The sequence below is a fragment of the Triticum aestivum genome, chromosome 7B, assembly GCF_018294505.1.
Source record: "Triticum aestivum cultivar Chinese Spring chromosome 7B, IWGSC CS RefSeq v2.1, whole genome shotgun sequence".
In the NCBI taxonomy this organism is placed as follows: domain Eukaryota; kingdom Viridiplantae; phylum Streptophyta; class Magnoliopsida; order Poales; family Poaceae; genus Triticum; species Triticum aestivum.
Window position 1 is genome coordinate 473,356,158 of NC_057813.1, and position 288,358 is coordinate 473,644,515.

At 46.6% G+C, this 288,358-nt stretch overlaps 2 protein-coding genes across 2 annotated transcripts; one reads left to right on the forward strand and one right to left on the reverse strand.

Moving 5' to 3' along the window:
* Positions 1-167,032: 167,032 nt before the first annotated feature.
* On the forward strand, positions 167,033-169,256 carry LOC123161050 (cytochrome P450 84A1). The gene is made up of 2 exons (XM_044578904.1): positions 167,033-168,006; positions 168,498-169,256. Exons 1-2 carry the CDS (start codon positions 167,101-167,103, stop codon positions 169,125-169,127), a joined length of 1,536 nt encoding a protein of 511 aa, XP_044434839.1. The 5' UTR covers positions 167,033-167,100; the 3' UTR covers positions 169,128-169,256.
* A 76,373-nt stretch (positions 169,257-245,629) lies between these two features.
* Positions 245,630-248,700, reverse strand: LOC123156917 (26S proteasome regulatory subunit 8 homolog A). The gene is made up of 8 exons (XM_044575111.1): positions 248,366-248,700; positions 247,787-247,884; positions 247,434-247,658; positions 247,295-247,357; positions 247,045-247,208; positions 246,640-246,895; positions 246,447-246,557; positions 245,630-246,089 (listed from the first exon to the last, which is right to left on the reverse strand). Exons 1-8 carry the CDS (start codon positions 248,577-248,579, stop codon positions 245,949-245,951), a joined length of 1,272 nt encoding a protein of 423 aa, XP_044431046.1. The 5' UTR covers positions 248,580-248,700; the 3' UTR covers positions 245,630-245,948.
* Between the last annotated feature and the right edge of the window lie 39,658 nt (positions 248,701-288,358).

Consider the following 288,358-nt stretch of genomic DNA (forward strand, 5'->3'; position numbering starts at 1 on the left):
AGATTATTTAAAAAAAAGTTGCACTGACCTAACGGGTCGTGTCCGACCCGGACACCGCGCCCGGCTGGCCCTTATAAGCCGCGGCCCGACCCCGCCACCCCCAAACCCTAGCGCCTTCACCGCCCTAGCGCCGCCACTACTTCTCGCTGCCGCCGCCGCCGCTGCCGCTGATGCCGCCGTTCGAATTGGTCCCGCGGGAGCCGCCGACCGCTGCCATCGTCGGAGTCGCCGCCACCGCTGGGGGAGTCCTGGACTAGGGGGTGTCCGGATAGCCGAACTATCATCATTGGCCGGACTCCAAGACTATGAAGATACAAGATTGAAGACTTCGTCCCGTGTCCGGATGGGACTTTCCTTGGCGTGGAAGGCAAGCTTGGCAATACGGATATGTAGATCTCCTACCATTATAACTGACTCTGTGTAGCCCTAGCCCTCTCCGGTGTCTATATAAACCGGAGGGTTTTAGTCCATAGGACGAACAACAATCATACCATAGGCTAGCTTCTAGGGTTTAGCCTCCTTGATCTCGTGGTAGATCTACTATTGTACTACCCATATCATCAATATCAATCAAGCAGGAGTAGGGTTTTACCTCCATCGAGAGGGCCTGAACCTGGGTAAAAACATCGTGTCCCTTGTCTCCTGTTACCATCCGCCTAGACGCACAGTTCGGGACACCCTACCCGAGATCCGCCGGTTTTGACACCGACATTGGTGCTTTCATTGAGAGTTCCTCTGTGTTGTGACCTATAAGCCCGATGGCTCCCTCAATCATCAACAACGACGCGATCCAGGGTGAGACTTTTCTCCCCGGACAGATCTTCGTATTCGGTGGCTTTGCACATCGGGCCAATTCGCTTGGCCATCTGGAGCAGATTGAAAGCTACGCCCCTGGCCATCAGGTCAGATTTGGAAGTTTGAACTTCACGGCCGACATCCGCGGAGACTTGATCTTCGACGGATTCGAGCCACAGCCAAGCGCGCCGCACTGTCTCGATGGGCATGATTTAGCTCTGCTGCCGGACAGTGCCCTGGAGGCCGCACAAGAGCCCGCTCCGACCCTTAACTCGGAGCCGACTGTGCCGATCGAGAACGGGTGGCTGGACACCGCCTCTGGGGCTGCTACCTCTACGGAGATGGAGCCGAATACCGATCATGTCCCTTGTGAAGCTCGTGACTCCGAGGTGCCGGACTCCTCGCCGGACTCCGAACGTCCCGCGCCCCTGCCAATCGAATCCGATTGGGCGCCGATCATGGAGTTCACAGCTGCGGACATCTTTCAGCACTCGCCCTTCAGCGACATCCTGAATTCACTAAAGCATCTCTCATTATTAGGAGAGCCCTGGCCGGACTGTGGTCAGGACGGTTGGGATGTGGGCGACGGAGAAATTCAAAGCCCACCCACCACCCACTTTGTAGCCACTATCGACGATCTAACCGACATGCTAGACTTCGACTCCGAAGACATCGACGGTATGGACGACGATGCCAGAGACGACCAAGAACCAGCGCCTATGGGGCACTGGAAATCCACCTCTTCATACGACATATACATGGTGGACATCCCAAAGGATGGGAATGGCGAAGGAACAGCGGAGGAAGATCCTTCCAAGAAACAGCCTAAGCACCGGCGTCAGCGGCGCCACTCTAAATCCCGCCACAGCAAGAATGGAGATTCCGGCACCGGAGACAATAACACCCCGGACAGTGCCGAAGACAACCCCCTCCAGCAAGATTCAGCATAGGAGGACGGAGAAGCCAGCCCTCACGAGAGAGCGGCAGACGAAGAGGTAGAGGACGATAATTACATGCCTCCCTTCGGAGACGAGGCAAGCCTCGACGACGACGAATTCGTCGTTACTGAGGATCCCATCGAACAAGAGCATTTTAAATGCAGGCTTATGGCCACGGCGAGCAGCCTCAAGAAAAAGCAGCAATAGCTTAGAGCTGATCAAGATCTGCTAGCCGACAGATGGACCGAAGTCCTTGTGGCCGAAGAGCATGAACTCGAACGCCCCTCCAAAAGCTACCCCAAACGCAAGCTGCTGCCCCGATTAGAGGAGGAAGCATATAAACCTACATCACCAGTGCACAATACGGCCGACCGACCACCTCGTGGCCGCGACAGAGAGGCCTCTAGGCCTTCCACTAAAGCCGTACCCCGGCATCGCTCGAAAAGTACAAAGCCACGGGGGAATGCGCCGGACTTGAGAGACATATTGGAGGACAAGGCAAGACAATCAAGATCGATCTACGGATCGCGTGGGCGCCCCACGACACGAGACGACAACCGTCGCGCTGGATACAGTAATTCCAGCCGGGCCGAACACAATAGACAAAGCTCGCTTGAGCTACATCGTGATATAGCCCAATATAGAGGCGCCGCACACCCACTATGCTTCATAGACGAAGTAATGGATCATCAAATCCCCGAAGGGTTTAAACCCATGAACATTGAACCCTACGATGGCACAACAGACCCCGTGGTTTGGATCGAAGACTACCTCCTTCATATCCACATGGCCTGCGGCGACGATCTTCACGCCATCAAATACCTCCCACTCAAGCTTAAAGGCCCAGCTCGGCATTGGCTTAACAGCCTGCCAGCAGAATCAATTGGGTGTTGGGAGGACCTGGAAGCCGCATTCCTTGATAACTTCCAGGGCACATATGTGCGACCACCAGACGCTGATGACCTAAGCCACATAATTCAGCAGCCAGACGAATCGGCCAGACAATTCTGGACAAGGTTCTTAACCAAGAAAAATCAAATCGTCAACTGTCCGGATGTAGAGGCCCTTGCAGCCTTCAAACACAACATCCGCGATGAGTGGCTTGCTCGGCACGTAGGACAGGAAAAGCCGAAATCCATGGCAGCCCTCACATCACTCATGACCCGCTTCTGCATGGGAAAGGATAGCTGGCTAGCCCACAGTAACAACCTCAACAAAAATCCTGGCAGTCCGGATACCAAAGACCGCAATGGCAGGTCATGTCGCAACAAGCAAAAACGCCGCATTAACGGCGATAATACTGAGGATACGGCAGTCAACGCCGGATTCGGAGGCTCCAAACCCGGTCAGCGGAAAAAGCCATTCAAAAGAACTACTCCGGGTCCGTCCAATTTGGACCGAATACTCGACCGCTCGTGCCAGATACACGGCACCCCCGAAAAGCCAGCTAACCACACCAACAGGGATTTCTGGGTATTCAAGCAGGCAGGCAAGTTAATTGCCGAAAACAATGACAAGGGGCTGCATAGCGATGACGAGGAAGAGACCCGGCCGCCGAACAATAGAGGACAGAAGGGTTTCCCCCCACAAGTGCGGATAGTGAACATGATATACGCAACCCACATACCCAAAAGGGAGCGAAAGCGTGCACTCAGGGACATATACGCGATGGAGCCAGTCGCCCCAAAGCTCAACCCATGGTCCTCCTGTCCGATCACTTTTGATCGAAGGGACCACCCCACCAGCATCCGCCATGGTGGGTTCGCCGCATTGGTTCTAGACCCAATCGTCGATGGGTTTCACCTCACTAGAGTCCTAATGGACGGCGGCAGCAGCCTGAACCTGCTTTACCAGGATACAGTGCACAAAATGGGCATAGACCCCTCAAGGATTAAACCCACAAAGACGACCTTCAAGGGCGTCATACCAGGTGTAGAGGCCAATTGTACAGGCTCAGTTACACTGGAAGTGGTCTTCGGATCCCCGGATAACTTCCGAAGCGAGGAGTTAATCTTCGACATAGTTCCGTTCCGCAACGGCTATCATGCACTGCTCGGACGAACCGCGTTTGCTAAGTTCAATGCGGTGCCGCACTACGCATACCTCAAGCTCAAGATGCCAGGCCTTCGAGGAGTCATCACGGTCAACGGAAACACTGAACGCTCCCTCCGAATGGAAGAACACACAGTGGCCCTCGCGGCTGAAGTGCAGAGCAGCCTCTTAAGGCGATTCTTGAGTCCGGCTGTTAAGAGACCGGACACCGCCAAGTGCGCGCGGGGTAACCTACAACAAGACCACCTGGCTTGTTCCGAGCACGCGTAGCAATGCGGCCCCAACCCCAGCCCTTGCAAAATTGCAAAACCAGTACTTCGCGTACATAATTACGCTCTGGAGATACCATGGGCATAGTGGGAGGGGCACGACCACGGCAGGCCCAGAGTGCGGCTCAACCACACCAGGGGCTCCCAAGTGTGTCATCCTTTTTCTTTCTTCTTTTTTTTATCCTCAGGACTCCATTTACCAAAGGCCATGTCCGGCAGCAGACCTGCCGAACTCACGATGCAACAGCCAGGAAAGGAGAAAAGCTACGACGAGTATCTAGGTGGTCTCCATTATGAGCATTATACCTATTTTATACACCATTCCGCAGCCTACCCCTGGAGGGGGACATGCCAAATAGTTCCACCCCTTGCTTACCGCACTATTTGTATCGTTCTGCATTCATAGCAGTATTATTTGAACAAACAATGCACCGCTTTTTGCCTATAATTGCATTCCTTTTTATATACATATGTTCATTTATGACATGATCGCATCCGTACACTCTGGTACGGCTGAATACACCAGGGGCTTAAGTTCCCCACATCATGGTGTGATAAGTCCGAACACTTTCACAAGTGCGGCACCCCGAACTTATAGCATTATATGCATCGGCTCCGAATCATGTCTTGGGTCAATAGTTGGGTTTGCCCGGCTCCCATGTTTTGGTACCTTACATTCCGTTATATCGGCTAAGGTAGCACTGGGAGAACCACTACGATTGTGCCCCAGTTGAGCTCGGCGAGCACCTCAGTGGAGAAAGCTAAAACTGACCGTCATGATGAGGCCAGAGCCGTTCGCTGTTCGAGAGGTTTTTTCGAGTCCCTAAAGACTTATGCCGCTTAGAGCGAGGAATCGGCTTTGTCCGGCCCAGGCGTGGATAGCGCCCCGAATTCGGCCTTCCAAACACTAGGGCTTCGCCGAAATTTAAAATTATAGAATTCTATGGCTAAGTGAGAGTGTTCAAGCACTATAAGTCAGGTTGCCTTGTTCGTTGTGTTGAGCGCCTCCCTAGATGGACCCAGAAATTGGAACAAGAGCGCTCAAGTTTATCCCGAACACCCCAGCACTCGTGGCATGGGGGCTGAAGCCGACGACTTGCCATCTCTCAAATTTGATAAACGGCCGCACAGAAGGTAATATTTTAAATTAACAAGCATTGATTAGCGCATATGAACAAAGTTTTTAGCGCACAGGATAACAAAATGCGAGTCTACTCAAATATTACATCTTTGGAGCACTCACCCGCAATAATGCGGGCACCCTTCAGGACACCCTTATAATACATTTCGGGTGTGCGATACTCCTTTCCCGGCGGTGGCGCGTCCGTCACAAGCTTCTCAGCATCCATCTTGCCCCAGTGCACTTTAGAACGGGCAAGGGCCCGACGGGCACCTTCAATGCAGGCAGAGTGCTTGATGACTTCAACCCAGGGACACGCATCCACCAGCCGCCGCACCAGGCCGAAGTAGCTCCCAGGCATGGCCTCTTTGGGCCATAGCCGAACTATAAGGCCCTTCATGGCCTGTTCGGCCACCTTGTGGAGCTCGACCAGCTGCTTCAGCTGATCGCTAAGGGGCACCGGATGTCCGGCCTCAGCATACTGAGACCAGAACACCTTCTCCGTCGAGCTCCCCTGCTCGGCTCTGTAGAAAGCGGCAGTGTCGGACACGCTGCGGGGCAGATCTGCGAACGCTCCTGGAGAGCTCCGAATTCGGGTAAGTAACAGGTAATTCACTTTTACATGCTTGCTTTGCATGAAGAATGCCTTACCCGCCGCTATCTTCTTCAATTCCTCGATTTCTTGGAGGGCCTTGTGGGCTTCGGCCTTCGCGGCTTTGGCGCTCTCAAGAGCCGATGCAAGCTCGGACTCTCGAGTCTTCGAGTCACGCTCCAAATTCTCGTGTTTTTCCACGAGAGCCTGGAGCTCTTGTTGTACCTCCGCCACCCGCGCCTCCTGCTTTTCTCGCCCGGCGCGTTCTGCGGCCGCATTGCGTTCGGCAGCGGACACCGCCTCCTTCAGGGTCGCCACCTCGTTCGTAGCCCCTGGAGTACCCACGTTATCCTTGTCATTTCTCTTGCAACCAAATCGTTTTCTATAAGGTACAACTTTAATACGGTGTTACTCACCTTCCTTGTCCTCGAGCTGCTTCTTGGCACGGCCAAGCTCGCTCTCGGACCGCTCGAGGCTCTGCTTCAAGGTATTGACCTCCGCAGTCAGTGCGGCAGAGGTCAGCAGCGCAGCCTGCATTCCCATATTGACATATTTTTTAAGACTCCTGCGTATATCTTTTTAGATCCTCAGTCCGGCTTTTCTTTCCGAACACCGAACCGAGCATCAGGGGCTACTGTCTATGCGGTATTATATTACACATCTTAAAACTCTTACCTCAAAGCCTATTAGAAGGCTGCTGCAGGCCTCGGTCAGCCCGCTTTTGGCGAGCTGAACCTTCTGAATCACCGCACTCATGACAGTGCGGTGTTCTTCTTTGATGGAAGCGCCGTTGAGTGCCTCCAGCAAGTTATCCGGCGCCTCCGGCTGGAGGGAGGCCGTCGGCGTCACAATCTTGCCCTTCTTATGAAGGGGCCGCACGCCGGACTCAGGAACCACTGAAGGTTCCGGTGCGGAGTCCGGTCCGAAGTCCGGGAGGTTGCCCTGCGGCACCTCAGGGGCCTCCTCTTCCTGGTGGGTCCCTTTCCTGGATCCCACCTCGCCGTCGTCAGCGTCGCGGGGGGAGGAGGCGGCCGGAAGTGAAGTGCTATTCACATCCGACGTGCCGAAGGAGCCGCTCGACGAAGCGGGAAGATCATCCTTGGGCGGACTACAGGGTTGTATGCGGTGTTAAAAGAAGCTATGCGAGAAAAAGAAAATTATGAGTTATTCAGGAGTCCGGATACTTATGATCTCGCCAGGGGCTTGGCCCTTGAGGGCCACTCCTCGTCGCCGTCGCCGGTGTTGGTGGAGCAGTCCGGGGGAAGGGTCCTTCCCTTCTTGGACCCTTCGGCCTCCCCCTTTGGGGAGGCCTTCCTCTTCTTCTCGCCCCCCGCCGGGGGAGAGGCCTCTTGCTTCTCCTCCTCGTCCTCGTGGGAGGAGTCCGCCTCGGAGTCATCGGACGATGAATCTGATAACACCTGGCGCCGGGAACTCCTCCGGATTCCTGTGGCCTTCTTCTTGTCCTTCTTCTCCGGCACCATGTAAAGTGCCTGGACCAGTAGCCCTGTTAGACGGGCATCCGCTGGGTCTTCTGGAAGGGGAGCTGGACAATTAACCTGTTCGGACGTCTTCTGCCAGGCCTGTTAAAGGTATTGGGAGTTTAGAACCCGCATAGAGTCAAACTATGAAAAGCAAGTGTCCCATAAAGGATAACATGGCTTACCTCGCTAGCTGGACGGTGCGAGCTGAATCCGCGATCTTCAGTAGCGGATGCGGGGGCCTCGGCGCCCTTGAACATCACCCTCCAGGCGTCTTCGTACGTAGTGTCGAAGAGGCCGCTCAGGGTTTGGTGCTGTGCCGGATCGAACTCCCACAAATTGAAGTCCCGCTGTTGGCAGGGGAGAATCCGGTGGATGAGCATGACCTGGATCACGTTGACAAGCTTGAGCTTCTTGTTCACCAGGGTTTGGAGACAGGATTGGAGTCCGGTCAGCTCCTCCGAACTACCCCACAGCAGGCCCTTCTCTTTCCAGGAAGTGAGCTGCATGGGGATGCCAGATCTGAATTCGGGGACCGCTGCCCATTCAGGGTCACACGGCTCGGTGATGTAGAACCCCCCCGATTGCCACCCTTTGATGGTTTCCACAAAGGCGCCCTCGAGCCAAGTGACGTTGGGCATCTTGCCCACCATGGCGCCTCCGCACTCCGCTTGGCTGCCCTTCACAACCTTCGGCTTGACATTGAAAGTCTTTAGCCACAAGCCGACGTGGGGCTGGATGCAGAGGAAGGCCTCGCACACGGCGATAAACACCGAGATGTTGAGGATGAAATTCGGGGCCAGATCATGGAAATCCAGGCCGTAGTAGAACATGAGCCCCCGGACAAAGGGGTGGAGTGGGAAGCCCAGTCCGCGGAGGAAATGGGGAAGGAATACCACCCTCTCATGGGGCCCGGGGGTGGGGATGAGCTGCCCCTCGTCGGGGAGCCGGTGCCCGATGTCGCTGGACAGATATCCGGCGCTGCGCAGCTTCTTGATGTGCCCCTCCGTAACGGAGGAGGCCATCCACTTGCCTCTCGCTCCGGACATGGCTGGAGAAGGTTGAGGTGAGATGTGCGGACTTGGGCGCTGGAGCTCGAGTGCGCGGAGATGGATAAGCAAAGGAGGAAGAAGGCGTAAGGTAAAAAGGTGGGTCCTTATCCCCTTATATATGGGCGGATGAAACTATGCGTCCCCACCAGCCTGGTAAAACTCGCTTATCTCCCAAGCGCCACAATCAATGGCGCGGTTGGGTTACCCACGTCCGTATTGATGAGAATCCCGGAATAAGGGGACACGATCTCTGCGTCGACAAGACGTGCCAAGGAAACCGCTTCGCTAAACGCGCTGAGGTGGAATAATAAAAATGATTCAAGTAAAGGCTTTGTGGTGGTGTGACGTCACACCACAAAATACGTCAGCAGATTGAACTTGTGTAAATATTATTCTCTCTACAGTGGTATGTGGAATTTATTTTGCAGAGCCGGACACTATCCTGGCGTTCACAATCCTCTGCGAATTATTCGGAGGAGGAACCCGCCTTGCAATGCCGAAGACAATATGCGCGCCGGACTCATCGTCATTGAAGCCTGGTTCAGGGGCTACTGAGGGAGTCCTGGACTAGGGGGTGTCCGGATAGCCGAACTTTCATCATTGGCCGGACTCCAAGACTATGAAGATACAAGATTGAAGACTTTGTCCCGTGTCCGGATGGGACTTTCCTTGGCGTGGAAGGCAAGCTTGGCAATACGGATATGTAGATCTCCTACCATTATAACCAACTCTGTGTAACCCTAGCCCTCTCCGGTGTCTATATAAACCGGAGGGTTTTAGTCCATAGGACGAACAACAATCATACCATAGGCTAGCTTCTAGGGTTTAGCCTCCTTGATCTCGTGGTAGATCTACTCTTGTACTACCCATACCATCAATATCAATCAAGCAGGAGTAGGGTTTTACCTCCATCGAGAGGGCCCGAACCTGGTTAAAAACATTGTGTCCCTTGTCCCCTGTTACCATCCGCCTAGACGCACAGTTCGGGACCCCCTACCCGAGATCCGCTGGTTTTGACACCGACAACCGCCCTGATTCCGCCACTGCCACCGCCGACCCCGCAGCCGAGGTAGCTGCCGCCGCCGTCCGGTTTTCCCGGAAAACCGCCGGGTTTTTTCGAAGCCCTAGATCTAGATTTTTTTATTAGATCGGTTCGTTTTTTCGGTTTAGTTAAATAGCGGAGGTTTGTCCGTACGTTTGTTTTAACGAACGTTGTTCGTCAGTTAGCCGCGGACAGCGAACGTTCGTTCGTTAGCCTGTTCATCTTGTTTTATTTTCCAGGGTTTTTCCGCGATTATTTTCGATCGCGATTTCTGCCCTAATCTTTGTTTTAGTTTATCTTTTCGCTCGTTTATCCAAATCGGGTGAAACAAGCGCCTAGATCTTCGTCTTGAAGCCCTCTTTCTGTTTAACCAACTTGAACAAGATTTTGGTACTGTAAAAATTTGACAGTAGTCCAGATTAGCAAACGAATCTTGTTTCTTTCATAGTTTGAGTTTCGTTGCTCTGTTTGATTTGATTCTTTTTGCAAATCGGAGTTCTTTGGTTGAACTTTCTGGTTAGATCTTCTTATTTGAGTTTTACCCGTGCTTCTAGTTGAGTGCTTATGTATGTTATTGTTTGTTTGGGATAGAATTCCCGGAGTGCGAAGCGTGCTACTACGAGTCTCTAGGTTTTGCGGATCATCAGCAAGGCAAGTAACACATTGATCATATCTCTTTATTACCCAGTTTTTATCCATTAGTCTCAACCCTCAAACACTGCATGGTTAGTTTTTGATTTAACATGTGGGTTTTGGGAAGTAGATGATCAGGTAGAACCTATTCCCTTTTATAATCAAACCTTTGGGAGTTACTTCTAAGTTATGCTCAGGATTGATATGCTATGCTCGTAGACATGGATTGGGTGAGTTTATCTGTCGTGCAATTAACACGTCAGATGTCCTAGCGGAAGGACTTAGTCATGGAGCCATCGCAATGAGATTAGCTTAAAGGGGTTAAACTGGAACAAAGGACACGGGAAGTTTATACTGGTTCGGCCCCTTGCGGTGAAGGTAAAAGCCTACGATCCAGTTGTTGTGGGATTGATTGATCTTGATGAGCCGGGAGCGAATCCGCTTTACCTATCTCTCGAGCTGTTGTTTCTTGTCCATGAACCGCCGCCGGGTCATCCCTTTATATACATAGGTTGACGCCTGGCCGGTCTACAAAATCCCGAGGCCGGCTCATACAAGTGTCCGTCTCGGTTTCTTCCTTTCCCTAACTTACAATACAAGTTATACATCTATGGCGGTTTACTACCATGGGCCCTAATCCGCCATTGGGCTCTAGGCCTCAGCTTTAATGGTAGAGCGCCATACTCCTTGTCTTCATGGGCTTCAATATAGATGAGCGTAAATCGGCCCCTCCTGGGCAGTTTACACTCAGTAGTTATATCCCCAACATTAGGCCCCAGATTGATTTGAACCTGTTCATGTCAATCTTCAATATTAGAAAAATTCCCTGAACATCTTCTTATGATCCTTTTTAACCGCCATGACATCTTCTCCATGTGAGCTTGGTAAACCGCCATGACGTCATCTTCAAAAATTGCAGTAAATCATCATGACGTCATCTCTGTATAAAAAACTCATAAATATTTCCCCTTTATTAATTGATCTCCGAAGATCGAGGCGATAGTTGTGCCCCATTCTCCGCGTCGAGCTGCTTGATTCCAATGCTTGCCTACTTATCCATTCGTCTTATAAATAGGCCCAGGGGTCTTTCCTTTTTCCCCTTCCGCGCCTCTTCTTCCTCCTCTCGATGCTCAAGCCCGAAATCTCCGCCGCCGCCCTTGACCTTCAAGTGCTGCATCATCCCTGGCCGCTGCATCGACCTGAACGTACCAGAGAACCACGACCCTTCTCCGCCAATCCTGTGAAGACGGTAAGCCTTGTTTTTCCAACCCTAAATCTGCAGGGTTTCATGCCTTCATCGGTGTTCATCAGTGTTCATCGATGTTTACTGCTTTCTCTTACTGCCCATTCTATCCTGATGAACTTAATATCTTTCTTGTGCGGCAGAAACTATAGTTTACTTTTCCTCACCATAGCGTCCTTTCACCTATGAACAGATCCCATCTTAATCTTTGCTGTTTTGCTGTCGCCACTTTTAGGCTTTGAATTTGTTCCTTTTCCTGAACTGCGCTAGATCCGTAATTATTATACCAACTTGTAGAACCTGTTCGTGCAGTACTTAAGAGAATTTCAGATATGTCCCTTCCGCCCCATTGTAGGCGGTTTAACTGTTAGAAATTGATAATCCGCCAGATACCATTAGCCCTATCTTAAACTGCCGTCTTTACTTGAACATGGTTTAATGAGCGCACATGCTGTGATTAAATTCCCCAGTTTGACACCAGTTTATGCATATCAATCTTGAACCGTGAATCGGCATTTTGAACTTCCTTTACAGTTTGTCATCAAAAATGGCCAAACAGTTCTCCTCTTGCAATTGGCTTCCCTCCCGGATTACAGAAGAGCAACTTACTGGGTATGTTGTAATTGGCGCTTTGGCAAAGAAAGAGACCATTCATTGGAGAGTACCTGGCACTGAAAATCCTCCTGGACCTCAAGAGGGAGAAGTAGTTGTGTTTATGCAAAACTTTGATCGAAGGTTTAGCCCTCCCAGATCAAATTTTTTCCGTGATGTACTTGCCAACTTCCAACTCCACCCTCAAGACATTGGACCGAACTCTGTGTCCAACATTTGCAATTTCCAAGTGTTTTGTGAAGTTTATCTGCAAGAAGAACTGACTGTTGAACTTTTCACAGACTTCTTCCACTTGAACCGCCGTACTGAATTTACTGATGGCCCCAATACTGAACTTGGTGGGGAGTCAATTCAAAAAAGGAAAGAAGTCAATTTTCCTCATGCCAAACATCACAGCCACCCTAAGGATTGGAATCAGACTTGGTTCTACTGCCGGAACACTACTCCTGCTGATGAAAATCCTCTGCCGGGTTATCGTGCTTACCGACTCAGCAACGAACATCCACTGCCTCAACGGCTTACTGCCAGAGAATGACAAACATATGCACCACAGCTTGCTAAGCTCCGGGCTCTTATGGCAAACGGTTTAACCGGTATTGACCTTGTGTGTTGCTGGGTTTCATGGGGTATCTTGCCCTTAAGCCGCCCACCAGATTAATGTATGAATATACTAGGGATGTCAAAGATCCTCAATGACACACTGAAATATAGATGAATGATGATGAGATCACTGAGTCTGTCAAAAAGATGCTAGATGAACCAATATCTGAGTGCAGCAAGACTGGGATGCGTCCCTTTTATGCCTCCAACAAACTGCCACCTGTAAGAATTTATCTTTCTGCTTTTTAATCCGTCTCCCTTTTGCCATTTTCTGATAGCCTTTTGTTTATTCTTACAGCACAAAGATCCATTATGGAAGAGGAAAACTCAAGACAAACTGGCAAAACCACAAGACAAACCGGTGAGAGATCCTCGTGCTAAGAGCAAGGCCACAAAGAGGCCAGCAAAGAAGAAAACCGCAGAGTACTCTGATCCGCCCGAAGATGTTGATGACTCGGAACCAGAGGTAGAACTTGACTCCCTTGGTTCATTTTTCATACATCTTATTGACAATGACCATTATCAGGATGATGCGGAAGCCAGCCGTGCTGACCACATAGAGGTAATCTCCCTTTCCTCCCATTCCGATCTTGTGCCAGTACGAAAACTCCGTCGCGCAGTCCGGAAAGTGAAATGTTCACATCCTCTCACTCATTTGGATCCACACTTTTCTTTGAAGACACAGCACCCTGAAGATCGTCGGACAACCTGGCACAGTGGCCAACAAGTCACCTCCTCCGGTTTACCGGACACACCGATTCGGAAGCGCCGTGCAGAGGTCTCTTATAATTCTAACAAATCTTATCCCTTGGCGGGTTACTTCCGATACCCTCTTAATCCGTCTGACTCGAATTATCAGGTAACTTCCAATTCATCCTTTGACGACTCATCAACCACACAAATGCCTCCCCTCAAGACCGTCCCTGGGTAAGCATGGTAATTTTAATTTTGCTTTCTTGCACCGGTTTACCATATTAACCTCTATTTGTTACTTGTAGCGCCAAAGCCCATCTCAGCAAAAAAAGCCAAACTAAGTACTCTGTGATGCCTGGATAGTTAAGCTACAGTAACCCTCTGGTAATCATGTCATGTCTCCTCGATTACTGTTGATAATCTCGCGTTAGTTCGAAACCGATTCAAATTAAAATTTGAAATTAAGTCAAATGATAAAACTTTTCAAACATTAAAACAAAAATGTTCTGAGTGTGCAGTTAAATGCCTAGGTAATTATAGTGCAGAAGACACCTTTTTAGAAAATGCCTAAATACATTAACATGAAATAAAACAGAAAAGAAAATAAATAAAAAAAGAGAGAAAAGAACCAAACAGAAAAAAAGGAAGAACCCCTCCCCCCGGCTGGGCCAAGTGGCCCAGCTGGCCTCCGCCGTCAGAACTGGCCGGCCCAGCCGCGCCCATATCCCCCCCCCCGGACCCCGAAACCCTAATCCAACAGCACCCACTCCCCCCACTTGCGCCCCCACTTTCTCGTCTCTCTCCCCCATCCCGATCGGGATCGGGGGGAACAAACCCCACGTCGCCCCGACCCCTCGGCGAACCACGCCGGCCGTCGCCGCGGCCACCTCGTCGCTAGAGCTTCCCCTGCCGGACTGCCTCCTCCTCCTCAACGGCCTGCTTCCTCTCCGCCGCTCGTCCCCGTCCCCCACCTCGCGCCCCGTTGCCATGTACCCTACGGCCCCGATGTGAGCGCCTCCCCATGCTCCCTCTCCTCCTCCTTCCCTGCCTCTGTCGCGGCCACCCCGTACCCATCGTGCGCAGCCACCGCGCCCTCGCCTCGCCCGGCGTGCCGTCGCGTGCACCCGCAACCGTGCCCCTGAACCCCGCTCGTCCTTGCCGCCTGCTCCCCTGAGCCGCAGGCGTCCGCCTCTGCTTCCCCGCTTCGCTCCGCCTCACCGCTCGCGTCGGCAGCGTCCCGAGCCTCACCAGCTCCCGACCGCTCCACGCCACGCGCGTCCCCTGTGCGCGCTTGCGCCTCCCCTTCCCCGCATACGCCCCGCGGGTGCTGCCCCGCCTCGCCGGCGTTGCTGCTGCTTCACCGTCGGCGGCTGGACTGGCCCCCACCGCGCCGCTGGTCTCGCTCGAGGCCAGCGCCCGGGTTGGCCCCTGTCGCGAACCCGGCACCCGCTAGGCCCTCTGCCTATGACGTTGGGGCCCACGCCCAGAACAAAAAAAGAGGATTAATAATAAAAAATATTAATTAATTAATTAATTAATTAAATTCATTAATCATGTTTAGTTAACTAATTAACTCTAATTAACCTGCTAATTAGATGTTAACAAATTGTTAGTCTTCAGCCTATGACATGTGGGACCCACCGTCAGTTTGACCAGTCAACCCTGTTGACTGCTGACGTCAGCATGACATGATGCTGACGTCATAAATCCATTTTCGAATTAAATTAAATAATTAATTAAATTCCAGAAATTATTAAAATCTTTAGAAAATCATATCTTTTAATCCGTAACTCGGATTAAATTATTTTCAACATGAAAGTTGCTCAGAACGACGAGACGGATCCGAATGCGCAGCCCGTTCATCCGCCACGCGTCCTTAGCATAGTGAACCTGCAACATTTCACCTCTGGTTCATCTGTCCGAAAACACGGAACACCGGGGATACTTTCCCGGATGTTTCCCCCCTTCACCGGTATCACCTCATACCGTGATAGAACACGTCTAGCTCTACTTGTTGTCCTGTTATGCACTTGATTGCTATGTATTTACTGTTTCTCCCCCCTCTTCTCTCCGGTGGTCGACTACGTCACCGACGACCCCTCCTTGTCTGAGCAACCAGGCAAGCCCCCCCCCCCCTTGATCACCCGATATCGCCTATTCTCCTCTATACTGCTTGCATTAGAGTAGTGTAGCATGTTACTGCTTTCCGTTGATCCTATTCTGATGCATAGCCTGACATTGTTGCTACATCTATTGATACCTTACCTGCAATCCTAAATGCTTAGTATAGGATGCTAGTTTATCATCATTGGCCCTACATTCTTGTTAGTCTGCCTTGCTATACTATTGGGCCGTGATCACTCGGGAGGTGATCACATGTATATACTATACATACATACATACTGTACAGATGGTGACTAAAGTCGGTCAGCTCGATGAGTACCCGCAAGTGATTTTGATGAGGGGGCTGAAAGGACAGGTGGCTCCATCCCGGTAGAGGTGGGCCTGGGTTCCCTACGGCCCCCGACTGTTACTTTGTGGCGGAGCGACAGGGCAGGTTGAGACCACCTAGGAGACAGGTGGGCCTGGCCCTGTTCGGCGGTCACGGATACTTAACACGCTTAACGAGATCTTGGTATTTGATGTGAGTCTGGCCATTTGGTCTATACGCACTAACCATCTACGCGGGAGTAGTTATGGGTATCCCGGCGTCGTGGTATCAGCCGAAGCCTTCGTGACGTCAGCGACTAAGTGGCGTGCGCCGGTTTGGACTGGAACGCCACTAGGCTAGGTCTGCTTCCGGTCGCGTTCGCAACGTGCAGGTGTGCAAAGGGCGATGGGCCCAGACCCCTGTGCCATAGGAGTTAGACCGGCGTGCTGACCTCTCTGTTGTGCCTAGGTGGGGCTGCGACGTGTTGATCTTCCGAGGCCGGGCATGACCCAGGAAAGTGTGTCCGGCCAAATGGGATCGAGCGTGTTGGGTTATGTGGTGCACCCCTGCAGGGAAGTTAATCTATTTGAATAGCCGTGATCTTCGGTAACAGGACGACTTGGAGTTGTACCTTGACCTTATGACAACTAGAACCGGATATTTAATAAAACACACCCTTCCAAGTGCCAGATACAACCCGGTGATCGCTCTCTAACAGGGCGACGAGGAGAGGATCGCTGGGCAGGATTATGCTATGCGATGCTACTTGGAGGACTTCAGTCTACTCTCTTCTACATGCTGCAAGACGGAGGTTGCCAGAAGCGTAGTCTTTGATAGGACTAGCTATCCCCCTCTTATTCTGGCATTCTGCAGTTCAATCCACTGATATGGCGTCCTTACACATATACCCATGCATATGTAGTGTAGCTCCTTGCTTGCGAGTACTTTGGATGAGTACTCACGGTTGCTTTGCTCCCTCTTTTCCCTCGTTTTCCTCTTCTTCTCGGATGCCGCAACCAGACTTTGGAGCCCAGGAGCCAGACGCCACCATCGACAATGACTACTACACTGGAGGTGCCTACTACTACGTGCAGGCTGCTAACGACGACCAGGAGTAGTTTAGGAGGATCCCAGGCAGGAGGCTTGCGCCTCTTTTGATCTGTATCCTAGTTTGTGCTAGCCTGCTTAAGGCAGACTTGTTTACTTATGTCTGTACTCAGATATTGTTGCTTCCGCTGACTCGTCTATGATCACGCACTTGTATTCGAGCCCTCGAGGCCCCTGGCTTGTATTATGATGCTTGTATGACTTATTTATGTTTTTTAGAGTTGTGTTGTGATATCTTCCCGTGAGTCCCTGATCTTGATCGTACACGTTTGCGTGCATGATTAGTGTACGATGAATCGGGGGTGTCACAAGTTGGTATCAGAGCCGACTGCCTCTAGGAATCCCCCTTCCAACTCCTTGGCCGAAGTCGAGTCTAGACTTTACAAAACTTTTACTAACATGGCTGTGCGGCCCATGGGCCCACGTCACCATCGGGTGGTACTAGGATCTTTTACTCCTCGACCTTTACTCTGGGGCTCTGAACTCTCTCCTACTCGGGTTAAATGAATTTTGCTAAATCTAACATTAGGATCTCGTTATCACTTTCACCCGGAGAGCCCCTCATTACAGATGATGGCCTGCTTCACCAGAAGATTCCGAAGATACTCTTTGATATTCTCTCGAGACTTTGTGCCCATCACTTTTGCTATTCCTGACCACCGATAAATCCTTATGGATAACTACTTACACTTGCCATTCATACGATCATCCCCCGTTGATCTTGTATTACAAGATACCCCGAAGTTTTCTCTATTATTCCGAGAATACTTTGTGCCTACTGCCTAGCAGTTCTTTGCCACATGAATACCCCTTCAAATAAATCCTCGCACTTGTCGAGTATCCACTCATCCCTAGTTGTTCATGTGTTTCATAAAAGTCTTCCAAATGCTATTCGACCTTCTGAGCATCCTCTTTGAACTATTGCTCTGCAAATACTTGTATGCTTACATTATGGATGCTCCCATATCACTAGCAATATTCATTTGTATCTTTTGACACTATCATTTTGATCCTATTGATTCAAGATGTGTGCGAATGCACAAAATCATCAATTGACCCTTCTAAATTATATTTCCGGCTCAGACGTCATTTTGAACAAGAGCTGGTTCTCGACCAAACTATTTGTCATTGATTGTGCCTCTGGACTATTCAGTTTATCCATCCTTGATCAGAGCGTCTGCTTCTGATCCTTCATTTTGGAAATCATAATTCCTTTGTTATCTAAGCATCGGATTATTCAGATGTTCTATAATCAGATGCCTTTGCATTGTTTCTTTATCTGATTGTGTGGCGATGCTCACATCAGCTCTACTATGGACCGTCACATCCTTTGTGGGATTATTATTCGACTTTTATATTTTACCACCTTGTGAATCCTCCCTGATACATAATGCCTTTGGTAAATTGTATCCTCTCCTTTGGTCAAACATGCTCTACTTCCAAGCTTGAGTTATTTACCCCTAAAGTTGATGGTACACGTTCCTAAGATGCCTTGATGGGTTGAACCTATGCCCTCCTTAATATGTGTGAACTCGAAAATTTTCACGAGTCATACTCTTCCAGTGTTTTGCTGGATAAAGTTTAAACATTACAACTTCTCTGAAAAATGAGAAGTGAATGGAATGTTATGCATTGAGGAAGTGGGAGTCGACCTTGAAGCTTTGTGTTCATGCCCATGGACACGATGTAGATCCTATCATGGAAGCTTCTTGAAATAATAACTATTCCCTTGGTATAAGTTCATCTTATATCTGGGATTTGATCATTTATGATCGTGGTTTCCGACCATGTTCTCCTTTAAATACCATTTCTCGTGCAAGTTTAAGCACTTGTCTTCTACAGAGTAATACCCCAGTCCAACCTCTACTTTGGTTTGTCGTCGAGTATTACCCCCTGGTATCTCAAGATTATCACGGAACTGCATAACTTCTTATGAGTTCTTCATCAAGTGCTACATTCTCATTGATTCCAATTTTTCATGGGCTCTGAGTTATTTAACACTCAAAGACACCGATAACTGACTCGAGTCCGCATCGCGATTAAGCAACTCTTGGTAACCTTCATTACTTACGAGTTTGAACTCAATCACGTCATTCCTAGCCTGTTTGGCTATATCCTTGTCGTGCCGATTTTAACTGTGCTACCTGGTCCTCTTCCCAGAGCATAATTTTTGACGATGAGCTAAGCTTACGTCAATCTTTCTCATCATATCATTTCGCTTTGGACAACAAGCTTGATTTTGAGTTTGTGTCATACGCATGGTTCCAATAACCTTTTGCTTCATAATTCCTTTGACTTGATGTTATCGCCAATCGATTACATCTTCATGAAATCTCTCGACAAATGTGCCGTGATCATCGTCAACATTTTAACTCCTTCCAGGATACCAATCGAATTCGTGATGGGAAATACATCCTTCCCTCGATGATTTGTGTTATCATCGACCACTTTATTGCCTACCGTTCAACACAAACTTTTGCGTGTTTTGTGTATACCTTGAGATCCTTGCTCCCCGGCATTTGTTCTTCTTTACCTTGGAGTATTACCTTCTTTTATGTCAAGAATGTCATGAGAATTTCACCACGTCTTGAGAGTTCTTGGTATTGTGATAACTTCTCACCCTCACCATTCTTTCTTGGTCCTCGTGTTGATTCCAACCGGGGTACCCACAAGTGAACGGTGTTGTTTGGATTCTGCCCTTCTAGCAACCCTCTTGCTTTGAAGTTAATGGTTGACCATTCATTCTTAGACTATTGATTATTGAATCACCATTCTGACATTGGTCGTGCAGCCCAACCCATATTTCGGGCGCACCTTTCAACCAATGTTTAACTGTGTATGTTTTCCTCAAACATGCTTCATTATATCATTTGATCTGACAAATGCTATCTCCTTATCCAAATAATTGAGGAGATGCATCTTTTTGGATGCCTTGTTGAATTATCGCTGAGTCCATCAGCCACCTCATCATCCTCTTCTTGCTTTCATGATGAACTCTTGTTTCGGAACTCGCTTCCATAGTTCATTTCCCGAGAATCTTGCAATGTCATTTCGTCTATTTGTGTTGCACCTTTTCTTCTCGGACATCCTGAGTCTGAGGTATCATGACACCAATCGGATCAGAATCTCGGTCAGATATGATGGTTGGGACAACTTTCCAAGAGTTATGATGATGGTTCTTAGATGACCCGGTAAGATGATGTCATGCCTAGCACCCCCTGGCTGGAGGACCTGTCATTATAATTTCTTTTGCAAGGATAACCATTCTTCCTGGAGGAAATTGTAAGACTTATTTTATAAGTTGCTCCTGATGGATCATTTGTGTATCCAAAGTCTGGCCCTTGATTGAAACACCATATCATGGCTACCTCGAAGCATGACTATGATACCCCGCTCTTCAACAAGAACATTGGAGGTGCGATGCTAAATGTTTCTTGTCAGTTATCCAAACACCGTTGTATGCGTAACATCTTGATTCATCCTTGCCTCTTATCTGAATGGTTGGGTACTTGCTCTCCTACCCTGTATGCCATATTCTGCTTGTACATGGGAAGGATATACTCCTAATAATTGTGTGTAATCACAATTTTCCTTTCCATCGTTCTGTTTCATCTGATAATCGCGTTTTCCTTTCCATTCTTGACTTAACTAAGCAGAGATAATTCCCTGCTTAGGTAGGCACATTGTTGTACCATTCTGTCTGTAAGATCCTGTTACTATTGTTGATGACATTCTGGTAGCCACCGATGGATGAGAACCTTGCCTATTGGTCCGCCTCGTTCAACGAGCAGGAAAATGGTTCTCTTCGTCCCTCGTCCTTGGTACCAACGTTGTTGCCGACATAGCTGACAAGCTATTCACTGACATGCCTCCCTGTCGCAGCTGTGCAAGATGTCACCACCCTTCCTATTTTCAACCCACATGGTGGGCCCATAACCCACAGGTCCACTGGATCGAAACTTGACTCTTCTTTATAACCCGGATTCTAATGTATCATTTGCACCTGGCTTCGTATGTGATTCGCGAGCTGAATGCTATACCATTATTCATCCTGGAGTCAGACACCATGTTATTCTCGTTGTTCAAACCCCCCATTCCAACTTCTGTCTAGTCATCGAATGATTGCCTACCCGTTTGAAATTTTGGTACCATCGTATATTGCACTAAATGAATTCACTAAAATACAATTCATGGGGTACCTTGTGTATTTCCCATTGAGTTCACCGTCAGATGCCCAGCTTTGTGGAGATGCGTTCTTCCGGACTTTTTTTCCCCTGTCGCGTTCGTAGGACGATGGAGATCCCGAAGAAAGGATGGCAAATTGATCATGGTGAATTGAAGCAGAGAAATGAATACATCAACAAAAAGGATCAACCTCTTCGAAAGGGCAGCCAAGACCGAGAAGACTCGTTAGGTTTTTCGCTACCAGCACCTTTCCCCCCCTTACTCCACCGCTTAAATCTCGGGACGAGATTTCTTGTAGTGGAGGAGAATTGTGACGCCCGGATAGTTAAGCTATAGTAACCCTCTGGTAATCATGTCATGTCTCCTCGATTACTGTTGATAATCTCGCGTTAGTTCGAAACCGATTCAAATTCAAATTTGAAATTCAGTCAAATGATAAAACTTTTCAAACATTAAAACAAAAACGTTCGGAGTGTGCAATTAAATGCCTAGGTATTTATAGTGCAGAAGATACCTTTTTAGAAAATGCCTAAATACATTAAAATGAAATAAAACAGAAAAGAAAATAAATAAATAAAAAGAGAAAAGAACCAAACAGAAAAAAAAGGAAGAACCCCTCCCCCCCGCTGGGCCAAGTGGCTTAGCTGGCCTCCGCCGTCAGAACTGGCCGGCCCAACCGCGCCCATATCCCCCCGGGACCACGAAACCCTAATCCAACAGCACCCACTCCCCCCACTTGCGCCCCCACTCTCTCGTCTCTCTCCCCCATCCCCGATCCAGATCGGGATCGGGGGGAACAAACCCCACGTCGCCCCGACCCATCGGCGAACCACGCCGGCCATCGCCGCGGCCACCTCGTCGCCGCAGCCACCTCGTCGCCAGAGCTTCCCCCGCCGGACCGCCTCCTCCTCCTCAACGGCCTGCTTCCTCTCCGCCGCTCGTCCCCGTCCCCCACCTCGCGCCCCGTTGCCATGTACCCTACGGCCCCGATGTGAGCGCCTCCCCATGCTCCCTCTCCTCCTCCTTCCCTGCCTCTGCTGCGGCCACCCCGTACCCACCGTGCGCAGCCACCGCGCCCGTCTGTGCTCACCGCGGCCTTGCCTCGCGCGGCGTGCCGTCGCGCGCACCCGCAACCGTGCCCCTGAACCCCGCTCGTCCTTGCCGCCTGCTCCCCTGAGCCGCAGGCGTCCGCCTCTGCTTCCCCGCTTCGCTCCGCCTCACCGCTCGCGTCGGCAGCGTCCCGAGCCTCACCAGCTCCCGACCGCTCCACGCCACGCGTGTCCCCTGTGCGCACTTGCGCCTCCCCTTCCCCGCATACGCCCCGCGAGCGCTGCCCCGCCTCGCCAGCGTTGCTGCTGCTTCACCGCCGGTGGCCGGACTGGCCCCCGCCGCGCCGCTGGTCTCGCTCGAGGCCAGCGCCCTGGTTGGCCCCTGTCGCGAACCCGGCACCCGCTAGGCCCTCTGCCTATGACGTTGGGGCCCACGCCCAGAACAAAAAAAAAGAGGATTAATAATAAAAAGAATAATTAATTAATTAATTAAATTAATTAATCATGTTTAGTTAACTAATTAACTCTAATTAACCTGCTAATTAGATGTTAACAAATTGTTAGTCTTCAGCCTATGACATGTGGGACCCACCGTCAGTTTGACCAGTCAACCCTGTTGACTGCTGACGTCAGCATGACATGATGCTGACGTCATAAATCCATTTTTGAATTAAATTAAATAATTAATTAAATTCCAGAAATTATTAAAATCTTTAGAAAATCATATCTTTTAATCCGTAACTCGGATTAAATTATTTTCAACATGAAAGTTGCTCAGAACGACGACACGGATCCGGATACGCAGCCCGTTCATCCGCCACGCATCCCTAGCATAGTGAACCTGCAACATTTCACCTCCGGTTCATCTGTCCGAAAACACGAAACACCGGGGATACTTTCCCGGATGTTTCCCCCCTTCATCGGTATCACCTCATACCGAGATAGAACACGTCTAGCTCTGCTTGTTGTCCTGTTATGCACTTGCTTGCTATGTATTTACTATTTCTCCCCCCCCCCTCTTCTCTCAGGTAGACCCCGTGACGATGCTGATGCCCCTGTGGTCGACTACGTCACCGACGACCCCTCCTTCTTGTCTGAGCAACCAAGCAAGCCCCTCCCCCCCCCTTGATCACCCGATATTGCCTATTCTCCTCTATACTGCTTGCATTAGAGTAGTGTAGCATGTTACTGCTTTCCGTTGATCCTATTCTGATGCATAGCCTGACATTGTTGCTACATCTGTTGATACCTTACCTGCAATCCTAAATGCTTAGTATAGGATGCTACTTTATCATCATTGGCCCTACATTCTTGTCAGTCTGCCTTGCTATACTATTGGGTCGTGATCACTCGGGAGGTGATCACGGGTATATACTATACATACATACATACATACTATACAGATGGTGACTAAAGTCGGGTCAGCTCGATGAGTACCCGCAAGCGATTCTGATGAGGGGGCTGAAAGGACAGGTGGCTCCATCCCAGTAGAGGTGGGCCTGGGTTCCCGACGGCCCCCGACTGTTACTTTGTGGCGGAGTGACAGGGCCGGTTGAGACCACCTAGGAGACAGGTGGGCCTGGCCCTGTTCGGCGTTCGCGGATACTTAACACGCTTAACGAGATCTGGGTATTTGATTTGAGTCTGGTCATTTGGTCTATACGCACTAACCATCTACGCGGGAGTAGTTATGGGTATCCCGGCGTCGTCGTATCAGCCGATGCCTTCGTGATGTCAGCGACTGAGTGGCGCGCGCCGGATTGGACTGGAACGCCACTAGGCTAGGTCTGCTTCCGGCCGCGTTCGCAATGTGCAGGTGTGCAAAGGGCGATGGGCCCAGACCCCTGCGCCATAGGAGTTAGACCGGCGTGCTGACCTCTCTGTTGTGCCTAGGTGGGGCTGCGACGTGTTGATCTTCCGAGGCCGGGCATGACCCAGGAAAGTGTGTCCGGCCAAATGTTATCGAGCGTGTTGGGTTATGTGGTGCACCCCTGCAGGGAAGTTAATCTATTCGAATAGCCGTGATCTTCGGTAACAGGACGACTTGGAGTTGTACCTTAACCTTATGACAACTAGAACCGGATACTTAATAAAACACACCCTTCCAAGTGCCAGATACAACCGGGTGATCGCTCTCTAACAGGGCGACGAGAAGAGGATCGTCGGGCAGGATTATGCTATGCGATGCTACTTGGAGGACTTCAGTCTACTCTCTTCTACATGCTGCAAGACGGAGGCTGCCAGAAATGTAGTCTTCGATAGGACTAGCTATCCCCCTCTTATTCTGGCATTCTGCAATTCAGTCCACTGATATGGCCTCCTTACACATATACCCATGCATATGTAGTGTAGCTCCTTGCTTGCGACTACTTTGGATGAGTACTCACGGTTGCTTTGCTCCCTCTTTTCCCCCGTTTTCCTCTTATTCTCGGATGCCGCAACCAGACTTTGGAGCCCAGGAGCCAGACGCCACCGTCGACGACGACTACTACACTGGAGGTGCCTACTTCTACGTGTAGGCTGCTGACGACGACCAGGAGTAGTTTAGGAGGATCCCAGGCAGGAGGCCTGCGCCTCTTTCGATCTGTATCCTAGTTTGTGCTAGCCTTCTTAAGGCAGACTTGTTTACTTATGTCTGTACTCAGATATTGTTGCTTCCGCTGACTCGTCTATGATCGAGCACTTGTATTTGAGCCCTCGAGGGCCCTGGCTTGTATTATGTTGCTTGTATGACTTATTTATGTTTTTTAGACTTGTGTTGTGATATCTTCCCGTGAGTCCCTGATCTTGATCGTACACGTTTGCGTGCATGATTAGTGTACGATTGAATTGGGGGCGTCACATACTCCCACTAAGGAGAATCCATCCTTTGAACTGGAGAAGAGCTCAGAAGCTGCTGATGGGGATACTGATATTGCTCTGGATGATCCTATACCACAAGGTCAGGACACTTATGCTGATCCGCCAGAAGTTAACCCGGCTAGTACTCATGTTGATCCGCCAAGCCCAGCTGCCAATCCACCAAGTCTAGCTGCAAATCCTCCAAGCCCAGCAAGAGCCGCTACTAAACCGTCCAACATAGATGAGGTTGTTGATGGCAAGACCGATGATGTGGTGATTACTGGTTTTGGCCACACTTCTCCTAGCAACCCTGTCGCTTTGTCAAAGCACAGTGCCAAAGCGGAATTTGCTGCTGTTGACAAAGGCAAGTGGAAGACTGATTTGTCAAGCTGGGCTCATCTCAATGCTCAAGAACTCCACTCTGGATACGTAAACCGCCTGTATACAAGTCGTGATTACGAGGCTGGTTTAGTCAACTTGATGAAGGAGCGCTATGAGGTAACTTCTATTCAAACATTTTATAAAGTTTTCTTTGTACCGTATATCAACTCCATTGTAGCCCCCAAGGGCCGGTTTATCTTTTCAAGATGAACCGGGACTTTGGATAAAAAAGACTTCAACTGTGTAGCCCCCAAGGGTCGGTTTATCTCTTCAGGATGAACCGGGACTTCCTATTGCAAAGCTTGTCCTTGTTGAATTTCTTCACCTCTGATTCTTCTGATCAATTACGCATTAGCCCCCAAGTGCCAAGACTAAAACTTGTATTGAGCCTTGGGAATTAAAATATCAGTCAAAAAGAAGCAATCCACATTAGCCCCCAAGTGCTAAGTGTGTAAATTGTTATGTGCTTGGGACTTTTGAGAAAATATTAACAACTTATTATCTGTTTGTTGCAGGCTGACTTGAGTAATAAGGATTCCCAAATCGCCGATCTTCAGGAAAATATGAAGTCCCAGCAGGCAGAAACCTCCAAGGCCAAATATGAATTGAGGGGCGCTTTAACTGCCATGGAGCAATTAAAGGATGGTTTCAAAAGCGAGTGGGCTGACTCGGAAACCGAGAAAGCCACTCTGTTAAAACGGGCTGAGGATGCTGAGGCGGCTCTTAAACTGGTGGCAAACCGGTGGCGGAAGAGCTAAATGGGTTAAAGTGTCAGGTCAATGTGATGACCTCTACGATATTTGGTAAGTACTTTGTGCAAGAACCTTTCTTAAACATCTTTGAAGTTGTCGGTTTAACAACAAATTCTTAAACCGTTGCAGGTAGTCGCGCTGCTCATCTGGGCTCGGATATGCAGATGAAGTTGAAAGCAGCCTATACTTTGATAGAACAACTGTATACCGACGCTCAACGAGTCATCTGCGCGGCCTCATAGAACAAACCGCCACCAAGCTTGATCAAGGATACATTGGCCAGATTATCTATGACTCCTGCCCAGATAGAAGAGATAAAAAGATCTGCGGCAAGGGGTGGTGCTCTATCTGCACTGACCCGGGCCAAAGCTTGGATAGCTGACCTTGATCCGGAAGATATCGGAAAGGGCTATCCTGGCCAACAAGAAGACAAGTCAGAATTTGATAATGAAGCCCTCAAGGGCTTGACAAAGGAGATGCGCCCGCTTGCAAGCAGATTGGCCGAAGAAATTGACTTGTCTGACCACCGGTCCAGCTATGATGCGGACAACAATCGGGTTGATGCATCTGTGAAAGAAGTGCGGAATCTTATCCCGCCAATCAGTAAGCACACTTATGCCCCCGATGTTGAACCATCCAATCTTATAAGTGACGAAGTTGTCTTCCAAGCTTTAACCGGGATTGATTGGGCCACCATTGACTTCCAGCCACTGGGTGGGAAGGAGGAGGTTGAACCGACACGAGATGATCCATCAACTTCACGTTAACCTGGTGACGAATCATAATCCGGTAACCAGCTTTATCTCCGCAGATTGCGTTATAGGCAACAAACAATTATTCTTTTGGGCATCAAAGCGCCTTGTAATAGGCTAGTTGAAATACTTTGATCTTCTGCCATCGTGCACTGCTACATGATACTTTGCAATCTGTCATGATTGTTGCTATGTGTCGGTGTCAAAACCGGCGGATCTTGGGTAGGGGGTCCCGAACTGTGCGTCTAGGCGGATGGTAATAGGAGACAAGGGACACAATGTTTTTACCCAGGTTCGGGCCCTCTCGATGGAGGTAAAACCCTACTCATGCTTGATTGATATTGATGATATGGGTAGTACAAGAGTGGATCTACCACGAGATCAAGGAGGCTAAACCCTAGAAGCTAGCCTATGGTATGATTGTTGTAATGGTTGTTCGTCCTACGGACTAAAACCCTCCGGTTTATATAGACACCGGAGAGGGCTAGGGTTACACAGAGTCGGTTACAATGGTAGGAGATCTACATATCCGTATCGCCAAGCTTGCCTTCCACGCCAAGGAAAGTCCCATCCGGACACGGGACGAAGTCTTCAATCTTGTATCTTCATAGTCTTGGAGTCCGGCTGACGATGATAGTCCGGCTGTCCGGACACCCCCTAGTCCAGGACTCCCTCAGTAGCCCCCGAACCAGGCTTCAATGACGATAAGTCCAGCACGTATGTAGTCTTCGGCGTTGCAAGGCGGGTTCTCCTTTAAGTTCCATGTACCTGCCGAACAGTGTCCGGCTTCCTTATCAATGTCGCGCTTCTTGGCTTCCACGCCCAATAATGGCCTTCTTCCACGCGTCGCACGAATGCGAAAAGCCAGGGTATCTTTTATGTTTTACCCCCTAGCTGTGCAAATAATCTGCCTATAAGAGAGGCAAGAATCCAGATCCAAATCACACCATCTTCCTTCCTCGAGTACTCATCGGGCGCTTCTGACTCAAAAATCCATTCCATCATGGACCGTCGACGCGGCTCCTCTTCTCGCGCTCCCAGCCCTCTGCCAGGAGATTGGAGGAGATGTTCTGTCCCGCACAACGAGCGGGTGACGCTCCAAGTGGAGGGATATCTCCCTCCGGCCTTCATGGTTCTGGTTCGAGCCGGGCTGGCCACCTACAAAGGTGGGAAGCAAGCGGAGGCTACCCCAAGTCCCAACAAAGGGGAGCGGGTATGCTTCGTCCCCTATCTGATAAGGGGGCTCGGATTTCCTGTACATCCGTTCCTCCGCGGGCTCCTTGAGTTCTACGGACTCCAGCTCCATCACCTCACGCCCGCCTCTATCCTGCATATGGCGGGTTACGTAGCTCTTTGCGAGCTATTTCTGGGCGTCGAGCCCCATTTCGCACTGTGGAAGAGGTTGTTCTGCCTTGTACCCCGCTCTCATGAGGGGTCCATATATCAAGTGGGCGGTGCCGAAATATGGCGCATCGCCGGGACCGGATACCTATCCGGAACCCCTAAGAAGGCGTCCGAAGACTGGCCTTCAGAATGGTTTTATGTAGAATACGCTCCACTGCCGGACCCTGTTCGGATCGGCCTCCCGGAGTTTAGTAATGCTCCTCTGAAGAAACGCCTTAGCTGGCGCCCACGGAGCCCCCAGCTGGAGGAAGACAAGAGCATCCATTATTTGATGGGCCGGATAAGGTTACTGGCCCATTCCGGGTTGACCATGATTGGAGTCATGGCAACGTGCATTATGTGGGGGGTGCGGCCGCTGCAGTACAGGGGCCACCCCATGTGGGATTTCAACGGGGAGGACGATGCCACCCGTCATGGCCACAAAGGGTCGGGATCGGCCGAAGACCTGGCGGAGATCCTGTCCGGCCTATACAAGGGGGAGAAGGAGGATATCCTCCAGATGAGCCCATTGAATGGGTTCTCCATGAATAACCCTCGGTGTTGGGTAAGCGAACACTTTGTGTGCCCGACCCATGCTTTTAAAGTTTAAGTTTCTTATATTATGCTTTCGGCGCAGGAGCCGCGCCGGGTTGTGGAGGGCATGCTTAGTCCGGCTCCGCAACCCGACGATCCAAAGAGATCCCAGGATCCGGCCTCCGAAGAGGATCCGGACATAAAGGTGGAGCTAATCGACGGGGTGTTCCACCAGCTCAGCATGGATAATGCTTTAGTCGCCATTACGGCTGACTACCTCGGACTATATCTGGCTTCCCAGGTGATTGTGACCAAAGTCCTGACACCATTATTCCTTCCTTGCTCATTTCTGACCACCGTATACGATGGCGCTTTGCAGGAGGCGCCTCCAAGGCGGGAAGCCGAGCCCACGGCGGCCGACCAACAGGGGTCAGTCCGGCCCAGTAGGCAGAAGAGGAGTGCGGTGCGGATCGAAACGTCGCCGCAAAGGTATAGCTCATAGTTTTTTATTTAGAGCAACGTTCCTAGGAAGCGTTTGAGTGCTCATGACTTTTGTAGGAGAAAAAGCGCCCGCCGGACTGCGGGCGTAGAGGTTGCCAATCCAACCTCTACCAGCCAGGCTCCAGCACCTAGTCTGGAGGGGGAGGCGAGCGCAAGGCGCGGGCCGGACACTCCTCCAACGGAGGATGCCGACAGACTGTCCTCCACCAAGTCTGAGGTGGAGAGAGCCATGAACCACAGGCGCCGCCGGACAGTTTTTCGTGACGCATGTTTCTCCCCTGAGGCGTTGAATGCCTTTAACGCGGGGGGTGTGCACCTCCGTGCTGCTCAAGATGGTTTGACCAGAGCCATGGAGCAGTATGTAAAAGACATACGGGTAAAAGAATTTAATAGTTGTATATGCCAGTAGCCCCCGAGACTTAAAGTAGTTATAGTAACTGATTTAAGGATCATTTGAAACGCAGGATCTTACAGAGAAGAATACCCAACTGTCTCAGGAGCTGCAAGAGTGCAAGGCCCAACTCGAGGCCGCACTTGCTGCCGCAGGAGGAAACACAGAGACCCCTCCTGGTAACACATTATTTTAAAAAGATAAGTGGTGTGCGGCGTGCGCGCAAGTCTAATAATGACATTGCAGGTGCTGCCGGACAAGATCCGGACAGGCAACAACTACTGCGCCAGCTGAAGGCCGGCGAGAGGGTGCTGAATAAGGTGCAGCAAGAAAGGAACAAGCTCCAGGATGCCCACGCCCAGCTCGGAGAAGAGCTGAAAGGTGTTCGGGCCGAGCTGTCTGGCTCCGTTAAGGAGAATCAGCGGCTTCGTCGCGGCATCTATAGTAAGTGCTTGAGCGGACTCCTTTGAAAAGAAGAGTTCGGCGAGGAAGTCAATTGACAAAATATGTCTGTAGGTATACTCATAGGTCGTCCTGCGGAGGAGATGCCCGTATCAACGGGTGATCAACTTCCCGAGCTGTTGCAGCTGCTCGAACGAGTTCGGCAGGCAATGAGCGGCGTCGTCCAGGCTTTATGGCCAGCCCTCTCCCTACCCGAAGGCCTTGGGGAGCTTGCGGAGAAGCTTCAGGGAGTGCGGCAGCGCTTCCGTTTATGGAAGATTTCGGCCTGCCGCCAAGGTGCCAGGGAGGCCTGGGCCATGGTGAAGACGCGGTACAAGAAGGCGGATCCCAACCACATGGCCGACGTCGGACCTGTGGGGCCCGACGGGAAGGAGATCCCTGTGAGTTTAGTATACGGCCAAGTAGAGTTGGCCGCTAAATTTTCCCAACGGGACTGTAAATTAGACAGCCTGTTAGACGGGATTGAGGAGGAATACAGTCAGTCGATTTGACAATGTATTTTAAAATGACATGTAAAATGCCTTCTAGCCGGATTGTAGATCGTTTGTCTTTGCCGACCTTTTCGCTTCAACCTCGGGACCCTAGAGTCCGGAGTGTGTCCGAATACCTTCTCGGTTAAGAAACAACCGGGGCATGCATGGAGACCAGGCGTAGGGGTCATTAGTGCTTTATCAGACAAGTGCCCAACTAGTTATGTTATATTACATGGTTAGTAAGAAACATCTTCCAGGGAGAATAGTTCCATTAAGGGTTCCTTTCCCTGGGAGGCATGCCCTAAAGTGCATGTCCGGACTGCGAAAAGAGCAGAAAAACATCTGGGGGCAGATAAATAAGTAGGTAAAAAATCATCTTTCAAGTCACCGACCGAATATTCCCTTAAGAACGCTAGCTTTCGGCTTCACCCAGTCTGAGGTACACATCCGGCTGACCCGGCAGTAACAATCGCAGAGGTGCTCCCTTTACCTCCTAGCCGAACAATCGGGAACGTAGGGGTAAGCACAGGAGCCAGGCAACCCAGCTTGGCCAAAACTTAAGTCATATCGATGCATATAATGGTGAATAAAAGGTACATGTGGAAGCTTGACACATGTGCTGGGCATGAAGCCCTTATAATTAAGCTTCTGGTAAAGAAGCCCCCAGGTATAATGAGTGCGGATGGCACATCAAGTGTGTGCGAACAATGCGCAAGTAGGCCTTTAAGGGCTTTTTAGGAAAAGGGGTGAGAGAAGAAAGAGAAACAAAAGACAGCTGAAGTGTAAAAATTTGGACGGGGGAAGGGGACGAACTCTTAGTCCGGCGCTAGGCATAGAATCTTCGGAGGCGGGCTGCGTTCCATGGGTTCGGCTCGAGTCGGTTGTCCGACGCATTTCGTAGACGGTACGCTCCGCCGGTCAGGACTTGATCGATAATGAAGGGGCCTTCCCATTTGGGCTTGAGCTTGTCCTTTTTCTTGTCCGGCAGGCGTAGAACTAGTTCGCCAACGTTGTAAGTCTTGGCCCGTACTTCTCTGCTTTGATATCTTCGAGCCTGCTGCTGATAGAATGCGGAACGAGCCTTGGCGACGTCGCGTTCTTCCTCCAATGCGTCCAAGCTGTCCTGCCGATCCAGCTCGGCTTCTCTTTCTTCGTACATGCGCACTCGAGGTGAGTCATGAATGATGTCGCAGGGCAGAACTGCCTCTGCGCCGTATACCATAAAAAATGGTGTGAATCCGGTAGTACGGTTGGGCGTTGTCCGCAGCCCCCAGAGTACGGAGTCGAGCTCCTCTACCCAGTGCGTGTCAGATTTCGTAAGGGACCGCACTAGTCTGGGTTTGATGCCGCTCATTATTAGACCATTTGCTCGTTCCACTTGACCGTTGGTTTGAGGATGATAGACTGAAGCGTAATCGAGCTTAATGCCCATATTTTTGCACCATGATTTAACCTCGTCGGCCGTGAAGTTCGTGCCGTTATCGGTGATGATGCTGTGGGGGACACCATAACGGTGTACTACCCCGGATATGAAGTCTATCACTGGTCCGGACTCTGCCGTTTTAACTGGCTTGGCCTCTATCCATTTGGTGAATTTATCCACCATGACCAATAGGTACCTTTGCTTGTGGGTTCCCCCTTTAAGGGGTCCAACCATGTCAAGCCCCCAGACCGCGAACGGCCAGGTAATGGGTATAGTTTTGAGGGCGGTGGGTGGCATATGGCTCTGATTAGCAAAGAGCTGACAACCGACGCATCTTTGGACTAAGTCCTGAGCATCTGCCCGGGCCGTCGGCCAATAAAATCCTGTACGGAATGCCTTTCCTACAAGGGCCCGAGCTGCGGCGTGGTGTCCGCCTAGTCCGGCATGAATTTCAGCCAGAAGGTTTCGCCCTTCCTCTTCGGAGATACACCTTTGAAGGACTCCGGTTGCGCTTTTCTTATAGAGTTCTCCCTCATGGACCTTATAGGCTTTGGATCGCCGAACTATGCACCGTGCCTCATTTTGGTCTTCGGGAAGTTCCTGCCTAAGCAAGTAGGCTAGGAATGGCTCTATCCACGGGGCGATTACTGCCATTATGTCGTGGGCTGAAGGTGTTATTTCATCGGCTGAATCGCCGATTATGTCAGATTGCTCTGTGTCGGTTGGTGCGGATGCTTCCGGTTTGTTATTTCCAGACTCCTCTTCCCATAGTACGGATGGCTTAAACAGCCGTTCCAGGAAGATGTTTGGAGGGACAGCGTCACATTTTGCGCCGATGCGTGCCAATACGTCGGCCGCTTGGTTATTATCCCTGGCTACGTGGTGGAAGTCCTTCGAACCGAGCTGACATTTTAAGGACAGCATTACGATAGGCTGCCATTTTCGGATCCTTGGCATCAAAGTCTCCATTTACTTGGGATATTGCAAGGTTTGAATCCCCGCGCACCTCTAGGCGTTGAATGCCCATGGAGATTGCCATCCGGAGGCCGTGTAAAAGGGCCTCGTATTCGGCTGCGTTGTTGGAGTCCGTGTACATTATCTGAAGTACGTATTGGACTGTGTCCCCGTTTGGGGACGTCAATACAATGCCAGCCCCCAATCCGTCCAACATTTTGGAGCCGTCGAAGTGCATAATCCAATTGGAGTATGCGCCGTACTCTTTAGGGAGTTCGGCTTCAGTCCACTCAGCGACAAAGTCAGCCAAAACTTGTGACTTTATAGCTCGCCGAGGTTTGTAAGTTATATCGAATGGTAAGAGCTCAATGGCCCATTTTGCAATCCTGCCCGTCGCGTCGCGGTTGTTTATAATGTCGTTGAGGGGTACTTCGGAGGCCACTGTTATCGAACACTCTTGAAAGTAGTGTCGGAGCTTCCGGGATGCCATGAACACCGCATACGCTATCTTTTGATAGTGCGGGTAACGGGACTTGCAGGGAGTTAACACAGTGGATACGTAGTACACTGGTTTTTGAAGAGGGAATTTATGCCCTTCTGTCTCTCGTTCTACGACGAGTACCGCGCTTACAACTTGATGTGTTGCCGCGATGTATAACAACATTGGTTCGCCCAGGTTAGGCGCAGCCAGGACCGGATTTGTTGCCAATACGGCTTTTATTTCTTCGAGTCCGGCAGTGGCAGCATCCGTCCACTCGAAGTGTTCGGTGCGCCTGAGGAGGCGATAGAGGGGCAATGCCTTTTCTCCCAAACGGGAGATAAAGCGGCTTAGAGCCGCCACGCATCCAGTCAATTTTTGTATTTGTTTGAGGTCTTTTGGAATATCTAGCTGTGACAGAGCTCGGATCTTGGCTGGGTTCGCTTCGATTCCTCTACCGGATACAATGAAGCCCAGGAGCTTTCCGGCTGGTACGCCGAAAACGCATTTTTCCGGATTCAGCTTGATGTCATATGCTCTGAGGTTGTCGAATGTGAGCCTCAAGTCGTCTACTAGAGTTTCGACGTGTTTGGTTTTGACGACTACGTCGTCTACGTATGCCTCTACTGTTTTGCCGATCTGGGTGGCCAGACATGTCTGAATCATGCGCTGATATGTTGCGCCGGCGTTTTTAAGTCCGAAGGGCATCGTGTTGAAGCAGAATGGTCCATATGGAGTAATGAATGCCGTTGCGGCTTGGTCCGCTTCCGCCATCTTGATTTGATGGTAGCCGGAGTATGCGTCCAGGAAGCACAATGAATCGTGCCTGCGGTAGCATCGATTATTTGGTCGATGCGGGGGAGGGGGAAGGGATCCTTTGGGCAGGCCTTGTTGAGGTCTTTAAAATCGACACATAGGCGCCAGGATTTGTCCTTCTTTGGTACCATTACCAGGTTTGCTAGCCAATCCGGATGTTTGATGTCTCTGATGAATCCGGCTTCCAATAGTTTGGCTAGTTCTTATTGCCTGTCTTTTGGGTTCGGAAAATCGTCGAAGAGCCTGTTTGACTGGCTTGAATCCTTTTAGGATATTTAGGCTATGCTCTGCCAATCTGCGTGGGATTCCCGGCATATCTGAAGGGTGCCAGGCAAAAATGTCCCAATTTTCCCAAAGGAATTCCCGCAGTGCGGCGTCTACATCAGGGTTCAACTGTGCCCCGATGGAGGCCGTCTTTGTCGGGTCCGTTGGATGGACCTGGAATTTTACTATTTCGTCCGCTGGTTTAAAGGAGGTGGACTTGGATCTCTTGTCGAGTATCACATCGTCCCTATTCACCGTAGAGCGCAACGCGGTGAGTTCTTCTGCCGCTAGGGCTTTGGATAGTGCCTCCAGGGCTAATGCGGCTGTCTTGTTTTCAGCGCGGAGTGCTATGTCCGGATCACTAACGAGAGTGATTATTCCGCCGGGCCCAGGCATTTTGAGCTTCATGTACCCGTAATGGGGTACGGCTTGAAAAATTGTGAATGCCTCTCGTCCTAATATAGCGTGATATCCGCTGTTGAACGGGGCCACTTGGAACGTGACTTCTTCGGATCTGTAATTGTCCGGCGAGCCAAACACCACATCGAGTGTGATTTTTCTGGTGCAGTGCGCTTCTCGGCTAGGGATTATTCCTTTGAAGGTTGTGCTGCTTCGCTCAATGCGGCTCCAGTCTATTTCCATTTTTTGAAGAGTTTCCTCGTAGATGAGGTTTAATCCGCTGCCGCCATCCATGAGGACCTTGGTAAGTCGAAAGCCGTCCACTATTGGACTAAGTACCAGTGCGGCCGGTGCTTGGGCTGTTCGGAATTTAGGTTCATCGCTGGCGTTGAAGGTGATGGCTGTGTCACTCCATGGATTTGTTGTTGCTACTTGGTAGACTTCGGCGAGGCTGCGGATTGTTCGTTTCCGCATATTATTTGATGTGAAAGTCTCGAAGACTGTTGATACCGTACCGGTATTGTTGGAGTGGTTTCCCGGGGCTAGGAGCTCCTCGCCACTTTTGGCCACCTGCCGTAATATCCAACATGCTCGAAGGCTATGTGTTGGGGTGGCGCCCTCTGTACTGTGAATTTTACAGGGTCCGCTAAGCCACCCCTCCAGTACGGTTCCGTGCCCTTTATGGGGTTTTTGCTTTTTGGTGTTTGTACCTGGTGCCTGAGTGTAATGCACCCTTTTGTTGCGGACTGAGGTTGTATTCGGGGCCGGGTTGTCCCAAAACTTATTTTCGGTTTTCCGGAAACTCTCCATCGCACAGTACTTTCGTACTATGAATGCCAAGTTGGCGAAGCGTATAATTTTACGATGGCTGATGGCGTTCAAGATTCCCTCGTCCGTGCAATTATTGCAAAAAATTGAGATTGCGTTTTCCTCTCGGCAGTCCTTTATCCTGTTCATAACCAGGAGGAATCTGGCCCAGTAGTGATGTACTGTTTCAGCGGGCTCTTGCCGGATTAGAGATAGATCGCATATGTCTGGGCGGGTGGGTGGAATTAAGTCCGGAACCCTACCCATCTCGAGGCTCAAGGGCCGAGAAATTTCCAAATTTGGAAGCTTGGATTGCTGGACGTTGTCCAACGAGTCCGGTCCGATGCCTGACTTTAGGTTCAGTGCTTGATCGAAGTCCGTCCCTCCGCGGGAATCCGGCATGGAGGGTCCGGGAGCCCGGACATGACTAGTTTTCAACACAAGAGAAGAGTCGCCGCGTTGTTCCTCTACCACTGCAATGTGGTGGGTGACCTGGGGAGAGTTAATCTCTCTCAGATCGTTTACGGACGAGAGCTCTATTGGATCGAGCCGCTCGGTGAATTCCGAGCTAACGTGAAGATTGCCTTTGACGACCTGAGAGGTCATTGTCGAAGCGGTGGCCGGACAGGCGATCATAAGAAAACCACCTAGCCGAATAGTTTGGTCGGCGGCCAAGGCTCCTTTGGCGAAAATACCGTCCTTGAAGACGGGAGGAGGCATCCTTCCTGTCGGTGACGGCACAAAGGAACTCTCAATGAAAGCACCAATGTCGGTGTCAAAACCGGCGGATCTCGGGTAGGGGGTCCCGAACTGTGCGTCTTGGCGGATGGTAACAGGAGACAAGGGACACAATGTTTTTACCCAGGTTCGGGCCCTCTCGATGGAGGTAAAACCCTACTCCTGCTTGATTGATATTGATGATATGGGTAGTAAAAGAGTGGATCTACCACGAGATCAAGGAGGCTAAACCCTAGAAGCTAGCCTATGGTATGATTATTGTAATGGTTGTTTTTCCTACGAACTAAAACCCTCTGGTTTATATAGACACCGGAGAGGGCTAGGGTTACACAGAGTCGGTTACAATGGTAGGAGATCTACATATCCGTATCGCCAAGCTTGCCTTCCACGCCAAGGAAAGTCCCATCCGGACACGGGGCGGAGTCTTCAATCTTGTATCTTCATAGTCTTGGAGTCCGGCGGATGATGATAGTCCGGCTGTCCGGACACCCCCTAGTCCAGGACTCCCTCACTATGCTTGCTCATATGCCTGAGTACTTTCATAAATTCCTGCCTTCTACATTTGAGAAACTTAAATGTGCCCTGGCGGTTCACCGCCGGACGGGTTATGATAATAATACAAAACCAGAGTTTTATAACCAAGGCTGTAAAGCAATAAAATATGAAATATATCATACCTGTGATATCGAATCACATCATTGGTTTACCAACTTGCGTAGTAAGGGTGATAACCCAAATGTTAAGTGTTGATAACTCCCACCATTTTGTACTAGTGCATAATAAACCATACCGGGTTTATGATAAGCTCCGGATGATCATCCTGGCGACTTATAGTCAATGCCAGACCGGGCTAAGAAAAGCCGGTTTATAACTGATTATGTGCTAAACAACTGATAGTTGAAAGCTACGCCGAGTTAAGAAACACCGGGTTGATGTAATGACTTATAGTCAGGCCGGGTCAATAGACGCCAGTTTGACTCAAAACCTTATCAAAGGAGAGAAAACTTCAAAAATCAAATAAAATTTGTAGTTGAGGCTTTTCAAGGGCTGCCAGGCCCAAATGCAAGGCTGTTCATGGGCTGCCAGGCTGCTGAGTTAAACCATTTGACAAAGCCTTTTAAGATGGGCCTCCAATTAACCAATCATCGTTTTAACTTTGACAAGTTCAGGGTCTATATAAGATTGACTTGTCAAACGTTTGGCGGGTCATACCAGGATTACCTGGACATGAGTTGCTTACTTGATGAAGGCAGGTTAACCCAGGGTTTTAGGTGAACACACCAGGCTTCCAAGTCGTGGCTTGATAGCCTATTACAAGGGTCCATTCAAACTCTTTGTTGCTTTGCACAAAGAGCCCCCAAGTAACTTTGTGAGCTGTGCTCAATGGGTGCCTATGTTTGAGTTGTGCTTTAGCAACAATACTCTCTTTGGCCCCTTGGGTGTGAAGCTCCCAAGCTTTGTTGTGGCATAATAGCCGGTTTAATGGATAAATAGGACGTCGCTTTATAAGAGAAGCCCCCTTGTAATCAAGAAATATTGGAAGAACGGCAGAGGCCCTGCTTGTAGCAAGGATACCGGTTTATTATATTGATCATAATATATACATTGTCACAATATGTACATAATGGGAGCCTATGGCTCAGGTGTAGTAAGGGCATAGATGAGCGATATTCTACGGTCGACGGGTCTCCTCCTCCGATTTACTTGAGTCTTTGTGCTCTCGAACGTCGATGAGGTAGTATGATCCATTGTGCAAATTCTTGCTGACCACAAAGGGCCCTTCCCAAGGTGGGGATAACTTGTGCATATCGGTCTGATCCTGGATGAGACGGAGCACTAAGTCGCCTTCTTGAAAGGTTCTTGTTTTAACCCGGCGGCTGTGATAACGCCGCGGGTCTTGCTGATAAACCGCCGAACGAGCCAACGCCATGTCCCGTTTTTCATCTAACAGGTCTAGTGCTTCTTGACGTGCTTGCTCGTTGTCTGCTTCAACATAATTGGCAACCCGGGGCGAGTCATGACGAATATCACTTGGGAGTACTGCATCTGCCGTGTAAACCATGAAGAAAGGTGTATAACCCGTAGATCGATTTGGGGTGGTGTTTATGCTCCATAATACAGATGGTAATTCCTCCACCCAACAACCCGGCGTCCTCTTCAAGGGAACCATAAGTCGGGGCTTGATACCCTTCAAGATTTCCTGATTAGCCCTCTCAGCTTGACCATTAGACTGGTGGTGAGCCACGGACGACACATCAAGCCGGATGTGCTCTCGTTGACAAAAGTCCTCCATCTCACCTTTGGAGAGGTTCGTGCCATTATCTGTGATCATGTTGTGTGGAAAACCAAAGCGGAAGATCACCTTCTTGATGAATTGAACCGTCGTGGCTGCGTCACACTTGCTTGCTGGCTCCGCTTCAACCCATTTAGTAAATTTGTCAACCGCCACCAACAGGTGGGTCTTCTTATCTTTGGATCGCTTGAAGGGCCCTACCATATCAAGCCCCCAAGTAGCAAACGACCAAGTGATTGGAATCATTCGTAGCTCCTGAGCTGGAACATGAGCTCATCGTGAGAATTTTTGACAACCGTAGCACCGCCTCACCAAGTCCTCAGTGTCAGCATGAGCTGTCAGCCAATAGAAGCCATGACGAAAAGCTTTAGCAACCAAGGATTTTGAACCGGCGTGATGACCACAGTCTCCTTCGTGGATCTCATGTAGAATCTCACGGCCTTCTTCAGGAGAAACACAGTGCTGGAACATACCGGAGACACTGCAATGGTGTAACTCGCCGTTGTGAATAACCATGGACTTGGATCACCGGATTATCTGCCTGGCCGAAACTGCATCTTCTGGCAACTCGCCCCGGTTCATATACCCAAATATGGAACCGTCCAATCCAGAATAATGTGTAAAGCGGCCACCAATTGTGCCTCCGGATCAGGAATAGCGAGGTCCTCCTCTGTAGGCAATTGAACTGACGGGTTGTGCAAGACATCCAGAAAGGTATTGGGCGGCACCGGTTTACGCTGAGATCCCAGCCGGCTTAAAGCATCTGCTGCCTCATTTTTGCGCCGATCAATGTGCTCCACTTGATAACCTTTGAAGCGACCAGCGACAATATCCACCTCTCGTCGGTAAGCCGCCATGAGTGGGTCCTTGGAATCCCAAGTACCTGAAACTTGCTGGGCCACCAGATCAGAGTCTCCAAAGCATCGTACTCGGTTTAAGTTCATTTCCTTGGACACTCGAAGACCATGGAGTAAGGCCTCGTACTTAGCTGCATTGTTAGTACAAGGAAACATTAAGCAAAGAACATAACGAATTTTATCACCTCGAGGGGAAGTAAGGACAACTCCAGCCCCCGAGCCCTCCAATTGCCTGGACCAATCAAAGTGGATAGTCCAGTATGTGCTGTCCGGTTTGTCTTCCGGTGCCTGCAACTCTGTCCAATCATTGATGAAATCCACAAGGGCATGGGACTTCATAGTTGTTTGAGGCATATATTTCAAACCGTGTGGTCCAAGCTCAATAGCCCACTTAGCAACCCGGCCAGTTGCCTCCTTGTTCTAGATTATATCCCCCAAAGGAGCGGAACTGACCATTGTGATGGGATGGCCTTGAAAGTACTGTTTAAGCTTCCGACTTGCCATGAAAACCCCATACACCAGCTTCTGCCAATGCGGATATCTTTGCTTTGATTCAATGAGCACTTCACTGATATAATAAACCGGCCTTCAAACTGGGTATTCCTTCCCAGCCTCCTTGCGCTCCACCACAATAGCTAGGCTGACAGCCCGGGCATTAGCAGCCACGTATAACAACAGTGGCTCCTTATCAACCGGAGCAGCATGAACCGGCGGTTCAGCCAACTGCTTCTTTAAGTCCTCAAACGCCGCATCAGAAACATCATTCCAGACAAAATTGTCTGTCTTCTTCAACATCTGATACAGAGGGATCGCCTGCTCTCCCAACCTGCTGATGAACCGGCTCAAAGCCGCAATATGACCCGCCAGATGTTGAACATCATTGATACACGCCGGTTTAGTGAGAGACGTAATAGCTTTAATCTTTTCCGGATTACCCTCAATGCCCCTGTTGAATATGAGAAAACCTAAGAGCTTGCCTGTCGGAACACCGAAGACGCACTTGTACGGATTGAGCATCATCTTATAAACCCAAAGATTGTCAAAGGTCTCCTTGAGGTCATCTATCAATGTCTCCTTTTTCCTGGATTTTACCACAATATCATCCACATAAGCATGAACATTGCGCCTAATCTGAGTATGAAGACAATTCTGCACACAGCGCTGATAAGTTGCCTGGGCACTCTTGAGCCCAAAGGGAATAGACACATAACAGAAGGCTCCAAAGGGAGTGATGAAAGTTGTCTTCTCCTGGTCCTTAACTGCCATCTTGATCTGATGATAACCAGAATAAGCATCCAAGAAACTCAAACACTCACATGCTGCTGTAGCATCAATGATTTGATCAATACGAAGGAGGGCAAAGGGATCAGCTGGGCAAGCTTTGTTCAAATCCGTGTAATCCACACACATGCGCCAAGTGTCGTTTTTCTTAAGTACCAGCACCGGATTAGCCAACCACTCAGGGTGAAACACCTCCACAATAAACCCTGCTGCCAATAGCCGGGCTACCTCTTCACCAATGGCCTTGCGCCTCTCTTCATTAAAATGGCGAAGAAACCGTTTGACCGGTTTGAACTTCGGATCAATATTAAGAGTGTGCTCAGCGAGTTCCCTCGGTACACCTGGCATGTCAGATAGTTTCCATGCAAAGATGTCCCGGTTCTCACGGATGAACTCGATGAGCGCGCTTTCCTATTTCGGATCCAAGTTGACACTGATACTGAACTGCTTGGATGAATCGCCAGGAACAAAATCAACCAATTTAGTCTCATCAGCCGATTTGAACTTCAAAGCCGGATCATGCTCTGTAGTGGGCTTCTTCAGAGAAGTCATGTCTGCCGGATCAACATTGTCCTTATAGAACTTCAATTCCTCCGTTGCACAAACCGACTCAGCATAAGTCGCATCACCTTCCTCGCACTCCAGAGCAATCTTGCGGCTACCGTGAACTGTGATGGTCCCCTTATGACCCGGCATCTTGAGCTACAGATAAACATAACACGGCCTCGCCATGAATTTAGCATAAACCGGCCGTCCAAACAGGGCATGGTACGGACTTCTGATTTTAACCACTTCAAAGGTCACCGTCTCGAATCTTGAATCATGATCATCTCCAAAAACCACCTCCAAAGCTATCTTACCGACCGGGTAAGCCGATTTACCAGGCACCACACCGTGAAAACGGTGTTCGACGGTTTAAGATTCTTATCTGTTAACCCCATACGCCGGAAGGTTTCGTAATACAAGATATTGATACTGCTCCCTCCATCCATGAGCACTTTGGTGAACTTATAACCTCCAACCTGCGGCGCAACCACCAAAGCTAGATGGCCAGGATTATCAACCCGGGGCAGATGATCCTCCCAACTCCAAAAAATAGGCTGCTCAGACCAGCGCAGATAATGGGGAATTGCCGGTTCAACAGAGTTTACTACCCTTTTATGGAGCTTCTGATCATGCTTGCATAGACTAGTAGTGAAGACATGGTACTGTCCACCATTTAACTGCTTCGGGTTGCTCTGATAACCCGACTGCTGCTGATTCCCCTGATTACTCTGCTAATTGTGACCACCTTGGTTGTTCTGGTTGCCCTGATTATTCTGAAATCTAGAGTTTGAACCGCCACCGCCGTAACCCGGCCGTGAGACCCTGGACCTGAACCGCCAGATGGACCTTGATCATACCGGAAGAGATCAGAGTTTTTGAATTCCTTCATAATGAAGCAATCCTTCCAGAGGTGCGTGGCTGGAACCTCCTTCGTCCCAAGCTTTGGGCAGGGCTGGTTTAATAGGCTCTCCAGATTCATGCCTCCATCGCACTGGGGCAGTTTACCCTTACGATGTTGTGCATTGCCCTGCATATTGGTGTTAGCCACAAAATCCGAATTGTCCACTTTACGCTTACCATTGTTCCCATGGCCCGCCTGGTTATGCTGCTGTCCCTTTGCACCGCCGTTCTTCTTTCCCTTCTCCAGCTTCTCTTCGTCAGAATCGGGATCCTTGGTATTATTGGAATCAGCATACTTAACAAAGGCTGCCATAAGTGTTCCCATGTCATTGCAGTGGCGTTTGAGCCGTCCCAATTTCATCTTTAGCGACTTAAACCGGCAATTACCCTCCAATGTTAGGATTGCCGAATCAGCCCTGATACGGTCCGATGAATGCAGAATTTCCGAGACCCGGCGCACCCAATGAGTTGTTGATTCGTTTTCCCCTTGGACACAAGCAGCCATATCCACAATTGACATGGGTTGCTTGCATGTATCTTTGAAGTTTGCTATAAGCCGGGCTTTCAACTCATCCCATGAACCGATGGAGTTAGCGGGCAGGCTTTTTAACCAAGTGCGAGTTGTTCCTTCCAACATCATGTTGAAGTACTTTGCACACGCTGCTTCATCCACATCCAGCATCTCCATTGCCATATCATAACTTTCAATCCACGCCTCGGGGGTTTGATCGGCGGTATAATTAGGCACTTTACGCGGACCCTTGAAATCCTTGGGCAGCCGCACACTACGCAAAGCCGGGGTGAGGCACGGTACCCCCCAAGAGCTAAAAGCCAATCCACGTTCAACTGATGCTGCTGGTTGAACCGGAGTGGGTTGATTCGTGTACTGCGCTGCCAATTGTGCTGCTAACTTTGCCTCTCGTCGTGCTCTGCCGTTGTTCACCACATCCTAAGCATTCATACCGCCGCGCGCCGGATTAGGCCCTCGAGGGGCATCACGGTGCCGCGCACTGCTTGACGCAGCCGGTTCGTCCATGTGCCTGCTTTAACTCTTGCTCGGACGGGGGGTTGAATGTATTCTGTCTCGGCTGTAGGAATAAGCCTGCTGCTGCACAACGGCGGTTTGAAGAAGATCCTTGGCCCGTCACGTCTCGACTACCGCCAACGAGTCACCCTCCATCAGAATAGCTGCCAGACGCGATGCTGCAGCAATCATATTATCCAAAGGGCTAGAGAAGTGACCTGGCGGCGTTGGTACGTATTGCAGCGGGTTGTCCGTCCGTCGAGGTGGGTCTATCACCCGTGGCTGATCCGGAGCTCCAGTCCCGGGTGCCTCAGTCCGGTTTACTACTGCCGGATTACTTGGCCCGGCTTCCGGCGTATTGAAGAGATTCATTCCTTCATAAACCGGCGGCAAACGAGACCGGTACTTCCTCCGCAGTACTTCGTTGGACGCGTTCTGATCCAACATAAGCCGGTAATTCTGCGCCTGGATCTGCTGTGACTGGGCATCTAAAGCGGCCCGCTCTTCAGTCATCCTGGCTTCTCAGCCGCCAAGTCCTCCTTGGCCTGAGTTATCTGGTCCCTCAGCTTTGTAACCTCCGCATTATGCTGATCCTGGGTCTCCGGGGTGACTGCCGCGGTCAACAATATTGTCAAAGCATCCAACAAACCAGCAAGAACTTGAGCCAGCCTGCGCGCAGGGCCTACGGCCCTGGCTGCCGATCCAGAAATCATTGCTGCTGCAGATGAAGATTGCAAGGTAGGTTGCGTACTGGCCATGAAGATTTCAACCCGGTTCAGCGGTTCAAAGGGGTTTGGAATACTATCACCATCGGAATAGCCTCCAATCCGGCCATCTTGCAACTGGTACAGCGACTCGGTTTTGCCATTGGATGATTCGCAATCTGAGTAGACGGCCGTCTCACCATCGGACACAGGTTCAGATCCCGCACCATGGATGAATCCTACGAACGCACGCCGCATGGCAGGCTGAATCCGGGCAGGACTCGCACGCTGAGCCGTCTCAACGAGGTCGGTGGAGATGTCCAGCTCATGGCCCGGTTCGCCGATCTTGCCGATGAAAACGTGAATTCTGCCAAAGGGGACCCGGTACCCGTACTCAATTGAGCCGGCCTCGGGGCCCATCCTGCGTCGTCGATGTAGAGCTTGCCGCAACGACTCTTGGTCATCCGGCCAACCGCGTATCCCTTGAGTCCTTCAAAGTTGCCCTTTAAGAACTCGAAACCATCGTGCGATAGCCCCATGGTGGGCGCCAACTATCATGGAATTAACACGTCAGATGTCCTAGCAGAAGGACTTAGTCGTGGAGCCATCGCAATGAGATTAGCTTAAAGGGGTTAAACCGGAACAAAGGACACGGGAAGTTTATACTGGTTCGGCCCCTTGCGGTGAAGGTATAAGCCTACGATCCAGTTGTTGTGGGATTGATTGATCTCGATGAGCAGGGAGCGAATCCGCTTTACCTATCTCTCGAGCTGTTGTTTCTTGTCCCTGAACCGCCGTTGGGTCGTCCATTTATATACATAGGTTGATGCCCGGCCGGTCTACAGAATCCCGAGGCAGGCTCATACAAGTGTCCGGCTCGGTTTCTTCCTTTCCCTAACTTACAATACAAGTTATACATCTATGGCGGTTTACTACCATGGGCCCTAATCCGCCATTGGGCTCTGGGCCTCAGTTTTAATGGTAGAGCACCATACTCCTTGTCTTCATGGGGCTTCAATATAGATGAGCGTAAACCGGCCCCTCCTGGGTGATTTACACTCAGTAGTTATATCCCCAACAGTATCCATGACAGATGTGAGTATTGTTAATTGATGGTTACCGTTAGGTGGCTACTTAAATACACATCTGGCTGGATTGGTTGAGGCACCCTGGAGTACCCAGTGGTTGTGAGGGCACCTGGAGAATCTAGTGTTGTCCTAGGATATCCCTGAGTACCTGTGTGATCATCCTACGGTTCGCCACCCAGGCTCAAAGGGATCATAAGATTATTCATGCTGGAAACTTCCGTGTGCAGCCACAAGCCAATATGGGCTCTGGCATAGTTGAGTATGTTGTGTGACCTCTTTTAGTGGTAGACTAGCAGATGTAGGGGTGTAGGTGGTACTGTCTACCCAGAGTAAAGAGTTAATGCTTCTGAAAGACTGTGTCTCGGTCATCCATTTCTCAAACACCATCTAGTGCGAGAAATCTAACTGAGGAGATCGAGTCTTGTGGGGAAAAGTGTGCAAACCTCTGCAGAGTGTATAAACTAATCATGGTTAGCCGTGTCCCCGGTTATGGACATCTTGAGTATCTGGTTCTTGGATTATCATGTTGATCTCATCACTCTAAATTGATTTGTTGGGTTTAATGATGATGTTTAATTGGGATTGAGTTGGAGGAACCTTCTCAATGTTTAACAACCACCATGATAGTTAAATAAAATATATTCCTTTGTTGTAGGGAAAAATTGGCTTTATGCAAAACTGTAACCGTACAGCTTTCCACCAGCCATATATGCATGTAGTGATAGCATTTATTCTGTTCATTACTCTATGTGTTACATTGCTAGCATATTCCATGTGCTGACCCGTTTCGGGCTGCAACATATCATGTTGCCGACTTTTCCAACGACGAGTAAGGTGCCATAGGTCGTTGTTGTTCACTCAGCTATGCTGTTGGAGTTGATGGACTCAATTTATCTTCCAAGCCTTCCGTTGTTATCGTTCTTAGATGGCCTTAAGCCATATTATTGTAATAAGTTCTCTTTTGAGACATTTGATGTAATAAGTGTGCGATTGAAACTCTGTTATAAATCCTCGAGTATTGTGCATGTCAGCATTACCGATCCAGGGATGACACTGATGCACAGAGACTAGACTGTTTGAGGTCCGATCGCTACATCGTGCAAGCACACTTGGCCACGTAGACACACACCGATAAACCTTGACAATAGCTAGGGTTTAATAATTATCCATTCATTTTACCTAATCGGTACAACATAGCTAGCGATGAACAAAAAAGCTAGATGACATGTGAAATCAAATGTGCCAACTGTCCCTTCTAGTATTTTTTTCAGTAGTTCTCCCTTCTAGTATTTAGTAGTACTGGGCAAAACAAAAAAAATGTCCCTCCTATTTTGCTGTTTTTTAACACCCTATTTTGGTGTTCGGTTTATGTTGCCACATTTGTGGACCCGACATTGTGCATGTTTTCTTGTGCTTGGTTGGTTGATTGGTTGGTTCGGGCATATCACTGGGTGTGCACGATGGCGTATACGTGCATGTTTCTACCTAAATTTCAAAAGTGACGAATTGTGCGTGGCCTTGACCTCTCTCTCCCAAACAAATTGAATTTTCACTCCCCAAATCTTGCTCCCGCCTCCAGCGTTCGATCGCCTCTACCTATCCACCCACGTCTTCATCGCCGCCCACTACTCGCTGCCGCCAAAAAGCCCACATTCTTGCCGGTGAGGATGATCCTACCTGCCAGAGGACGGGGCGTGGCTGGTGCACTCCGTGCGGTGGATGTGGACCCCATGAAGGAACTGGTTGAAAAGGACGTCGTCGCCGCCGATTCGCTGCCGCAGCTGGTCCAACACAGCACCAACGATGACGAATCGGTTAGTGTCTGCAGAGATTAACCCTAGAATTTGCCTTCTCGAGGTTAACCCTAGAAATTGCTCTCTTGTTATTCCTCGCTATTCGTACAGACAATCATATTGTTCGCCTTTTTTGATTAATTGTATGGTTATTAGTCCTAGGGTTTGCAAATTTAGATGAATGGATCATTTGTATTCCATTTTATGCATGTCTTTCATATAACCAAAGTTTTAGGAAACCAATACAAAGAAAAAACAATCCATTTATGCCTGCCTTTGATATAATGTACAATTCGTTGGCATGAGATTTTTTTCCTTCTAATACTAGATTGCAGATTTGGAAGAATGGGAGAACTACCTACAGCTGAGGGAAGCTTTCAAAAAGAAAATCTTCAAGTGGCTCATGGCTGCAAAGATTGTGTACCGGCGTAACGGTCGCTATAAATGCCCGTTCTGCAGGAAAGAGAACTAGCATTCCAAAACCACAGCAATAGCAGCTTACAGAAAGAGGTGGCATCTTAAGGCAAAACCTGCTGAGTTGGCCAACAAATTGGGGAGGGTGAAGACCTAAAAGCATATAGTCATGTTTGTTTTTTGTGTTGTATCGACACCAAATGTAAAAAAAATATGGGCCCACTTGAACAAGTATCAATCTTTATCTCCTTCGACGGTCAGTACCACATTGGTCAACATGAACAAGTGTTGATCTCATTGGACTTACATCCTGGCAAAATTCAGTGTCATTTTGAACCTGCTTCATGGGAGGCCTTTCGGGTAGGACGGGAAGGGCCCGTCTCGAAGCATGTTTTTGTCGACATCCTTGAAGTGGACCAACAACCTTGTACCAACATTACTAGCATCCTTGCCAATTTTCGTAGCTTTTTGACGTTGTAAGGATTATCTAGGGCTTTCGCATCGATAAATCATATAATACTTATGTTTTTTTCTGCGCCTGTTTTTTTTCTGCGCTCAAGGGTGGGCTGCCATGCATGCGCATCGTTGGGCTGTGTAAAGAAGCCCACCCGTTGGACCGAGCGATGTCCGCTACTGTTGCATGCACCCGAGCGAGCCTACATTGCATGCGGTTGCAAGCATGCGCCCGCTTCAGCCTACGTTGCATGCGTGCACATACGCGAAGGAGCACGCGCCGTAGAGCCGTCCCCGGTTGACCCGACCGATGGCACATAGGGCAGCACTTAAACTTTGTATTTTGATTCTCACTACAGTTTCCCACCCGTGTACACTCCCAATGCCACGGTGGGTGGAAAATTTGTTCACATTTGACTCCATTCCTGCCACGGTGGCTATTTAAGCCACCTATCATGTTCCTCTTCCTCTCACACCCTTCATCCATCTCCCATACTCTCTCACATGCATTTTGCGTCTGCCCTTCTTCTTCACCAGAAACAGCCCCAAGAACCAGCCCGTGAACCGAAAGTGGCACTAACTTACAGGGACAGGCATACATGACCCAGCAACGAATGTGTCGATCATCAGCGAGTGAATCCGGGCTGTAGCAACTGGGCTAGCAGGACTCCAGAGAATCTGGGCTGTAGCAGGCTAACAGGACTCCCGTAGACACCACGTGACATTTCCCCGAAGGGACAGACACAGGAGCGAAGAAGGACACATGCCGGCCAGCCTAAGTGTTCCGGAGCAGTAGCAAGCTACCAAGGCTCAGTGGAAGCACTAGGAGACATTTCTCGGTAAGAGAGGCTACCAAGGATAAACAACTAGGTTGTCAGATCCCACACATACCAAGCATTTCAATAACATACACACAATATGCTCGATATGTGCAAATACGACATGGCATCACAACATGACTCTACAACTCAAGTATTTATTCAATAGGCTCCGAGGAGCGAGATATTACAATCATGGGTCGCATGACCCAACATTCAGAGCATACAAGTCAAAGAACATGCGGAAGCTTAACATGTCTGAGTACAGACATCTACAAATGAAAAAGGCTGAGAAGCCTGACTATCTACCAGATCCTGCCGAGGGCACAAGATCATAGCTGAGGTAACAAGCTAAACGTCGAAGTCCACGTGAAACTACTAGTGAGACTGAAGTCTCTCTGAAAAAACATAAAATAGGCAAACGTGAGTACAAATGTACTCATCAAGACTTACATCAGAACTAACTACATATGCATCATTATCAACAAAGGGGGTGGTGGAGTTTAACTGCAGCAAGCCAGCTTTGACTCGGTGGCTATCCTGAACTACGACTGCAAGTAACTCTTTTGAGGTGGCGCACACGACTCCACATATTCACCATATCAATACACCACTATGGATCCGCTCCTGTCTCCCTACGAGAACGCCATCCATAGCACTCACGCTTATCTTGCGCATTTTAGAGTATCCACTTTCACTTGTCTATGAACTGTACAGGCAACCCAGAAGTCCTTTTCCGTGGACACGGCTATTCGAATAGATAATGTTAACCCTGTAGGGGTGTACTTCTTCACACACGCTCTCGCCACTTACCACCATGTACACGTCGTGTATCTCGGCAACCTTCAAGCGGAAGCTTTGCGAGGGAGTCGGCCACGACCTGACTAACCACGCAAGTCTCTAGTCCAGGTTTATCGCCTATTCGGGTTCCATCCGCAAGGAGATCCGGCCGGGGTGTCGCTCACGGCCCCAAATGATGTGTGCAGGGTTCCCAAACCCACCATCCGGGTGCCACTTGGTACACCGGGCCACTGTGCCTAGTCTGTCCCGAGCCCACCTGTACCGGGTGCCACTTGGTAGACTACTAACACTACCTACAAACACCAGAAACTAGTTGCAACTCCTGGACAGAGATCAGGTTGATTAATAAGTCGAGAGAGCTTGGAGCGCCCGAAGCCCAATGTGTGGTAGTAACTATTCATGGATCACAAACACAGAACTCAGTTCCTGAGGATGGTTTCAATGAGACAACCCACCACGTACTCCTACATGGCCTCTCACCGCTACCTTTACCAAATCGTGTTCACACAGTTAGCTCACACACAGTAGGACATGTTCACACACCTCCGATTCATCCCTGATGAATCAGACCTGACTCAACTCTAAGCAATAGCAGGCATGACAAACAAGCATGAATGAGTAGGCACATCAGGGCTCAAACAACTCCTACTCATGCTAGTGGGTTTCATCTATTTACTGTGGCAATGACAGGTCATGCAGAGGAAAGGGGTTTAACTACCGCAGCATGTAACAGTTGCATCGTTGTTGTCCTAATGCAGTAAAAGAGAGCAGGAGCGAGAGAGTGGGATTGTATCGGAATGAACAAGGGGGTTTTGCTTGCCTGGCACTTCTGAAGATAGTATAGTTCTTCATCGGTGTCATCGATCACATCGTCGAAACCACGTCTATAAAGAGGGGACAAACACCGGCAAATAAGGAAGAACACAATCAATGCAATGCACAATATGATGCATGATCATGACATGGCAACATGCTGTGGTTTGAGCTCATGCAACTAGCAGCAGGTTAAATGGAGTTGGTTTGAATCTAAGATTCTAATTCAAACTCCATATATGACATTTCAAATGCCATTAATTCAATTTGTCATATACAGTAGCTTTAGGTTGCTCAAACATGCATGAAAATGCCATAAACAGATTCTTTGGATTCCTGCTAGCCTAGTTGCTACAGCCCGGATTCACTCGCTGATGACCGACACGTTCGTTGCTGGGTCATGTATGCATGTCCCTGTAAGTTAGTGCCACTTTGGGTTCACGACTAGCCATGTCATCCCGGGCTCCTTGTCATATGGATGCTAGCGACACTATCATATACGTGTGCCAAAAGGCGCAAACGGTCCCGGGCAAGGTAAGGCGACACCCATGGGAATACCGTGCGTGAGGCCGCAAAGTGATATGAGGTATTACATGCTAGATCGATGTGGCTTTGAGTCGGGGTCCTGACAGCTTTGGTATTAGAGCAAAGTTGTCAGGACCCCGATCCTATGCCACACCGATCTAGCATGTAACACCTCATATCACTTTGCGGCCTCACACACTGTATTCCCATGGGTGTCGCCTTACCATGCCCGGGACCGTTTGCGCCTTTTGGCTCACGTATATGATAGTGTCGCTAGCATCCATATGATAAAGAACCCGGGCTGACATAGCTAGTCGTGAACCCAAAGTGGCACTAACTTACAGGGACAGGCATACATGACCCAGCAACGAACGTGTCGGTCATCAGCGAGTGAATCCGGGTTGTAGCAGCTGGGCTAGCAGGACTCTGGTAAACCGGGCTGTAGCAGGCTAACAGGACTCCGGTAGACACCGTGTGACATTTCCCGAAGGGACAGACACAGGAACGAAGAAGGACACATGCCGGCCAGCCTAAGTGTTCCGGAGCAGTAGCAAGCTACCAAGGCTCAGTGGAAGCACTAGGAGACATTTCCCAGTAAGAGAGGCTACCAAGGATAAACAACTAGATAGTCAGATCCCACACATACCAAGCATTTCAATAACATACACACAATATGCTCGATATGTGCAAATACAACATGGCATCACAACATGACTCTACAACTCAAGTATTTTATTCAATAGGCTCCGAGGAACGAGATATTACAAACATGGGTCTGATGACCCAACACTCAGAGCATACAAGTCAAAGCACAAGCAGAAGCTCAACATGTCTGGGTACAGACAACTATAAATGAAAAAGGCTGGAAAGCCTGACTATCTACCAGATCCTGCCGAGGGCACAAGATCGTAGCTGAGGTAACAAGCTAAACGTCGAAGTCCACGTGAAACTACTAGTGAGACTGAAGTCTCTCTGCAAAAACATAAAATAGGCAAACGTGAGTACAAATGTACCCAGCAAGACTTACATCAGAACTAACTACATATGCATCAGTATCAATAAAGGGGGGTGGTGGAGTTTAACTGCAGCAAGCCAGCTTTGACTCGGTGGCTATGCTGAACTACGACTACAAGTAACTCTTGTGAGGTGGCGCACACGAGTCCACATCTTCACCATATCAATACACCACTATGGATCCGCTCCCGTCTCCCTACGAGAACGCCATCCATAGCACTCACGCTTATCTTGCGTATTTTAGAGTATCCACTTTCACTTGTCTATGAACTGTACAAGCAACCCAAAAGTCCTTTACCGCGGACACGGCTATTCGAATAGATAATGTTAATCCTGCAGGGGTGTACTTCTTCACACACGCTCTCGCCACTTACCGCCATGTACACGTCATGTATCTCGGCAACCTTCAAGCGGAAGGCTGGCGAGGGTGTCGGCCACGACCTGACTAACCAGACAAGTCTCTAGTCTAGGTTTATCGCCTATTCGGGTTCCATCCGCAAGGAGATCCGGCCGGGGTGTCGCTCACGGCCCCAAACGATGTGTGCAGGGTTCCCTAGTCCACCATCCGGGTGCCACTTGGTACACCGGGACACTGTGCCTAGTCTGTCCCAAGCCCACCTGTACCGGGTGCCACTTTGTAGACTACTAACACTACCTACAAACACCAGAAACTAGTTGCAACTCCTGGACAGAGATCAAGTTGATTAATAAGCCGAGAGAGCTTGGAGCGCCCGGAGCCCAATGTGTGGTAGTAACTGTTCATGGATCACAAACACAGAACTCAGTTCCTGAGGACGGTTGCAATGAGACAACCCACCATGTACTCCTACATGGCCTCTCACCGCTACCTTTACCAAATCGTGTTCACACACTTAGCTCTCAACAGTAGGACATGTTCACACACCTCCAATTCATCCCCGATGAATCAGACCTGACACAACTCTAAGCAATAGCAGGCATGACAAACAAGCATGAATGAGTAGGCACATCAAGGCTCAAACAACTCCTACTCATGCTAGTGGGTTTCATCTATTTACTATGGCAATGACAGGTCATGCAGAGGATAAGGGGTTCAACTACCGCAGCAAGTAACAGATGTATCGTTGTTGTCCTAACTAGCAAAGTGGCCGTTCGATGCGCGGGCTAGAATATTATGAAGATTAATAATCCGATCATATTATTTTATTTTTCTAAAGAAAATATGGAAGCAAGTGTGATGACATTTATAAGTACAATACTTTTGCGAACATAGTTTTGCGGGAAATCACAAAAAGTATTGTTTTATTGAAATTTCATTCTTAATTGAATAATAAGTTTGATTGAGAATCATTGTAAACTTTGTACCTACTGAAATCTGGATATGGCAAAAATATTTGGAAGCATATTGAGTCATTTAAATTCCATTGGTGAAAATTTGATGACGCACATGCGAGGTCATCTCCTTTAGGGCCTCTTTGGTTCACCAGATTCGAAAGAGAGCACCAAAGTGGGCCTATATTCCTATGAACCTAATGGGTGTATATGTGAAAAACCAAAAAGGTATATATATTCGTGTGCTACTCCACTTGTCATATGAAGCATAGGGGCCCTTATGGAGTTGGTAATATTAGAGTTAAATTTAGGGTTTCATGGATATATAACCACCACAAATGTTGTGCTAAATAAGATATGGCATGTGCACGGAACATCCTTACTCATCTTTTATTCATGGACGAATGAGTATTATAGCATTTCAAAATTTATGTACTATATGAATGATTATATGTGTCTTCTTACGTGTTATTAGATCAATAAAAAATTCTTGGATATTGTAACTGGTTACCCTACATTAACGGGTTAGAGAAATTATTGATAAATATAAATGATCCATCAACATCGAAACTCTTGTCTAACATGGGTCTATAGAAGCAATGTACGGGTAAGTTAAAGATGGGTCACTTATTAAAACACTGAACAACTCCTTTGTTTTAGTGCTATAGCTATATTTTTTTAAAGGGTACTGTAGGTCGTTCGAACTGTCACTAAATGAGAAGCTAAAAACCCTACTAATTTCGCTCTTAAAACATTGCACACTATAACTCGCACATTATCTCCTTAATGTTTTTTCAAGAATAGCTCTCAAGCTAAGCCGCATAACTAAGTTACATGTGGTTACCTTAATGCCAAAATGCCTAATGGTATAGAAATCTATTGTATGCAGACATTCTTACGTTATATAGTGAAAGAAATGGATCTTGTGTATTAAATATTGCTTCTAGCCTCCGCAAACAGAAAAACAATGGATGTTAAATCAACAATATCTATGGGGTAGAGGTATTTATTAGTTAGACTTAATTACAAATAGTTTTCCCTTGAAAAATACTACTATGAATGTATATGTCTATCAATAATAAGGAACAAATACTTGTCTGAATCATATTCTCCTTTCATGCATCATGTGATACAGAAAAGAAACATGGAACATCTTGTCTCTTTATGGAGCATCGATTTTGTCTTTTTTTCCCAAGGCTCCATGAATGCAGTTCCATGGCAAAATTTGGCGCGTGTGTGGAAAAAATGTTTTTTTGCCAAAATATATTTTCAGAATATTATAATTCTTTTACTATTTTGTTAGAATTTTCTATTCATCCGAGCTCGTGTGAACTCGATCCCACATATTATATGTCCCATGGCACCGTGATTCATTATCGTCGCTGGTTTTCACACTATAGTATAAATATGCGCAGGTGCTTAAGCTTGTGATTCATGTATATTCTAGCATGGCATATCACCATCTATGTGTATAATTAATTAGAGAACAAAATAGTTTTGACCAAAAAAATAAAAGCAAAGGAGCATGCTGTGTGCACGTGCAAGCAAGTACAGGTATATTTTGCCATTGCAGATCAACTTCTATGCAACCAAAGGAGTATAAACTAAAGAACACAACAGTTTAGGCAGACAAAAATAATAATGGGACGTGCATGGCATTGAAGTAGCAGTAAAAGCTTGAATTGTTTGAGAAAATGGACTGAGCAGTTGCCCTGATTCTAGTCGCTGCAGATCCAGGCAAGTTTTGTTGTATGAACGGAGGGGCCGGCCGGTGCCTTCTTCTGTGTATGCGTTCCGGCCGGTCGGACTCTTCCTTCGATGCATCGATCCCTCTCAAATCTAGATCAGCAGCATATAAGCAAGAATGAATTAAAGGACGTGGAGCTGGGACGTGGCCAGCTTGTTGTGTGGCGTGCTGACGACCGCGTGCTAGGGCATCCCAACTTTTCGGTTGTTACATTCATCTGCTTGCCCCTCAATGGCCTGATGTTAGTTGATAGTATTATCTGCCTGTCCTCAATGACTTGATTGTCAGATAATTATCGATGACGGCGGCAGGATTTGGCCGCCAAATCGTTTATTGTGTTTTGAGCGTGCGTGTCTTTCCGGATGTCACTGATGGTTGCGCCTGCAACGACGGCAACTTATTGGATTTGGCGGCCAGATCGTTTCTTGTGTTTTCTGCGTGCGTGTCTTTCCGGCCAGCGGCCATTAAAGCAAGCTTCAAGTAATCAATCAAGCCTCTACCATATACTCACGCCCATTAGGATGAAGCATCGGCTCCTTGTCCTCAATGCCTTGATGGCTAGTTTTTTTCTCATGTATATAGAAAGGCATCCTCACGTCAATGTTAGCTCCTTTTTTATAATATACAATAATGACGCTGATGTATGAAACGTTTTTTACTTAGTAATGGCAATGGTGGGTAATTATTATACCTAAATCTTATCTAATGACTGTAAATTTAAGACTATTTAAATAAACGGTAGGATGTTTCTAATTTTTGTGGTAATTTCTAGGATATATCTCTTTTTTCTGGTTAACCCGTCAAGTACTTTTTATATATAAATAGATGACGCTGATGTATGAAATGTTTTTTACTTAGTAATGGCAATGATGGGTAATTATTATACCTAAATCTTATCTAATGGCTGTAAATTTAAGACTATTTAAATAAACGATATGATGTTTCTAATTTTTGTGGTAATTTCTAGGATATATCTCTTTTTTCTGGTTAACCCGTCAAGTACTTTTTATATATAAATAGATGCAGTAAAAAAGAGCAGGAGCGAGAGAGTGGGATTGCATCGGAACGAACAAGGGGGTTTTGCTTGCCTGGCACTTCTGAAGATAGTATAGATCTTCATCGGTGTCATCGATCACATCGTCGGAACCACGTCTATCGAGAGGGGACAAACACCGGCAAACAAGGAAGAACACAATCAATGCAATGCGACAATATGATGCATGAATGTGGCATGGCAATATGATGTGATTTGAGCTAATGCAACTAGCAGCAAGTTAAATAAAGTTGGTTTGAATCCAAGATTCAAATTCAAACTCCACATGTAGTTATTTTAAATGCCATTTATATGATTTGGGCTAAACAGCATCTATAAGTTGTTCTAACATGCATGAAAAAGGTACAGATGGATAGATTGGATTTTTCTGATCATTTTTATATATAATTTGTTTGATTTGGCGTTATGGATTAATTTCTATGAATTTTTGAAGTTAGCATTATTTTCTGAAATTTCCTGAATAAAAATAACTCCAGAAAATAATTAACTGCGTCAGCACTACGTCACTGTGACATCAGCGGTCAACAGGCGTCGACCAGGTCAAACCTGACTAGTGGGGTCCCCTAGTCAGTGACCCAGTGCTGGTTAGTGTCGCTGACAGGTGGGGCCGGGTCAACAGCCACGTCAGCAAGTCAGCACTGACGTGTGGGGCCGGTCAACAGGTGACGTGGCCAGGTCAAGCTGACCTGTGGGGCCCGTGCAGCTGTCACATCCCTAGTCCTGGTATGCACTAGGCTAGCCCTTCATGTGTGCATCATGTTTAAATTTTCAAAATGAACTTGAAATGGGGGATGTTCAAACCCCTAGCATAAAAAGGAATGCACCAGGTTCAACTAAAATATTTTTCAGTAAATCCAAATGGCTTTCAAAAATGTTCATCATTTCTGGAAAATGCTAGATACAATAACCAGAGGTGTTGAACATTTTTCCATGACATATTTGAGCTCTGAATTAAATCATATAGTATTTGCATTTGGGCATTTAAATGCTATTACATATTTTAAATGCTCAAATAATCATAAACTAAAATGTTTGTTGTTGGTTATATTTCTAACAGTGGCATTGAGAAGTTTTATGATTTTTGGATCTGTCTAGGTATTTTTAATAAAGCCCTAAAGACTACAGAATAATAGAAAATAGAATTAAGGAAAGGAGAGAGAAGGACTTACCTGGCAGCCCAACCGGCCCACCCCTGTAGCAGCCTAGCTGGGCAAAGCCAGCCCAACCCACTAGGGGCAAGGTTGTCTTCAACCTTGCGCCAGTAGGACGCCGAGCGTGTGCTCGCCGCACGCGCGCCCTCCGAGCGCCACCTCCTCTCTGCCTGCTCGCCCGGATGCTTCTGGACGACGCCACGCAGCTCCCCCGACTTCCTCTCACTCTCCCTCGCCCTCATCCCCTCCTCTGCTCCCTCCCTTCTCTCTGCCCGTGGGCGCCGGGACCGTCGATGATCACCACCGCAACCACAGCCTCCCCCTCTCCTCTCCGACGCGCCCCCGAGCTCCGTAGTGCCTCCCTCATCCTCTCCGTCGGCTCACGCGACCGGAAGAGCCCCGACGCATCGTCCTCGACCTCATCTTCTCCCTCGGCCACAGGAGATCGCCGCCGGGATTCCGACGCCGTCAAGCCTTCCCCGAGCCGCCGACCTTCTCTTCGACTTCGCAGTGAGCCCCTCCGTCGTTCCCCTCTACTTTCCGTGTCGATTTCTCCCTCTAGCTAGCTTCGCCGTCGCGGCCGAGAGCTTTGCTCCGCCGGCCACGTAGCTGTCGCGGCCACAGTTGCTGCCGCCCGCGTTTGAGCGCGTGTCTGTGCTCATCATGGTCCCAGGAGCCCATAACAAGCATCCGTTCATCCTCCCGTCCACCGTAGCTTCGTTTCCATCGAGGGCCGAACTCCGGCGATGTCGACGTGGCACATCATTAACCTCTAATGACCCTGCTAATTAACCCCAGAGCACTTACAGACGAGCCCCACTATCTAACTAAACATAGCTTAGTTTCTGTTTAGTTTTAATTAACCTTAGTTGGCCCACGCGTCAACTTTGACCAAGCTAATGTGGCCGTTGACTGGGCCCACATGTCAGCGACACTAACCAGCCCCGGACACTGACCAGTGGGACCCATGGTCAGGTTTGACCCGGGGAAGCCCTTTGACCCTCCTGATGTCATGCTTACTCAATGCTGACGCAGTATTTATTTTCTGGAATTAAAATAAATCAGAAATGATTTATAAATTTCAGAAAATGCCCAAAACTTCTAAAATCCATAGAAAATCAACTGTAACTCCGAATGAAATAATTTATATATGAAAAATGATCAGAAAAATGATCAGAAAAATCCAATCTATCCATCTGTACTGGTTTCATGCATGTTAGAACAACTTATGGCTACTGTTTAGGACAAATGAAATGAATGGCATTAAAATAACTACATGTGGAGTTTGAATTTGAATCTTGGATTCAAACCAACTTCATTTAACTTGCTGCTAGTTGCATTAGCTCAAATCACATCATATTGCAATGCCACATTCATGCATCATATTGTCGCATTGCATTGATTGTGTTCTTCCTTGTTTGCCGGTGTTTGTCCCCTCTCGATAGACGTGGTTCCGACGATGTAATCGATGACACCGATGAAGATCTATACTATCTTCAGAAGTGTCAGGAAAGCAAAACCCCCTTGTTCATTCCGATACAATCCCACTCTCTCGCTCCTGCTGTCTTTTACTGCATTAGGACAACAACGATACATCTGTTACTTGCTGTGGTAGTTGAACCCCTTATCCTCTGCATGACCTTTCATTGCCACAGTAAATAGTTGAAACCCACTAGCATGAGTAGGAGTTGTTTGAGCCCTGATGTGCCTACTCATTCATGCTTGTTTGCCATGCCCGCTATTGCTTAGAGTTGTGTCAGGTCTGATTCATCGGGGATGAATTGGAGGTGTATGAACATGTCCTACTGTTGAGAGTTAAGTGTGTGAACACGATTTGGTAAAGGTAGCGGTGAGAGGCCATGTAGGAGTACATGGTGGGTTGTCTCATTGCAACCGTCCTCAGGAACTGAGTTCTGTGTTTGTGATCCATGAACAGTTACTACCACACATTGGGCTCCGGGCGCTCCAAGCTCTCTCGACTTATTAATCAACTTGATCTCTGTCCAGGAGTTGCAACTAGTTTCCGGTGTTTGTAGGTAGTGTTAGTAGTCTACCAAGTGGCACCCGGTACAGGTGGGCTTGGGACAGACTAGGCACAGTGGCCCGGTGTACCAAGTGGCACCCGGATGGTGGACTTGGGAACCCTGCACACATCGTTTGGGGCTGTGAGCGACACCCCGGCCGGATCTCCTTGCGGATGGCACCCAAATAGGCGATAAACCTGGACTAGAGACTTGTGTGGTTAGTCAGGTCGTGGCCGACACCCTCGCCAGGCTTCTGCTTGAAGGTTGCCGAGATACATGATGTGTACATGGCGGTAAGTGGCGAGAGCGTGTGTGAAGAAGTACACCCCTGCAGGGTTAACATTATGTATTCGAATAGCCGTGTCCGCGGTAAAGGACTTCTGGGTTGCCTGTACAGTTCGTAGACAAGTGAAAGTGGATACTCTAAAATACGCAAGATAAGCGTGAGTGCTATGGATGGCGTTCTCGTAGGGAGACGGGAGCAGATCCATAGTGGTGTATTGATATGGTGAATATGTGGACTCGTGTGCGCCACCTCAAAAGAGTTACTTGCAGTCGTAGTTTAGGATAGCCACTTAGTCAAAGGTGGATTGCTGCAGTTAAACCCCACCATCCCCTTTGTTGATAATGATGCATATGTAGTTAGTTCTGATGTAAGTCTTGCTGGGTACATTTGTACTCACGTTTGCCTATTTTATGTTTTTGCAGAGAGACTTCAGTCTCACTAGTAGTTCCGTGTGGACTTCCACGTTTAGCTTGTTACCTCAGCTACGATCTTGTGCCCTCGGCAGGATCTAGTAGATAGTCAGGCTTCTCAGCCCTTTTCATTTGTAGATGTCTGTACTCAGACATGTTAAGCTTCTTCTTGTGCTTTGACTTGTATGCTCTAAATGTTGGGTCATGAGACCCTTGATTGTAATATCTTGCTCCTCGAAGCCTATGGAATAAAATACTTGAGTCGTAGAGTCATGTTGTGATGCCATGTTGTATTTGCACATATCGAGCATATTGTGTGTATGTTATTGAAATGCTTGGTATGTGTGGGATCTGACAACCTAGTTGTTTATCCTTGGTAGCCTCTCTTACCGGGAAATGTCTCCTAGTGCTTCCACTGAGCCATGGTAGCTTGCTACTGCTCCCGAACACTTAGGCTGGCCGGCATGTGTCCTTCTTCGTTCCTGTGTCTGTCCCTTCGGGGAAATGTCACGTGATGAATACCGGAGTCCTGTTAGCCCGCTACAGCCCGGTTCACCGGAGTCCTGCTAGCCCAGTGCTACAGCCTGGATCCACTCGCTGATGACCGACACGTTCGATGCTGGGTCATGGATGTCTGTCCCTGTAAGTTTGTGCCACTTTGGGTTTACGACTAGCCATGTCAGCCCGGGCTCCTTATCATATGGATGCTAGCGACACTATCATATACGTGTGCCAAAAGGCGCAAACGGTCCCGGGCAAAGGTAAGGCGACACCCGTGGAAATACCGTGCGTGAGGCCGCAAAGTAATATGAGGTGTTACATGCTAGATCGATGTGGCATTGAGTTGGGGTCCTAACAGCTTTGGTATCAGAGCTTGACTGCCTATAGGATTACCAAGCCAAACTGGTCGAAGTTGAGTCTAGAAATTCTTTAGTTATATAAGGGAATTGATTGTGGGATGGAACGTAAGGCTCTTTTTACTCCTTTACCTTATGTCCTTCTGATCTGAGTCACCCTCTTCTTCTCTACGGGGTTAAGAACTAGGCCTTCTCTTCTTTCTATCAGGATCACATGTTACTAATCCGTAGACTTATAGGATTGTTGGTCAAGCCTTAGTTAAGTTCCTACTACTTCCGTATGTTAATTGTTGATCTCGAATCCTTGATATTGTGCTTCTGAGTGGCGATGCCACCATTTTTGTAGCATGTCTAAATTCTTTTGAGCATTTACAGCCGTTATGCTGTCCGAGTCATCCCAGGTTTCTAAATAGTCTGATGCATTTGCAAATCCCTTCTTGCCGTTCCAATGTTCCTTTGGCTAGATTAACCACACCAACTAGTGTGTTGAGGTACTTCATTGCCTCGATATATATGTTGGAGCTAGTATTATGACCCTAGGTGTCTTAGAGTACCACCTAGTAAGCTAGCCATGATTTGTGTTCCCAGTGTCATGATTCTGGCCTTTATTCACGAAAGCATCCCGTGATGCCACTTAGTAGTAGGTATTCTACTCCTTGAGTTTTGAACCCGAGATTCACCCTACTTACCTCGTGTTGATAGTGTTGCTAGTTCCTTTAGGATATTAGTAACCTTTGCAATAGTCCTCAAGGTCCATGGTATATAGTTCTTCCAAATACCATGAACCATTCTTGGCAGGAGTTCTTTTGAACCAAAAGATCACAACCAGAGTGCTCTTGATGAGTTCTCCATTCTATATTGTGAATCTGCCAGTTCTACCTTCTGCATGGGTTATCCGGAAGAAATGTTGAGCTTTGCTCGACATACTAATCTATGCATCCACAACTCAGAAAGATATATGTTCCTTTGAGTTGTCCCTCTTCAGTCGTATTCCGATCTTCGTCTATCAATGGATAGTCAGGAGTAATTGTGCATTCGTGTTATCGATGCTTATTATTCTTGTGGTCCGTCAAGCCATTCTATTCAGGATGACTAGGAGAAACAAACTCCAGTACCTCATCCATATCCAGGATTGGGTCAAAATAGTTGTGCTCCGCAGATCAAAATGCCAACCCAGCTTTTGATTCTGTTCTACCCTGAAGTATTACCGTCTTCATGTCAGGATTTTCATGAGAATTGCACCGGCTCTTATGAATTCTTGATTTAGTGATACTTCTTGCCATCATTATTCATTCCTCAGTTCCGTGTTGTTGTAACCGGAATGCCCACAAGTGAATTGTGATGTGTGAAACCAATACTCCGAGCAACTCGTTGCTTGGTAGTAAATGGACAATATTCTCACTCTTAGCGTGTTGGTTATTGAATCATCATTCTAAGATAGATTGTGCTACCTAGTCCTTATTCCTGGTGCACTCTTCGATCAACGAGTTAGGATTACTCAATCCCTTGCTTATGTGATCATATCGTCTTGTCCTGAAAAGCAAGATTGTTCTCGAGCTTAGTAACATATCGGTGGTTCGTGATTTTCTGAATATCTTCTCGGAGGTATCACCAGGTTGTCACCTGACCGCTATGTTGAGTTCGTGATCAAGTTGGTTTATTGTAAACCACCCATTCTCCAAGATTCTGTGTTGGATACCCTGAACTAGTTGGTTGAGCTAAACAACAACTTGGAGAGTTGGAAGATAAAAGCTTTTCCTAAACTTAGTTCATTTCCAAGGGATATTTTGTATGTGTGTTGAAGAAAGATGGTATTTTCATCTATTGACCCCTGTGATCAGTTTATGGACCTATCATCTTACCCAATCTTTGATTTGAGTATGGGCTATCGTCAAATCCAATCAGAACCAACGATGATCGTAATGTTGTCTTACTCGTGGTTGATCCCTTGACAATACACCATTACATCTTTTGGCCTGACCAATACTATCACATTGTTCACATAATGGTGGAAATTCAGTGATATGGGAATTCCGATGAGTTGGTGTTGAGCCCATCAGCAGCATTTTGTCTCCTCCGTGATTCATGTTGAACATCCAGCTGGTGTTGGAAACTTGTGTAAGCATTTTCTTCATGCCCCGTTCATGAATTATATGTTGGGATGAAAGAAGTGACTTCCTCTCATTCATGTGCATTCGGTGCAAGTTGCCGCCATGAATTTGAGAAAGTTTGTTTTTGTTTCCTCTGGAATCATCGCAAGTCAGTTATGCATGTGTGAATGTATTCTATGGTTTGGTAGATTAATTACCTCAACTCCATTGTATGCCCTAGCACAACAAGCCACTGATTGATTTGTACAAGGATAAGAAGTTCAAATGTTATTCCTGAAGGGCCTAGAAGGACATGCACAAGACTTGTTATTTCAATAATGGTTCCCAATCAAAACTCGGTAGTGTTACGTTGTAAGACTACTATGTGGTCATGCTTATCTTGGATAACGTGTTCACATGTATGTAGCAGAACCAGCTCATGTTTTGGAGCTTGCTATCATAGTTCATTCCCCGAGAATCTCGCAACGTCATCTCGTCGATTTGTGTTGCAAACTTTCATTTTTCCTCCTAGACTCAATGAGTTTGGAATATCCTAACACCAACCAGATCTGAATCTCAGGCAGATATGATGGTTGGAACGTTTCCCAAGAACTATAATATTGGTCTCTCTGTAATCCGGTAAAATGGATGTCGTGGCCAACACACCCAGCCGGAAGACCTATTATTGTAGTATCTTGATTGAGGAAGTTGGCCACCTCCCCAGAAGGATTTCCTAGGATTTACTCAAGTAGTTGTTCCTTATGGATTTTTGTGTTCCCGAAGTCCGACCTTTTACTTGATGTTCTAGATATCAAACAATATCTATGAATGGATTATGCTAGCACATCAAGGAGAACATTGGAAGCGGAGTGCTCAATGTCTCTCGGCCAATCATCCAGATTTTGACCCCTTGGCCTCGCTAAGGTGAAATCTAAGAAAGTGTTATCTTCCTTTATGTCTGCATCCTCCATCGGTATTCATCATAGTAGAATGTTGTATTGCCAGGATCCTTGACGCGGATATTGGTAAAACCTTGATGAATATGGAAATGCTCAAGTTCTTGAGAGCACGCTTAGTCACTGGGTTATATTCTCGGTATCAATTGGAATGTTCCTTCCATTTGCCGATTATTCTATAACCATAGTTTCGTTTCCAAAACTGAGTATGCCATTTCTTTGAATTCCTTCAAATCATCGTTTGTGAATTGCCATTAGCCTGGTATGAAGAGTTTCAATGATCCTTTCCGATAGAGTTTCCTTCTGACTCCATCGAGTTGGATGAATATCTCGAAAGCAAAGACGTCAAGATCAATATGAAGCAATGAATCAACATCTTCGAGAAGGACAGTTGGATCTTGGATTTCATGTTATTAGCTTGTGTCCCTCTGTCTTCTTACCTCACGTCTTGAATCTCGGGACGAGATTCTTGTTTAGTGGGGGTGAGTTGTCACATCCCTAGTCCTGGTATGCACTAGGCTAGCCCTTCATGTGTGCATCATGTTTAAATTTCCAAAATGAACTTGAAATGGGGGATGTTCAAACCCTAGCATAAAAAGGAATCCACCAGGTTCAACTAAAATATTTTTCAGTAAATCCAAATGGCTTTCAAAAATGTTCATCATTTCTGGAAAATGCTAGATACAATAACCAGAGGTGTTGAACATTTTTCCATGACATATTTGGGCTCTGAATTAAATCATATAGTATTTGCATTTGGGCATTTAAATGCTATTAAATATTTTAAATGCTCAAATAATCATAAACTAAATTGTTTCCTGTTGGTTATATTTCTAATAGTGGCATTGAGAAGTTTTATGATTTTTGGATCTGTCTAGGTATTTTTAATAAAGCCCTAAAGACTACAGAATAATAGAAAATGGAATTAAAGAAAGGAGAGAGAAGGACTTACCTCGCAGCCCAACCGGCCCACCCCTGTAGCAGCCCAGCTGGGCAAAGCCAGCCCAGCCCACTAGGGGCAAGGTTGTCTTCAACCTTGCGCCAGTAGGACGCCGAGCGTGTGCTCGCCGCACGCGCGCCCTCTGAGCGCCACCTCCTCTCTGCCTGCTCGCCCGGATGCTTCTGGACGACGCCACGCAGCTCCCCCGACTTCCTCTCACTCTCCCTCGCCCTCATCCCCTCCTCTGCTCCCTCCCTTCTCTCTGCCCGTGGGCGCCGGGACCGCCGACAAGCACCACCGCAACCACAGCCTCCCCTTCTCCTCTCCGACGTGCCCCGAGCTCCGCAGTGCCTCCCTCATCCTCTCCGCCGGCTCATGCGACCGGAAGAGCCCCGACGCATCGTCCTCGACCTCATCTTCTCCCTCGGCCACAGGAGATCGCCGCTGGGATTCCGACGCCGTCAAGCCTCCTCCGAGCCGCAGACATTCTCTTCGACTTCGCAGTAAGCCCATCCATCGTTCCCCTCTACTTTCCATGTCGACTTCTCCCTCTAGCTAGCTTCGCCGTCGCGGCCGAGAGCTTTGCTCCGCCTGCAACGTAGCCGACGCGGCCATAGTTGCTGCCGCCCGCGTTGGAGCGCGTGTCTGTGCTCAGTATGGTCCCAGGAGCGCATAACAAGCATCCGTTCGTCCTCCCGTCCACCGTATCTTCGTTCCGTCGAGGTTCGTCCTCCGCAGTATTTATTTTCTGGAATTAAAATAAATCAGAAATGATTTATAAATTTCAGAAAATGCCCAAAACTTCTAAAATCCATAGAAAATCAACTGTAACTCCAAATGAAATAATTTATATATGAAAAATGATCAGAAAAATCCAATCTATCCATCTGTACTGGTTTCATGCATGTTAGAACAACTTATGGCTACTGTTTAGGATAAATGAAATGAATGGCATTAAAATAACTACATGTGGAGTTTTAATTTGAATCTTGGATTCAAACCAACTTCATTTAACTTGCTGCTAGTTGCATTAGGTCAAATCACATCATATTGCCATGCCACAGTCATGCATCATATTGTCGCATTGCATTGATTGTGTTCTTCCTTGTTTGCCGTTGTTTGTCCCCTCTGGATAGACGTGGTTCCGACGATGTGATCGATGACACCGATGAAGATCTATACTATCTTTAGAAGTGCTAGGCAAGCAAAACCCCCTTGTTCATTCCGATACAATCTCACTCTCTTGCTCCTGCTCTCTTTTACTGCATTAGGACAACAACGATACATCTGTTACTTGTTGCGGTAGTTGAACCCCTTATCCTCTGCATGACCTGTCATTGCCACAGTAAATAGATGAAACCCACTAGCATGAGTAGGAGTTGTTTGAGCCCTGATGTGCCTACTCATTCATGCTTGTGTGTCATACCTGCTATTGCTTAGAGTTGTGTCAGGTCTGATTCATCGGGGATGAATTGGAGGTGTGTGAACATGTCCTACTGTTGAGAGCTAAGTGTGTGAACACGATTTGGTAAAGGTAGCAGTGAGAGGCCATGTAGGAGTACATGGTGGGTTGTCTCATTGCAACCGTCCTCATGAACTGAGTTCTGTGTTTGTGATCCATGAACAGTTACTACCACACATTGGGCTCCGGGCGCTCCAAGCTCTCTCGACTTATTAATCAACTTGATCTCTGTCCAGGAGTTGCAACTAGTTTCTGGTGTTTATAGGTAGTGTTAGTAGTCTACCAAGTGGCACCCGGTACAGGTGGGCTTGGGACAGACTAGGCACAGTGGCCCGGTGTACCAAGTGGCACCCGGATGGTGGACTTGGGAACCCTGCACACATCGTTTGGGGCCGTGAGCGACACCCCGGCCGGATCTCCTTGCGGATGGAATCCGAATAGGCGATAAACCTGGACTAGAGAATTGTGTGGTTAGTCAGGTCGTGGCCGACACCCTCGCCAGGCTTCCGCTTGAAGGTTGCCGAGATACATGACGTGTACATGGCGGTAAGTGGCGAGAGCGTGTGTGAAGAAGTACACCCCTGCAGGGTTAACATTATCTATTCGATTAGCCGTGTCCACGGTAAAGGACTTCTGGGTTGCCTGTACAGTTCATAGACAAGTGAAAGTGGATACTCTAAAATACGCAAGATAAGCGTGAGTGCTATGGATGGCGTTCTCGTAGGGAGATGGGAGCGGATCCATAGTGGTGTATTGATATGGTGAAGATGTGGACTCGTGTGTGCCACCTCAAAAGAGTTACTTGCAGTCGTAGTTTAGGATAGCCACTGAGTCAAAGCTGGCTTGCTGCAGTTAAACCCCACCATCCCCTTTGTTGATAATGATGCATATGTAGTTAGTTCTGATGTAAGTCTTGCTGGGTACATTTGTACTCATGTTTGCCTATTTTATGTTTTTGCAGAGAGACTTCAGTCTCACTAGTAGTTCCACGTGGACTTCGACGTTTAGCTTGTTACCTCAGCTACGATCTTGTGCCCTCGGCAGGATCTAGTAGATAGTCAGGCTTCTCAGCCCTTTTCATGTGTAGATGTCTGTACTCAGACATGTTAAGCTTCTGCTTGTGCTTTGACTTGTATGCTCTGAATGTTGGGTCATGAGACCCTTGATTGTAATATCTTGCTCCTCGGAGCCTATGGAATAAAATACTTGAGTCGTAGAGTCATGTTGTGATGCCATGTTGTATTTGCACATATTGAGCATATTGTGTGTATGTTATTGAAATGCTTGGTATGTGTGGGATCTGACGACCTAGTTGTTTATCCTTGGTAGCCTCTCTTACCGGGAAATGTCTCCTAGTGCTTCCACTGAGCCATGGTAGCTTGCTACTGCTCCGGAACACTTAGGCTGGCCGGCATGTGTCCTTCTTCGTTCCTGTGTGTGTCTGTTCGGGGAAATGTCATGCGATGAATACCGGAGTCCTGTTAGCCCGCTACAGCCCGGTTCACCGGAGTCCTGCTAGCCCAGTGCTACAGCCTGGATCCACTCGCTGATGACCGACACGTTTGATGTTGGGTCATGGATGCCTGTCCCTGTAAGTTTGTGCCACTTTGAGTTTACGACTAGCCATGTCAGCCCGGGCTCCTTATCATATGGATGCTAGCACTAGTAGAAAAGGGGGCAATGGTCCAGGCCGGTCCAGCCCATTAGTCCCGGTTCAATCCAGAACCGGGACCAATGAGGGCATTTGACCCGGTTCGTGAGCCCCGGGGGCCGGCTGGGCCACGTGGGCCATTGGTCCCGGTTCGTCTGGACCTTTTGGTCCCGGTTGGAAGGACGAACCGGGACCAATGGGCCTCGCCCCTGGCCCACCACCATTGGTCCTGGTTGGTGGCTTGAACCAGGACCAAAGGCTGCCCTTTAGTCCCGGTTCGTTCTATCAACCGGGACCAATGGTGGTGCCTATATATACCCCCTTGCGGTTTTTTCTGGCCGAGGGGGAGAGGGCTTGGTGGTGCTCTAGCTCACCTCCTATGCACACAAGGTGTTCGATGGAATGCCCGAGCCACACTACTTAAGGTTTCTCCTCTCCAAGCTCGACCGCCAAGCTCCATTTTCCTCAATATTTGTCTAGGTTTAGCGGTCTGTCACGCCCTGTCCCCGTCTTCAACGTCGTCGATCACCCGCACCGATCTCATCGCCGGCACCACCGTGGTGAGCCTCTTGTTCTTATCTTCTTTCTGAAAGGAAAAATATTCTTATTTGTATGTTTAGATAGATACTTGTATAATTTTCTTACTTTTATTATTGCATCTTATATAGTGCGATGGTTTTGGTATCCGCCCCCGTCGGCCCTCATCCTGTGTATGATTCGGATGTGGTATATATTATCTTTTCATAACTATTGGTTCATTTATTGTTTATGACAATTATGCCGACCAACGTGACATGGATTTTATTCATCTAGGAGGTTGTTGAACCGGAAATTCCAACCGACCCTATTGTCGAGAGGTTAAATTTAGTTGAAGAGGAAAACAATTTGTTAAAGGAAAAAATTAGAAAAATTGAGGAGGAGAAGATGATATTGGAGTTGCATGTTGCGAATGTCGTCGATGATCACAAGATCAAGATGGATGCAATGCGCTTGAAGATTAGAAAGATTAGAAAATATGCCATTCATACCGAGGCTTGGTATCATTATGCCGTTGGATCAGTTGTTACATTGGTTGCGATTATGATCGCATTTGTTTTCGCATTGAAATGTTTTACATAGTTTCAATGTATGGTTTAATTAATTTAGATGCTCTGTAGAGCTTTATGTTGTTAGATGAGAACTATGTATGTACTTTGGTTTTAATGTGATGATGAACTTCTATTAATTTGGTCACTTAATTATCTATTCATGATGTTCTGTAATGATTTTTGACACACTTAATTATATATAATGCACACAGATGAACCGGCAATGGATGTATGGTTCAAGACACACCTCCGAGTACATTAAGGGTGTGCATAATTTTCTCGAAGTGGCTGAGGCAAACAAGCAGAATGGTTTTATGTGTTGTCCATGCCCTATATGTGGGAATACGAAGTCTTACTCTGACCGGAAAATCCTCCACACCCACCTGCTTTACAAGGGTTTCATGCCACACTATAATGTTTGGACGAGGCACGGAGAAATAGGGGTTATGATGGAAAACGGCGAAGAAGAAGAGTACGATGACAACTATGTGCCCCCTGAATACGGTGATGCTCCAGAAGATCAAGAGGAACCAGACGATGTGCACGATGATGCTGCAAGGGGCGAAGCTGCTGAAGATCAAGAGGAACCAGACGATGTGCCCGATGATGATGATCTCCGCCGGGTCATTGTCGATGCAAGGACGCAATGCGAAAGTCAAAAGGAGAAGCTGAAGTTCGATCGCATGCTAGAGGACCACAAAAAAGGGTTGTACCCCAATTGTGAAGATGGCAACACAAAGCTCGGTACCATACTGGAATTGCTGCAGTGGAAGGCAGAGAATGATGTGCCTGACAAAGGATTTGAGAAGCTACTTAAAATATTGAAGAAGAAGCTTCCAAAGGATAACGAATTGCCCGACAGTACATACGCAGCAAAGAAGGTCGTATGCCCTCTAGGATTGGAGGTGCAGAAGATACATGCATGCCCTAATGACTGCATCCTCTACCGCGGTGCATACAAGGATCTGAACGCATGCCCGGTATGCGGTGCATTACGGTATAAGATCAGACGAGATGACCCTGGTGATGTTGACGGCGAGCCCCCCAGGAAGAGGGTTCCTGCGAAGGTGATGTGGTATGCTCCTATAATACCACGGTTGAAACGTTTGTTCAGAAACGCCAAGTTGATGCGATGGCACAGTGAGGACCATAAGAAAGACGGGAAGTTGAGAGCACCCGCTTACGGGTTGCAGTGGAGAAAAATCGAGAGAAAGTACTGGGATGAGTTTGCAAGTGAGCCAAGGAACGTATGGTTTGCTTTAAGCGCGGATGGCATTAATCCTTTCGGGGAGCAGAGCAGCAATCACAGCACCTGGCCCGTGACTCTATGTATGTATAACCTTCCTCCTTGGATGTGCATGAAGCGGAAGTTCATTATGATGCCAGTTCTCATCCAAGGCCCTAAGCAACCCGGCAATGACATTGATGTGTACCTAAGGCCATTAGTTGAAGAACTTTTACAGCTGTGGAATGGAAACGGTGTACGTACGTGGGATGAGCACAAATGGGAGGAATTTAACCTAAAGGCGTTGCTGTTCGTGACCATCAACGATTGGCCCGCTCTTAGTAACCTTTCAGGACAGACAAACAAGGGATACCACGCATGCACGCACTGTTTACTTGACACCAATAGTATATACCTGGCAAGCTGCAGGAAGAATGTGTACCTGGGCCATCGTCGATTTCTTCCGACCAACCATCAATGTAGAAAGAAAGGCAAGCATTTCAAAGGCGAGGCAGATCACCAGAAGAAGCCCGCCATGCGTACCGGTGATCACGTACTTGCTATGGTCAATGATTTACACGTAATCTTTGGAAAGGGTCCCGGCGGACTAGCTGTTCCGAGTGACGCTGGGGGACACGCACCCATGTGGAAGAAGAAATCTATATTTTGGGACCTACCCTACTGGAAAGACCTAGAGGTCCGCTCTTCGATCGACATGATGCACGTGACGAAGAACCTTTGTGTGAACCTGCTAGGCTTCTTGGGCGTGTATGGGAAGACAAAAGATACAGCTGAGGCACGGGAGGACCTGCAACGTTTGCACGAAAAAGACGGCATGCCTCCAAAGCAATATGAAGGTCCTGCCAGCTATGCTCTTACCAAAGAAGAGAAGGAAATCTTCTTTGAATGCCTGCTTAGTATGAAGGTCCCGACTGGCTTCTCGTCGAATATAAAAGGAATGATAAATATGGCAGAGAAAAAGTTTCAGAACCTAAAGTCTCATGACTGCCACGTGATTATGACGCAACTGCTTCCGGTTGAATTGAGGGGGCTTCTACCGGAAAACATCCGATTAGCCATTGTGAAGCTATGTGCATTCCTCAATGCAATATCTCAGAAGGTCATCGATCCAGAAATCATACCAAGGCTAAGGAGTGATGTGGTGCAATGTCTTGTCAGTTTCGAGCTGGTGTTCCCACCATCCTTCTTCAATATCATGACGCACGTTCTAGTTCATCTAGTTGACGAGATTGTCATTCTGGGCCCCGTATTTCTACACAATATGTACCCCTTTGAGAGGTTCATGGGAGTCCTAAAGAAATATGTCCGTAACCGCGCTAGGCCAGAAGGAAGCATCTCCATGGGCCATCAAACAGAGGATGTCATCGGGTTTTGTGTTGACTTCATTCCTGGCCTTAAGAAGATAGGTCTCCCTAAATCGCGGTATGAGGGGAGACTGACTGGAAAAGGCACGCTTGGAAAGGACTCAATAATATGCAGGGACGGATATTCTTGGTCTCAAGCCCACTACACAGTTCTACAGAACTCTACCTTGGTGACCCCGTATGTCGATGAACACAAGAACAGTCTGCGCTCCAAACACCCGGAGCAGTGCGACGACTGGATTACATGTGAACACATCAGGACTTTCATCAGTTGGTTGGAAGCACGTATCAGAGGTGACAACACTGTTTGTGATGAGCTGTACTTGTTATCCAGGGGACCATCTTTGACTGTATTGATTTGGAAAGGATACGAGATAAATGGGAATACATTTTACACGATTGACCAAGATCAAAAGAGCACCAACCAAAATAGCGGTGTCCGCTTTGATGCAACAACCGAGAGGGGAAAGTACACATATTATGGTTACATAGTGGACATATGGGAACTTGACTACGGACATGATTTTAAGGTCCCTTTGTTTAAGTGCAAATGGGTCAATCTGTTAGGAGGCGGGGTACAGGTAGACTCACAGTACGGAATGACAACAGTGGATCTGAAAAATCTTGGGTACACTGACGAACCGTTCGTCCTAGCCAATGATGTGGCACAGGTTATCTATGTGAAGGACATGTCTACCAGACCGAGAAAGAGAAAAGATAAGGAAGCGAATACATCATACGATGAGCCAAAGCGCCACATAGTTCTTTCAGGAAAAAGGGACATCGTGGGAGTGGAGGACAAGACAGACATGTCTGAAGATTATGAAAAGTTTCATGAAATTCCTCCCTTTAAAGTCAAGGCTGACCCCAGCATCCTGATAAACGATGAAGATTATCCATGGTTACGGCGCAATAAGCAAATGACACAAGCGAAGAAAAAGTGAAGACTTTCTCCCGCAACTATTATGTGATACCATGCCAACTTTGTAACTGACGAGTATGATACCATTGTTCGTTTTGTACATGCACATGCTATGTGTGGGTCAATTTATGATACCATGCCAACTTTCAACTTTTTCAGAGTTCATTTGAAATGCTTTAATGTCTTATGGTTCGGCCCTCGTAATAATTAAAAATAGCAACACTAAGTATTTTGTTGTAAGTAGAAACAAAATAAAATAAATAAAGCAAGAAAGAAAACAAAAAAACAAAAAAAGTGGAAATTTATAATTTTCCTAAAACTAAAAGCAAAAAGAATTAAAAAATAAAGCAAAAAACAAAAGAAAATAAATAATGTAGAAAACAAAACAAAAAAACAACAATAAGTATTTTGTTGTAAGTAGAAACAAAATAAAATAAATAAAGCAAGAAAGAAAACAAAAAAAAGTGTTTTCAAATTTGAAAAGTAATGGCACTAACAGAAAGTTTATAATTTTCCTAAAATTAAAAGCAAAAGGAATTAAAAAATAAAGCAAAAACAAAAGAAAATAAATAATGCAGAAAACAAAACAAAAAAATGGAAAAAAATAAAAATAGCAACAATGAGTAAAGAAAACAAAAAAACAAAAAAAGAGTGCCCCCTACTGGGCCCCCACGGCCTGAATACGACTTGAATCCCTACTTTGGGCCAGGATTCAGGCCCGCAGAAGGCCCAGTAGGCCCATCGGGCAAAGCAGTAGCAAGTAGGCCCATAAGCCTGCAGTAGAGAGGAGTTCAAGAGGGGTGCCGCAGTGGGGCTTATAAACCACTGCGCGCCCCTCTCAACTAGCGAGGTGGGACTAAACTTTGGCCCCGATGCGGGCAGCACAGGGGCCTTTGGTCCCGGTTGGTGGCTTCAACCGGGACTAAAGGGGGGGGCATTGGTCCTAGTTGGTGCCACCAACCGGGACTAAAGGCCGCAGCTTCCCACCCTTTGGGCTGCCGAAAAAGAGGCCTTTGGTCCCGGTTGGTGGAACCAACCGGGACTAAAGGGGGCATTAGTCCCGGTTGGTGGCACCAACCGGGACCAATGCTCCTTGTATATAAGTAGCACTTCGCAGTTTTGCAGAGTTCATCGCCACCAGTTGCCCCCCGACGACGCCGAGCACATCGACGCCGCCAGGCTGCCCCGACACCGCCCGCCGTCCCCGCCGTCGCCGTCGCCGTCGCCCGCGCCCGTCGTCGTCGCCGGCCTCCCGGAGCCCGCGCCGGCCTCCTCGAGCCCGCGCCGTCCTCCCCGAGCCCGCGCCCGCCGTCGTCGCCGCCAGGCTGCGCCCCGTCGCCGTCGACGCCCGCCCCCGCGCCCCGCGCCCCGAGCCCCTGCCCCGTCGCCGTCGCCCGCCCCCGCGCGCCGCCGCCGCTGTGAGCCGCCGCGCCGCACCGGCTCTATTTTTTTTCATTTTTATTAGTTTAATTATTTTTGTTCAATGTATATATATATGTGTATGTATGTGGCTATATATATATGCGGCTCTGTTTTTTTTCATTTTTATTAGTTTAGTTTTTTTGTTCATATATATATATATATATATATATATAATGTATATGTGTATGTATGTGGCTATGTGTGTATGTAATGTTCAAAAATTGTTCAGAGCATGTTTTTGTTCATATATGTATTTATTGTTCATATGTGTATTAATGTTTTCATATATGCAAAAGATAGATTTTTAGAAAAGTTAGGTTTTTTTTCTATTCATAGATTTTTTTTGGTGATATTAATTATTGTAGAATATGCAAATGTTTGTATATTCATATGAACAATGCATTAGGCAAAACCTTTGTTTTTTTTCGAAATTTTCTATTTGAACATTTTTTTAAAAGAAGCAATACTAAAAGAATGAGAGGAAAAAGGAAAATAAGAAGAGGAAGAAAGGAGAAAAAGAGGAGAGGAAGAAGAGGAGAAATAAATAAGAAGAGGAAAAAAGAAGAAAAAGAAGAGCAGAAGAAGAAAGGAATAGAGGAGAAAGAAGAAATTCTATTTTTTCTTCTTCTCCTCTATTCCTTTCTTCTTCTCCTCTTTTTTTCTTCTTTTACTTCTTCTTCTTCTTCCTTCTTCCTTCTTCCTCTTTTCTTCCTTTTCCTTAATTATTTTCCTTTCTCGAGGGAGAAGAAGAAAAAGAAGAGGAGAAGAAGAAAGAAAGGAAAGGAGAAAGAAAAAACTTCAACACGAGGGGGTGGTACCGATACCCCCTCCCCGATAACATTATTTTCCCATGTATATGTATGTCGCGTCTTTGTCGATATAACCCCCTCTAGATACAACTGCAGCACCCCCCTCGGCCCTCTCGCTCGACCAAAACTCTCGAGGACACCCAAACCCTAGAGAGAAAACGATGTTGCAGGTCTCCTACCCCCTCCTGCCGCGCCCCTACCCGACAAATTAACTCTCTCGAGGCCACCCAATTTATCAAGTTAAAAGAGCGTTATCGTCGAGGCCACCCCAAACCCTTGAAGCTTTGTGTCGAGGCGACCCCAAACCCTAGAGAAGCAGCGTCGAGGCCACTAACATGATTCCTTATTGTGATTAGCTAGCTAGTTCTACATTTGCCACTATGTACCATGTTTGAATAATAATTGACATGTTGTCAATATTTGCAGAAACTATGGAGCACTCCCGAGACGAAGAAACAGAAGCGATGTTGGGGGACATAATCGCAAATGGAAGTGATGATGTTGCGTCATTTCTCATCGACACCGTTGGTCAGCTGGATGAAGAAGAGGGCTATGTTTATGATGGCTTCGACCCATTAATGCCGGTACAAGAGGAGGACTATGTTCATGATGCCTCCGGTGACACAATGGAGGTACAAGACGAAGGAGACCGTGCTGACTGCTCCGGTCACCGAACCGAGTCCGGCCAGGTAAATATATATTAGTTAAGCCTGTGCTGACAAGTTAATTGATGCATCCATTGTTTTGGTATATGTACACATATTAATTACTGTCGTCTTTCTTCCTTATAATTTCTAGCCCTCCGGATCGAGCACAACTTCGGTAAGGAGACGAGGCCCGAAGAAAAAGTTGAGCTCGGATGAAAAGTTTGAGATCATAGAAATCGCGCCCGACGGCGAACCGATTGAACCCATCCGGACAAAGAAGGCATTTTCTGCTCAGTGCGGGGTTCTTGTTAGGGACAGGATCCCGATCAGCATCCAGCAATGGTAGCCTGCTAAGGATGAAGACGCTGAGGTGTCTTATGTCAATGATATGCAGAAAGAAGATCTTTGGAATGAGCTGAAGGCAAATTTCACCCTACCGCCAGAGGAGGATCCGGAGAAGCCAGTTAAAGAGCAATTAATCAAATCTTGTGCTCTTAAGAAGATGGCAGGCCTAATGAGGAGGTGGAGGAAAGAGCTGAACCAGTTTGTCAAGAAAAAAGAGACACCAGAATTCATCGGCAAATATGAGAAGATCAAAGATCACTGGCCCGCATTTGTGGCCTACAAGACATCGGAAAAGAGTAAGAAGATGTCGGAGACAAACAAGAAAAATGCTGCGAAGAAGACGCTTCACCATCACTCGGGGTCAGGTGGCTACCTCAAAGCCCGGCCTAAGTGGTCCAAGGCTGAGCATGATCTGCTTGAAAAAGGGATCGAACCAGAGACAATGCGCTGGCCAGACCGTTGCCGGACTTGGTTCTTCGGGGCTGGCGGAACCTTGGACCCTGTAACAGGGCAGTGTTAGTGGACGGACGAGCAACTGCAAACACCAGTCAAGAACCTTCGACACTATATCGATGCAGCTTAGCGAGGGACGTTCCTTCCAAACAGGGAGAAGGACGAGCTCACAATGGCCCTTGGGAATCTCGAGCACCCTGGACGGACACGAGGCACGCCAGGCTCCCTTCCGTGGAAGGTTGGTTTTCCGGACGCAGGGGGTTACAAAACCCACGAGAGGAGGAAGAAACTGGAGCAGGATCAAATGCAGGCGCTTCTTGGAAGGGTAATGGGGCTAGAGGATCGAGAAGATGAACGAGAAGCAACAGATCGCAACAAATGACATGCCGAAGCTTCCCCCGAAGCTACCCCGCCATCTCAGCGGAGAAGCAGCATTGCTTCCACCAAGCTGCTTCAGCCGGAGCATGTCTTGACGGCTCCTGCCAGCTATCCCATGGATGGTATCACGGAGTCTCAAAATTGCCACATTATGGCGCGATGCATGAATTTGAAGGTCAAGGCGGCTGTTGGCCAAGTTTATCCTAGTGGACCCGGCACAACTTATCACTGCCAGCCGATTCCAGAAGGATTTGCTAAGGTAATGGTGGATGAAATAACAGAGGTATTTGAGGACCTCGCGCTTGAGCACCCTACCGGTGAAGGGGATACTAGGTTGGGTTCTGCTCTGAAGACTCCATGCCTATGGCGGAAGGAGCTCATCGACCTTCTGAACTGGACGCCTCCGCCTCCTCCTCCTCCTCCGGCGAGTCAGGGCACTCCGCCTCCTCCACCGCCTCCTCCTCCGGCGAGTGACGATCAGGGCACGCGTGGCGGCACTCCGCCTCCTCCTCCGGCGAGTGACGATCAGGGCACGCGTGGCGGCACTCCGCCTCCTTCTCCGGCGCGTGGCAGCACTCCGCCTCCTCCTTCTCCGCCTCGCCAGCAAGGGCGGAAGAGATGGATGCACACACTTAGAAATTTCCGAAGGAGAGATGGATGCACACACTTAGAAACCCTTGAAGAATTGCAGAATGGACAGTGCAACTTAAGCGTATGCCGTATTGTTGCGCCTTCTGTGGCAAATATCTGGACCCGGGTTTCGTTAGTATTCTTGAGCACGCCGAAGGAGTTGCCAAAGGCTACCAAATGAAGCATGGTGTGAGGGAGAAACAAAAGGCGCTAGCCCAATATCTCAGGAATTTGTCGGACAAAGAGAAGGTCTGAAGAAGCGTTATGAGAACCAGCATGCCAAAGAATAGATGAATAACCGAAACCCTAAAGAAGTTCTGGTTGGCATAAGTAGTCATTTGCGGTTGTTTTTTTAAATACCATATTTTAATTATCATAGTTTTTGCAAAATGTTACATTTATTAAATTTAATCATAAAAATGCATACAATTCAATTATTGATTTTTTTCAAATATTTGTAACCTTGCAGCTAATAGTTTACCATTTTATTGGTTAACCATTATTTTCATATATATATATTGTGGAGTGCTTAAAATTATTCAAGATCAATTGGTGTACTGAAAGACTCATCTACATGAAATATGAACAACAGTGTATTTTTAGGGTTTGTTCAAAAGCACACCTGCGGTCATGCTGATCTTTTCTGTTTGGCAAGAATTGGTAAAGCTGCCAAATTTGCATCTGATCCGTCCCAACACTTTGTTCCTTTTGTGGGCCTGTACAAGTGGGAGGCAGAGAGAAAAGCGAGCGATGGCCCCAACCCCAACCCCACCCCCATTCCCAATCCCACCACACTTCATTCTTTGCAGAGACAGAGAGGCGACGAGGAGGGTGATGGCTAGGGTTTGCCAAGCCGTCACCTTGGCCGTCCCCGTCATCGTCAAATCGGTCTGATCTGCGAGGCCACCCACTCCCCCTTGCTTTGGCCACGATTCTCCACTGCTTCGTCGATAGCAAGGTCCAACAATGGCACCTCTTCTCCCCAATCCTGGCCGCGCCGCCCGAAGCTCCGGTGGTGCCAGCTTCGAACAAGTCTACTCCAGCCCCATCTGGTACCACTTCGCAGGTAAGATTGATCCTCCCTGCCCTTCGCATGTCGATCTGACCTTAATTTTGCGATCTAGCAGCACCGCCCAAGATAAAATCTGACACTTGCTTGTGTGCATGTTTCGGGTATTCGTAGATTTACTATCAACTAGTAGGTCATATTGCAACAAGTAATTTTATAGCAAGATAATCTGACAATGTACTACATAATCATGGTTTTACTTGTTCGTATGGGTAGTAATGGGTAAACACTTTCGTAGCAAGTAAGAGAAAAGGGTGGGTGTTGGCCAGAATACCTTGCTCGTCGACATAGCCTTCACTATGCTATCATCTTGCTTGACAGATGCTATCAAGTACTTTTTCTCCCTGGAAAATGACCCCCCGCTGCTAGATATAGAAAAAGTATATTCACAGGAGCATACACATGTTTTGGTTTGTTGGGATAGTTTGAAGAATGTGTATATGTATTTGCTGATGCTTAGTTATTAAAAACTAAAAAGGCGAGCACAGAAGCAGTCCACGAGGAAATTTGTAATGATGGAATGAGGATCAGTTATAGTTTCATGTATTACTCGATGGTAGTATGATGATTAGTGCATATTTTGAAGGATTTGTCAAGTATAGACTGCTCTTGATTGGTGCATGTTTTTGATGATATGTGCACACATGTAATATTTTTGGTTGGTGCATATTTTTGATGATTTCTTTACTGCTTAATTATGTCAGCCTATCTCCAAGATATGGTATGGGCTTGTTGGGGTCAATGAAGATTTGTTGTGAGCTAGTAGTTCACATTGCAACAAATTCCTCATTGTTGGATTTTCTGCCATTATACTTCATAATCATGATTTTACTTGTTGGTATAGGTAGTAATGAGTAAATAAATAGCAAGTATACAAAAGGGTGATTGTTGGTCAGCATACCTTGCTCGTTCTCATAGCCTTCACTATGCTATCATCTTGCTTAAGAGATTCTATCATGTCCATATTCTCACTGGAAATTGGAAAATTAACCTCCACAGCTACCTATAAATATGTTATGTACAGCAGCAAATGCAGTATTTGTTTTGTTGGGATAATTTAAAGACTATATTTATTACCTGATGGTACCACACAACAGCCCATCAGGAAATTTGCAGTGATCAAAGGTAGATCAATTATAGTTTCACGTATTGCTCGATGAGAGCAGTCAATCATGGTTCATTTTTACATGGCTGCTAATTGGTTGGTTACCAAGTTTTCTTGTCCAGCTCACATAAATTTGCCAATATTTGGCAATGCCAACATTGCTAGCAAGCCAATCATGATCTATCAGCATGAATGGTTCGATGCCAAAATTTGGCATGCCAATATCTGGCAAAATGCCAGATGTTCGCTACTGATTGGTTGGCTACCAACTATTTATGTCAATGTCACAAAAGTATGCCAATAAAATTGTAACTTCGAAATATCCTAATTGGTTCTGTCTGCCCAATGATTATGAGTCTAACCACTAGTCTTGACTAGTCGTGTGAATAGTTGTCGACTAGCTTTTTCGTGTAGATGTTTATACATGAACTACGTACTTAGCAAGAAGTATGCGGAAAGATTATTCACATTGTATATGGTTCTAACAAGTCCTAATGGAAGACTGATTTCATATATCAATGAATAACATTTGTTCATTGCAATGGATGCAACAGGTTTGAATGGCATGGGAAACCATCCTCATCGGCAGTGAAGAGAGTGATCACCAGACCACCTCAGATGATGCTTCAAATGGCACTTCACATGGGAGTGATGGCTATAGCGGTGATGACGACACCTCTAGCGACTATGACACTGATGATAGTTCTGATGGAGATGGATATGTGGACTACGATCCTATCTTGGCACTACGGGGTAAAGTTCTATATGGCTGGTCAGATATTAAATGAATCGTGAAATATCGAAAGTTGATCTTTGAGTGACACTTGATTACCACACATTACTCTGTTTGGGTTCTAGATGACCTTCCAAATCAACATTGACTGAACTAGAGCTTACATAGAGCAGTGTTTAGTTGTTAGTTTAAATAAATCAAATATTCAATTTGCCCATGTTTCTATGAGATATTGCTGGGTGGATGTGATTGGGTTATCTATGTCCTTCATTTCTTGATCATTGGAGTAGGCATTGATCATCAACCCAGTGCTGATGTTCTAGATCTTACGTATGAAATTATTTACTACTCTGTCATCTTAATTTTTTTGATACAGGTCCGAGATACCTGGTGAGAAGAGGAACTTTCGGGGATCGCATCTTCTACGGCAACCATGTATTTCTAAACCAGGATCGGTGGGACTGTCTCAAATCCATAGTAAAGCAGTGCCAACCTCCCATACCATACTATGTCAGCACCGTCACTCGCTCGGCAGTCATCAGAGGGAAGAGCAGGATGGTAAACACTTGGTCTTCCCTTTTTGCAAATCATACTTCACAAGTGAAAATGCCATCATGTAGAGACAGAGAGGAGGACAGGCGTGGTTGTGCAAATCATACTTACTTTTTTGTGCAAATCATACTTAATTTTTTATGTAACATTATTTATTTCCCTGTGCAATCAGTGCTTCTCAAAGGATTACAGTCAGACCTACCTCAAAGATTATCTGTGAAAGCCCATGGTTGTGCGTGTCACCAACGAACATTTTGAAGGTAATAAAAAAGGTCTTGTTCAAGATGGGCAAGAAGGACGGGGGCGCAATCATGACGAAGAACTGGAGAGAAGTCGTTGAGGGCGCCAAAATGAAAGAAGATCAAATGGCTATCTTCAGGTTCATGGAAAGGAGTGGAGGTGGGCTTAGGGTGAACATGGCCAGTGGCATGAGGATTCATTGACCCATGGCAGTAGTTTGACGCTAGTTTTATAATCTGTATGTACTAGCCAGTAAATGGAAGTTGGTAGTATCAGGTTTTGGGTCCAGTAAGTGCAACTTACTAGTAACTGGTACTTGGTAGTAACTGGTACTTTGGTTGTATAACTTTTAGGTCCGACTGGATATGAAGATCGTCTAGTAAGTGGAACTTGGCAGTAACTTGGTGGTACTATGAACCCTATGTGGCGTAATGTACTTGCTATGCAAGTCTATATATATAACGCACCCTGGTACCCTCCTTGATATAATTACCTTGGAACGATATTTCCTTTTTTTGCCACAGTGATGCTAGTATTTTTAAAATCAAATCTAACCGGGTTTCAAATGGATTAGACACTACCTTCATTTTTGAACAAGGTTTTTGTGTTGGCTAGTATGAGTTATTTTGAAAATGCGGTATGTACGTGTCTCACAAAAAAATGCAATGCAAAAACAAAAACTTGCGGGTCGAAATGCAATGCAAAATATGATGTTTCAGTTATTTTCGAAATGGCATGCTATTTTTCAAAAATAGAGCAAATCAGCATGTTTTTTTTAATTTGAAAAAGAGTATACTAAAAAAGTGATATCTTTAAAAAATAATAATTAAAAAAATGTTGTTTTCAAAATCAGCATGCTACTTTCAAAACAGCATATTTCAAAAAGCATGTAATTTTTGAAATCAGCATGCTATTTTAAAAACAGCGTTATATTTTTAGAATGAGGCTATTATTTTGAAATCAGCATGCTATTTTGAAAAACAACATGATTTTTTTAAAATCAGCATGCTATTTTTAAAGTATCATATTGAAAAGAGCATTATATTTTTAAAATAAGCATGCTATTTTCAAAATTAGCATGTTATTTTTGAAATCATCATGCTATTTTAAAAGTAGCATATTGAAAAGAGCATTATATTTTTTAAAGTAGCATGCTATTTTTGAAATCAGCATTATATTTTTAAAATCAGCATGCCATTTTTGAAATAGCATGGTATTTTAAAAACAGCATATTCAAAGCAGCATGCTATTTGTAAATCCGCATATTCATTCTATTTTATTTTTAGTTGAACATGCTTTTTTTCAAATGAGCATGCTATTTTTAAAATATCAGTATGCTTATTTTCTATTTCAAAATAAACGTTTTTCAAGGTTATTTGAAAACGAGGTTTCTATTTTGATTTCAAGTAGGTTTCTGAGGAAATCCAATGTTCTATTTTCGTATATATATAAATTTTCGCTTTCTACTTTATATTTCAAGTATGAAATTTGACTACACTTTGAACAAATTTCAGCAATATATTATGTAAAAAAATGAAACAAAAATACAGAAAACAAACTTCACTAAAAATGCATTGTTTGATCGATGTTGATAAATCATAACTAGCCTACCATGTCGACCCGTCCATAATAAATGAGGGTGTACCAATCAAACGAGGAATTAAGTAAAATAGTGGCAGTCCATCAAATAGGTCTAATACATCAGAAACAAGGTGGATCACGGCATGGAAAACTGTCTACTTCAGTTTGTTCTCAATTTTTTGACCCCAGAAATCCTTTTGTTTTCTCTGCTTGACCCTGTGCATCTAAACATCCTGTCTCGACTTCACTTTAGCTTCCTGCATGAAACAACGTTTGTTAATAGGATAGCAAAGAAGATTGAGCATGTACAGTACACTATAACACAAAAAACACTAACTTCACTGATTTTCTCTTCATAGCTGCAGAACCTAACTTGACAGCTCTTATTCGCTCAGGCTGTGGTACATTCCTAGCAGGCCTTTTTGTCTTCATCACCCCTTTGGCCTGTTCTTTACCGCCCTTCCTAGAGTCTTTCCTGGAAAAGTTAAGAAACGTCAACACAGTACTAGGAAATACCCGACTTGTAGAGCGGACATGTAAGTACAGACACTAACTTCACTGGTTTTCCTCGCGCACCCTTGTCATCATTCTTTTTCTTCCTCCCAGCTTTGAAATTTGGAGCGCCCTTGCGCTTCCTGCAAAAAATGTGTCATATGTTGGGTTTCGGCAGACCCTTAAGGTTCAAACTCTAGGGTGCTCGCGAAGATCTTCCCCCTACTGATCCACGTCCAGTCGCCTCGCGAGAATCTAAGCTAAACGATGAATAGCACAAGGGACACAAGATTTATACTGGTTCGGGCCACCGTTGTGGTGTAATACCCTACTCCAGTGTGTGGTGTGGTGGATTACCTCAGGGGCCGATGATGAACAGTACAAAGGGGAAGAACAACCTTGCGAGAGGTGTTCTTGAGCTCGTGTGGTGTTCACGTAGGAAGGGATTCGGTCCTCGTTGGCTGGGTGAGAACTTGATGCCTTCCTACTGTGGTGGCTATCTCTATATATAGAGGCCCTGGTCCTCTTCCCAAATATTGAGCGGGAAGGGAGCCAACAACGGCCATTTTGAAGGGGAACATCTAGTACAAGTTATCCTGACTAAAGTTGGTCTTCGACTACCAAAGGCACTGGAGATGACGCCGTCTTGGGCTCCACGGTGACCTCCATCCTGCCGCTCTTCTGGTCTTGGTCTCGTTGCACCGATATGGCAACCTTTGCCTGATGCCTCGGTACTCCATGCCTGTGCTTGCCCCCTTTGCACCAAAGAGGAAACAAGGACACTGCGCAGGCTGACACCCACCTGGCGCCCACCTGGTCTCGATCGTCATGGCTTGCATCACGAGCACCTCGCGAGGTACCCTTGCCTTGATCTCTCCACCTCCTCGCAAGCCTGCCTGGTGAGGCCGCTCCTGAGGAAGCCTTGCATCGTCCGCCCCGCGAGGCTTGGCCCCTCGCGAGGGTCTTGAGTTTGCGTTGATGAAGATGGGCCGTACTGGGCCACCACTTGAGCCACGCCACAGGCCGCAGGCAGGCAAGTCTGGGGACCCCCGTTCCTAGAACACCGACAAAATGAAATAGATGAATCTGCAGCCAGCATTCGAAGACATGTTTAAGTACGCACAATTGTGGTAATGCCCACTTGTTTGGTTTTGCGTAATCCTCTTCTGCAACCTCCAATGGTCTCTTCCTAGCACTCCTCAGCCCACCATCTTCTGCATCTCAATCTTCCTCTTCTTCTGCATCTGAATCTTCCTCTACTTCTACATCTGAATCTTCCTCTTTTCTTCTGCATCTGAATCTCCCTCTTCTTCTGCATCTGAATCTTCCTCTTCTTCTGTACCTGAATCTTCCTCTTCTTCTGTATCTGCCTCTGTCTCTTCTTCTGTATCTGCCTCTGTCTCTTCTTCTGTATCTGACTTTGTCTCTTCTTTTTGCTTCTTCCTCCTTGTGACCATTGATTTCCCTGATTTTTTCCTGTGTAAATTGAAGAAAAACATGTGAACACTCTCCGGGAGAACATATTAACACTGTAAGCATGTATGGAAATGAAAAATGAGATTAACATGTGCACTAACTTCGTTGCTTTTTTTGAATCTTCCTCTTCTTATGTATCTGACTCTGTGTCTTCTTCTGTCTCTGAGTCTTTCGCTTTTCGCTTCTTCCTCCTTGTGGCCTTTGATTTCCCTAATTTGTTCCTGCGTAAATTGAAGAAAAACATGTGAACACTCTCCCGGAGAACATATTAACATTATAAGCATGTATGGAAATGAACAATGAGATAAACATGTGCACTAACTTTTTTGCTTTTTTCCCCTCTCATCCGCTCACGCCTGGATTTAATCCTCTTGTTCGATTCTTCGATAGTTGGTCTCCCTTTTGGAACTATTTTTATTGGATTTTCCATGTCATCAGTGCAGCATTCGCGAGCAGCAGAGAAGTATGCCAGCAAAGGAACAAACGATTTATGGCCTTCATCCAAATTAGTTTTTTCTCCATCAACCAATATACTCCGGAGGAGCTCCATCACCTGTTCTGGCTGTGAATCGCTAGCTACGGCTGTGAATAAAGCGTCACTAGCCATGTTGCGTAGTTTATGATACTTATTCATGTGATCAGACCATACATGAGTATTCGCAGTCCTCGAAGAAGGGGACACTGGCTTGGCATGCATTGGCCATCTTTTCTTCACAAATTTTTTGGGAAATGTGCATACACCAAGATGATCCAGAATGCAGAATATATGTACGCATGGGTAATCCTGACTTTCCAACTTTTTACATTTACAAGCTGCATCATCCAGTCTTGCTCCTGTAAATAGACAAGTCACATGATATATAAAATCCACGGGCTTAGCATCCACGCCTTGTACATCCAACTTTTTTGCATCCAACTCCTCTCTGTCCTTACCTTCCAAGTCATTGGGATCCTTAGCATCCAGGTTTTTTGCATGCAAGCCCACACCATCCTTGCCTTCCAAGTCATTGGGATCCTCAGCATCCAAGTTTTTTGCATGCAAGTCCACGCCATCCTTGCCTTCCAAGTCATTGGGATCCTTAACATCCAAGTTTTTTGCATGCAGGTCCTCAGCATCCTTACCTTCCAAGTCATTGGGATCCTCAGCATCCAAGTTTTTTGCATGCAAGTCCACACCATCCTTACCTTCCTTACCTTGCAATTCTGTAGCATCCCTGCCATATGGGACTTTATCATATGGGGATTTGCACAAAACTCCAAACACGACCAAACCATCACATGCTACCCAGTCTGTGACCTGCCAATTTGTCCCTTCGACAATCTGACGCTTTACCTTTGGAAACATCACAGTTGTATAAATATAAGAGGCAACAATCTCCAGAGGGTGTGCATTCAGCTTAGTGAAGGGTATCGTATGTGTCGCTACTGCGTCTAATGCTGCTTCATTCTTACGCATTATGGATACACAGTGCTCAACATGCTGCAACAAGTCAACAAGCTGCATCTTCCTATTCAGGTGCACATGAAGCCTTGAGTTGAGAGACTCACTCCTCTGATTACTCATCATGCCTAGTAAATATCTACCCTTTGTGTACGCAGCAGCCCATTTGTGTCGCAGCTCATACATCCTGTTAACCCATGACGACCTCTTCCCCGTTGGTTTTATTTTGAACTGAAACTTATAAGCCTCCCATCTTTTCTCAAACTCATCAACATAACAACGACGGTAAATGAATTCCCCTAATTCCTCAAGCTTTTTCTTGCAGAGGTGCATCACCATATTCTCCTCGATATGCCACGTGCACACACGATGATCTGTTCCAGTCCAGACAGTAGCTATTGCTTTAGCCATTGAACCGTCCCCATCGGTGATTGCTGAAATGGGTGCCTTCTGGGACATTGCCTCCAAAAATACATGAAGAAGCCACTGGTATGATGCAACTGCCTCGTTTGACACTAGACCGACCCCAAACAAAATTGTGCTGTGGTGATGGTTCAGACCAACAAATGGAACAAACGGAAGCCTGTACTTGTTAGACCAGTATGTACTGTCGAACACCAGGACACCACCAAAGGCAACATAGTCAATCCGGGATTGTGAATCAGCCCAGAATATGTTCCTCAAATGGCCTTCTTTGTCTTTTGTGTATTTGAAAAAGAATTCCGGGTCTGCTTTTTTCTGTGCAATCATATAGGCGAGCAAATATCTAGCGTCACTGCCTTCTATCTTGCGCTTCTTCTGGATTGAAACATGGTTGTATAGGTCTCCATCTATAAATCCAAGCTTGTCGGGACCTCCGGCATTCTTCTCCATTACATTCATAATCTGATGTGTTCGAAGTCCACCAACAGCATACTCGATGACATCGGCCTTTTGTGCGTCAGTCATTCTACGATGAGCCGATAAGTAGGGAGTCAGGTCAGCAGGGACAAACAGATGGTTATGCTTGTCCACAAAATTCTTGACAAACTAGAGGCCACTGCTATCTTGTAGGTCAACATGAAAAAGAGCGGGATAGCCACACCGAGAAAGACCCCTCGGTGTTCTTTTCCTTTCAGCTCTGTTAAAGTGCTTAAGGGCCTGCCATCCTTGTTTGTAGCACTTGTATGTCCTTTTGTATGCATTTTGTTTCGGACCCGGACCCCTGTACTTCAGATCATCCTTTCTAACACCAAACCCTTTTTTCTGGCATAGCCTTCATAGAACATGTAGGCATCTTCCTCAGCCCTGAAAGTCTTGTTCACAATCTCTATGTATTCCATACACTCATTCAGATCTGAACCAGCCATGCCTTTATTATCAATTCCTTTACCTTGCATGTGTACATCATCCAGGTCTATGCCATCCTTGCCTGCATCCTCATTATCATTATCATCCGTGCACATACCATCCATTCCTTTGCCTTCATTTCGTCTATCACCCATGTCCTTGTCATCCTTGCCTGTACTCCCCAAGTTTTTGCCATCGTTGCCTTTATCATCCATGTTGTTATGCTGCCAACGAAAACAGATAGTCAATGTTACGGATGGATAGCATACATAATAATTATGCACTACTCTACTTAAATAATTGATTTAATTTTTCATATCGAATTCATGTACCAAACTCAGTCCTTCAAAAGCTGTAAGTAAGTATAAAATATGCCCTGACTAAATATAGAAATATTTAATTGATTGTACTTGCTATAACTGATGATCTCCTAACTAAATCCAAAGTGCATGAATCTTTCAAGTCCCCTGATAGATCCACCCTGATAGATCAATTATCTCCAAACTCCATTCAAAATTTTGTCCTAACTAAATCCAAAATTATCACCTAACTAAATCCAAATTATCTCCTAACTAAACCGAAAATAATAACTCCAAAATCCATACAAAAATAATTATCTCCTAACTAAATCCAAAATATCTCGAAACTCAATTCAAAAGCATCTCCTAACTAAATCCAAAATAACTTTCTTTGAATCCAAATCTGCTGACAACTTTCTCATGCCACACAACCCTAACTAAGTCCTTCAATATGTCCTAGCTAAATCCGACTTACACTTCCATTGAATCAAAATCTTGTCACAACTTTGTGAAACCATAAACCCTAACTAAATACATCAACATGTCCTAGCTAAATCCAACTTACACTCCCTTTCAATCAAAATCTTGTCACAACTTTCTTAAACCATAAACCCTAAACCTCACATGACATATCCTAAACCCTAATCAAATCCAACCCCTATTAGTACTAAATGCATAAGGGACCAGCAAAGATTTGAGATGGGCAGGCACTTACAGTGAAGATCCTGCGTGAAAAAGTTGATGCACATCGATGAGGATGATGTGGCCTCTCGGGTCGGGGAAGCTGGCGTCCGCTCGGGAAAGAAGGGGAGGCTCGTCAGAAGATCTGGCACCGCTACCTGAGTGGGGTAACTTGCGATGGAGAGGGTAGGGGAGTAGGAGCAGGAGGAAGGAGTAACACGGCGAGTGCGATCAGCGGCGATCGAGGAAGCCAAGAGCGATCGGCGGCGATCGAGGGCGCCGGAGGCGATTGGTGGTACCAGAGGCGATCGGCGGCGATCGAGGGCGCCGATGTTAGGGCTCGAGAGGAGGAGAGAGGACGAACCGCTCGAACCGAAATTCAAAAGAGTACGCACGATGATTGGACCTCTATAATGAAGTGTTTTATTAATGCAATTAATTTAGTTGAAAATTTTAGGGCGGGAATACCCCTGGACTTAATTGGGCCGATTAAAGGTACAAAAAAATTAGGTTGAAAATACCCTTTGGCTCAAAAAGGCCCAGTTATTCTCATATGTTAGATCGCCCATATAATAAACATGATCTGGTGTATTATAATGCATCGTAAAATTTCCCTAATTTAATGATAAGAAAGATTATTTTAGAAACAACTGTAACTTTATTCACACTCCAAACCATTACAGATACATTGCTTTGTATAAAAGGTCCAAGAAACTACTCTCAGAACTAAGAGCATCTGAAATAGATGATGTATATGAAAAAATAACTAACTTTTACATCTCTGAAGCCCCAAAACCCTTGTCCAACAGATGATTTAGATGCAAAAAGAATTACATTTCTGCCTCCCGGAGATGTAAAATACAACACCTCGAGATGCAAATATACATCTCCACCTACATGAGATGTAAAACTGGCGGCGGGAACCGCTTCCATTTTCCTTCTGCCTGCTTGCCTACCGCCCGCGTGCCGCCTGCCGACCACCGCCCGGGCCATGGCCAACTCCAAAAACCACGACGCCTCCTCCGCCACAGCCCGCCGCTGATCTGACCCACCCCGGCGCGGCCGATTTGAGTCCGTCCCACCGCACTTCTGCCGCCGCCACTCGCCCACTGCACCAAGCCTTTGCCGCCCAGCTGTAAGATCCAGCAGCTCCACCGTCCCCGCCGCCAGTTTCACCACTGCTCTACTGCCGCCCGCCTCCAAATCGGCCGAATTGGCCGCTTCTCTGCCGTCGCATGAGTGTAGCTCCCCCCCCCCCCCCCGCCGCCCGGACGCCGCCGCATTTGAGCCGTACACCTGCCTCTAGACCGCCGCCGCTTTTTGCCACCAGACTTAACCTTATTGTGTCGCATGGCCATCACCCCCTCGCGCTGCCGTGACCAATCCGCCACTTTATTCACAGTCGCGTCACCGGCCATTCGAGCTTCTCCCGCTGCATTCGACCTTCCGGCTCTCATCACTCGGCCATCGACACACCTGCTGTCGCCGCTCGGTCAACCGACGCTCCTCTCGTCTCTCGGCGCTCGGCTACCGTCGCTCATGTAGACTAGTTGTACATAGCCGCGCGCTCGGCGGCCGGTTTTACATGTCCACTTTGCATCATATAATGGCATTTCTCTTTTAGATCTCCAATATACATTATCTACTGGAGTTGCCTCTTTTTTGTAGATGTAAAATGCATCTTTTGGAGATGTAAATTTTTACATCTCCAAATTTGCATCATCTATGAAGATGCTCTAAGAATTACAATAAAATCTTTTGATGACATCTTTTTCGTCGTATGAATCTTTGCAGGATGAAATGTCATGGAGACTTCAGTAAAGAGACCGCAATTCAACTGGAGTAGGCACTACTCTACTCCTTCACCAGCCCGAACTTGATTGCCCATAATGATTTCCAAAATGGTGGGGCACTTCTAAGGTCTGGAGACCCGCTTTGAGATTCCCCCTTTACCGGACATGCCACCCACGGGTCCTTCCTTAGGGCATCTCCAACGCTAACCCTCAAATGTCCCCAGTATATGTCTGTTTTTATGTTCGAACATGGTCCGCGGACATGATGCGGAAGAGAGTCATCCAATGCTAATAAAAAAGTATCCGGTTTAGAGGAGAAAATGTAGGTGGGGACAATGCATGTGGTGGGACATTTGTGGTTTAGTATCCGGTTGGAAGGAGAGAGAGGAGAGAGGGACCATGCATGTGTGGTTGGGAGTAGAAAAATGTGTTGACACACGAACACATCACAGTGTACCCTCGACGCCGGGGGTGATGCACCGCAGATCACGTCGAAGGAGACCTGACCGACAGCGTGATACACAGGATAGTCGACGGGTGCTTTTGCAGACCCCAAAACCCCACACGCCCGAAAGAGACCCTGTCATGGAGTGCGGTGGCTATGGGCTGACCTTGGTCAATTTGCTCGCCCCTAGAGCCTCGAGATTCGCAGCTCTCAAACACGAGGAACAATGAAGAACGAGAGATGAAAGGCGAGGAAGGGACAAAATGTAGATGAAAAGTAGTATATTGATTTGTTCGATGTGTGTTGTTCAATCGGCCGTCACCTCCAACATATATAAGAGGCGACTGGTCTTCTCATACAAGTAAAGTTTATCTAGGATTTCCTTACAAGAAAAAATAGCAATTGACGTCCTAGAGTCCTAGTTCTAATCCATCTCGGATTCAGCCCGAATCTGGCCCAAACTTTTGTCTTTCTCCTTGCGCGGGCTGTGAAATTTGCATGTTGTTGAGGCATATCTTTCTCTATGTAGTTTTGGTGATTGATGACAACACGCTTGCGGACTAATCGTGTGCTTTGAGCATTTCAGAGATTCATCCTTTGGCACGAGACGATTCCTTCCCCTCGGAGTTTTAATCAAAGATGGTGTAGCTCTTTCGTTTCTGTTTTGGTGGACTTGTTTCGTAGGAGTCACTGTACTATCAAGAGGGGGTCCGCTATGGTAAGGCTAGGGTGGAATCAACACGTACACATCCTCTTCGCACCCATTGAGCCATCCCGCTTCGATGGAGCTTCCTTTTCCTTCCTATGAGTATGTTTTGGTCCTAGCGGTAGTACCGCGGTGCCCAGCGGCAGTACCGCTCTGCAGCGGCAGTAACGCCCGGGGGTCCTCAGCCTTAGTACCGCTGCGTTACCGGCCTCCTACTGCCTCGACTCGAGGGGGTCACCTCTCGTGTCGGATTGTGCGGCACTAAGCAGCGGTAGTTGAAGCAGTAGTACCGCTCGTGAGCGGTAGTACCGCCCTACCACCGCGGCTAGTACCACACTGGGTCCGATTCCTGCTCATGTTCAAGCCCTCCTAGTCTGCATTGCAGTACCGCAAGGGGGAGCGGTAGTACCGCTGGGCCCAGCGGTAGTACTGTTGCCCCCTGCGGTAGTTCCGCCCTCTACGGGGCTGTTTTGGGGGGTAACGGTTGGATTGTTCCCCCTCTATAAAAGGAGGTCTTCTTCTCCAAAGTTGACTTACCTCTTTCCCCCCCCCCAAAGCTCCATTGTTGCTCGAAGCTCCATTTTCGCCCGATCTCTCTCCCTAGCCAATCAAACTTGTTGATTTGCTCGGGATTGGTTGAGAAGGCCCCGATCTACACTTCCACCAAGAGAAATTTGATTCCCCCCACTAATCCCTTGCGGATCTTGTTACTCTTGGGTGTTTGAGCACCCTAGACGGTTGAGTTGCGGAGCCATAGTCCATTATGGTGAAGTTTCATGATGTCGTTGGGAGCCTGCAATTAAGTTGTGGAGATTGCCCCAACCTTGTTTGTAAAGGTTCGATCGCCGCCTCCAAGGGCACCAATAGTGGAATCACGGCATCTCGCATTGTGTGAGGGCGTGAGGAGAATACGGTGGCCCTAGTGGCTTCTTGGGGAGCATTGTGCCTCCACACCGCTCCAACGGAGACGTACTTCCCCTCAAAGGGAAGGAACTTCGGTAACACATCCTCGTCTCCATCGGTTCCACTCTTGGTTATCTCTTACCTTTACTTGTGCAAGATACTTTGTGTTCTATCCTTTGCTTGCTTGTGTGCTTATTGTTGTTGCATCTTATAGGTTGCTCACCTAGTTGCATATCTAGACAACCTACTTTGATGCAAAGTTTAATTTGGTAAAGAAAAGCTAAAAATTGTTAGTTGCCTATTCACCCCCCCCTCTAGTCGACTATATCGATCCTTTCAATTGGTATCAGAGCCTCGTCTCTTTATTAAGGACTTTGTCGTCCGAAGAGTATGGTTGACACCGTAGATGGTGGGGAGGAGCACTCCGGTGTGAATCCGATCTCGTCTACGGCTGATGGGGGAACCACGGTCTCTCATGAGGAATTCAATGCGGCTTTGGACACATTGAAAACCTCCATGACGACCGAGGTTGAAAGCATGATTAATAAATTCTTAGAAGGGCTTAAACTATCTACCGCGCTGATGAAAGTGGGTGATCCCACTAACAAGGTGACGGATGCTAACTCCGACAAGGGGGAAGCTACTAGTGAAAAAGCTCCTTCTACTAGTGGTAAAAATGGCAATGGCATCTTTTCCCATGTGGAACGTCCACTTACTTATGGTGGACCAATTCCTTCCACCCATTTGAATCATGCCGGTCCTCCCCCTAAGATTGTCAAAAATGAGGACTTTGATTCTTGGGTTTATCGCTTTAAGCGGCATTTGAACCATGTTAATACTAACCTTTGGAGAATCATTGAAGAAGGTTTCTATCCACATGACCGAAGCAACTTCACTCCTCGAGAAGCCGCGGATAATCAGTTCAATGAGAATGCTCTCTTCATCATCCAAGATGCAATTCCACCCGAAGATCTTGCTCATCTCCGACCCTTCACCATGCCCAAGGATGCATGGCGGCATGTTGTTTCTCTTTATAGGGGAAGTGCTAGCATTCAACCCTCCAACTATGAAGTAGTGCAAGATGAAGCCGATGAGTTTGCCATGAAAGAAGATGAAGAACCTCGTGAGCTCTATCGGAGATTGACTACTCTCACGGTCTCACTCCAAGATCATGGGAGCAAGGATACGGATGACAATTGGATCAAGCGCAAATTTCTCAAGGCCATGATGCCTTACCACAAGGCCATGTCCTCCGTCATTCTTCAAAGGCCGGACTTTCACACCTTGTCCTCAAGTGAAGTGTTGGATGAGTTTGTGGCTATGAGCATCTTGGACAAGACCACCGACAATGCGGTGTTACGTTCTCAAAGAGCAAAGAAGCCCAACCTTGCCTTGAAGGCCAAGGTTAGTGTGGAAGAAGAGGATGATGAGGAAGAAGATGAGAGCAGCCCCGAAGATACTAAGTATGATTATCATGAACACATGGCTCTCGCTTCAAGGCAATTTTGGAGCAAGAAGAGTACAAGGCCCAACTTCAACAAGAACAACTCAAGTGGCCTCAAGGGCAAGCAATGTGTGAGAACATGTTACAATTGTGGCAATGTGAGCCATTTTGTTGTGGATTGCCCTTACGAGAGCGGGAAGACAATGGTGGCAAGCTCATCCAAAAAGACAAAGCCAAGTCCTTCCCCAACAAGAACAACTTCACCAAGAAGACTCCATCCAGAGGGTTGGTGGTTCAAGAAGAATACAATGAGGATGATGATGATGAAGAAGAAGATAGTGAAGCCGTGTCCATGGCCTCCGTTGCCATTGCCACAACTCCACGGATATCCCTCTTCGACTCACCTAACGAGAACATCACCGCCAAGTGCCTCATGGCTAAAGCCACCAACAAGGTAACCCCCAACATCAAAACCACCATCATTAATACTCCCTCCTTGACGGATTGCATTGATGAAAGTGAGGGGTCTAATGAGGAGGTAAATGAATTTGAGTCTTTTATGAGTAAGCTCAAGGGCAAATCCAAGAAGCACTTCGTTGCTCTCTTGGAACAACTTGGTGAAGCCAATGACATGATCGAGGCTCATGAGAAACCATCTCTAAGATGGAAGGTCATAGTCGTGACTATGCCAATGAGATATCGGATATCTCTAATGCTCTTGAGGAAGAGCGTGGGCATCGTTTGGCTCTTGAGGAGTCACACAACAATGACCATGCTAAATTAAAGAAAGATCTTGATCATGCTCTTGTTGTATCTCGTGTGCTAAACTCCGAGAAGGCTAAACTTGGGGTTGACCATGCTAGACTCAAGGAGGAGTTTGATATACTTGACAAGGCCCACAAGGTCTTGAAGGGTGCTCATGCTAGCCTCAAGGAGTCTCATGATCAACTCCAAGTGAAGCTAACCAAGGAGAAAGCCACTTCTCCTCATATGGTCTTAATTGATAATGCAAATGCTACTAACCCGTGTTGTGAGCATGTGCATCTTGTGGAGGAGAATGCCAAGTTGAAGGAGCAACTTGAGAAAGGCCTTGTGATCGTGCATACAAGGTGAGAAGAACCTCAATGACCTTTTGAGCAATCAAAAGGAAGTTGTGGCCAAGGAGGGAGTTGGGTTCGCACCCAAGTCCAAGAACAAGAAGAAGAACGACAAGACCAAACGACCTCCCCCTCTCAAGCAAACTTTTGTGAAGGAGGGAGAGGGTGCTCCAAAGGAGAAGAAGAACATGTGAAGGGTGGTGATGTCAAAAGGCAATGCCACCCCTTCCAACAAAGCCGACGACTTTAACCCTTCTTATGTGTTGTGACGTGCTAGTGATGGGCATGTTTATGCTAAATTTGTTGGTTCTCCTTATGAGTACATTGAATGGTCTATTTGGGTTCCTAAGACCCTTGTTACTAACATCAAAGGACCCATTACAAAATGGGTACCTAAAACCAAGCATTGATCTCTTGTAGGTGTTTGCTTCCGGTGGGGGATCATGGTTGCTCGATAGTGGAGCCACAAATCATATGACCGGAAGAAAGGACTTGGTGGTGGACGTGCACAAGATTCCATCTATGCACACCAACGTCGAGTGGGGTGATGCCTCATCTTCTAAGGTATTGGGTCTTGGCAAGGTTGTCATTTCTCATGATCTCATGATCAAGAAAGTCATGCTTGTTGAGTCCCTTGCTTACAATCTTCTTTCCGTTCGTCAACTTGCACTCATGGGCTTTGCCACTTTCTTTGATATTGATACCGTGGCCCTCTTGTGGAGCAAGACTCTTAAAGTAGCCTTTGTTGGACATGTCGAGAACGATCTTTATGTGATTAACTTTTCGGAGTGACCCACTAAGACTGCGACATGCCTATTGGCTAAAGTTGACGTGGGATGGCTTTGGCATCGCCGTTTAGCCCACGTCAATATGAGATCTTTGCAAAGTCTTCTCAAGGGGGACCATGTTCGTGGACTAACAAATGTTAGTTTTGCCAAAGAACGTGCTTGCAGTGCTTGTATCGAAGGAAAGCTACATGAGAAGGCTCACCCTCCCACTACTATCATCTACTCGAAGAGACCCTTGGCGCTCCTTCACATGGATCTGTTTGGGCCTCCATCCTTGATAGTCTTGGGGGTAGAAAGTATTGCTTGGTGATTGTGGATGATTATTCAAGATACACTTGGGTATATTTCTTCAAGAGGAAGAGTGAGACTCAACAAACCATCATCGACTTTGCAAATGAAGCTCAACGTCAACATGATGCAAAGATCTTGACAATAAGGAGTGACAACGGCACCGAGTTCAAGAACTACACCTTGGATGAGTTTCTTAGTGATGAGGGGATCAAGCATCAATATTCTGCACCATACACCCCTCAACAAAATGGTGTCGCGGAGAGGAAGAACCGGACGTTGATGGATGCGGCAAGGACCATGATGGCGGAGTTCAAGTCTCCATACAACTTTTGGGCCGAAGCCATCAACACAGCATGTCATGCATCCAATCGGCTCTATCTCCGCAAAGGCTTGAACAAGACTCCTTATGAAATACTCACCGGTAGCAAGCCCAACCTCAAGTACTTCCGGGTGTTCGGGTGTAAGTGTTTCATTCTCAAGAAAGGTGTTCGTTTGTCTAAATTTGAGGCTAGAGCTCATGAGGGCATATTTGTTGGTTATGCTACAAACTCTCATGCTTACCGTGTCCTCAACAAGTCCACGGGACTCATTGAGGAGACGTGTAACATGGAGTTTGACGAGAATAACGGCTCCCAAGTGGAGCAAAGTGGTACTTGTGATGTAGGTGATGAAATTCCTCCCCAAGCCATAAGAAGAATGGGTGTTGGTCATATCCTACCCATTGAGGAACTCCTTGTGGCCGAAGGAGAAGGACAATGCTCCATTCAAGTGGAGCCATCACCAACCCAAGACCCACACGCTTCCGAAGAACAAAGTGAAGGCCCTCAACCTCGTGAACAAGATCAAGGGCAAGATCAACCTCAAGATGGTGGTGAACCACCAAGTGATGCCCAAGGTCAAGTTCTCCCTTTCGAGCAAGTTCAAGATCAAGAGCAAGCTCAAGATCAAGAACAAGCTCAAGACGGCGCTCAAGATGATCAAGTTATCCCTCCTCTTTTCACATCCGAGGAGGAATTAGAGCATTGTGCCACGAAGATCGCTTCCAAGCTCACAACCAAAGGTCATCTCATGGAGAATGTGGTTGGAAGCCTAAGAAAGGGGGTAAGGACTCGTAGACAATTAGCAAACTATTATGAACATCACGTGTTTGTTTCTTGTGTCGAACCCCAAAAGGTCTATGAGGCGCTCGAGGACCTGGATTGGCTCAATACCATGCATGAAGAACTCAACAACTTCGAGCATAACCAAGTGTGGAAATTAGTGCCAAGGCCAACCGGGAATCATAATGTCATTAGAACCAAGTGGATATTCAAGAACAAGCAAGATGCTCATGGGATCATTGTTCGCAATAAAGCTCCTTTGGTGGCACAAGGCTACTCCCAAGTCGAGGGTATCGACTATGGTGAAATCTTTTCTCCCATTGCTCGCCTTGAATCTATTCGTTTGTTGATTGATTACGCTTCTCATCATAATTTCAAGTTGCAACAAATGGATGTGAAGAGTGCTTTTCTTAATGGTCCCATTAATGAGTTGGTATATGTCAAACACCCCCCGGGTTCGAGGATCCCTATTTCCCCGATCATGTGTACCAACTCAACAAGGCGCTCTATGGCCTTAAACAAGCCCAACGTGCGTGGTATGAGCATCTTACTGAGTTGTTACAAGATCGTGGGTTCGAAATTGGGAAAATCGACCCCACTCTTTTTACTAAGAAGGTCAAAGGGGAGTTGTTTGTGTGCCAACTATATGTTGATGATATTATCTTTGGTTCCCCTAACAAAGCTTTCAATGAAGAATTTGCCGCTCTCATGACCTCAAAGTTCAAGATGTCTATGATGGGAGAGTTGAAGTTCTTTCTCGGGTTCGAAATCAAGCAAAGAAGAGAAGGAACCTTCATCAACCAAGCCAAATACACTCAAGACATGCTCAAGAGATTCAAGCTAAGTGATGTCAAGCCGGCCTCCACTCCAATGCCCGTCAAATGCCAACTTGACATTGATCCCAATGGTAAAGGGTGGATAAAAGGTATATCGCTCCATGATTGGATCCTTGCTTTACCTTTGTGCATCTAGACCGAATATCATGTTGAGTGTGGGAATTTGTGCATGGTTTCAAGCCGCACCTAAGGAAAGCCACTTTGTGGTGGTCAAGCGAATCTTTCGATATTTGGCTCATACCCCAAACTTTGGCTTATGGTACCCAAGAGGAGCCAACTTTGATCTTTTGGGCTACACAGATTCAGATTGGGCGGGAGACAAAGTGGATAGGAAGTCCACCTCCGGAGGGTGCCAATTACTTGGTTGCTCTCTAGTGAGTTGGTCTTCTAAGAAGCAAAGTTGTGTATCTCTCTCGTCCACCGAAGCGGAGTATGTGGCTGCCGGTAGTTGTTGTGCTCAACTCCTATGGATGAGGCAAACTTTGAGGGATTACGGTGTCACTTGTGACGAAGTGCCTCTTTGGTGTGACAATGAAAGTGCCATCAAGATCTCTCTCAACCCGGTGCAACACTTCAAGACGAAGCATATTGAGATCCGGTATCACTTCATCCGGGATCACATTAGGCGAAGGGAGATCAAGCTCAAGTATGTCAACACTCATGATAACCTTGCAGATATTTTCACGAAGCCCTTGGATGAAGCAAGATTTCGCGAGTTAAGGCATGAGCTAAATATCATTGATTCGAGCAATGTGGTTTGAACCCTTGCACACCCCACCATACTCATCATGCTTTCTTGTCTAGGTGTAGGCATGGACATAGGGGGAGTGTTGTTCTCTCAATGAACTTTCCCTCCCCCCATTATGCATAAACTGATCAAACTCTTTCACATTAGCCATTTTTTATGGTACTTATGCTTCAAAGATGAGTTTTGGTCATGGGCCCAAGGTTAAAATCTTCGCAGTGCCATACCTCCGGACTCAAACATAGGAGGCCTCGGCCACCGCCCTCTCTTGGAGAGGTGTGTGTTTCTCATCTTCTATTTGGTTTGTTTTGCTTGTGAGTTTGCTCTCGTTTCTGGTCGACTTCTTTTCTTGAGCTAAGCCTTTTGGGCATGTCCTTTTGCGGCTGAGCGGTACTACCGCTGGAAGTGTGCGGTACTACCGCTGATGATCATCAAGCGGTACTACCGCCCACCCCAGCGGCACTACTGCTACGGGGCGGGCAATGGGGGTTATGTTGGGGCAGGGGGAGTTGCCTTTCTCCCCCATACCCATTCGCTCCACCCGCTCGTGTTCTTCATCTCTCCAGAGATGTCTTGCCACAGGAGGGCTTCGGCAGGCTGCCGTCTTCATGTTGTCCCTCTCCGGTTCCTTCAGTGGAGTCGATCCCCATCGCGTCCTCTTGGCATGGATGTTGGTATTTCCCCCGTTCCCATTCTCTCTTTGCCTAGATTTCTCATCTAGTCGCTAGGGGCAATAGGCATTGCTTTTCTCGATTTTTGGCTAAGTCGAGGCTTGAGTAGGATGGAGATGGCATCTAGACCTTTTGGATTGATGTTTGGTAGGTTTTTTTTTGAATTTGGCATCCTGGTAGTGCCGGATCTGCCCACGGCAGTAGGGAACCGCCGTTCCCCGTCTAGAGCGGTACTACCGCTCAACTGGCGCGGTACTACCGCTCGAGCGGTACTGCCGCTTTTGGTTTGCGGTACTACCGTTGGATGCCCAATTCCATCAGTTTCCTATCACTTTCTGATCCACGGTGTTTTGTTTGGAGGCTTATGCTCTTTCTTTCGTGTCGTTTCTTCTGCTTGTGTGTTTGGTTCCAGGTGATGAACATCCTGAGCAGCATGTCCGCCGTGTCAACCCCGGATGTTCAATGTCAAAGCGCTACCGCACCTCTGAGACAGCAGGTGAAGTTCTCAACCTCCGTCTCAACACAAGAAGTCGACTGCCAACAAGCCGAAGCCGAGGGGCAAGACTGTGACAGAGATGACTACCAAGGAATTCTGGGAAAGGCGTCACCGCAACCCCTATGTGGAAGACCAAGAACCCACTTTGGTCAACCGCCCGTTCTGGAACCACTTTCAGTTTGCCATCTACTTTGGTGTGATCAAGGATAAGAAGAATCTCTATGTTGATATGTGTTCCATCGACATGGATGCTATGGAAAAGGACCCTGGGTACTTTGGTGAAGCCCTTCAGATGTGCTCTCAGCTGAACATTCTCAGAATCATGCAGTTCAACAAGGACTTTGATGCATATTTGGTGACTCCGTTCTTTGCCACTGTCCATCTTGGAACTGATGAGGAAAGGACTCTGACTTGGATGACAAATGGCAAGCTGCTTTCTGTCAAGTGGAAGGCCTTCATGGAGTTACTTGGGGTGGAAGATCACGGGCTTGAGACCCCAGTCGGCTTCCGCCCTCACCAAAATGCAACATCCACTCACAAGCAAGCTCTCTGGCCCTATTGTACTGTGAAGATTTACCCCGTGACTAAGGAGACCTATGAGTTACCTGCCTTTCTGGACATCCTTCATCGCGTCTTCCGAGAGACTCTCTTCCCTCGTATCGGGAACCTGGATATGGTCCACTCCTTTCTCGTGGACATGCTTCACTTCTGCCAGCATGAGAAGGAAGAAAACACTAGAGAGTCCCTGGACACTTCCCATGTCATGTGGTCTGAACTTCTCTCTGCCGTCTCTGAGTGCAAGTGCCCGATCTATGGTTTGTTTATCATGTTGCTTATTGAGAAGGCCTGGGCACATGTCTATCCTAGGGTTGTGCTGGAGACTGGAGAGTTGGTCTCTCATGAGATCAAGCATCTGAGGAAGAAGGAGAATTGGGGCACCCCGGCTCTGATCCTAGGTCTGGTTTTCCATCTAAAGCTACTGACATGGAGACCGAGGGCGAGGCTGAGGCCGATGATGATGAGAACTATGAGCCCTCCGGAGTGGAGCCCTCTTGGGCAAAGAAGATTAAGCGCAAGATGAAGAAACTCTTCTACATGGTGTCTCATGGCCAGTACATGTCTCATGTCTCTGAGAAGAAGGCCAGGAGCCATCACAAGGAGCTCATGCGTCACTTGGGTGTAACAGTTAACAGTGGATCTGAGGGAAGGATCACTGATGAGGAGGAGTGGGTTCAGCAGCACTGCCCATGGACCGATTCAGACATCGAGCAGTTTCCTACCAATGATGGCGGTGCAGACGATCCCGCTGGGATGTCATGCTCGAGATCCTCAGTTTGCTATCACCTGGAGCCGTAGCAGCGCTCCTTGCCTTTTTGGTGTCTCGATGCCAAAGGGGGAGAGAGTCTAGGGATTTATGTCGTTGCCGAGTTGCGAGTGTGTGTTTGTGGTTTGTTGTGTCTTGTCTTTCTTGCTTTCTTTTCTCTCGTCATTTGCTTTGTTTTGTTTTGTGCTTGTGAGACTTGGTTCCAGTTCATAAAGTACTTTGGTAATTTGTGAGTTGCATGCTTATCCGGTTATATACCTTGCTCACACATACCCGTCTTTAAGCTATGTTTATTTACCTGTCGCTTAAGTTGTTGGACTACAAAATATAGGGGGAGTGTTGATCCTAATGTTGTGCCTTGCATTCCAAAGGCACCACTAATTAGGTGAACACATTCAGGGGGAGCCCATCTATATTTTGTAGTTCTAAGTTTATCGTTACTTTCTGTCCTATCTTTGCGCAAATCCCTGGTTGTCATCAATCCACTAAAAAGGGGGAGATTGTTGAGGCATATCTTTCTCTATATAGTTTTGGTGATTGATGACAACACGCTTGCGGACTAATCATGTGCTTTGAGCATTTAAGAGATTCATCCTTTGGCATGAGACGATTCCTTCCCCTCGGAGTTTTAATCAAAGACGGTGTAGCTCTTTCGTTTATGTTTTGGTGGACTTGTTTCATAGGAGTCACCGTACTATCAAGAGGGGGTCCGCTATGGTAAGGCTAGGGTGGAATCAACACGTACACATCCTCTTCGCACCCACTAAGCCTTCCCTCTTCGATGGAGCTTCCTTTTCCTTCCTATGAGTATGTTTTGGTCCCAGCGGTAGTACCGCGGTGCCCAGTGGTAGTACCGCTCAAGAGCCACAGGCGGCAGTACCGCTCTACAGCGGTAGTACTGCCTGGGGGTCCTCAGTCGTAGTACCGCTGCGGTACCGGCCTCCTACCGCCTCAACTCGAGGGGGTCGCCTCTCGTGTCAGATTGTGCGGCACTAAGCAGCACCAGTAGAAGCGGTAGTACCGCTCGTGAGCGGTAGTACCGCCCTACCACCACGGATAGTACTGCACTGGGTCCGATTCCTGCTCATGTTCTAGCCCTCCCAGTCTGCACGGCAGTACCGCGAGGGGGAGCGGTAGTACCACTGGGCCCAGCGGTAGTACTGTTGCCCCCTGCGGTAGTACCGCCCTCTGCGGGGCTGTTTTGGGGGGTAACGGTTGGATTGTTCCCCCCTCTATAAAAGGAGGTCTTCTTCTCCAAAGTTGACTTACCTCTTCCCACCAAAGCTCCATTGTTGCTCCAAGCTCCATTTTCGCCTGATCTCTCTCCCTAGCCAATCAAACTTGTTGATTTGCTCGGGATTGGTTGAGAAGGCCCCGATCTACACTTCCACCAAGAGAAAATTGATTTCCCCCACTAATCCCTTGCGGATCTTGTTACTCTTGGGTGTTTGAGCACCCTAGACGGTTGAGGTCACCGTGGAGCCATAGTCCATTGTGGTGAAGCTTCGTGATGTCGTTGGGAGCCTCCAATTAAGTTGTGGAGATTGCCCCAACCTTGTTTGTAAAGGTTCGGTCGCCGCCTCCAAGGGCACCAATAGTGGAATCACGGGATCTCGCATTGTGTGAGGGCGTGAGGAAAATACGGTAGCCCTAGTGGCTTCTTGGGGAGCATTGTGCCTCCACACCTCTCCAACGGAGACGTACTTCCCCTCAAAGGGAAGGAACTTCGGTAACACATCCTCGTCTCCATCAGTTCCACTCTTGGTTATCTCTACCTTTACTTGTGCAAGTATATTTGTGTTCTATCCTTGCTTGCTTGTGTGCTTATTGTTGTTGCATCATATAGGTTGCTCACCTAATTGCATATCTAGACAACCTACTTTGATGCAAAGTTTAATTTGGTAAAGAAAAGCTAAAAATTGTTAGTTGCCTATTCACCCCCCCCCCTCTCTAGTCAACTATATCGATCCTTTCACATGTGACCTCTGATCAAGATGGCCGAAACATCAAATTTGTGCGCCTAGACAAGAAGAACAACTCTTGTGTTGATCACTTTTCCAAATAAAGCCATCTCCAGTACTCCACAGGACCATCTTTAACTTTCACTCGGACTCGGTTATGTAGCTGACTAGACTATTCGGGACATATGTCCACTTTGCAGGTCGCATGCTATCTCAGATGATGATGTCCTAAAAAGAAAAGTTGACCATTTCAATGTTACGAACAACTTTCATGTTGAACACTTCTCCATCTGAGACCATCTAGATAACCTTCAACTTCTTGTCAGATTTGCCGACAACACTCGGATTTGAATTTCTCCAGTCGGATGTTAGGGTCCTCCACTCAGATTGCCCAACTAGATTTCTTCACTCGGACGACAACATTTTATTTGGACAGCAAACTTTTCACTCGACCGGAAACTTTTTACTTGGACAACAACCTTTCACTCGGGCGACAAACTCTTTACTTTGGCGGCAACCTTTCACTCGGATTTTTCAACTAAAATTCAACCTGATTCTGTTTTGCCTCCCAGGTTGCATATGACATCGGATTGAGATGATTTATATATCATAATCAATCGGCTCGACGAGATGAAAAACCTTCATGTTGAACATATTTCGATTCGAGGCCATCTTGAGACCATAATTGCTCACGCATTGCATCAGACACCCATCAACATGTGTCTGGTGTCGGGTGTCATATTTTGATCTCTGGTCGGGTCAGACCGTGTTGACTATAACTTTTGCATATAAACTCAGATCGAGAAGATTTATATATCAAAATCAATCACCTTCACCCGCAAAAAAATTGATTGCTTTGACGAAACCAAGACAATTCATGTAGAGCACTCCTTCATCCGAGGTCGTTTTGGAAGCGTAATTGGCTGAACAGCACTCGGAACACAAAATCTTGATACTCTGAGCGTAGTTTCTGCCCTTGATATGAGATCGGACGGCAATGACCCCAACAACAAAGTTTATTATTTTAATGATGTGAAAGTTCATTATCTTAAGAACTTTTCCATGCGAAGCCATATTAATTAAGTTTTTGACCATTCCAAAATCTTGTGTCAACACCATGCATGTGTGGTTGGGAGGAGAGAGAGAAGAGAGGGACCATGCATGTGATTGGTCAAGTGCATGTCCGGACTTCGGCAAAGCCCCCTATGTTTGTCTATTGGATACCGGAATCCGTATGCACAGACTGCTAAGCAGACATAAACAGGTCTCGGTTGGAGGGCAAAAGTGGTCTGGACACTACGGTCCGGACATATGGTGGCGGTTTGAGGGTCCGCCTTGAAGATGCCCTTGGGGTAGTTATTTGACTTCAGAATCCCTGATAAAAGCTTTTAGTTCGTGCCTCGCAGTTTCAGTCGTGGTCTAGTCCAACAGCCTCCCTTGAGTCGGCCATCCCAAAATATTGGAATTCAAGAGCGATGAACGTGCTTGGGTAGGGCTGAACCCCTATAAGTCCCGGCCATCAAAGAAAAAAACTTCACCATAATGTCTTGACAAGATTCCAACTCCACGTAAAATCAAGTCGCAAAAGCAACATGACACAAAAACATAAAGTCACAATCTGAATAATCGGCTCTATGAGGATGTGATACTCTTTATCTCAATGAAACCCTCATAGAGAACTAGAGTAATTTATTCATAAAGACTACAATGACTACTAGATGTTGACGATACTAAAAAAATCTTGAAGATTCAAGCCCCCCCTGTCGGTGTCAAAACCGGCGGATCTCGGGTAGGGGGTCCCGAACTGTGCGTCTAGGCGGATGGTAACAGGAGACAAGGGACACGATGTTTTTACCCAGGTTCGGGCCCTCTCGATGGAGGTAAAACCCTACTCCTGCTTGATTGATATTGATGATATGGGTAGTACAAGAGTGGATCTACCACGAGATCAAGGAGGCTAAACCCTAGAAGCTAGCCTATGGTATGATTGTTGTAATGGTTGTGTGTCCTACGGACTAAAACCCTCCGGTTTATATAGACACCGGAGAGGGCTAGGGTTACACAGAGTCGGTTACAATGGTAGGAGATCTACATATCCGTATCGCCAAGCTTGCCTTCCACGCCAAGGAAAGTCCCATCCGGACACGGGACGAAGTCTTCAATCTTGTATCTTCATAGTCTTGGAGTCCGGCTGACGATGATAGTCCGGCTGTCCGGACACCCCCTAGTCCAGGACTCCCTCAGTAGCCCCTGAACCAGGCTTCAATGACGATGAGTCCGGCGCGCATATTGTTCGGCATTGCAAGGCGGGTTCCTCCTCCGAATAATTCATAGAAGATTGTGAACACCAGGATAGTGTCCGGCTCTGCAAAATAAATTCCACATTCCACCGTAGAGAGAATAATATGTACACAAGTTCAATCTGCTGACGTATTTGTGGCATGACGTCATGCCACTACCAAGCCTTTACTTGAATCGTTTTTTATTATACCACCTCAGCGCGTTTAGCGAAGCGGTTTCCTTGGCACGTCTTGTCGAAGCAGAGATCGTGTTCCCCTTATTCCGGGATTCTCATCAATACGGACGTGGGTAACCCAACCGTGCCCGTTGCCACGCCCCCTCTATCGGAGGCGAGTCCCGAACGGTCACGGGGACGGCTCTTGGTATTCCCCTTCTTTATAACGGGACCAAGGCTCGTTTCTTTTCTTCAATCCTCAATCGAATCCACTCCCTGCCCCGAGTTCCAACACCCAGAGCCCCAGATTCGAGCGCTTCGGACCTTCAACAATGTCCGGCTCCGACCTACAGGGCCGGTGGATGCCTTCTTCCGTCACGGAAGAAGACGTGCTAAAGCTGCGAGAGGCCAAGTACCTGTCTTACGAGATTTCGCATAGGTTGCCCGCCAAAGGGCAAGTCATCCCCACCCCCGAGCCCGGCGAGTATGTCGTGTTTGTTTCCCACCTCCGTCGGGGTTTAGGCTTCCCGATGGATCCTTTTGTGAGAGGGCTCATGTTTTACTATGGGTTGGAATTCCATGACTTGGCTCCGGAGTCCATCCTCCATATCTCTTCATTCATTGTCGTTTGCGAAGCCTTCCTCCGCGTTACCCCTCACTTCGGCTTGTGGCTTAAGACCTTCGACGTGGAGCCGAAGATGATCGAGGGGCGTCAAGCAGAGTGCGGCGGGGCGGTTGTAAGCAGAAGGGCCGACGCTCCATGGCCCGAGGGCTCTTTTCAGGAGGAGCTCGGCTTGTGGCAGCAGGAGTGGTTCTACATAACCGCTCCCAGGGGCAGCAGGCAGAAGCCGCCGCCCATCTTCCGCTCGGGCCCTCCGCAGCGGCTGATGTCATGGGTCAGCCAAGGGCTCAACTGGGGGCCGTCAAAGGACGTGCCCCTATTGCAGGGCCGGATTCAAGACCTCCAGGCGAGGGAGATCGATCTGGTCGTGGTGATGCAGGTCATGCTGATTAGGCGTCTCCTGCCCTGCAAACGCCGTCCTCTCCGGCTGTGGGAGTTTAATCCGGAGGGACCACGAATTCTCCAACACTTCATGGGTACGACACCCGTGGAGATGTACAAACTGTTCTTCGGATCACGAGAGGCGTGTCCGGAATTGACCGAGGACGCCGGCCTAAGCTGCAATCGCCCGGATACACAAGTAAGTAGCTCCGTGTCCGGACATACCGTTTGTTTGCCTTTCTATGATTCGCTTCTTGACCAATTGCCCTCTAAACAGGAGTGGATAGCGCAAGCAAAACTGATACGGTGTCCGGCCCCCCTCCCAGAGACCACGCCGGATCCCGTGCTGGTCAGGATGCTGGAGGTTGCGCCTTCAGAGGAAGGCGAAGGGGAGAACAGAGGAACTACCGCCTCAGCCAAGGAGGCTTTTGAGGAAGGGGGGATCGATAATCCCTCCTTCCAGGGGGAGAAGAGGACCGCTTCCGAAAACCCGGAGGCCAAAGCCCTGAAGCGGGGGAAGAAATCTTCACCGGAGGGGTCCTGCGTCCGGAGAGGCTCCGGCCGCACAGTCTCCCCTATAGGATCAGCCCTCCAGCGAGCCGTAAGTAGAAAAAAGGGAGTTTTGTAATAAGGGACATCCCTATTTGTGCTTCTGAGGATAACTTAAGTTTTTACCTTGTAGTTCGGATCTCCGTCCTTCTCAGATGAGCTCGTCTTCGGGGGAACTCCGTCCGGAGATGATGGAGAGCGAGACGCCTCCATCTGCCGCCCCATCGGATAGGGCGGACGAGCCTGAAGTGTCATCACGGAGGGTGTCCCCGAGTCCGGCAGGGCCGAATAGTTCGGCACCAACTGGTGTGCGGCCGGGGGAGCTGAAGGATCTGCTTGAGAGGGCGTCCATCTCAGAAGGTCACCGTACACTGATGAGTACGGTGATTGAAAGAATTTCATCCGCCGAAGGCGGATTGCGTGATGCCGTCAGGAGTTTGCTGGCGGGGTTTGAGGTACGTAAAAATGACATACCCTTTGACAGTTTTACACATAAAGTGCGCCCTGTATAGATAGTAGCCCCTGAGACTCGGTAGGGTGTCGAGAACGACAGCGTGCCGAGGATCAAAATCCCAGGTATTGATTTACGCCTTTCCTAAGCAGGTGGCGGATAGTTCGGTGGCTAGCCGGACTGATGGAGTTGCCGAACTGAAGCGGCAGCTCGACGTTGCGGATGCGGACATCGCGCTGGTCAATAAACGACTTGACGAGTCACAAGGTAGGTTTTTTCTCCGTGGTCACCTAGTAAGGGAGCCGAAGCCCACTCCTTACAACATGTGTGTTCAATGCAGATGGTGCCGCTGCTGTGGAGAGCCTTCAGGCAGAACTTGCTCAAGCCAAGGAGCAAGCCAGAAGGAGTGATGCGGCTGCCTCGAGGGCGGCCGAAGAGCTAGAAGCCGAAAGGGCTGCACACTGCCGAAGCAGGGAGGAGATGGCCGAAATGGCCGTGAAGTTGAAAGATGCTACCGACCGCAATGATGTTCTTGAAAAGGAACGCCTAGCGGAGCAAGAAGACCTGGGGAAGGCCACCGCCGAAGCCAAGGATGCCCGTTCTGCAATGCGGGCTATAAAGGAGGAGCTGCGCCAGGCCGGAGACATTGTGGCTGGCAAGCCCTTTCTGCTGCGCCGAAGGTTTACAGATCCAAAGTATGCTCAGCTTGGCCAGCTGTGGGGTCCGGAGGATCCTTATATGGACTTAGCGGCGAGTGCGGCAGATGCCGTTGTGCACTTCCGAAGTCAGAAGGATCACAAGACGGAAGAGCTGTTTTGGTCTCAATTCCATAGTCCGGAGCGTTCACTTCCGCTGACCGATCGGCTGGCCGAGTGGGCTGAACTGAATAGATTGTCCGGACTTGCCATGACGGATATCGTGGCTCATGTCTGGCCGGATAGGCCCAAGCCGAAGAGTTATTTTGGCTTATTGCAGCAATTCCTTGGGGCGGTGCCGCATATTAAGGCGATGAAGTGGTCGGCTTGCATAGAAGGTGCACGGATGGCCCTCGCCCGTGTGAAGACACATTGGACAGAGATGGACGCCACCGCTGTTGTGACCCAGGGTCCGGACGAGAGCCGGTTACCCGCCGAGCACTATTTTGGGGAAGTTCTGCGTGGTGCTCGTGTAATAGAGTCGCAGTGCTCAAAAAATGTCATGTTCAAGTGAACATTTTGGTTTGTAAAACGATGTTTATGATGTCAGCGCTTTTTGTACTTGTGCGTTCAAGTATTAAAATATCTCCTGTGCGGCCGTTTATGTATACGTGTGTATAACCTGAAAGATGGCAGTCGTCGGCTTCAGCCCCCACGCACAAGGTGCGGGGGTGTTTGCAAAAATAGCGCATTTTCACACTTAATCCGACGTCTCGGTCCTGTGAAGGAGGTGGTAGCGTAGCAAACGAGGCAACCGGACTATAATGCTTTATCACTTTCACTTAGCCATAGGAGTTCGAGGGTGGGGCTACGATATAGCCCCTAGGGGCACCGCGCTCTCCGAATTCGGGGCGCGTATGTGCCTGACCGGGAAACGGTCCTTCGTCAAAGCGGAGGAATTCTAAACATTCCGGTAGTCGATCGAGTGGTTGACCACTCTCTCGCTGTATCATGACAGTCAGTTTTCGGCTTTCTCTACTGAGGTGCTCGCCCGGCCGAACCGGGGCACAATCGCAGTAGTTCTCCTGGTGCCGCGTTAGCCGATGATACGGAACGTAAGGCAGCAAAACTCAGGAGCCGGGCAAACCCAACATTTGACCAAAGACATGATTCGGAGTTGATGCATATAAGGCCTAACTCGAGACGCCGAACACTCCCTAAGATATTCGGTCTTTATGATAGCGGGCAGAACAATGCCCTAAGCCCCTAGTGTCCAGGTACACGCAAGGTCCTCTGACGCGGCCGATGCCAAAACGTCAGTCTCCTCTCTGGTTATAATGAAAAACCAGGGGATATATAGCAACAAGAGACAGTAAAAAAGGTTTATGCAGGGTCTTAATCTGAAAAGAATCCTTGCAACGGGTCCCTACTGCACGTCTGCGCCTGTGTCTCCGTTGTGCTGTATCCTGGACGGGTGTAGCATGTTGTTCATCTGTAAAAGAGAGGAACTTAGTTTGAAAAGTAATTGTGCAAAAAATGAATTAAAAATCGAAATATGAATGAATGAATGAAACTGAGCTTATATTAGCTCATACGCACAGCCCCTTGTAAAGGGGTGTTCGGCTAGGGAGCCCCTAGCTTATTTTATGCCGGACTCGTCTAGCCGTGTCCGGGGTCTTGAACGACCTTTTAATGAGATGATGCCGCGTGGACCGGGCATTTTAAGTGTAAGAGACGCGTAGTGTGGTATTGCATTAAAGCGGACAAAAGCTTCACGTCCCAATAGTGCTTGATGGCTACTTTTGAATGGGGCGACATGAAAGATTAGCTTTTCGCGTCGGAAGTTGTCGGGTGACCCGAACACAACTTCTAGTAGTAAGGAGCCCGTGCACTTGGCGTAGGGGCCTGGCGTCACTCCTTTGAAGGAAGTGCGGCTATGTCGAATTTTAGTAAGGTCTATCCCCAACTTGCGGATTGTGTTCGGATATAGCAGGTTTAAATCGCTGCCGCCGTCCATCAGGACTTGTGTAAATTGTAGTCCGTCGATTATAGGATCCAATATCAGAGCAGTCCATCCTGCGTTTCGAATACTTCTGGAATAATCCAGGTGGTCGAAAGTAATTGGTTTTGACATCCAATCTCGAGGTTCCGCTGGGGTGGACCGTGCGACGCCTACTTTGGCGGGTGCCGCACTGTTATTCCGTATTATCACATGAAGTGAATTTACTGTTTTGACTTCTTGTGGGAAAGTCTTCTGTTTTCCGGTGCTCTGCTGGTGGGGTTCGTCATCATCCTCGCTTGGCGCGTCGAGCCCCTTGTGTTCGGCGTTGAGTCGGCCGGACTGTTTGAAAACCCAACAGTCTCGGTGGGTGTGGTTTGCAGGCCTTCCGGAGGTGCTGTGGATTTGACATATCCGATCCAAAATTTTGTTTAAGCTGGATAGCTCTTCACTGTTGTCTTTAAGAGGCAGTGCTTTGTTGTTCGGCCGCGAGCTTTTGAATCCGGCGTTGACCGCCGTATTCTTTGGGATTTTTTCTTTATTTCGGCGCTGGTCCTTTCTGCGCCGTGATTTTCCGTTTCCATCTCTGATCTCGGATGTACTCGGGTCGCTGGTGCTGCATCTTGCTAGCCAGTTGTCCTCCCCTGCGCAAAAGCGGGTCATGAGGCTTGTTAGCGCGGCCATAGTTCTCGGCTTCTCCTGGCCGAGGTGTCTGGCGAGCCATTCGTCTCGGACATTATGTTTAAAAGCTGCTAAGGCTTCGGCGTCCGGACAGTCGACTATTTGGTTCTTTTTGGTAAGAAACCTGTTCCAGAATTTGCGCGCTGACTCTCCGGGCTGTTGAGTTATGTGACTTAAATCGTCTGCATCCGGAGGTCGGACATAGGTCCCTTGAAAATTTGCTCTAAACGCATCCTCGAGCTCTTCCCAACTTCCAACAGTATTTTCTGGGAGGCTTTTGAGCCAATGCCGAGCTGGCCCTTTGAGCTTGAGGGGTAGATATTTTATGGCGTGGAGATCATCTCCTCTAGCCATGTGTATGTGCAGTATGTAATCCTCAATCCAGACTCCGGGGTCTGTTGTTCCGTCGTATGCCTCTATGTTTACGGGTTTGAATCCCGCTGGAAATTCACGATCCAACACCTCATCGGTGAAACATAGTGGGTGTGCGGCGCCCCTGTATTTAGGCGTGCCGTTATCTTCAAGCATGCGGCGTGTTGTGTTGCTTCCTGGGGCCCTCTTTTTTGGTCCATAAATGGACCTGACCGGGCCATCTGTTTTGTGAGGATCGTGTGTCGTCTTGTGTGCGGTGCCGCTTGTCGCTTTTGGCCTGTCATCTGGTCGTCTATCCGGCCAGGCGGCCTTTTTGCTTTTTGACTGTGGGGGCTCTATGGCCTCCTCGTCGAATTCTGGCAGCAGCTTGCGCTTCGGGTAGCTCTTTGTTTGGTGGCTATTGCCATATTTGTCCGCGGTCTTGAGTACTTTGCTACACCTCATTCTGAGTATGTCTTCCGCTGTTTTGAGCTTCCGTTTTTCCTTCTTCAGACTTCTTGCGGTGGCGACGAGTCGTTTGTGAAGGTTTTTATGCTCCGGTGGTGTGTCCGGCGTGAGATCGTCTGGACTGTTCTTTTTGCCGGGCATGGATTGGTTATCCGATTCGTCTTGTTCGGATGGTTGCTTGGTTGCATGTTCGTCGTCCACTGGTTTGCCCTGCTCTATTGCTGGGTCATTAGGAGTGCTGTTTTTGTCGAGGCGGGACTTAGGGCGGCGTCTGCGTCGCCGTTTTGGTTGTTTGTCGGCGGAATTATCCTTTGCTGCGTCTCGTTTTTCCTCGTTATCGCTTCCTTTTGGGGTGTCCACCATATAAACATCATGGGTTGTGGTGGCCATCCAGTGCTCGGTGGGCGCTGGTTCTTGGTAGTATCCGACATCGTCGTCCGTGCAGTCGATGTCTTCGGAGTCGTAGTCTAGCATGTCAGTTAGATTGTCGACAGTGGCTACAAAGTGGGTGATGGGTGGGTTCTGAATTTCTTCGTCGTCCGCATCCCAACCATCCTGACCGCAGTCCGGCTAGGGTTTTCCTGATAACGAGAGATGTTTTAGCGAATTCAGGATGTCGCCAAAGGGTGAGTGCTGAAAGATGTCCGCGGCGGTGAACTCCATGATCGGCGCCCAATCGGGTTCGATTGGCAGGGGCGTAGGAGGTTCGGAGTCCGGCAAGGAGTCCGGCGCCTCGGAGTCCCGAGCTTTATAAGGGACAAGGTCAGTGTTCGGCTCTATCGCCGTAGAAGTTGCAGCTCCCGAGGCGGTGTCCAGCCACCTGTCCTCGATATGCGCGATCGGCTCCGAACTATGAGTCGGAGCAGATTCGTGTGCGGCCTCCAAGGCACTGTCCGGCGGCAGAGCTAGATCATATACATCATGACAGTGCGGCACGCTCGGCTGTGGCGCGAATCCGTCGAAGATCAAATCTCCGCGGATGTCAGCCGTGAAGTTTAGGCTTCCAAACCTGACCTGATGGCAAGGGGCGTAGCTTTCGATCTGCTCCAGATGGCCAAGCGAATTGGCCCGCAGTGCGAAGCCGCCGAACACGAAGATCTGTCCGGGGAGAAGAGCCTCACCCAAGACGGCGTTGTTGTTGATTGAAGAAGCCATCAAGCCTATCGGTGACGACACAGAGGAACTCTCAATGAAAGCACCAATGTCGGTGTCAAAACCGGCGGATCTCGGGTAGGGGGTCCCGAACTGTGCGTCTAGGCGGATGGTAACAGGAGACAAGGGACACGATGTTTTTACCCACGTTCGGGCCCTCTCGATGGAGGTAAAACCCTACTCCTGCTTGATTGATATTGATGATATCGGTAGTACAAGAGTGGATCTACCACGAGATCAAGGAGGCTAAACCCTAGAAGCTAGCCTATGGTATGATTGTTGTAATGGTTGTGTGTCCTACGGACTAAAACCCTCCGGTTTATATAGACACCGGAGAGGGCTAGGGTTACACAGAGTCGGTTACAATGGTAGGAGATCTACATATCCGTATCGCCAAGCTTGCCTTCCACGCCAAGGAAAGTCCCATCCGGACACGGGACGAAGTCTTCAATCTTGTATCTTCATAGTCTTGGAGTCCGGCTGACGATGATAATCCGGCTGTCCGGATACCCCCTAGTCCAGGACTCCCTCACCCCCCCCCCCAACCTCCTAATGCCAAGATGGCATATGGAGGCGAGGGGACCAAAATTCTTCACGGTAGCTGCTAGGGTTTCTTAGTTTTGTCTCGTGTCAGTGACATTTCATGAGAAGAAAGATGACTTGAGCGCTGCAATGTACCGCTCGGTGTCGGCGGGAGTGTGCCAACCGCCAGCAATTGAGTTTGATGGGCCAGCGATCGTCCACGTGGGTCTTAAAAAGGGACTGCTCAATGCGGCCTATTGAACACATATATTTCCCTCTGAAATGTTCATTTATTTAGAAATATTCACAACCATTTTTGAAACATGTTCATCTAATTAAAATTGTTCACCTATTTTAAAAGTTGATCAAGTAATTAAAGAAATTACTAATGCCTTTCAATATTTTTTACAATGTTTCAATTGTTGGCACATTTAATATAAATTATGTTAAAGCATTTTTCAAAAACTATATATTTCCTTAAACGAAAAGAAACCAGCAAAATAAAGAGCTACATTTTTTTGAAAAGATAAAAGTAAAACTAAAAGGAAGGAAAACCAAAAGAAAAGAGAAGGAAAACCAGGAAAAAGTCAAACAAAATGGGCAAAAAGGGAAACCAAAAAAAGAAAAAGAAAAAGAAAATTGGAATTTTTTTTGTTTGAGAAACAGAAAATAAAAATAAAAGCAGACAACATAAAACAAAAAGGGAAAAGGAAAATAAAAAACATGAATATATAACGAAAAACCTAGAGAAAATTAGACGAGCCCCCGTATTGAGCTTAACCCATGTAAGGCGTTTATGGATGATTGCCCACTATATAGCACGACCTAGAAATGTCGATCGGGTTTCTCCTTTTGGTTTTTTTTTCTATCTGTTTTCACCATGTTTTCTCGTTTTTTTACATTTTTCATTTATCACTTTCATTTTCTTGTTTTTCTCTTCTTCCTTTGTTACTTTTTATTCCATATTTTCTATGTTGCCCTTTTCTCATTTGTAAAAATATATTTGATTTTGTTTTGTGTGATTTTGTAAAAGATACACACTGAAGATTTTTTAATACACCATCCATATTCTTAAAATGCACGGTGAACATATTTAAAAAATGTGTTCATGTAATTTTTAAAATGGCACACATTTTTAAAAAGCAATCACTATTTTTTGAATGAAAATTTGAATTTCTAAATGTCTTCACCATTTTCAAAAGATGTTTCTCAATTTAAAAACATCTTCCAGTTTAAAAATATATTTAGTAAATTAAAGATCATTGACAAATTTATTATTTGTTTCATAAAAATAATGAACTAATTTGTTTCTTATTTTTTCAAAATTTCTGAAAGAAAACAGTTTTCACTTAATAAGAGAAGATATTGAATTTGTTTTAAACGTGAAAATTTTAATAATAATGTTGTTAATTAATTTTTGTGTATTTAAAATGTGTGACAAATTCACTAATATTTTCGAAATCATGATTCTTATAATTGATGATTTTTTTTCAAATTCTTGAACAGATTTTGAATTCATAAAATAGTTTTGAAATTCATGAAAATATTTTTGAATTCTGGAACATTCTGAAATTAGTAAACATTATTTAGATATATGAATATTTTGAATTTAGAACAATATAGGGTGTCGCTGCTACCTATCTTTGTTGTTCTCTGTGGCTGCGATGGATCTGTGGGAGTTCCCCTGTGCGGTCGTCATAACGACGGTAGTCGGCGCACGCGAGCGTTGTTTGCGCAATTCGTGACTGAAGTTCACAACAAGCGCGAATTACATTTCTCGCCTTAAGCAAGACACGAGAGGATGGCTCCCTGAAGGATCTACAATTCCGGGCCAGCCCAATCGGGACTTTAAAACAAATGGCAAGTTCATATTATTGAAATCCATGGTGAACAAATTTAGAAAATGTGTTCAGGTATTTTCCCTTTTGCCAATGAAATGTGTTCATGTAACTTTTAAAATGGTCATACCTACTGAAAAAGTAATCGCTATTTTTTGAATGAAATATTGAATTTCTAAAAGTCTTCACCATTTTCAAAAGATGTTTATCAGTTTAAAAACATCTTCATGTTAATAAAAATATTTAGCAAATGAAAAATAATTGAAATATTTATTATTTGTTTAATAAAAATAATGAATTAGTGTTTTTTCGTAATTTTTCATAATCTGTGAAATAAAAAAACTCCTAAAAAGATAAGATGTTGATTTTTTTAAAACGTGAGAAATTTAAAAATAATCATGTTTTTGATTTAATTTTGTGAATTTAAAATGTATGAAAAAATCACTAATATTTTTTAAATTGCGATTTTTAATTGATGAACATTTTGTTTTTCAAATTATTTAGAAACTTTTGAATTCATAAATAGTTTTGAAATTCATGAATATATTTTTGAATTCTGGAACATTTTGAAATGCATTAGCTTTATTTAGATCTAAGAATATTATGAATTTAGAACAATATAGGGTGTCGCTGCTACCTATCGTCGTTGTTCTCTGCAGTTGTGATGGATCTGTCGGAGTTCCCCTGCGCGGTCGTCATAACGACGGTAGTCGACGCACGCGATTGTTGTTTGCGCAATCAACGACTGAAACCCTCAACGAGCGCGAATTATATTTCTCGCCTTAAGCAACACACGAGAGGATGTCTTGTTTAAGGATCTATAATACCGGGCCGGCCCAATCGCGACTTTAAAAGAAATGGAAAGTAAAAAGGGGCACCCCTATTTCTTGCCTTAAACGCGACGAGGGGGAACTCTCGCGTCGTGACCTACTGTAGCAGGCCGGCTCACTGTGACGCATATTTTCAGAAAAAGCTATGTTAATATGGTGCTACAGCAACGGATTGATCCTAGGATCAACTAGTAGTCTCCCAACGACGCTAACCACCCGGGCACACTCGACATGTTGTCCATTATGTAGACCGTGCCTACTAGAAGCAAAATGAGCCAGGTTTTGCCCGGTTTACATTCGTTTCCTGTTTTTACCCTTTTTTCTTTTCTTACCTTTTCTTCATTTTTTAGTTTTCTCCGGGTTTTTTTTTCTTTTCGCCCTTTTCTTTTGTTTTTGTCTGGTTTTCTTTTTTCTTCTCCTTTTTTTTCGCTCTATATTTTTGTATATGTCAAAAACATTTTCTTAATAATTGATCAACATATTTTGTATACACATTCAACATTGTCCGAGCGGTTTTTTCACATATTTCTAATACTTGTTCGACATTTTAGATACTTGTTTAACATTTTTCAAATACTCGTTCAACATTTTTAATATTTATTTAACATTTTCAAATACTTTTTCAATGTTTTTTATACTTATTCAACTTTTTCTTAAATACTTGTTCAATATTTTCAAAAACTCATTCAACATTTTTATGAGTTTTTGAAGAGTGTTTTTGTAAAATGTATGTGAAAAATAATTTAAAAAATGTTGAACAAGTATTTAAAAATATTGAATAAATATATAAAATGTTGAACAAGCATTAAAAAATGTTGAACCAATATTTGAAAAATGCCGAACAAGTATTCAAAAATATGTGAACATGTATTTGAAAAATGTTGAACAGGTATTAAATGTTGAAACAATATTTGAAAGCTTTTGAATAAGATTTGGGACGATGTTGAACGTGTATACAAAAATGTTGATCACTTATGAAAACAGTGTTATTGACAGATATGAAAATTTAGAATGAAAAGACAGAAAGTAAAATGTTTAACAAGTATTTAGAAAAATGTTGATCACGTATAAAAAAGTGTTGAACAAGTATTTCAAAAATGTTGAACAAGTATTTGAAGAAATGTTGAACGTGTATGTGAAAGTGTAGAGTAAAAAATAAAAAGAAACAAAAAATGAACAAAGTATTTGAAAAAATGTCAAATAAGTTTAAAAAAATGTTGAACTAGTATTTGAAAAATGTTGAACAAGTATTTGGAAAATGTTGAATAACTATTAAAATTTGGAACATGTATTTGAAAACTGTTGAATAAGCGTTCTAACAATGAAAAAATAAACAAAAAACGGAGTAGAATAAATGAAGAAACAAAAGCAAAGAAAATGAAAAAAAGAAGAAAAGAAGAAAAAAAAGGAGAAAACCGACACGTCATGCTTCAAGTGGATCGTGCCCTTGGTAGCAACACTAACTGGTGGCATAGCGCAGTGGCTAGTGCTATTTGTTTGTTCCTACGCGACCGGGGATCGATTCTTGGTACTTCCCTTTTTCCATTTCTGCGTGAACATGGGCCAGCCCAGTAAACAATCACCACAGGGAACCTCGCGAGAGTAGTTTATACGATCGCTAATGTGATAAATAGCTCTTGCGAGTAAAAAAGGAGAGGTAAGAGGGTTCGATCCTAAGTCTCTGAGATGATTGGTACTGTTTCAAACCAGGGAAAATCCTATACGCGGCTGGCTGCGTCGTAATATCGACGCTTCGAACAGGGGGTGCGCGAGCGAACGATGCAGTGGACCGGCCCAACTTCTAGCGATGGTTTTTTCTTCTTCTTTTCGTTTTTAGTTATTTTTGTTTCTTTTTTCTTTTCTTGTGTTTTATTTTTTTCTTTTTTTCTTTATTTGGTGTGTTATTTCTTTCTCTTTTTCTTTCTCCTCTTTTTTTTCAACATATATAAATTTTTTGTTTGTGTTTCCTTAAAATGTTCAGTTCTCAAAAAATGTTCTCAAAAATTCAAAAATTGTTCTCTTTACACAAAAAAGTTCAAAACTTTCGAAATTCATATAATGTACCAGCTTTCAATTTTTTGTTCATATTTTCAAAAACTGTCCGCGCTTCCAAATTTGTTCTCCGTTTCAAAACTTGTTCTCAATATTCATTTTTTCGTGCTTTAAGACATTTTCGCGCTTCCAAATTTGTTCTCCGTTTCAAAATTTGTTCTCAAGATTCAAAAAAAAATTCATGCTTTAACAAATTGTCCGCGCTTTCAAATTTGTTCTCCATGTCAAAATTTGCTCTCAAGATTCCAATAATGTTCGCGCTTTTAAATAATGTTCATGTTCAAATTTTGTTCTCTAAATTCAAAAAATGTTCGTATTTTAAGTTTTTGTTCAAAATTAAAAAATATTCAGAAATTTTCAAACTTTAGTCGTTTTTATTCGTAATTTCTTAATTTGGTCCATAATTGAAAAAAGTGTTCGGAAGTAATTTTGTTTGTAATTTCTTAAGCAACGTTCAGTTTTTGCCACTCCTTTTACTTATTTAAATCCGGCACTACAAGTTAGTCAACAATTATCTTTGGTTTCAGGAGATCAACAGTTCGACTCCCAGTTCTAAAATATTCAGAAATTTTCAAACTTTAGTCGTTTTTATTCGTAATTTCTTAATTTGGTCCATAATTGAAAAAAGTGTTCGGAAGTAATTTTGTTTGTAATTTCTTAAGCAACGTTCAGTTTTTGCCACTCCTTTTACTTATTTAAATCTGGCACTACAAGTTAGTCAACAATTATCTTTGGTTTCAGGAGATCAACAGTTCGACTCCCAGTTCTTGCATCTGCTTAATTTTTGCGCATTTTTCTACCTGATCGCTCGCTTCTGTTCAGTCGTAATGGGCCGGCCCAGTTCAGGCGCGCCTTGTGCGAAGCGACTGCAATTTGCCGCAGAACGTGACGAACAGGAGCTCCCGCAAACCAGTGCGCTACTATTATGTTCATGAAATCCTCTAGGGCGCGACATACATAATCATACAGTGCTACAAACACTTTAATACACTCTACATTTTAAACATTTTTTCTTCTTCATTTTTTGTTTGGTTTTCTTTTTTCTTCTTCATTTCTTTCTTCTTTTCTTATGCTTGTTTTTGTTTTCACTCTACATTTTCTTATATGTCAAAAATAATATTTAGTAAGTGATCAAATTTTTTTGTATACATGTTCAACATTGTCCGAACGTTTTTTCAACATTTTTTAAATATTCGGTCAACATTTTTTAATACCTATTCAATATTTTTCAAATACTTATTCAACATTTTCAAATATTGATCAAAAAATTTCAAATGCTCCTTCTATATTTTAAATACTTATGTAACATTTTGAAATACTTGTTCACCCTTTCTCAAATACTCGTTCAACATTTTTTAAATACTTGTTCAAGATTTTTTAAATATGTTTTTGAAGAGTGTTTCAAATACACCTAACCAATCTAGGAGACACCACTCTCCAAAAGGTAATAGATGGTGTATTGATGATGAACTCCTTGCTCTTGTGCTTCAAATGATAGTCTCCCTAACACTCAACTCTCTCTCACAGATTTGGCTATGGTGAAAAGATGATTTGAGTGGAAAGCAACTTGGGGAAGGCGAGAGATCAAGATTCTTGTGGTTGGATTGGAATGTCTTGGTCTCAACACATGAGTAGGTGGTTCTCTCTCTAATGTAGAAGGGGGTGGAGGAGTATATATAGCCTCCACAAAAAATCTAACCGTTACACACAAATTCCCAAACTCGGTGGGACCGAATGGTTAAACTCGGTCAGACCGACTTGGTTCAAAATATGAACATTAGACATTTCGGTGGGACCGACAACATCAACTCGGTGAGACCAATGCGATAGGGTTAGGGCAAAACCTCATCTCGGTGAGACCGGTCACATGAACTCGGTGAGACCGATTCCAGTAATAAGCAAACAGAGACTTGGTCAGGCAAACTCAGTGGGATCGATCGCTCATCTCGGTTAGACCGAAACGTTACGAAAAGGAAACAGAGAGTTTGCAATGCCAACTCGGTGGGACAGATCGCTCACTTCAGTTAGACCGAAACGTTACGAAGGGAAACAGAGAGTTTGCATTCCCATCTCGGTGAGACTGAGACCTCTATCGGTAAGACCAGACTGATTAGAGTTTGTGGATATGGCTATGTCAAGTGAACTCGGTGGCGCCGGATAGATCAAATCGGTGGGGCCGAGTTTGACTTTAGGTTTAGGACATATGTGGAAATGAGAAAGTGGTTGAGGGATTTTGGAGCATATCACTAAGCATTTTGAGCAAGCAAGCCATTAAGCAACACCTCATCCCCTTTTAATAGTATTTGCTTTCCTATAGACTCAATGTGATCTTGGATCAATAAAATGAAAATGTAGAGTCTTGAGTTTTTGCCAATATGTGTCCTTAGCATTTTGAGGGGTCCACATCTCTAGTCCATGTCATACCAATCATTGAACTTTCTGAAACATTGATCTTGAAAGATTATTAGTTCAATGAGCTATATGTTTTTATGAATTACCAAAACCACTCGGGGAATAGTTGCACTTTCACCAACTGAAACACTACTGCAATGGGGCAGCAGGGCGGTAGTACTGCCGGAGCGGTACTACCGCCTACCCATGGGGCAAGTATTCAACGACCACTCAGGTGCAGCACACGGCAGTAACACAGTGAGGCAGCGGTACTACCGCTAGCGATAGTGGTACTATCGCGCGTCCACGGATGAAAAAAATTAATGCCGGTCTACATCCACTGGAGCTAGCTTCGAGTAAAAATCCGGAACGATAGTAGCAGCGGAAGTAACAGCGATACTACCGCGCTGGGGCGGTAGTAAAAAATTACTTCAGCTCCTAGACCGCGGAGCCTGACCCGGAGGCCAGACTCCGAGCAGGCGCGGTACTACCGTGGCAGTAGCAACGGTACTGTCATTAGGGGTAGCGGTACTACCGCAAGTCACAGTACTACAATCGCCTGCTGCCTTCCACAACTCAGCTGAAGACAGCAGAAGGATACAATAAAACCAGAACTGCCATACTTCTGCAAATGAGCTCCGAATTGAGCAAACTCAAGCTTGTTGGATAGATAACGACAAATACTATAGAAGATGGCAAAGGAGGTATGCCTAAGATATGGAGGAGTGAAACCTCCAACAGAGAAGAACCGGCATGACCTCCAACATTGAAAACATCATAGAAGATGCATGTGAACTCCGTTTTCGATGAACTCGAGCTTATCATGAAGATGACCAAAGCTCCAAAACTCACAAAGAGAAACACCAAACAAGGACCAAGAAATATGACGCAAGGTGCAATGGTTTGAGCTCTCTACGAACGATACAATCACGCCACTCACTTGAGATCCCCCCCTTGATAGTACGGCAATTGATCATATAACCCGGTCTCCAAACTACCACTATGAGACCGATAAAATAGAGAACCTATCAAGGGCAAACCTTTGCCTTGCACATAATCCACTTGAGCTAGATGATGACGATCTTGTCCTGCTCAAGATGGACCATCTTCCTTGATTGTGTTGGCTCGATGAAGACTAGTTGATTGCTCCCCCATACTCCACTATGGGTGAGCCACTCTTCGGCATATCTTCACAAGTCCATTGTCACCACAATGGACGGCAAGCTTCAAGCACTTGATCTCTTCGTGATGCTCCACTTGAACTTGCAAACCGCAAACTTGATGACGATCACCACTTGATGTGATCCTCTCCATGGGTTGTATGATATCTTCCTCTTAACGCAAGCCCATGGAAACAAACCTAACCCCACATAGAACTCTCACATAGACCATGGGTTAGTACACAAAGCGTAATGGACAATGCTTACCATACCATGGAATCACTTGATCCCTCTCGGTACATCTTGTATGCTTTGTGTGTTGATCAACTTGATTCACTCTTGGCTTAGTCCTGATCAACCTTGAATCATGACCAAGCTTTAGATAATTCCTTGAATAGCACCTTGGTCAACACATAAACTCCTTGAAACCAACACATGCACTTCATGAAATTCCTATGGACAAAACCTTCAAATATAACTCAAGGAAACCATTAGTCCATAGAGATTGTCATCAATTACTGAAACCACACATGGTGGCGGGGGTACCACATGTTCTTTCAGGCTCAAAGATAACTATGTGTAGAAAATGTTAGAAACTCTTGATTCTTTTGTTCAAATATGGTCAATTTCTTTTACGAATACTAATAATTTTTCTTCTCAAAGTTTTAAAGGGGGGGGGGGCTCGAGCCTGTCGAAGCCCCCCCTGTAATCTTTGTACCAGAAAATCAGAGAAAAAGTAATAAAAAGCAAAGACTCGACACGGGCCTTTAGCCATCAAATCGATCCAGTATTGCTCCATCCACGTTCGCGAAGTTACGAAGAGTTTTGTCGATGCCGCCAACTTAAATCGATTTGATTCGAAGAACTGGCGTCCAGGCTACGCGTGTGTACTATTGCATACAGAATCGATGAAGCTGCTAGCTTTACACTACGTGTATGAGATCCTGGGTGAGTTGATGTAGGGATCAAAAACCAACAATTGGTATCTAGAGCTTCGATGATCTACGATCAACGATGAGGGACAGGGATGACGAGTCGGTCGGTTCAAAGGTGAACAAGTCCAGCAACGGCTGTTCCAAGGTGAACAAGAGCGACGACAAGGTGAAGAAGGATGGCAAGTCAGCGACTAGTGCTAGCAGAACGGGCGGTGCCAATGTACTGGCGCATCGCAACATCTCCATCCAGTAGCCGATGCTCACCGATGCCAACTACGGCGTGTGGGCTGTCAAGATGAAGATTATTCTCCAAAACCTTTGAGTGTGGAAGGCCATCACGGACGACGACGTCGACGAGGAGTGCGACGAAGGTGCTATGGCTGTTATAGCCCATTCTGTGCCAAATTCCATGCTAATGACATTGGCGGAGTTCGAGATGGCAAGAGAGGTGTGGAACACACTCAAGGAGATGAGGATTGGCGAAGATCGTGTCATGAAGGCTCAGGCACAAGTGCTGAAGCGCCAATTTCAAAGTGGCAAACGGAGGAAACTAAATCGGCGAACGACTATGCCATGCGTCTGACTACTTTGGTGGGAGAGATCCGCACGCTTGGTGCAAAGCTCTTGGAAGCCGAGTTCATGGAGAAATTTTTCGGTTCGGTGACTGATAAATTCACCTACATCATTGGCACGCTCGAGCAGCTTTACGACATCAATGACATGACCATAACTAAGTCGATCAGACGCTTGCAGACATGGGAAGAGAATGCTCATGGCTGATGTCGGATTCAGGGCTCCACGGACCCAAGAAGGTTTGAACTCTGGGGCTAGTGCGAAGAACTCAACCTCTCGAGCTTAATAACCCGTCGCTCTACAGCCTAGCCTAGCCAGATTCGTGTGAGAAAGGAAGAAGATGGACACAGCAATTTACCTAGGTTCGGACCACCTTGCGGTGTAATACCCTACTCCTGCTTTTGGTGGATTGGCCTCACAAGGGGCTGGGGATGAACTAGTACAGTGGATGAACAACCTCGCGAGGGCTCTAGAGGTGAGGATGGAAAGGATCTGATCCCTCCTCTACGGTGGGGGCTAACCTATATTTATAGTGGCCTCGGTCCTCTTCCCAAACTTAGGCGGGAAGGGATTCCACAGTGGCCAATTTAGGTGATAAGTAGTACATCTCATCCCGATGAAAGGTGGTCTTCGCCTGCAAAGCTTCTGGTCGTGATGTAGTGGTGGGCTCGGCAATGACATCCATCCTGCCGCGCCTGTGGTCTTGGTCTTGTTGCACTGGAATGGAAACCTTTGCCAGATTCCTTGGGAACCCACGCCTGTCCTTGCCTCCTTAGCACCAAAGATGAAACTGCCTCCTCTACGCCCGCTGGTGCCCGCCTGGCCTTGGTCGTCATGGCTTGCGTCATCACAACCTCATAAGGTTGGGTGCCTGCAACTGGTGAGGGACTAGCTGGCTATGTGGATTCAGATTTTGCTTCCAACGATTTGGACAAGAGGAGGTCCCTTACATGTTATGTGTTCATTGTTACTGGTTGTGCCATGAGTTGGAGGGCAACGTTGCAGCCAGTAGTTTCCTAGTCTACCACTAAAGTAGAATACATGGCTATTGCAGAAGCATGTAAAGAATCAGTTTGTCTGAAAGGTCTGTATGCTGAGCTTTGTGGAGATAATTCTTGCATTAACTTGTTTTGTGACAGTCAGAGTGCCATATACCTCAGTAAGGATCAAATGTTCCATGAGAGAACAAAGCACATTGATGTCAAATATCATTATGTTCGAGACATTGTTGAGCAAGGTAAACTGAAGGTATGCAAGATTAGTACTCATGATAATCCTATTGATATGTTAACAAAGCCAGTTCCTATTGCTAAGTTTGAGCTTTGCTCAGACTTAGTTGGTATAACCCATTAGCCCTAGTGGTTGTTTGGCGCTGAAAGTGTTTTTCTTGTTGTTCAGGGAGGAGGTTCTCATTCATGCTACAAGATGGAATTTGTCTCAAGGTGGAGTTTGTTACGTTATGCTCCAAATTCAAGTATAAAGAGGTAGGCTAAGTTCTGACGAGCGAGCGGAGCGAGGCCCGTCGCTGGTAGGCTTGGGCCAAAGCGGAGCAGAGAGACAGGGACACCTGGGGGTGCGGGTGGGGGGGTGCTTCGGCCCCCGCGGTATGGATCAATATTGACCTAGGTCATGTGTGTTATATATACCTCTTGTAAGCCACCACACAGGATAAGTTGATCAGTTGTAAATCCCCATCGCTTGTATCCTCTCCAGATATAGTGAAGTTTGGCTGGCTGGCGCCCGTGGTTTTTCCCCTTAGTGTTGGAGGGATTTTCCACGTTAAAATCTCATGTCACTTGCTTGTTTTCGTTCTTCATCGAGTTTGATTGCGAGTCGTATCTCTAACAGGAATACTGGTGGAGGACTACATGGATGACCTAATCGCGGAGCTCGACGCCAGCGATCGTGAGGGCCAGGCTAGGGCCGAGGCGCGCGAGGCCGACAGCATCGGTGATGAAGATGTCAACCACAACAAAGATGATGACGCGCTTCTAAGGTTGCTTCTTCCTGTTTGCCTGCCAAAATTTTGGATGTGGCCGCGTGGGTGCCCTGATGCCCTATGATGTATGAAACAATGATATGCCTTCTAAATTATCTTTGAAGATATGCTGTCGTGAGCTGGGAGGCTCCTGACTAGAGTAGTTGGTATGACTTAGCTTTTTGTGCTCGCGACCTTGGACAAGTTCTTGTATCGCAGAGATGCGCTTCTCCTGAGACGGGCCCTCCAGAGCCCCCAGTCCGTGGAACCCCAGGACGGGCTTGCGAGAGCTTAGGGTCTCCTGATGCACCCCTGCCGGACGCCGAGCTTTGCGGGAGCGTGGGGGGAGCCCGACGCTGAGTGCTCCTGAGGCCAAGAGCTTAATACTCCTGATGCCAAGAGCTGAGTGCCAGGGCTGGTGCGTGCCTGCTGGCTCGCTTGAGAGCGCTACGCGAGGAGCCAGGCGCCAAAGTTTTGGGGAGGTGTGCGCACGGGAGGACCCGTGGTAGTTGGGGCTAGCTCCGATGCGCACGCGGACCCAGGGGGGCTGATGCCGCTAGGGCTAGCTCCGATGCACACGCCGTACCCAGCCCCCGCTCGCGGGGCGCTCGGGAGGGGACAACAGGCAGCAGTCGTGCCTCCCAAAACACAAATAGGAGAAAAAGGAAACACCGCGAATCGAAAAAAATTCCACCCTTTTTCTTTTTAGTAAATGCACAAAACTTCGAATTTCATTCCAAAAATAGTGAATCGGGTTACAGAAGAGAGCAAAAAAGACTGCCGCATCCGACGTCTACACTAGTCTTCTCACCAGCGCGGAGCTCAGTGCTTCCACTGGGCGTGGGCATAGTCATTGGGGGACAGTGTCGCCTGCCAGCGCGGAGCATGGAGCTTCCACTTGGGCGTGGGCGGGAGCCCCCATGAGGCTCAGGGGCAGCACTCAGGATACTCTACGGTGTGTACAGCCTCACTCATTATTATGTGAGAGTGTCACGAGCGGAGACTTGAGGGGCGCTCCTTGCTCCCTAGGCAGGGACCCCGCCCCACACGTACCCCGGCCACCGTTGGGGCGTCCAAAACCAGGACAGTGCCAAGGGGCAAGGGGATATGCGGGCGGTGGTAAGGTGGTCGCGGGTCCTTTGTTGGGGGAGGGCTCGCGGGCGCCTTCCCCAGGGAAGGACCCACTTCCAGGTGGCACGCGCCACCGCGGTGGTGGCGCCGTGCACCTCGTGACACTGGGGGAGCCCTGGCAACGGGCTCCCTCACCGCGCGTGAGGCGCATCCTTGCACGGCCCGACCCCCTAGCGCACCCTGCCTGCCAAAGGCGGGGCCGGCATCCGGAGGCGCGCTGCATGGCATAATTTACCTACGATCCAAGGTTAGCGTGACACGTTCCAAAGATATTTGTTGTAACCGGTGGTCGTTGGTGTCGAAGGTGCCGGCGAGGCATTGGGTTGGCTTGTAAGAGGCCCCTGTCCCGTATGGCCTTGGCAATCCTGACGTCCAGGCCGACGAGGGGAATGTGCATAGGCCTCTCCTTTGCTCGTACAATGATCCCATCGATGGCAGCACAGAGGCACCAGGGGCCATATTCCTGAAGCCAACCCCTAGCCCTTCCGCTCTACTACCCACCATATTTGGTGCCTAGTCGTGCCGACCAGGGGGTGGTCCTTTGATGTGGCTCCTGGAGGGGCCGCTTACCCCGATAGCACTCTAGGGAAACGCACCTTGGGTAGGGTGGGCGGCGTCGTGTGCGAGATCACCACTGTCGGGCCCTCTAGACTCCCTCCGAAAGGGCAAGCAGATAGCGGGAGCAGGCGCGAACCCCTAGCGGCATCCGTGATGTAGGCAGGATACGGAAGGGCTACGCGCCCTTGCAGGTGGCCTCGAGCAGCTCAATGACCCGACTAAGCAAGGCGTCATGGTTGCCTTCCGCTAGCCGGCAGCTCATCATGCGTGTTCACCAGCCCCCGACGAGCGTGCAGGGACAACACCGCGGCATAGTTGGAGGATTGCATGGTGGTGCGATTGCGGCGCTGCGTGGGAGAGGACAGTAGCGGGCCCCGCCGGAGATGGTTGGTGACACCAGCGGCAACGCTAGCCACGGGAAGCATGGGGTGATGATGAGCTCTGTGGCCGAGGGACGCCATCGGGGTGGCACAAATGGCCTAATGCCCAGCGCAAGCTCGGGGAGCCTCCGCCATGGGAGCGACGGAGCGGAAGTGAAGCGGAGGCAAAAGAAGGACTTCGACACGCCCCTACCTGGCGCGCCAAATGTTGGATTTAGGGCTCTGCAGACCCAACAAGGTTCTAACTCTAGGGTGTCTATGAAGAACTCAACCTCTCGAGCTTACCAACTTGTCGCCCTACAACCTAGCCTAGTCGAATTCGCGTGAGCAAGGAATAAGATGGACACGATAGTTTACCCAAGTTTGGGCCACCTTGCGGTGTAATACCCTACTCCTGCTTTTGGTGGATTGGCCTCATGAGGGGCGGAGGATGAACTACTATAGTGGATGAACAACCTCGCGAGGGCTCTGGAGGTGAGGATGGAAAGGATCTGATCCCCCTCTATGGTGGTGGCTAACCTATATTTATAGTGGCCTCGGTCCTCTTCCCAAACTTAGGCGGGAAGGGATTCCATAGTGACCAATTTGAAAGGGGACACGTAGTAGATCTCATCTTGACAAAAGGTGGTCTTCACCTGCAAAGCTTTTTGTCGTGATGCAGCGGTGGGCTGGGCGATGACATCCGTCCTACCGCACCCGTGGTCTTGGTCTTGTTGCACTGGAATGGAAACCTTTGCCAGATTCCTCGGGAACCCACGCCTGTCCTTGCCTCCTTAGCACCAAAGAGAAAATTGCCTCCTCTGTGCCCGCTGGTGCCCGCCTGGCCTTGGTCGTCATGGCTTGCGTCATCACAACCTCATGAGGTTGGGTACCTGCATAGAAATCTCCACTCCACTGGAGGCCGCCCTGGGGAGGCCTCTCCCTCGGGAGGTCTTGGCGTCGTCCGTCCCGTGAGGGTTGGCCCCTCGCGAGGGTCTTGTCTTGATAGTCTTGGAGGTGGGCCGTACCAGGCCGTCGAAGGAGCTACGCCATGGTCCGCTGGCAGGCATGTCTGGGTACCCTGGTTCCCAGAACACCGACAATTGCTAGAATAGAAAAGGAGGAGGTGGTGACCAACTCGTTTACTCGCGCAGATTGGGAGTCCCCAAGTAGCATAGATAGGCGCAACATTGGCGAAGGCTCAAGTAACACGAAGTGCTGCGTACAAACCCAAGAAGGCAAAGGAAAAGGCAAGCCACAAGGTCGTGGTAAGGCGGATCGATCTAAAGAGCGGAAGCCAAGGAACTTGGATATGTCCGAGGTCAAGTGTTGTAACTGCAACGAGATGGGTCAATTTACAAAGGATTGTTCGAAGCCTAACAAGCGGGAGATCAAGGCAAATTTGATGAAGTAGGAAGATGAATGTTCAGGTCTTCTGATGGCCAAAGTTTGTGATCTCATGCAAATGGTGGTTGTGAAACTAGGCCAGAAGGTGCTACTTCATGAGATGAAAGTAATACTGAAGTTATCCGAAAACCAGAACGTGTCATGGTATCTAGACACAGGTGGTAGTAACCACATGACGGGGTGCAAGGAGAAATTCCTTGAGCTAGAATATGATGTTCAAGGCACGGTCAAGTTCGATGATTGTTCAAATGTGGAGATTTGCGGGCAATGTTCTGTCCTCTTTGAGGGTCTCACAGGAGAACATCGCATACTCACCGGAGTATACTACATCCCACGGCTTCGCAACAACATCATCTCTGTCGGGAAACTTGACAAGAATGGATGCAAGGTGGATATCAAGAACAAAGTGATGAAGATCTTCAATAATCTCCGAAACGTGCTAGCATGTGTAAATCGCACGTGGAATAGCCTCTATATCCTCAACCTTGATCAGTCTCAATCGGAGTGTTGGCTCGCCAAGAGTGATGATGATTCGTGGTTATGGCAACGCTAGATTTGGACACGTTAACTTCTACGCCTTGAAGAAGATGTCGAAGATGGAGATGGTATCTAGGATGCCGTTTATCGACCACGTTGATTGAGTATGTGACGGGTGCTTGGTTGGAAAACAACACCGCAGGCCATTCTCTGCTCAGTCTACCTATCGTGCAAGTGATGCACTCGAGCTGCTCCATGGTGATCTATGTGGCTCTATCACCCCGACAACTCAAGGAGGAAAGAAGCACTTCTTATTTGTGGTATATGACTACTCGAGATACATGTGGGTCATTCTCCTATGATCTAAAGATGAGGCATTTGAAGTGTTCAAGAAGTTGAAGGCTGCAACGGAGATGGAACACAAGCTGAAGGTTCGCGCTCTATGGACAGATCGCGGCGGAGATTTTACGTCGAATGAGTTCAATGACTACTACGAGGAGATTGGCATAAAAAGGTTCCTCACGGCACCTTATACGTGGCACTAGAATGGGGTTGTTGAAAGGCACAATCAAACTGTCGTTGACATGGCAAGGAGTTTACTCAAGAGCAAGAACTTATCGGGGGCTTTTTGGGAGAAGCTGTCTCGAAGGCGGTCTATCTTCTCAACCGGGCTCCAACGAAGGTAGTGGTCGGCAAGACTCCATATGAAGCAATTTATGGACATAGGCCAAATGTGTCTCATCTACTGTTAAAATACGTTGCTTAGATATTCCATCAGTTCGGACTTTTGAGAAACTTGGCTAGCGCATCAGTTATATGGTATCGGAGCCACAAGGCATCAGGATCAAATCCTGGCCAACGCACTACTTAATATAAAAATAGTTGCGATCTAATCTTGATCCCACGTCTAAGGTCTTCATGTACGTCCATAGCCTAGACATGAGGGGGAGTGTTAAAATACGTTGCCTAGCCCTTTCCATCAGTTCAGACTTTTGAGAAACTTGGCTAGCGCATCGGTTCAATATCTACGGATGTTCGGATGCATGGTGCACGTGAAGACGGTGGATCCACATCTCTCAAAGCTTGCCGATCATAGCACTAATATGGTGTCCATCGGATACGAGGGGCACCAAGGCATACCGCTTCTATGATCCATGAACCAAGTGCCTAAGGTTTTCACACGATGTTGTGTTTGAAGAAAACCAAGTGTGGAATTGGAGCGCAGCAGCCGACGATGCTCCAAACAGTAATATATTCACGATTGAATTTCCAAGTGATCATGATGCAGGGTAGGACATCCAGGTGGTTGATAAGACAACCAACCAAGGTGAACGCAATGGCAGTGATCACCATGGTGCCGACACCGACGACGACGCGCATGGGTCGCAAGGTGATAGCGACAATGATGCACACGACATGGGCAGAGATCTCGGCAATGACATCAACAACGAGGCACATAGTGACGACGAAATCAAGATGATAGTCACGGTCACGATGACTACACCGACGACGCGGATGTCAACAACGCAGATGCCAACCATCCAGCATCTACCACGCCCGGGACTCAGCTGTCTTCCTCAAGTGCATCCACGCCGACACAATTTGTGACGCCTCCTCTGCAAGCCACAATGGATTCTTGCAGGCCTCGTCGCTACCAGACCCTCAAGAAAGTCTACAAGTACGCAAAGCCAGTTACGCTCGAGTACTCCGGATTGTGTTTACTAGGAGTTGAGGAGCCAGCGAGCTTTGTAGAGGCGAGCAAAAGTTCAAGCTGGACGCACGCCATGGATGAAGAGATGAAGGCGATCGAGAGCAATGGCACGTGAACTTTAGTAACCCGACCTCCGAACCAAAAGGCCATAGGTTTGAAGTGGGTTTACAAGTTAAAGAGAGACACGAAGGGTGCCATTGTGAAGTACAAGGCAAGACTCGTTGCAAAGGGCTACGTACAACGTCAAGGAGTTGACTATGAGGAGGTGTTTGCACCGGTTGCTCGAATCGGGACAGTGAGGGTGCTCCTAGCTTTGACAACACAAGAGGATTGGAAGGTTCATCATATGGATGTTAAATCCGCTTTCCCCAACGCCGATCTCACAAAACAAGTGTACGCGGAACAACCCCTCGGCTACGAGAAGAAGGGAGAAGAAGGGAAAGTTTACAAGCTCAAGCAGGCATTTTATGGCTGAAGCAAGCGCCAAGAGCTTGGAACTCAAAGTTAGACCGAAATTTGGTCTCGCACAGGTTCAAAAGATGTCCCCTCGAGAATCCGAAAGACAATCTACCAAGCACTGACGAACATGTGAAGATCGACGCAACCAAGGTGGAGAGTTGGCGTCAAGCTATGAATGAGCCGACGAAAGTATTTTTTTCTCGAATCCGCACGAGTGTGCGTATCATTCATTAAAGAAGGAGAGGAGGAAGAGTCCCCAAAAGCTCCACATAGTTACAAGATTATTTACAAGCGGGGCTTTGCCCACCACCACCCTAAACAAGCAAACAGACTACTCACTATCTACCCACCTTTGAGCTACTAAACCAAAACCTTCTCCACCTCTCTGGAGTATTTCGGCCAAACTCCATAACTTTCCCTGTGCTTCAATTCAATGTGTGATCCTCTGAAGAGACGGAGATGCTCTGTAGGGAAACATAGCATGCAATTTCAAAAAAATTCCTACGCTCACGCAAGATCTATCTAGGAGATGCACAACAACGAGAGGGGGAGAGTGTGTCCAGGTACCCTCGTAGGCCGAAAACGGAAGCGTTTGCTTAATACGGTTTATGTAGTCGAACGTCTTCTCGTTCCGACCGATCGAGTACCTAACGTATGGCACCTCCAAGTTCTGCACACGTTCAGCACGATGGCATCCCTCGAGCTCTTGATCCAGCAGAGGGTCGAAGGAGTAGATGATTTCCGTCAGCATGATGGTGTGGTGACGGTGATGGTGATGTGATCCGTGCAGGGCTTCGCCTAAGCACAGCGAGAATATGACTGGAGGCGTAAACTGTGGAGGGGGGCGCCGCACACGGCTTGGAGAAATTGGTGTGTTATCTAGGGGCGCCCCCCCTATATAAAGGAGGGAGGGAGAGGAGGCCGTCCCTAGGCGCGCGTCAAGGAGGAGTCCCACTATATAAAGGAGGAGTCCCACTTGGACTCCTAGTTGGACTCGCCCCCCTTCTTTTTACCGGAGGGGGAAAGGGGGAAGGAGAGGGAGAGGGAGAAGGAAAGGGGGCGGCGCCCCCACCCCCTGTCCAATTCGGACTCCTCCCTGGTGGGGGACGCACCAGCCCCTTGTGGTCTGGTTAGCCTCCCTCCTATGGCCCATATGGCCCATATCTTTCCCCGGGGGGGTTCCGGTAACCCCTCTTGTACTGCGATATGTACCCGATACATTCTGGAACCCTTCCGGTGTCTGAATACTCTTCCAATATATCAATCTTTACCTCTCGACCATTTTGAGACTCCTCATCATGTCTGTGATCTCATCTGGGACTCCAAACAATCTTCGGTCACCAAATCACATAACTCATATAATACATATCGTCATCAAACGTTAAGCGTGCGGACCCTACGGGTTCGAGAACTACGTAGACATGACCGAGAAACCTCTTCGGTCAATAACCAATAGCGGAACCTGTTTTCTCATATTGGTTCCCACATATTCTATGAAGATCTTTATCGGTCGAACCGGTATGTCAACATATGTTATTCCCTTTATCATCAATATGTTACTTGCCCGTGATTCGATCGTCGATATCTTCATACCTAGTTCAACCTCGTTACCGGCAAGTCTCTTTACTTGTTCCGTAATGCATCATCCCGCAACTAACTTATTAGTCACATTGCTTGCAAGGCTTCATATGATGTGCATTACCGAGAGGGCCCAGAGGTACCTCTCCGATACTCAGAGTGACAAATCCTAATCTCGATCAATGCCAACCCAAAAAACACCTTCGGAGATGCCTGTAGAGCATCTTTATAATCACCCAGTTACGTTGTGACGTTTGATAGCACACAAGGCATTCCTCCGGTGTCCGGGAGTTGCATAATCTCATAGTCGGAGGAATATGTATTTGACATGAAGAAAGCAGTAGCAATAAAACTGAATGATCATAATGCTAAGCTAACGGATGGTCCTTGTCCATCACATCATTCTCCTAATGATGTGATCCCGTTCATCAAATGACAACACATGTCCATGGCTAGGAAACTTAACCATCCTGATCAACGAGCTAGTCTAGTAGAGGCATACTAGGGATACGATATTTTGTTTATGTATTCACACATGTACCAAGTTTCCGGTTAATACAATTCTAGCATGAATAATAAACATTTATCATGAATAAGGAAATATAAAATAACAACTTTATTATTGCCTCTAGGGCATATTTCCTTCATGCTCCATTGAAGACGATATCATTTCGATGTTTTCACAACATCCACATACCTAGCAGGCACAATGCTTTGGTATGTCATCAACCATCGCTCTTCTCATCCTGCCTTGTGCACCACTCAGCCAAGGTCTAATTATCTCTGGTCTCAAACTCTGGCCTCCCGGTAGCAATAGTGAACCAGTGCCAAACTTGCTTCGCGAAGACAAGCTGACGAAAGTAAAGTCGGTCCCTGAAATGCTACGAGGAATGACGAAAGGAATGCTAAGAGTAAAGCATGCACGTAGTCGTATCTAGGATCCAGGTCAAAAAAAGATTAAATCATGTTTAAGGGGGCGAATGTTAGTGTTAAACATGGCTTAATATTCCATAGGTGTACGTGTGAGTTACACGTGCATGTGTTTGAGTCCGAGTAGGAGTAGTAGTACAGGATACTGACTAGGTTTGATAGTGCTGGCTAGCTCCTATATATGTTCACGTATACACCCCGTAATCTTTGTAGCAGAAATCAGAGCAAAAGCAATAGAAAGCATAGGCTCGACTCGGGCCTTTAGCCATCAAATCGATTCAGTATTGTTCCATCCATGTTCGCCAAGTTACGAAGAGTTCCATTGACGGCGCCAACGTAAATCGGTCAGATTCGAAGAGCTAGCGTCCAGGTCGCTACGTGCATGTAGTGTTGCATGCAAAAATCGATTAAGCTGCTAGCTTGTTTGCTTGCTAGGTTTGCACTACGTGTGTGAGATCCTGGGTGAGTTTATCTAGGGATTAAAAACCAACAATAATATATATGCATAATATTTTAAAGTAGAAAGAAAATTACAAAAATAAAGCAAGAAAAAATGAGAACAAAAAACAAAAAACTAGCCGTGGCCTCCCGCGTGGCTGGGCCGGCCCATCTAGGGCTCCCCCGACACGAGGCTTCACCATGTCTCACTTAAATCGAGAAATAGGGGTGTCCCTCAATGAGACCACCTTCGCAGCATCATCACAGGAGCGAACCTAAATGTACTGAGAGGAGGAAAAATGCCAGAAAACTGGAATGACACCTTAGTGGTTCTTATTCCCAAGAAGGCCAAGCCTGAAATGATAAAGGACCTTCGACCCATAAGCCTATGCAGTGTAATATATAAGCTGGTGTCCAAGGCAATCACCAATTGCTTAAAGATTATACTTCCTGACATTATATCCCCAAACCAAAGTGCCTTTCTGCCAGGACGTATGATATCAGACAACATCCTCTTGGCGTATGAATTAACACATTTTTTGCAGAGGAGACGGAATGGATCGGTTGGCTATGCAGCACTCAAATTGGACATGTGTAAGGCATATGACCGGGTCGAATGAGGATTCTTAAGGGACATGATGTACAAACTTGGTTTTGATGGTGGTTGGATTCAACTGATAATGAAGTGTATCACCACTGTTAGGTACCAAATAAAAGTAAATAGAGATTTTACGGATGTAATAATTCCTCAAAGGGGCTTGAGGCAAGGGGATCCACTATCCCCTTATCTGTTCTTATTATGCGCGGAAGGCTTCTCGGCCATGTTATATGATGCTGAACAGAGGGGAAGTTTAAAGGAATAAAAATCTGCTGTGGAGCTCCTAGCATTAGCCACTTATTTTTTGCAAATGATTCACTATTGCTAATGGAAGCAAATGGCAGCAACGCTCACGAGGTGAAACGCATCCTAAATATTTATGAGGCTTGTTCTGGGCAAATGATTAACAAGGACAAATTGACGATTCTCTACAGCAAGAACACAAATGACTAGATAAAGAATGACGTGAGACAAATACTGGATATTACAACAGAAGGATTATCCTCAAAATACTTGGGACTCCCAACCTATATTGGCAAATCAAAAAGGAAGAGCTTCGAGTATATAAAAGACAAAGTCTGGAAGAGAATACAAGGTTGGAAGGAGAAGATGTTATCAAAAGCTAGAAAGGAAATACTTATCAAAGCAGCAGCACAAGCAATCCCAGTATATGCAATGGCTTGTTTTGACATAACCAAGTCCTTGTGTGATGACTTGAGCTCATTGATATGCCGGTACTGGTGGAGTCAAGTGGATAAGAAAAACAAAATGCATTGGATTTCTTGGGACAAGATGTCGAAACCAAAAAAGGAAGGAGGGCTGGGTTTTAGGGACTTATATTCCTTTAATCTAGCTATGTTGGCTAGGCAGGCCTGGAGAATTATACAATACCCTTCATCACTATCTGCCAGAGTACTCTCAGCAAAATACTATCCAGGAAAATCAATTTTGGAAGCTACTACAAAGAATGGCATCTCTTATGCGTGGCGTAGCATTCTAAAAGGGGTGGAGTTATTGAAAATGGGCATTATATGGCGAGTTGGAGATGGGGAGAGCATCAAGGTGTGGACTGATCCATGGATCCCAAGAGGAAGCACAAGAAGGGTCATATCACAGAGAGGAAACAATCTTATAACTAAGGTAGTTGAACTGATTGATCCGAGCACAAACTCGTGGGACATGGAACCAGTCCAAACTTTTATGTCGGATGATTGATACGTCTCCAACATATCTATAATTTTTTATTGTTCCATGCTATTATATTACCCGTTTTGGATGTTTATGGGCTTTACTGTACACTTTTATATCATTTTTGGGACTAACCTACCAAGCGGAGGCCCGACCCAAATTGCTGTTTTTTTGCCTATTTCAGTGTTTCGAAGAAAAGGAATATCAAACAGAGTCCAAACGGAATGAAACCTTCGGGAGCGATCTTTTTGGAACAAATGCAATCAAAGAGACTTGGAGTGGATGTCAAGAAGCAGCCAAGGCGGACACGAGGGTGCAGGGCGCGCCCTAGGGGGGTGGGCGCGCCGCCCACCCTCGTGGGCCCCTCGTTGCTCCCTTAACCGACCTCCTTCGCCTATATATACTTCCATACCCTGAAAACATCAGGGAGCACCACGAAACCCTATTTCCACCGCCGCAACTTTCTGTACCTTTTCTGGTGCTCCGCTGGAGGGGGAATCGATCACGGAGGTCTTCTACATCATCGCCAAGGCCTCTCCGATGAGTTGTGAGTAGTTTACCACAGACCTTCGGGTCCATAGTTATTAGCTAGATGGATTCTTCTCTCTCTTTGAATCTCAATACAAAGTTCTCCTCGATCTTCTTGGAGATCTATTCAATGTAACTCTTTTTGCGGTGTGTTTGTCGAGATCCAATGAATGGTGGGTTTATGATCAAGTTTATCTATGAGAAATTTTTGAATCTCCTCTGAATTCTTTTATGTATGATTGGTTATCTTTGCAAGTCTCTTCGAATTATCAGTTTGGTTTGGCCTACTAGATTGATCTTTCTTGCAATGGGAGAAGTGCTTAGCTTTGGGTTCAATCTTGCGGTGTCCTTTCCCGGTGACAGCAGGGGCAGCAAGGCACGTATTGTATTGTTGCCATTGAGGATAAAAAGATGGGGTTTATATCATATTGCTTGAGTTTATCCCTCTACATCATATCATCTTGCCTAATGCGTTACTTTGTTCTTATGAACTTAATACTCTAGATGCATGATGGATAGCGGTCGATGTGTGGAGTAATAGTAGTAGATGCAGAATCGTTTCGATCTACTTGTCGCGGATGTGATGCCTATATACATGATTATGCTTAGATAATCTCATAACTATGCAATTTTCTATCAATTGCTCGACAGTAATTTATTCACCCACTGTAATACTTATGCTATCTTGAGAGAAGCCACTAGTGAAACCTATGGCCCCCGGGTCTATCTTCCATCATATAAGTTTCCAATCTACTTTATTTTGCAATCTTTACTTTTCAATCTATATCATAAAAATACCAAAAATATTTATCTTATCTTATTATCTCTATCAGATCTCACTTTCGCAAGTGGCCGTTGTCGGTGTCAAAACCGGCGGATCTCGGGTAGGGGGTCCCGATCTGTGCGTCAAGGCTGATGGTAACAAGAAGTAAGGGACACAAGTGTTTACCCAGGTTCGGGCCCTCCCGATGGAGGTAAAACCCTACTTCCTGCTTGATTAATATTGATGATATGGGTAGTACAAGAGTAGATCTACCACGAGATCATAGAGGCTAAACCCTAGGAACTAGCCTATGATGGTATGAATGTAATTGTGATCGGCCTTCTAAGGACCAACCTCTCCGGTTTATATAGACACCGAAGAGGGCTAGGGTTTACATGGAGTCGGTTACAAGGAAGGAAATATAATATCTGGATCGCCAAGCTTGCCTTCCACGCCAAGAAAAGTCCCATTCAGACACAGGCCAAAGTCTTGAGTCTCGTATCTTCACGCTTCCATAGTCCGGACGTTGTACACAGTTCGGCTGTCCGGATACCCCCTAATCTAGGACTCCCCCAGTAGCCCCTGAACCAGGCTTCAATGACGATGAGTCCGGCGCGCAGTATTGTCTTCGGCATTGCAAGGCGGGTTCCTCCTCCGAATACTCCAAAGTAATCATCGAACACTCAAATCGTGTCCGGATCTGAAAAAATGATCTTCGCATACCATCGTAGGGAGAACGATATTTCACAAATGCAATCTGCTGACAACTTTTCCTGATGACGTGACACGTTATTATGATCGAATCCATTATTCGAACCGTGTCCACACAACCAGCTACAATGCATATCACGAAGCGGTTTCTGTGACATGTCTTGTCAAAGCAGAGATCGTGTCCTCTTATTACGGGATTCTCATCAATACGGGCATGGGTAATCTAACCGTGCCATTAACTGTGGCGCTTGGGAAACAAGCGATTCCCAACGGGCAAGTGGGGAGGCGCACCGCCTCTATAAAGGGATAAGATTCCCCCATTTTCACCCACGCCTTCTTCCTCCTTTGCCCACTCTTGCCCCCTCGAGCTCTAGCGCCCAAGCCCAAGTCTTCCCCGCACAGCTAAACATGTCCGGAGCAGGAGGCAAGTGGGTGGCTTCCACCGTCAAGGAGGAACACATCACCAATCTTCGGGCGGCCGGATACTTGGCCGCGGACATAGTGCACCGTCTACCAGACGCCGGGCAGGTCATTCCGACCCCAAGACCCCACGAGAGGGTCGTATTCGTCGCCCACTTCGTCCGTGGACTGGGATTTCCACTCCATCCCTTCGTCCGCGGGCTTATGTTCTACTACGGGCTGGATTTTCACGATCTGGCCCCAAATTTCGTCCTCAACATCTCGGCGTTCATCATCGTGTGCGAGGCTTTCCTCCGCATCCAGCCTCACTTTGGCCTATGGCTGCAAACCTTCTGTGTGAAGCCGAAGGTGGTTAGAGGCCAACAGGCGGAGTGCGGAGGGGCCATGGTGGGCAGAATGCCCAACGTCACATAACTCGACGGCTCCTTTGCGGAGACCGTAAAAGGATGGCAATCAGGGTGGTTCTACATCACCGAGCCGCGCGACGCCAACTGGGCAGCGGGCCCCGAGTTTCGATTCGGAGCCCCCATGCGGCTTACCTCCTGGGAGAGGAAGGGCCTGTCCTGGGGCGATTCCACGGAGCGAACCGGACTCCAAACATGCGTCAAAAGCATGAAGGACAAGAACATCAAGCTTGTCAACATGGTCCAGGTCATGCTCGTTCGCCGAATCTTGCCCTGCTAGAGGCGGGCAGTCAATCTGTGGGAGTTCGTCCCCACCGAGCATCGGACACTCTAGAGGCTCTACGACATGACACACAAAGGCGCATGGAAGGAGCTGTTCAAGGCCTCCGAAGTGCCTCCTCCGACATCCGAGGACCGCGGGCTTCACGCCACGCGGGCTCCTAGCCCGGTGAGTTTTTAGACCGACACCGGACACAGTTCTTCCTGATATACTCGTGGGAGTGCCTTAAGTAGTTATGTATATTTATCTCAGGATTACGTGGAGACGACGGAGCAGGTTTACTGCCCGGCTCCGCTGCCAGAAGACCCAGTAGATGTTCTCCTGACGGAGATGCTGGTCCCGGTGCCGTACAAGGTGCCGGAGAAGAAGGCCGAGAAGAAGGCCCCGGGGACCCGAAAGGGTCTTCAGCGTAAGGTTATGCCGGAAGCCTCATCCGAAGACGACGAGGCAGACTCCTCCCACGAAGGGGAGGAGGAAGAAGAAGAATACGCCCCATCCGAAAAGGATGAGGGGTCTGGGGAGGCTGACCCGGGGGCCGGAAAAGGTCCTCGGCGCAGGGTCGTCATTCCCCTGTCGTCCGATGAGGACGAGTCGGATTCCTCCCGCGGAGGCGGGGGGAATCAGGAAGAGATCCTACCTTCCCCCACTGGGGGGAGAAGAAGAGAAAAGCCGCCCCAGGAGGGGGGGGGGGCTAGGGCGTCCAAAAAGGGGAAGAGGACCCTTCTGGACTATTCCGCCACGGCCGCTCTCAGCGAGGAGGGGTGGCTTCCCAGGGGGAAGCCCCTAGCGTGATCGTAAGTGATTGCACTCTATCATGACTTCTCTTCACAGTTTTTGTATTAATAATGCCGAACATATGTGAAGTCCAGCCAGGGATCATCCCGAGGTATCCTCCTCCGGGTCCCTGTTTAATTCGGAGATGAATTCGCTTCCGATGGCCACCACTCCTCAACCCGCGGACGACACGGAGGTGTTGTCCCAAAGGCTCCCAGAGCAGGGGGAGGTGACCCTAGAGACGCCCCGAGGTGGGGTCCCAGTCGTCGGACACGCAGGGTTCAAGATCCCCATGGATCATGTCGACGAGAGCCACGGCCAGCCGAGCTCTCAGCCGAACACAATTTCGGAACCTTCGATGGTTCCGGACTCAGGCAGGCGACCCCTCGCTAAGGAGGGCGAGCCATCTGTGTCGCGGACTTCCGTTGCGCATGAGGCACCGGACAGTCTGCTGGAAGCGCTTTGCGGCACTTCCCTGGACGAAGGGCACCGTACTCTTATGAGTGCGGTGATTCAGAAGGTTTCGTCCGCCAAGAGCGGACTAACCGAAGCTTGCACCAGCCTCCTAACAGGCTTCGAGGTAAGTAGTAAATATGTGCAAAATTGCCACCCGATAGGTAGTAGCCCCTGAGACTCTGTTTGGCGTTCGAAAGGAAAAGCCGAGCAGAGGGTCAATTAAATTCCGCAGGAGTTTAATCATAAGTGTTATTTTGAATAAGCAGGCTGTGCTGCTTGCTGCTGCTGCCCGTACTGCCGAGGTTGCCGAACTGAAGCGGGACCTGGAGCAGGCGCAGGGAGAGCTCGACCTCACGAAGAGGCAGCTCAAAGAGAACAAGGGTAAATAATTCACGTTCTTATATTTTTAAGGATAGGCAGAATTGGTGGGTCTAACAACTAACTATCGTGACCGTGTAACAGGGGCGCCTGCCGAGGTGGCGGCCCTGAAGAAGGCACTGTCCGAGGCCGAAGACAAGGCGGCCTCGGAATGTAAGGAGCGCGAAAAGCAAAGTCATAGGGTAGGTGAGGTACAGCAGGAGCTCTAGGACCTCGGCAAGAAATGCGAGTCCGTGGAGCATGATATGAAGGCCAAAGAGGCCGAGCTTGCGAAGGCCCTTATGAGCTTAAAAGACGCCAAGGCCGAAGCCGAGAAAGCATAGTAGGAGATCCAGGAGGCCAAGAAGATATCTGCGGGTAAGAAGTTCTTTATGAAAAGCAAACATGCGGAGGAGGCGTTTCTTTTACTTACTCGAATTCGGGGCTCTCCAGGGGCATTCGCAGATCTGCCACACAGCGTATCAGACGCTGCGGAGTTCTACCGTGCCCAGGAGGGGAACTCAACGGAGAAGATGTTCTGGTCCCAGTATGCTGGGGCCGAACACCCGATGCCTCTGAGTGACCAACTGAAGCAGTTGGTCAAACTCCACAGGGCGGCCGAACTGGCTATGAGGGGATTCATAGTCCGGATGTGGCCTGGTGAGCTCATGCCCAGTAGCTACTTCGGCCTGATCAAGCGGATGATGGATGCCTGCCCGTGGCTTGAGGTGATCAAGCGATCCGTATGCATCGAGGGTGACCGCCGGGCCCTTGCCCGCGTCAAAGTGCATTGGGGCAAGATGGATGCAGATAAGCTGGTCAAGGACGGGCCGCCGGAGGGCAAGGCGCATCGCCATCCCGAGCTGTACTATGATGGCGTTATGAAGGGTGCTCGCCTCGTGGCTGACGAATGTACCAAGGACACCATTTTTGAATGAATTCGCTTCTGTCATGGTTGTATTTTAAGGACGAAGTTACTTGCGCTATGTAGCGCTTTTGTTATTTAAAATATTACCTTCTGTGCGTCTGTTTATAAAATCCTGAAAGTAGGCCAGTCGTCGGCTTCCACCCCCACGCGACTAGCACTGGGGTGTTCATGGAAAACCCGGACAGTCTTTATCCAAATGTTTGGTCCCTTAAGGAGGTGTCCAGCGCAGCGAACGAGGCAATCGGACAATGCGGCTTTATAACTTTCACTTAGCCATAGAAGTCTACAATTTTAAATTTCGGCGAAGCCCCTAGAATCCGGAAGGCAGAATTGGGGCGCTATGTACGCCTTGATCGGACGAAGCCGATTTATCGCCTAAAGCGGAAAATCTTTAAGGATTTTGGTACCTCTCGAACAGTGACTAGCTCTCGCCACATCATGCCGGTCAGTTTTCGGCTTTCTCTACTGAGGTGCTCGTCCGGAAGAACCGGGACACAATTGCAATAGTTCTCCCTGCGCTACCTTAGCCGACATAACGGAACGTAAGGCACCAAAACAAGGGAGCCGGGATATCCCAACTGTAGACCCAAGACATGATTCAGAGCTGATGCATATAGTGATATAAGTTCGGGGTGCCGCACTATTGAAAGTGTTTGGACTTTTAGTTGCCATATTACGGGGCGTCATAAGAAGCCCCTGGCAAACTGGCCGTACCAAGGTGTACGGATGTAATACCAAATAAACATTTATAAGAGAAAAATACTCAAATAATGATAATAAGCTGACGCTATGTATAATCTCCATTTGACGAAAGATACGTTTAAGTGTATGTTTACAATGGATGCATTAGGCAGAGATAAAAATAGGACTATTTGACATGTCCTATCCAGGGGCGAGCCGTGTGCAGATAGATGAAGCAGGTATAATGATCATAAATAGATTCCACCTGGGTATTTCCTTCTGCGCACAACGTCTGTTGCCTCCTTGGGTGTCTCTTCCATATGAGTCCGGCAATTCGGCTCTTCTGACGATGCTGCACTAACGCGGTGTCCTGAAAGGTAAAAGGGAAAGAGTATGAAGGTATTTAGCGGTTACCCGCATTATCGACTGAGTTGTTGATGCGCCTCCGCCTATGCCCAAGGTATCTTGAGTGTGTAATTATGTACGCGTGGCACGAATGCTGCTTTAGAGGGGCTTGAGCGGAGGTCGGACTGCTAATCACGATCTTGACATTCGTGTTGATCCTGCTGCGGGGTGCTCCGAACTCGTTTGACAGTGCTCGGAGTTGTCACCGGATTGGTTTGTCGGAGGAGGCCGCATTGTACTTCTGCCGCGAGGGTTGCCGTATGTTCTTCTGTTCGAAGGGAGCGGTCCATATTTCCGTTTACAGTGATGACCCCGCGCGGTCCCAGCATCTTGTGCTTGAGATATGCATAGTGCGGCACCGCATTGAATCTTGCAAATGCGGTTCGTCCGAGCAGTGCGTGGTAGCCACTGTGGAAAGGGACGATGTCGAAGATCAGCTCTTCGCTCCTGAAGTTGTCTGGGGATCCGAAGACCACTTCCAATGTTATAGAACCCATGCAGCGGGCCTCTACTCCAAGAATAACACCTTTAAAGGTGGTTTTGGTGGGCTTGATCCTTGAAGGATCAATGCCCATCTTGCGCACTGTGTCCTGATAAAGCAGGTTTAGGCTGCTGCCGCCGTCCATAAGGACACGCGTGATGTGGAATCTGTCGATGATTGGGTCTAAGACCAGTGCGGCGGAGCCGCCGTGACGGATGCTGGTAGGGTGATCCCTACGATCAAAGGTGATCGGACAAGCTGACCATGGGTTAAACTTGGGGGCGACTGGCTCCATCGCATAGATGTCCCATAGTGCCCGCTTCCGTTCCCGCTTGGGGATGTGGGTGGCGTAGATCATATTGACCGTTTTCACCTGGGGGGGATTTCTTCTGCCCCCCCCCCCCCCGTGTTCGGACGCTGGGGCTCATCTCATCGTCGTTGTGCAGCCCCTTGTCCTTGTTTTTGGCGTTTATCTTGTCGGCCTGTTTGAACAACCAATAGTCTCTATTGGTGTGGTTGGCTGGTTTGTCCGGTGTGCCATGAATTTGGCACGAGCACTCTAGTATGCGGTCCAGACTGGACGGTCCCTGATTATTTCTTTTGAATGGCTTTTTCCGCTGTCCGGATTTAGGTCCGCTGAATCCGGCGTTGACTGTCGTGTCTTCCGTACTGTCGCCGTTGTTCCGTCTCTTATGTCTGTTGCGCCGTGGCTTGCCGTTAGCATCGCGGCCATCCGTAGTGCCGGAATGTGGCGTGGTGCCGCTACGAGCCAACCAGCTATCCTCTCCCGCACAAAAATGGGTCATTAGGGTTGTGAGAGCTGCCATAGACTTGGGTTTTTCCTGGCCGAGGTGTCGAGCGAGCCACTCGTCACAGATATTATGCTTAAAAGCCGCCAGGTCTTCGGCGTCCGGAGAGTCGGCTATTTGGTTCTTTTTAGTGAGGAACCGAGTCCAGAATTTCCGGGCTGACTCTCCGGGCTGTTGGGTAATGTGGCTCAGGTCATCGGCGTCTGGTGGTCGCACATATGTGCCCTGGAAGTTGTCAAGGAATGCATCTTCCAGGTTTTCCCAACTGCCAATGGAATTTGCTGGCAGGCTGTTTAACCAGTGTCGGGCTGGTCCTTTGAGCTTAAGGGGGAGATACTTGCTGGCGTGTAGATCATCTCCGCGGGCCATGTGAATGTGGAGAAGGAAGTCTTCGATCCATACTGCGGGGTCTGTTGTGTCATCGTATGATTCGATGTTTACAGGTTTGAACCCTTCTGGGAATTCATGATCCATTACTTCGTCCATGAAGCAGAGGGGGTGTGTGCCGCCTCTGTGCCGGGCTATGTGGCTATGCAGGTCGGATTGGTCTGGGTTGCTATGTTCGGCCCGGCCGGATTTGTTGTGATGTATCCGGCGTGACGGTCGTCGTCGCGCGCTGGGGCACGCCCCCTCGATCCGTAGATCGATCTTGGCTGTCCTACTTTATTGTAAAGAATATCTTGCAGGTCGTGCCTATTGCCCTGAGCCGTAGTGTATCAGCGTGGGGGTGCGGGCTGGTATCCCGTTTTGTCCCGGCCACGGGGTGGCCGGTCAGCCGTTTGGCGTTCGAGTCCATACTCCTCGGCTGCCAGGACTTCAGTCCATCTATCTGTGAGCAGGTCTTGATCAGCTTGTAGTTGCTGCTACTTCTTCTTCAGGCTCCTTGCGGTGGCTATAAGCCTACGCTTGAAGCGCTCCTGCTCCACGGGATCCTCAGGTACGCCAAACTCGTCGTCGCCGAGGCTGATCTCGTCTTCGGAGGGGGCATGTAGTTATCCTCCTCCGGGTATGCGTTTGTCGCCCGTTCTTCTGGGATGACCTGCTCATCTTCCTGTTCGTCCTGCTCAAAGGCGGGCTGATCAGGGTCATATTCTTCTTCGGCGCCATCCGAATTATTTTCGCCTCCGGGGCCGGTGTTGCTATTGCGGGGCTTGGAGCGGCGCCCACGATGCCCATTCTTTGATTTTCTTCCTGAGGGGTTGTCCTCCGTCGCCTCATCGCCATTAGTTTCCTTCGGAGTGTCCACCATATATATATATCATATGAGGAGGTGGCCATCCACCGCCCGGCGAGCGGTGGCTCCTATAATTCTCCTACATCGTCGTCCATACCGTCGATGTCTTCGGATTCGAAGTCAAGCACGTCGGTTAGATCATCAATCGTGGCAATGAAGTGGGTGGTGGGTGGGCAACAAATTCCATCGTTGTCTGCATCCCACTCGAGCCGGACATAGTTCGGCTCGGAGTCTCCTGACAAGGAGAGAGACTTCAATAAGTCTAGCATGTCGCCAAAGGGCAAGTGCTGAAAAACATCCACCGCGGTGAACTCCATCACTGGAGCCCAACCAGGGTCGGCGGGCTCTGGGGCGTGCTACCTCTTGAGCACTGTGTTGGATTTCCCCGAAGAGGAGAGGATGATGCAGCAAAGTAGCGTAAGTATTTCCCTCAGTTTTTGAGAACCAAGGTATCAATCCAGTAAGAGACCACGCACAAGTCCCTCGTACCTACACAAAACTATAGCTACTCGCAACCAACGCGATTAGGGGTTGTCAATCCCTTCACGGTCACTTACGAGAGTGAGATCTGATAGAGATGATAAATAATATTTTTGGTATTTTTGATAGATAGATGCAAAGTGAAAAGTAAAAGGCAAAGTAAAAACAAAGCAAGTAAATAAAGCGATGGAGATTGATATGATGAGAATAGACCCGGGGGCCATAGGTTTCACTAGTGGCTTCTCTCAAGAGCATAGATATTCTACGGTGGGTGAACAAATTACTGTTGAGCAATTGACAGAATTGAGCATAGTTATGAGCATATCTAGGTAATGATCATGTATATAGGCATCACGTCCAAGACAAGTAGATCGAAACGATTCTGCATCTACTACTATTACTCCACTCATCGACCGCTATCCAGCATGCATCTAGAGTATTAAGTTAAAAATAGAGTAACACCTTAAGCAAGATGACATGATGTAGAGGGATAAATTCATGCAATATGATAAAAACCCCATCTTGTTATCCTCGATGGCAACAATACAATACGTGCCTTGCTGCCCTTGCTGTCATTGGGAAAGGACACCGCAAGATTGAACCCAAAGCTAAGCACTTCTCCCATTGCAAGAACTATCAATCTAGTTGGCCAAACCAAAAAGGATAATTCGAAGAGACTTGCAAAGGTAACTCAATCATACATAAAAGAATTCAGAGAAGGTTCAAATGTTTTCCATAGATAAGTTGGATCATAAACCCACAATTCATCGGTCTCAACAAACACACCGCAAAAAGAAGATTACATCGAATAGTTCTCCACGAGAGAGGGGGAGAACATTGTATTGAGATCCAAAAAGAGAGAAGAAGCCATCTAGCTACTAGCTATGGACCCGAAGGCCTGAAGTAAACTACTCACACTTCATCGGAGGGGCTATGGTGTTGATGTAGAAGCCCTCCGTGGTGGATGCCCCCTTCGGCGAAGCTCCGGAACAGGCCCCAAGATGGGATCTCATGGATACAGAAGGTTGCGGCGGTGGAATTAGGTTTTTGGCTCATGTTCTGATCGTTTGGGGATACATAGGTATATATAGGAGGAAGGAGTATGTCGGTGGAGCTACAGGGGGCCCATGAGGTAGGGGGGCGCGCCCTCCAGCCTCGTGACCGCCTCTGGCACTTCTTGGAGTAGGGTCCAAGTCTCCTGGATCATGTTCGGTGAGAAAATCACGTTCCCGAAGGTTTCATTCCGTTTGGACTCCGTTTGATATTATGTTTCTTCAAAACACTGAAATAGGCAAAAAACAACAATTCTGGGCTAGGCCTCCAGTTAATAGGTTAGTCCCAAAAATAATATAAAAGTGGAAAATAAAGCCCAATATAGTCCAAAACAGTAGATAAAGTAGCATGGAGCAATCAAAAATTATAGACACGTTGGAGACGTATCAGGCATCCCCAAGCTTAATTCCTGCTCGTCCTCGAGTAGGTAAATAATAAAAAAAGAATTTTTGATGCAGAGTGATACTTTGGCATAATTTCAGTATAAATCTTCTTAATTGTGATATGAATATTCAGATCTAAAAGATTCAAGACAAAAGCTCATATTGACACAAAAATAATAATACTTCAAGCATACTTAATCAAAGCAATCATGTCTTCTCAAAATAGCATGGCAAAAGAAAGTTCATCCCTACAAAATCATATAGTTAGGCTATGCTTCATTTTCGTCACACAAAGATGTTCCCAACTTCTATACCCCCGATGACAAGCCAAGCAATTGTTTCGTACTCAAATAATCTCAAACTTTTTCAACCTTCACGCAATACATGAGCGTGAGCCATGGATATAGCACTATGGGTGGAATAGAATATGATGATGGGGATTATGTGGTGAAGACAAAAAAGGAGAAAGTCTCACATTGACGAGGATAATCAACGGGCTATGGAGATGCCCATCAATTGATGTCAACATGAGGAGTAGGGATTGCCATGCAACGGATGCACTAGAGCTATGAATGCTCAACAAAAAGAAAACTAGTGGGTGTGCATCCAACTCGCTTGCTCATGAAGACCTAGGGCATTTGAGGAAGCCCATCGTAGGAATATACAAGCCAAGTTCTATAATGAAAAATTCCCACTAGTATAAAAAGGACAACTTTATGAGACTCACTGCATGAAGAACAAGGTGCTACTTTGAAGCACAATATATGAGACTCACTACATGAGGAACAAGGTGCTATTTTGAAGCACAAGTGTGGAAAAAGAGATAGTAGCATTGCCCTTTTTTTCTTTCTTTCTTTTTTCGGGCCTTTCTTTTTTTGGCCTTTCTTTTTTTTTCCTTTTTTTCTTTTTGGGCAATGCTCTAACAATGATGATCATCACACTTCTATTGATTACAACATAAGGATTACAACTCGAAACTTAGAACAAGATATGACTCTATATGAATGCCTCCGGCGGTGTACCGGCATGGTGCAATGAATCAAGAGTGACATGTATGAAAAATAATGCATGGTGGCCTTGCCACAAATACAATGTCAACTACATGATCATGCAATGGCAATATGAAAAAAGTAATGTATGTCATGATGATGATGATGGAAGTTGCATGGCAATATATCTCGGAATGGATATGGAAATGCCATGATAGGTAGGTATGGTGGCTGTTTTGAGGAAGATATAAGATGGTTTATGTGTGATAGAGCGTATCGTATCACGGGGTTTGGATGCACCGGCGAAGTTTGCACCAACTCTCAAGGTGAGAAAGGGCAATGCACGGTACCGAAGAGGCTAGCAAAGGCGGAAAGGTGAGAGTGCGTATAATCCATGGACTCAACATTAGTCAAAAGAACTCATATACTTATTGCAAAAATTTAGAAGCCATCAAAAATCAAGTACTACGCGCATGTTCCTAGGGGGATAGATTGGTAGGAAAATACCATCGCTCGTCCCCGACCGCCACCCATAAGGGTGCACAAGCCAGGTACACTTCATGTTTCAAATTTGTTACACAACTTTAACCATACGTGCATGCTATGGGACTTGCAAACTTCAACACAAGCATTTCTCAAATTCACAATTACTCAACTAGCACGACTTTGATATTATCACCTCCATATCTCAAAACAATTATCAAGCATCAAACTTATCTTAGTATTCAATTCACTCAAAAGAAAGTTTCACATATCTTGAATACGAAGTATATTAACATTAAGCAACCTTCCATGATATTAATGACTCTCAAAATAATCTAAGTGAAGCATGAGAGATCAATAGTTTCTTTAAAACAAATCCACCACCGTGCTCTAAAAGATATAAGTGAAGCACTAGAGCAAAAATTATCACGCTCAAAAGATATAAGTGAAGTACTATGAGCAAAACTATCAAGCTCAAAAGATATAAGTGAAGCACATATAGTATTCTAACAAATTCCAAATCATGTATGGCTCTCTCAAAAGGTGTGTACAGCAAGGATTATTGTGGTAAACTAACAAGGAAAGACGCAAATAATACAAGACGCTCCAAGAAAAACACATATCATGTGGTGAATAAAAATATAGCTCCAAGTAAATTACCGATGGAAGTGGACGAAAGAGGGGATGCCTTCCGGGGCATCCCCAAGCTTTGACTTTTTGGTGTCCTTGGATTATCTTGGGGGTGCCATGTGCATCCCCAAGCTTAGGCTCTTGCCACTCCTTGTCCCATAATCCATCAAAAGAATTCACCCAAAACTTGAAAACTTCACAACACAAAACTCAACAGAAATCTCGTGAGCTCCGTTAGAGAAAGAAAACAAAGAACTACTTAAGGTACGGCAATGAAATCATTCTTTATTTATATTGGTGTTAAACCTACTGTATTCCAACTTCTCTATGGATTATAAACTATTTTACTAGCCATAGATTCATCAAAATAAGCAAACAACACACGTAAAACAGAATCTGTCAAAAACAGAACAGTCTGTAGCAATCTGTAACTAACGCAAACTTCTGGAACTCTAAAAATTAGGAAGTCCTGGACAATTTGTTTATTGAACAGCAGCAAAACGAATCAATGCAAAAGCACGTTTCTGTGATTTAACAAAATTATATTCGTGTGCCCAAAGTTTCTGTTTTTCAGCAGAATCAAATCAACTATCATCGTAGGTTATACTATAGGTTCTACTTGGCACAAACACTAATTAAAAGATAAAACCACATCCAAACAGAGGCTAGATGGATTATTTATTCCTAAACAGAAGCAAAAACAAAAAACACAAAATAAAATTGGGTTGCCTCCCAGCAAGCGCTATCGTTTAACGCCCCTAGCTAGGCATAAAAGCAACGATAGATGTAGGTATTGCCATCTTTGGTAGGCAATCCATAAGTGGCTCTCATAATAGATTCATATGGTAATTTTATTTTCTTTCTAGGGAAGTGTTCCATGCCCTTCTTTAAGGGAAATTGGAATCTAATATTCCCTTCCTTCATATCAATAATTGCACCAATCGTTCTAAGGAAAGGTCTACCAAGAATAATAGGACATGAAGGATTGCAATCTATATCAAGAACGATAAAATCTACAGGCACATAATTCCTATTGGCAACAATAAGAACATCATTAATTCTTCCCATAGGCTTTTTAATAGTGGAATCCGCAAGATGCAAGTTTAGAGAGCAATCATCAAAATCACGGAAATCTAGCAAATCACATAATGTTTTGGGAATAGTAGAGGCACTAGCACCCAAATCACACAAAGCATGAAACTCATAATCTTTAATTTTAATTTTAATAGTAGGTTCCCCACTCATCATAGAGTTTTCTAGGGATAGAAACTTTCAACTCAAGTTTTTCTTCATAAGATTGCATCAAGGCATCAACAATGTGTTCGGTAAAGGCCTTATTTTGACTATAAGCATGAGGAGAATCTAGCACGGATTGCAACAAGGAAATACAACCAATCAAAGAACAATTTTCATAATTAAATTCCTTGAGATCCAAAATATTGGGTTTAGCAACATCTCGGTTTTTATTTCTTTCAATCCCACTTTCATTAATTTCATCATCAAGATCTAGAAACTCCGAGTTCTTAGAACGCCTTCTAGGTAAAGGAAGATCATATTCAGTTTCATCAAGATTCATATTGCAAAACAAAGATTTAATGGGGGACACATCAATAACTTTTAGATCTTCATCTTGATTTTCATAGGAATTGGAAGAACACACTTTAATAAAGGCATCTTTGGAAGCACGCATCCTAGCGGTTCTTTCTTTGCACTCATCAATGGAAATTCTCATGGCTTTGAGAGACTCATTGATATCATGCTTAGGAGGAATAGATCTAAGCTTTAAAGAATCAATTTCAAGAGAAATTATATCAACGTTCCTAGCCAAATCATCAACTTTAAGCAATTTCTCTTCAAGCAAAGCATTAAAATTCTTTTGTGAATTCATAAACTCTTTAACACTACTCTCAAATTCAGAGGGCATCTTATTAAAATTTCCATAAGAGTTGTTGTAGGAATTTCCATAATTATTAGAAGGATTACTAGGAGGCCTAGGATTAAAATTCCCTCTATACGCGTTGTTTCCAAAACTATTCCTACCAACAAAATTCACATCCATAGATTCATTATTATTCTCGAGCAAGGTAGACAAAGGCACATCATTGGGATAAAGAGGAGTATTTTTAGGAGCAAACATCTTCATAAGTTCATCCATCTTTTCACTCAAAACATTGATTTCTTCTATAGCATGCACTTGTTTACTAGAAGATCTTTCGGTGTGCCATTGAGAATAATTAGCCATAATATTATCAAGCAATTTGGTATCATCTCCAAATGTAATTTCCATAAATGTGCCTCCCACGGCCGAATCTAAAAGATTTCTAGAAGCAAAATAGCGTAAGTATTTCCCTCAGTTTTGAGAACCAAGGTATCAATCTAGTAGGAGACCACGCACAAGTCCCTTGTACCTACACAAAACTATAGCTACTCGCAACCAACGCGATTAGGGGTTGTCAATCCCTTCTCGGTCACTTACGAGAGTGAGATCTGATAGAGATGATAAATAATATTTTTGGTATTTTTGATAGATAGATGCAAAGTGAAAAGTAAAAGGCAAAGTAAAAACAAAGCAAGTAAATAAAGCGATGGAGATTGATATGATGAGAATAGACCCGGGGGCCATAGGTTTCACTAGTGGCTTCTCTCAAGAGCATAGATATTCTACGGTGGGTGAACAAATTACTGTTGAGCAATTGACAGAATTGAGCATAGTTATGAGCATATCTAGGTAATGATCATGTATATAGGCATCACGTCCAAGACAAGTAGATCGAAACGATTCTGCATCTACTACTATTACTCCACTCATCGACCGCTATCCAGCATGCATCTAGAGTATTAAGTTAAAAACAGAGTAACACCTTAAGCAAGATGACATGATGTAGAGGGATAAATTCATGCAATATGATAAAACCCCCATCTTGTTATCCTCGATGGCAACAATACAATACATGCCTTGCTGCCCCTGCTGTCACTGGGAAAGGACACCGCAAGATTGAACCCAAAGCTAAGCACTTCTCCCATTGCAAGAACTACCAATCTAGTTGGCCAAACCAAAAAGGATAATTCGAAGAGACTTGCAAAGATAACTCAATCATACATAAAAGAATTCAGAGAAGATTCAAATATTTTCCATAGATAAGTTGGATCATAAACCCACAATTCATCGGTCTCAACAAACACACCGCAAAAAGAAGATTACATCGAATAGTTCTCCACGAGAGAGGGGGAGAACATTGTATTGAGATCCAAAAAGAGAGAAGAAGCCATCTAGCTACTAGCTATGGACCCGATGGTCTGAAGTAAACTACTCACACTTCATCGGAGGGGCTATGGTGTTGATGTAGAAGCCCTCCGTGGTGGATGCCCCCTCCGGCGGAGCTCCGGAACAGGCCCCAAGATGGGATCTCGTGGATACAGAAGGTTGCGGTGCTGGAATTAGGTTTTTGGCTCCTGTTCTGATCGTTTGGGGATACGTAGGTATATATAGGAGGAAGGAGTACGTCGGTGGAGCAACAGGGGGCCCACGAGGTAGGGGCGCGCCCAGGGGGGGTGCCCTCCACCCTCGTGACCACCTCTGGCACTTCTTGGAGTAGGGTCCAAGTCTCCTGGATCACCTTCGGTGAGAAAATCACGTTCCCGAAGGTTTCATTCCGTTTGGACTCCGTTTGATATTCCGTTTCTTTGAAACACTGAAATAGGCAAAAAACAGCAATTCTGGGCTGGGCCTCCGGTTAATAGGTTAGTCCCAAAAATAATATAAAAGTGGAAAATAAGGCCCAATATAGTCCAAAACTGTAGATAAAGTAGCATGGAGCAATCAAAAATTATTGATACGTTGGAGACGTATCGGGGCGCGCAGACTGGAACCTGCATCCGGATATGAATCCGAGGGTCCGGAGTCACAGGTTCCCTCAGGGGTGAAACCTGTGTTCGGCTCCATCGCCGATGAAGGTACGGCCTGAGGGGCGGGGTCTAGCCCTCTGTCCTTAGGCGTAGCAACCTGTCCCGGATTTATATCCGAGGTTTTTGCCGGGACGATATCCCGAGCGACGTCTGACAGCAGCTCTAAGCCGTGCTCATCGCGAGTGTTCGACGCTTCTGGCGCTGGCCCGAATCCGTCGAAGATCAAGTCTCCGCGGATATCCACCATGTAGTTCATGTTTTCGAACCTTATTTGATGGCCGGGGGCATAGCTATCGATCTGCTCCAAGTGGCCAAGCGAATTGGCCCGCAGCGCGAAGCCGCCGAACACAAAGATCTGTCCGGGGAGGAAAGTCTCACCCTGGATCCCGTCATTAATGACGATTGAAGGAGCCATCAAGCCTGATGGCGACGTCACAGAGGAACTCTCAATGAAAGCACCAATGTCGGTGTCAAAACCGGCGGATCTCGGGTAGGGGGTCCCGATCTGTGCGTCAAGGCTGATGGTAACAAGAAGTAAGGGACACAGGTGTTTACCCAGGTTCGGGCCCTCTCGATGGAGGTAAAACCCTACTTCCTGCTTGATTAATATTGATGATATGGGTAGTACAGTAGTAGATCTACCACGAGATCGTAGAGGCTAAACCCTAGGAGCTAGCCTATGATGGTATGAATGTAATTGTGATCGGCCTTCTAAGGACCAACGTCTCCGGTTTATATAGACACCGAACAGGGCTAGGATTTACATGGAGTCGGTTACAAGGAAGGAAATATAATATCCGGATCGCCAAGCTTGCCTTCCACGCCAAGCAAAGTCCCATCCGGACACGGGCCGAAGTCTTGAGTCTTGTATCTTCACGCTTCCATAGTCCGGATGTTGTACACAGTCCGGCTGTCTGGATACCCCCTAATCCAGGACTCCCTCAGTCGTGAAGGGATTAACAACCCCTTTATCGTGTTGGTTGTGAGGTTCCTGTTTGTTTGTGTAGGTACGAGGGACTTGCGTGGAGCCTCCTACTGGATTGATACCTTGGTTCTCAAAAACTGAGGGAAATACTTACGCTACTTTGCTGCATCACCCTTTCCTCTTCAAGGGAAAACCAACGCAGTGCTCGAGAGGTAGCAAGAAGGATTTCTGGCGCCGTTGCCGGGGAGGTCTTCGCACAAGTCAAGACATACCAAGTACCCATCACAAACTCATCTCTCTCGCATTACATTATTTGCCATTTGCCTCTCGTTTTCCTCTCCCCCACTTCACCCTTGCCGTGTTATTCGCCCTCTCTTTTCCGTTCGCCTCTTTTTCGCTTGCCTCTTGTGTACTTGTGTGTTGGATTGCTTGTCACGATGGAACAAGATAATACTAAATTGTGTGACTTTTCCAATACCAACAATAATGATTTCCTTAGCACTCTGATTGCTCCTCTTAACGATGTTGAATCTTGTGAAATCAATGTTGCTTTGTTGAATCTTGTTATGAAAGATCAATTCTTCGGCCTTCCTAGTGAAGATGCCGCTACCCATCTAAACAACTTTGTTGATTTGTGTGATATGCAAAAGAAGAAAGACATGGATAATGATATTGTTAAATTGAAGTTATTTCCGTTTTCACTTAAAGATCGTGCTAAAACTTGGTTTTCGTCTTTGCCTAAAAATAGTATTGATTCTTGGAATAAGTGCAAAGATGCTTTTATCTCTAAGTATTTTCCTCCCGCTAAGATCATCTCTCTTAGAAACGACATTATGAATTTTAAGCAACTTGATCATGAACATGTTGCAAAATCTTGGGAGAGGGTGAAATTAATGATTCGCAATTGCCCCACTCATGGATTAAATTTATGGATGATCATACAAAAAATTTATGCCGGATTGAATTTTGCTTCTAGAAATCTTTTAGATTCGGCCGCGGGAGGCACTTTTATGGAAATCACTTTAGGAGAAGCTACTAAACTCCTAGATAATATTATGGTTAATTATTCTCAATGGCACACTGAAAGATCTACTAGTAAAAAAGTTCATGCGATAGAAGAGATTAATGTTTTGAGTGGAAAGATGGATGAACTTATGAAATTGTTTGCTAATAAGAGTGCTCCTATTGATCCGAATGATATGCCTTTGTCTACCTTGATTGAGAATAATAATGAATCTATGGATGTGAATCTTGTTGGTAGGAATAATTTTGGTAACAACACGTATAGAGGAAACTTTTATCCTAGGCCGTTTCCTAGTAATTCCTCTAATAATATGGTAATTCCTACAATAACTCTTATGGAAATTTTAATAAGATACCCTCTGATTTTGAGAATAGTGTTAAATAATTTATGATCTCTCAAAAGAATTTCAATGCTTTGCTTGAAGAAAAATTGCTTAACGTTGATGAATTGGCTAGGAACGTGGATAGAATTTCTCTTGATGTTGATTCTTTGAAACTTAGATCTATTCCACCTAAGCATGGTATCAATGAGTCTCTCAAAGCCATGAGAATTTCCATTGATGAGTGCAAAGAAAGAACCACTAGGATGTGTGCTAAGAAAGATTGCTTTGTAAAAGCGTGTTCTTCTAGTTTCCATGAAAATAAAGATGAAGATCTAAAAGTGATTGATGTGCCCCCTATTAAATCTTTGTTTTGCAATATGAATATTGATAATGATGGGACTGGAGATGAGTCAACTTTACTTAAAAGGCGTCCCAATGATTCAGAGTTTTTAGATCTTGATGCTAAATTTGGTAAAAGTGGGATTGGAGAGGTCAAAACTTTACATAGCAATGAAGCCACTATTTTGGATTTCAAGGAATTTAATTATGATAACTGTTCTGTAGTAGATTGTATTTCCTTGTTGCAATCCGTGTTGAATTCTACTCATGCTTATAGTCAAAATAAAACTTTTACCAAACATATCGTTGATGCTTTGATGCAATCTTATGAAGAAAAACTTGAATTGGAAGTTTCTATCCCTAGAAAACTTTATGATGAGTGGGAACCTACTATTAAAATTAAAATTAAAGATCATGAATGCTATGCTTTATGTGATTTGGGTGCTAGTGTTTCCACGATTCCAAAAACTTTATGTGATGTGCTAGGTTTCCGTGAATTTGATGATTGCTCTTTAAACTTTCCACCATTAAGAAACCTATGGGAAGGATTAATGATCTTCTTATTGTTGCAAATAGTAATTATGTGCCCGTATATTTTACCGTTCTTGATATAGATTGCAATTTTTCATGTCCTATTATTCTTGGTAGACCTTTCCTTAGAACGATTGGTGCAATTATTGATATGAAGGAAGGAAATATTAGATTCCAATTTCCATTAAGGAAAGGCATGGAAAACTTTCCTAGAAAGAAAATCAAATTACCTTATGAATCTATTATGAGAGCTACTTATGAATTGAATACCAAAGATGGCAATACATAGATCTATTCTCGCTTTTATGCCTAGCTAGGGGCGTTAAACGATAGCGCTTGTTGGGAGGCAACCCAATTTTATTTTTGTTCCTTGCTTTTTGTTCCTGTTTAGTAATAAATAATTTATCTAGCCTCTGTTTAGATGTGGTTTTATGTTTTAATTAGTGTTTGTGCCAAGTAGAACCTATAGGATCATCTTGCGTGATAGTTAATTTGATCTTGCTGAAAAACAGAAACTTTTGCGCGCACGAGAATGATTTTAATAAATTACAGAAACGTGATTTTTAGTTGATTCGTTTTGCAGTAGATCAATAGACAAATTGCCTAGGACTTACTATTTTGGTAGAATTTTTAGAGTTCCAGAAGTATTCTAAAGTTACAGATTGCTACAGACTGTTCTGTTTTTGACAGATTCTGTTGTTCGTGTGTTGTTTGCTTATTTTGATGAATCTATGGCTAGTATCGGGGGGTATGAACCATAGAGAAGTTGGAATACAGTAGGTTTAACACCAATTTAAATAAAGAATGAGTTCATTACAGTAGCTTAAGTGGTGGTTTTTCTTTCTTGCACTAACGGAGCTCATGAGATTTCCTGTTGAGTTTTGTGTTGTGAAGTTTCAAGTTTTGGGTAAAGATTTGATGGACTATGGAATAAGGAGTGGCAAGAGACTAAGCTTGGGGATGCCCATGGCACCCCAAGATAATTCAAGGACAACCAAAAGCCTAAGCTTGGGGATGCCCCGGAAGGCATCCCCTCTTTAGTCTTCGTCTATCGGTAACTTTACTTGGAGCTATATTTTTATTCACCACATGATATGTGTTTTGCTTGGAGCGTCTTGTATGATATGAGTCTTTGCTTTTTAGTTTACCACAATCATACTTTCTGTACACACCTTTTGGGATAGACACAACATGATTCGGAATTTATTAGAATACTCTATGTGCTTCACTTATATCTTTTGAGCTAGATAATCTTTGCTCTAGTGTTTCACTTATATCTTTTTAGAGCACGGCGGTGGTTTTGTTTTGTAGAAATTATTGATCTCTCATGCTTCACTTATATTATTTTGAGAGTCTTTTAGAACAGAATGGTATTTGCTATGGTTATAAAATTGGTCCTAGAATGATGGGCATCCAAGTTGGGTATAATAAAAACTATCATAGGAAGTGAATTGGATGCTATGATCAATTTGACGCTTGATAATTGTTTTGAGATGTAAAGGTGGTAATATTAGAGTCATGCTATTTGGTAATTATGAAATTGAGAAATACTTGTGTTGAAGTTGGCAAGTCACGTAGCATGCACGTATGGTAAAAGTTGTGTAACAAATTTGTAGCATGGGATGCTCTTTTGATTGCCTTCCTTATGAGTGAAGGTCGGGATCGCGCGATGGTTAACTCCTACCGACCCTTCCCCTAGGAGCATGCATAGTAGTACTTTGCTTCGAGGGCTAATAAAACTTTTGCAACAAGTATATGAGTTCTTTATGACTAATGTGAGTCCATGGATTATACGCACTCTTACCCTTCCATCATTGCTAGCCTCTGCGGTACCGTGCATTTCCCTTTCTCACCTTGAGAGTTGGTGCAAACTTCGCGGGTGCATCCAAACCCCGTGATATGATACACTCTATCACACATAAACCTCCTTATATCTTCCTCAAAACAGCCACAATACCTACCTATTATGGCATTTCCATAGTCATTCCGAGATATATTGCCATGCAACTTTCCACTGTTTCGTTTATTATGACACGCTCCATCATTGTCATATTGCTTTTGCATAATCATGTAGTTGACATCGTATTTCTGGCAAAGCCACCATGCATAATTTTTCATACATGTCACTCTTGATTCATTGCATATCCCGGTACACCGTCGGAGGCATTCATATAAAGTCATATCTTGTTCTAGTATCAAGTTGTAATCCGTGAGTTGTAAATAAATAGAAGTGTGATGATCATCATTATTAGAGCATTGTCCCTTAATAAAAAAAGAAAGGCCAAATAAAAAAGGCCAAATAAGAAAAAAAAAGGCCCAAAAAAGGGGGGTCAATGTTACTATCCTTTTCCACACTTGTGCTTCAAAGTAGCACCATGATCTTTATGATAGAGAGTCTCTTATTTTGTCACTTTCATATACTAGTGGGAATTTTTCATTATAGAACTTGGCTTGTATATTCCAACGATGGGCTTCCTCAAAATGCCCTAGGTCTTCGTCAACAAGCAAGTTGGATGCACACCCACTTAGTTTCTTTTGTTGAGCTTTCATACATTTAGGAGACACATCAATCACTTTTAGATCTTCATCATTATTTTCCCCTAACCCTTCTGGTTTGGCAGCCATCTTATTAACTGAGCTGGCTTGCTTATCAGAAATTTGGGCTATTGATTTTTCAAGACGAGCAATCTGAGAATTCAAACCATAAAATTCCTTAGACATATCATCAAGCTCTTTATTCATGTACTCCATAGAGTTTTTTTGTTCTTTAAGCTAGTTTCTAAAGAAATTATTATGCTCAAATTGTAAAGTCATAAAGCTTCTAACGTTGATTTTGATTTCTTCCAACCTTCTAAGATGAAGATCAGCGTTCTTAGGCAAAGCCATAAGGGAAAACAGGCACACAAGAGGCAAGCAAAAAAGAGGCGAACGGAAAAGAGAGGGCGAATAAAACGGCAAGGGTGAAGTGGGGGAGAGGAAAACGAGAGGCAAATGGCAAATAATGTAATGCGAGGGAGATGAGTTTGTGATGGGTACTTGGTATGTCTTGACTTGAGCGAAGACCTCCCCGGCAATGGCGCCAGAAATCCTTCTTGCTACCTCTTGAGCACTGCGTTGGTTTTCCCTTGAAGAGGAAAGGGTGATGCAGCAAAGTAGCGTAAGTATTTCCCTCGGTTTTTGAGAACCAAGGTATCAATCCAGTAGGAGGCTCCATGCAAGTCCCTCGTACCTACACAAACAAACAAGAACCTTGCAACCAATGCGATAAAGGGGTTGTCAATCCCTTCACGGCCACTTGTGAAAGTGAGATCTGATAGAGATAATAAGATAAGATAAATATTTTGGTATTTTTATGATATAGATTGGAAAGTAAAAATTGCAAAATAAAGTAGATTGGAAACTTATATGATGAAAGATAGACCCGGGGGGCATAGGTTTCACTAGTGGCTTCTCTCAAGATAGCATTAGTATTATGGTGGGTGAACAAATTACTGTCGAGCAATTGATAGAAAAGTGCATAGTTATGAGAATATCTAGGCATGATCATGTATATAGGCATCACGTCCATGACAAGTAGACCGAAACGATTCTGCATCTACTACTATTACTCCACACGACCGCTATCTAGCATGCATCTAGAGTATTAAGTTCATAGGAACAGAGTAACGCATTAGGAAAGATGACATGATGTAGAGGGATAAATTCAAGCAATATGATATAAACCCCATCTTTTTATCCTCGATGGCAACAATACAATACGTGCCTTGCTGCCCCTGCTGTCACTGGGAAAGGACACCGTAAGATTGAACCCAAAGCTAAGCACTTCTCCCATTGCAAGAAAGATCAATAAAATAGGCCAAACCAAACTAATAATTCAAAGAGACTTGCAAAGATAACCAATCATACATAAAAGAATTCAGAGGAGATTCAAATATTTCTCATAGATAAACTTGATCATAAACCCACAATTCATCGGATCTCGACAAACACACCGCAAAAAGAGTTACATCAAATAGATCTCCAAGAAGATCGAGGAGAACTTTGTATTGAGATTCAAAGAGAGAGAAGAAGCCATCTAGCAAATAACTGTGGACCCGAAGGTCTATGGTAAACTACTCACAACTCATCGGAGAGACCTTGGCGATGATGTAGAAGCCCTCCATGACCGATTCCCCCTCCGGCGGAGCACTGGAAAAGGCCCCAAGATGGGATCCCATGGATACAAAAGGTTGCGGCAGTGGAAATAGGGTTTCGTGGTGCTCCTGGATGTTTTCAGGGTATGAGAGTATATATAGGCAAAGGAAGTCGGTCAGGGAAGCCACGAGGGTGGGGACGCGCCCACCCCCCTAGGGCGCGCCCTGCACCCTCGTGTCCGCCTCGACTGCTTCTTGACGTCCACTCGATTGCGTTTGTTCCAAAAAGATCGCTCCCGAAGGTTTCATTCCGTTTGGACTCCGTTTAATATTCCTTTTCTTCGAAACACTGAAATAGGCAAAAAACAACAATTCGGGCTGGGCCTCCAGTTAGTAGGTTAGTCCCAAAAATGATATAAAAGTGTAAAGTAAAGCCCATAAACATCGAAAACGGGTAATATAATAGCATGGAACAATAAAAAATTATAGATACGTTGAAGACATATCACTTTCCCAGTGACAGCAGGGGCAGCAAGGCACGTATTGTATTGTTGCCATCGAGGATAAAAAGATGGGGTTTATATCATATTGCTTGAGTTTATCCCTGTACATCATGTCATCTTGCCTAATGCGTTACTCTGTTCTTATGAATTTAATACTCTAGATGCATGCTGGATAGCGGTCAATGTTGGAGTAATAGTAGTAGATGTAGAATCGTTCGATCTACTTGTCGCAGACGTGATGCCTATATACATGATCATGCCTAATAATCTCATAACTATGCACTTTTCTATCAATTACTCGACAGTAATTTGTTCACCCACCGTAATACTTATGCTATCTTGAGAGAAGCCACTAGTGAAACCTATGGCCCCCGGGTCTATCTTCCATCATATAAGTTTCCGATCTACTTTCTTTTGCAATCTTTACTTTTCAATCTATATCATAAAAATACCAACAATATTTATCTTACCTTATTATCTCTATCATATCTCACTTTCGCAAGTGGCTGTGAAGGGATTAACAACCCCTTTATCGCGTTGGTTGTGAGGTTCTTGTTTGTTTGTGTAGGTACGAGGGACTTGCGTTGAGCATCCTACTGGATTGATACCTTGGTTCTCAAAAATTGAGGAAAATACTTACGCTACTTTGCTGCATCACCCTTTTCTTTTCAAGGGAAAACCAACGTAATGCTCAAGAGGTAGCAATGATGCAAATATTATCTTGCAGATCCCCATCCATGAGCACTCTAGGGAGTTTATAGCTTGGCACTTCGATAAAAAAAGGTATATTTTCAGTGAAATCTGCCTACAAGGTGGCAATAGACACTAGAAATCGTGAATCTTTGTCGAGACTGACATCTTCGTCTAGTGCAGATGGAGAAAACATCAAATTTAACTGGAAAGAAAATATGGAATCTTCCCCTGCCATGCAAAGTGCTGCATTTCCTATGGAGAATGACAACCTACAACCTTCCTCTACGAATGAAGCTACATCATAGAGGTATAGAAACAAACACCCGATGCCCTTTGTGCTTCAGATTTGACGAAGATGGAGGACACTCTTTCCTTAAATGCAAAAGAGTAAAGGACATTTGGAGACATGTTAATCTTGAACATGTCAGGCTTCGGCTACTTCCATGCTCTGATTCACTTCAATTCATGGAAGAAATCTTTGCTTTAAATGAGGAAGATAAGTTAAAAACATGTCTTCTCCTATTGCTATGGTGGCACCAGAGAGATAAAGCTAATGCTAGTGATGCAATTAAATCAAATGAAGAGATTTCCTTATTAATTAATTTATATTTAGCCAATGCCTTGAATGGTTTACAGGGAACCAAATGCACATGGCAAATCACTATCCCGAAATGGAATCCACCTACAGCTGGTGTATTGAAGATAAACACAGATGGCTCTTTCCATGTGGAGAACTTAACGGGAGGTTGGGGTTTCACCATCAAAAATGAAGAAGGAATGCTAATTGTTGCTGGAGCAGGGAGCTTGGAGCGTGTTACAGATGCACTGCACTCAGAAGCTTTGGCGATGTTTCATGCTGTAAATGCAGCTATTCAGATGGGGTGCCAGCGAGTTATAATTGAAACTGACTCCTTGATGTTGAAACAAGCTGTCACCTCTGATGCTTATGATTTCTCCCAATTAGGTGATGCCTTTAGAGACATTAAGTTTCAGTTTAGAGTTGGGTTCATGAATGTTTGTGTTCAACACTATCCAAGAATGTGTAATCAAGCTGCGCATGCTTTAGCTGCGCATGGCACAATCATGAGTATAGATACATGTGAAATTTGGCTTGTCCAGTTTCCAAGCTTTGTATCACACTGTGTAGCTGGTGATCTTTCCAGCCAAGCTATCTAATGGGATGCAATTTTGCGTTCCTTTCAAAAAAATCACAGGAGCGAACCGGCACGCATGCGCTCGCTGCCGTGGGTCGGCCCATATCGCTTGTTGGTCCCCTCCCCCCTCGTTCGTCCAATCAACGGTTAATCAGCGACCATTGGCTATCAAAAAATCCTAGATGTTTGAAAAATCTCATGAAAAAAGTTTACGTGTTTGAAAAAAGTTCACCTATTCAATTTTTTTCCTGAATTTGAAAAGGTTCACGTATTTGAAAAACATGCATGACTTTGTAAAAAAAGTTAGAGGATTCGAAAAAAAGTTTATATTTTTTTGAAGTTCACGAATTTGAAAAACGTTTGTGAATTTGGGAATATTCACGGATTTATAAAAAGTATGTGAATTTGGAAAAAAAATCATGGATTTGAAACAAAGCTCATGAATATAAAAAAATATGCATTTGAAAAAGTATATGGATTTGGAAAAAGTTCATGAATTTGGAAAAAATTGTGTGAGGACTTAAAAGTTCACAAAATTTGATAAAGTTCATGGATTTGAAGATATTCATGAATTGTAGATCATGAGTTTGAAAAGGGATTAAAACAATAATGAAAATAAAAAAATAAAAAGGAAGAAAAGAATGAAAACAAAAAAAAGGTGAAATCACCACAAAAAAATACTCCTTCGTAAACAAATGTTAGACGTTTTAGGTCACCACTTTATATTCGAGGGAAGACTGTCGTGGCTAATTTTACTAAGATCAAAACATGTTTACACCGTCTACAATCTTAGCGAGCACACAGTATGGGCTATACGTTGATTTCACAAGAAGCATAGGATGGTAGTTTGCATGCAGGATTTTATTTAATAATAGTAATACTATATATTTACTATTAAGGAGAAGTCTGTTGTTGTGATGTTAGATTTTTTAAACATACTACAAATACAACTCATACTTACATACATACATACATACATACATACATACACTGGCAGAACTTAGGCTTAGGCAAAGCCGAATGGGCTGTGGCCCGCCCAGCTCTGGAGCTTCTCCTCGTATTATAGCCAGCCCATGGATCACAAAATTTCAGCTAGTAGCAATCCTTATAGCCCGGCCCGCCCATTCTTTTTGTGCAAGCTCCACCATTGCATACATACACACACTTATGCTTCATGCACACATACCTTATCCCTATGAGCACCTCTAAGAGACTGAGCTGACATATCTTGAGATTGGCGAAGTCACCACATACGTCTTCGTAGTCGATGGAAACGTCTCCTCCCATTGAACGCACATCACCGGAAGACTTGAAATAAATCCATGAAAATGCGACCACGAGTGCCATGTTTAGGATTTGTACCTTGATCTGTTGGTTCCACCACAAGGAACCTAACCATATGACGTTAGATTTGGTGTTTGTATATTCGTCCATCGCACCTCCTCCAAAAACAATTTCCTGCATAAGTCAATGAAATCAAATGAAATCTTATCAAAACCTCAATTAAATTAGATAAAAAATCCTCAACTAAATCAAAACTTCTCTTGCATTCGCTTATCCATACCAAATAAAATAAAATCTTACCAAAACTCAACTAAACCAAAACATTATGTGGCTTCCCTACCCATACACGAATCAAATATTTTGTTACCTAAACCTAGAATATGTCGCCGCTCCCCATGCCACCATGTCTCCGAGCGCCCAGGGGCTCACTACAATGCTCGAGGCTCCACCGGTGAGCCGTAGACCGGAGGAGCCGGCAGCATGTCGAGAAGAAGGTGGAGGTGGAGGCAGTGATAGAGGGGGACGTGACAAATTCGATTATAACATAGAGGACTACTGTTGGGGAATGTTCCACAACGTTCGCGTTGGCGAATCATGCAAGCATGGCCCCTAGGGTTCCCGCATCCGCTGACATGGTCGTCACTATCCCTTGGTCCGTCTTTAGTGTCTACCACGACGCACATTGCCACAATCAGAGCTCCAGCATTGTCAAGCTGCCAACCTAGCGCAACTCAATTCCATGTGGACCATAACCTTTATTTGTGTTAGCAGCAAAATATTTTCTAAGCTTTGATCATGGGTATTATCTTGTTCATCTTGAAGGAGAACATGATCAGAATGGTTTCAATATGGTTGTTGTGAAGGAACGACAAGGTAATTGATGTTGACAATATTAGTACAAGTACATGCTTTATTTTATTGTTGCTTTTGAACAAATACAACCGAAAGTGTTAGTCCTGGTTTGAGCATGAGTATAAAGCTTCAAAATGTGATGGTCCTATGTTAGAAATTTTATGTACTTACTTACAAAAAGAATAAGGTTTCCTTTCCTGTGTTTCGCTCCACCGCTTAACCATCGCCGCACTCCACAACGAACAAAACCCCCCAGCAATGTAACCTCACACAACAAAAAACACAGCCACACACACACATCTCGGCAGTTCCCCCAATGCGGCCTCTTCCCGTGACACATCTCCCTAGTGACGACGCCGCCCTACCAGCGGCTGACTAGCCGCGCCACCCCCTCTTCCCTGGTGTTTGAAGATGAATGATTAATCGTCTTACAACATCATTGACTACGATGAGATTTTGATGACAAGTATTGATCTAATTGAGAAGGAGATGGTGGTTGTTGCAGCTATGATGGCGAACGAAGTGATGGTGCGGAGATAGACTTTTAGGAGTCTTTATCGTCTATTATATAGTGAAGATGGACGGAATATAGTTCTAAGGATGCCTCGTTGATAATTGGACCTCGGTCCCAACACAAAACATTCTTGTGCGAACGTCACGAAGGCGGTGGCATCGGGCATGACTTCTTGTACGAGGGCTCTCGCTCGTACCATTGGTAGTCTTCTCTTCAGCTAACTCTTTGGCACCCCATTTCATATGGAAATGGTCCTCTTCTCGAGTACAATATCATATATGACTTGATTTCTTCCTAAATATGTCCATTCTGCAAGAATATAATTAACAAGAAGATTTGCACATGTTTACAATTATCAGTGATTAGTAGGTAGGTTGAAGTGATAAACGCATAAAATTTATGAAAATATCTTGTTTAAATGAGGGTAAATATGACTGTAAAATCCACTCATCAACCTCCCTCCTAGCATAGTCACCGGAGTCGTGCCTTCCCAGACGATTCCTCTGGCGAGCTTGCGGGATCTCCTCCTTTGGCTTTACTTTATCCGAATTAAAGCACGTAGACGTATGAAAACCTTCTACCTATCTTGATAGGGAAATACTTGCATGAGGGGGCTTTGGTTCGCTCGACATTGATGAGGAATGAGTGGCGGTTGTTCACTTTGGAGGGGAGGAAGAAGGGCATCGCGGTTCGATTCGTCTTGCTAGCAAGATCAGGGGGTAGGGGGAGAGCTCTGGGTTAGATAGCCTCCGGAGGGCTTATGCCATGCCGAGGCGATGGCGATAAGATCGGCATGTGGGGCTCAACTGATTGGCTTGATTTGCAGGAGGACGAGGGGAACAAGGTGTTACAATGCCATAGGGATGCAACCAGGGTTGGAGTGCTAGGCGACGGTGTGAATTAATACTTGCGGATGCGACGACAGAGTCGGGCTGGTCCATTGGGCATTGATGGAGAGCTAAGCATCGGGCTTAGGAAGAAGTGGCCATGGGGTGGGTGAGAGGCGGTACGGGTTGGGGGTGAGGATGGTCAGGCAATGTGGAACTAGGGGGTTGGGCCGACAACACGAATGAGGGCAGGATGGAGCGAGGGCAGAACCACACATGCCATGGGAACTGCCTACGCACGCAGGAACCATCGTTTATGTGTGTTTCCGCACGTGCAGAGCGCTATAATGGCATTGCCGCTCGTCTTCCTAGCAAATAGGTAGAACAGAGCATCACTCTCCGTTGCCCACTTGTTTTTTTTAAACGGCGGCAAAAGCTTTGCCACATCTCATTAATAAAGAAGAAAAGAATTGCCCGGTTAATTACGGAAAACCGGGCAAAAACCGCTACATCCCGCGAAGGGGCACACTGGCCAACCTGGCTATCCACACAAGACTCACACACGCCGTCGAGAGAGGAGCACCATCGAGGCAGACTACAGGTGTCACCAGGGGCGTAGCTACGTACAGCTAGCCGGTGTCACTCGCACCGTGTCCAATTTGCACTTGCTTAATATAATCCATTGATTTAGTGTGTAGGTCATTGATTGTTTGACATGTAGGTGTGTGTTCTTTTATGTGGACACCGAATAATTTTCAGTCCAAGTCCGCCCCTGGGTGTCACCGTCATCACTCCTCCCGTTCTCCGTGAGCCAGCGACTCCGACTTCACCCGCAAATCCCCATCGGTGAGGCACACACCGCAACGACCTGCACCAAGTCCATATCGACCTATGCCAAACAGGTCATCACTCCACCTGGGTTCGAGAATGCCAGCAAGAACTAGTCTCGGTACCCTTTCGCCACCGTACGCCAAACAATGTTGTCAAGTCTAGGGTTGTATCATACAATGCACAACAATAATCAAATCAAACATCCAAAACCCAAATAAATGTAAAAGTGTTTGATTGCTGGCAGCAAGGATTCCGCTATTCATATGAGGTTGATATACTTTTACCGATGGTAAAGATGAGGAGGATGGTGACAGTTTTTTCAAATTCTGGGGAGATTTGGGATGCGTGTACGTGTATAGAATACAGATAAGAAGTCTCCAGGGGGGGCATGGCGCTGTGGGTCAACGAGGACGAGCCGCGCCTGCGCGAGCAGTGTAGGTGCATGTGCATGTGCAGGAGGACGCAAGCGACGCCGCTGATTCTGGGCGGTGATGGCGAGGAGAGAGGTGGACGAGGCAGAGGCCGGGAATTGCTAGTTCGATTTGGAAGATAGTTTTATATGAAATTTAGAGACGCATTTGACAGTTCGATGATAACGACCACATACATGTGCGTGCAGAAACGCTGAACAAACAATATATAAAGCCCATCCTCTCCTCACTGATTAACAGCCAAGCTTCTTCTTCTACTGAGGCAGTAGTTAGTGCTAGTATCACTATCGTGTAACTTCGTAAGTTGCCGACTACTTTCAATGGCGGCCTTTGCAAAGATCGCCATGGAGTGCCTGCACGATCCCCTCATCTGGCTTCTTCTTGCGTCGGTGGCCTTGGTCATCCTGCAAAGACGGCGGCTGAACCCGCCGCCGCTCCCTCCAGGCCCCAAGCCGCTGCCGATCATCGGCAACATGATGATGGCGGACCAGTTGACCCACCGTGGCCTGGCGGCGCTGGCAAAGCAGTACGGCGGGTTGCTGCACCTCCGCCTGGGCTCGCTCCGCGTCTTCGCGGTGTCGACCCCGGAGTACGCGCGCGAGGTGCTCCAGGCGCAGGACAGCGACTTCTGGTACCGTCCAGCCTCCATCGTCATCCGCTACCTCACCTACGGCTGCTCCGACATGGCGTTCGCGCACGACGGGCCCTACTGGCGCCAGATGCGCAAGCTGTGCGTCACCAAGCTCTTCAGCCGCCGGCGCGCCGAGACCTGGCTGGCCGTGCGCGACGGGTACGGGGAGCTCGCCAGGGCCGTCGGCAGGTCCAGCGGCGAGGCCGTGAACCTCGGCGAGCTCATCTTCAAGCACACCGTGAGCATCATCTTCCGGGCCGCCTTCGGCGTGCGGGACGTCCAAGGGCTAGACGAGTTCATCCCCATGTTCAAGGAGTTCTCCAAGTTCTTAGAAGCGTTCCACGTCGGTGACTTCTTCCCTTGGCTTAGCTGGATGGGCCGGCGGGGCTTCGACCGCGGCCTCCGCACCGTGCGCGGCGCTCTCGGAACGTTTGTGGACAAGATCATTGACGAGCACGTGAGGAGGGGCAAGAACCCCGACGACGCCGACGCTGACATGGTAGACGGCCTACTCGCGCTCCTCGCTGATGCGAACCAAGCCAGCGGGGAGGACGACCTCCGCTTCACCCGCGACAACGTTAGGGCCATGATGATGGTAAGTACTCAAACTTTCGCTGTAGTGCGTGTTTGTTATAGTACTTGTTCGTACTACGATTCAAAATTTCCCAGGAATCCAAAGTAGTTATAAATTCCAATCATACCGTATATTTCGCTGTAGCTTTTTTTTCGCGAAAAGTATATTTCGCTGTAGCTATATACTCACTTCTCTTCAAAATTTTACTATTTTTAGGTCGATGAAGTTTTTTTTGTTGCATTTGATTTACAAAATACTACTCCCTCTATCACAAAATAAGTGTCTCAACTTTGTATAAAAATTGAGACACTTATTTTGAGACGAAAGAAATATATGATTAACTACTAGCTGGTGAATGATCGAAGAAGATGGCCGCCAACTTACCAATAAAGAAGATCATCATATTTCCCTTTTGACACATATATCTATGACTTTTGCAAAAAAAAAAGGAAAGACGTATATGTATGATATTGACTACGTAATTGTTTGTCTGAATAATGTTGTTGGTGCAGGACATGTTGTTCGGTGGACCGGACACGGTGGGGTTCACCATTGAGTGGGCGATGGCAGAGATGATTCATTGCCCTGACATCCTTCTGCGGCTGCAGCAGGAGCTCGTCGACAATGTGGGGCTTGACCGGATTGTTGACGAATTGGACCTTGGCAAGCTCCCCTTCCTCAAGTGTGTCATCAAGGAGATGCTCCAAATGCACCCACCGATCCCGATTCACCTCCACGGGAACACCAAAGATTGCGTCCTCGGTGGCTACTCAGTGCCCAGCGGCTCCCGTGTGTTCATCAACGCGTGGGCGATCAACCATGACGGCGAGGCGTGGAAGAACCCTGACACGTTCCGACCATCGAGGTTCATGCCAGATGAGGAAGCCACCGGGCTGGATCTCAAGGGTGGCTGCTATGAGTTATTGTCGTTCGGTTCGGGTCGACGCTCGTGCCCAGCACAGGGGCTTGGTCAGCACGCCGTGGAGTTTGCCATCGCGCAGCTTGTGCATGGGTTCAACTGGAAGCTACCCGGTGACATGAAACCAACGGAGCTCGACATGAGCGACATGAACGGTGTCACCGTGTCCCGCGCCACACGACTCTATGCGGTTCCCACACCCCGGCTCACTTGTCCTTTGTAATATTAATTAGAACATCGAGCTCTTGTTGTGACGCATTGTAGGTGGAACTAGTTGCCATAAAATTGCGTGTGAGGCTTTAGATACAAACACATGATACACAAGTACGCACCATGGAGTATGGAGAGTGCAACCGCCTTCCTCCATTTGCTCATCGTTTCCTTTAAGTGCTTCAGCATCCACTAGTAATGGCAACCACGTCGCATGCAAGGTAAGTTACATAATAGTTTTTCCCTTGTTGAAAAACCTAGGGTTTGTCTCCTCCCCTGGCGGAGGCAACAACCGAGATTTCGCCGACCCGGATCTCTCGCGTTCCCTTCCTCTCCGCTGACTTGCATGATTCCCAAAGGCGCGGATCTCTCGCGTTCCCTTCCTCTCCGCTGACTTGCATGATTCCCAAAGGCGTTTGGAAGGAAGACTGATAGGCCATGGCAGATGTAGGTGAGTCGTGTCACATGTGATTGGAGAAGGAAGGTGTAGAGGACTACAAATGCTCCACCTGCATGAGTATAAAGGCGATCGATTTGCCTGAACATTTCGACACAATTGCACAGAAATTGCTTTTTTAATAATATGCAAGAATAAGTATACAATAGTGTAATTTTCATGAAGATGTAAGTTTCCTAAAAAGGAATGAATTACTGGCGTTAGTATTATCCTTAAACAGGAAAGAAAAATAAAAAAAAATGAAGTTTGGGTAATGTATTACCTTTTAAGAAGAATGAAAATAAAATAAAAATTTACAACAAAATCAAAATGATGAAGTTTTCTAGGAAAGAGTGAATTACTGATAATGTTATTACCCTTTAAGAAGAAATAAAATGAAATGAAAATTAAAATAAAATCAAAGTAATGAGGTTTCCTAGGAAAGAATCAATTAGGGATAATGTTCTTTTTTTGCAAAAACTTCCAATCTATTCATCTTCAATTATGGCAGTACAACGAACACCAGAAATAAAAATTACATCCAGATCCGTAGACCACCTAGCGACGATTTCAAGCACTGAAGCGAGCCGAAGGCGCGCCTCCATCATCACCCCTCCATCGCCGGAGTCGGGCACAACTTGTTGTAGTATACAGTCGGGAAGTCGTCGTGCTAAGGCCCATAGGACCAGTGCACCAGAATAGCAACTGATACGTCTCCAACATATCTATTTTTCCAAACACTTTTGCCCTTGTTTTGGACTCTAACTTGCATGATTTGAATGAAACTAACCCGGACTGACGCTGTTTTCAGCAGAACTGCCATGATGTTGTTTTATGTGTAGAAAAGAAAAGTTCTCGGAATGTCCTGAAAATCTACGGAGGCACTTTTTGGAATTAATAAGAATTTCTGGGCTAAGAAATACACCAGGGGGCCCAGGGCCTGTCCACGAGATAGGGGGCGCCCCCCTGTAGGGCGCACCCCCCTATCTCGTGGGCCCCCTGGACCTCCACCGACCTCAGCTCCAACTCCATATATTCATGTTCGGGAAGAAAAAAAATCAGGGAGAAAGTTTCATTGCCTTTTACGATACGGAGCCGCTGCCAAGCCCTAATCTCTCTCGGGAGGGCTGATCTGGAGATCGTTCGGGGCTCCGGAGAGGGGGATTCGTCGGCGTCGTCATCATCAACCATCCTCCATCACCAATTTCATGATGCTCACCGCCGTGCGTGAGTAATTTCATCGTAGGCTTGCTGGACGGTGATGGGTTGGATGAGATTTACCATGTAATCAAGTTAGTCTTGTTAGAGTTTGATCCCTAGTATCCACTATGTTCTGAGATTGATGTTGCTATGACTTTGCTATGCTTAATGCTTGTCACTAGGGCCCGAGTGCCATGATTTCAGATCTGAACCTATTATGTTTTCATGAATATATGTGTGTTCTTGATCCTATCTTGCAAGTCTATAGTCACCTATTATGTGTTATTATCAGACAATCCCGAAGTGACAATAATCGGGATACTTCTCGGTGATGACCGTAGTTTGAGGAGTTCATGTATTCACTATGTGGTAATGCTTTGTTCCGGTTCTCTACTAAAAGGAGGCCTTAATATCCCTTAGTTTCCGCTATGACCCTGCTGCCACGGGAGGGTAGGACAAAAGATGTCATGCAAGTTCTTTTCCATAAGCACGTATGACTATTTACGGAATACATGCCTACATTACATTGATGAACTGGAGCTAGTTCTATGTCACCCTATGTTATAGCTATTACATGAGGAATCGCATCCGGCATAATTATCCATCACTGATCCATTGCCTACGAGCTTTTCACATATTGTTCTTCGCTTATTTACTTTTCCATTGCTACTGTTACAACTACTACAAAAACCCAAAAACAATTATCTTTACTTTTGCTACCGTTACCTTTATTATCATACCACTTTTGCTACTAAATACTTTGCTGCAGATACTAAGTTATCCAGGTGTGGTTGAATTGACAACTCAACTGCTAATACTCAAGAATATTCTTTGGCTCCCCTTGTGTCGAATCAATAAATTTGGGTTGAATACTTTACCCTTGAAAGCTATTGCGATCCCCTACACTTGTGGGTTATCAAGACTAATTTCTGGCGCCGTTGCAGGGGAGCATAGCTCTATTCTCTGAGTCACTTGGGATTTATATCTGTTGATCACTATGAAGAACTTGAAAGACGACCGAACTACTATTTTGCCTTCAACTACGAGGGGAGGTAAGGAACTGCCATCTAGCTCTGCACTAGATTCTCCTTCCGTTATTAGTAAGCTTGCCACACCTAAACCTGCTACTGCTATGAATTCTGATATGTCGCATGTTATTGATGATGCCACTTCTACTATGCATGATGAAACTACTTCTGTGCGTGATACTACTTTGCCATTAGGTGAATTTCTTGATGAACAACTTGCTAGAGTTAGGGGGAATGAAATTATTGAAAATGCTATTATTGATGATAGTGATGATGAAGGTTCTCCCAATGATTATGTATTGCATGTTGTCCCTAAGGGTTATGTTATGAATGAAGAAGCTGCTAGGGAGATCTTTGCTTGCAATGATAGATACGATCTTAAGAAATTATTAGCTAAATGGAAGCAGCGGTCTCTTAATGCTAGAATGAAACCCGACCCTGCTTTTGCTACTTCACCTATTTGTGTTACTGATAAGGATTATGAATTCTCTGTTGATCCTGAATTATTACTTTAGTTGAATCTGATCCTTTTTATGGCCTTGAATCTGAAATTGTTGTGGCACATCTTACCAAGTTGAATGATATAGCCACCCTATTTACTAATGATGAGAAGTATCACTATTATTATATCCTTAAAATATTTCCGTTCTCATTAAAGGGTGATGCTAAGACTTGGTACAATTCTCTTGCTCCTAGTTGTGTGCGTAGTCCCCAGGATATGATTTATTACTTCTCTGCTAAATATTTCCCTGCTCATAAGAAACAAGCTGCCTTGCGGGAAATATATAATTATGTGCAAATCAAAGAAGAAAGTCTCCCACAAGCTTGGGGGAGGCTTCTCCGGTTACTTAATGCTTTGCCTGATCATCCTCTCAAGAAAAATGAAATACTTGATATCTTTTATAATGGACTAACCGATGCTTCCAAGGACTACTTGGATAGTTGTGCTGGTTGTGTTTTCTGGGAAAGAACAGTCGACGAAGCTGAAATATTATTGAATAATATGTTGACTAATGAAAATAATTGGACTCTTCCTGAGCCAATTCCTGAGGCAATTCCTGAACCAATTAAGCCAACTCCTGAGCCTATTCCTAAACCCACTCCGAAGAAGAGAGGTGTTTTATTTCTCAGTCCTGAAGATATGCAAGAGGCAAAGAAATCAATCAAAGAAAAAGGTATTAAAGCTGAAGATGTTAAGAATTTACCTCCTATTGAAGAAATACATGGTCTTAATATACCGCCTGTTGAAGAACCACATTGTCTTGATAACCCGACATAGGTAGTAAAGGTAAATTCTCTCTATAGGTATGATAAAGTTGAAATCCCCTCTACTAAATTTCATAGCCCATGCTTAGATGAATTTTATGACTTTATGGCTAGACAAGAAAGTTTTTATGCACATGTTGGTAGAGAGTTAAAGAATAATGCTTTCAAGATAGGACGTGTAAGCGATAATCTGGCTAGAGTTAAAGGTGAACTTCACCTCGTTAGCAAATATGCTTCTATGGTTGCTACTCAAGCTGAGCAAGTACTTAAAGCTCAAAATGATTTGCTTGATGAATTAAATAATAAAAATGACTTTGTTGTTAGAGTGGCTACTAGAACTGGTAGAATGACTCGGGAACCTTTGTATCCTGAAGGCAACCTGTCGGTGTCAAAACCGGCGGATCTTGGCTAGGGGGTCCCGAACTGTGCATCTAGGCGGATGCACTAGTAGAAAAAGGGTCAAACGTGCAGCACATTAGTGCCGATTTGTATTAGAGCCGGCACTAATGTATACAATAGTGCCGGTTCCAACGGCTAGCCGGGCCGCTCTCATTAGTACCGGTTCGTGGCTAACCTTTAGCACCGGTTCGTTCCAGGAACCGGTACTAATGAGGGTGGTGGCAGGATGTTGTCAGTCTGGGCCCCCTCCAGCACCTTTAGTACCGGTTCGTGCCACGAACCGGTACTATAGGTCCTCCTGCATATAAACCCTTCGTCCAGCTTGCTCTGTTCTTCCCCCTTTCTCCTCTCCTCTCCTCTCTGTTCTTCCTCTTCTCCCCTCGAGCTCATCACACATTTTGCCCAAAATTTGTCAAGATTTGAAGGCCCCCATCCATTCAAGTGATCACAAAGGTTAGCAACTTTGTCCTTTCATCTCTCATTGCTAGATTAGCTCTTCCCATGCTTTGTATAGTTACTAATTTGTGAGTTTAGTAATTTGGGAGAAAATATATATATGTGCTAGTATTTGATTTATATGCAATTTGAGGTCAAAAATAACACTTAGTTTGCATATGTAGGTGTGGTTTACTTAGTGCCTTCTAAATCTCCGTCGTAACCACCGTCGATCGCCCGCACCGTCCCGTCACCGGCACCACCTTGTGGTGAGCCTCTTGTTCATGAAATTTTATATAAAAAATTGATGTTTGTGTGATTTGGATATATAGTTAATCATGTAATAATTATCTTACCCGTACGTTGTTTGTTATACATAGTGCCATGGTTTTGATATCCGTCCCCGTCGGCCCTCGTCCTTGTTATGATTCGGATGTGGTATATTCTCTTTTAAAACTATTTGTTGCATTTCGTGTTTATGACAAATTATGCCCATCAAGTTGACATAGATATTTTTATCTAGGAGGTATGTGAACCGGAAATTCCAACCGACCCTATTGTCGAGAGGTTAAATTTAGTTGAAAGAGAAAACGAGTACTTGAAAGAAAAATTGAAAAGAATTGAGGGGGAGAAGATGGAATTGGAGTTGCATGTTGCCGATGTCGTCGATGATCACAAGATCAAGATGGAGAAAATGCGCTTGAAGAATAGAAAGATTAGAAAATATGCCATCGATAGTGAGGCTTGGTATCATTATGCTGTTGGATCAATTGTTACCTTAGTTGCGATCTTGATCGCATTTGTTGTTGCATTTAAATGCTTTAGCTAGAGAGTTATTTGTTTGTTGCATTTAAGTGTTGTATGAACTTTATGTATGAACTTGTATTAATTTGGTCTATTCGGTGTTGTGTAATGAAGATGAGCCGGCAATGGATGTACGATGACCGATGCTCTCCCCAGTTCGTTGAGGGCGTGCATACTTTTCTGCTTGCGGCTGAGGCAAACAAGCGGGCGGATGGTTTTATGCCTTGTCCATGTGCTGGCTGTAAGAATGGTCGCAATTACTCTACGTCAAGAACCATTCACGTCCACCTGTTTGAGTCCGGTTTCATGCCCCACTATAATGTTTGGACCAAGCACGGAGAAAGAGGGGTTATGATGGAAGACAATGAAGAAGAAGAGGACGACGACAGCTATCCTGGCCATGGGTTCCCTGAATACGATGATACAACAATGGGGGAAGAAGCTGAGCCGGTAATGCGGGAAGAAGCTGAGCCGGCAATGCGGGAAGAAGCTGAAGAAGAGGCATCAGATGAGCCCGTTGATGATCTAGGTCGGGCCATTGCCGATGCAAAGAGAAACTGCGCAAGTGATTTGGAGAAGAAGAAGTTGCAGCGCATGTTAGAGGATCACAAAAAATTGTTGTACCCGAATTGCGTAGGTGACAAGAAAAAGCTGGGCACCACACTAGAATTGCTGCAATGGAAGGCAGAGAATGGTGTATCTGACAAGGGATTTGGAAAGTTGCTGGTAATGATAAAGGATATGCTTCCAAAGGACAACGAATTGCCCGAGAGTACGTACGAAGCAAAGAAGGCTGTCTGCCCTCTAGGGTTAGAGGTGCAGAAGATACATGCATGCCCTAATGATTGCATCCTCTACCGCGGTGAGTACGAGGATTTGAACGCTTGCCCGGTATGTGGTGCATTGCGCTATAAGATCAGCCGCGATGAGCCTGGTGATGTCGAGGGCGAGCGCCCCAGGAAGAAGATTCCTGCCAAGGTGATGTGGTATTCTCCTATAATACCACGGTTGAAACGTTTGTTCCAAAACAAAGAGCATGCCAAGGCGATGCGATGGCACAGAGAAGACCGTAAGAAAGACGGAAAGTTGAGAGTACCCGCTGACGGGTCGCAGTGGAGAAAAATCGAAAGAAAGTACGGGAAGGAGTTTGCAGATGACGCAAGGAGCGTATGGTTTGGTCTAAGCGCAGATGGCATTAATCCTTTTGGGGAGCAGAGCAGCAACCATAGCACCTGGCCTGTGACTCTATGTTTGTATAACCTTCCTCCTTGGTTGTGCATGAAGCGGAAGTTCATTATGATGCCAGTGCTCATCCAAGGCCCTAAGCAACCCGGCAACGACATTGATGTGTACCTAAGGCCATTAGTTGAAGAACTCTTACAACTGTGGAATGGAACAGGTGTACGTGCGTGGGATGAGCACATGGGGGAAGAATTTGACCTAAAGGCGTTGCTGTTCGTGACCATCAATGATTGGCCTGCTCTCAGTAACCTTTCAGGACAGACAAACAAGGGATACCGCGGATGCACGCACTGTTTGGATGATACCGACAGTATATATTTGAATAGTTGTAAGAAGAATGTGTACCTGGGACATCGTCGATTTCTTCCGAGCAGGCATCCCGTAAGAAAGAAAGGCAAGCATTTCAAAGGTGAGGCGGATCACCGGACGAAGCCTCGCCACCGTACTGGTGCTGATGTACATGATATGGTCAAGGATTTGAAGGTGATATTTGGAAAGGGTCCTGGCGGACAACCTGTTCCGAAGGACGCGGACGGACGCGCACCCATGTGGAAGAAGAAATCTATATTTTGGGACCTGCCATATTGGAAAGACCTAGAGGTCCGCTCCGCAATCGACGTGATGCACGTGACGAAGAATCTTTGCGTGACCCTGCTTGGCTTCTTGGGCGTGTATGGGAAGACAAAAGATACACCTGAGGCACGGGAGGACCAGCAACGTATGCACGGAGAAGACGGCATACATCAGGGTCATGCAAGCTACGCTCTTACCAAAGAAGAGAAGGAAATCTTCTTTGAATGCCTGCTCAGTATTAAGGTACCGTCTGGCTTCTCGTCGAATATAAAGGGAATAATAAACATGGCAGAGAAAAAGTTCCAGAACCTAAAGTCTCATGACTGCCACGTGATTATGACGCAACTGCTTCCGGTTGCATTGAGGGGGCTTCTACCGGAAAACGTTCGATTAGCCATTGTGAAGCTATGTGCATTTCTCAATGCAATCTCTCAGAAGGTAATCGATCCAGAAATCATACCAAGGTTACAGAATGATTTGGTGCAATGTCTTGTCAGTTTCGAGTTGGTGTTCCCACCATCCTTCTTCAACATCATGACGCACGTCCTAGTTCACCTATGCGAAGAGATTAACGTTTTGGGTCCTGTATTTCTACACAATATGTTCCCCTTTGAGAGGTTCATGGGAGTCTTAAAGAAATATGTTCATAACCGTGCTAGGCCAGAAGGAAGCATCTCCAAGGGCCATCAAAATGAGGAGGTCATTGAGTTTTGTATTGACTTTATTCCTGACCTTAAGCCGATTGGTGTTCCTGAATCGCGGCATAAGGGCAGACTGGATGGAAAAGGCACGCTAGGAGGGGAACAAATAATATGTATGGACGGACATTCTCTCACTGAAGCACACTACACAGTTCTACAGAATTCCACCTTGGTGGCTCCGTATATGGATGAACACAAGAATTTGCTACGCTCCAAACACCCGGAGCGGTCTGATGACTGGATTACACGTGAACAAACCAGGAGTTTCGCCAACTGGTTGCAGACACGTACCATGCATGACACCTCTATTGAAGATGACCTGTACTTGCTGTCCCAGTTACCATCTTCGAATATAATGACTTTCAAAGGGTACGAGATAAATGGTAATACATTTTACACGATCGCCCAAGATAAGAAGAGCACCAACCAAAACAGTGGTGTCCGCTTTGATGCAGAAACCAAGACGGGAAAGGAAACATATTATGGTTATATACAGGACATATGGGAACTTGACTATCGACGTGGTTTAAAGGTCCCTTTGTTTCGGTGCAAATGGGTCAATATGACACGAGGCGGGGTAACGGAAGACCCGCAGTACGGAATGACAACAGTGGATCTCAACAATCTTGCGTATGCAGACGAACCATTCGTCCTAGCCAATGATGTGGCACAGGTTTTCTATGTGAAGGACATGTCTACCAAGCCAAGAAAAAGAAAAGATAAGGAAGCGAATGCATCGTACGATGAGCCAAAGCGGCACATAGTTCTTTCTGGGAAGAGAAACATCGTGGGAGTGGATGACAAGACAGACAAGTCAGAAGATTATGAAAAGTTTGATGAAATTGCTCCATTCACAGTGAATATTGACCCGAGCATCCCGTTAAATGATGAAGATTTTCCATGGTTACGGCGCAAAGGGACACACGCGAAGAAAAAGTTTCACACCCAAAGATCTGGGATGTGATCGGCTTCACTATCATCACTTTCTTCTGTGTTTCACACCCAGGAGGGAATGTCTGTAATAGTTAGGGTAGTTATGTGTTTTGGCATTTGAAACGCGAAGAAATTTTATGTGCAAACAAATTCTTTTCATGCATTTACTGATTTTTTTCCAGCTAAATGACCCTGAAATTGAAAAGCAATTCAAATGAACTCAGAAAAGGTTGAAAGTTGGCATGGTATCATAATTTCATACAAATAGCATGTGCAAGAAAGTAGAGAGGGTTACGGCAAAAACTGGATGCACTTCGTGTACAAAATGGACAATCTCTTTCGAAGTATCAGGGTTTCCGACGAAAACTGAACTGTTACAAAGGCATTTCATTTTTTAAATAACCTAAGCATTACTAAATTGAATATAATGATAAAACACACTAATATTAAACATAAGAAAAAAGAATCACTGAAAAAACTTTTTTCAAAGTTAAGTTATTCACAAACTAGTGATTCACACAAATTTCAAATAATTCAAAATTTAAACTATTCAAATTTGAAATCTACCGGCACTAACAGAAAGTTTGTAATTTTTTGTACCTAAAGCAAAAATATTCACAAAGAAACTCTAAATACAGCAAAAAACAACTCAAAAATAAATAAAACAAAAAAATAAAGCAAAAAAATTAAGAAAAAAAGCCCGCCTACTGGGCCAAAGCGGCCTGCATACGACTAGCGACACAACCTTTCGTTGGGCCAGGATGCAGGCCCGCGAAGGCCCAGTAGGCCCACAAGGCGAGGAGGACAGGTAGGCCCAGTAGGCCTGATTAGGAGAGGAGCTCGAGAGAGCTACCGCACTGGGGCTTATAAACCAGTGCGGTAGCCCCTCGACTAGCGAGGTGGGACTAAACTTCCGCACCGCACCTGCGCCAGCGCACCACCTTTAGTACCGGGTCGTGGCACAAACCGGTACTAAAGGGGGGGCCTTTAGTACCGGTTTGTGCCACCACCCGGTACTAAAGGGGGTCGCTTCCCGCCGCTTGGCCTGGCCAAAACAGGCCTTTAGTACCGGTTGGTGGCTCCAACCGGTACTAAAGGTGCCCTCTATATATACAACTGCTACGAAAATTTCAGTTTCCCTCTGTTTTTCTTCCTCTGTTCCGTCGTCTTCGTCGCCGTCACCGCCGCCCTCGATCGTCTCCGACGTCGCCGCTCGTCTCCGTCGCCGCACCCGTCCCCGTCGCCGCCCCCGTCCCCGTCGCCGCCCTCGTCTCCGTCGCCGCCCCGGGCCCGTCCCCATCGCGCCGTCCCCGTCGCACCGTCCCCGTCCCCGTCGCGCCGTCCCCGCCGTCGCCGCCCCGGCCGTCGCCTCGCCGTCGTCGTCGCCCGCTGTGAGCCCTCCAGCCCCGAGCTCGTACACACACACACATACAAGCATGTTTAATTAGTTTAGATAATTAGTCTTTAATTAGTTTAGATTATTTAGATTATTATTTTGTATGTTTAATTAGTTTAGATAATTAGTGTTTAATTAGTTTAGATTATTTAGATTATTATTTTTTCACTATTATATATGTATGAATGCTTGTTAGATGGATATAATTAGTGCTTAATCAGTTAGAAATTAGTGTTATATAGAAATGTTAGAAATTAGTGTTATATAGAAATGTTAGAAATGTTAGAAATTTTAGTGTTATTTAGATTATTTAGATTAGCATAATTAGTGTTATATAAAATGTTAGAAATTTTAGTTATCAAAATCCAATCATTAAAAAAATGTTACTTTTTGCGGGCATATAGCTAGTATTTGTTCTCGACGATGCCCGGCCCGCATCCTCGCCGTCGACCCGTCCGCGACGACGTCCAGCCGACCCATGTCCGGGACTGGGCTCCGCCGGGCTGGCACTGGGAGGTGCTGCTTGGAGGGGCGTGCCACTTGATGAGGAACCCGGCCGCGGGTCCCGTCGTCGACCCTGATCTCGTTTGGTGGCGTTCGCGTGGGCCAGTTTCGGTGCGGAGGGACCCGGCCCCGCCGGAGGTGGTACGTCGCCGTGTCAGGGAGGAGGACGAGCACGTCCATCGCTACATGGTTGCGTTAGAGGGCGGCAGGTTCTCCAATACGTGGCAGTATCTTCGGGGATCTCACTTCAGCTATGATCCTGTGAGGGTTCCTTCTCTTTGGGTGTCCACCGCCCGCGCCGGAGGAACCGCGAGTGTCCTAGATTCTTCTGTAGTATTCGATCTTTATTAGCTAATAGCCAGTGATGTACTATTCAATATTATATATTATTCGAGACGATGTATTCGAGATTATATCTATTATTCTAGACGATGTATTCGAGATTATATCTATTATTCGAGACGATGTAATTTGAATACTAAATTGTTTTATATTTCTTTTGGATTAGTTAAACAAAAGCTATGGCAGACAATACCGACAGAGAGGGAGAACAGACCATGTTCGATATGATACGCGGGCCAGATGATAATCAGAATGAAGAAGATTATGACGGCTCCGAATTTCTAAACAACACCGGAGAGGGTGATATGATATTCGATCGCGACGACGAAATTGATGAAGTCATGAACTATGATTATGACGATGACGAAGAACATGTTGATCCTGAAACAACAAACACCGGCGAGGTATATATATTTATATAAGCAGGCATCTGGTGATCATCACATGTTTTAAATGACTTGAAGATATATTAACGAATCGATCTTTGTTCTTTCAGCCATCCGGATCGAGCAAATCTTCAGGCAAAATGACGAAACGAGGCCCGAACAAAAAGTTGAAGCCGGGCGTAAAGTACAATATCGAGGCATGCGGCCCTACTGGCAAACCATTAGCGCCTAAGAAGATTGCGGACAAGTTCGTTCGTCAGTGCGGAGTTCTTGTGAAGGACCAACTCCCGATCAAACTTCAAGAATGGAGAGCGCCAGCAAAGCCACGTCCAGATGTTACTTTTGTCGACAAGAATCAAAAAGATCTGCTTTGGGATACTCTCATGGAACATTTCACCCTACCAGATCATTTCACAGAAGCAGATGTGCAGAAAGTCAAGGAGGCTGCTCTTAGGATGATGGCGACTGCATTCAAGAACTACAAGAATCGTGAATGGAACAAGTACGTCAAGGGAGGAAGGAAGACTCCAGTATTCAAGGGAACACTGGAGAACCAACGTGATCATTGGGACGATTTCGTGAAATTCAAGGATTCGGAATTAGCTAAGGAACGGTCGAGAATAAACAAGAAGAATGCCGAAAAAAAGGATAAGTTCCATAAGCTGGGGCCAGGTGGCTATGCGGTGGCAATGCCTAAGTGGGATAAGTCTGAGAAAGAGATGGAGGATGCAGGTGTCACTCCGGCTACTAAGAGCTGGCCCCCCCCAGGGTCAGGACTTGGTTCTATGCGCATGGGGGGGAGTTGGACCTGGAGACAGGCAATGTTTCGACGAGGGCAAGTCTGAAGGGAGCCGACGATGCGATACTTGTTGCAATAGAAGAGGCACGAACGGGGGTGTTCCAGCCCAACAGAGAGAACGACGAGCTTACGCGTGCCCTGGGAAATCCTGAACACCCGGGAAGAACACGAGGCAAGGGCGCTATGCCGTGGTATGAGGGGTTTTCAGACTGGAACAACGACTACAGAACCCGTGCGAGAAAGAAGATTGCGGAGGAGAAGAAGAGGAAGATGGAGGAGGAGCAGAGGAAGCGGGACTATGAACGCCTTCAAGGCCTAGAAGCAAGTCAAGCGGAATTGGCGGTCAAATTCCAGTGGCAGCAGGAGCAGATCGACTCACTTACCCATCAAAGGGGGTCTCAGCAGCTGCAGCAGCTAGCGGATGATCCAGCATTGGATAGCACCGGCCCATCCATGCCGAGAAGCAGCGTGGGTTCCGTCCCGGACGACGCAATGCTGGGTAGATACCCCGTGGATGACATCACGGAGAACACTAACTGCGAGCTACACGTCAAAATGAAGAACATATCCATGAAGGTGGCGGACGGCTGTGCTTTCACAAATCCCCCCGAGACAACCTTCCATTGCAACCCGATTCCAGCGGGCTATGCTCGTGTCTTGGTTGATGAGGTGGTGGACCCACCATATTCGGGGCTACAGCTTGACATTGCTGGAGGTGACGGCGAGCGCTTTCTCGGAGAGGCCAAACATCGTATCATCCTATGGAAAAAGGATTGCATCATCTTTCCAAGGCCACCGACACCGCGTCAGCCGAGTCCTCGTCGAAGTCCGCCACCGAGTCAGCAGACTCCCGCTCCTGCAAGTCCACCAAGTCCGGCAAAGTGTCAGGCCACTCCTCCTCCTCCAAGTCCGGCAAAGTGTCAGGACAATCCTCCTCCTCCAAGTCCGCCACAGCGTCAGACGTCCACTCCTCCTCCAAGTCCGGCACAACCTCAGGCCACTCCTCCTCGTCCAACTCAGTCCCGTCAGCCGTCTCCGCCGCCTCAGCAATCGCAGAAGAGACACCCCGCAGCTATGGTGCGTAGCGGTACGAGTCGAGGTAGTACAGGAAGTACAGGCGGAGGCAAGCGATATAAATATGGTCCAAGCCTCAAGCCTCTTCCGCAGAGGTCTTATGACAGGTCCGAGGAGGAAATCACAGCCATATCGAAGGCCGAGGTGGAAGCCCATTTTGCACCGAAACCGCCACCGCCGCCAAGGGAGAAAGTGCCTGAGGAAACGATTGACCACTTCATTCGTATGGCTCAACCACCAGCTCCCAAGCCTGTTGACACAGACTATGAGCGCCACATCAGGAAGTTAAATCGAGCACGTCTACAAAGGGAGGCGAGCACGTCTACATCGGGATCGAGCAAACAAGAAGCAGCTGCCAAAAAATGCGGGAAAACCATTCCCCAGCTGGGAGAACAGGCGGCGCAATCGATCCCCTCGCTTGTTGTGCCAACAACAGGTGACAGTACGCGCGCCCAATATTATTGTGGGCAAACAGTGCATGTTCCCGAGGTGGGCAATGTGGTAATAACGGAGGAGCATATAATGCAGGCTGAAGTTCTCAACATCACTGTTGGACAACTCCTCGAGATCGAGCCCATGCCTTTGCTTAGAGAGGATGAAGTAAAACGGAAATATGTCCGGGGCCAACCTTTGGTCGCGCCAGACAAGGTCAAGAACCTCCCAACGAGAATGTATGAATTGCATCAATGGTACATGAACATTACCAAGATTTCAGATCGATTGTCCCTCATGGTGAATGTCAAGCAGGACCATTACTACCATGAGAAAGCTGTGTCCGTTGAGTATTTAGAACTGTTTCAGTTATACAATCAAGACGCACTCGACAAATCTATCGTCAGTTGCTATTGTCTGTAAGTGATTTCTTTCTATAATTTAAGTCTCAAGCTAGCTGTAGTGATCCTTTTGATCAATCATTACCTGTAATTATCCTCACTATATTCTTTTCTGTGGTATTATGCAGGATGAAGATATATGAAATGAGAAAAGGTGGATGCTTTGGCATTGGGTTCATTGACCCAAACACCGTTAATGAATACACATGGAAGATAAATCAACGTTATGCAAAGGAAGTAGAGGACAGCATGCTAGAGTTCTTGAAGCGCCTCAAATACAATGAAGATATACTACTTCCTTACAACTTCCAGTGAGTCACCCTCTCTTGTACTACAAATTCTCTGTTTTTGCCTATTAGCTAGCTACATGTTTTTGCTTACATATGTCCGCTTAATTAAGACATGCAAACGTGTGTGCATGCAGATATCACTGGGTCTTGTGTATCATTAAAGTTGACGCCCAGAAAAAACTGACTATAACATCTTGTATGGGATAGTCAACATGTAATTTCAATCATTATTAACTATATATCTTGGCCTATTTAGTTCGTCATTTCATGATATGAACTATTTAATAACCCCTTTATTCATTTTCTTTGTCGGCGGGCAGGGCTTGGGCAAGATTCATCAGCGTCACGGAAGGTGAATGGAACAAAAAGCTTCAATGGTTTCGACCCAAGGTAAGTAATTAAGTAGTACTAGCTAGCTAGCTAGCTGCCATCTCTTTAATTATCATGCTTGATTAATTTTTATCTAATCAAATTCCATTCTCGTAAAGGCCCTGAAGCAGGCGCAGGGGACTGATCTGTGTGCATTCTGCGTTTGCGAGAACATTCGCCTGATGGCGTCCGAAAGGAGCAGATCTCAAAGACAGCAATGGGTACGCTTGTCATAACACTATTCACAATTTTTACACCATTATCGATATCTAGTCACACAACTAATACACATGCATATTGATCTCCTTCTTAATAGTTCAAAGAGGTGCGGGAGAAGCTCATAGAAAGGGAGCGCGTAGAAGCACTTCAAGAGGAAATAGCAGGATTTTTGCTCGACCAGGTCATAAATCCGAATGGAGAATTCTATTACCCGCTACCGCCCCCATGAAAACCACTTTCAATTGTCATCGTGCTCCAAAGGCACCAATTAGGCTAATGCCACTGGCTCCGAAGGCAACATTCATATGTAGGAGAAATTGTATATAGCTATACATGTGTGTATGTGTGAATTAATTAATATGGTGGTTTGTGAGACATTGATGATATATATATGCATGATTGGTTCTACTAGAAATTCTATTTATATATATATATATATATATATATATATATGCATAACGTGTACAATGTGTAGTATCGTAAAATACCAGCAAACGAAAAAGAATTAAAATGGAAACACAATGAAAAAGAAATCATAAAACTAAAAAAACCCCAAACCTTATAGTACCGGTTGGTCTTACCAACCGGTACTAAAGGGCTCCAGGCCCCCGGAGCTGGCTCATGCCATGTGGTTGCCCTTTAGCACCGGTTCGTGCTGAACCGGTACTAAAGGGGGGGCCTTTAGTGACCACAAATTAGTGCCGGTTATGTAACCGGCACTATAGGGCCTTACGAACCGGTGCTAATGCCCGGTTCTGCACTAGTGATGGTAACAGGAGACGAGGGACACGATGTTTTTACCCAGGTTCAGGCCCTCTCGGTGGAGGTAAAACCCTACTCCTGCTTGATTAATATTGGTGATATGGGTAGTACAAGAGTAGATCTACCACGAGATCAAGGAGGCTCAACCCTAGAAGCTAGCCTATGGTATGATTGTTATTCATCCTACGGACTAAAACCCTCCGGTTTATATAGACACCGGAGAGGGCTAGGGTTACACAGAGTCGGTTACAATGGTAGGAGATCTACATATCCGTATTGCCAAGGTTGCCTTCCACGCCAAGGAAAGTCCCATCCGGACACGGGACGGAGTCTTCAATCTTATATCCTCATAGTCTTGGAGTCCGTCCAAAGATGATAGTTCAGCTATCCGGACACCCCCCAGTCTAGGACTCCCTCAGTAGCCCCCGAACCAGGCTTCAATGATGATGAATCCGGCGTGTTGATTGTCTTCGGCATTGCAAGGCAGGTTCTTCTCCAAATCCTGTGTTGAATAGTCTCCGGCTTCTTGTAAATGTTGCGCTCCTTGGCTTCTACGCCCAATAATGGCCATCTTCCACGTGTCAAACGAATGCAAAAAAGCTAGGGTATTTTTACACTTACCCCCCTAGCTGCGCAAATGAGCCGCCTATAAAAGGAGACAAGGATCTAGATTCGAATCACACCATCCTCCCTCCGCGAGCACTCACCGGAGCGCCTTTGACAAGAATCCATTCCATCATGGATAGTCGACGCGGCTCCTCCTCTCGCGCTCCCAGCCCTCAGCCAGGAGATTGGGGGAGATGCTCAGTCCCGCATAGTGAGTTAGTGACACTCCAAGCCGAGGGATATCTTCCCCCAGCTTTTATGGTTCCGGTTCGAGCCGGACTCGCCACCTACAAGGGCGGAAAGCAGGCAGAGAGCGTCCCCATCCCTCCAAAGGAGAGCGGGTATGCTTTGTCTCTTATCTAATAAGAGGACTCGGATTTCCAATACATCCGTTTCTCCGGGGGCTCCTGGAGTTCTACGGCCTCCAGTTGCACAACCTTACGCCTGCCTCCATTCTGCACATCGCGGGCTTTGTGGCCCTTTGTGAGCTGTTCCTGGGCGTCGAGGCTCATTTTGCGCTGTGGAAGAGATTATTCTGCCTCGTACCCCGTTCTCATGAGGGGTCGATATATCAAGTGGGCGGAGCCGAGCTATGGCGCATCGCCGGGACCGGATTTCTATCCAGAACCCCGAAGAAGGCGTCCGAAGACTAACCTTCAGAATGGTTCTATATAGAAGATGCCCCGCTACTGGATCCAGTTCGGATCGGCCTCCCGGAGTTCAGTAACGCTCCCTTGAAGAAACGCCTAAGTTGGCGTCCGCGGAGCTCTCAACGGGAGAATGACAGGGATGTCCTTTACCTGATGGGCCGAATAAGATTATTGGCTCATTCCGGATTGACCATGATCGGAGTCATGGCCACATGCATTATGCGGGGGGTGCAGCCGCTCCAGTATAGGGGCCACCCCATGTGGGATTTCAACGGGGAGGATGATGCCACCCGCCATGGCCGTAAGGGGCCGGGATCGGTCGCTGATCTGGTGAAGATCTTGTCCGGCCTGTACAAAGGGGAAAAGGAGGATTTTCTCCGCGTCAGCCCACTGAACGGGTTTTCTATGAACAATCCTCGAAGCTGGGTAAGCGGACATTTCTTTTTGCTTATCCGATCCACATTCCCATGGTTAAGTATCTCATTTTGTGATTTCGTCGCAGGAACTGCGCTGGGCCGTAGAGGATATACACAGCCTGGCTCCACAACCCGAGGATCCGGGACGGTCCCTTGATCCGGCCTCCGAAGAGGATCCGGACATACAGGTGGAGCCGATCAACGGGGTGTTCCACCAACTTAGCATCGACAATGCTTTGGTCGCCATTACGGCTGACTACCCCGGAATATTTTCAGCTTCCCAGGTAATTGTGACTGAAGTCCTGATACCATGACCCATCCGTGCTTATTTCTGATCACCGCATACAAATGGTGTTCCGCAGGAGGTGCCTTCGAGGCGGGAAGCCGAGCCCGCGGCAGCTGGCCAACAAGGGGTAGCTCGGCCCAGCAGGCGGAAAAGAAGTGCGGTGCGGATCGAGACGTCGCCGCAACGGTATGGAGCGCCACCATGTTTCCAGGAAAGATTCCTGGAAGGCATACTAACGCTCATGATTTTTTCAGGAGAAAGAGCGCTTGCCGGACTGTGTCCGGAGAGGTTGCCAATCAAGCCTCCGCCAGCCAGGCTCCAATGCCAGGTCCGGAGGGGGAGGCGAACACAAGGCGCACGTCGGGTGCTCCTCCAACGGAGGATGCCGACAGGTTGTCCGCCACCAGATCTGAGGTGGAGAGTGCCATGAATCACAGGCGCCGCCGGACAATCCTTCGTGACGCATGTTTCTCCCAAGAGGCATTGAATGCCTTTAATTCGGGAGATGCGCACCTCCGTGCCGCTCAAGATGGTCTAGCCAGAGCCACGGAGCAGTATGTGAAAGACATACGGGTGAGGAATTTTGACAGTTATATGTGCCAGTAGCCCTCGAGACTTAAAATAGTTAGAATAACTGATTTAAGGGTCATTTGTTATGCAGGATCTTACAGAAAAGAATACTCATCTATCCCGGGAGCTTCAAGAGTGCAAGGCCCAACTTGAGGCCGCTCTAGCCGCCACAGGGGGAGCCATAGAGACCCCCTCCGGTAACATATACTTCGAAAGATAAGTAGTTTGTGAAGTGCGGCGTGTGTATAAGTCTGACAATAATATTGCAGATGGCACCGGACTAGATCCGGACAAGCAACTGTTGGGGAACGTAGTAATTTCAAAAAAATTCCTACGCACACGCAAGATCATGGTGATGGCATAGCAACAAGAGGGGAGAGTGTTGTCCACGTACCCTCGTAGACCGTAAGCGAAAGCGTTAGCACAACACGGTTGATGTAATCGTACGTCTTCACGATCTGACCGATCCAAGCACCGAACGTACGGCACCTCCGAGTTCAGCACACGTTCAGCTCGATGACGATCCCCGGGCTCCTCGTCATGTTCGTGATCACATCTGGGACTCCGAACAAACTTCGGTACATCAAAACTTATAAACTCATAATAAAACTGTCATCGTAACTTTAAGCGTGCAGACCCTACGGGTTCGAGAACTATGTAGACATGACCTAGAACTATTCTCGGTCAATAACCAATAGCGGAACCTGGATGCCCATATTGGTTCCTACATATTCTACGAAGATCTTTATCGGTCAAACCGCATAACAACATACGTTGTTCCCTTTGTCATCGGTATGTTACTTGCCCGAGATTTGATCGTCGGTATCCAATACCTAGTTCAATCTCGTTACCAGCAAGTCTCTTTACTCGTTACGTAATGCATCATCCTGCAACCAACTCATTGGTCACATTTCTTGCAAGGCTTATAGTGATGTTCATTACCGAGAGGGCCCAGAGATACCTCTCCGACAATCGGAGTGACAAAACCTAATCTCGAAATACGCCGACTCGACATGTACCTTCGGAGACACCTGTAGTACTCCTTTATAATCACCCAGTTACGTTGTGACGTTTGGTAGTACCCAAAGTGTTCCTCCGGTAAATGGGAGTTGCATAATTCTCATAGTTACAGGAACATGTATAAGTCATGAAGAAAGCAATAGCAATATACTAAATGATCAAGTGCTAGGTTAACGAAATGGGTCATGTCAATCACATCATTCTCCTAATGATGTGATCCCATTAATCAAATGACAACACATGTCTATGGTTAGGAAACATAACCATCTTTGATTAATGAGCTAGTCAAGTAGAGGCATACTAGTGACTATATGTTTGTCTATGTATTCACACATGTATCATGTTTCCGGTTAATACAATTCTAGCATGAATAATAAACATTTATCATGATATGAGGAAATAAATAATAACTTTATTATTGCCTCTAGGGCATATTTCCTTCAGTCTCTCACTTGCACTAGAGTCAATAATCTAGATTACATAGTAATGATTCTAACACCCATGGAGTCTTGGTGCTGATCATGTTTTGCTCGTGAGAGAGGCTTAGTCAACGGGTCTGCAACATTCAGATCCGTATGTATCTTGCAAATCTCTATGTATCCCACTTGGACTTGGTCCCGAATGGAATTGAAGCGTCTCTTGATGTGCTTGGTCCTCTTGTGAAATCTGGATTCCTTTGCCAAGGCAATTGCACCAGTATTGTCACAGAAGATCTTCATTGGTCCCGATGCACTAGGTATGACACCTAGATCGGAAACGAACTCCTTCATCCAGACTCCTTCATTTGCTGCTTCAGAAGCAGCTATGTGCTCCCCTTCACATGTAGATCCCGCCACGACACTTTGTTTAGAACTGCACCAACTTATAGCTCCACCGTTTAATAAAAACACGTATCCAGTTTGCGATTTAGAATCATCCGGATCAGTGTCAAAGATTGCATCGACGTAACCATTTACGACTAGCTCTTTGTCACCTCCATATACGAGAAACATATCCTTAGTCCTTTTTAGGTATTTCAGGACGTTCTTGACCGCTGTCCAGTGATCCACTCCTGGATTACTTTGGTACCTTCCTGCCAAGCTTATTTCTAAGCATACGTCAGGTCTGGTACACAGCATTGCATACATGATAGAGCCTATGGCTGAAGCATAGGGAACATCTTTCACTTTCTCTCTATCTTCTGCTGTGGTCGGGCATTGAGTTTGACTCAACTTCACACCTTGAAGCACGGGCAAGAACCCTTTCTTTGCCTGATCCATTTTGAACTTTTTCAAAATTTTATCAAGGTATGTGCTTTGTGAAAGTCCTATTAAGCGTCTTGATCTATCTCTATAGATCTTGATGCCCAATATGTAAGCAGCTTCACCGAGGTCTTTCATTGAAAAACTTTTATTCAAGTATCCTTTTATGTTATCCAGAAATTCTATATCATTTCCAATTAATAATATGTCATCTACATATAATATCAGAAATGCTACAGAGCTCCCACTCACTTTCTTGTAAATACATGCTTCTCCAAAAGTCTGTATAAAACCATATGCTTTGATCACACTATCAAAGCGTTTATTCCAACTCCGAGATGCTTGCACCAGTCCATAAATGGAACGCTGGAGCTTGCACACTTTGTTAGCACCTTTTGGATCAACAAAACCTTCTGGCTGCATCATATACAACTCTTCTTCTAGAAATCCATTCAAGATACAGTTTTTACATCCATTTGCCAAATTTCATAATCATGAAATGCAGCAATAGCTAACATGATTCAGACAGACTTAAGCATCGCTACGGGTGAGAAAGTCTCATCGTAGTCAACCCCTTGAACTTGTCGAAAACCTTTTGCAAAAAGTCGAGCTTTATAGACAGTTATATTACCATCAGCGTCGGTCTTCTTCTTAAAGATCCATTTATTCTCAATGGCTTGCCGATCATCGGGCAAGTCAACCAACGTCCATACTTTGTTTTCATACATGGATCCCATCTCAGATTTCATGGCCTCTAGCCATTTTGCGGAATCTGGGCTCATCATCGCTTCCTCATAGTTCATAGGTTCATCATGGTCAAGTAACATGACTTCCAGAATAGGATTACCGTACCACTCTGGTGCGGATCTTACTCTGGTAGACCTACGAGGTTCAGTAGAAACTTGTTCTGAAGTTTCATGATCAATATCATTAGCTTCCTCACTAATTGGTGTAGTTTTCACAGGAACCGGTTCTTGTGATGAATTACTTTCCAATAAGGGAGTAGATAAAGTTATCTCATCAAGTTCTACTTTCCTCCCACTCACTTCTTTCGAGAGAAACTCCTTCTCTAGAAAGGATCCGATTTTAGCAACGAAAATCTTGCCCTCGGATCTGTGATAGAAGGTGTACCCAATAGTTTCTTTTGGGTATCCTATGAAGACACATTTCTCTGATTTGGGTTCGAGCTTATCTGGTTGAAGTTTCTTCACATAAGCATCACAGACCCAAACTTTAAGAAACGACAACTTTGGTTTCTTGCCAAACCACAGTTCATAAGGCGTCGTCTCAACGGATTTTGATGGTGCCCTATTTAACGTGAATGCGGCCGTCTCTAAAGCATAACCCCAAAACGATAGCGGTAAATCGGTAAGAGACATCATAGATCACACCATATCTAGTAAAGTACGATTACGATGTTCGGACACACCATTTCGTTGTGGTGTTCCGGGTGGCGTGAGTTGTGAAACTATTCCGCATTGTTTCAAGTGTAGACCAAACTCGTAACTCAAATATTCTCCTCCACGATCAGATCGTAGAAACTTTATTTTCTTGTTACGATGATTTTCCACTTCACTCTGAAATTCTTTGAACTTTTCAAATGTTTCAGACTTGTGTTTAATTAAGTAGATATACCCATATCTGCTCAAATCATCTGTGAAGGTGAGAAAATAACGATACCCGCCGCGAGCCTCAACATTCATTGGACTACAAACATCAGTATGTATGATTTCCAACAAATCAGTTGCTCGCTCCATAGTTTCGAAGAACGGCGTTTTAGTCATCTTGCCCATAAGGCACGGTTCGCAAGTACCAAGTGATTCATAATCAAGTGATTCCAAAAGTCCATCAGTATGGAGTTTCTTCATGCGCTTTACACCGATATGACCTAAACGGTAGTGCCACAAATAAGTTGCACTATCGTTATCAACTCTGCATCTTTTGGTTTCAACACTATGAATATGTGTATCACTACTATCGAGATTCAATAAAAATAGACCACTCTTCAAGGGTGCATGACCATAAAAAATATTACTCATATAAATAGAACAACCATTATTCTCTGATTTAAATGAATAACCGTCTCGCATCAAACAAGATCCAGATATAATGTTCATGCTCAACGCTGGCACCAAATAACAATTATTTAGGTCTAAAACTAATCCCGATGGTAGATGTAGAGGTAGCGTGCCGACCGCGATCACATCGACTTTGGAACCATTTCCCACGTGCATCGTCGCCTCGTCCTTAGCCAATCTTCGCTTAATCCGTAGTCCCTGTTTGGAGTTGCAAATATTAGCAACAGAACCAGTATCAAATACCCAGGTACTACTGCGAGCATTAGTAAGGTACACATCAATAACATGTATATCACATATACCTTTGTTCACTTTGCCATCCTTCTTATCCGCCAAATACTTGGGGCAGTTCTGCTTCCAGTGTCCAGTCTGCTTGCAGTAGAAGCACTCAGTTTCAGGCTTAGGTCCAGACTTGGGTTTCTTCTCTTGAGCAGCAACTTGTTTGCTGTTCTTTTTGAAGTTCCCCTTCTTCTTCCCTTTGCCCTTTTTCTTGAAACTGGTGGTCTTGTTAACCATCAACACTTGATGCTCCTTCTTGATTTCTACCTCCGCGGCTTTTAGCATTGCGAAGAGCTCGGGAATAGTCTTGTTCATCCCTTGCATATTATAGTTCATCATGAAGCTCTTGTAGCTTGGTGGCAGTGATTGAAGAATTTTGTCAATGACACTATCATCAGGAAGATTAACTCCCAGTTGAATCAAGTGATTATTATACCCAGACATTTTGAGTATATGTTCACTGACAGAACTATTCTCCTCCATCTTGCAGCTATAGAACTTATTGGAGACTTCATATCTCTCAATCCGGGAATTTGCTTGAAATATTAACTTCAACTCCTGGAACATCTCATATGCTCCATGACGTTCAAAACGTCGTTGAAGACCCGGTTCTAAGCCGTAAAGCATGGCACACTAAACAATCGAGTAGTCATCAGCTTTGCTCTGCCAGACGTTCTTAACGTCGTCAGTTGCATCAGCAGCAGGCCTGGCACCCAGCGGTGCTTCGAGGACGTAACTTTTCTGTGCAGCAATGAGGATAATCCTCAGGTTACGGACCCAGTCCGTGTAATTGCTACCATCATCTTTCAACTTTGCTTTCTCAAGGAACGCATTAAAATTCAACGGAACAACAGCACGATCCATCTATCTACAAACAAACATAGACAAGCAAAATACTATCAGGTACTAAGTTCATGATAAATTTAAGTTCAATTAATCATATTACTTAAGAACTCCCACTTAGACAGACATCTCTCTAGTCATCTAAGTGATCATGTGATCCAAATCAACTAAACCATGTCCGATCATCACGTGAGATGGAGTAGTTTCAATGGTGAACATCACTATGTTGATCATATCTACTATATGATTCACGTTCGACCTTTCGGTCTCCGTGTTCCGAGGCCATATCTGTATATGCTAGGCTCGTCAAGTATGCCCTGAGTATTCCGCGTGTGCAACTGTTTTGCACCCATTGTATTTGAACGTAGAGCCTATCACACCCGATCATCACGTGGTGTCTCAGCACGAAGAACTTTCGCAACCGTGCATACTCAGGGAGAAAACTTCTTGATTATTAGTGAGAGATCATCTTAAAATGCTACCGTCAATCAAAGCAAGATAAGATGCATAAAGGATAAACATCACATGCAATCAATATAAGTGATATGATATGGCCATCATCATCTTGTGCTTGTGATCTCCATCTTCGAAGCGCCGTCATGATCACCATCGTCACCGGCGCGACACCTTGATCTCCATCGTAGCATCGTTGTCGTTACGCCATCTATTGCTTCTACGACTATCGCTACCGCTTAGTGATAAAGTAAAGCAATTACAGGGCGTTTGCATTTCATACAATAAAGCGACAACCATATGGCTCCTGCTAGTTGCCGATAACTTCGGTTACAAAACATGATCATCTCATACAATAAAATATAGCATCACGTCTTGACCATATCACATCACAACATGCCCTGCAAAAACAAGTTAGACGTCCTCTACTTTGTTGTTGCAAATTTTACGTGGCTGCTACGGGCTTTAGCAAGAACCGTTCTTACCTACGGATCAAAACCACAACGATAGTTCGTCAAGTTGGTGCTGTTTTAACCTTCGCAAGGACCGGGCGTAGCCACACTCAATTCAGCTAAAGTGAGAGAGACAGACACCCGCCAGCCACCTTTAAGCACGAGTGCTCGTAACGGTGAAACCAGTCTCGCGTAAGCGTACGCGTAATGTCGGTCCGGGCCGCTTCATCTCACAATACCGCCGAACCAAAGTATAACATGCTTGTAAGCAGTATGACTTGTATCGCCCACAACTCACTTGTGTTCTACTCGTGCATATAACATCAACGCATAAAACCTAGGCTCGGATGCCACTATTGGGGAACGTAGTAATTTCAAAAAAATTCCTACGCACACACAAGATCATGGTGATGACATAGCAACGAGAGGGGAGAGTGTTGTCCACGTACCCTCATAGACCGTAAGCGGAAGCGTTAGCACAACGCGGTTGATGTAGTCGTACGTCTTCACGATCCGACCGATCCAAGCACCGAACGTACGGCACCTCCGAGTTCAGCACACGTTCAGCTCGATGACGATCCCCGGGCTCCGATCCAGCAAAGCTTCGGGGATGAGTTCCGTCAGCACGACGGCGTGGTGACAATGATGATGTTCTACCGGCGCAGGGCTTCGCCTAAACTCCGCGACGATATGACTGAGATGGAATATGGTGGAGGGGGGCACCGCACATGGCTAAGGAACGATCCGTAGATCAACTTGTGTGTCTATGGGTGCCCCCCCCCCCCGCCCCCGTATATAAAGGAGCCAGGGGGGAGGAGGCGGCCGGCCAAGGAGGGCGCGCCAAGGGGGGAGTCCTACTCCCACCGGGAGTAGGACTCCCTTCTTTCCTAGTTGGAGTAGGAGAAGGGGGAAGGAGGAGGAAGAGGGGAAGGAAGGGGGGCGCCGCCCCCCTCTCCTTGTCCTATTCGGACTAGGGAGGGGGGCGCGGCCCACCTCTTGCCTCCTCTCCTCTTCTCCCTCATGGCCCATGTAGGCCCAATAACCCCCGGGAGGGTTCCGGTAACCCCCGGTACTCCGGTAAAATGCCGATTTCACCCGGAACGCTTCCGATGTCCAAACATAGGCTTCCAATATATCAATCTTTATGTCTTGACCATTTCGAGACTCCTCGTCATGTCCGTGATCACATCCGGGACTCCGAACAAACTTCGGTACATCAAAACTTATAAACTCATAATAAAACTGTCATCGTAACGTTAAGCGTGCGGACCCTACGGGTTCGACAACTATGTAGACATGACCTAGAACTATTCTCGGTCAATAACCAATAGCGGAACCTGGATGCCCATATTGGTTCCTACATATTCTACGAAGATCTTTATCGGTCAAACCGCATAACAACATACGTTGTTCCCTTTGTCATCGGTATGTTACTTGCCCGAGATTCGATCGTCGGTATCCAATACCTAGTTCAATCTCGTTACGTAATGCATCATCCCGCAACCAACTCATTGGTCACATTGCTTGCAAGGCTTATAGTGATGTGCATTACCGAGAGGGCCCAGAGATACCTCTCCGACAATCGGAGTGACAAAACCTAATCTCGAAATACACCAACTCAACATGTACCTTCGGAGACACCTGTAGTACTCCTTTATAATCACCCAGTTACGTTCTGACGTTTGGTAGTACCCAAAGTGTTCCTCCGGTAAACGGGAGTTGCATAATTCTCATAGTTACAGGAACATGTATAAGTCATGAAGAAAGCAATAGCGATATACTAAACAATCAAGTGCTAGGCTAACGAAATGGGTCATGTCAATCACATCATTCTCCTAATGATGTGATCACATTAATCAAATGACAACACATGTCTATGGTTAGGAAACATAACCATCTTTGATTAATGAGCTAGTCAAGTAGAGGCATACTAGTGACTATATGTTTGTCTATGTATTCACACATGTATCATGTTTCCGGTTAATATAATTCTAGCATGAATAATAAACATTTATCATGATATGAGGAAATAAATAATAACTTTATTATTGCCTCTAGGGCATATTTCCTTCAGCAACAGCTACTACGCCAGCTAAAGGCCGGCGAGAAGGTGCTTACAAGGGTGCGGCAAGAGAAAAATAACCTCCAAGATGCCAACACCCAGTTGGGCGAGGAACTAAAAGATGTTCGGGCCCAGCTGTCTAACTCCGTGAAGGAGAATCGGCGGCTTCGTCGCGGCATTTATAGTAAGTTCTTGAGCGAACTTTTGAAAAAAAGAGTTCGGCGAGGAAGTCGATTAAGAGAAATATGTCTATAGGTATGCTCACAGGTCGTCCTGCAGAGGAAATGCTCGGTTCAACGGGTGACCTACTTCCCGAGCTGCTGCAACTGCACGAACGAGTTCGGCAGGTGATGAGCGGAGTCGCCCAGGCCTTGTGGCCATCCATGTCCCTACCCGAAGGTCTTGGAGAGCTTGCGGATAAGCTTCAGGGAGCACGGCGGCGCTTCTGGCTATGGAAGATATCGGCCTGCCGTCAAGGCGCCAGGGAGGCCTAGGCCATGGTGAAGACGCCGTATGCGAAGGCTGACCCAAACCACATGGCCGAGGTCGGACCTGTGGGGCCCGATGGGAAGGAGATCCCTGTGAGCTTAGTGTACGGCCAAGTAGAGTTGGCCGCAAAGTATTCCCAGCGGGACTGTAAACTAGACAGTCTATTAGATGGTATCGAAGAGGAATACAATCAGTCAGCTTGACTATGTAATTTAAAATGACATGTAAAATGCCTTCTAGCCGGATTGTAGATCGTTTGTCGTAGCGGACCTTTTCGCTTCAACCTCGGGACCCGACAGTCCAGAGTGTGTCCGAATACCCTCGCGGTTATATAAAAAACCGGGGCATGCGTGGAGACCAGGCGTAGGGGTCATTAGTGCTTTATTAGACAAGTGCCCAACTAGTTATGTTATATTACATGGTTAGTAAGAAACATCTTCCAGGGAGAATAGTTCCGTTAGGGGTTCCTTTCCCTGGGAGGCATGCCCTAACGTGCATGTCTGGACTGTGAAAAAAGCAGGAAAGCATCTGGGGGCAGATAAATAAATAGGTGAGAAATCATCTTTTAATTCACTGACCGAATATTCCCTTAAGAACGCTAGCTTTCGGCTTCACCCAGTCTGAGGTACACATCCAGCTGACCCGGCAGTAACAGTCGCAGAGGTGTTCCCTTTACCTCCTAGCCGAATAATCGGGAATGTAGGGGTAAGCACAGGAGCCAGGCAACCCAGCTTGGCCAAAACTTAAGTCATATCGATGCATATAATGGTGAATAAAAGGTACATGCGGAAGTGTGACACATGTGTTGGGCATAAAGCCCGTATAAATAAGCTTCTGTTAAAGAAGCCCCCAGGTATAATGAGTGCGAGTAGCACGTCAAGTGTGTGCGAACAATGCGCAGGCGAGCCTTCGAAGGCTTGTGAGAAAAAAAAGGGGGGAGAAGGAGAAAAATAAAAGACAGTTAAAGTATAAAATATAGACGAGGGAAGGAGACGAACTCAGAGTCCGGCGCTAGGCGTAGAATCTTCAGAGACGGGCTGCGTTCCATGGGTTTGGCTCGAGTCGGTTATCCGATGCGTTTCGCAGATGGTACGCTCCGCTGGTCAGGACTTGGTCGATGATGAAGGGACCTTCCCATTTGGGCTTGAGTTTGTCCTTTTTCTTGTCCGGCAGGCATAGAACTAGTTCGCCGACATTGTAAGTTTTGGCACGTACTTCTCTGCTTTGATATCTTCGAGCCTGCTGTTGATAGAATGCGGAACGAGCTTTTGCCACGTCGCGCTCCTCTTCTAAGGCATCCAAACTGTCCTGCCGATCCATCTCGGCTTCTCTTTCTTCGTACATGCGCACGCGAGGTGAGTCATGAATTATGTCGCAGGGCAAAATTGCCTCTGCGCCATATACCATAAAAAATGGTGTGAATCCGGTAGTGCGATTTGGCGTGGTTCGCAGCCCCCAGAGTACGGAGTCGAGCTCCTCTACCCAGTGTGTGTTAGATTCCTTAAGGGACCGCACTAGTCTGGGTTTGATGCCGCTCATGATTAGACCATTTGTTCGCTCGACTTGACCGTTAGTTTGAGGGTGATAGACTGAAGCGTAGTCGAGCTTGATGCCCATGTTTTTGCACCAGAGTTTAACCTCGTCGGCCGTGAAGTTCGTGCCGTTATCAGTGATGATGCTATGGGGGACGCCGTAACGGTGTACGACCCCTGATATGAAGTCTATCACGGGTCCGGATTTGGCCGTCTTAACTGGCTTGGCCTCTATCCATTTGGTGAATTTATCCACCATGACCAATAGGTATTTTTGCTTGTGGGTTCCTCCTTTAAGGGGTCCAACCATGTCAAGCCCCCAGACCGCGAACGGCCAGGTGATGGGTATAGTTTTTAGGGTGGTGGGTGGCATGTGGCTTTGATTAGCAAAGAGCTGGCAACCGACGCATCGTTGGACTAAGTCATGTGCATCTGCCCGGGCCGTCGGCCAATAAAATCTTGTACGGAAGGCCTTGCCTACAAGGGCCCGGGCTGCGGCGTGGTGCCCACCGAGTCCGGCATGAATTTCAGCCATAAGATTTCACCCTTCCTCATCGGAGATACACCTTTGAAGGACTCCGGTTGTGCTTTTCTTATAAAGATCTCCCTCATGGACCTTATAGGCTTTAGATCACCGAACTATGCAGCGGGCCTCGTTTTGGTTCTCGGGAAGTTCCTGCCTAGTTAAGTAGGCTAGAAATGGCTCGGTCCACGGGGCAATAATTGCCATTATTTCGTGGGTTGAAGGTGTTATTTCGTTGGCAGAACCACCGACTGTGTCAGAATGTTCGGTGTTGGGAGGTGCGGTTGGGTCCGGATTGTTGTTTCCGGACTCCTGTTCCCATAGTACGGATGGCTTGAAAAGCCGCTCCAGGAAGATGTTGGGAGGGACAGCATCGCGCTTTGCGCTGATGCGTGCCAATATGTCCGCCGCCTGGTTATTATCCCGGGCTATATGGTGAAATTCGAGCCCTTCAAACCGAGCTGACATTTTTAAGACAGCATTACGGTAAGCTGCCATTTTCGGATCCTTGGCATCAAAGTCTCCATTTATTTGGGATATTGCGAGGTTTGAATCCCCGCGGACCTCTAGGCGCTGAATGCCCATGGAGACTGCCATCCGGAGACCATGTAGAAAGGCCTCGTATTCGGCTGTGTTGTTGGAGTCCGTGTACATTATCTGGAGTATCTATTGGATTGTGTCTCCGGTTGGGGACGTCAGGACGACGCCAGCCCCCAGGCCGGCCAACATTTTGGAGCCGTCGAAGTGCATGATCCAATTGGAATATGCGCCGTACTCTTTAGGGAGTTCGGCTTCAGTCCATTCGGCGATGAAGTCAGCCAAAACTTGCGACTTGATAGGTCGGCGTGGCTTATAGGTTATGTCGAATGGGAGGAGCTCGATGGCCCATTTTGCAATCCGGCCAGTCGCGTCGCGATTGTTTATAATGTCATTAAGGGGTACTCCGAAGGCTACTGTTATCGAACACTCTTGAAAGTAGTGTCGCAGCTTCCGGGATGCCATGAACACCGCGTATGCTATCTTTTGATAGTGTGGGTACCGGGACTTGCATGGAGTTAGGACAGTGAACACGTAGTAAACCGGTTTTTGAAGAGGGAACTTGTGTCCGTCCGTTTCTCGTTTGACGATGAGCACCGCGCTTACAACTTGATGTGTTGCCGTGATATATAATAACATTGGTTCGCCCAAATTGGGCGCGGCTAGGACCGGATTTGTTGCCAATATGGCTTTGATTTCTTCGAGTCCGGCCGTGGCAGCATCGTCGTCCATACCGTCGATGTCTTCGGAGTCGAAGTCTAGCATGTCGGTTAAGTCATCGACAGTGGCTACGAAGTGGGTGGTGGGTGGGCTTTGAATTTCTTTGTCGTCCGCATCCCAACCATCCTGACCATAATCCGGCCAGGGCTCTCCTGATAAAGAGAGACACTTTAGCGAATTCAGGATGTCGCCAAAAGGCGACTGCTGAAAGATGTCCACAGCGGTGAACTCCATGATCGGCGCCCAATCGGGTTCGATTGGCAGGGGCGCGGAAGGTTCGGGGTCCAGAGAGGAGTCCGGCACCTTGGAGTCACGAGCTTCACAAGGGACAGGGTTGGTATTCGGCTCTATAGCCGTAGAGGTAGCAGCCCCCGAGGCGGTGTCCAGCCACCCATCCTCGATCGGCATAGTCGGCTCCGAGCTAAGGGTCGGAGCGGACTCTTGTGCGGCCTCCAGGGAACTGTCCGGCAGCAGAGCTAAATCATGCCCATCGTGACAGTGCGGCGCGCTCGGCTGTGGCTCGAATCCGTCGAAGATCAAGTCTCCGCGGATGTCAGCCGTATACTTCAAACTTCCAAATCTGACCTGATGGCCGGGGGCGTAGCTTTCGATCTGCTCCAGATGGCCAAGTGAATTGGCCCGCAGTGCAAAGCCGCCGAATATGAAGATCTGTCCGGGGAGAAAAGTCTCACCCTAGACCACGTTGTTGTTGATGATCGAAGGAGCCATTGGGCCTATAGGTGATGATACAGAGGAACTCTCAATGAAAGCACCAATGTCGGTGTCAAAACCGGCGGATCTCGGGTAGGGGGTCCCGAACTGTGCATCTAGGCGGATGGTAACAGGAGACAAGGGACACGATGTTTTTACCCAGGTTCAGGCCCTCTCGGTGGAGGTAAAACCCTACTCCTGCTTGATTAATATTGATGATATGGGTAGTACAAGAGTAGATCTACCACGAGATCAAGGAGGCTAAACCCTAGAAGCTAGCCTATGGTATGATTGTTGTTCGTCCTACGGACTAAAACCCTCCGATTTATATAGACACCGGAGAGGGCTAGGGTTACACAGAGCCGGTTACAATGGTAGGAGATCTACATATCCGTATTGCCAAGGTTGCCTTCCACGCCAAGGAAAGTCCCATCCGGACACGGGACGGAGTCTTCAATCTTGTATCCCCATAGTCTTGGAGTCCGGCCAAAGATGATAGTTCGGCTATCCGGACACCCCCCAGTCCAGGACTCCCTCACCACCCTAAGAGAATCGAGCAAGATTCTCAGAGAAATAATTTAGAGGCACCTAGTTCTTCTAAAAAGAAGAAAAATAAGAACGATAGGACTTTGCATGCTTCTAGTGAACCTGCCATAGACACACCTGAGAATCCCAATGATACTTCTATTTCGGATGCTGAAACACAATCAGGTGATGAACATAAACCTAGTGATAATGTTAATGATAATGTTCGTGTTGATGCTCAACCTAGCAAAAACAATGATGTAGAGATTGAACCTGCAATTGATCTTGATAACCCACAATCAAAGAATCAATGTTATCATAAGAGAGATTTTTTTGCTAGGAAGCACGGTAGAGAAAGAGAACCATGGGTTCAGAAACCCATGCCCTTTCCTCCTAAACCATCCAAGACAAAGGATGATGAGGATTTTGAGCACTTTGCTGAAAGGATTAGACCTATTTTCTTACGTATGCGCTTAACTGATATGCTCAAAGTGAATCCTAATGCTAAGTATATGAAGGATATCATCACAAATAAAAGAAAGATACCAGAAGCTGAGATTTCCACCATGCTTGCTAATTACACTTTTAAGGGTGGAATACCAAAGAAACTTGGAGATCCGGGTGTACCAACTATAGCATGCTCCATTAAAAGAAATTGTGTTAGAACTGTTATGTGATCTTGGAGCCGGTGTTAGTGTTATGCCTCTCTCTTTATATCGTAGACTTGAATTGAATAAGTTGACACCTACTGAAATATCTTTGCAAATGGCTGATAAATCAACTGCTATACCTGTCGGTATTTGTGAGGACGTGCCTGTTGTGGTTGCAAATGTCACTATCTTAACGGATTTTGTTATTCTTGATATTCCCAAGGACGATAGTATGTTTATTATCCTTGGTAGACCTTTTCTTAATACTGCAGGGGCTGTTATTGATTGCAACAAAGGCAATGTCACTTTTCATGTTAATGGTAATGAGCATACGGTACACCTTCCGAGGAAACAATCTCAAGTTCATAGCATCAATTCTATTGGAAAAGTTCCAACTATTATTATTGGAGGTTTTGAATTTCCTCTCCCTACTGTCAAGAAAAAGTATGATATTCTTATTGTTGGGGATTTTCATATCCCCGTTGAGGTAACTTAGTGTTATTCGAAATTTCTCCGGTTCCGTGTTATTCGGAATGAGTTTGTTAACAAGACTTGATCAACCTTGTTAGTGGATTCATTTTGATGATCACGAGATGGATGAAACTAGAAGGCACAACCTTCTGTACCCACTTTTTACTTTCTGTTATTTAGAATAAATAAAGCAAAATTAGTATTATCTGTCTGTTTTCTGAATTATCCGTGCAATAAAAAATAGTCCGAAAATAAAAGTGCTCCAAATGCCCTGCAAATTTAGTATGTTTTTTTCTGGTTGAGGATTTTAGGCACTGAAAACACTGCGGGAGGGACAAGTACCAGGCCACGAGAGTGGAGGGCACGCCCCCCTCTATAGGGCACGCCCCCTGTCTCGTGTGCCCCTGGTGGCCCCCCTCCACTTATGCCAGCACACACACACTTCATCTTCTACCCAAAAAAATCCCCATCCAGCTCAAGCACGAGTTCTAGCTCATTTTGCTGCGATTTTCGATCTCCTTGCTCAAAGCTCCATTCACAAAACTACTTTGGGAGATTGTTGCTTGGTATGTGACTCCTCCATTGGTCCAATTAGTTTTTGTTCTAGTGCTTTATTCATTGCAAAAAATTTCTGCATAGGTGACCATGTTCTTGAGCTTGCATGTTAAATTTATGAGGTCCCAAGCAATTCTAGTGCATGATATAGGCTCTAGGCACTTGTAGGAGTAGTTGCTATCAATCTTGTTTAGTTTTATTCACTTCTATTTTGAAGTTACTAAAATTTCAGAAATTTTCAGAAAAAGAATTATGTTTAGAAGAATGTACCAAGGTGGTTCCTCAGCAAAGAAAGGGCCAAGGATTGCTATACGTGAGCAAGATGTTGAATTGCCGAGGGACGCGGATGTATGAGCTTGTGAGTGGCCATCCGATGATTTTATGGTCGAAGCAGGCATCAAGGAGGAATTTGACGCGTATGTGCGTAATGCCGAGCTGGATGACTTCTTACAAGATAAGTGTCCTCAGTACTATCAATTGACTGATTCTTTTGTGCGTAGGTTCAAATATAACTGTGCGCGTAATTCTCCTAGTGTCATGTTTGATATTTATGATACGTCTTATACCATGGATTTAGAGGATTTCACAACTGCTTGCAGACTCCCGCGGTGGGGTAATATTAATGATCCTCATAAATCTGAATTTAGAGATTTTCTTGGTAGTATTACTGTGGGAGAATCTAGGGACATAACACAAGCTACCATAGGGAGCATTCATTTTCCTGCTATACATTATTTTGCTCTCTTTATTGGTAGATGCATTAATGGTAAGGATGAAGCATGTCACATGTGTGTCCCTGATCTATGTGTCTTCAAGAGTGTTGTGTCAGGTTATAAAGGTTATAACTTGGGGGCAATAGTTGCATGTAGGTTGCTGAATAATAGTAGAAAGGGAAATTTATTTGGAGAAATTTATGCAACCCGTGTGGCTAATTATCTTAATATAGCTCCACGAGAGGGGGATATGATTTTACCTCCTGTTTATTTGGATAAAGAAGCTATGTTCAATCATCAATTTCTTGCGAGGAATGAACAATTCCTCCATTATCGACTAATCTATGACAGACGCAACGTCGTCCCTGTTACTCTTCCTGCTCCCTACCTTTTTGATTATCAGGCAAAAGGAAGATATGTTGTCACCAGGGAGGGAGCAGCTGAACACGAGAGGAGAGCAGAGGCAGCTCACCAACACGCTGCAGCTCAGGAGGCGGTTGCCGCTGCATCTCAGTACGCCCCCGGTTTCATTCATGGATATCAGCCAGGCAGTCCTTGGTACTAGACCAACTTAGGCCAAAAGCCTAAGCTTGGGGGAGTACGCATTTCTCACCGACTTTACATTCATGTTCACACACTAGTCATCAGTGCTCATACTCTTTCATTGTATTATCCATGCTAGTTTAAATTTCTTTTTCTACTTTTCTTCTTGTGTGTTTGATAAACTTTAGAAAAAACCAAAAAAATTAGTTAGTTTAATTTCCATGCTTGTAGTAGTAATTAAAATGAAAACTCAAAAAGATTTTCTCGTTCTTCTTTTACTTGTTGGGAGCTTTCCCGTGTAAATAGTTTTATTTTCTTTTCTTTCTTTTGGGGGTCGAGAAAACTATATTGAAAATGCTTAGTGGCTCTCATATGCATGATTGTTTACTTAACTTAGAGCCCATATTATCTTGTCTTCTCTCTTGAGTTGAATGCTTGCAGATTCCAGCTTAGTCCAATGCATGTGCACTCTTATTATTATACACATCGTTCGGTCGTGCAAGTGAAAGGCAATAATGACGATATATGATGGACTTATTGGGATGAGAAAAGCTGGTATGAACTCGACCTCTCTTGTTTTTGTAAATATGATGAGTTCATCGTTTCTGATTCAGCTTATTATGAAGTAAACATATTTGCATTGACATTTAGAGATTATAGTTGCTTGTGCCATGCTTGATTAGCTATGAGTTATAATGGTTTACCTTGCGTGCCAACATGCTATTAGAATGATAATGATGTGGTGTGATGAGATGGTATCCTCCTTTGAATGAATTGAGTGACTCGACTTGGCACATGTTGAAGGAAATATGCCCTAGAGGCAATAATAAAGTTATTATTTATTTCCTCATATCATGATAAATGTTTATTATTCATGCTAGAATTGTATTAACCGGAAACATGATACATGTGTGAATACATAGACAAACATATAGTCACTAGTATGCCTCTACTTGACTAGCTCATTAATCAAAGATGGTTATGTTTCCTAACCATAGACATGTGTTGTCATTTGATTAATGGGATCACACCATTAGGAGAATGATGTGATTGACATGACCCATTTCGTTAGCCTAGCACTTGATCTTTTAGTATATTGCTATTGCTTTCTTCATGACTTATACATGTTCCTGTAACTATGAGAATTATGCAACTCCCATTTACCGGAGGAACACTTTGGGTACTTCCAAACGTCACAACGTAACTGGGTGATTATAAAGGAGTACTACAGGTGTCTCCGAAGGTACATGTTGAGTTGGCGTATTTCGAGATTAGGTTTTGTCATTCCAATTGTCGGAGAGGTATCTCTGGGCCCTCTCGGTAATGCACATCACTATAAGCCTTGCAAGCAATGTGACCAATGAGTTGGTTGCGGGATGATGCATTACGTAACGAGTAAAGAGACTTGCCGGTAACAAGATTGAACTAGGTATTGGATACCGACGATCGAATCTCGGGCAAGTAACATACCGATGACAAAGGGAACAACGTATGTTGTTATGCGGTTTGACCGATAAAGATCTTCGTATAATATGTAGGAACTAATATGGGCATCCAGGTTCCGCTATTGGTTATTGACCAAGAATAGTTCTAGGTCATGTCTACATAGTTGTCGAACCCGTAGGGTCCGCACGCTTAACGTTACGATGACAGTTTTATTATGAGTTTATAAGTTTTGATGTACCGAAGTTTGTTCGGAGTCCCGGATGTGATCACGGACATGATGAGGAGCCTTGAAATGGTCGAGACATAAAGATTGATATATTGGAAACCTATGTTTGGACATCGGAAGCGTTCCGGGTGAAATCGGCATTTTACCGGAGTATCGGGGGTTACCGGAACCCTCCCGGGGGTTATTGGGCCTACATGGGCCATAAGGGAGAAGAGGAGAGGAGGCAAGAGGTGCGCCGCGCCCCCTCCCCTCCCTAGTCTGAATAGGACAAGGAGAGGGGGGCAGCGCCCCCCCCCCCTTCCTTCCCCTCTTCCTCCTCCTTCCCCCTTCTCCTACTCCAACTAGGAAAGAAGGGAGTCCTACTCCCGGTGGGAGTAGGACTCCCCCCTGGCGCGCCCTCCTTGGCCGGCCGCCTCCTCCCCCCTGGCTCCTTTATATACGGGGGCGGGGGGGCACCCATAGAGACACAAGTTGATCTACAGATCGTTCCTTAGCCGTGTGCGGTGCCCCCCTCCACCATATTCCATCTCGGTCATATCGTCGCGGAGTTTAGGCGAAGCCCTGTGCCGGTAGAACATCATCATCGTCACCACGCCATCGTGCTGACGGAACTCATCCCCGAAGCTTTGCTGGATCGGAGCCCGGGGATCGTCATCGAGCTGAACGTGTGCTAAACTCGGAGGTGCCGTACGTTCGGTGCTTGGATCGGTCGGATCGTGAAGACGTACGACTACATCAACCGCGTTGTGCTAACGCTTCTGCTTACGGTCTATGAGGGTACGTGGACAACACTCTCCCCTCTCGTTGCTATGCCATCACCATGATCTTGCGTGTGCGTAGGAAAGTTTTTGAAATTACTACGTTCCCCAACAGTGGCATCCGAGCGTAGGTTTTATGCGTTGATGTTATATGCACGAGTAGAACACAAGTGAGTTGTGGGCGATACAAGTCATACTGCTTACCAGCATGTCATACTTTGGTTCAGCGGTATTGTGAGATGAAGCGGCCCGGACCGCCATTACGCGTACGCTTACGCGAGACTGGTTTCACCGTTACGAGCACTCATGCTTAAAGGTGGCTGGCGGGTGTCTGTCTCTCTCACTTTAGCTGAATCGAGTGTGGCTACGCCCGGTCCTTGCGAAGGTTAAAACAGCACCAACTTGACGAACTATCGTTGTGGTTTTGATGCGTAGGTAAGAACGGTTCTTGCTAAAGCCCGTAGCAGCCACGTAAAATTTGCAACAACAAAGTAGAGGACGTCTAACTTGTTTTTGCAGGGCATGTTGTGATGTGATATGGTCAAGACGTGATGCTATATTTTATTGTATGAGATGATCATGTTTTGTAACCGAAGTTATCGGCAACTGGCAGGAGCCATATGGTTGTCGCTTTATTGTATGAAATGCAAACGCCCTGTAATTGCTTTACTTTATCACTAAGCGGTAGCGATAGTCGTAGAAGCAATAGATGGCGTAACAACAACGATGCTACGATGGAGATCAAGGTGTCGCGCCGGTGACGATGGTGATCACGACGGTGCTTAGAAGATGGAGATCACAAGCACAACATGATGATGGCCATATCATATCACTTATATTGATTGCATGTGATGTTTATCCTTTATGCATCTTATCTTGCTTTGACTGACGGTAGCATTTTAAGATGATCTCTCACTAATAGTCAAGAAGTGTTCACCCTGAGTATGCACCGTTGCGAAAGTTCTTCGTGCTGAAACACCACATGATGATCGGGTGTGATAGACTCTACGTTCAAATACAACGGGTGCAAAACAGTTGCACACGCGGAATACTCAGGTCATACTTGACGAGCCTAGCATATACAGATATGGCCTCGGAACACGGAGACCGAAAGGTCGAACGTGAATCATATAGTAGATATGATCAACATAGTGATGTTCACCATTGAAACTACTCCATCTCACGTGATGATCGGACATGGTTTAGTTGATTTGGATCACGTGATCACTTAGATGACTAGAGAGATGTCTGTCTAAGTGGGAGTTCTTAAGTAATATGATTAATTGAACTTAAATTTATCATGAACTTAGTACCTGATAGTATTTTGCTTGTCTATGTTTGTTTGTAGATAGATGGCTCGTGCTGTTGTTCCGTTGAATTTTAATGCGTTCCTTGAGAAAGCAAAGTTGAAAGATGATGGCAGCAATTACACGGACTGGGTCCGTAACCTGAGGATTATCCTCATTGCTGCACAGAAAAGTTACGTCCTGGAAGCACCGCTGGGTGCCAGGCCTGCTGCTGATGCAACTGACAACGTTAAGAACGTCTGGCAGAGCAAAGCTGATGACTACTCGATAGTTCAGTGTGCCATGCTTTACGGCTTAGAACCGGGTCTTCAACGACGTTTTGAACGTCATGGAGCATATGAGATGTTCTAGGAGTTGAAGTTAATATTTCAAGCAAATGCCCGGATTGAGAGATATGAAGTCTCCAATAAGTTCTATAGCTGCAAGATGGAGGAGAATAGTTTTGTCAGTGAACATATACTCAAAATGTCTGGGTATAATAATCACTTGATTCAACTGGGAGTTAATCTTCCTGATGATAGTGTCATTGACAGAATTCTTCAATCACTGCCACCAAGCTACAAGAGCTTCGTGATGAACTATAATATGCAAGGGATGAACAAGACTATTCCCGAGCTCTTCGCAATGCTAAAAGCCGCGGAGGTAGAAATCAAGAAGGAGCATCAAGTGTTGATGGTTAACAAGACCACCAGTTTCAAGAAAAAGGGCAAAGGGAAGAAGAAGGGGAACTTCAAAAAGAACAGCAAACAAGTTGCTGCCCAAGAGAAGAAACCCAAGTCTGGACCTAAGCCTGAAACTGAGTGCTTCTACTGCAAGCAGACTGGACACTGGAAGCGGAACTGCCCCAAGTATTTGGCGGATAAGAAGGATGGCAAAGTGAACAAAGGTATATGTGATATACATGTTATTGATGTATACCTTACTAATGCTCGCAGTAGTACCTGGGTATTTGATACTGGTTCTGTTGCTAATATTTGCAACTCGAAACAGGGACTACGGATTAAGCGAAGATTGGCAAAGGACGAGGTGACAATGCGCGTGGGAAATGGTTCCAAAGTCGATGTGATCATGGTCGGCATGCTACCTCTACATCTACCATCGGGATTAGTTTTAGACCTAAATAATTGTTATTTGGTGCCAGCGTTGAGCATGAACATTATATCTGGATCTTGTTTGATGCGAGACGGTTATTCATTTAAATCAGAGAATAATGGTTGTTCTATTTATATGAGTAATATTTTTTATGGTCATGCACCCTTGAAGAGTGGTCTATTTTTATTGAATCTCGATAGTAGTGATACACATATTCATAGTGTTGAAACCAAAAGATGCAGAGTTGATAACGATAGTGCAACTTATTTGTGGCACTGCTGTTTAGGTCATATCAGTGTAAAGCGCATGAAGAAACTCCATACTGATGGGCTTTTGGAATCACTTGATTATGAATCACTTGGTACTTGCGAACCGTGCCTTATGGGCAAGATGACTAAAACACCGTTCTCCGGAACTATGGAGCGAGCAACTGATTTGTTGGAAATCATACATACTGATGTTTGTAGTCCAATGAATGTTGAGGCTCGCGGCGGGTATCATTATTTTCTCACCTTCACAGATGATTTGAGCATATATGGGTATATCTACTTAATGAAACACAAGTCTGAAACATTTGAAAAGTTCAAAGAATTTCAGAGTGAAGTGGAAAATCATCGTAACAAGAAAATAAAGTTTCTACGATCTGATCGTGGAGGAGAATATTTGAGTTATGAGTTTGGTCTACACTTGAAACAATGCGGAATAGTTTCGCAACTCACGCCACCCGGAACACCACAACGAAATGGTGTGTCCGAACGTCGTAATCGTACTTTACTAGATATGGTGCGATCTATGATGTCTCTTACTGATCTACCGCTATCGTTTTGGGGTTATGCTTTAGAGATGGCCGCATTCACGTTAAATAGGGCACCATCAAAATCCGTTGAGACGACGCCTTATGAACTGTGGTTTGGCAAGAAACCAAAGTTGCCGTTTCTTAAAGTTTGGGGCTGCGATGCTTATGTGAAGAAACTTCAACCAGATAAGCTCGAACCCAAATCGGAGAAATGTGTCTTCATAGGATACCCAAAAGAAACTATTGGGTACACCTTCTATCACAGATCTGAGGGCAAGATTTTCGTTGCTAAAATCGGATCCTTTCTAGAGAAGGAGTTTCTCTCGAAAGAAGTGAGTGGGAGGAAAGTAGAACTTGATGAGATAACTGTATCTACTCCCTTATTGGAAAGTAGTTCATCACAAGAACCAGTTCCTGTGAAAACTACACCAATTAGTGAGGAAGCTAATGATATTGATCAGGAAACTTCAGAACAAGTTTCTACTGAACCTCGTAGGTCTACCAGAGTAAGATGCGCACCAGAGTGGTACGGTAATCCTATTCTGGAAGTCATGTTACTTGACCATGATGAACCTACGAACTATGAGGAAGCAATGATGAGCCTATATTCCGCAAAATGGCTAGAGGCCATGAAATCTGAGATGGGATCCATGTATGAAAACAAAGTATGGACTTTGGTTGACTTGCCCGATGATCGGCAAGCCATTGAGAATAAATAGATCTTTAAGAAGAAGACTGATGCTGATGGTAATATAATTGTCTATAAAGCTCGACTTGTTGCAAAAGGTTTTCGACAAGTTCAAGGGGTTGACTACGATGAGACTTTCTCACCCGTAGCAATGCTTAAGTCTGTCCAAATCATGTTAGCTATTGCTGTATTTCATGATTATGAAATTTGGCAAATGGATGTAAAAACTGTATCTTGAATGGATTTCTAGAAGAAGAGTTGTATATGATGCAGCCAGAAGGTTTTGTTGATCCAAAAGGTGCTAACAAAGTGTGCAAGCTCCAGCGTTCCATTTATGGACTGGTGCAAGCATCTCGGAGTTGGAATAAACGCTTTGATAGTGTGATCAAAGCATATGGTTTTATACAGACTTTTGGAGAAGCCTGTATTTACAAGAAAGTGAGTGGGAGCTCTGTAGCATTTCTGATATTATATGTAGATGACATATTATTAATTGGAAATGATATAGAATTTCTGATAGCATAAAAGGATACTTGAATAAAAGTTTTTCAATGAAAGACCTCGGTGAAGCTGCTTACATATTGGGCATCAAGATCTATAGAGATAGATCAAGACGCTTAATAGGACTTTCACAAAGCACATACCTTGATAAAATTTTGAAAAAGTTCAAAATGGATCAGGCAAAGAAAGGGTTCTTTCCCGTGCTTCAAGGTGTGAAGTTGAGTCAAACTCAATGCCCGACCACAGCAGAAGATAGAGAGAAAATGAAAGATGTTCCCTATGCTTCAGCCATAGGCTCTATCATGTATGCAATGATGTGTACCATACCTGACGTATTCTTAGCAATAAGCTTGGCAGGAAGGTACCAAAGTAATCCAGGAGTGGATCACTGGACAGCGGTCAAGAACATCCTGAAATACCTGAAAAGGACTAAGGATATGTTTCTCGTATATGGAGGTGACAAAGAGCTAGTCGTAAATGGTTACGTCGATGCAAGCTTTGACACTGATCCGGACGATTCTAAATCGCAAACCGGATACGTGTTTTTATTAAATGGTGGAGCTGTAAGTTGGTGCAGTTCTAAACAAAGTGTCGTGGCGGGATCTACATGTGAAGCGGAGTACATAGCTGCTTCTGAAGCAGAAAATGAAGGAGTCTGGATGAAGGAGTTCATTTCCGATCTAGGTGTCATACCTAGTGCATCGGGACCAATGAAGATCTTCTGTGACAATAATGGTGCAATTGCCTTGGCAAAGGAATCCAGATTTCACAAGAGGACCAAGCACATCAAGAGACGCTTCAATTCCATTCGGGACCAAGTCCAAGTGGGAGACATAGAGATTTGTAAGATACATACGGATCTGAATGTTGCAGACCCATTGACTAAGCCTCTCTCACGAGCAAAACATGATCAGCACCAAGACTCCATGGGTGTTAGAATCATTACTATGTAATCTAGATTATTGACTCTAGTGCAAGTGGGAGACTGAAGGAAATATGCCCTAGAGGCAATAATAAAGTTATTATTTATTTCCTCATATCATGATAAATGTTTATTATTCATGCTAGAATTGTATTAACCAGAAACATGATACATGTGTGAATACATAGACAAACATATAGTCACTAGTATGCCTCTACTTGACTAGCTCATTAATCAAAGATGGTTATGTTTCCTAACCATAGACATGTGTTGTCATTTGATTAATGGGATCACATCATTAGGAGAATGATGTGATTGACATGACCCATTTCGTTAGCCTAGCACTTGATCGTTTAGTATATTGCTATTGCTTTCTTCATGACTTATACATGTTCCTGTAACTATGAGAATTATGCAACTCCCGTTTACCGGAGGAACACTTTGGGTACTTCCAAACGTCACAACGTAACTGGGTGATTATAAAGGAGTACTATAGGTGTCTCCGAAGGTACATGTTGAGTTGGCGTATTTCGAGATTAGGTTTTGTCACTCCGATTGTCGGAGAGGTATCTCTGGGCCCTCTCGGTAATGCACATCACTATAAGCCTTGCAAGCAATGTGACCAATGAGTTGGTTGCGGGATGATGCATTACGTAACGAGTAAAGAGACTTGCCGGTAACGAGATTGAACTAGGTATTGGATACCGACGATCGAATCTCGGGCAAGTAACATACCGATGACAAAGGGAACAACGTATGTTGTTATGCGGTTTGACCGATAAAGATCTTCGTAGAATATGTAGGAACCAATATGGGCATCCAGGTTCCGCTATTGGTTATTGACTAAGAATAGCTCTAGGTCATGTCTACATAGTTCTCGAACCCGTAGGGTCCGCACGCTTAACGTTACGATGACAGTTTTATTATGAGTTTATAAGTTTTGATGTACCGAAGTTTGTTCGGAGTCCCGGATGTGATCACGGACATGAAGAGGAATCTCGAAATGGTCGATACATAAAGATTGATATATTGGAAGCCTATGTTTGGACATCGGAAGCGTTTTGGGTGAAATCGGCATTTTACCGGAGTACTGGGGGGTTACCGGAACCCTTCCGGGGGTTATTGGGCCTACATGGGCCATAAGGGAGAAGAGGAGAGGAGGCAAGAGGTGGTCCGCGCCCCCTCCCCTCCCTAGTCCGAATAGGACAAGGAAAGGGGGGCGGCGCCCCCCCTTCCTTCCCCTCTTCCTCCTCCTTCCCCCTTCTCCTACTCCAACTAGGAAAGAAGGGAGTCCTACTCCCGGTGGGAGTAGGACTCCCCCCTTGGCGCGCCCTCCTTGGCCGGCCGCCTCCTCCCACCTGGCTTCTTTATATACGGGAGCGAGGGGGCACCCATAGAGACACAAGTTGATCTACGGATCGTTCCTTAGCCGTGTGCGGTGCCCCCCTCCACCATATTCCACCTCGGTCATATCGTCGCGGAGTTTAGGCGAAGCCCTGCGCCGGTAGAACATCATCATCGTCACCACGCCGTCGTGCTGACGGAACTCATCCCTGAAGCTTTGCTGGATCGGAGCCCGGGGATCGTCATCGAGCTGAACGTGTGCTGAACTCGGAGGTGCCGTACGTTCGGTGCTTGGATCGGTCGGATCGTGAAGACGTGCGACTACATCAACCGCGTTGTGCTAACGCTTCCGCTTACGGTCTACGAGGGTACGTGGACAACACTCTCCCCTCTCGTTGCTATGCCATCACCATGATCTTGCGTATGCGTAGGAATTTTTTTGAAATTACTACGTTCCCCAACACATGTTCACACATGTAGTTGAATCAAATCAACATAGCCTTCATGATATTTATGTTCATGGTGGATTATATCCTACTCATGCTTGTACTCGGTGTGAATTAATTTTAATGCATGTTTATGACTGTTGTCGCTCTCTCAGTTGGTCGCTTTCCAGTCTTTTGCTAGCCTTCATCTGTACTAAGCGGGAATACTGCTTGTGCATCCAAACTCCATAAGCCCCAAAGTTGTTCCATATGAGTCCACTATACCTTCCTATATGCGGTATTTACCTGCCGTTCCAAGTAAATTTGTATGTGCCAAACTCCAAATAACCTTCAAATGAAATTCTGTTTTGTATGCTCGAGCAGCTCATGTTACAACTAGGGCTGCCTATATCTTCCATGCTAGGTGGGTTATTCTCACGAGGAGTGGACTCCGCTCCTCATTCACGAGAAAGGGTCGGTAATCGGGATGCCCAGTCCCATGATCCAAAAAGATCAAAGCAAATCAAAATAGTTAAACAAAACTCCCCCAGGGCTGTTGTTAGTTGGAGGCACTCGTTGTTTCGAGCAAGTCATGGATTGATGCTTGTTGGTGGTTGGGGGAGTATAAACCTTTACCATTCTATTTGGGAACTGCCTATAATGCATGTAGTATGGAAGATACAGCCATCTCATAGTTGTTGCGTTGATAGTGAAAGTATGCCGCTCAAAATGTTATTCAATCTCTATTTTAAAATCGAGCTCTGGTACCTCTACAAATCCCTGCTTCCCTCTGCGAAGGGCCTATCTATTTACTTTTATGTTGAGTCATCACCCTTCTTATTAATAAGCACCCGCTGGAGAGCACATTGTCATTTGCATTCATTACTATTGGTTTATATTGGGTATGACTTGACTGGATCTCTTTTACCATGAATTACAATGTTTAGTCAGTCCTTGATCTTTAAAGGTGCTCTGCATTTATGTTTTGCGGTCTCAGAAAGGGCTAGCGAGATACCATTTTGTTATATCATGTTATGATTATTTTGAGAAAGTGTTGTCATCTGAGTTTTATTATTATGGCTCGCTAGCTGATTATGCTATTGATATGAGTAATTGTGAGACCAAAGTGTTATTGTGAGTATGGTTAGTTCATAATATCTGTTGAAACTTGAATGATGGCTTTTCATGTTTACAACAACAAGAGCAAATAGAGTTTGTAAAAGTTTTTCTTTATCACTTTCAGTTTATCAACTGAATTGCTTGAGGACAAGCAAAGGTTTAAGCTTGGGGGAGTTGATACGTCTCCAACGTATCTACTTTTCCAAACACTTTTGCCCTTGTTTTGGACTCTAACTTGCATGATTTGAATGAAACTAACCCGGACTGACAGTGTTTTCAGCAGAACTGCCATGATGTTGTTTTATGTGTAGAAAAGAAAAGTTCTCGGAATGTCCTAAAAATCTACGGAGGCACTTTCTGGAATTAATAAGAATTTCTGGGCGAAAGAAATACACCAGGGGCCCAGGGCCTGTCCACGAGATAGGCGGGCGCCCCCCCCCCTGTAGGGCGCGCCCCCCTATCTCGTGGGCCCCCTGAACCTCCACCGACCTCAACTCCAACTCCATATATTAACGTTCGGGGAGAAAAAAATCAGGGAGAAAGTTTCATTGCGTTTTACGATACGGAGCCGCCGCCAAGCCCTAATCTCTCTCGGGAGGGCTAATCTGGAGTCCGTTCGGGGCTCCGGAGAGGGGGATTCGTCGCCGTCGTCATCATCAACCATCCTCCATCACCAATTTCATGATGCTCACCGCCGTGCGTGAGTAATTCCATCGTAGGCTTGCTGGACGGTGATGGGCTGGATGAGATTTACCATGTAATCAAGTTAGTTTTGTTAGGTTTTGATCCCTAGTATCAACTATGTTCTGAGATTGATGTTGCTATGACTTTGCTATGCTTAATGCTTGTCACTAGGGCCCGAGTGCCATGATTTCAGATCTGAACCTATTATGTTTTCATGAATATATGTGTGTTCTTGATCCTATCTTGCAAGTCTATAGTCACCTATGATGTGTTATGATCCGACAATCCCGAAGTGACAATAATCGGGATACTTCTCGGTGATGACCGTAGTTTGAGGAGTTCATGTATTCACTATGTGCTAATGCTTTGTTCCGGTTCTCTATTAAAAGGAGGCCTTAATATCCCTTAGTTTCCGCTAGGACCCTGCTGCCATGGGAGGGTAGGACAAAAGATGTCATGCAAGTTTTTTTCCATAAGCACGTATGACTATTTACGGAAAACATGCCTACATTACATTGATGAACTGGAGCTAGTTCTGTGTCACCCTATGTTATAGCTATTACATGAGGAATCGCATCTGGCATAATTATCCATCACTGATCCATTGCCTACGAGCTTTTCACATATTGTTCTTCGCCTATTTACTTTTCCGTTGCTACTATTACAACTACTACAAAAAAACAATTATCTTTACTTTTGCTACCGTTACCTTTATGATCATACCACTTTTGCTACTAAATATTTTGCTGCAGATACTAAGTTATCCAGGTGTGGTTGAATTGACAACTCAACTTCTAATACTCAAGAATATTCTTTGGCTCCCCTTGTGTCGAATCAATAAATTTGGGTTGAATACTTTACCCTCGAAAGCTGTTGCGATCCCTACACTTGTGGGTTATCAGCAACCGCCGCCGATGAAGAATAACGTAGGTTGGAAGGATTCAACCCGAAGACACACGAACGTAGACGAACAACGACGAGATCCGAGCAAATCCACCAAAGATGGATCCGCCGGAGACACACCTCCACACGCCCACCAACGATGCTAGATGCACTGCCAGAACGGGGGCTAGGCGGGGAGGCCTTTATTCCATCTTCAAGGAGCCACCGCCGTCTCGCCTTCCTAAGCATGACACAAACCCTAACAAGATAGGAAAAAACGACTGAAAACGGAGCCCTCCCGCCGGCCCTTGGCAGGATCCACCGCACCCCCATGGCCCTAGGGCCACCGGAGACGAGGCGGACCTGCGGCAGCGCCGGCGAGAGGCAGAAACCCTAGCTTTCTTTCTTGGAGGAGGAGGAGCGACTTGGCGGCTGTGGGTCAGAAAAAGAATTGAATGGTTCTGGAACCGGTCATTCGTGAATGACGAGCTAGGTTTTCAATTAGTGATAATGTTATTACCATTTAAGAAGAAAGAAAATAAACTCAAAACTAAAATAAAATCAAAATAATGAAGTTTTATATGGAAAAATGAATAGCGTACTGGTGTTGCCCTTTAAAAATATAATGACGAAATTGGCATAGAATTTACACAGAAATTACATTGTTTTCTAATATCCAAGAATAAGCATATAATAACAAAAAAATTGCAATTAGAAGTGCCCTAAGAATGAATTAGTTAGTGGGGTTGGTATTACCCATTACGAAGAAGGAACATGAATAAAAACTAAAACAAAATCAAAATAATAAAATTATCTAACAAAGAATGAATTACCGGCAAGAGTATTACCCTTTAAGAAGAAACAGAATAAAAAACTAAACATTATGACAAGATCTGCACACAATTTACAAAGAAATGGCGCTTTTTTATAACATGCCAGAACAATCATAGAATAGTGGATCTTTATGAGAAGGAAGTTTTGTTAGAAGAAAATGAATTAGTGGAGTTGGTGTTACTCATGAAGAACAAAAAAAATGAAATCTGAAATAAAATCAAAATAATGTTATTTTCTAAGTAAGAATGAAATAGTGACATTGGCATTACCCTTTAAGAAGAAAGAAAATATAAATATAAAATATAAAAGTTGCACTAAAATTGCACTTTTTATAATATATAAAAAGTGATCTAAAAAGTCTTACATTTCTTTAAGAGAGTACAATTTTCACACTCTAATGTAGTTACACACTTATTGTTTCAAGCGGAACTACAGCAAGGCTCAATGGGCCGTGGCCCTTCAAACAACAACCCACATGTTATTTTCTTTAATTTGGCCCGGCCAGCTTTGGGAGCAACTAGTTAACGAGCGCTCCTTCAGGAGCCTCAAGGAGCCTCACAACGATCAGTGCCACTTGGCGCACTCTCAGCCGCCCGCCACGTGTCCTGCTCTGGGCGCTCTCTCCTGATTTGGTCTTTTTTTATTTTTCCGCACGCGTTCTCGGCTTTTTAAACGGGTTTTTTGGGGTTTTTTCGACGTTTCGGTTTTTCACCGGTCTTCCTTAACATTTGGACCCAAAAAAATTTGCGCAAAAGAATGCGTTTTTTTTTCTTTCGGGAGAGTCACGGTTTTGTTTCCGCGAGAGGCACGGTTTTGCTTTCATGGCAGTCACGGTTGTGCCTCTCGGAGAAGGAAAAAAATGTGTTTTCATTTTTTTTCGCAAGAGTCACGGTTTTGCTTCCACGAGAGGCATGGTTGTGCTTTTGCAAGAGTCACGGCCGTTCCTCTTGAAAATGATGAAAAAACGCATTTTCTGTTTTTTTCTTTCGCAAGAGGCACGGTTTTACTTCTGTGAGAGGCACGACCGTGCCTTTCTCGGAAATGGAAAAAATAATGTGTTTTCTGTTTTTTTCCTTCCGTGAGAGGCACGGCCGTGCCTCTCGAAAATAAAAAAGCACTTTTTCTCTTTTTTTTCTTCCGCGAGAGGCACGGTTTTGCTTCCGCGAGCCAAGGTTATGATTTCGCGAGAGGCACGGACGTGTCTCTTTCTGAAAGGAAAAAAACTCGTACTCCCATTTCGATTTTTTTTGTCCGGTTTTTTCGTGAAAAAAGAGTTCGTCTCGACGCGAGGAATCCAATGGTGAAAACGGTTCGAGATTTGGACACACGGTTTAAGAGATGAAACGTTTTTAATAAACGGATCTACGAAAAAGGAAAAACTCCCAGGTTGCGACAAGTGACGGACATGCAGCGCGCCACTTGTCGCAACCTGGGATGGTGGGAGCATGGGCGGATTCAGGCCCCATGCAGAAGGGGCGGCGGCCTGGGGCGTGAGGCCCATCTCCTTCGTATACTGTAGCAATGTAGCTACGGTAAATGCTACAGCCAACGAAGCCTGCCTGGGCCTTGGCCTAGTTCGCCTGGGGCCTGGCTCATTCCTGGGTCCGCCACTAGGTGGGAGTGATTTTTTCAATGAGTACTCTTCAATTAGTGATTTCGCTTATTGTATAGCACTTGCATGAATACATTTACACTCGCCGAACATTCAAAAAAAACATAGGAAAAAATACTGAAAATAGTAAAGGCAAAGGAGAGAGGGAATGGTTGCGAAATCACTACTAATTAAGGAATTCTCTTTGAAATGTCACTCCTGCATGTGCGCCACATGTTGTAACCGAGGAGTTTTTCTTTTTACGTAGATTTGGTAACTTAAAATATTTTATCTTTTAAACCGTGTGTCTAAATCCCAAATTGTTTTCATCTTTGGACTCCTTGTGTCGAGATATTTGAAACTAAATCCCATGTTGATAGGTTTCAATAAACTTGTTTTCTCATGAAAATAATCAGACAAAAAAAATCCCGAACCAGAAGCATGTTTTTTTTCCTTTTCCAAAGTGGTGCCTCTCGCAAAAGCAAATCAGTGCCTCCATAAGAAGCAAATATGTGTCTCTCACAAAAAAAGAAAAAGAAAACATGTTTATTTTTCCTTTTTGAGCGCGGAAGCAAATCTGTACGTCCACGAGAAGTAAATTCCCGTCTCTCGCGAAAAAAAATAGAAAACGTGTCATTTTACTTTTCCGAGAGGCACAACTGTGCCCCCACGAGAAGTAAATATGTGCCTCTCAAAACAACGCGTTTTTTTCACTTTTCCGAGAGGCACAACTCACGGAAGCAAATATGTGCCTCACGGAAGCAAAATAAAAAGAGTTTTTTTCTAGAGGCACATCTATGCCTCCTGCGGAAGAAAAAAAAAATAGAACACTTTGTTCCCATTTCTGAGAGGCACAGCTGTGCCTCTCGCAGGAGTAAATTTGTGCCTCCACGAGAACTAAATCCATGCCTCAGCGAAAAAAACAAGTTTTTTCACACAAAAAATGTTTTTTGTCCATGAACCTAGGGAAAACCAACCAAAAAGCCAGAAAAAGGAAAAAAAATCATCTTAACCCAAAAAACGCGTATAGAAAAAATAAATAAACAAAATTCCGGGGGGGGGAGCGCTTAGCACGTGATATGTGGCGGTGGCTATCAAAAGTGACCCTTGCCGAAGCCCCGCAACGAGTACTTCTCAGCTAGTTGCTCCAGGATAGCTGGGTTTTCAGATGGGCTAGATAGGGCTATCTTGGTTGCCCAATCAATGGGCCTTAGCCCATTAAGGTATTGAGCCATCCAACATAGAGATTAGTCACAGCCTAAAATAGGGGGAGCACCTATTTGATGCATTTTCACCTAAAAAAACCTATTTGACGCATTCTACCACACCTACCAGGACTTTGTGACATATATATGGCGCGAAGTCAAATGAACTAAAGACCGCGGCGTAAATTGAGCATTACTTAAAAACTGTTAACATTTTTTTTGAAAATATGAATACTTTTTGACAAACACGAACCAAATTTGAAATTTCTGAACATCTTTTGAAACTGCAAATGCATTTTAAATTCCTGAACATTGTTTAATTTGTAAAAAAAACGTGAAAATTTGTACATCTTTTGAAAATCCGAACACTTTTCTATAACACAAACAGTTCTGCAATTTTCGAAGTTTTTTTGTATAAAAAGAATAAATTTCCAAATTCCAGAATATACTTTGAAAACACAAACATCTTTTTAAATGGTGAACAAAATTTGAAAATGGTACAACTTTTGAAATGCAGAGCAAATTTTTGAATATGAGAATAATTTCAAAAACCTTGTGATTATTTGTACACGTGAACAAAAATTAAAAATGGAAACATTTTCTGTATAAGGCGAACAAATTTTCAAATTACAGAACATTTTTGGAAAACGCTGATATTTTAGAATTGGAAAACAAATTTTGACAACAGGTACAACTTTTGAAATGAAGAACAAAATTTTGAACCTGAGTACAATTTGAAAATCCCAAAGATTTTTTCTATTTGTGAACAAAAACTTGCAAATGGAAACTTTTTTTGAACTTGTGAAAAAAATTGAAAACAGGATTATTTTTTTGAACTTATGAACCTGTTTTGAAAGGCAAACATTTTTAAAATATCACGGACATCTTTTGAATTGTGACCAAAAATAAAAACACAGAAACATTTTCTGAGTTTCTCAACAAATTTCGGAACTGGAATTTTTTCTGAAATTCCCAAACACATCTTAATTTGTGAACAAATTTTGAAAAATGAACATTTATTGAATTTCTGAACAAATTTATAAAACAGAAACATTTTCTGAAGCTACAATTTTTTTTGAATACGTGAGCAGAAATAAAAACGTGAAACATTTCTAAATTGCGAAGAAATTTGAAACGGGAAATTTTTTAATTTTTTGGAACACTTTTCGTAAATGGGATTTTTTTTAAAAAAATCCTGAGCATTTTCTAATACATGAACAAAATTTAAAACTCGAACACTTTTTGTATTTGTGAACAAATTTTAAATCATCAATATGTTTGAATTTTCAACAAATTTTGAAAATGGTAACATATTTGTTAATCCAAACATTTTTTAGTTTTGAACAAAACTTAAAAAGATGAACACTTTTTGAAATTTTGAACATTTTTTGAAAATAAGCAAAGAATTTTTGAAGTGTAGACTTTTATGAAATTTCTGAAAAAAAAACTTGAAAATAGGAACATTTTCTGAAAAAACAAACAAAATCTGAAAAAAAATAATTTTTAATTCTGAAACAGCCGTTGAATATAGAAAAAGAATCGTAAAGAAAAGAGCAAGAAGATAGAAAAAATAACAGAAAAAGAATGAGAAAAAACGAAAAAGGAAAGAAAAATAACAAACAAAATATATAAAAAGAATAAGCTGGTTCAGGAACCTTCTAGCAGGTTCCCAAAACTAAAAAAGAAACGGCCAGAAACATGTCCCCAAAACCGGTATAGTTGGAACGCTTAACATGCCGGCCCAGCCGGCCCACCAGCGAGTGCTCGATCGAAAGCCCTGTGCGGAACCCCGACTCTTTGCGCAGAGAGCGGCAAATAGGGTTTTCCTAAAACAGGTCACCACACAACATGAAAAAAAAAGATAGCAGATTCTCAAAGTAAAAGGAATAAAAATAGCACAAATCTTAGAGCAGCAATCAACTGGCAGAAAAATCGGCTGACTCAAATTCAATTTTCGGGCAACTTACATATAGCTAAATTACATATACACTCAGCTCAACTTGTACGTGCATGTGTTAGAGCAAAAAAATAACTACACCGGTGGCAACACCTCATCCGACGACTGAGGCGCCTCTTCCAGCTCCGAGGCTTTCGCTGTCATCGGCGGTGGCGGCGGCGAGATCACACACCGGCACATTGGGCACGTCCTGTGCGAGTCCAGCCACATGTCTATGCACTCCACGTGGAAGAGGTGTCTGCACGCCGGCAGCTGCCGCACCATCTCGCCGCCGTGGATGTCCTCCAGGCAGACCGGGCACATCACGCAGCTTGGGGCCGTCAGCTCGCCATCGCTGTCGCCTGCCTCCAGCGGGCACACGTACGCGAACGCAGGCGGCGCGTCCACCACGTGCGCGCGCGCGCACCGGCCAGGTGCTCGCGGCCTCCCGCCTGACGTAGCCGTGAGAGCAAGCACGGGACTCACTGGCCTCCCCGTCCGGCGGCGAACCCATGATGTCCTGGGCGCGAAGCAGCCGAGGACGACCAGCAGCGACGCCACCGCGGCCGCGAAGGCGCCGGCCTTCCAGGGACCGACGGTGGCGGTGAGCACGCAGAAGAGGAGGATGGCCACGCAGGCGACGGCGATGCCGTAGAAGGCGCGGTACCTGGCGACGTCGTCGTTGCCGTCGGCGTCGGCGTCGGCGTCGCTGTAGCGGGAGCTCGCCGAGAGCCTCGGGTAAAGGCTGAGCATGATGAGGTGAGTTGAGTGTAGAGACCAGAGTGTGTAATCAGTTGTACTGTACGTGCTTGCTACAAGATGATTAAACTTTGATCAGGAATGAGCTGTGGATGCAATGCTGCCACTAACGTTTTCGCGGTAATTTATAGTGTTCGGTCGGCTCAAGGATTTGACGCAAGGTTTTGGCGTGTCGCTGCTGCTGCGGCAGCAGTTTGATTAAGCTTTTTTTTCAAGTAGAAACTGATGGACTAATGGTCTTCATTTCTTACTTGGTTACTGGCTGCCTCACGTACGGCAGCATAGAAAATTACGGTGTTGCATTGACGTGTTGACTCTGGTGTCCAGATGACGGGCGCATTAGCTCAAAAAAAAAAAAAATTGACATGCGCACGGCGGCGCAGAATTGGACCCTGGTAACTTGATAAAAACTACACGTGTGCTACGAACATATGACAACTTCAAACATTTTTTATGACAAGTTTAGTAAAGTGAGTATGATAACTTTGTTTTTGAATGGCAAACAGGGACGGAGTGCTTTGTGTCACACGTGTGGCACTTATCATTTGGATTCAAGTTTCAGTCCATTCCTTATGGCATGGCAGGTGATTGGGGTGGTGGCCGCAGGGTCATGGGTGTCCTGCCGCCGGCGAGTGGCATGGCGGTCCTCGCGCGTTTTCTTGCTCTGGGGCCTGCGCATCCACTGGAAGCTTCGGTTCAGGCGGCGCGTTCAACGCCGATGGTGGTCTCTAGGAGGTCAGGCTCGTCGTCCTCACCGGCGGCAGCAACCCGTGGGCATGCCGGCTTGCCGGCTGGGAATGCGGCTAGGAGTCCCATCGTCGGGTCGCCCCAGCCAGAGGAGCACACCTGTGGTTCGCTAGCATCAACTGCCGTTGGCTCGGGGGCCCTGGGGGACACGCCTATGCTGCTCTACTCCGAGGCTCCCACTGCGGTTGGATCCAGGGCGTTTGGAAGTACACCACCCACTCGGAACGGCGCGCTCTGGGGCACGCCGCCGCATCGAAGGTTGTCCTTCAGCCCGGTGGCACAGAGGCTGGCGGGGAAGGGCATTTTGGAGGAGATGGGGATGATTCATTTGGCCAGGCCGGGGTGGACGAGGTAGAGGACCAGGGAAGCCGGGGGCACCCTCAAGCTAATCAAGAGGATAGCACCAAACTGCTCCAGGAGGTGGGATTATCCATGCGGGTATCGCCGGCTCGTAGCAACAGCGCTAGCCCAATTCAGACGCCCTTCGCCGTTCCTCTGCCCCAGCACATGCTGCTGCCGCTGGCATTGACCGGGGATGGAGCAGGTACAATGCAGGGCCTTTGACGGCTTCGGCGACTCTGAGGCTCGGACTGGTTGCTTCCCCGGCACCGTCCATCCTCGGTCCCAGGCCGGCGGCGTCGGCCCCCGTGAGGAGCAGGAAGGCCGTCCCGCCCAATTTCACGCCTAGGAGGAGCGCAAGGTTGTGCAAAAATGCATCCGGCCACAACACAGGCCCAGTCCAGCGGGCGCAATCGGTGCTTTTGAAGAGGATGGGGGTGATCCAGGCTGAAGAACAGGTCTCCTCTAAAGCCCTGGACGAGTACCTTAAGCTGTTCGACAAGCCGCTTGCGCCACACCACATCTTCGTTCCCGGGGAGATCGACTTCGACGAGCCTCCACAGGCGGGCTTTGATGCCTTCTCCCTGCCGGAGATGGTCGAGCCTTGTGACGCTTAAAGCACCATTGTATTCTCGGTGGTTTTGCATTAATCATCATGACTATGTCTTTAGACGTACTGGTATGGAATGTAAGGGGGCTCAATAACCCTGCTCGGAGGAGCGCCGTTAGGCTTTTCGTGCAATCTCTCAATGTATCCCTAGTTTGCTTTCAAGAGTCCAAGTTGGCACTGGTGAATGACGTTGTGGTTCGTCAAACGCTGGGGTCTGCCTTCGATAGTTTTGATTTCCTGCCGGTTGAAGGAACACGAGGTGGCATCTTGTTGGCTTGGAAGTCTGATATGCTGCGGGTGACTAACGTCCAGAAAGATGAGTTCATGATATCGGCACAAGTTCTTTCTCTGGCAGAGGGCAAAGAGTGGATGGTTTCTTCAGTGTATGGGCCGCAAGAAGACACAGACAAAGCAAGATTCGTCGAGGCAATTGTGCAGTTTGGAGACCATGTGAGCCTGCCGTGGATCCTGAATGGCGATTTTAACATTGTGTGCAATCCAGATGAGCGCAGCTCTGGGAGAGGGAACAGGAGGCTGATGAACAAGTTCCGGCACACGATCAACAGGTTGGGGCTCCACGACATGCCCTTGATTGGGCGTCACTTCTCATGGTGCAATCAACAGGAGCACGCTATCTTGGCAAGACTGGATCGTGTGCTCTTCAACAATGCATGGGAGGACCTGTACCCCATCAGTGATTTGCTTCCGCTTAGCTCCAATATCTCAGATCACACTCCTCTGCTTCTCACTTGTTCGTCCACAAGACCGAGGGCTTTCCGGTTTCGCTTTGAGAATTATTGGTGCAAGCTGTCGGGCTTTATGGATGTGGTGAAGGACGCTTGGACTCAAGAGGTTGCGGGGAGTGACCCCATGAAAATATTCAACATTAAGCTTCATCGCACTGCTAAAGCCCTACGCAGTTGGGGCCAGAGGAGCATGAGCCATCTTAGGCTTCAGTTTCTGGTGGCCAGCGAGGTGATTTTACGCCTTGATAATGCGCAAGAAAGACGCCCTCTCTCCAGCGAGGAAAAGAAGATGCGTGCCTTTCTGAAGGGAAAGTGCCTGGCGTTTGTGTCGCTCGAGCAGGTCTGGCTGCGGCAGAGAGCCAGGATCCGGGATCTTAGGGAAGGGGATGCCAACTCCAGATACTTTCATATGAAGGCCAATGGCCGCCGTCGGAAACATCTCATACCATATCTCAAGCATGGGGATAGAACAGCCACAGCCATGGAGGACAAATTGATGAAAGTGCGTTATATCGACTAGAGGGGGGTGAATAGGCGATTTTTATGAATTCTTCACTGAGGAATTTGCCGGTGAGGAAATTCCTTACTGAAGAACTACTAGCAGCGGAATAAGTACTCAGAAGTAAGCGGAACAGAATACAAGCATGGTCATCATGATGAAATGAAGACTAGCACAGAGTACAAAAAGTGTAATCACAGGATAACACAAGATAAAGACAAACAGACTGAAGAAATTGAACTGAGGAAATTGAGAAAGTCTTCAGTCAAAGTCTTCAAACACAGATATGAACAAACATTCAACACAGTAATGAGGAAATGAAAGGGTTGAGGAAATAGAACCAGTTAGTTGGTGATGACAATGATTTGGTAGACCAGTTCCAACTACTGTCTCAGTTGTACGTCAGGTTGGAGCGGCTGAGTATTTAAACTCGAGGACACGCAGTCCCGGACACCCAGTCGCTGAGCCGCAGCTCAGGACACCTAGTCCTCACCATATTCTCCTTGAACTAAGGCCACGCAGACCTCGTCCAATCACTCGTGGTAAGTCTTCAGGCGACTTCCAAACCTTCACAGACTTGGTCACTCGGCGATCCACAATTCCTCTTGGATGCTCTAGACCGTGACGCCTAACCGTCTGGAAGAAGCACAGTCTTCAAAGGTAACAAGCGTCGGATCCACGCAGGATCAATTTCTTCAGTGATGCTCAATCACTTTGGGTTTGTAGGGGTTTGGTTTTGGGTTTTCCTCACTTGATGATTTTCGCTCAAAGTCCTCGGAGGATGGGTTGCTCTCAAATGACAAGTGTCAAGTTCTCTCGGAGTAGCCAACCAACTAGTGGTTGTAGGGGGCAGCTATTTATAGCCTAGGGAGCAGCCCGACATGATAAGACATAAATGCCCTTCAATGATATGACCGTTAGGTGGATAAGATATTTTGGGACGGCCGGCACGCAGCACAGCAACGGTCGGAAATTTGACTTTCAAATTCCTCAGGGCTATCATGTTCCTCACTGTGTAGGCAATTCGCACTGGCGAATTCCTAACTCCTCAGTCAGAGCAAAGTCCTCAGTGACCAGAAGAACTGCGTCTCTGTCACTGAAGAGATTGACTGAACTGTATGAGATTTCCAATGGCTTCACTCGAAGGGATTGGTAGGTGTAGGATTTTGAGTTGAGCATCACATGGAAATTTTTCCTTAGTATTTCCTCGACCCCCTTTAACAGTACGGTGTTTTCTATGACTCAAGAAAGAGAAAATGAAACTACGAAAACAAAAGTCTTCACGCTTCAAGTTTCACAAATGAATATCAAGTCTTCAAGGTCACACCAATTTCTTCACTTTCAAAGTCTTCAGAAAGTCTTCAGAATATCAAGGTCTTCAGTCGAAGAACTTCATTTTTAGGGGTCGACTTTCTCTGTAAATATCAAACTCCTCATAGACTTATAGACCTGTGTACACTCACAAACGCATCAGTCTCTTAACCTATAAGTCTTCAATGCACCAAAATCACTAAGGGGCACTAGATGCACTTACAATCTCCCCCTTTTTGGTGATTGATGACAATATAGGTTAAGTTTTCAACGGGGATAAATATATGAAGTGTAAATACTGATATTGAGGAATTTGATTGCAAGATATAGAAGAACTCCCCCTGAAGATGTGCATAGTGAGGAATTTGCTTTTGAGGCAATGCACATTTGAAGAGTTGAATCATGGAGATCTCCCCCTATATCTTGTAATTCATACACGCATTTGATATATAATATGAAGAATTTGAAATGCATGATGAAATATGGTGCCTGATGAAGTTCAGCATGCGTGCAATGTCATTAACGAGGAATAAGCATGCCGAAAGCATCAAAAGTATCGGAGCATAGTGCATCAAAAGTATCAGAGCACCATCCAAAAGTATCAGAGCACCATCGGGTTTAAGATTACAACTCGATCCAAATAAAAGTTTCAGAAGAACGAGAGTTGTAACTTAAAACAAACGCCCTTTATATAGACCCGCTTGAAGACTAAATCAGATTTCTCCCCCTTTGTCATCAAATGACCAAAAGGATTGAAACTGAGGACTAACGCCCCTGAAGAATTTCAAGTTGATGAAGGAGCGCCAACGTTGTCGGGGTTGTTCGCTGTAGCAGGGCCTGCCGCAGTGTCGTCCAAATCTTCATACTCATCAGTGTCACGCGATGAAGAATAAGAGCTGGCCACCAGTGGAGGAACTTTGACCCTCTTGAATTTCTTCGGAGGAGGAGCAGACCAGTCAAATTCTTCTTTGAGACCCATAGTCTTCAGTTCTTCAGCGCTATATACATGAGTAAGGACAGCCCAGGTGCGGTTGAGGGTTTCATGAAGGTAGTAATGGTTCTTCTTCACTGCATTATGTGTTGAGGTCATGTTGTGAAGAATTGCACCAAACTGACACTTGACCCATTTGTGATTGCGATCAACCTTCTGATGAAGACTGAGGAGTAACTCACGATCAGTCATCACCCTGGGTGCTGTGGCTTGAGGATTTTGCTTAGCTGAGGTATTTGCGGCAGTGTCATGTGTGGCAGAGTCGTCATTGGTAGAGTAAGATGTAGCCAGGCGAAATTGACCATCCAATGGACGAATGCCTTCATCGATCACAGCAGCTGCCTTGCCTTTATCATCAGATGATGAAACTGGTCGTTTGAGGACTTCAATGGGAGGCAAGTAGCTACCATGGTTCAGAGTGTCAGCTTTGTAATTCAGTGAAGATCTTGCCCTTATGAATCTCAAAATCCAAGGCGCATAGGGCTTCAACTCGAATGGTGACATAGCAACATTTGCCAGAGTCCTCATGAAGAAATCATGGAAGTTGACAGGAACGCCATGAATGATGTTGAAAAGCATATTCTTCATGATGCCAACGACTTCTTCATCATTTGAGTCATGGCCTTTGATAGGACTCATTGTCTTCGTCAGAATGCGATAGACAGTCCTTGGCACATAGAGTAATTCCTTGACGAGGAATTTGGTTCGTGGGGCCTGCCCTGGCTTCAAAGGCTTCATAAGCACTTGCATATAGTGATTTGTCAGTTCAGGGTCATTGTAAATGCAACGTGCACTGTCATGGGGAGGATCGAGAGGAAGGACACGAAGCAATTCAGTTGCCGGTGCCTTGTAGTGAGTGTTTTCGGTCATCCAATCCAACACCCATGAATTGACATCTTCAGCGTCTCCAGTGATATGCAGTGTGGCGTAGAACTGAAGAATGAGTTCTTCATTCCAATCGCAAATGTCAGTGCAGAAATTCAGTAATCCTGCATCGTGAATAACACTGAGGACTGACTCGAAGCATGGCAGAGATTCCATATCCACGTGAGGAATATGCTCATGATCGAAGATTTTGTCTTTGTCAAACGTCACTGAGGAATAGAAATTGGCTTGACTAGCAGTCCAGAAACGCCTTTTCCTTATGCGAGCAGAGTCATAGGGGTTGTAGTCATTGAAGAATACATGCTCGGAAAAGAAGTCTTCAGCCTTAAACTTCTGTTTGCTTGAGAACGGATTCTTCAGCTTTGGCAGAGGGATGTCAGTGATTTGCAGTACCATCTCAGGAATCGCGAGCTCAGGTTCTTCAGGCTGAGGAATTTCTGGTTCCTCTTCTTGTGCAATCTGAGGATCAGCAGCAGCAGGTTCGTCAGCACTAGCGGCTGGAATTTCTTCATGAACAGAGGGAGTGGGTTGAGTTTCTTCAGAGCCCATTTGAACTGTTGTTGCCGGGGACTGAGGAATCTGTTGGATAGGAGTGAAGAGAGGAGTATTGGGATGCTAACTTTCCCAAAAGTCATCGTTCATCACAGGTGTGGTGCATCCAATATCCACATCTTCATCTTCAATTTCCTCAACACCAGCCTCTTCAGCTGTGAACTGAGGCATAGGTGAGGAAATGACTGTCGTTGAAGGGATTGCGTCCACTTCAATTTCTTCATCAATCTGCTCTGACGAAGCAGCAAAATGATTTTCTTCATCAGATCCGCTTGGGATCTTATAGTCTTCTCCAAAAGGAATAATTTCCTTTGATGACATGGAGGAAATTGGAACAGCATCAATTGGATTTTCAAATGAGTTGGTCATTGGCTTCATTTTCTTCGCAGCCAAAGAATTTGACGCAGCTGATGCCTTCCTTTTCTTCACTGCAGCTCGCTCTGCGGCCTTGGTCTTCTTCACCTCATAGGCGGATGGAAGAATTGGAGTTGGTGTAGGCGCGAGAGGAGCTGAGGAATCTGGTTCATTTTCTTCAGGCACAACTGATACAGTTGCCCTGATCTCTTCAGTTTCTTCAGGCGCACCACTAGTGGATGCCCTGGCAATTTCTTCAGCGGCTGGAATGGAGTCATCAGCCCTGGAACTTGTATTTTCTTCAGCAGGCTGAAAGTCATCAGCGGTGCTGGCATGTTCTTCAGCAGGCTGAGCAGAGTCTGCAGCCTGAAGATTTTCTTGTTGCGATGGGGCTGCAACATTCGTGAATTTCTTCGTCAGATCGACGAATCTCACTTTGGCTCCTTGCCAATCAGCATAGTAGTCATCAAAGTCTTTGCTGAGGGCTTGAATTTCTGACTGAGCTTGGAGAAGTTCCTCAGGTGTCATTCTAACAACATTTTTCTTCAGGAGCTTCTCCTTTCTGTATTGAGCTTTCTTGATCTCTCTTGCCTTTTCAAATTTCCATTTCTCTTGAGTGATGAAATGGGTCAGCATGTGACTTTGACCAGGAGTCAGAGGAAGATCAGGCATTGGGGTGTTTGGATCTTTGTGCCAGAGATCAATGTAATCGAGGATCTTCCTCGGATCCAAAAGCAGTGGCACAGATGTGCCTTTGGCTCTAGCGGCCTTCACCTGTCTGTCTTTGATGATTTCTGCAAGTTCATCATCAGAAGGCACATGGAATGCGACCTGTTTCTTCCTTGGACTTGGTCGAGGACCGCGTCCAGCTGTTGCTTTAGTCTTCAACAGTGTGGGGCCTGATGAGGACATTGGTGCAGCTGAGGAACTTGCTGAGACACTAGAGGCAATCGAGAAACCCATAGTCCTTTGACATGTAGCCAGATGCACAGGAGCTGAGGACTTTGATGGAGCAGTAGCAGTCTGAGGAATTTGCCGTGAGGGCATAGCTGAGGAACTTGGCCGTGAGGGCGCTGTTGGTGAAGCACTTGGCTTACGAGCAGGCTTCTTTGGCATGGATTTCCTCGGCTTGACCGAGGCCTCAGTTGCAGCAGCAGCGGCAGAATCCTCATTGAATTTCTTCACAGCCTCCTTGGCTTGTCTTGCCAATTTGGCTTGGCGCTTAGCCCATTCTTCAGGAAAGTCCTCACCACTTTTGATACTGGTGGGATCAGCTACTTGGCCAGGTGCCAATGGAGCTCTTGGGCATGGAGGATTGAGGGCGAATTTCTTCATATACTTTGGAGTAACATATCTGTACTCCCCCCATTCTCTTGCCCATCTCCGTTCAATCCTCTATATGCGCACTTTGCGCTGATTCTTGTTTTCTTTGCCGAATTTGGCTTCATCAGGTGTGCAATAGTCCTTATAAATGTCATCAGGGATCTCCAAAGCAGTCATGACCTCAGGCTTCTTTCCTCCTTTCTGCGGTCTCTTACCTTCAGCCATATTCTTCGGATGAGGAATTTGGACAATAGAACACTCTGAAGAAGTATGCAATTTTTCTTCGAGGAACGCTGCAAATGAGTTAAGTTGATGAGAACCTAGTGATTCAGCAGCTGACATGAGTACATGTGAATAGAGTATAGGTGCGAGGAATTTGGAGAGGTCATATGTGTTCTCAGAAGGTTTTTTTCGAAAAGACAAGTTTTGAGGAATTTGACCAGATGAACCTTGAGGAATTTCACTAAGCGCTCTTTGTTTTAGGTTCCAGAGTTGTACAGATCGAAGATCCACACAATTGAGGAATCTTGAAGAAAATGATTGCTTAGAGAAATGGATCAAGAACATACAATGTGTGAGGTGTTCATATGTGTGAAGATTTGAAGAATAAACACCTTTGAAGATTTTCAGGAAAGCTTGAGAATCAAAGAGAGTAATAAAAGTAACTTTTAATTACCCGAAGTGAAGAACACGACGAACTAATAAGAACAGGCATGAAGTTCGTCAGGTTAGATCTCCCACACCCTAACTTGGCAGAGGGAGACAGCTACGGCGGCGGCGAAGTGAAGATTTCCACAACCGGCGCGAGTACGACGGCGATGAGGTCGAGGCAGCGAAGCTCTTCCTCACCGGCAACGATGGAGTAGCGGCGGCGCTAGGGTTTGAGGAGCTCGAGCGAGAGACAGCGGTCGAGCGGAGTAAATGAAGTAAGGAAGGGGAGAGGGGTATTTATAGTCACGGTGAAAAACTGTTCGCCCGAAGATTTTGGGACAAACATGCCCCTGCCCTTTCTCCTTCACGCGACATGTGTCACCCACGTACTGTGTAGTTGAGATCGTGTAAGATCATGGGTGAATAAAATAATGCATCGTGGGATGCGGAACGGTTTGAGCGGTAAAACCGAAAATCTGGATAAGATTTGTTTTAAAGTTTCGTTTGCAATTTCTTCAGCTGACAAGGACACAGTGAAGACTTTGAACGAGTTTCAAATAGAATGCACATGAAGAATTTGTGAATAGATTGGGTTGAGTATAGCATAGAGGGGGAAGGGTCCGATCACATTCACTTAGCAGAAAAAGCAACTTGAAGAAATAGCTATAAGTGAATGTTGTAGAGGACATAAACTCATATATATATATATATATATATATATATATATATATATATATATATATATATATATATATATATATATATATATATATATATATATATATATATATATATATATATATATATAGCCAATGAAGAAAAACGACGGATCCAGTGAAGATTTTGCAAAGTTGAAGAATTTGAAAAACTGAAGAATTTCAAAAAGTGAGGAAAAACTCAAATTGAAGATTTTCAACTTTTGTGGTGGCGTGACCCACCGTATAAGAATGATGATTTCAGACACCACGTACAATTGTCGTAGGGTTCTGAGAATCAAATTCTTCATTAATTTCTTCACACTTAGAATGTTATTCTTCATTGATTAAAGAAAAACGTTTCTTCATGTGTTGCACATCTAAGTCATCAATTTTGCATAAGTGTTAGGATGTGTGTCCTTTTCAAAGAACATTCGAAGATTCTAAGATATTTAGCTCACACCGCAACTTGCTAAATCTCTTCTCATCCAAGGGCTTAGTGAAGATATCAGCTAGTTGTTCTTCAGTCTTCACGTGCTCGATGGAGATGTCGCCCTTCAACACATGATCACGAAGAAAATGATGACGAATTTGAATGTGCTTTGTCTTCGAGTGCTGAACTGGGTTGTGAGCAATCTTGATGGCACTCTCATTGTCGCAGAGGAGAGGCACATTCTTCACGTTGATGCCATAGTCCTTGAGGGTTTGCTTCATCCAAAGCAGTTGAGCACAGCAAGAGCCAGCAGCAATGTATTCAGCTTCAGCAGTAGATAGTGATATGCAATTCTGTTTCTTCGAGGGCCAACAGACCAAAGATCGTCCGAGGAAATGACAAGTGCCAGATGTTGACTTGCGGTCCACACGATCACCAGCATAGTCAGAGTCAGAATATCCAATGAGATCAAAAGCAGAGCCCTTGGGGTACCATAATCCTAGTGTTGGTGTGTGAGCTAGATATCGAAGAATATGCTTCACAGCCTTATGGTGTGATTCCTTTGGTGCAGCTTGAAATCGGGCACACATGCAAAAACTAAGCATTATATCTAGCCTAGATGCACATAAGTACAATAAAGAACCAATCATGGAGCGGTATACCTTGTGATCGAAGTCAATACCATTTTCATCAGTGCATAGATGGCCATTTGTGGGCATAGGAATTTTGACGCCTTTGCAATCTTGCATGCCGAATTTTCTCAGTACATCTTTGAGGTATTTCTCCTGAGATATGAATATGCCATTGCGCTGCTGACGAATTTGAAGACCTAAGAAGAATTTCAACTCTCCCATCATAGACATTTGATATTCTTCACTCATCATATAGGCAAATTCATCACTATAACGTTGGTCAGTACAGCCAAAGATAATATCATCAACATACATTTGGCACACAAACAATTCACCATCATAAGATTTAGTAAAGAGAGTAGGGTCGAGTGAACTGGGTGTGAAGCCATTCTTCATGAAGAATTCCTTCAATGTATCATACCACGCCCGAGGGGCTTGCTTGAGGCCATAGAGGGCCTTATTAAGTCTGAAGACTTTATCAGGATTCTTTGGATCTTCAAAACTTGGGGGTTGAGCAACATATACTTCTTCCTCAAGCTTACCATTGAGGAATGCACTTTTCACATCCATTTGATATAAGATGATATCATGATGGTTAGCATAAGCAAGTAATATGCGAATAGCCTCAAGTCTAGCAACAGGTGCAAAAGTTTCATCGAAATCAATTCCTTCAACCTGTGTGTAGCCTTGAGATACTAGTCGTGCCTTGTTCCTCACCACAAGGCCATTTTCATCTTGCTTGTTGCGGTAGATCCACTTTGTGCCAATGATATTATGCTTGCGAGGATCTGGGCGATTGACCAGTTCCCAGACATTGTTAAGCTCGAACTGATGTAATTCTTCTTGCATAGCCTGAATCCAATCCGGCTCCAGAAATGCTTCATCTACCTTAGTGGGCTCTGTGATAGAGACAAAAGCATAGTGCCCACAAAAGTTAGATAAATGTGAAGCTTTTGAGCGTGTGAGAGGACCTGGTGCGCTAATGTCATCGATGATCTTCTCCACTTGCACTTCTTTTGCAACACGAGGATGAGCTGGTTGTCGCTGAGGAATTTGATCAGCATTTTCTTCAGCACCGTTTTCTTCAGGTGCATTAGCTCGACATTCTTCATGAACTGGAATGAATTCTTCAGCAGATTCTTCAGTAGGAATGACATCCTCAGTTGCCTTGAACTTGATGGAATCCTTAGGTGCTGGTTCATCTAACACAGAAGGTAGGTGCTCTCTTTGCGAGCCATTAGTTTCATCGAACCGCACATCTACAGTGTCAACAATCTTGTGAAGAACAATGTTGAAGACTCTGTAGGTGTGCGAGTCCTTTCCGTAACCAAGCATAAAACCTTCATGTGCTTTCGGTGCAAATTTAGAATTGTGGTGAGGATCTCTAATCCAACATTTAGCACCGAAGACTTTGAAATAACTCACATTGGGTTTCTTGTCAGTGAGGAGTTCATAGGCCGTCTTCTTGAAGAATTTGTGAAGATATACTCTGTTGATGATGTGGCACGCAGTATCAATTGCATCAATCCAAAAACGCTGAGGCATTTTGTATTCATCAAGCATAGTGCAAGCCATCTCAACAAGAGTTCTGTTCTTGCGCTCCACGACGCCATTTTGCTGAGGAGTATAGGGAGCAGACAACTCATGAGTAATACCAAGTTCATCAAGATAGGCATCAAGACCGGAATTCTTGAACTCGGTTCCATTGTCACTTCTGATGTGCTTGATCTTCACACCAAAGTTGGTTGAAGCCCTCGAGGAAAATCGTTTGAAGACTTCCTGCACTTCATGTTTGTAAGTAACAATGTGTACCCATGTATATCGAGAGTAATCATCAACAATGACAAAACCATAGAGAGATGCATCATTAGTGACTGCTGAGTAATGATTAGGTCCGAAGAGGTTCATATGAAGCAATTCGAATGGATGAGTAGTGGTCATGATAGTCTTCGCTGGATGCTTGGCCTTGGTCATTTTTCCTGCTTCACAGGCTCCGCATAAGTGATCCTTGAGGAAATTGACATTCTCAATGCCAATGACATGCTTCTTCTTTGCAAGCGTGTTCAAATTCCTCATGCCTGCGTGACCAAGTCGTCGATGCCATAGCCAGCCTTCTGAAGCTTTTGCAAGTAGACACACGGCTGGTTGTGGTCCTGTAGAGAAATCAACAATGTACAGGTCTCCTCTCCTAAAGCCTTCGAAGACTTTGGGATTGTCAGCTTCCATAATCACAACACAGCGATACTTGCCAAAGACAACAACCATATCAAGATCACAAAGCATTGAGACTTACATGAGATTGTATCCTAAGGACTCAACAAGCATGACTTTGTCCATGTGTTTATCCTTAGAGATTGCAACCTTACCAAGACCCAATACCTGACTTTTGCCTTTGTCAGCAAAGATGATATGCTTCAGAGGTGACGGTGATAAGGGAGCATCCATCAATAGATTCTTGTCACCAGTCATATGATTCGTACATCCACTATCGAGGACCCACTCAGTAGTTTTGGGTTGATCATCCTGCAGATGAATTAGTGTAGCTTACAATCTCATATGCTTCATCAGTGAAGAATATGACATCAATTTCATCAGATGAATTTCATCAAGCAGTAAACAGATATATCAATATGAGGACGTGTGAAATGAAGGTTCATTTCATCATGATTCGCCTGCATCCTTTCAGGCAATTTTGTCAGGTCCCCAGCAAATTCTTCAGACGTTAAAGCACGTCTGGAGACCTGACCCTGCAGAAGAGATTAGTTCTTTTTCTTCACCACCCACATCTGAAGGGGTGGCAAAGAGTTCATCACTCTGCGAGCACCATACGAGAATGGTGGCATAGAGGCCAAACCATTTCGTTTCACATAAGAGGGGTTAGGGTAAGCATATGAATAAGCAGAGAAATTCTTCGAGGACTTATGAACATAATGGTTTGAAGAATAATGCACATATTCATAGCCTTTAGCTCTACCCTGCGAGACAGAGTTGTTAGCACGATGATAATCATATGAGGACTTTGATCCTTTTGAGGAATTTGATCCACGTGAGGAATTTGGTCCGTATGAGGACTTGGATCCATATGAAGAATTTGGTCCATATGGAGAATTTGATCTGGGGTTCCTGTTCTTCACAGGTGGTGTCATGAGGACATTCACCTGAAGACTTTCAACATAACTTTTGGGAACCCAGATTTTCTTCATAGGGGAACCGTTCCTGCAGTTAGTGCCAACATATCTAGCAAATACTTCACCATTCTGATTTTTGAACAGTTTATAGTTGGAGTCAAATGACTCATCAGAAGAATGAGGAGATTCACATGTAAAGCCAGATAAGTTAGATGGATCAACTGGAGGTCCCTTTGCAGCAACCCATGAGGTTTTGGGGTACTGCTCAGGCTTCCAATATGTTTCATCAGCATTGAGTTTCCTCTCAAAGGCAATACCCTCTTTTCTAGGGTTTCTGTTGAGGATCTGCTTTTTAAGCACATCACAAAGAGTCTGATGCCCTTTGAGGCTTTTGTACATGCCTGCCATGTACAATTCCTTCAGCCCTGCATTGTCAGTGATACTAGCAATGTCCTCAGATAAGGAATTAGTGATAGCAGAGGCAGATGAAGAATTTGTAACAGTTGAAGCATTTGAACATTCAGGTGAAGAATTAGCAGATTCACGTTCAATGCACTTTAAGCATGGAGGAACAAATTCTTCCTGAGAAGCGCTGATTTGTTGAGCTAGTAATGAATCGCGCTCCTTCTGAAGATCTTCATAACACACTCTTAGCTTTTCAAGATCTTCCTTTCTTTGAAGAGATTCAGAAGAAAGCTTCTCGTGATCTTGCTTTTCTTGAAGAAATTCATAAGAAAGTTTCTCATGATCAGATAAGAGAGTGTTATGATGACTTTGAAGGTTATCAAACCTAGACTGAAGTCTCTAAAGATTTTTAGTCAGGGCTTTAGTGCGATCCATTTCTTCACCCAACATATCATCACTTTTGTCTAGCATGTTTTGAACCTTCTCAAAAGCCCGTTGTTGTTTTACAGCAATCTTAGCAAGTTTAGAGTAGCTGGGCTTGAGATCCTCATCAGATTCATTTTCACTAGATTCAGAGGAGTTGTATTTGAGTACCTTTGCACCTTTCGCCATGAAGCAATAGGTGGGAGCGTAGCCATCATTATCTTCATCAGGCTTGTCGGTGGGGTCAGTTTCTTCAGTGTTGAAGATGGACTTGCTGACAAAGGCAGTAGCGAAGGCCATACTCGCCACACCAGATTCAGATTCTTCAGACGCCTCCTCTTCATCATTTTCCTCAGATTCAGCTTCAGAGTCTATTTCCTTGCCAATGAATGCCCGAGCCTTCTTGGAGCTGCTCTTCTTGTGAGATGAAGACTTCGAGGATTTTGATGACGAAGATTTTAACGATTTCTTCTTCTTCTTCGCATCATCAGAACTGTAATCCTTGTATTTGTTCTTCTTCATTTCCTTTTCCCACTGAGGACAATCTTGAATATAGTGAACAGGCTTCTTGCATTTGTGGCACAGCCTTCTCTTATAGTCACTTGATGAAGAATCACTGCTTCTTGAGGATTTTCCAAAGCGACCACGTCTTGAGAACTTCTGGAATTTCTTCACGAGCAGTGCTAGCTCCTGGCTCAATTCTTCAGGATCACCAAGGCTACTACCAGAATCCTCACATTCAGAGTCAGACACTGCCTTGGCCTTCAGGGCACGTGGTTTGCCATAGCTCGAACCATGTAGATCTCTCTTTTCAGCAAGCTAGAACTCGTGAGTATTTAGCCTTTCGAGGATATCGGCAGGATCAAGAGACTTGTAGTCAGCACGTTCTTGTATCATCAGTCCTAGAGTATCAAATGAGGAATCAAGCGATCTCAACAGTTTCTTCACCACTTCATGGTCAGTGATGTCAGTGGCACCGAGGGCTTGAAGCTCATTTGAGATGTCAGTGAGGCGGTCAAAGGTTTGTTGGACATTTTCATTGTCGAGTCTTTTGAAGCGGTTGAAGAGATTCCGAAGAACATCAACTCGAGAGTCACGCTGAGTTGAGACTCCTTCATTCACTTTGGACAGCCTATCCCAGATAAGCTTAGCAGTTTCCAAAGCACTCACTCTTCCATACTGTCCTTTGCTCAGATGGCCACATATGATGTTCTTCGCTTGAGAATCGAGTTACTTGAATCTCTTCACATCGGTAGCGTTTAGTGAGAGTGAGACAGAGGGAACACCATTTTCCACAACATACCAGAGATCGTTGTCAATTGCCTCAAGATGCATTCGCATCTTGTTTTTCCAGTAGGGGTAGTCCGTCCCATCAAAGGTAGGACACCCAGCCGAGACCTTGATCATACCTGCGGTCGACATAACTAAAACTCCAGGCGGTTAAACCAAAATCACACAGAACAAGGGAGTACCTTGCTCTGATACCAATTGAAAGTGCGTTATATCAACTAGAGGGGGGGTGAATAGACGATTTTTATGAATTCTTCACTGAGGAATTTGCCGATGAGGAAATTCCTTACTGAAAAACTACTAGCAGCGGAATAAGTACTCAGAACAGAATACAAGCATGGTCATCATGATGAAATGAAGACTAGCACAGAGTACAGAAAGCGTAATCACAGGATAACACAAGATGAAGACAAACAGACTGAAGAAATTGAACTGAGGAAATTGAGAAAGTCTTCAGTCAAAGTCTTCAAACACAGATATGAACAAACATTCAACACAGTAATGAGGAAATGAAAGGGTTGAGGAAATAGAACCAGTTAGTTGGTGATGACAATGATTTGGTAGACCAGTTCCAACTGTTGTCTCAGTTGTACGTCTGGTTGGAGCGGCTGAGTATTTAAACTCGAGGACACCCAGTCCCGGACACCCAGTCGCTGAGCCGCAGCTCAGGACACCCAGTCCTCACCATATTCTCCTTGAACTAAGGCCACGCAGACCTCGTCCAATCACTCGTGGTAAGTCTTCAGGCGACTTCCAAACCTTCACAGACTTGGTCACTCGGCGATCCACAATTCCTCTTGGATGCTCTAGACCGTGACGCCTAACCGTCTGGAAGAAGCACAGTCTTCAAAGGTAACAAGCGTCGGATCCACGCAGGATCAATTTCTTCAGTGATGCTCAATCACTTTGGGTTTGTAGGGGTTTGGTTTTGTGTTTTCCTCACTTGATGATTTTCGCTCAAAGTCCTCGGAGGATGGGTTGCTCTCAAATGACAAGTGTCAAGTTCTCTCGGAGCAGCCAACCAACTAGTGGTTGTAGGGGGCAGCTATTTATAGCCTAGGGAGCAGCCCGACATGATAAGACATAAATGCCCTTCAATGATATGACCGTTAGGTGGATAAGATATTTTGGGACGGCCGGCGCGCAGCACGGCAACGGTCGGAAATTTGACTTTCAAGTTCCTCAGGGCTATCATGTTCCTCACTGTGTAGGCAATTCGCACTGGCGAATTCCTAACTCCTCAGTCAGAGCAAAGTCCTCAGTGACCAGAAGAACTGCGTCTCTGTCACTGAAGAGATTGACTGAACTGTATGAGATTTCCAATGGCTTCACTCGAAGGGATTGGTAGGTGTAGGATTTTGAGTTGAGCATCACATGGAAATTTTTCCTTAGTATTTCCTCGACCCCCTTTAACAGTACGGTGTTTTCTATGACTCAAGAAAGAGAAAATGAAACTACGAAAACAAAAGTCTTCACGCTTCAAGTTCCACAAATGAATATCAAGTCTTCAAGGTCACACCAATTTCTTCACTTTCAAAGTCTTCAGAAAGTCTTCAGAATATCAAGGTCTTCAGTCGAAGAACTTCATTTTTAGGGGTCGACTTCCTCTGTAAATATCAAAGTCCTCATAGACTTATAGACCTGTGTACACTCACAAACGCATCAGTCCCTTAACCTATAAGTCTTCAATGCACCAAAATCACTAAGGGGCACTAGATGCACTTACAATTGAGCATGGTCAGGGAGTTCTTTTGTAGGCTGATGGGTGCACCGGATCAGAACTATACAAGAGCCTGCCTGCGTCTGGAGGAGTTGGGCTTGAAGATGCTGTCACCAGAGATGGCCGACAAGCTAGAATCGGAGTTCACGATCGACGAGGTGAAACGTGTTGTCATGGAGATGCCTCCTAACAGGGCACCAGGGCCGGACGGTTTTTCAGGGATGTTCTTCAAATCATGCTGGGACATTATAGCCTATGATCTGATGGCGGTGATGAAGGCTCTGCATGACGGCCGTTTCTACTCCTTTGGAGGACTCAACACCTCGATCCTCACCCTCCTGCCCAAGAAAGCGAATTCGCTGGAGATTGGTGACTTTAGACCCATTAACCTGATTCATGGGGCAGCCAAGATATTTGCCAAGGTCCTCGCTACCCGTCTGGCTCCGCTTCTGCCAAGTCTGATTTCGAAAGCCCAAAGTGCTTTTGTGACCAGCCGCAATATCCATGAGAATTTCAAGTTTGTGAGGAACAAAGCGAGGTGGCTGCACCGACGGCGCTGCTCTTCGGTGCTTATGAAAATTAACATATCCAAGGCCTTTGATACACTATCATGGGAATTTCTTCTGGAGGTGATGTCTGGTCGGGGTTTCGGTTGGAGGTGGCGCTCCTGGATATGCGGGCTGCTATCCACTGCGTCCACATCAGTGCTCATCAACGGCGAACTTGGTCCACCCTTCGCCCTCGGCCAAGGCGTCCGCCAGGGCGACCCCATTTCTCCGGCTTTATTCATTCTGGCTATGGAATCCATTCACGGCATGTTGGAATGGGCAAGACAGCGCCATCTACTCTCCGACCTTGGCTGCAACAGAGGGGTGCCTCGCGCATCTATTTTTGCCAATGACGCGGTTCTGTTTTTCAAGCCTGACCGTAATGATCTCCTGCTCATATCAACCTTACTGCAGATTTTTGGAGAGGCGTCCAGGCTTCGGATCATTATGCATAAGAGCACCATCACTTGCATACGATGTGATGAGGTGCAAGCTGCTGAGGTAGCTGGACACTTCCACTGCAGGCAACAAGATTTTCCCATCCCATACCTCAGTATCCCTCTGTCAATATACAGGCTCAAGCGACACAAGCTGCTACCAATGATTGATAAGCTCTCTAGCAAGATGAAGGGTTGGAAACCGAAGATGTTGGCAATGGCAGGCCAGCTCGCACTCACTTCATCGATCCTAATGGCGCTGCCCATGCACCTCATGGCAGCGCTCCCACTGCCGGCATGGGCAATTAAGGCGATCAATCGCCGCTACCGTGGATTTATTTGGGAGGGGGAGGAGGAGATTAGTGGTGGCCATTGCCTTATGCCTTGGACCAGGGTGTGCAAGCCGCGGGAATTCAGAGGATTGGGTGTATTGAATCTCAAATGGTTTGGGTTCGCTCTGCGCTGCAGATGGCCTTGGTTACGTTGGAGTACGGAGGAGAGGCCGTGGCATGGTCTTCCTGATGCCACAGAGAAGGAGGTCCATGCAATCTTCAATGCGGCCTGCCGCATCACGCTCGGGTCAGGAGAGGTAGCCAAGTTCTGGACTGATAAGTGGCTAGACACCGGCTGCTCAATTGCTCAAACTGCACCTCAACTCTACTCCTTTGTCAAGGACAGGGGGCGATCTGTAAAGGAGGCACTGACCGGGCAGGCTTGGGTTCAAGACATTGCGGGCGGGCTTTCTCTCCCTGCCATAGCCCAGTACCTCATGGTCTGGGATATCGCACACGCCACTATGTTGCATCTGCAAGCAAGAGACACGCCGCGGTGGCTCCTGATGGAAGACCAGCAGTTTTCTGTCCGAAGTGCATACCGGATGTTTTTCCTGGGCAACGTACGCTTCGATTGCTACAAGCCTATTTGGAAATCCAAGGCACCTCCCCGTGGCAAATTCTTCATGTGGCTGGTGGTGCACCGTCGTTGCCTTACGGCTGACAACCTGCAGAAAAGGAATTGGCCATCCAACGGAACCTGCCCCTTGTGTCTTCAGGCGCCTGAAGACTGCACCCACCTGTTTCTACACTGCAGCTTTACACAACAACTTTGGGCGCGCTTCAGATCCTGGACCGGAGCCGACTTCCTTATTCCTGAGAACACCTTTTCCTCCACCCGGGAGTGGTGGTTGCAGGCTAGGGCGGCCATACCCAAGCACTTTCGAAGGAATTTTGACACGGTGGTGATCTTGATGCATTGGAGGATATGGAAAGAAAGAAATTCCAGGATCTTTGATCAGGTGGCATGCTCGACGTCCGGCGTCTTGGAGCGGGTAGTAGAAGATGTGACCATGTGGAGGGCCGCCGGATGCATCGTTGATCTGGCAACCTAGTTGTTGGAGTGTTCCTGTCTTGAGAGGCCGGCCTGCATCTGGGTTGTTTTGTGATCGTAGTTGTTGCTGGGACGCTCCTGTTTTTGGGAGGCAGGCCCTGCGCAGGGCTGTTTTGTAATATCTGTGTTCAGTCTAAGCTTCCTAGATTGTCCATGCTGTACTCCCTTTTCTATCTAATAAAGATCGGCCAATGGCCCTTCGAGAGAGATATTTGTTTTGAATCAACTATCTAATTTTTCAGTGAGGTAAGATGGGTTTTGTTTTGAAACAGCTATCTAATTTTCAATCAAGTAAGATGGAATCTGTTCTGAAACAGCTATCTATTTTTTTTCAATCAAGTAAGATGGAATAAACACATATGCTTCGGTGTGCTAGCAATATAGCACCACAACATGAATGCAGAGATGAAAAAAAGCAACGACGTCAACGTTTTAAATGTTATTCCTGATAAAACTTCAAAATGATTTATCTCTCGATACATCATTTGGGTTTATGACCTTTTTTTTGAAAAGATTGGGTTTATGACTAGTCTCTATAGTTAGCTTTGTTTCCACGAGATTTCTGAAAACATAGTACTTAACAAAAAAAACTACCACATTACGACCAACCTTGACACAAAACTACCACTTTAAGAAAAATGACCAAAACTATCACTTTTGGACTCTTTTTGGCAAGAAAAACTAACAAGCCAGAAAAGTGTCTGATTTGGCTCATTTAAAACCGTTTATGACAGTCTGGGCCCACTCGTCAAGCCTGAATAAGTCAATTCTATTAACTTTGATGGATAACATGTGGGGCCCACATGTCAGTTTCATCTCTTACCTCTAAAATTCCCGTGGAGGGTCTAGATCAGGGTTCCCGTTAACTTTGATCGTTAACAGGGATATGAATATAAGAAAACTCTCTATGGACTAGTGGAGTGTGCATCTAAGTTGCTTGCTTATGAAGACCTAGAGCATCTAATGATGCTCATCAACGAAGAAGTTCCTATTTCTATCAACATAATAACTGAAATAATAGTATCTTGGACACACATAATAATTCAAAGAGGCGGGTGGGCGGCTGGTGCAAAGAGGCGGGCGGATGGGACTGGCGGCAGGGCGAGGTGAGCGGGGCGGCGAGGCGATGTAGGCAGGGTGGCGCGGCGAGGTGGAGGGGCTGCAAGGCGAGCCAAGCCGGGACGCGCGGGGCGACCATAGCATTCAAATTTCACAAGATGAAAATGCAAAGGGACAACCATAGCATTCAAATTCACACCAGCAAAGTGAGCGGATCATGCTAATACTAGCATGTACTCCCCCCGTTTCTAAATATTTGTCTTTCGAGACATTTTAAATGACTACCACAAACGGATGTATGTAGACATATTTTAAAGTATGGATTCACTCATTTTGTTTTGTATGTAGTCACTTGTGAAAATATCTAGAAAGACAAATATTTAGGAACTGAGGGAGTAAATCAACAAATTAAAAGCACTTCCAAAATAAAAATGAGTTAAGCTTCGTGAAAAAATCGCATACAGGCTTGCCTACCTTAAATAACTGTGACTTCTCATAAATAACCCTTGTAACATAACATTACGATTCAAGTGGATAATAAAAACAATCAAACTTACGAAACTCATCTTGTTACAAAATAAGGGAATCCACATCTAGCACCTGACCTATGGCCATGATTTAGTCTGCTGATCAGTCAATAACTGCACACTCGAACTAAACATTAAACACCTTGTTTTTATTGGGAGCATGCACCCATGCTATTAAAAAACAACATTCAGGTGGCACTCATAAATCAGACATGCACTTGCAGTTATATCTGGCCATCCGTCGGGCCGGGCTGGGCCTAACCAAGCCCGAAACAAAAAAAAAAACTACAGCCGGCCACTAGGCCTAGAATCCAGGCCCAAGCTTGGCCCATCAACGAAAAAGCCCGTCAGGCCTTGGGCCAGGCCTCTTTAGTAAGGCTGGTCATAGTGGGGAGTAACTTAGACTAGTAACATGCATATGTTACTAGTCTATGTTACTACCTTTATAGTGCATAGTATTATAGATTAGTATCATAGGTGGTCTCATTTATTGCCATGCATGACACATAGTAGCATCACATTTATTATGTTACGGTATCTATCTATGTTACTCTAACCATCTCTCTTCTTTAATGGCCTGCCACATAAGCATTTTTGCGACTCTCAAGTGCATGATACTACTTATGTTACTCCCACTATGGCCAGCCTAAATCATAAATATGGCGGGCCCAGCCCGGCCTGACCTTCAGGCTCAAAACCTAGGCCCAAGCCCAGCCCACAGGCAAGACCGGGTCGGGTCAGTCGGGCCGGGTATCCCATGGCCAGGTATACTTACAGTCTTGACACCAGCACAATATATATGTACAGAAGATCATCGTGTAATTTTGCTGGTAGCACCACCGGCATCTTTGCATGTACTTTCACTTTTCCTGGCTTATTTCATCATTTCACATGTAGAGGAAATTCAAATTGCTCCATTTCACACGTAGAACAAAATCAAATTGCTCCCACAGAAGTCCTAATCCAGGATGACAGTTTGGATCGCTGACAGACTATGCCAGTTTGCACCACAAATCCAGTAGAAGTTGCAGATATAACAGCTTAGGGAGCTCAGTAAATAATGACACGGTGCATAGCAACATGTGCAGAAGAACTCGAAGAACCTGAAATCTCTATCGAATTTGCAAATACACCGCTGGAAGATAAGTGTGAAATCAGATATTACGAAAACACAAATGGAAACCTCACTTGGTCCCGTTTTAGCTAACGCTGTGGTGCACTCACCATGCACTTGCATCACAAGAGCATGTAATCACCATGCTTCTATATTCTTTCACGATTGAAAATAAGACAAAGGCCGAGGTGAGGAGCGGCCAGTACCATACTTAACTCATACAGTATATTGCACTCATTTGAGTTCTTTTCTCTTATTTTCCTTTGGATGGACAAAAGAGAACAATGAAGAATGGCTTCTCTAGAAATAACATTTGCAACATTCAAGTAAAACAACACACCATTGCGGTCACCGTTCTCAGCACAGCAAGGCTAACCAATCTAGTCGACAAAGCAACATACATTACAAGCAAACGAACGGTTCCCATCTCATAATAACCCAATAAAGAAATTTAACCCTGAAGAGGCAGCTGCAAGGCACTGCAAGTTACAGTTGTCGACGCGGTTCATGAAACCCGCAGCTCATCTGGCAAATGTGCCGCTATAAGTTTAAACCACCGATACATGCCGGCAAAAGCTGAGATGCTAAAACGAGGGCCTCACTTCCATAGCTTCCGCAGTGACATGTTCTTCTCGGTATCCTTCTTCATCACCTTCGCCACGGCCATCTCGAAATCCTCCTGGGTGACGTGCACCCTTCTCTCGCGGAGGGCAAACATTCCAGCTTCTGTGCAGACCGCCTGATGATAGATCAAAGTGAGTTAGACTCATGATGTATGGCTTGATGCACACTACTTGAGACATTATACCGGCCAATACGTTGGTAAAGTCAAGACCTTAATGGGAAAAACTTAATTGTACTTGCTACCAGGACCAGGTTCTGAGTTGATAGTATTTTAGCATGGTATAAAAACAGTAGCTGGGCCTGGATTTCTACATAAGTTACATGGGACATTATCTGCAGCAGATTATAGATGTTTTGTATCGTCTACATGGTAACTTATTAGCATTGTTAAAATTCAGAATATTTTTTCAGTTTATCCAGACAAATGTATTAAAAAAATTGAAATGCTTCCTACAATGGCGACAATACATACCTTTAGCTCTGCTCCTGATGCACCGTTCATCTTCTCAGCAATTTTTTTCAGATCAATGCCACGCATCAAGTTCATTTTTCTTGAATGAATCTTCAAAATATCACCACGGGACTGAAAGAATAGATAATTCAGCGTTAGCATTGATATGAGCAAGCAATCTTAACTTAATTATGGTGAGTACTGCATCACTTACATCTGCATTAGGATTTGGAAATTCGATCTTCCTATCGATACGACCAGGCCTCAGAAGAGCTTGATCCAATATGTCTATCCTATTTGTTGCCATAAGAACCTTAATTTTGTTCGATGCTTCAAAACCATCAAGTTGGTTCAGAAGCTCAAGCATTGTACGCTGAACCTCGCTATCACCGTTGCCGGATCCCGACTCCATTCTAGCAGATCCAATAGAGTCTATTTCATCCATAAATATAATGGATGGTGCATGCTCCCTATCAAATTCAGACCAAATGTGTTAGCCTCTGGTATAAATACTTCTATAGGGAACCATTCCAAAATCTGACTGAAATGGTTTCCTGAAACAGGAATCTGACAGGTAAATAGTAATAATTTGAATGCAACACCGACGGATAATGTTTACCTAGCCATCACAAAGAGTTCACGAACCATCCGGGAACCCTCTCCAATATACTTCTGAACCAACTCAGACCCTGACACCCTGATGAAGGTGCAGTCCGTGTGATGAGCAACTGCACGAGCAAGTAATGTTTTCCCTGTACCTGGAGGCCCGTAAAGAAGGACACCCTGAAAAAGCAAGGATAATTATTTACCACTGAATAACTGGCTGGATCAATGCCAAATAGAATGCAAATTGGCACACAAACTCAAACCTTTGGTTGGGCAATTCCAAGACTCTCAAACAGCTCAGGATGCTTGATGGGAAGCTCAATCACCTGAAAATCAAGTTGTTAAGCCAGAGTGCTACTACTGATACAACAAATGTACTATGCACTGAATATATTTACGAACCTCCTTGATCTCTTTAATTTGCTGGTCAAGACCACCAATCATATCATAGGTAGAGTCAGGAACCTTCTCCACCTTCATAAGATTAACCAGTGGATCGACTTTGCTGGGCAGGATAAGGTGAAGCATGTAGCTGTCGTTCCGAAGAGCAACTCTTGTTGAAGGGGTTATCTTTGTAATATCAATACTTTTATCAAGATCTACAACATATTTGCCTTCTGGATGAACCTGAGAGATTGCACTTAACCATTTAATGACAGTAAAGAAGGATGACTGGAACTCAGAGCTCCCACTTAAAGCAAAACATGATGTACACAAGCATAGCATGAAAGAAGTAACAGTGAAACAAGATGTACCTTGACTAGAACCTTTGACTTGCCCATAACCTTCACAACCTCGCCAACATATGAGCCCGGTTCTTGAAGAAGCTGCAACTCTTCCCGAAGCATTCTAACTGCAATACCAAAATTATGATGAGCATTTAAATTGTCAGCACAAGAGATTACACATTATAATCAAACAAAATTCAATGTCTCAGAAGCATTCCATATTCTAATTTAACAAAATTCAATACCCCAAAAGCTGTTGAATTTCAATTAACTAAAGACATGTGAGGACTATACACACTAAAAGAACAAACTTTCCACCAGTCACGCACATGACGCATAAGTGGGACGCGTGAACAGCTAGCCCCACCACACCAAAACAAGCCTAAAATCGGAGAGACTATCTACACGTCATCGGATCAAGCATGGTTGAAGCTCGGAAGTAGAGGCCCAGGGCACAATTGGATCAAGCAAATCGCAATCAAACGATGTGACGCAGCAGCGGATCGTCTTTCTGGCGTAACACACACACGCGCGCGCGCATGGCGGAACTAGGGTTGCGCGGACTATGAACAGCAGGCGGAGATTGGGGATCGGGGCGGCGCGTACCTCGAGAGTTGAGGTCGTTGCGCTGGGCCTCGAGGCGGTTGAGGTTGTGCGTCTTGGTCCGGATCTGGAGCTGCAGGTCGTGGATGTGCTGCAGGTAGTACTGGCGCAGCCCCTCCCCGCCGCCGGCCCTGCCCTTGGCCGACGCCGCCGACGGGTCGTCGACGCTCGCCGGCAGCGCCGAGGGCTTCGCGATGTCCATCGCCACCGCCGCCATCGGGATTCCCCCTCGTCTGCTCCGCCGCTCTGGGGTTGGCTCGAGTCTGCTCGGGTTCGAGGGGAGCTTCTTTTCCGGCACGTTTGGTTCGCTTCGCTTCTGCTTCTCGGGGCTGGACGGGCGTGCCGTATATGACGAGTCGATCGCCCCGGGCTCGGTTCGGAGTCGGTGCGAGAAGGGTTCCGTTTGGGGACGGACACGTGCCAAACAGATCGTAGCAGCCGCGGTTTGACCCGCACTTTGTACTGTACCCCTCTTCCGCACCACATAAACAACACAAAAAAAACAAATAATTTACTCCCTCCGTAAAAAAATTATAAGAGCATTTAAAATACATTTTCAATGAGCTAAACCCTCTTGTATTTCTTTACATAGGGAATAACAACTAATAAGTGTACCAAATAAAGTCCAGCCAAACTAATATAACATCATCATCAAGAAAAACATTTGAGCGAGTGCACAATCTTCGTGGCTAGTCCGGAACCTGCCCGAAACCTGACCCGGAACTTCCGGGCCACACCGAGTCTGTGCATAACATTTCGTTTTAAAGCGCACTTATAATAGTCTTCTTCTTCTCCACGAAAAACTTGTCGACACCATTTTCTCTCTCTCTCTCTCTCTCGTTTTCAGAACTCGATTACTTTGTAGATCTCCCTCCCTAGCCACCCAAAACTCTTGATCTTTTTAAGAAGCGAGGGAGAAGTGCCCGATTTACATACTCACCAATGCAAAGTTTACCCCTCCCCCTTCATTTTGTGGTGCATCCTCTTACTCATGGAGGTCGGGGACTCCTAGGCGGTAGGAGTGCTTCGGCGAGGAATCGATTTGTTGTGGTTCATCCCATAAAGTTTGTGAATGTTTGGAGGCCCCCTCAAGGTCTACCGCTAAAGGTTGAGAATCGCCTTCGTGGTGGTGTCTCAAGGAGAATAGGGTGAGTCTACGTGGTGTTGGTGTGCCTTCGTGGTAACATCCTCCCCTCCAACAGTGACTAGCTTCCTTCCAACGAAGTTAACATTGGGATGCATCCTTGTCTCCGGAGTTTGGTTATTCCTGACCCTAACCCTACCGTCTTACTTGTGCCTTGCTTTACTCATTATATCATATTGTGTCTGCTTGTCTTGCTACTAGTTGTTGTTTGATTAGACTCCCTTTGCAATTGCCAGGGTCACTTTCATACTTCACATATTGCCTAAAATTGTTAACTGATAATTAAAATTTATAATTGTACATATTCACCCCCTCTAGGTCCATCTCGATCCTTTTCATTGGTACCCAAGCCCCGTGCTCTATTCTTGTGGCTTAACCGCCCTAGAAAGAGATGAGTCGGGATGGGGATCCTGTGCTTTTGGATCCTCTGGCGCAAGTTTTCTTACCATCGGGATGACGATGATAAGTTATTTTCCTATGAGGAACTGGCTAAAGCGCTAGCCAGACAAAAACTTAAACGAGAAGCTGAAATTGATGCTAGGCTATAAACGAGGATGGTCGCATTTGTCCCTGGTCCCAAGCGGGGTGCGTGGATGTGCTAGTGTAGCCCAAGATTCTCGAAGCACATTGACACTCGTTAATAAGATTGGTGATGTTGTCACATAGAACTGCATGAAGGACTACGAGGGCAACACCCACAACCTTTTTGATGGCCAAGGTGATCATGGATGCCGAGGAGCAACATGTCTATTCAGGCAAGGTCAAGGTAATTCCTAGGGTAAACTATCCCCTCTATTCATCCCTAATACTTATAGTGATAAGTATCATGATGCGAAGGATGATTATGATGAAAATGGTATAAATGACGCATTGTTTGATAGACGTGCAAAACTACGGGTTCCCTCGAAGGAAAGAAGCTCACCATGTTTTGTATGATTATGGACATGATGAGCAAGCACAACTACCATTAAGAAGATCAAGAGCATCCTTACCGACGAAAATGAGAAGTACAAACTCCTTGAGTGAAAAGTCGAATTTGGGGAAGTATGAAATAATGAATTATGCTTAGACATTAAAACCTCTAGTGATCAACATGCTTTTAGCCTCATTTAAAAGGGCGGCAGAAATCACATATTTGACCTGAGTCCCAAATCAAATCACAAACTGACCTGCTTAAAAATTTCGCTCTGCTGACCCTTTCGTGTGGCGCCCGACAGCTGGGCGTCGCACACTACTATGCAGCGCCTTTGGCTTAGGCGTCGCACCTCCTGCCAGCGTGGCAGCCCTGGTCCAGTTGCGGCCCCACAGACAGCACTGCAGCGCCTAAGGCTTAGGTGCCACACCTGTGATGTGCAGCGCCTAGCTCTTGGGCGCTGCACAATCTGTGTTCCACTTGGGCTGGCCCCACCCTCTCTCCCCTCCCACCCCCACCCCACACACCCCCACCCCACCCAAACCCTTAGACTTTCGGCTCTTCTCTCTTCCCCTCTCCCCCCTCTCAAATCCTTCTCAAATCTTGCAAATCCAGAGTATTTGACTGTGGATTTCGAAGCCAACCCCTCCCTTAAGGTAATCTCCTCCGGTCCCCTCATTTTCATCCATAGGAATTGGCACATTTGCTCAAATCTTGCTACTTTGGGAAAACCCTAGTTTTGACTTGGATTTGCAAATTTGTGTTGAATGATGTTATGTTTCTTTGCTAACTTGGGTTGGTTAGGCTTCCATAGTATGCTAGGGTTAGGGTTATGTGTGTTTGATGTTGGTCTTAGGGTTATGTGTGTTTGATGTTGGTGTTAGGGTTATGCTATGGTTAGGGTTGTGGTAATTGTTATGTGGGGGTTAGGGTTATTAATTCATATATATGTTAGGGCATATGTGTGCAAATATTTTTGTTAAATGCTTACTTGATATATGTGTGTTTTTGATTATTGTAGGGATGGGGAAGAACATGTGTTTATGTTCATCATGTGGATAAAGAGGCCTTTTTGAAAGGCAATGTTGAGACGGACCGGATGAGCTTGACATGGTGTTTGAGAGTAGTCCTAGCTATGCGGAGCTTTTGGAACAAGTGAGGAAAGATTTGAATTGGATGGACCCAAGTGACGTTGTTGAGTTCGAGGGAAGGCATAATGTTGGTTTTGGAATGCACATCCGTTGGAAGACAATGCGTGTGAACTCCGAGCAACGTTGGGTTGCATACAAGGAGACGGTTGTCGAATCTCTAGACAAGGCTCTTGAGTTATTTGCCTCAAAGAAGGTTGAGTCTACTTTGAATTTAGACTTGAACCGGAACCCCTCCCCGTTGGTTGCTAGCACTCCCCCACCCATGAACCAAGATTAAATGAGCGAACCTCATTTCACGCAACAAGATTGGCCAACATTGAGCCCGACTCCAAACAACCAAAATGAAGGTTTTGAAGAGGAGAATGATGAGTACGAGGAGGATGACAACGAAGTTGATCTCCATGACAACAATGTGGGTGATCTCGACCAATATCATGTGCAAGAGACAATGGACCAATCCATCCCTTTTTCCCGTGCATATGCATCGGACTCGGATGACGATGGTCCCGATGAAGAAGTTGATGAGGAGGGGTTCACGCCGAAGGAGGCCCAAGCATTCAAGAAGGTATTCGGGCGGGATCACAAGACACCATTGTTCAAGGATCTTAGTCTCGCGGATGAAGCCATTGTGGATGGTGGCAAATGCATATCTCTTGGAGCTAGGCCAAGTTCTCACCGTGATTTGGAAGACGGCAAGAACGGGATATATCCCGGTTGTGAGTTTCAATCCTTCTTGGAATTGAAGATGTGGCTCGACAACTACTCGGTTACACATTATCGTCCACATAAAGTGGCCAACTCGGACGTGAATGTGCGTTACACGGTCAAATGTGAAGTGCCAACATGTCCATGGATTGTGCGTGCAAGGCCATGGAAAGGAGGTCCCACTTGGCGCATAGTGAGTTGTCTACCAACTCACATGTGCCGGCACAAGAATGCGGATGGCAAGCTTGTGTACCAACAACACAGACAACTCACGTCCGAGTTCATTGCTTACAGGCTGTCCAACCAAATATCCACACTTCCAATAATGAGCATCAAGAGTGTCATTGACCTTGTGAAAGCCATCTTTCATTACAAGGTGAAGTACGGCAAGGCATGGAAGGCGAAGCAAGCCGCATTCAAGATGTTGTATGGCAATTGGGAGGAAGCATACAACCGACTCCCTAGGTTGTTGTTAGCTATGGCCGCCACAAACCCAGGCATGGTTCACGTGGTTGAGCCTCATGGGCACCAAACATTGATTCATAACGGGAGGACCGTCCGAGTATTTGGCCGTGCATTTTGGGCCTTTGAGCAATGCGTGAGGGCTTTTGAGCATTGTCGGCCCGTCATCGCCATTGATGGCACGTTCTTGACCGGACAATACAAGGGCACTTTATTGGTTGCAATAGCAAGTGATGCCAATAACCGGGTGTTGCCTTTGGCTTTCGCTTTGGTTGAGGTGGAGAACAATGATAACTGGGAGTGGTTCTTGCGTCAACTGAGAACAAGGGTATTACTGGCTGAAAGGGAAATTTGTGTCATATCGGATCGCCATCCTGGAATTCTGAATGCGGTGGTGGTTGACATTCCCGGACATACGAAGTTGCATCATCGATGGTGCATTAGCCACTTTTGTGCAAACTTCTATAGGGCATGTGGTATCAAGGAGTTGGCCGATGATCTTCAGGATTGTTGTCTCGCTTTCACCAACAAGTGGTTTGCCACATTGTTCAATGCATTGCTCAGACACAAGAAACTTGACCCCGGCGGTCAGGAGTTTCTCAATAGGAACATTGCCGAAAGGAATATGTGGGCATGTGCTTTCGATGAAGATGGCCGGAGGTACGGTCAAATGACAAGCAATATGGCAGAATGCTTCAATAAGGTGCTCAAGGGTGTACGTGCATTACCCGTGACGGCAATAGTTCAATACACATTTGACAAGATGAATGAATACTTTTTAAAGTACTCAATGGAGACTGATAAGCAGATTGCTGGTGAGAACAAGGATAAACACAAGTACAATTTCCCACCAAAGGTTGAAGAATGGTTGGAATTTCAATCACGAAAGGCAGACTCCGAAGAAGCTGTACTATATGACGACAACGAGTGGAAGTATGAGGTGAAAGAGCCTGGAGGAACCACAAACGATGGCCGCCAACACGGAGGCCGGGCTTTCAAGGTCTCCCTAACACGGTGTGATTGCAGCTGCATGAGGCCATCGTTGCTTCATCTCCCATGCTCGCACTTGTTAAACACATCCCGGGTTAGGAATGTGGACGTCAATCACCCTCTTACTGTGAGGGAGTCCGAGTTCTCAATCATGACGGTAAATAATACATGGACTCCACGGTTCCAGCCATACTTGGACCAATCACAATGGCGGGAGTATCATGGAGTTCAACTATGGCCGAACCCGGAATTGAAGGTTGTTAGACGGGGAAGACGTAAGACAAAGCATCTTAGAGGTGACATGGACGAATGGGCCGTGGTGGCGGTGGAGAATACGGCACCGGCCAATTCCAAGAGCCTCGTGAGCAATCCCGTTGTGGGGGCTGCAGTCATGGGGGACACAACACAAGAACTTGTCCCAAACCAAGAAAGAGATCAAAGAAAAATGGTGCAAGCACAAGCCAAGCAAATGATAGCCAACCAAGTGAACCAAGGGGTAGCCAACCAAGTCAAACAAGTGGTGGAGTGCCAAACCAACCAAATCAAACAAGCCAACGAGGAACTAGGCAACAAAGAGGGAGTCAACTTGGTCTTAGAAGAGGCCGTGGTGGTGGTAGAGGTCGTGGTGATGGTCTTGGCCATGGTGAAGGTCTTGGCCGTGGTGATGGTCTTGGCCGTGGTGGTGGTAGAGGCCGTGGTGATGGTCTTGGCCGTGGTGCTGGTAGAGACCATGGTGATGGTCTTGTCCGTGGTGGTGGTGGTGGTAGAGGCCGTGGTGGTGGTGTAGGCCGTGGTGCTGGTGGAGGCCGTGGTGGTGATCTTGGCCTTGGCAGCGGCCGTAGTGGAGGAATGTTCTCTTGGCTCAATGGACCATTGCCGTATGTAACTTACTATGATCTTGTTCTTTTGGCTCAATGCTTGTGTTGTCATTTTGTATTGTGTGACTAACTATTATATTGACATTTTCATAGGTATGGAAACAATGAAGGGGGTGGAGGACACAGAGGGGTAAGGTGAGATCCCTTGGTGGTGGGAGGAGGGAGAAGAATAAGAAGAAGAAGAGAGGAAGAAGAAGAAACTACATGGACCGTGACCTTCTTATGAATCAAAATTTGTGCCACTATGTGTTTTGGCTCAATGTTTGTGTATGACTATGTGATTGGACTACTCTATTGCTATGTGTGTATGACTATGTGATTTGGACAAGTATATGTGCTATGTGTGTATGACTATGTGAGTGGACTACTATTTCTGTGTTTTGGACTACTACATGTAATTTGGATATGATTACGTGGCATCTATATGAATTACAAAACAAAAAAAACAGTAGGTATTTGAAAACAGCAGTTAGTGCAGCGCCCAAGGGCAAGGCGCTGCACTGTGTAGTGTGGCGCCCAAGGGCAAGGCGCTGCATATGCGGCGCCCAAGGGCAAGGCGCTGCACTGTGTAGTGTGGCGCCCAAGGGCAAGGCGCTAATAACTTGAACATCATATCATTTAAGACAATTCAACATTACTTCAAGTTCGCAAACACAAATACCACACTAGTAAGAGTTCACCAACATATAACATAACCTCACAAGTTCATCAACCTAATTAAACGGCTACAAGTAACATGAACAAGCACTAATGCCTTCCGCGCGTGTTCCTGGTGCCATGCTTGTAGGCAATCTTCTTCTTCCTAGAAGGACGAGCCTCCTCTTCGTGCACTTCCTCCTCCGCCTCTGCCTCATCATCCAAGCTAGCCATCCGCGAGGTCCCTACGACAACCTTTGGGTTGCCTCTGTTGTCATAGTCGTTGGGCGTGTACCGGCGTCTGGGCTGCCTAGGCTTGAACACATGTGCGGACCGAGCTTGAGCGTCCGCCAAAATCATGTCATCATCAAGCTCATGGCCCTATCACACAACGAAACAATATGGTGAAGGCCGGTGTCGTAATCAAGTGAGAATCACATCTAAAGGATTAGTCATACCTCTTGGGTGATCGCACCCTCATCATTCATATAAGCATATGAGGAACTCACATCGTCCCCCTCATGGTGAGATGCGGGGTCTGATGGTGTACCAGACCTAGAGGCAGATGGTTCATCATATTCAGGATCACGGCAACCGAGAAGGTTCGATAACCGCCTTAACTTCTTGGCCTAACGTTGTAACATGAACAAGTGTGTAATATATCAAACTTCGCAACATAGACTGGCTCTCATAGTGAATGCGATATGTACCTTGAGGAATGCTCGTAGTGAACCATCATCATTGCCAGTTCCAACCGGTGTCTTCTCCAGAATAGACTGGCCCTCATCAGCTGCTTTCTTGATCTCGGTGCACTACGGATGAGAAAGAATGAATGCGTTAGCCATTCAAACATGTGTAATACGGTCAACGGGAAAGTAAAGAAGGGAACACTTTACCACATAGCTAATCACCGGAACAGCAGGGACTCCTTGCCCTTTCCTGACATCTCTGTTGTACTTCCCCTTTGCTAGATCCTCAAAGTTTACGAGTTCTTCAAGAATATCCTCATTATATGCCGGCGGGCATATCTCAACTCGAGTAGTTCCAATAAACCATCGTACGTAGTTATCAAAAGCTTGTGGGTTGTGCTCACGAAGCGGGGCGCGTGCAGTGCTACGAGCTTGCTCCACAGAAAGCTGGAAGCAGGTAACATACGGAGCATGATGCTTGTCCCAGTCCTTTATCTTCCGTTGCCTTCTCCTGTCCAACCTGTGTGGTATAAAACCAAGCATTAGCACAATCAAAAGGAGTCCCGATGCTTAGACAATACGCAGACATGCTCTCTTACCTATGAAGTGCTTTGTCCGTGTCCACCCACTCCGGCGGGTGAGGCTGGAATAGACCAAACTGACGATACACGCGATGCGGCAAATGAAACTCAACCGCCCAGTTGCATATCAGTGGGCACCGCATAAGCCAGAGATCCTTATCCCGCAAGCACATCGGGTTGAGGCGGAACTCCTCGGTGTAACCCAAGCTCTCACCCGCGCCATATGGCTGCCATTCCACCTATGAAACAGGGCAACAATGCAAATTTGATGACTACTTTTCAAGCAAGCATGAGAAAGGGCTGAAGTAATGACCTCCTTACCTGCTCAGGCGTAATCGTGTCCAACTCGGCAATGTACTTTTGGTACATGAGATTGACATCGTTCATCATCTCAGAAACGATATCCCACTTGTAAGCCCACGTGGGGCGTCGTAATTCGTCATGTTCATCTGCATACCAAGGATCAAACCTGACGCTCTTCGGGCGTCCAACAGGCAGACGCTCCCAGCTCCATACAGAAAGTAGAAGCTGATTACCACCAATGCCTGCACTATCTGTGATCTTGCAACACGCATCGTCCAACTACATATGAAAGAAAAACAATGTTAACTTGACAGCAAGCTTGCATTGCTAATGAAGAAATGAGTTGATCACAAAACAGACCAACTACCTGTCAGTACAAGTAGGCAAGAGTCGCTGAACCCCAGCTCCATTTGCTATCGAAGACGGTCAACGCCTTCAGCCACATCCATGGAGCGTTCTTGCCAGTGGAGTCAGGAAACAAAGTCCTCGACACAACGTACCACATATACACACGAGCATGTGTCTGGATCACATCATCAGTGGCATCCGGAGGGCACATCGCAAAGTTATTTTGAATCCACGTGAAAGCAGCTCCGGCTGCTTTCTTTTCCCTCTTCTTCTTCTCTTCTCCCTCCTCTACATCAGCCTCAGCCTCGGTAGGAGCTATACCGATAAGAGCAATCATCTGCTCGCGCCACCCATCAGAATCGGTGCTCATACAGAGAGGCCTCCCGTTGATAGCAAGACCGGTGATCAACGAGACATCCTCGAGCGTCACAGCCATCTCCCCAGTCCGAAGATGGAAACTGTGCGTCTCCGGCCTCCACCGATCAACAAGAGCGGACACCAGTGGAGCGTTCAGATTTGGCGTGGACCAGCTGACCAACAGAATCCACAGGAGTAGTCCTGCCTGCTTGATGTATGGTGTGTACCGCTCATCATAAGGCATGGCAGGACCAGAGACCCCGTGATACCGAATCTTCAGAGGTTCAAGCTTCTGCAAAAAACAAGTAATGACAAATCTTAGGGCATGTAAATTTCAACTAAAGGCAAATTTGCAAAAGATTTAGATTACTCATTATTACCTTCTCCTTCTCGCGCATCATGTAGGCCCGGTGTTGCACGTCATAGACATCGTCCAGAAGCCAAACCATCCTTACAATTTCAAACAATAAACATATAAGAGTTCATCTTCATCTCAAATATCGGTATACACTAAACATATAACATGTATTCAACTTCAAGAATCTCAACATCTCCTTCTCACACAATGAATATGTCATATGTGTTCAAATAAACTAAACATCTAATATTTCAAATAAACTAAACATCTAATATTTCAAATAAACTAAACATCTAATATTTCAAATAAACTCAAAATCTAATATTTGGAATAAACTAAACATCTAATATATATCTAAACAAACATCTCTACAAAAATCAACATCTCATAGTTATCTATAAAAATAGGCATCTCATATATATCTAAAAAACTAAACAATCTAGGGTTTCACTAACAAGAATCATATATTGTGAACTAATCAATAACACTACGGTACTACCAATATGACTACACATCCTAAATCGAGCAAATCAAGCAAATCAAGGGCTCCATCAAATCTCGGACAAATCTCTAAAATGGCAACAAATTTATGGAGCAAAAGAAAGAGAACGGAAGAGTTTACCTAGTAGGATGGATTGGAGATCGAATCCACGGATCAAATCTTCAGATCTGAGAGGGATGTGAGGGGGGGATTAGATGGGGGCGCCGCCGCTGCTCTCTGTCCAGAGAGCGGAGAGATGAAGAACTGCCTGGTCGGGCTGGGGCGGCCGCGCTTAAGTCACTGTGCAGCGCCTAAGGGCTAGGCGCTGCACGTCACAGTGTGGCGCCTAGGACTTAGGCGCTGCACAGGTGCGTGTGGGGCCGCGCCTGGCCTCGGGCTGCCACGCTGGCAGGAGGTGCGACGCCTAAGGGAAGGGCGCTGCACAGTAGGGTGCGGCGCCTAGCTGTCGGGCGCCACTCGAAAGGGTCAGCAGAGTGAATTTTTTTCGTGAGCAGGTCATTTTGTGATTTGATTTGGGCCTCAGGTCAAATATGTGATTTCTGCCGAAAAGGGCAAAGAGGTACTGTAAAGAGTTAAGCAATGAGAAGAGCAAGCTTGAAGAATCTCATGCTACTCTTTTCAAGGATCCTGAGCTTCTCTCCTTGTCTCTTAAGACGAACGAGAAGAGCTCACTAAACTTACAAAAGTTTTGAGGGTCTTCAACTTAGGGCCTGTTCTGAACCTCTTCGGCTTTTGACTCCACAAACGCAGGCCGAACGCATGAGCTTTGAGAAGCTAGATTCAAGAAGCTCAGCCCAATCGCAGTGTAAAAATGCGAAGCTCCCAAAGCCCAACTCCACGAAAACTAGAATCAAGAGTTACGCGATATTACAACCACATTGCCACCACCAAAGAAAACGTTTGGAGCCATGCGTGAAAATCTCGAACCGGTACGCCACCCCTCCCCGATTGTCGGAGTAAATGACCACGGGTAGCCCTATCTTCTCGCCATGATGTTTCAAGACATCGCGGCCGTCTGCACCCCTCGAGCATCAAAGACAAAGGGTCGCCTTCTTGTGGCCGACTGGTCCGAGCGGCCGGCTGCAGGAAGGCGGCAAGGCCCTAAGAGCGGCCCCGGCATGGGCGACCCCTAGCAGGCGGCCACTAGAGCGGTCGACTCCTAGCAGGCGGCCCACCCTCGCACCCTCAAACTTTGCACCCACATAACAACGACGAGACGGGGTGTGGCTACAGTACGGCCTACCACCCCCGAATCCCGGAACGGGCGTGGCCACAGTGCAGCGTACCGGGCGGCCATCCCTAGCCTGACGCGACACTGTCGCCATACCCATGACATCATCCATGGCAGAGCAGCCATGCCCCCACGACGGGCTGTTGGTACGGCCCGCAGGCGGCGGGCCCTACTTGTCTGTGAGATACCAGAAGACGGCATGCCTAGACCAGTCGGCATGGGGGGAGGCCGGCCCCCAACAGCCGACCCTTCCTTTTCCTAGAAGTTTGTGCGCCATTAACCAGATAAGACGGGGAATGGCTACAGTGAACACCCACCAGGCGGCGACACTATAGCCACGCCCACCCCGACCAAGCCCTCGTCATCAGGGGCAGGGCTACAGTGATGACCAGCCGACAGGACCCACAAGCAACGGGCCCTACCTGTCGGCCGAGAGACCGGCAGCCGGCGGGACCCACCAGGCGGCGGGCCCCAATAGATAGCGAAGAAGCTGGCAACCATAGACACTGACAGCCCGGGCCTACACCCGGCTGGATTACCATTGTACCCCTGGGGGGTAGGCCTATATAAACCCCCAGGGCACCCATGCAAAGGGTTCAACTCTTAGAGATTACACACACGTATAGAGAGAGGAGTAGAGCTAGCCTTGCCCTTCTTCCTCCTCTAGCCGAACAGCTCAAGGAGCAAGATTGTAGCTATTTGTTGATCTAGTGATCATGCAGAGACCCCGCAGAGCAGGATTAGGGGTGTTATCTCCTAGGAGAGCCCCGAACCTGGGTATGATGTGTCGGCGTGCATGTTTACACCTTATCCCGTTTCCAAGCACCGGCGACGTTTTACTAGCTCCCACATTGATTAGCCATCCTTTGGCATATGTCGCACCAACCACCTGACATTTGGCGCCCACCGTGGGCTAGGTGCACGGTCGTTCGGAGACCTGCTCTGGACGGGAACCTTGTTCCTCCTTGGCGAGCGCAGCCAGCCCGACACGCCCGATGGCATTTGCACCGATGCGCTGCATGGCGTCAAAGCCGCCTGTGTGGCGAGCTGCCTCGCTGATCTCATCGGCGATATCCGCCTTTCCGACGAGCCCGCACCAGGCACGAGCACGACCAACTCTGAGAGCTGCCTCATCGACCTCCTTAGCAAGCTCGACATCGCCAATGAGCCCGCCTCCGACTTGGAGTCAATCGGCTCCACCGACCCGATGCTTGTCGACTCCGACATGGCATCCCTTGATGCCTTCCCCACCAAAGTGGTGGTCATCGATGACCCACTCCCTCGCGCTGACAGCAGCGACAGCACCGTCACTGAGGTGCTCGTCATCAGCCATGGCGGAGTATCCGGCGCGGACGCCCACGACCCGCTACAGGCGATGATGCGGGACCTGTCTGCACCCATCGCAGACAACGCCGACGTCGAGACGCTGGAAGCCCACCGCCTCGCACTCATCGAGAGCGGCAAGAAGCTAGCTACTATGAGACGCCTCACCGAGGCCTATCAGCGCGAGGTTGATCATGCCGTCTGTGGCACGCCAACTGCTGGCGGGCCTAGCCACATGGGCGTTGTCAAACAACACGGCACGAAGATCGCCAGCATGCTGGGGGCCGACCGCCCTATCTATGCCACGCCCACCGAGAACCTGCATGCTGCCAAGGCAGCAGTAGACAAGCTAGAAAACCTGGATGGCGACGAGCGATGCTGCATGACGGAGCTCGTTCAGCAGCTCATCGATGCGGCAGCCGTGCAGCAAGAAGCCGGCGCGCGCACCGAGAATCCTCCCCACCCTGGCCGAGAGCAAGGCGCGACCTCCCAGACACCGACAGCAGGCAGCGCCTGCGACCGAAGAGACAGAGAGTCGGCTGCTAGCCGCAGTCGGACGTGCCTCACCATCGAGCGCGACCAAGATGGCCACCCACGAGCTGTGGAGCGGCGGGACGACTGTCTGCCTCCTCCTCCACCTCGCAGGGATAGGTACGCCTCCCAGCCGCATGTTGAGCACCCGATGATCAGTGGCTGGCTGGGCCGCCACGAAGGAATCGGAGAAAACGATGACCGCTATCGGATCGACTGCCTGGCGCGATCCCTGGCGCTAGAAGAAGAAGATGCAATTGGTCCACCTTGTTTTACTCCCCGCATTCGCGACGAGCCCTTCCCCAAAGGGTTGTCACTCCCAAGAGACACGCCCAAATACAACGGCTCGGTGAAGCCAGAAGACTGGCTGGTTGGCTACTCCACCGCAGTCAGCATAGCAAACGGCAACAAGCGCGTTGCCGTGAAGTATATCCCCCTCATGCTTCAGGGCACGGCGCGCACTTGGCTGAATAGCATCAAGCCCTACAGCGTCAATAGCTGGGTAGATTTCACTGAAGTCTTCATCTGCAACTTCACCAGCACTTACAAGCGGCCGCCCAAGCCTCGCCAGCTCTCTCTGTGCGCCCAAGGCCCAGCCGAGTCCACTCGCGACTACCTGGTGCGGTGGGCCAAACTCCGCAACTCCTGCGAAGGGGTGCACGAGGTGAAAGCCATAGAGTACTTCACCGCCCGGTGCAGAGAAGGCATCCTACTCAAGCACCGACTCCTCTGCGACGAGCCGGCCACACTCGATGAGCTATTGATCATAGCAGACAAATATGCCACTGCCGACTCCTCTATGAAGTCGGAGCTTCGGGTGGACGCCTCTGGGAAGGTGCTCCCTCCGGCTCCCAGAACGCCGGCTGGTGACACCAGTCGGCGCTCGCAGCAGAACGGTAACAAGCGAAGGCCCCAATGCCGGCCTCCACCAGCCGGCAAGTGGCAATAGTCGAAGATCAGCAGCCAGAGGGGCAGCCCGTACCCAAGCGTCAGAAAGGTGGCAAGCCGGCCTGGAAGCCCGCCTTTTCCTATCAGCAAACCCTTGATGCACCCTGCAAGTTCCACAGCGGCGCAAAGCCATCCAATCACACTACCCGAAAGTGCCACTAGCTCACCCGAATCTCCAAGGGCGAAGGGCCGCTGCCCCCGCCGCCTGCTGGCCAGCCGTCTCCGCCTCCTCAGCAGCCGGTGGCCCGCCCAGCAGTCGGCGCCATCCAAGATGAATTCCCTGAAGAGCATGGAGCCTATGTTGTCTTCACCAGCCAGGCCGATGATAGGCGCAGCTGGCGCCAGCAGCACCAAGAGGTCAATGCTGTCGCCTCGAAGGTCCCAGAGTTCATGCACTGGTCTGAGAAGCCCATCAGTTGGAGCCGAGCCGACCACCTGGAAGTGATGCCTTCTCCGGGTTCCTATGCTCTGGCGTTGGATGCCACCTTCACAACAGAGAGGCGAGCTGCTCATTTCTCCCGAGTCCTGATAGATGGTGGTAGCAACATCAACATCCTTTACCGCGATACCATGGATAAGCTGAACATCAAGGCGAAGCAGCTCCAGCCCAGCCGGACTGTTTTCCCTGGCATTGTGCCTGGCCTCTCCTGCTAACCAATCGGCAAGATCAAGATAGATGTCCTCTTCGGAGACAAAGATCACTTCCGCCGCGAAGCAATTTGGTTTGAGGTAGTGGACCTGGAGAGCCCTTATCATGCATTACTTGGCCGGCCTGCTCTGGCCAAGTTCATGGCAATGCCTCATTACGCCTACCTCAAGATGAAGATGCCGGGAACCAAGGGCATCATCACCATAGTCGGAGACTACAAGAAGTCGTCCGCCTGTGCCGCAGCAAGCAGCCGGCTGGCCGAGTCCCTTGTGATTGTTGTAGAGAAGAAGCTCCTTGACCGGGTTGTGGCCGGCCGACAAGCAGACGGACCTGTCACCGGACCCCAAGGAGTCAGAGACCCAGGGCTCCTTCCAGCCGACCAAAGAAACCAAGAAGGTACCCTTGGACCCGGACCACCAGGAGAGGTCCGCCCTTGTAGGAACCACCCTTGACAGCAAATAGGAAAGCGAGATCGTCGATTTCCTCCGTGAGAATCGGGATATCTTTGCATGGTCCCCAAGGACATGTCGGCTGTTCCGACGGACTTCGTCGAGCACAAGCTACATGTCAGAGCAGATGCAAAACCAGTCAAGCAACCCCTCCGTCGACTGTCGGAAGAGAAAAGAAGAATTATTGGTGAAGAGATAGCCCGGCTCCTAGCAGCTGTCTTCATTATGGAAGTATTATTTCTAGAGTGGATAGCCAACCCAGTCCTTGTACTAAAGAAGAACAACAAGTGGCGCATGTGCATTGATTATACCGGCCTCAACAAAGCCTGCCCCAAAGATCCGTTTGCTTTGCCTCGGATTGATCAAGTGATAGACTCCACAACCGGATGCGAGCTGTTGAGTTTCTTGGATGCCTACTCAGGGTACCATCAGATCAAGTTGAACCAGGCCGACCGCATGAAGACCGCCTTCATCACACCATTCGGAGCCTTCTGCTACCTGACCATGACATTCGGCTTGAGAAATGCCGGTGCCACTTTTCAGCGTTGCATGCAGAAGTGCCTCCTCAAACAACTCGGCAGAAATGACCACGTCTATGTACGACATTGTAGTGAAGACGGAGAAGCGCGATGCCCTTCTGGAGGATCTTAAGGAAACATTTGACAACCTGCGCCATTTTCAGATCAAGCACCACCCCAAGAAATGCGTTTTTGGAGTACCAGCCGGCCAGCTCCTTGGCTTCCTGGTATCTGAACGCGGCATTGAGTGCAACCCTATGAAGATCAAAGCCATCGAGAGGATGGACATACCCACCCGGCTACGAGACATCCAGAAGTTCACCGGGTGCTTGGCATCCATCAGCCGCTTCATTAGTCGGCTAGGGGAGAAGGCTCTTCCCCTGTATCAACTCATGAAGAAAACCACTCACTTTGAGTGGAATGACCAGGCGGACGAAGCCTTTCTCCATCTGAAGAAGATGTTGACCACGCCACCTATCCTGGCGGCTCCGACTAACAAAAATCACATGCTTTTTTACATTGCCGCAACCAGCCGGGTGGTTAGTACAGTCATCGTGGTACAGCGCCCAGAAGACGGCAAGGCACAACCGATCCAGAGGCCTGTGTACTATCTGAGCGAGGTGCTGTCAGCCTCAAAGTAGAACTATCCTCACTACTAGAAGATGTGCTACGGTGTTTACTTTGCCGCCAAGAAACTCAAGCCATACTTTCAAGGCACCCCATCCGGTTGTTTGCACTGCCCCACTTGTCGAGATCATGGGCAGCCGAGATGCATCAGGCCGGGTGGCCAAATGGGCCATCGAGCTGGCGCCATACACCATCTTCTACCAGCCTCGCACCTCCATCAAGTCCCAAACACTGGCCGACTTCCTCGTCGACTAGGCCGAGACCCAGTACCTGCCACCAGCGCTGGACTCCACCCATTGGCGGATGCACTTTGATGGCTCAAAGATGCGCACCGAACTGGGAGTCGGCATTGTCCTTACCTCTCCCAAAGGCGACAAGCTCAGATACACATTGCAAATCCACTTCGCCGCCTCCAATAATGTGGCCGAGTACGAGGCGCTCGTGCATGGGCTCCGGCTGGCCAAAGAGCTCGACATCCGCTGGATTCTGTGCTACGGCGACTCGGACCTGGTGGTCCAATAGTCGTCTGGCGACTGGGACGCCAAGGATGCAAACATGGCAAGCTACCGCTTCCTCGTCCAACAACTCAGCGGGTATTTCAAAAGGTGCGAGTTCCTTCACATGCCACGGGCTGACAACGAGCAAGCAGATGCCTTGGCACGAATCGGCTCCACCCGGCAAGCCATACAACCCGGCATCTCCCTTCAGCACCTCCTCAAGCCGTCTATCAAGCCTTCGTCGAAATCAGATTCCATCTTCGTACCAGCTGCTCCAGGAACAGTCGGATCTGACTTGGGGACCTCAGTAGACGGCTCGGGGACTTCGGTAGGCGGCTCGGGGACTGCTGCAGCCACACCCGGCCCGGGGACTTCAGAGCCCGGCCCGGGGACTACAACAGCCGGCCCGGGGACTTCAACGACACAGCAGGCGGTGGCCGACTCCAACCCACCACCTCCCAGCCCAACCGCCCTAGTTGTAGTGGCCGTGCTGACAATAGAAGAAGTCATAGCTCCATCATGGGCACATCCCATTCTCAACTTCCTGGTGAACAGAGAGCTGCCAGCTGATGAGATCTCGGCCCGGCAAGTACAGCGCCGGGTAGGAGCCTACACAATAGTAAACAGAGAGCTTATCAAGCGTAGCGTGACTGGAGTCTTCCAGCGTTGTGTCGAGCTAGAGAAAGGCATGGCAATCCTCACAGATATACATCAAGGCGAATGCGGCCACCACGCCGCCTCCACATCACTTGTTGCCAAAGCTTTCCGCCATGGTTTCTTCTGGTCGACTGCTTTGGAAGACGCCAAAGATTTGGTCAAGCATGGCAAGGGGTTCCAGAAATTCAGCTCCAAGCAACATCTGCTGGCTTCTGCACTCAAAACCATCCCCCTCACTTGGCCCTTTGCCGTCTGGGGGCTGGACATGGTGGGCCCATTCAAGACGGCACACGCCGACATGACTCATCTGCTTGTCGCCGTTGACAAGTTCACCAAATGGATCGAAGCAAATCCAATCAAGAAATTGAATGGGCCGACTGCCATGACCTTCATTGTAGATATCACCGTCCGATATGGCATACCACACAACATCATCACCGACAACGGCACAAATTTTGCCAAAGGAGCATTGGCCCATTTCTGCGCGACGCAGGGCATCCGACTAGACTTAGCGTCCGTTGCCCATCCGCAGTCAAACGACCAAGTCGAGCGAGCAAACGGCCTCATCCTCTCCGGCATCAAGCCCCGACTGGTTGAGCCATTGGAGCGCTCGGCCGGCGGCTGGATCGATGAGCTGTCGGCCATTCTTTGGAGCCTGCGCACCACTCCAAACAAGTCAACTGGCTTCACTCATTTCTTCCTTGTGTACGGGGCCGAGGCTGTCATCCCAACTGACATCAAGTTTGACTCACCTCGCGTCACCATGTACACGGAGGCAGAGGCGAAGGAAGCGCAAGAAGACGGTGTCGACTTGCTGGAAGAGGGCCGGCTGTTGGCAGTCAGCCGGTCCGCCATCTACCAGCAAAGCCTGCGCCGCTACCACAGTCGGAAGGTCAAGCCAAGATCCATCCAAGAGGGAGACCTTGTGCTCCGGCTGATCCAGCAAACAGCCGGCCAACACAAGCTCTCGGCCCCTTGGGAAGGCCCCTTCATTATCAGCAAAGCCTTGGGCAATGGCTCCTACTACCTGATCAATGCACAAAAGCCTAGGGCACGCAAGAGGGATGACTCTAGCAAGGAATTAGAGCGCCCATGGAACGCAAACCTCCTTCGAAGATTTTACAGTTGATGCAGTATGTACCATGCTATCTTTTGTATTAAGCGCAAGACATCGGGTCCCCCAAAGAGCACTCGGGGACTACCCTTTTTCTTATCTATATGATAAGTTTTATGCCTATGAATGTGTTACTTCATTTTTTCACCTGGCACCGGGTTTGACCAGTCGGCCAGGGGGTTTTCCGCCTTATATTATGTAAGTGCTACCTGCAGTCGGACAAGTAATGTGCCTGCATCTAAGCCCTCTTTTGCCACAAGCCGCAGCTCGTAGAGCAGCTGTCCGGCTGGCAAGAGTCGAAGGCAGGAAACGATGCCCATATGAAAAATGGCTAAGGACCAAAGCATTCACATAAGATAGGTCGGCTTCCCTCCTTGTCGACCGGCTGCTGAGCAGCCGGCCGACCGACTTCTCACTTACCTTGCTATGTCCTAGACAGCCGAAGTACTTGTCCTCCCAAACGACTAAGTATTTGTCCCAGCCACAGTCCTCAGAGCGGCTGCCTGGCTGGCAAGACAGCAGCCAAGGGAGGGCGGCAAAGGAAAAGGCCAAAAAGGACGAAAAAGCAAGAAAAGTCGAAACTTGATGCAAGCACAACACGTGCGAGATAAAATTTACATAAGCAAGGCTTTCAAGCCAAAATTCAATAAGTTTGAATACACCCCGAGTGGGTGGAACTGCGCAAGTTTAACGACATTGTTCAAAAGACTACAGAGCAGGGAAAGTTAAAAGATAAGTTGGCCACCTAGGCCAGGGGAGCAGCAGGCGGGTCCGGTAGGTTGGTGGAGTCAGCAGCGCCGGCTGGTGGAGTGGCCGGCTGGCGGATCTCAGCTTGGTCGTCTCGAGCAGCAGTCAACGCACCTGCATGCGGATCGTTGCTCGAGGCACGGTCGAGTTGAGGCTGGCTATCTGCTCCGTCCTCCGGCGCGGTGTCTTCACCATCCTTGCTCTCCTTGTCTTCACCCTCGTCGTTGGAGGCGATCTCCTCCGCCGAGTCCTCGCCGTCTTCTAGGTTTAGACCGAACAAGTCCGGCGGCACCTCAGCACCCTCTTCGTTCAGCTCGGGGATGAAGAAGCTGGTGTCGGTGTACTCGGCGATCGCCGCGGCGTGATGAATGAGAGCAGGCCTCACCGCCACCAGCTCTTTGTTGGCCTCCTGCTGTAACATAGCCAACTAGGCTAGATCTAGCCCAGAGTACCACGCCCTGACAAACTCCAAGGCCCGCCGTGCACCTGCCCGGGCCGAGGAGCCCTTCCACGCCTCGAAGTGGCCGACAGCCACGTCCAGCTAGTCGGCAGTCCGACAGGGGGTGCGTGGAGCTTGGACGCCTGGCCAGAGGGTGGAGATCACCTGGGCTTCGACACGTTGTAGCCGCGGAGCATGCGATGAGCCGGCTGGAGGTGAGCCTGGATAGCAAGGAGCTGCTCATCGAGCGACCGACGGGCGTTTGGCGCGATCTCCGCACCAGCCTGCCTTTGCTCTTTGTGGCGAGCTTCGATGGCTTGGCTGGCAACGACGGCGTAGCCAGGGAAGTACTCTGCACAAGATGAAAAAAGCAATATGAAGTCGGAAGCCGGATCATATAACAGTCGGCAGACGAAGGAAAGAAGAAGGCAACTCACCATCGACCACATCCTTGATATGGCCGTAGCCGTCGTTCAGCGCTCTCTCCCTATCGGCACAGTTCGAGCACTGAGTCTCGAACTCGGCTTGGAGAGCGGCCTCGTTGTCCTTCGCCGTCTGGAGGGCCGCCTTGTGAAGCTTCGCCCGGTCAGCCAGCTCCTTGACTAGGCGGTCACACTCCTGGGCCACCTTGTTGCACTCCGCCTCCTTGGCGCGTAGCGTGGTTTGGGCCTGCCCCAGCTGTTGCTGCAAGGCGGCATTGGCCTGTGCAAAATCAGCAAAGAAAGATGGTCAATAAGCAAGAAAGGAAACAAGAAGTTGCCGAAGAGATCCGGCCCGACTGCTTAGCAGTCGGCCCGAATCTCGGAGACTACACCCAGCGGGTGCGCTGACGCGCCCCCGCGCGAGAGAGAAGACGGAGTGCTTACTCCGGCTCTTGGACAAATCAGTGGTCCGTTGGGTCAGCTCCCGGACCTGGGAGTTTAAGGCGGCTGCATGGAGATTGTGATAATTCTGCAACAAAGACAACAGAAAAGAAAGCAAGTCAACACTCGAGGCTACTTGAGAGTTCCAGGCCGCCTGCTCAGCAGCCAGCCCGAAACTCGGGGACTACACCCAATGGGTGCGCCGACGCGCCCCCACGGAAGAGTATAAGAATCAAAAACAAGAAACATACCCGGATGACCGCTCGCGACGCCAGGAACTCCTGCGTGCAGTGCTGGAGAGCGGCGGCATGAGCCTGGAGCCGGGCCCGGACGCCCTGCGCTGTTGTGTTCAGAACGGCCGTCCCACCCCCAGGCGTCCACTCCGGTGAGCCAATGCTGGTGGCCTCCACCTCTAGGGCCGATGAGCTTGCAGCCCCAACCACCTGCGGCTGTGGCACCGAAGCCGCCTTTGTCGCATGCCGGTGTGCCGGAGATCGGTCCATGATGGTCGGCCCCAGTGTCGGCTCGCCACCAGCCGGCGGCACCGGTGGTGCGTCAGGCTGGCCGCATTGGTCCTCGACGGTCGGCGCCGATGGAGGCATCTCCGCCCCCAGGGTGACGTCGTTGCCCCCTTCCCTCCCCATGACCGGATGGTTGCATCCGACTCCTCCAGTCGGCGCCGAGATCTTAGGCACGGGTGGCGCGGTGCAAAGAGGGATGACGAGTTGTGGGGCCTGGACGCGTGCGGCCTCTTCCGCCTGTGCCTTGGCCGCGACGTCCGCTTGGGCCTTGGTTGCGGCGTCGGCCTGCACCTTTGTGGCCGCGTCCGCCTCCTACTTCGCCGCCTTGTCCACCGCCGCCTTCTGCTGCTCCGCCTCCTCCTGCTCCTCGCGTGCCTCCCGCGTGTTCCTCTCCGTCGTCGCCTGGAGCTCGGCGCGTGGGTCCACGCGGCGGGTGTTGGCGGAGCCCTCCGCCGTCCCGACCACGGAGGCAACGCCAGACCACTCGAGAGAGAGCGGAGCCTTGATCAAGCAAAGTAAAAAAGAACTCAGAATGACGTTTGCAAGGAAAAAGGAGAAAGGAGGTGACAAGAAATCAAATACTTACGCAGACACCATCTAGGGCTGCTTCACAGCCTTCCGAAAGTGGTTCGCCTTCGCATCGGCCTCCTCCCTCTTGGTCGCCGCCGCCGAGCTCTTGTACTTCTTCGACCGGCTGCCGTACATCGACAGCGTGGCTCGACGCTTTAATGCACCGCCTGGGGCAGTCGGCGCGGCCGATGAGCTCGCGCCCGCCTGGTCGGCGGCTGGCTAGCGACACAGCGCGTTCTCCTCCTCATCATGGTCCGTCCAGTCGTCGAGGCTGCCTCCACCTTCGGAGCCGCCTGCTCCGCCACCACCACCCGTGGCGTCGTCTTCTTCCACGGCGGCCGCCCCCAAGTCGGGGTCGTCCACGTCACTCACCGATTGATCGGGGAGATATTCGTGGCCCTACTCCAAGGAGTTGGCTGCCGACTGGTGGTGAAGATCTACTTCATGGCCGACTGGTCAGGCGGCAAAGAAGAACCCGACAACTAAAGAGAAAAGACAAAAGTTGAGGACTCACGACAGGCGGCGGGTGCGCGTGGGAGTACGGCTCCTTGCCGAACTACCACTCCTCCTCGTGAGCTTGCAGTTCGAGATGTAGTTCACCAGATGAGCCACCTCCGTGCGCGGCATCTCCTTGGTGCACATCCGGCATGGGTCTTGGTGCCCGCTCATCTGGCTGATCATATGAGGTCGGCCTTGAAGGGGGAGCACCCGGCGCACCACGAAGGCGGTTAGCAGATCCGACCCCTTAAGGCCTTCTACCTCCGTCGGCACCTTGAGCCGCGTGATGGCGGCAGAGGAGGCGGCCGACAACGTCTTCGGGCGGAACACCCAGTTGGTGCGGGGTTCAGCCAGCGGGCCTTCGTTAGCCTGTCGGGTGGACATTCTTAACATAAAAATAGGATTTTTGCCACAACTTGACCGATTGTGTCAAGGTGATGGCCGGGAAGCAGTTGTCAGCACCCAGAGGCCGCACCGTGACAAAGGCGCCGCACTGAGCCGCCTTCCCCTTGGCGTAGGTGCCGAGCTTGGTGTAGAAAAATCCCCCCAAGAGCTCGAGGATGGGGAGGATGCCGAGGTAGCCTTCGCATAGTGTCACGAAGGCCGACAACAGCTCCACCATGTTCAGCGTGAGGTGGTGCGGCTGGAGGCGGTAGAACTGAAGGAAGGAGCGGAGGAAGCCGCTCGTCGGCAGGCCGAAGTCGCGAAGGCAGTGCGACCGGAAGATGACGCATTCGCCTTCCTCCGGCGCCGGCGAAATCTCCCTCTTGGGAGGCAGGCATACCTCCACGAAGCCCTCGCCGGGCAGCCGCCGCGTCTGGCGGAGGAAAGCGAGTTGATCCTCATGGACGTCGGATCCGTCCCAAGCCCCGGAGCTCGGCCGCTCGCGCGCCATTGGCACTTGGAGGCTCGACGAAGGCATGGTGCGGCGGCGAGTACGCGAACCCGTGGCGGAGTAACGGTGTTGCGGGGTGGCTAGAGACGGCGGCGACGAACTGCGGCGGCGGCAGAGAGAGGAAGAAGAAGATGGTGAAGAAGGAGGAGGGCGCGCGTGTGTCAGCCGCTCCCCTGCTCCCCCTACTTATAGCCCTGGGCGGCGGAGCCGAGGGGGCGGGTGTGGGGATCGCGGTATTAACTGCGCCAACGACCCCACGACCCCGCGTTTATCGTGCCATAACGGCGTGTGTTTATTACGCCCCGGAACGCCAACCGTCCGCCTCGGCCACAAAGAATCCGTGCATGTGCCGAGGCACGATAGTGGCAGGCCCCAGCCTGCGGTGACGCTCCGTCGTGCACGTGGGCTGGCAGGCAGGTCCAACCGGCTAGCGCCGCGTGGCGCGCGGTCAACAGGCGGCTGGCTCAATGCCCGACGAGCGCGCCACCTAGCTCCCGCCTTCGCATTTCGAAATCACCAGACGGCGTGCCTAGTTGCGGCCGACTCCTAGCTGTCGGCTCTTCAGAGTAGGAAGCTGCCGAGGCCTCTCGCCCTTTTCAGCCGCGATGCCCCACCAGCTTCGGAGACTACTGTCAGAGTAAATGACCACGTGTAGCCCTATCTGCTCCCCATGACGTTTCAAGACATCGGGGCCGGCGGCGCCCCTTGAGCATCAAAGACAAAGGGCCGCCTTCTTATGGCCGGCTGGTCTGAGCGGCCGGCCGCAGGAAGGCAGCAAGGCCCTAAGAAAAGCCCCGGCATGGGTCGACTCCTAGCAGGAGGCCACCAGAGCGACCGACTCCTAGCAGGCGACCCACCCTCGCACCCTCAAAGTTTGCACCCATATAACAATGACGAGATGGGGCGTGGCTACAGTACGACCTGCCACCCCTAAATCCCAGAACGGGCGTGGCCACAGTGCAGCGTACGGGGCAGCCATCCCTAGCCCAGCGCGGCACTGTTGCCACGCTACCCACGACATCATCCATGGCAGAGCAGCCATGCCCACACGACGGGTTGTTGGTACGGCCTGTAGGCGGCGGGCCCTACTTGTCTGTGAGATACCAGAAGGCGGCATGCCTAGACCAGTCGGCATGGGGGGAGGCCGGCCCTCCCTTTTCCTAGAAGTTTGTGCGCCATTAACCAGATAAGATGGGGAATGGTACAGTGAACGCCCACCAGGCGGCGACACTGTAGCCATGCCCACCCCGACCAAGCCCTCATCATCAGGGGCAGGGCTACAGTGATGAGCAGCCGACAAGACCCACAAGCGGTGGGCCCTAACTGTCGGCCGAGAGCCCGGCAGCCGACGGTACCCACCAGGCGGCGGGCCCCAGCAGCCAGCGAAGAAGCCGGCAACCATAGACACTGACGGCCCGGGCCTACACCCAGCCGGATTACCATTGTACCCCTGGGGGGGGGGTAGGCCTATATAAACCCCCGAGGGCACCCATGCAAAGGGTTCAGCTCTTAGAGATTACACACACGTATAGAGAGAGGAGTAGAGCTAGCCTTGCCCTTCTTCCTCCTCTAGCCGAACAGCTCAAGGAGCAAGCTTGTAGCTACTTGTTGATCTAGTGATCACGCGGAGACCCCGCAGAGCAGGATTAGGGGTGTTATCTCCTAGGAGAGCCCCGAACCTGGGTAAGATGCGTTGGCGTGCATGTTTATGCCTTATCCCGTTTCCAGGCACCGGTGACATTTTACTAGCTCCCACAATGATTAGCCATCATTCGGCATATGTCGCACCAACCACCCGACACCGATCGACATCTCTCCCTCTCGCTCGAGTGCTCGCCCTAACCTACTGGAATTTAGTCTATTTTTGTTGGGGAACGTAGCAATAATTCAAAATTTTCCTACGTGTCACCAAGATCAATCTAGGAGATGCTAGCAACGAGAGAGAGAGAGAGAGAGAAGGGAGTGCATCTTCATACTATTGAAGATCGCTAAGCGGAAGCGTTACAAGAACGCGGTTGATGGAGTCGTATTCGCGGCGATTCAAATCGTGGAAGATCCGATCTAGCGCCGAACGGACGGCGCCTTCGCGTTCAACACATGTACAGCCCAGGGACGTCTCCTCCTTCTTGATCTAGCAAGGGAGAGGAGAAGTTGAGGGAGAGGTCTGACAGCACGACGGTGTGGTGGTGGAGCTTGTGGTATTTTTGAAGGGCTTCGCCAAGCTCTACGAAGGAGGAGGAGGTGTTGGAGGAGGGAGGGGCTGCGCCAGGGGAAGGGGTGTGGCTGCCCTCTCTCTCCCTCACTATATATAGGGGGAAGGGGGAGGAGGAGGCACCCTAGGGTTTCCCTAGGGAGGGGCGGCGGCCACAGGGGAAACCCTAGATGGGTTTGGGCACCCCCACCCCTAGGAAACTTGCCCCCCAAGCCGGGAGGGGTGGCTGCCCTAGGGGAGGCGCCCCCACCTCTCCAAGTTATGTGAGATGGGGTGGGAGGAGCGCTCAGCCCCTTAGTGGGCTGATGTGCCCCTCCCCTTGGCCCATAAGGCCCCCCAACGCTTGCCGGGGCCTCCGAAACCCCTTCCGGACACGCTGGTCATCACCCGGTACCCCCGGAACAATTGCGGACTCCAATACTCTTCGTCCAATATATCAATCTTCACCTCTGGACCATTCTGGAGTTCCTCGTCACGTCCGGGATCTCATCCGGGACTCCTAATAACCTTCGGTAACAACATACTATTTCCCATAGCAACTCTAGCATCATCGAACCTTAAGTGTGTAGACCCTACGGGTTCGGGAACCATGAAGAAATGACCGAGACACCTCTCCGGCCAATAACCAATAGCGGGATCTGGATACCCATATTGGCTCCCACATGTTCCACGATGATCTCATCGGATAAACCACAATGTCGGGGATTCAATCAATCCCGTATACAATTCCTTTGTCCACCGGTATGTTACTTGCCCGAGATTTGATCGTCAGTATCCCAATACCTCGTTCAATCTCGTTACCGGCAAGACTCTTTACTCGTTCCGTAACGCATGATCCCATGACTAACTCCTTAATCACACTGAGCTCATTATGATGATGCATTACCGAGTGGGCCCAGAGATACCTCTCCGTCATACGGAGTGACAAATCCCAGTCTTGATTCGTGCCAACCCAACATACACTTTCGGAGATACCTGTAGTGCACCTTTATAAACACCCAGTTATGTTTTGACGTTTGGTACACCCAAAGCATTCCTACGGTATCCGGGAGTTGCACAATCTCATGGTCTAAGGAAATGATACTTGACATTAGAAAAAGCTCTTAGCAAACGAACTACACGATCTTGTGCTATGCTTAGGATTGGGTCTTGTCCATCACATCATTCTCCTAATGATGTGATCCCGTTATCAATGACATCCAATGTCCATGGTCAGGAAACCGTAACCATCTATTGATCAACGAGCTAGTCAACTAGAGGCTCACTAGGGACATGTTGTGGTCTATGTAGTCACACATGTATTACGGTTTTCAGTCAATACAATTATAGCATGAACAATAGAGAATTATCATGAACAAGGAAATATAATAATTACCATCTTATTATGGGACATTTACATATGTGCCCCTAACTCGAACCCACTACTCAGATTTGCCCCTAATTTTAAAGCATGCTCAAATTTTCCCCTCTGCCGTTAAGTCACTACTCAGAAATGCCCCTCCATACAGTACTGTAGCACTTTTCATCCAATACTGTAGCACATTCCGTCTGCTACAGTACACATGGGCCTTTGACGGTCAAAGGTCTTTGACTGGACGGAAGGGCATTTCCGAGTTTTGACTTAACGGCAGAGGGGCAAATTTGAGCATGCTTTGAAATTAGGCGCAAATCTGAGTAGGTGGTTCGAGTTAGGGGCAGAAATGCAAATGGCCCTTTTATTATTGCCTCTAGGGCATATTTCTAACAGTCTCCCACCTGCACTAGAGTTAATAATCTAGTTCACATCACTATGTGATTGTAATGAATCCAACACCCATGGGGTTTGATCATATCTCACTTGTGAGAGAGGTTATTAGTCAACGGGTCTAAACCTTTCAGATCCGTGTGTGCTTTACAAATCTCCATGTCATCTTGTAGATGCAGCTACCACGCGCTATTTGGAACTATTCCAAATAACTGTTCTACTATATGAATCTGGTTTACTACTCAGAGTCATCCAGATTAGTGTCAAAGTTTGCATCGACGTAACCCTTTACGACGAACTCTTTTATCACCTCCATAATCGAGAAAGTTCCTTAGTCCACTAGTTACTAAGGACAACTTTGACCGTTGTCCTGTGATCCATTCCTGGATCACTCTTGCACCCCTTGACTGACTCATGGCAAGGCACACTTCAGGTGCGGTACACAGCATAGCATACTGTAGAGCCTACGTCTAAAGCATAGGGGATGACCTTCATCATTTATCTCTCTTCTGCCGTGGTCAGGTCTTGAGTCTTACTCAATACTCACAGCTTATAACACAACCAAGAACTCCTTCTTTGCCGATCTATTTTGAACTCCTTCAAAATATTGTCACGATATGTATTCATTTGAAAGTACTATTAAGCGTTTTTTGATCTATCCTTATAGATCTTGATGCTCAATGTTCAAGTAGCTTAATCCATGTTTTTATTGAAAAACACCTTTCAAACAACCCTATATGCTTTCCAGAAATTCTACATCATTTCCGATCAACAATATGCCAACAACATATATTCATCAGAAATTCTACAGTGCTACCACTCACTTCTTTGGAAATACAAGTTTCTCATAAACTTTGTATAAACCCAAAATCTTTGACCATCTCATCAAATCGTATATTCCAACTCCGAGATGCTTACTCCAGTCCTTAGAAGGATTGTTGGAGCTTTGCATACTTGTTAGCATCTTTTAGGATTGACAAAACCTTCTGGTTGTGTCATATACAACCTTTCCTCAAGAAAATCGTCGAGGAAACAATGTTTTGACATCCTATCTGTAAGATTTCATAAATAATGCAGTAACTGCTAATATAATTCCAATAGACTCTTAGCATCGCTATGAGTGAGAAAGTCTCATCATAGTCAACTCCTTGAACTTGTCGGAAAACATCTTAGTGACAAGTCGAGCTTTCTTAATGGTGACACTTACCATCATTGTCCGTCTTCCTTTTAAAATCCATCTGTAACCAACAGCCTTACGACCATCAAGTAGTTCTTCCAAAGTCTACACTTTGTTTTCATACATGGATCCTCTCTCGAATTTTATGGCCTCGAGCCATTCGTTCGAATCCGGGCCCTCCATCACTTCTCCATAGCTCGTAGGTTCATTGTTGTCTAGCAACATGACCTCCAAGACAGGATTACGTACCACTCTGAAGTAGTATGCATCCTTGCCGACCTACGAGGTTTGGTAGTGACTTGATCCGAAGTTTCATGATCACTATCATAAGCTTCCACTTCAATTGGTGTAGGCACCACAGGAACAACTTCCAGTGCCCTGCTACACAGTAGTTGAAGTGACGGTTCAATAACCTCATCAAGTCTCCACCATCCTCCCACTCAATTCTTTCGAGAGAAACTTTTCCTCGTGAAAGGACCCGTTTCTAGAAACAATCACTTTTGCTTCCGGATCTAAAATAGGAGGTATACCCAACTATTTTGGGTGTCCTATGAAGATGCATTTATCTGCTTTGTGTTCGGGCTTATTAGGCTAAAACTTTTCCACATAAGCGACGCAGCCCCAAACTTTTAAGAAATGACAGCTTAGGTTTCTCTAAACCATAGTTCATACGGTGTCATCTCAAAGGAATTACGTGGTGCCCTATTTAAAGTGAATGCGGTTGTCTCTAATGCCTAACCCATAAACGATAGTGGTAATTCGATAAGAGACATCATGGTATGCACCATATACAATAGGGTGCAGCTATGATGTTCGGACACACCATCACACTATGGTGTTCTAGGCGGTATTAGTTGTGAAACAATTTCCACAATGTCTTAATTGTGTGCCAAACTCGTAACTCAGATATTCATCTCTATGATCATATCATAGACATTTTATCCTCTTGTCACGACGATCTTCAACTTCACTCTGAAATTACTTGAACCTTTCAATAATTCAGACTTGTGTTTCGTCAAGTAAATATACTTAGCATCTACTCAAATCATCTGTGAAGTAAGAACATAACGATATCCACTGCGTGCCTCATCACTCATTGGACTGCACACATCAAAATGTATTACTTCCAACAAGTTGCTTTCTTGTCCCATCTCACTGAAAATGAGGCCTTTCAGTCATCTTGTCCATGTGGTATGATTTGCATGTCTCAAGTGATTCAAAATCAAATGAGTCCAAACGATCCATCTGCATGGAGTTTCTTCATGCGTATATACCAATAGACATGGTTCGCATGTCTCAAACTTTTCAAAAACGAGTGAGTCCAAAGATCCATCAACATGGAGCTTCTTCATGCATTTTATACCAATATGACTTAAATGGTAGTGCCACAAGTAGGTGGTACTATCATTACTATCTTATATCTTTTGGCATGAACATGTGCATCACTATGATCGAGATTCAATAAACCATTCATTTTAGGTGCAAGACCACTGAAGGTATTATTCAAATAAACAGAGTAACCATTATTCTCCTTAAATGAATAACCGTATTGCGATAAACATAATCCAATCATGTCTATCCTCAATGCAAACACCAAATAACAATTATTTAGGTTTAGCACAATCCCGATGGTAGAGGGAGCGTACGATGTTTGATCACATCAACCTTGGAAACACTTCTGTTGACGCTGGAACGCGTCACATGAACACGTTAATGTGTACCCGCGGCACCGAGGGAGATGCTCCGCAACTCACACCGCGGGAGGTTGACTTCCAGCGCGATACGCAAGACAGCAAGCCGGCGCTTTTGGGACCCGAAACCCCACACGCCCGGGAGGGACCCCGTCTGGGCGCGCGGCGGCTATGGGCTGCCCTAGGTCGGTCTTACCGCCCCTAGGGCCTCGAGGTTCGCCACCCTGCAATGAAGAAGAACGAACGAAGAACGAGAAGAAAGATACAAGGGGAGAGATAAAAGTAGATGAACACGGAAAAGTAGTAGATTGATTGATCGATTGTGTGTTGTTCAATCGGCCATCACCCCTTAGGTATATAAGAGGTGGCTGGACTTCCCGTGCAAGGAAAAGGCTTGGATTCACGTCCAAAACCCTAGTCAAATTTGGATTGGTTTTGTCTGAACTTTCCAAAACTGTTCGGTTTAAACTGGCTGCACCTTGCGGGTAACTTTTGAGGTGTAAACGACCTCGGATGGAAACGAGCCCAAAATCAATCTTGACCGTTTCGACGAGACGAACAACTTTTATGTTGAACGTTTTTTGATTAGAGTTCATCTTGAGGGTCAAATCGCTCGTGCAACACAGGCTGTTATTCGCACTACCCATCAGACAGGGTGTGTGGTGGGGCGCGCCACTTTTGGCTCCTGATAGTGCTGTATTTGGATGGTTCTAACTTTTGCATACGATCTCGGATTGGAACGATTCTTATATTAAAATCGATCATTTCGACGAGACGAAGACAATCCATGTAGATCATTTTTCCATATGTGGCAGTCTTGGGGGAGTAATGTGCCGAATAGTGTTCTGAATACAAAATCTCAGTATTTCGAACACAACTTCGGCCTTCGAGATTAGATCAGATGGCGATGGCCCAAACTTCAAAGATGTTCGTATCGACAATACGAAACTTTTTCATGTAGAACACTTCTCCATTTGAGGCCATTTTAAATAAGTTCTTGACTGTGCCAAAATCTGGTGTCAACACATGCCCCCCTGTTTTTCGGCAAAGCCTGTGTGCCGAAAAATAACTTGCACATAGCTTGCTCTAAGGACGATGTCAACACTCCATCGACCATTTTGGCATATTCTTAGGACGATAAGTTTATATCGGCCATTGCTTGTGTGAATATTTTGACGCAAGCTTGGGTGAAACTTTCTCAACTTCCTTAACAATCCGATGATAAAGTCCCATAGATATGTATCTCAAGGTCATCGTCGGAACCATATTATTCACCCTTTTGCTAGGATTTTGCTGATAATCAATAATAAACTTTCTCCAATCCTTACTTTTTGCCTGCATAAAAAAATCATTAGTGGCCGAAGCGATGTACTTCGATTCAGCCTTACCTATGTTGACGAGACTAAGCATCGGCTATTGAATGAAATACAATACACCATGATTAACATAGTAGCCTGATGCTTGCTGTGCCAACTCTTTTGAATTGTCATGCCTACAAATATGAACAATTTTAAAGCAACCAAGGTAAATTTTGCATCTAGGCATACCTCAAGATAAACTACAAGTGATTCGTCAAAACATTCATAACCCTTGGATATTTGTTGCACTACTCATAACGAATCACTGAAAGCCTCAATATGTTTAGCACATATAGCATAAAGTTCAATCCGAATAACATTGCATATTCGGCTTTGATTATTGTGCAATAAATATTTTAAGAGGCATGAGGCTTCACATAAAATGCACCATATGGAGATATATAAACAACACCAACACCTTGGCCATTGTTGAATTCAACCATCGAAACATAATCTCCATAGCACTAGAGAGACAAGGTTAATATCACTTAACATGTACCTTGTCTCGGTTCCAATTGAACTAAGGACGATGTTAGAATTTCACACCGGCCATGATCGGATAGTTTCTTAGGACGATAGTTAATTATCGGCCATTATCATGAGGTCCATGTAGAATTCATCCATTAAAGCATGTATAGCCGAAATAAACAAATAAAATAGCAATAAAATATTTCGGCCCCTTTGTCTTAGCAACAAAAATGTAACTAACCAAATGTATAGTGATTTGGTAATACTCTGTCATGATATGGAAAATTATGTTGCATCCATGGATCAAAATAAGTCCATGGAGGGTAACTGATCATACCTGTGGATGAATTCCATGGCAAACGCATCAATGGCATTGTTGAAGAAAATGGATGATGTGCTAACCGAAGATTTTGATGTTGTGATGCGCACCTTCGGCTTAATTGTTTGTGGCTTTCATTATTTTCCTTCTTCACTTTTATTGTACTTGTTGCAACAGAAGCATGCACATCATTTTTGTCTTGATTGATCTTCTTGGGAACCCATGCCATGTTCTTCTTTTTCAGCTCTTGTGCACTAAGATTTTGTAATTTCTTCTTTTGCCAATATGATAAGCCGAGTGGGCATCTCGGCTGTGATTCTGTTTTGACCAATGGCAATTCTTTTTTGGCTTTGTGCACTCTCAACTTCTTTTCTTCAGATTTGGCACTCTGAGTCTTAACAATTGATTGCTTCATCTCATTGTCTGTAGTAGCCAATGTCAACACTTTCATTGGCTCTTTTTCATTTGAGATCAAATCTGAAGCAGCACACTTACGACCATCTCTTTTCACGCGGTAAACTTGCTTTACCACCTCTTTCTTCTTCCTTGAGCTCTGGACCGATTCCTTATGATTGAAACGGTCTTTGACGCGTGATTGTTCAAATGTTGATCTCCTTGGAGCTGCATAGTATTGGTGAGATGGTCTAGAGTAAGATGGAGAATGTGCCCTTGTATCATACATGTTCCATGATGAATATGTATCTATATGAGCATAGGGAGGCATCCACGGCATTGGCATTGGCGGCCCAAAATAAGGATATGAATATGTTGCATTAAAATTATCACTTTGCCAATACCAATCCTCATATTTGCGCCTTGGGGGTGATCTTGGTTTCTTTGCATGATTTGGCCGATAAGCATTCTTCTCTTCACTCTTCTTTTGATATTTATCCAATAGTTCAGCAAAGGTGATTTTTGATCTCTTACACTTGCGCTTATTCTGGCCTTTGTTTTCTTTTGGTTTGCTTTCATCGATCATTAGATTTGCTTGCTGCCCCCCAGTCCTTGGCGTCTCCATTGTAGCTTCGATGGAACTCCCGCCCTCAAGATTATGCTCGTTATGCTCTTCAACAACTTCTTTACTTGAAAGCTTGATCCCATCACCTGCAGCTTTTACATTCTCTTTAAATGGATCGGCTTGAAGCAGCCGATGCAAAAACTTTTTGCCATCGGGACCAATCGGAATAGACTGGTCATCTCTTGGTGTTTCAACAAACTTCAATCGTCCTTTTTCAATGGCCGATTTAACTATTTGACGAAACATGTTGCAATCCTCAAAATTATGCTTGGACGAATCATGCAACTTACAATACATTCGTCCTTGGATTGATGGCTTAACATGGTGATCAAGAATTGTAATGTAATTATTTTTCAGCAACAAATCAAATATTTTATCACACATGCTTGAATTGAAAGTATACTTCTTGTTTCCTAGCCGATCTTGCTGTTTGAACGGCTTTGGAGATAAGCAAACGAATGGTTCAGATTTGGAATCTCCCCATTCGGCTATGCATTGTGTTTTCCACTCTATCTCCGATGTCTTTGGATATGATATTATATTAGCATCGGTTTTCTCAATAGAATTTAACCTTGGCTTTAAATTTCTGAAACGAAGATATTTAGAACATACATGTCTCAGTTGAGACCAAGTGTAAGCCAAGTAAGAAATAAGCAAAGCTACCCAACTAGATATGAACTTTAGAGAAAGCAACGGGAAAAGCTTTGGCTGTAACAATAAGTCATTATCGGTCTTTATAAATGGTGCAATGGGTTGACCGATATGTTCCATAACAATTTTACTGCTAACAAGTAAATTACCCTTCCTCATTGGTCTTTCAAAATTACTTATGAGAATATTTCTTATAGATGCATCAATAATGAAGTTGCGACCAAATCTGAAAATAGGTAAATTACTCGCTATGCATACCTCTTCAAATATGTTGGGAGAGCATGATAGTGGTGCCATTTGAAGAACATCTTGCTCCGTCTTTGGATGGCTCCCCAACACCTTGTCATCATCTTTTTCTTGAATCCGTGCATCATTGCTTTGAAGATTTTTGTCGGCCGAACTTTGTTCGGCTACTTGTTCTTGTCCTTGAAGCTTGTCAATTTCTACGGCACGGAACTCATAGGGCAGGAAGTAGGTTCCATTAACTTCAGAAAAATCAAGCACCGTTGTTTTCCTATGCTTGCCATGCCCTTTCTCAATAATGCTTGCCTCGTTGGATTTGATGGATTCAGAATATATACTACTTGATTCGGCTTTTTCAACCGAAGCACTTTCATGTTCCGAATCATCCTTCTTTTCATTGATAGTACCAATTGGCAATGCTTCTTTTATCTGAGCCAATTCTTTTTCTATTTGTTTCTGACGGCGAGCGGCAAAATTAGCTTTAAGCTTTTTCTCAATTTCAGCCCACTCCGGATATGATTGCCCCCCAATGCTTTTAGATTCTTTCGGCAATGACACACGGGTGTTGCCGAAATTTTGCAATTGTGTAGGGGGTGTATAATATGATGTAGTACTAGGTGAAGGCATATGCAGTGTTGTAAGACCATACTTTTGCTCGCCAATTTTATCAATTGGCAAAGATTCATCTTCTTGCAAAACTCTAGCTTTTATTGCGGCATAATCAGGAAATAGCCCCTTTTCATGTTGTTCAAGGCAAAGAGCACTAATTCTCTTATTTTGGGCTAAACTCTTCAATGCAGCCACCACTACCTCATCTTCTACAATGTTGGGCACAACCGCTCCTGTAAAATTTACATTCATTCGGCTATAACCAGGAAGGTGTGAAACCAAATTATGAGCATCTACAGTTGTGTATGGTGCCGAAGAATTACTAACATGAGGTGTAGCATATGACGGTTGAGAGTAACTGGCCAAATAGCCATTAGTAGCATGGCCAATTCTCTCATTCATCGGCATGGTTGGATTACTATATTGCACATTAGCTGCCGATGAATAAAAGGGTGAAACACTTTCTTGTATGGCATTGGAAATTCTAACTTGGGGTGTTTCAAATTGATTAATCGAACTCATCATGTTGCTCATCGGCATATGAAATTGTGGGGTTGCCGATGCATGGGAGTTGGGATACATATGTTGCATGTTGCTAAATTTATAAGAATTTGAAACATGAAGATTGTTTTGCATCGGCCCTTGCACATAATTAGATGCATGATTGATAAAACTAGGGCTAGCCGATACATTATGCTCAATAGGTGATCCAGCAACAACATATGGATTATTTGCATCTACAAAGGGGAATTGGGTATTCATATTACCTTTGTAGATTGCAGCAACTTGATGACGATCTCTTCGTAGCAAGAACGGGCTAGAGACCGTTCAAAGCTTCGTCCCCAGCGGAGTCGCCAAAAAGCGTGTTGACGCTGGAACGTGTCACATGAACACGTCGATGTGTACCCGTGGTGCCGAGGGAGATGCTCCGCAACTCACACCGCGGGAGGCCGACTTCCAGCGCGATACGCAAGACAGCAAGCCGACGCTTTTGGGACCCGAAACCCCACACACCTGGGAGGGACCCCGTCTGGGCGCGCGGCGGCTATGGGCTGCCCTAGGTCGGTCTTACCGCCCCTAGGGCCTCGAGGTTCGCCGCCCTGCAATGAAGAAGAATGAACGAAGAACGAGAAGAAAGATACAAGGGGAGAGATAAAAGTAGATGAACACGGAAAAGTAGTAGATTGATTGATCGATTGTATGTTGTTCAATCGGCCATCACCCCTCAGGTATATAAGAGGCGGCTGGACTTCTCATGCAAGGAAAAGGCTTGGATTCACGTCCAAAACCCTAGTCAAATTCGGATTGGTTTTGTCCGAACTTTCCAAAACTGTTCGGTTTAAACTGGCTGCACCTTGCGGGTAACTTTTGAGGTGGTAAACAACCTCGGATGGAAACGAACCCAAAATCAATCTTGACCGTTTCGACGAGGCAAAAAACTTTTATGTTGAACGTTTGTTTATTAGAGTTCATCTTGAGGGTCAAATCACTTGTGCAACACAGGTTGTTATTCGCGCTACCCATCAGACAGGGTGTCTGGTGGGGCGCGCCACTTTTGGCTCGTGATAGTGCTGTATTCGGATGGCTCTAACTTTTGCATACGAACTCGGACTGGAACAATTCTTATATCGAAATCAATCGTTTCGACGAGACGAAGACAATCCATGTAGATCATTTTTCCATACGAGGCAGTCTTGGGGGCGTAATATGCCGAATAGTGTTCTGAATACAAAATCTCAGTATTTCGAACACAACTTCGGCCTTCGAGATGAGATCAGATGGCGATGGCCCAAACTTCAAAAATGTTCGTATAGACAATACGAAACTTTTTCATGTAGAACACTTCTCCATTTAAGGCCATTTTAAATAAGTTCTTGACTGTGCCAAAATCTGGTGTCAACAACTTCCAACACATATCCTCATCTCACCTTTGGCTAGTCTCCCTTTATTCCGTAGCCTTTTATTTCGAGTTACTAACACTTAGCAACCAAATCGGTATCTAATACCCTGGTGCTACTAGGAGTACTAGTAAAGTACACATTAATATAATATATATCCAATATACTTCTATCGACCTTGCTAGCCTTCTCATCTACCAAGTATCTAGGGTAGTTCTGCTTCAGTGACTGTTCCCCTTATTAACAGAAGCACTTAGTCTCGGGTTTGTGTTCAACCTTGGGCTTCTTCACTAGAGCAGCAACTGATTTGCCGTTTCATGAATTATCCCTTTCTTGCCCTTGCCCTTCTTGAAACTAGTGGTTTTACTAACCATCAACAATTGATGCTCCTACTTGATTTCTACTTTCGTGGTGTCAAACATCGCGAATAGCTCAAGTATCATCATGTCTATCCCAGATATGTTATAGTTCATCACGAAGCTCTAGTAGCTTGGTGGCAGTGACTTTGGAGAACCATCACTATCTCATCTAGAAGATTAACTCCCACTCGATTCAAGCAATTGTAGTACTCAGACAATATAAGCACATGCTCAATGATTGAGCTTTTCTCCCTTAGTTTGTAGGCTAAGAAACTTGTCGGAGGTCTCATACCTCTTGACGTGGGCATGATCCTGAAATCCCAATTTCAGTTCTCGGAACATCTCATATGTTCTGCGATGTTTCAAAAAATGTCTTCGGTGCCTCAATTCTAAACCATTTAACATTACGTACTAAACTATCATGTAGTCATCAAAACGTGTATGTTACATGTTCGCAACATCCACAGACGATGCTCGAGGTTTAGCACACCGAGCGGTGCATTAAGGACATGATCCTTCTATGTAGCAATGAGGACAATCCTCAGTTTACGGACCCAGTCCGCATAATTGCTACTGTCAACTTTCAACTATATTTTCTCTAGGAACATATCTAAACGGTAAGCTACGTCATAATTTGTAAAGACCTTTTGACTATGTTCATGATAATTAAGTTCATCTAATCAAATTATTTAATGAACTCCCACTTAGATAGACATCCCTCTAGTCATCTAAGTGATACATGATCCGAGTCAACTAGGCCGTGTCTGATCATCACGTGAGACGGACTAGTCATCATCGGTGAACATCTTCATGTTGATCGTATCTACTATACGGCTCATGTTCGACCTTTCGGTCTCTTGTGTTCTGAGGCCATGTCTGTACATGCTAGGCTCATCAAGTCAACCTAAGTGTTTTGCATGTGTAAATCTGGCTTACACCCGTTGTATGCGAATGTTAGAATCTATCACACCCGATCATCACGTGGTGCTTCGAAACAACAAACTTTTGCAACGTTGCACAGTTAGGGGGAACACTTTCTTGAATTTTTTTAATGAGGGATCATATTATTTTTGCTACTGTCGTTCTAAGCAAATAAGATGTAAACATGACAAACATCACATGCAAATCATAAAGTGACATGATATGGCCAATATCATCTTGCGCCTTTGATCTCCATCTTTGAGGCGCGGCATGATCACCTTCGTTACCGGCATGACACCATGATCTCCATCATCATGATCTCCATCATCGTGTCTTCATGAAGTTGTCTCGCCAACTATTACTTCTACTACTATGGCTAACGGTTAGCAATAAAGTAAAGTAATTACATGGCGTTTTTCAATGACACGCAGGTCATACAATAAATTAAGACAACTCCTATGGCTCCTGCCGGTTGTCATACTCATCGACATGCAAGTCGTGATTCCTATTACAAGAACATGATCAATCTCATACATCACATATATCATTCATCACATTCTTTTGGCCATACCACATCACATAGCATACCCTGCAAAAACAAGTTAGACGTCCTCTAATTGTTGTTGCATGTTTTACGTGGCTGCAATGAGTTTCTAGCAAGAACGTTTCTTACCTACGCAAAAGCCACAACGGTGATATGCCAATTGATATTGACCCTTCATAAGGACCCTTTTCATCGAATCCGATCTGACTAAAGTGGGAGAGACAGACACCCGCTAGCCACCTTATGCAACAAGTGCATGTCAGTCGGTGGAACCTGTCTCACATAAGCGTACGTGTAAGGTCGGTCCGGGCGCTTCATCCCACAATGCCGCCAAATCAAGATAAGACTAGTAATAGTAAGCATATTGAACAAACCAACGCCCATAACTCCTTGTGTTCTACTCATGCATAGAATCTACGCATAGACCTAGCTCATGATGCCACTGTTGGGGAACGTCGCAATAATTCAAAATTTTCCTATGTGTCACCAAGATCAATCTAGGAGATGCTAGCAATTAGAGAGAGAAGGGAGTGCATCTTCATACCCTTGAAGATCGCTAAGCGGGAGCATTACAAGAACGCGGTTGATGGAGTCGTACTCGCAGCGATTCAAATTGCGGAAGATCCAATCTAGCGCCGAACGGACGGCGCCTCCGTGTTCAACACACGTACAGCCTGGGGACGTCTCCTCCTTCTTGATCCAGCAAGGGGAGAGGAGAAGTTGAGGGAGAGCTCCGGCATCACAACGGCGTGGTGGTGGAAGTTGTGGTATTTCTGTAGGGCTTCGCCAAGCTCTACGAAGGAGGAGGAGGTGTTGGAGGTGGGAGGGGCTGCACCAGGGGAAGGGGTGCGGCTGTCCTCTCTCTCCCTCACTATATATAGGGGGAAGGGGGGAGGAGGAGGCGCCCTAGGGTTTCCCTAGGGAGGGGCGGCGGCCACAGGGGAAACCCTAGATCGGTTTGGGCGCCCCACCCCTAGGAAACTTGCCCCCCAAGCCGGGAGGGGTGGCTGCCCTAGGGGAGGCGCCCCCACCTCTCCAAGTTATGTGAGATGGGGTGGGAGGAGCGCTCAGCCCCTTAGTGGGCTGATGTGCCCCCTCCCCTTGGCCCATAAGGCCCCCCAACGCTTGCCGGGGCCTCCGAAACCCCTTTTGGACACGCTGGTCGTCACCCGGTACCCCCGGAACAATTCTGAACTCCAATACCCTTCGTCCAATATATCGATCTTCACCTCCGGACCATTCAGAAGTTCCTCATCACTTCCGGGATCTCATCTGGGACTCCAAACAACCTTCGGTAACCACATACTATTTCCCATAACAACTCTAGCATCACCGAACCTTAAGAGTGTAGACCCTACGGGTTCAGGAACCATGCAGACATGACTGAGACACCTCTCCGGCCAATAACCAATAGCGGGATCTGGATACCTATATTGGCTCCCACATGTTCCATGATTATCTCATCAGATGAACCACAATGTCGGGGATTCGAGCAATCCCGTATACAATTCCCTTTGTCCATCGATATGTTACTTGACCGAGATTCGATCGTCGGTATCCCAATACCTTGTTCAATCTCGTTACCAGCAAGTCTCCTTACTCGTTACGTAACGCATGATCCCGTGACTAACTCCTTAGTCACACTGAGATCATTATGATGATGCATTACCGAGTGGGCCCAGAGATACCT

Coding starts and splice junctions, on each gene's coding strand:
- LOC123156917 (XM_044575111.1), bottom strand. CDS start 248,579: ATGGCGGCGGTGGCGATGGACATCGCGAAGCCCTCGGCGCTGCCGGCG. Junction 247,358..247,433: donor AAATTAAAGAGATCAAGGAG/GTTCGTAAATAT, acceptor CTTGATTTTCAG/GTGATTGAGCTTCCCATCAA. Junction 246,090..246,446: donor CATCAGGAGCAGAGCTAAAG/GTATGTATTGTC, acceptor ATCTATCATCAG/GCGGTCTGCACAGAAGCTGG.
- LOC123161050 (XM_044578904.1), top strand. CDS start 167,101: ATGGCGGCCTTTGCAAAGATCGCCATGGAGTGCCTGCACGATCCCCTC. Junction 168,007..168,497: donor ACGTTAGGGCCATGATGATG/GTAAGTACTCAA, acceptor TTGTTGGTGCAG/GACATGTTGTTCGGTGGACC.